At 37.6% G+C, this 288358-nt stretch overlaps 4 protein-coding genes, 2 non-coding genes and 2 pseudogenes across 13 annotated transcripts in view; 4 read left to right on the forward strand and 4 right to left on the reverse strand.

The window, feature by feature from the left end:
• The window catches only part of TRMT10C (tRNA methyltransferase 10C, mitochondrial RNase P subunit), a 5140-nt gene extending 2715 nt beyond the window's left edge, over window positions 1-2425 (reverse strand). The window contains exons 1-2 of the mRNA XM_045851473.1: window positions 2266-2425; window positions 629-702 (exon numbers count right to left, since the gene is read on the reverse strand). The gene's annotated coding sequence lies outside the window, so the exon portion shown is untranslated. The remainder of the gene's footprint in view (window positions 1-628; window positions 703-2265) is intronic.
• A 3400-nt stretch (window positions 2426-5825) lies between these two features.
• Window positions 5826-6899, reverse strand: LOC123827405 (putative protein FAM172B). Its single transcript, XM_045851898.1, has one exon. The coding sequence runs from the start codon at window positions 6897-6899 to the stop codon at window positions 5826-5828; it is 1074 nt and encodes a 357-aa protein (XP_045707854.1).
• Window positions 6900-9959: 3060 nt separating this feature from the next.
• Window positions 9960-10062, forward strand: LOC123827581. The gene has a single exon (XR_006787245.1). It is a non-coding gene; the product is annotated as a U6 spliceosomal RNA (small nuclear RNA).
• A 5295-nt stretch (window positions 10063-15357) lies between these two features.
• On the forward strand, window positions 15358-143062 carry SENP7 (SUMO specific peptidase 7). 4 transcript variants are annotated; one of them, XM_045851716.1, is made up of 24 exons: window positions 15358-15521; window positions 25699-25751; window positions 29766-29864; window positions 33303-33400; window positions 54325-54522; window positions 64455-64649; window positions 85758-85876; window positions 89257-89438; window positions 91536-91875; window positions 92659-92816; window positions 95994-96131; window positions 101022-101055; window positions 112940-113119; window positions 114366-114628; window positions 116259-116392; window positions 117810-117926; window positions 128746-128868; window positions 130730-130822; window positions 135332-135465; window positions 136506-136558; window positions 137856-137899; window positions 137991-138059; window positions 138958-139108; window positions 141058-143062. In XM_045851716.1, the coding sequence occupies exons 1-24, from the start codon at window positions 15482-15484 to the stop codon at window positions 141193-141195; spliced, it is 3153 nt and encodes a 1050-aa protein (XP_045707672.1). In that variant the 5' UTR covers window positions 15358-15481; the 3' UTR covers window positions 141196-143062. The 4 variants fall into 4 exon arrangements, with proteins under 4 accessions (XP_045707672.1, XP_045707673.1, XP_045707674.1 ...); XM_045851717.1 differs by lacking the exon at window positions 64455-64649; XM_045851718.1 differs by lacking the exon at window positions 54325-54522.
• Window positions 44852-44942, reverse strand: LOC123827608 (annotated as a pseudogene).
• LOC123827575 lies at window positions 65283-65389 on the forward strand. Its single transcript, XR_006787239.1, has one exon. It is a non-coding gene; the product is annotated as a U6 spliceosomal RNA (small nuclear RNA).
• Window positions 143063-147130: 4068 nt separating the features above from the next.
• IMPG2 (interphotoreceptor matrix proteoglycan 2) lies at window positions 147131-230563 on the forward strand. Of its 5 annotated transcripts, none has more exons than XM_045851942.1 (20): window positions 147131-147415; window positions 147884-148135; window positions 159686-159852; window positions 165122-165153; window positions 165258-165281; window positions 174504-174553; window positions 175465-175547; window positions 179821-179982; window positions 184093-184151; window positions 185597-185617; window positions 191184-191428; window positions 196333-196418; window positions 210146-210449; window positions 211437-212734; window positions 213795-214014; window positions 218245-218455; window positions 219772-219960; window positions 221346-221547; window positions 222244-222323; window positions 226496-230563. In XM_045851942.1, the coding sequence occupies exons 1-20, from the start codon at window positions 147331-147333 to the stop codon at window positions 226506-226508; spliced, it is 3783 nt and encodes a 1260-aa protein (XP_045707898.1). In that variant the 5' UTR covers window positions 147131-147330; the 3' UTR covers window positions 226509-230563. The 5 variants fall into 5 exon arrangements, with proteins under 5 accessions (XP_045707898.1, XP_045707899.1, XP_045707902.1 ...); XM_045851943.1 differs by having other exon boundaries at window positions 221349-221547; XM_045851946.1 differs by having other exon boundaries at window positions 212109-212734.
• On the reverse strand, window positions 153807-156907 carry LOC123826902 (annotated as a pseudogene).
• Window positions 230564-288358: the final 57795 nt, after the last annotated feature.

A 288358-nucleotide genomic window follows, 5' to 3' on the forward strand; every position in this document is an offset into this window, starting at 1 on the left:
AAATCTTTAAGAAAAAAATATTTTAAAAAAGGGAATTCAGCTTTTTACAAAATGCAACTAAAACAACTGAAATTTTTTTTCTTCCTTTGGCTTCTTTTAATGACTCTGCACCCTCCCAGATCTCCTGCCTCATTGACCTGTGCTCCCATGCTCAGATGCTCCATCCCTCCACCCCCTTTAATGGTGCCTCGGAGTTCTGTCCTTAGCCCTTTTTTCAATCTAAACATTTTTCCTATGAGGTCGAATTTACTTCAGTAGCTTCAATTACCATGAATCACAAGATACCTCAAATGCAACAAATTGAAATAATCTTTCTCCCTTTTCTTCCCAATCTGCTTCTTCCTCTGCCATTATTTTAGGGAGAGACACAGCTATCCATTCATTTGCTGAAGCCAGAAACTAGGAATCATTTGATTACTGTTCTCTCTCACACACATCATGTCTAATCCATTTGAGTTGTATTCACTTTACTTTCTATATACCGCTTAAATCCATTGAATTCTCTCCAACCCCATTTTTTTCTTTTTAAAAATTTCTTATTAATTTGCCTTGATGGTGTGGCTCTTTTGGTTGGATCATCATCCAGTGACCAAAGGACTGCAGTTTGATTCCAAGTCAGGGCACATACCTGGGTTGCAGGTTTGATCCCCTGGTCCAGGTGCGTATGGGAGGCAACCAAGCAATGTTTCTTTACCTCTCTCTCTGAAAGCAATGAAAAAATGTTTTGAGAAACACTCACGTATTGTTTCACTTATTTATGCACTTATTGTTTTTATTAAGTGCCCTCATTAGAGATCAATCTCACAACCTTGGCATATTGGGATGACACTTTAACCAACTGACCAGTGCAGCCAAGACCCAACCCCATTTTCTTAATTGTATCTCCTAGCCTCCAGATTTGCTCTGCTTCATCTTTAAGCCATTTGGAGCAAGTGCAAATCTGATCAATGAAGTAATACATGTATTTCTAAGCCTACAGCTGCCATATTAAAGTCAAAATTTATTTTAACAAGTACAAAGTTTTTCATAATATCATCCTTTGCTCACCTCTTCAGCTACATCTCTCTAGCAATTCACCTCAAACTTTAGTTCAATTATTCCTATTAGTTGCTATAGCACCCTGTATTTTTCTATCATAGTACATACTTGTAACACTACATTGTAATTGCTTCTTTACTTGTCACACTAGATGGTAAACTATCAGGACAAAGGCTGTGTTTACATTAACTTTGAACTCAATGCGTGACACTATATGGCTCTCAAAAATCACTCAAGTATTTTTTTTTTAGAAAATTTTTGTAGGGGTTTATTTGAGCCAAACTGACCACACATACATATGCAGGGAGCAAGATATTAAATGCTCAAGCCCTGGCTGGTGCAGCTCAGTGGACTGAGTGCCTGCCTGTGAACCAAAGGGTCACTGGTTCCATTCCCAGTCAGGGCACATTCCTGGGTTGCTGGCCAGGTCCTTAGGTGGGGGCGTGTGAAAGGCAACCACACATTGATGTTTCTCTCTCTCTCTCTCCCTCCCTTCCTCTCTCTCTAACAGTAAATAAATAAAATCTTAAAAAATAAAAAAAGATATTAAATGCTCAAGTATTTTTCAAATAAAAACATTTTAAAGAAAAAAAAAAACAACTTACTTTAGACTCCCCTGAATATTTAACTTGGAGTTGTCAGCCCCAATGCCAGAAACTGTGATTCAGAACAAATGTTTTTTGAGTTTTGTCTCTGTAACTGGTAAATATTTTAGTATACCATAGAAATGGAAACCCAAATACAAGAAAGTGATCAAGGATATCATTTTGGGAAACACTGCTCTTGTTCCGGGTATTGCACTATTCATAGTTTCTGAAATCATTGGGCTTCCATTTTTCATTAGAGAGTACTTTACTTATTTCTGTAATGAAATTCATATAGATAGATAAGGCCTTAAATGTTTAATAAAGTGCATTACCCATACACAAATGGAAAAAATTAGGACGTTCTTGGATCAATATGGCTGTTAATTTCTGTACAATGTCAACCCAACAAGGTACAACTGGGATCCTTTTTCCAAAGTCGACAGCACAGCTAAAGTTTCCAAAAATTCAAATTTTATAGTATATATATCGACCAATAGCAGTATGTTATGCATCAGTATGGGCTTCCTATTAACTGCGGGTCTTCTGAGTGCACATGCTACAACTAAATCTTATCTTAGAATGTCTCCCGCGCCTTTGCACTTCAACACACACACTGGGAGATGACAACAAACGCCCATACCAGGATTGCAGAGACAGTAGCTCCAGCCGGAGAAGACGTAGGACTCTGCGGTGAAGTGCGGCTCTCAGAGACCACCTCCACACCTGAACCACAGCATGAGTATCAGTTCTTGCAGAAACCTTAACCGAACCAAGAACCGTGACCCCCAGCCGGAAATCCCTACCTCTCCGGTCAGCGCGGTCTTATGACGTCACGACGCAGGGGCATACACTCCGGTCTGGAAAGCAGCGCTTTGGGATAGGAGGGTGGTTACTTGCCCACGCTCCTCTGCGAGGAACTCTCTTAAACTAGACGTGCCAAGTAGCTGGGGTTTTTTTGTTGTTCTGTTCTCCCATTTTTCTTTCTTTTTCTTTTTGTTGATCCTCTATTATTTAAAACTCTTTCAAGTTTTCTTCTCTTATTCTACTTCTGCACGGTCCCTTTATAAGCATGTACTTATGTAATCCTAAAATAAGGCGTTGTTTTCACAAATTTCACTCAGCTTTGAAATCCTAAATGCTAGGACTTTGCTAATCTTTTCGACTAGTTTATCGACAGTACCTGGTAGAATGCTTGAACTGTGATAGGCAACACTAAATATCTCTTCTTGCCCTTACCTCATTTGAAGATCTAATGTGAAAATGAAGTTAAGGCACATGCTGTGAATTAGTAGCCTTTGGGTCAAAATCGAGTCTGCATGTGTTTTGTTTAGCTAGCACATTCCCCCCCTGACCCAGCCCAACATTTTAAAGTGTTTTAATTTAGTTGTCATTATGAAAACATAAGGCACACCATCATTTACTGGGGAAAGGACAGCCTTTTCAACAAATGGTGGTAAACAAAGGTAGACCCTTACCCTAAAACCATATACAAAAATTAACTCAAAATGAATCAAAGACTTCAGCATAAGACTGAAAACTATAAAACTCTGAGAAGGATGACATTGGATTTGACAATGATTTCTTGGATATGATCTCAAAAGCACAGGCCACGAAAGAAAAAGAAAAGAAATAGATGTTTTGTGCTTCACCAAAATTAAAGCCTTGTGTACATCAAAGGACACTATTAAGAAAGTAAAAAGACAACTACATACTTGAACGACAATTAAAATGAAAAAAATTAAAAACATTTAAAAAGACAACTACAAATCACACATCTGATAAGGGATTACTATATAGAATATGCAAAGAACTACTACAACTCCATAACAAAAGAGAATTAAACAACCCGATTCGAAAGTGGGCAAAGAACTTTTAGAGATTTTATTTATTTATTTTTAGAGAGGGAAAGGGAGGGAGAAAGAGTAGAGAAACATCACTGTGTGGTTGCCTCTGAGTGGCCTCTAATGGGGACCTGGCCCACAACACAGGCATGTGCCCTGACTGGGAATCGAACTGGCAACCCTTTGTTCACAGGCTGGTGCTCAAGAACTTAAATAGACATTCCTCTAAAGAACATACTGAAATGGCCAATAAGCACCTGGAAAGATGTTTAACATCAGTAATCATTAACGGAAGTGCAAATCAAAACTACAATGAGATACATCCTTGTACTTACTAATGGCTGTTGTGGATGAAAAGAAGGTTCTGTAATAAAATTCACAAGTGCAATGATGGAAAGTAATCTCACAGGGTGACCTGATTATAAATTCCTCTTTGGGCCGTGGCTGATGTGGCTCTATAGGTTGATCACTGGCCAGCAAAATGAAAGGTATACACACACACACATACACATATATGTATGTATATGTGTATACATACATATTTATTTTCACCTGAGGGCATACTTATTTGTAGAGAGAGAGGGAGAGAAACATCTATGTGAGAGAGAAACATTGATCAGTTGCCTCTCGTACGTGCCCCAACTGGGGACTAAACCTACAACCTAGGCCTGTACCCTGACCAGGAATGGAACTCTCAACCTTTCAGTTCACAGGACAATGCTCCAACCAATTGAGCCACACCAGCCAGGTCAGGATATTCTTTATAAAATGTAAATGTGATAATAGTCTTCTGTCTAAAACCATCCAATGGCTTTCATTGTCATTAGCATAAAATTGAAAATCTTAATGATGGACAGTGCAGCCTTGCAGAAGCTGCCTCTGCTTTTTTCTCTAACTTAATTTTCCAGCTATAATAAAGAACCTCTCCTTAACTAAATCTGAGTCTGGCTCCTGTGAGCTGTCCTCTCAACTATGCTCTAGTGTTCGACTCTGTCCTTTGTTGGTTTAGTTCAGTTTTAGCAAGAATTCTGCTGAGCCAGTTCAGTGAAAATCTCCCATCCTTCATATTGGATTATCCTTTATATGTGGTAAAATACTTCATCCTCCACTCTTAGTATCTTATCACCCTGGCTTTTCTTCAGCAAGAATCTCTCTTACCCCCTGATGTTATCATTCAGTAATTTTCCTTTCAGCGACCCTTACCCTGCTCATTGGCTACAAATCCCCCCCACTCATCCTCCTGTTTTAGAGTTTATCTCAATCTCTATGCTCCACTGCAAAACCCCCATTGCAGTAATGCCTCTTGAATGTAGTCTTCCTTAGTGTTGGTAATAAATGTCAAAGCATAATGTTTTCTTGGCACAACTGCCTCACAATTTTTTTAGCTTTAGCTGAACTGGACTGCTTCCTCCTGCCTACTGTTCCTTTCCTATGATTATTTCCCCAGATAACTACTACTGTTCTTCAAACCAAGCATCAGTTTCTCCAGGAACTATTCATCTAATGCCAAGGCTTGTTAGGGTCATGTTAGATGTTCCATGGCATCCTTTATTTTTTAACACTCTTCACAGTTGCAATTTGTTGTTCATTGTAAACTCCATAAGGATAAAGGCAATGTTGGCCTTGTTTGTCTGTGTCCCCAAAACCTAGTATTGACTGGCACATAGTAGACATTCAAATATTAGCTGAAGGTATGAGTAGACACACATATGACCAAAAATTTTAAACAAAAGAACACAGACATACAAAGAATGGGCCCTGACCAGTGTGGCTCAGTTGGTTGGGCATTGTAGCACAAAGTGAAAGGTTGGTGGTTCGATTTCTGGTCAGGGCACGTGCCTAGTTTGTGGGTTTGGTCCCTGGTCGTGGTGCCTATGAGAGGCAATCTGTCACATGGATGTTTTTGTCCTTCTCTTTCTCCCTCCCCTTCCCTTTCTCTAAAATAAATAAATAAAAATAAAAACACACAGAAAAGGAATTTGCTTATGATATTTAATTTTTATGTTCACTTGTAATTTTAATATGGCATTAATCACATAGAATCAGAAATTGACTTAATATTTAATTTCTATTGGCTAAAGTTATGGCGTCATTCTATTAAACCATAAGAAAGGTCACTTTTCAAAAGAAACATCCTCTAAGTTGACTAATACTATAAAATTTAACGATGGTATGGGCTGACTTTCTGGTTCATCAATAGGCTACAAAATGGAACGTATTCACTTTAGAAAAATTAACAAATCAAATCTTAATCCAGAATACAATACTGTGTATGAGCTAGAAGTTTTTTCTTCTAGTATCTACCTTAGAAAAGTTTCAGTGGAATGAAAAAAAAAATCTTACATGACAAAAAAGTAACTTAAGCACTTTGCTTTATTTTTGTGGAGCTTCTAGTTACTTTTGGCAAAGGAGAGAAATTAATAGTCGTTTTGGCTTTCAGAGCTCTTTTAAAGTATTTAAAAATTGACTGAAGGCTAGAGGAAAGGGCCAAGTCATGTTTTTCCGTACCAGCAGAAACCATAGGAAACTCTTTTTTCAAAACAGTAGTCGCAGGTTTATCCAGAGGTTTAGGGCTTGTCACCCATTCACGGCAGTGGTGCTTTATCCATGCTAACAACTGTACATCACTTCCCAGCTGATGTCCTACATGATGTTGAGAGTCAATAAGTGCAACAGCATATACTTTGCTCATCACTTCCCACTTCCTATGAACAAGCAAGTCCATAAAAACCAAGCCTCCATAACCATGTACAATGAAGGCAACATCCTTGCCTTCAGTCTTTGAAATGAAGTAATCCCAAATGTAAGCCATGTGTTCTTCAGGAGTGTTGCTGCATCTTTTTGGAATATACTGGAGAGATAAAAAGCTCTCAGTTTGAACCATTTTTAGGGAAGAGGACTCAATATTTTGTGTTAAAAGACCTTTCCATTCTTTTTCCATCTTTAAGTCCACAAAATTGTCATTGGGGTTTAGCACAATTACATCATAATGTGCCTGCAATGCCATTTGAATGCATGGTATCTGGCTTCCATGTTGCAGCCCATGATGTATTATTGCCCGCTGACTCCACTGACCAGCTCGAAAGACCCCATGGTCTTGAAGAAGGACAAGAAGAACAGAATGATGATTTGTTAGTGCTGTCTCATTCATAAAAAAGAAGCTTCTTGGTTCCTTATCAGCTTCTGGTGGGATGTATACTTTTTGTAATTTGCACACTTTCTCCAAAAGCTCATAAATGTATTTTTCAAGCAAATGGCCAAGGACCTGGTAGCGCTTGCAATTCCTCTCAGGGACATTTTTATAATAATTATAGACAAAAGGCCTTTGTGTCTCTAGGTGTCTCAACTCAGCTTTTTCATTGAAGTCATATTTAAGTTCTTCTAGTAAGTCAGCTTGTTCAATAAATTTTTGGAAGCTCAGTTCCTTTGTCATTGGCAGCCACTGAAAGTGAAAAGAAATAATGTTAGTGGTAGAAAAAAATAAAATATTCAGCTTGCTAAATTCTTCTGGTGGGAAATCATGCTAAATTAAGTACTTCACAAAGACATTGACCTTTTAGCCTATTGTAAATAACTCAAAATAACAGTGAGTGATGCAAACTAGTGAGAGACTGAACATACTAAGGGACAATGGTCAGACCATATATAAAAATAGAATTTTGAAAAAAAAAAATAGAACTTTTACCCACAACCTGTAGCAACTTGTCCAGGAACCAACCCCTTATCTACAACAAACAGCTCAGAAAGCTAGCCTGCTGTAAGTCAGACTTGTAGGAAATCGGATTGCTACTCTAGTGACCAGGAAGTTAAACAGTAACTTTTGTTAAATTTGGCCCCAAATGACAAGGACTTGATTAATAACTGACAGCTTTCCTAATTTTTATACCCACTTTCAACTTAGGACCTACAGGAGAAAGCAAAGTATGCACCCCTAACCAATCACATAGGATGCCCCACTCCTATAGTTAGCCTGCCTACAGCTTCCCCATGCCAGCAGGTTCCCCTTTCCTTCCACTATAAAGCTTCCCTACTCTTCTGCCTGCCTTTGAGTGTCTGCCAGAATGCAAGTGAAGGTGACTGACTCCCTTATTTTGGTAGCTCAGAATAAATAAGTTTTGCTTTTTCTCATTTGGTTGGTCTTTATCTCCACAGTAAGCATTTAGTATATTTTACAAGGGATGGCAGTGTAGGTTAGAATCAATTTATCTAATAATAGATGATATGGTTATTCTGATTTCTGAAAAGAAAAAAAAGCAGCTAAGGAATTAATTTAGAGTTATTATGGACAAAGCCTAAAGGGAAAAGAAAAGTCTTTGAAAGGTTATGGCTTGCTCTAAAGCCAAACAACTATTAAATAAACGATTAGATACTGAGAGTGGTTAACTTTAAAATTTATTTTCTTAACAAATACATTAATACTCTCTCTCTCTAAATTCTTTACACTGACACTGGCAATCCACAACGTACTTCCAATCAGTAGCATAAGCTATTACCTTCCTGTAGTCTGGTTTCCACTTAGCAGGTACAACGATCTTTTTTAACATCTAAATTGGATCTCACATCATTGTTCAAAATTCTCAATTTCTCCTCTCACTTTAGGAATAAAAGCCTAAGTCCTTACCAGGGCCTACAAAATTCTACAGGGCCCTTAGCACTCCAATGTCATATACTTCCATTCTCTTGCTTACTTACTCAGGTAGCTACATGACCTAGCTTGTAGCTCTTTCTCAGGTATCATTTCCCACCATTCTCTTGATTACTTCACTTTAGCCACAACTGGCCCCCTGGCCTCCAACTTGTGGAGCAAGCTACTGTTTAATGGCATTCTCCCTTTCTATGCTGGCACATGAGAACACTCTTCCCCTAGATAACCATAGGGTGACCTTTTCTTAAAGTTTCTGCTCACCTGTTTACGGACCAGAGAAATTTTCTCTGAGCATTCTACCTGAAAAGGCAATTCCCTCTAAGCTTTCCTCCCTCCCTTTCTCCTTTCTTTACTTTTCTTCCTCTCTTTTTTCTTTCATTTTCTCTCTCTTTCTTCCCCTTTCCTTTTCTTTTAGTACTTATTACCAACTGATATATATTTGTGTATTGTCTGTTTCCCCCCATTAGAATGTAAGTTCCATGAGAGGAGGGTTAAGGACTTCATTTAGTTCACTACTGTTTCTCTAGTTCTTGGAATAGTGCCTGGTAATAGCAGGCAATTAAATACTGTTGTTAGAATTTTATGATTGTTGCTGAAGGCATAAGGAAGTAAACAGCAAAAGTCCTGTAGCTGTATATATAGGAGAAAGATGCATGCACAGCTTTAAAACAGAGACTTTTTCTATAGTTCTAAAGTTAATAAATGTCAATTTTGAGTTATTTTTAGAGTATCTTATGCATCTATATACACATTTGTTTTCTCTTTTGCAAATCAAGTTGGTCCATTAAAATAAAGGAGAGCATCATACTGTTTTATGTGCTTAGTTTTCCAAAGAATGGATTGGAGTAAGATAGCTTAGCTTCAAGAATAAGATTGTTAGAGGTGCAAGGGATGTTACAGATGATATTCTTAGCTACTATATTTATCTTATAGAGAAGTGAGGCTTTCACAGGTAAAGTGGCATACCCAAAGAAACTCAGAAGCCTGAGTCTAGGAGCAAGAGAGAAGATTAATTTTTACCAGTGATCTTAACAATGTATAGTATTTGACTGTTTCTTTCTTTCATTCACCAAAATTTAGTGAGGACATTTGTTAGATACTGAGTTTCCTACATTGAGTAATCCAGTCATTTTATGTTTAATGAAAAAAAAAGGAGAATAGTATATAATAATTAATGAGAATTTCAAATTAGGTCCCTCTGGTAATCTGGATTAGGTGGTGACACAGCTGTAATGCTTTGCTGTAGGTATGGTTATTATTTTTAATTGAGGTAAAATATATTAAAATTTACCATTTTAACCATTTTTAGGTATGCAGTTTAGTGGCATTAGGTACAATCATATTATTGTGCAACCATTATTGCTATTAATCCATAGAACATTTTCATCTGCAAAACTGTAACTTTATACCTATTGGTAATAAATCCTTATTTCCCCTTACCTCTGATTACATAGTAATACCCTATTACAGTAATTACTGTCTGTTGCTATATTTTAAAAAATAGTTCCTTTTGTGTATCCTATGCCACTAAGAAGTACAGAATGAAGGATGCCTCTACAATATTTTAAAATATCTAAAATACTTGAAAAAAACAATACACATGCATTAATTAATTTATGTAAAAAAACAAAACAAAAAAGCTATTGGAAAACATATTTCAAGAAAACAATGACTGTTTTAGTACAAAAGAAGCACTATTTTTATTTTCCCAACACAGAATGCAATTATGAGGTTTTTTAAAGAACATAATTATGCTTGTATACAATTTCATTTAGTAAATGTAGAAGATAGTAGAAGATGATAGAGCTTATAAAATTATATAGATAGTTGTTCAAAAAAGACCAGTCCCTGCTTTGGCAGCACATCTGCTAGAGCTGGAATAGCACAGAGAAGATCAGCATGGGCCCTGTGCAAGGATGACACACAAATCTGTGAAGTGTTCTATATTAAAAAAAAAAAACTAACTAAATAGTATCCCTTCCACCTGCCTACCTCTCACCCAGGAAAGACAAAAGCAGCTGAATTTAATCTTCCTGAAGTAAAAACCTATAGAAAATAGGATATTAAGGACAGAAAGAAAACATTCAGATGTCATCAAATCTTGGGGGTCCTAAATTTGAGTTTGCAGCAGAATCCCCTAGGAATATTTTTAAATTAACAGTTTAGTGAACTATTTTAAAGAGAAACACCACACGGCTGTCACTGAGTGAAAAAGGTAGGGGATCACATATCCATTTATGTTTGTGTGTGGATAGAAAATGTCTCCTTTCTGAAAAGATACACAATAAACCATTAACAGCTATTGCCGTTGGGTAGAGGAACTGGGACAGAAGGTTCCTGGAGTGAGAAGAGTCTCTTATTTCATTGTATATTTGTTAGGAGATTGAAGTTTTTTCATAAAAGAAAAAAAGTAAGAAAGAAAGAAAGAAGAAACACCCTTGTAACTACCCTAGGCTGGCTTTGCCAACCATCCCTAATGTGCCTTCAAGCGTCCTGTCCCTCCCTCCAAAAGTAACCACTGCTTTCTATTTCTTTATGATTTATACCTCCTGAGTGTGCAGCCCTAAGATCTATAATTTAGTAACTTAGTTTTTTTTAAATTTAATTTTCATGATATTTTTTCTATTACCATTTAGTCTCCTTATATCCCCCCCTCACAGCAATTAGTTTAGTTTTGTACTAAAAAAAAAAAAAAAATCCCAATATGTCTTCTTGGGAAATCTTTTAAACAAAGATTTTCAGGCCTCACTTCCAGGAGATTCTGATTCAAAAGGTCTGAAGTGGGATTTGGAGACAAGTAATTTAAAAAAAGATGCTCTCAGCCCTGGCTGGGTAGCTCATCTGGTTAGCACGTTGTCCCTGAGGTTCTATCTCTGGTCAGGGCACATACAAGAATCAACCGATGAATGCATAAATAAATTGAACAACAAATTGATGTTTCTCTCTCTACTTTGTTCTCTTTTTTTTAAAAAAAGATTTTATTTACTTACTTTTCGAGAGAGGAAAAGGGAGGGAGAAAGTGAGGGACAGAAACGTCAATGTGTAGTTGCTTCTCGAGTGCCCCCTACTGGGGACCTGGCCTGCAACCTGGGCATGTGCCCTGACTGGGAATCAAACCAGCGACCTTTCTGTTCACAGACCAGCACTCAATCCACTGAGCAACAGCAGCTAGGATGGTTGATTTTTAATAAAAAAAATTATTTCATATTATAATTTAGTAAAATTGAGAGTTTAGGTAGTCAGTAAATCCAATAAGTAGCTGTCAGAATTACTTGAGAGCATCTTTTTTAAAATTTATTTATTCATTTTAGAAAGAGAGAGGATTGATTCACTGGATTGAATGTTGGCCTGCGAACCAAAAGGTCACCAGTTTGATTCCCAGTCAGTGCACATGCCTGGGTTGTAGCCCAGGTTTTCATTTGGTGCTGGGCAAGAGGCAACTGATCAATGTATCTCTCACACACTGATGTTTCTCTCCCTCTGTTTCTCCCTCCCTTCCCCTCTCTTTAAAAGTAAATAAATAACATTTTTTAAAAAATCAACAAATGTAGAAATGCTAAAGAAACACATATTAAGATAGAACTCTTCAAAGAAGTTAGTGGTGTATGTACAAGGTATCTTGGGCTCAGTCCCAGGGCCAAATGACTGTTGAGGGATCTTAGGTTAAAGGTTTGTGCATATACTATTCCTTCTACAGCTTCCTGGATAAAAGATTACCCATCTGCTGTTCAAATACCCTGAGTTACTGCAGGTTTTCATAACTTCTGGGAAGAGGCTATTTCATTTTAGGGCAGTTGCAATTACTGATTGCCCTAAAAGGGATGTTATCTTTGAAATCAAGCAGCCTATCTGCATCTTTTAATTAATCACATTACTTCATTTATCTGTGGAAGAAAAACTTCCTTCATGTAAAAATTCTCAGTGTTTTAAAGATAAGAATGAACTACTGTGAAAATGAGGTGAATAGCATCATGATACAGTACTCCAAATATGTCTGCAGGAATCTGCTTTCCTGGCACCCACGTTAGGAACCCCAGACTGCTCACTGCAATTTTTAAAGCAGTTCAGGAAGTCAAGATGTTGCACATCCAAACTCACTTACATTCATATTATACTTAAAGTTAATTCACTTGTGATGAGAAGGGGGCTTTTGTAGATTTCATTAATCTCTCTTCAAAGAAATTGTTAATCAAGGGGTAAAATAAAGGGTTGATTAATTTCATACTGCCCCTGGGTCTTGAAACTGTTAAAATCATACCTACTACTTTAAAAACAAAAATACAATGAATACCCCAAATTTTAAATACTTAATAGATACTTCTGACACTCAATAAAGAACCCTACCCATTAAGATCAAACCAGTTCATCCTCTCCTCTTCTTATAAATGCTGGGCTGATGAATTTCTAATCTCGAATGATTTTAATTTTAAAGGCTTTATACAGTGTGAGCTAAATGTACATAAAAGAAATGACATTATCCCCAAATACGCTAAGAAAAATCATTCATTTTTTTGGGTCTTCATATTTTTTAAATAAGAAAGCTTTCAGCTGAACATCATAAAACATCTTAAAAGAAAATATTATTTAATTAGTCTTTCATAAAAGGCAAAATAGGTTGTTAAATGACTCCCTCAAAAGTAGAAGCTAAACTTTTTAGTCCTTTAGTTGTTTTCAATACAGCCAACTATGCAGTAGAGATTGTTAAAGCAAAAACAATAAATACTGGTTGAAAGATATGTGCTATTGTTTGCCTTTTCCTCTTATTCTTTGAAAATCTTGAGCTTAAAGGTCATTTATCTTTAAATGTTATTCAAAACAAGCTCCAATTCAAAGAAACAAATGGGTTCATTAAGTATTAGTAGAAATGCTATATTTGGTTCAGTTAGTTTAAATGATATATTTGCAAGCTGAAGTATTTGATTAACTGTTTATAATTTCATTTCTCATAAGTTTACTTCTCACTGCTAAACTTTAAAACCACTTTTATGGGAGATGCTAGTTTGGGTGGAAACAGATTAGGTTTACTTACGGTTTCCTTTTTTATGTTTCCATCTCTCAGCTCCATTTTCATCTTATGCAGTTAGTTTGTTTTCTATAAAATTGGCTAATAAATCAAGCCAGTTTAGTTCTTGAGGTAAATGATTCAATGAAAAATGTTCATTTATGAGTAAACTTAAAATTCGGATATTTTGCAGTAAAGTTTTTGTTTGTTAAACAGAAATAAACGAAGGCCTCTATATGAAATCCTTGTAGTGAATTTCAACCTCAGCAAGCTCTTAAGTGTTGCTGCTGTTCAGCCATTCCTGCCTTTGAAGGCACTGCTTCCCATCCCAACAGCCAGTAGCACCTGGAGGCCTACCTCTACCTCAACACAGACCTCACAGTAATTAGGATGCAGGACTCAAGCACGAGATTGGGCTGTAGTGGAGAGCTGGGAAAGTTTTTTTTGTTGACCTTGGTAAAATGGGGAGAAGGGAGTGGATATTATACTCAAGTATCTCCAGGGTTCCTTCTAGCTTGGAACAGTACAAGCCTAGTCATTTTTGCCTCTGACTAGAGTGTGCTGCTGAATTTTGTTCAGGGTACTTTAATCAGTGTGATTAAAACTTACTCATTTAAAAAAATTATTTAAGCTCTGGTTGGTGTGGCTCAGTGGACTGAGTGTTGACCTGTGAATTGGAACATTGCAGGTTTGATTCCTAGTTGGGCACATGACTGGGTTGTGGGGCCAGGTCCCCAGCTGGGGGTGTGTAAGAGGCAAGTGATTGGTGTTTCTCTCAAACATGTTTCTCTCCCTCTCTTTCTCCTTCCCTTCCTTCCTCTCTAAAAATCAATCAATCAATCAATCAATCCTAAAATATTATTTCAGTATATACATTATGGCCAATCAAATAGGGCAATTTTCTAAACCAATGGGCTCTTTGAAAGGACTTAAAAATAATCAGTCTAAAAATTGAGTTCAGCCCTGGTCGGGTAGTTGGTTAGAGCAACCTCTTGATACTCCAAGGTTGTGGGTTTGATCCCTGGTCAGGAACCATACAAGAATCGACCAATGAATGTATAGCTAAGTGGAACAACTAATTAATGTTTCATTCTCTCTCTAAAATCAATCAATAAATTTTTTTTAAAAAGTTGAGTTGATTGAGGACTAGACTATACCCTTAAGTACAGTAATGAAAGTTAGTTGAAGGAATTCCAGTTTACATTCATCCACTTTCTATCATCATCTCAGCATTTTAGTGTTTTAAAAATTGATGTCCAGCTTATGTTTTTTTTCTGGGCCTTAAAAATAAGGATCTTGAACTTAATTAATTAACTCATTCATTCACTTGCCTTTTAGAGATAAGTGAGGACAGTTAAACAAGGAAGGGCCTGAAATGGAAAAAAGCAACAGGAGAGCCAAGGCAAGTTGCTTTGGATCTCAAGAATGCAATGGGAAAGAAGTCTGCCGAGGTAGGTCTACTGTTAGCTCACTGGAAAGTCAGAGAAAAGGGGGCCTTGGAGACAGGTTCAGGGGGTAAGAACTGGACGAGCTGCCACTGCAAAAGGGGATTTGAGTGGGTGTGCTCTAAGGAAGGCACATCTGGGAGCTCGAAATGTTTAAAAAAATCTTTAAAAAATTGATTTCAGAGAGGGGAAGGGAGAAAGAAAAACATCCATTTGTTGTTCTGCTTATTTATGCATTCACTGGTTGATTCTTGTATGTGCCTTGATGGAGGCATGAAAAAGCAACCTTGGCCTATGGGGAACACACTGGAACTCACTGAACTTGAATTTTTAAATAAATCCCCTGACTTTTTTTTTCCTCAGCTGACCTAATTTATTTTCACTCAAACTGCTAAAGCAATTACTAGATCTTTTTTTTCTCAGTTTGGAAAGTGCCTTAAGGAGAAATATATAGGAGACATCTTAAGGAAAGCAAAACTGCAAAACGAGTAACGTTTTATTCCCATGTTCCTGGGGCCATCTCGCGGTATCCAGCGAACTGGTAAACTCCTAATTCCCCGTTTTTTAGTCAACCTTGTCTTCCCTGTCAGCAAACGCTTTGAAGATGTCCAGTTAAAACCTCGCATCCGGGCTTATTTTGTTATAGGAAGAGACAATGAAAAAAGGCGCCACTAAAAACAAAATAAAACAAATCAACACACTTCAAGTAGCAACCAGCAGAAAAAAACAAGTCCCAGGAAGTAATTTCCGCGTGGTGGTGGGAGGGGCGATTGATTTCCGGTCTGAGGGCACGCGACGATTCTTGCGCAAGCGCCACACACACTTTCCTGTTTTTTTTCCCCTCTCCCCTCCCCCTCCCTCCCCCAAACAGAGGGGTCTTGAGGTGACAGCGACAGCAATTGCGACTACAGCAGCAGTAGAAGATGGACAAGGGGAAGGCCGGGCGACGTCGATCTTCACCCGGTGAGAACGGGTCGGAGGAGAGCTGAGCAGAACGTCTCCTACCATAGGCAAATGGGAGGCGCTGGCGGCGACGGGTGCCGCGGCCGGGGCTCGGGCTGTAGCGGGAGCGGGGAGGGGCGTGGGGGGGAGTGGAGGGGTGCACACAATGGAAGACTCCGAGTTCGCCCGGGTCCCTTGAGTGGAATCCCCAGTCCGAGCTGCCACGGACGCCTCCCCAGTGCATCATCCAAACACCCTTATAATCTTTCCTTCTCTTGGGAGTACCCTGCAGGAGCCTTATCGCCCCCGGATCTTTCCCGTTGGCGTGTGGCTTGCCGCTGCCCTGCCACGCCTTCCTCGAAATTCCACCAATGTTCCAGTTTCATTTCCAGCTTCTTAGCGCCAGAGTCCACTTATTCTATTCCTTTGATGTCGACTTTGCTTCTTTCTTGCCCACTTACCTTCGGCTAGACAGTAGCGGCTGCAAAGGTGGAACGGTGGGACTTGCCAATTGAGGGGCTTGGTAATTCACTTTTCATTTCTCAAAGAAATACTGCAACCTGTCTCATTCTTCTGAACTGGCCCGCTTAATAATCTTTTCTCTTTTCGAGGCTCCTCATGCGTATTTCAAAAGTAATTAAAAAGACGAACCAATGATTTAAAGCCGTCCTTAGGTTGTGTTTTTATTCTCAGCATATTTGTGTTTTTGAAATTGCTTTCTGATTTAAAAGACTACCTTCAGTCTTGGGTACTACATCACAAAGTAACACCTGGTGAACCAATGATTTTGTATCATTTTTCTCATTTTTAAAATTTACTAATTGACGAGAGAGAGAGAGAGAGAGAGAGAGAGAGAGAGAGAGAGAGAGAAAGAGAACACGAACCACGTCGATTTGTCGTTCTACTTATCATTCATTAGTTGATACTTGTTTGTTTGTGCCCTGACAGGGCTTGGGATTGCAACTTTGGCCTATTGGGTAGTTCTGATTAACTGAGCTACCTCATCAAGGCCCTCATTTCTTACTGCACAGTTTATTTTTGCAGAGGTGGCTTTAACAATGCCAAATTTATTTAGGAGTGCCCTTGTGGCAGTGCATCTCAAACTTAAATTGTTTTCTTTTTTAATTTATGGATTTTAGACAGAGAGGGAAACATGACGTTGTTCCACTTATCCATGCATCCGTTGGTTGCTTCTTGTGTGTGACCATGGATGAACCCTCAACCTTGGTGTATCCAGAGAATGCTCTAACCAACTGAGGTAGCCAGCTGGGTCCTCAAACTTTTTTGGAGGGGATCCTTATCTGCGACACGGATCCCTGGGGACATTGCCTAAAGCAGTTGAAAACCTGAAATCCCTTTCATAAGCAACCAGTGTTAGCGTTTGTTTGTGAATGTGTGTGTGTGTGTGTGTGTGTGTGTGTGTACTTTAGAGATGTTCTTTGCCTTTGAACATACAAATATAATTCCCCTCCCTCTTGGCAGTGCATTTCTCTACTCCCCTCTAGGCAAGTTACCTTTGCTTTTCTCTCTGCTAAGCTCAGAGGGCCCTTCTTTTGCTTCTGTAATTTGTTTCCTCAGCCGCTGGCTCATTTCTCTTACCTCTGTAACTTTCTAAATAAGCTGTCTCATATAGAGATGTGTATGTCCCCAATAGATCAGTCGTTGTTTTAAATACTTTCTTCCTCCCCAAAACCTTCAAATAAATGGACACATTAGGAAAATGCCCAGTTTATCTGATGTATTTGTGTGCTTCCTAACACAACCTTGGGGGGGGTGGTCATTGCCTCAGTTTAAAATTCACTCAGAAGCTTCTCAAGCCTTTCCTGAGAGTATATTGAATGTATACTTTGAAATTATTTATATGCATGATTATCTTCTTTCCAAGTTCACTCAGATATCAAAAGCAGTAAATTAAATGGGGAAAAATTAAAAAATATATTGGTACCTGAAATGGTTTACTAACAATTGAATGAATTAATAACTAAATTCATATCTCATTCAAGGGAGAATGACTATTAAAATGTTTAACAATAATAACAAAAGTATAACATATATTAGAGTTACATAGATCACAATCTCAGATGGGTTTTTGAGCTAAAACTGGAAAGTTCAAGTAAACTTTAGGTTTTCAACTGGTTGCTTCAGGCAACATTCTTCAAGATCTGTGTTCATGTTCATTTGAGTTAAGTGTACATGTCTTTTTGAGTACTTAAGTACTATGCAGTGTGCTAAGACTTTTACAGACTTTAATTCTTTCAGAAGTCTTATAAGGTAGTTATTATTTCCATTTCACAGATGAGGAGACTGGGACTTAAGACTTTGTTAGCAAAAGTTAGTAATCCAGAAGCAGAGCCAGGATTCAAAATCTGGGCTTTCTGATTACAAATTTATAATTTTAACCTCTTTTATTGTCACAGGACATTAATGAGGCTACTTGGAAAAAAGAAGTTTCCATGGACAATTATGTGTGATGACCATAGTTACAAGAACATTTTATTTATTGTAGGATTTTTCAGAGCCTTTGCTATGCTACTGTATGTTGTGCCTCTTCAAGAGAGTAACTGAGCATGCAGTGTTTCTCAGACTTGCTTGATTTTGAAACTTCCCTCCTCCCCCAGTTTCTTTGAGTAGAGAAAGACTTTCAAGTGGTATTGGGTTACAATAGAAAGACAATTAGAAATAAGTATAAGAACTGTTACTGTAAGTAATCTTGAAAGTCTTTCTTAAAACAAATTTGAGTTTGTAATAGTAGCTGCAATTACTACAATTACGTGACTTTCTTCAGCAGTGCTAAGTAGTCTAGGAGGAAGAATTTGGAAAAAAATATGAATTTAGTTTTAATTAGGGTTAAAGGGCATGACAGGGTATTGGGGCAAAAACTGGGTTCAGTGTGAGTGAGGAAAGGGAAGGATCAGAGGGCAGTATGTAGTAGAATGAGAGGTTCACATTTGAGAACTTGAAAAGTGCAACACTGGTCCTTAAATCCATTCATCATTGTATGTTTCTGAAATGAGGATGTTGAGAGGAAGTTTGTTAGAGTAGACTAAATTAAGGTGAGTTCTCTGTATTGAGTGAGTTGATTAACAGAAGTCTTAGAAATTCACACTGATGGTAGATGATAATGCTAGAGAGGAAAACCATGAATCAAGTAACAGAATATTCTAGTAATGTTAGAGAGCTGGTCTTGGCTCAGTCATGACAATATGGGTGAGATAATATATCCAATTTATGGGAGTTTTAAAAAAGAAATTACTGTAATAGAATATTCTAGATAGAATATTCATCGGAAGTGATGGTTGAGGGGGAGGGGATTAGGAAGTCTCCAACTTCCAAAATTAGGAAGAATCTTCTTGAGAGTGTCTAAATAATGTAGTCAATAAAAAGCTAGGATTCAGTTACACGAAGGTGGAAGAAATGTTCAAGGAAAAGATTCAGAACTTAAGGAGATTGTATTACTCTAGAAAGGAATTTAGTGGGCTAGAGGAGAGAGAAGAGTGTAGATGAAATGGTAGTTGAATTTTATGAGATACAAGGCTGTAGGGATTGGCACCTTGGGTGGTGAATGTGATTCCCAGGCCTGATGATGGCAGGCAGAGGATTGGAAAACAGATTAGAGGGATATGTAACACAGGAAATGTGCTATGGGTAGGATTGAGTAACTCCCGAAGATCTAGACTGGAACTTTGTTATGGTTCTGTCTTAAACCTGCCTCCCAGGTGGATTACTGTAATGGGAGTGTTCATTAATTTAGGAGGCTGGCAAATGTGAGCTGCTTCATCCTAACTGCCTATCAAAATTTACTCATTATCTAAAACTTACCTCAAATTGAACCTCAGTTCAATTATGCCTTTCTAAGAACTCTCTCTTAACTCAAACTTGAAGAAAAATTACATCTTCAGTGGTTACCAATGACACAGGAACTGAGATCCCAAAAACTTATTAAACAATCTAACTTACTAGAAGAACTTAAATATGACTTTAGTGAAAAGCTGAACTTCAATGGGTTCTTTCTTGCACCTCTTACATGATGTTTATCAGATTCCATCATATAGTCTATCTTACTGAATTGTTTAGTTTGTGCTGTTTTACTATTGACTCCATGACAGGGACTGTCTTATCTTTAATCCCCATAGTATCCAGATCAGTGATGAATCAACATGGTGACCTTGGGCAAGTTGTTTGGATTCTTTAAACCTAAATTCTCCATCTGTAAAATAGAGATAATACCTTTACTAATCTCATGAGGTTTTTTAAAAAAAGGTTTTATTTGTTTTTGAGATAGAGGAAGGGAGGGAAAAAGAGAGGGAAAGAAACATTGATTTCTAAGAAAAACATTGATTGGTTGCCTCTCACATGCCCCAACTGGAGACCTGGCCCACAACCTAGGCATGTGCTTTGACTAGGAATTTATCTAACCTGCAACCTTAAGGTTTGCGTCCTGTGCTCAATCCACTGAGTCCTCATGAGGCTTTTGTAAGGATTAAATAAAATCATTTGTGTAAAGTACTTAGTTAGCACAGTGCCTGGCAATGGTAATTGCTATTATCCTAAATAAATGTTTATTGACTAATTAAGTGAATGAGTGATTCCAAAAGTTGCTTGGGAAAAAGTCATGCTTTTTAATTGTTTGACTCATATATTTAGAAGGAGAATAATTAGATTTTTCTCTATGATAACACTAATATATACTAAAGTCTCTTTTGTTTTCCTTTTTTAAATTTATTGTTGTTTGAATACAGTTGTTTCCATTTTCCCACCACCACTTTCCCCCACCCTACCCACCCCTGCCTCCCACCCTTCATTCTTCCCCCCTTTGGCTTTGTCCCTGGGTCCTTTGTACATGTTCCTTGATGACCCTTTCCCTTCTTTAAAGTCTCTTAAAGTGGTATATTTTAATATAAAATAGAACAATAATGGTTACCATTTATTTTGTACTTAATGACAGACATGCTAAACACTTTAATATAGACTATCTAACTTTAGTCTTTTATAAAAAGATTTCATTTACTTATTTTTAGAGAGAAAAGGAGGAAGAGAGGGAAATAACAATGTGTGGTTGCCTCTCACGTGCTTCCATTTGGGGACCTGGCCTCCAGTCAAGGCATGTGCCCTGACTGGGAATCGAACTGGTGATCCTTTGGTTTGCAGGTTGGCACTGAATCCACTGAGCCATAATAGCCAGTGCCTAACTTTGTCTTAAGAATTGGAAAGCTGGGTACCCTGAGTCTTAGAAAAGTGGCAACTAGAAAGCAAGATATAAATTTAAGTTGTCTGGCTTTAAAATCTACTCTTGAGCACTATGCTATATCAGATAATCACAAGTAGAGGCAAACTTCTTATGTTTATTAAAATGCTCTCAAACCAACCTAGTATAAGGTAGAGCAATTCAGTTATAAAAACTCCTAAAATTTTGGGAAGTCACAATAGTATTAAAGAAATAAGGTAACATGCCACGAAAGAGTATAGAAGCACTTTTAACTCAATGAATCACTTTGGAAATAGTAATCTATAAGTCGTAATTTTTTACCTTAGGGTTCATTATTGATTTGGGAGTGGTGGGGGGGGGAGAGAGGGAGAGGAAGAGAGAGAGAGAAGGACACTGATGTGAGAGAGAAATATTGATTGGCTGCCTCCCATACCTGCCCAGAACAGGGATTGAACCAAAACATTGGTAAGTGTCCTGACCAGAGATTGAACCCACAGCATTTTGGTGTTTAGGATGATGTTCGACCAACAGAGCCACCCTGCTGGGGCTGTGAGTTATAATTTAAGTAATTGATATTCCCTTCTTAAAAATCCATATTTAAGACTTCTGGCGAAGATGGAAGTGTAGGTAGAGACACTTTGACTCCTTGCACAGCCAAAAGAAGGACAACAAATTTAAAAACAAAAAACAACTGGAACTGCCAGGAAATCGAACTGTGTGGAAGTCTGACAACCAAGGAGTTAAAGAAGAAACATTCATCCAGACTGGCAGGTTCGGATAGAGTTGGGCAGCTGGAGTGGAGAGGATGCACAGCAAGGTGGTGGCTGGAGGCCTGGGCAGGTGAGGTAGAGGTGGCTGATTGACTGGCCAGTCCAACATTTGTGTGCAGATAAACCAGGAGGAACAATTGGGGAGTGAGAAAGACCATGCAACCCGGGGGTCCAGTTCAGAAAACAAATCCTCAAAAACTCTGACTATAAAAACCTGTAGGGTGTGGGGGATTGCGGTGGCGGGAGAAACTCCCAACCTCACAGGAGAGTTTGTTGCAGAGACCCACATGGTCCTAGAATGTACACAAACTCACCTATGTGGGAATCGGCACCAGAAGGGCACAGTTTTCTTGTGGGTAGTGGGAGAAGTGACTGAAAGCCTGTCAAGAGAGGAGCAAGTGGCTTTGTACCCACTCTGGCGTCCTCCCCTACATATAGCACCACAATGCAGCGATGTGGGTTACCCCACACTGGTGAATACCTAGGGTTCCGCCCCTTATAGGTGTGCTGAGACAAAGAAATGTGGCCCAAATGAAAGAACAGATCAAAGCTCCAAAAATAGAACTAAGCGATGAAGAGACAGTCAGCCTATCAGATATGGAGCTCGAAACACTGGTAATCAGGATGCTCACTGAAATGGTTGAGTATGGTTGCAAAATGGAGGAAAAAGTGAAGGCTATGAAAAGTGAAATAAAAATATATAGGGGACCAACAGTGAAGGGAAGGAAATGGGGACTCAAATCAACAATTTGGAGCAGAAGGAAGAAATAAACATTGAACCAGAAAAGAATGAAGAAACAAGAATTCCAAAAAATGAGAAGAGGCTTAGGAACTTCTGGCACAAGTTTAAATATTCCAACATCCAGTCATAGGGGTGCCAGAAGGAGAAGAGGAAGACCAAGAAAGTGAAAACTTATTTGAACAAGTAATGAAGGAGAGTTTCCCCAATCTGGCAAAGGAAATAGACTTCCAGGAAGTCCAGGAAGCTTAGCAAGTCCCAAAGAAGTTGGACCCAAGGAGGAACACACCAAGTCATATCATACTTACATTACCTAAGATCAGAGATAAGGGGAGAATCTTAAAAGCAGCAAGAGAAAAGGAGACAGTTACCTACAAAGCAGTGTCCATAAGGCTATCAGCTGATTTCTCAAAAGAAAGCTTACAGGCAAGAAGAGGCTGGAAAGAAGTATTTGAAGTCATGAAAGGCAAGGACCTCCATCCAAGATTGCTCTATCCAGCAAAGCTATCATTTAAAATGGGAGGACAGATTAAGTGCTTCCTATATAAGGTCAAGTTAAAGGAGTTCATCATCACCAAGGCCTTATATGAAATGTTAAAGGAACTTATTTAAGAAAAAGAAGATAAAAAAATACAAACAGTAAAATGACAACAAACTCAACTATAAACAACTGAACCTAAAAAAACAAAACAAAACAAACTAAGCAAACAAGTAGAACAGGAACAGAACCAGAGAAATGGAGATCACATGGAAGCTTATCAGTGGGGAGGATGAGAGTGTAGAATGGGGGAAAAGATGAAAAAGCATAAATGGTAGGTACAGAATAGATGGGGAGGTCAAGAACAGTATAGGAAATGCAGAAGCAAGGAACTTACATGTACAACCCATGGATGTGAACTAAGGGGGGGGAATGCTGGTGGGAGGGTGGTGCAGGGTGGAGGGGAATAAAGGTGAGGAAAAATGGGACAACTGTAATAGTATAATCAATAAAATATACTTAAAAAATAAAAATCCATGTTTAAATTGACTGGAGAAAGACTACTTTTGGGGTAATTTCTATAGTTTATTACTAGAGAGGTTTCTTTGAACATGTAGAGTACCTGATCCGTGAGGTGGAGGTACAACATTCTCTAGAAAAAATTAGATAAAATAAAAATGACTAAAAAGTGAAATTTAAATAAGGTAAAGGGTAAAAACTATTTAAAATTATCAAAAACTTATATAGAGGTTAAAATTTTACACCAGGGTTTGCTCAAGAAATGACTATAGCCCTGGCTGGTGTGGCTTAGTAGATTCAGTGCAGGCCTGTGAACCAAAAGATCACTAGTTTCATTCCGGGTTGGGGCACATGGCTGGGTTGTGAGTCAGCTCTGCAGTTGGGGGTGTGTGAGAGGCAACCAATGGATGCTAGTCTCTTACATCGATACTTTACATTTACATATCTGTGTAGTCATCGCTTAGATCAAGATATAGGACGTTTCTAGTGTCTCAGAAGGCTGCCTTGTATCCCTTCCAGTCAATATGCTTTCCCTTTCCAGGTGCTCCTATTTAGGACTTTTGCCCATTTTGAAGATTGGGTTGTCTCTTTTTGATTTATAGTTCTTTATTCATTTTGGTTATATGAATTATACTTAGGACTTTGCCCACTTCGAAGATTGGATTGTCTTGGCTTTGCTTTTTTTTTTTTTTTTAAGATTTTATTTATTTTTAGAGGGAAAGGAAAGGGAGGGGAGAGTGAGATAAACACTGATGTGTGAGAGATACATCAACCAGTTGGCCTCTTGAATGCCAATCAGGAACCTGGCCCACAACCCAGGCATGGTCCCTGACTGGGAATAGAACCAGCGGCCTTTTGTTTTGCAGGCTGGTGTTCGAATCCACTGAGTCACACCAGCCAGAGCTGCAGCAGTTATTTATACATTTTAATTATGGGTCAGGTGTATAAATTATGGAGTAGTATTAACTGTAGTCATAATGCTGTACATATTTAGATATATAAGAAGTAATCTTTTTTGGTCTGTGGTTTGCTTTCTGTCTTTTTTTTAGATTTAAAAAAATTTATTTACTTTTAGAGAGGGAAGGGAGGGAGATAGAAAGAGAGAAACATCAATGTGTGGTTGCTGGGGGTCATGGCCTGCAACCCAGGCAGGTACCCTGACTGGGAATGGAACCTGCAACACTTTGGTTCGCAGCCCACGCTCAGTCTACTGAGCTACGCCAGCCAGGGCTTTGCTTTCTGTCTTAATGATGAGGTTTGGTGAACAGAAGTTCATGATATTTTTAAAAGGTTTTTAAAAAAAGATTTTATTTATTTTTAGAGAGATGGGAAGGAAGAAAGGAAGGAAGGAAGAGAGGGAGAGAAATGTTGATGTGCAAGAGATACATCGACCCGTTGCCCCTCACGCTCTCAACTGGGGATGCTCTCAACTGGGGACGTAGCCTGCAACTCAGGCATGTGCCCTGACTGGGAATTGAACCAGCGACCTTTCTGTTCACAGGCCAGCGCTCAATCCACTGAGCCACACCAACCAGGGCAGAAGTTCTTAATTTTAATGAAGTCTTAATTTTATTGAAGTTGAGTTTATTAATCTTTTTCTTTATGATTAATACTACTTGTGTCTCTGTTGAGAAATCTTTGCCTGCCCCAGGTCATGAAGATACTCTATTCCTTTTTATTCTAGAAGCTTTATTTATTTATTTGGTCAAGAAGCTTTATTTACATTGTTTTGTCTTTGACATTTGAATCTATAATCCATGTAAAATTAATTTTTGTGTATAGTGTGATGTAGAGGTCAGGTGTATTTATTTATTTTGGTTATCAAATTGCTTCAGCATTACTTATTGAAAATACCATCCTTTTACTACTCAATTGTAGTGGTGTGTTTTTTGCAAATAGATAATCATTTATTTGTATGAATATGTACTATTTCTTTTTATTATGAAATACAATATTCTGTAATATAGTCCAGTAAATTATAAGTTCCAGGAAAGCTTGTACTGTGTTTAATTTGCTCTTTGCTCTGTACTCACTGCTTAACACAGTGCCAGGCAGATGATAGACATTCAATAAATATTTGCTGATTGAATGACAGAATCATAAAAAAAATCTACAGAAGTCTGAAAAATATTGATGAGGAGAGATTAAGCTGTTCTCAGGTACATAGGTGATTAAAGATGTAGTAGAATTAAAAGCTTTTATAAAATATTTCCCACTTCTAGTTAGTTTTAATTAGTGCTTAGAGCCAAGTTTACCTCTCTTTTTTAATTGTCATCAAACATTGTTTAATGCAGACATTTTATACTGCTACTCTTTTGATTATTTTTTGACCTTTATGTTTTTAGTTTGTCAGCTTTTATAAAATGTATCAATGTAAATTCTAAATCTAATAAGTTAATCAAAAGCAAAGGATGACTTTGAAAGAATTTATTTTATTCTTTATCTCATTTGGATATTAAATGATAACTTTTATCATGTCTTTGTAGAAATTGTCACAGAAGGAAAAAGGAAAAAGTCTTCACCTTCTGAGTTACATAAGGTATGCGTTAGTTTTCCTTTTAACCTTTTGATTATCTTTCGAGTTACTGATATTGAAAGTATTTTGCTATTTATCTTTTATTTATGTTTTTGTCCTCACCTGAGAACATTTTTTTCATTGTTTTTAGAGGGGGGAAGGGAGAAAGAGAGAGAACAATGTCACATCAATGTGACAGAGAAGCATCTCTTGGTTGCTTTGTTGTACACTCCCCTGCTGAGGATGAAACCCTTAATCTGGGTATGTGCCCTGACTGGGAATCAGACCCATGACTCTTCAGTCTGCTACAGGGTGATGTTCCAACCAGCTGAGCCACATTGGCCAGGGTGCTATTTGTCTTTTCAATAAAATTTTAAAGAAAATACTATAAAACTATAAGTAGTGTTTTTTGGAGAAGGGTGTATCCGAATTAACCAAGGGTTAGCCAGGAAACCCTCTCTGGAAACAGCCTTGTTTAAGTCATTGTAAGATGTACCAGTATACTTTCCAGGCCTCATTTTAGATTTTATATAAAATGTAAGATAGTATTTCTTTGATGACTGAATGTATTAGAGCACCCACATTCATTTATTATAATACTGTAACATATGAGTTTTTACTCAAGTCATGTGCTGAAATTACTATTTGGAATATGACACTTTAAAACTCTTTTTAAAAATGATTTATTTATTTATTTATTCTCTATAAGCCAAGAGTAGCAAGACAAGCAAAATGAAGTTCCTACCTACATAGGAAGTGTTTCAAAACATTAACCATTTTTAGAAAGACAATTTTTTTCCTGTAGAATTTGTGACTTAAATGCAGTAGTACCCTGATCTACTATAATAATTTATTAGACACTTTTCTCTGAAGCATTTCAAGTTATGCACAGAAGACTTTAATTTGGCACAGAGATCTTTGATTTGGTATATTTTGGTATATTTTGTGGAAAAAGGATGGCTATGAGAGGGAATCAAGAGTACCTTATAACACTACGAAGAATATGGCTGTAGATACTCTATTTCTACCCTGGCTTACTTCAGATTTTTGGGATGTGGTTTCTTTATGTAAAATTCTGGATTTAGCTTGAGTGGGGTACATGAGAGAGGTTAAAAAAAGACCTTACATTGCTACTATACCCAGTTTTAAATAACTGTGTAATGACTCCTACTTCTTTTCTGTTTAATATGTCTAGTGGAGTGAAATGTTCTGCTGCAGGTTATTGCTTTGTGCAATTTAATCTGAAGTTCCACCATTAGAAATCCATAATGTTGAGTAAATATATTTTTCTTTTTTATTATAGATGTCATACAGTATTTTAACGTTTTTCCAGTAATTTTAGAATTATAGAAACATTACAGAAATAGTGCCGTTCTTGTCTACCCTTCACTCAACTTTCCCCAGTGTTAATATCTTACATAACCTTAGTATAATGATCAAAATTAAGAAATTAACATTAGTACAGTACTTTAAATTAAACTACAGACATTATTTAGATTTCATCAGTTTTTCTAATAATGTCATTTTTTCTGTTCAGGGATCCCACATTTTTCCAGTCAGGGATCCCACATTGTATTTAGTTGTCATGTCTTGATTTCCTGCCATCTATGACAGTTCTTTAGTCTTTTTTCTTTCATGACATAGTTAAAGAATACTGGTCAGTATTTTGTCACATATCCCTTAGTTTTGGTTTGTTTCAAATTTCTTATGATTAGACTAAGATTATGACTTATTGAGAAAAATACAACGGAAGAATATGCCCTTCCCAATGTATTATCAAGGGATACATGATGATCATTGTCTTATCATTGGTCGGTACTGATCATCTGCTTAAGATGGTGTGTCTGCCTGGTTATTTCATTGTAAAGTTACTCCTTCCCTTTGTAATAAATAGATACTTTTGGAGAGATACTTTGAATCTATGCAAGTATGCTTTCTCTTAAACTTTAAACCATTGTTTTAGTGTCTTGCAATGGAGCTTGCCTGCAACAGTTATATATATGATATTCTATTGGTGATTTTCTGTTTCCCTCATTCCCTCTGTATTTATTAATTGAACTTCTTTTGTAAGGGAGAGCTGTCCATCTTCCCCCTTATTTACTTATTCAACTATTTACTTGTATCAGTATGGATTCATAGGTGTTTTATTCTATGGGTTATAATGTACTACTATTTTTATTGGTTTTGTTGGTCAGAGTTTTCTAGCTTAGGCATTGGAGAGTTTTGCAGTTGGCTTCTGTGTTTTTATAAAATACTCCTATCTTTTTTTTGAGCACTTCCTTACTTTATGGTACTACAAGGTACTTTCCAAGGAGCCCTGGTTCTTTCAGATTTTATTTATTTATTTTTTTAGAGAGAGGTGAAAGGGAGAGAGGGAGAGGAGCATAGATAAAGTGCCTCTTGCACACCCCCAACTGGGGACCTGTCCCACAACCCAGGTATGTGCTCTGACTGGGAATTGAACTGGTGACTTTTCAGTCCACAGGCTGGCACTCAATCCACTGAGCCACACCAGCCAGGGAGCCCTGGTTCTTTTTATTGAAAAATGATATTTAGAAATCTGGGTCTGCGTGCTATGTATGCTCATTTCTACTGTAGTGTCATAGTATATAGGCTCTCTCAATACACAGGACTAGGAAAATATATGTATACTTACCCATATATATGTAAATCTCTATATTAATTTCTCTATTTACTTACCTGTACACCTGCAAAAAGCCATGAATTCAATAGTGATGCTTCCAATTCTAATTCAACCCTGGCTTATTCTAGCCTCCCCCCTTTCCTTATTTTTAACTTTTCCCTCCTGTCTCTAATTATCTACAATATATTTACTTAGTTGTTCAACAATAATATACATATAAAGTTGTACTACTGCATTTTTTAAAAATTTATTTATTTTTAGAGAGGGAAGGGAGGGAGAAAGAGAGAGAGAAACATCAATGTGCAGTTGCTGGGGGTCATGGCCTGCAACTCAGACATGTACCCTGACTGGGAATTGAACCTGCAACACTTTGGTTTGCAGCCCGCGCTCAATCCACTGAGCTACGCCAGCCAGGGCGTACTACTACATTTTTAAAAATGTAGAAATTCCTAGGAAATTAGCACATTAAAATTTATGTGCTCTCCGGTCAGATAGGGAAATAAATTACTGAAAGAATTAGAGCTTTGATGGATATAAGGACAAGACACTGATAATATTTTGAGTTTAAAGTATTTAAAAAATATTTCTAAAATCTAGTTTGTTACAGAGAAATTAGAAAATTCAGTTGAGCAAAAAGAAGACTACCTAGACAATTCAAAGTTAATATTTTGGTGTATATTCTTCTCATTTGCCTGTCTATATATTTATTTATAATAAACAAATGCTTTATATATTAAAAAATAGGAATCCACAAAATACTGTTTTATAATTTGCTTTTTATTTATGTTGTAAACATAATTTTTAAAAAAGATTTTATTTTTAGAGAGAGTAGAGGGGAGAGAGAAAGAGAGGGAGAGAAATATTGATGTGTGAGAGAAACATCTTTGGGTTACCTCTCCTATGTACCCCACTGGGGATCAGGCCTGCAACCCAGGCATGCGCCCTGACCGGGATTTGAACTGGCAACATTTCACCTTGTGGAATGATGCCCAATCAACAGCCACACTGGTCAGGGCTGCACATCATTTTCTAAAATAAAATTTAAAGTATTGCTTTAAGTAATGGGTACCATTGTTGTATTTTAACTATTGTAGCCATACTTAGATCTGTGTATTAGAGAACTCTAGGGATAGTGTTTGAAAGATTAGAAGGGGAAGGGACTGTAGGTAATAGGATATTTATGAATCTATTGTGATACTTCGTTTATCAACCTTTACATGGAATGAGAGGTTTTTAAAAATAAAATTATATTTAACTGTCTATAAATTAAGCACTAATTTAAAACTCTTTAAAACTAATAGCAAAATATTAATCAGGGTAATATAATGGTTCTGTTAGCCAATTCAGTTATTTGTATTTTAGTTAAACTGATTATATTCTCATTCTGGTTTCAGATAACAAAGATGTTAAATGCAAAACCAGAGGATGTTTGTGTTAAATCACCACTGTCCAAACTCAGAAGCTCAGAACGGTGGGATTTCCCTTCACAGGGGGTATATACAAACTTACTTATTTTAAGTATATAGTATTATTTGGTATGTTTAAAATATTGTAGTAAAACTAATTTTTTTCTATGTCCTTTTCTGTGTGTGTGTGTGTGTTATTTGTAGGTTTCAAATTAGTTTTTCAAGTGTGTTAGTGTTTCAGGTGTATGTTGAACTGATGCTTTGAGCTTAAGTTCTTTAGTTTAAATCTAAGTATATCTATGCATTGCTTTTCTCTCTCATTATCGTAAAATAAATTATATTTTAAGTTTATGAAAATATTAAGCTTGTTAGAATCATTTGCTCTTTTGCTCTTGGTTTGTAAATCTGAGAGGGTTTGTCTTAAAGGGTAACAATTATTTTAGCAAAGATATTTTGATTATAAATCAGGACTTTAATTTTTATCACTGTTAAGTATTATTATAGAGATTTCATGAATGAGGTTTAAGATAGCATCTTTTTGCTATTATTTTTTTTCTCTTGCTCGGCACAGCTCATTGTTAATTTTTTAAAAGGAGAATTTTTCTCAGATTTTCCAGTTTATCCATGGGATGTTATAACAGTCTGCTAGGGCTAACATAACAAAATAGCACTGACAGGTGGCTTAAGCAGCAGAAATTAATTTTCTTAAAATTCTGGAGGCTTGAAGTCTGAGATCAAGGTGCCAACAGGGTTGGTTTCTCTAAGGCCTCTCCTTGGCTTACAGATGGCCATCTTCTTGCCGTGTCCTCACGTGTGCTCCCACATCCCTGGTGTTTCTGCTCCCATAAGGACGCCAGTCCTGTTGGATTAGGGCTGTGTCCTTAGGACCTTGTTTAACCTTAATTATTCTGGACAGGCTCTGTCTCCACATATAGTTATATTGGCAGTTAAGGCTTCAATATATGAATTTGGTGGGGCGAGAGGACATAATTCAGTTCATAACAGTAGATTTTAAGGTAATAAGTTTTAAGTCACCTTGAATATATGTTTTTATGTTACAGACAAGAAAAACTAATCATTTATTATAACTTGTTCTCAGAGGAAAGATTTGTCATTAACATTAGTTGCTTTGACATTATTTAAACATTTAATTATAAAATAATTATTTTTTTTTTTTAAAGATTTTATTTATTTATTTTCAGAGAGGGAAGGGAGGGAGAGAGAGAGAGAGAGAGAGAGAGAGAGAGAGAGAGAGAAACATCAATGTGCGGTTGCTGGGGGTTATGGCCTGCAACCCAGGCATGTACCCTGGCTGGGAATCGAACCTGGGACACTTTGGTTCCCAGCCCGCGCTCCATCCACTGAGCTACGCCAGCCAGGGCTAAATAATTCTTTTGTATACAAGATACTAAAAGGGGAAATAATAAATAGGACTAGATGACATCTGTTGATACGAAAAGAAACAAAATACTTATATAAGGTTAGAAAATTTGGGCTGTATAGAAAGGTACAAGGTGAAGGAAATAAAGACTTTTTCTCTGTCCCTCTTTCCTAAAGGGCATACCACTGTTAACAGTGTTTTCTGTCATTCCTTTTAAGAGAAAAAACCTTATGTCAACATAGGAGTTTACTTTGTTTTTTGATTGTTGCAGAAAAGGATTGTGAAATATATATTGTGTGCTTTGCTGTTTTTAGTTAATGACAGGGTGGGGCAAAAGTAGATTTACAGTTGTTCATATGTAAAAAGTCATGTGGGTTATGATTTTTACAAAAACTTTATTAACTCTGTGTTTCACATTCTCACAACTGTAAACCTACTTTTGCCCTACCTTGTATATCCTAATATTTTTTCATTTTAACATTTAGATTTATCTCTTTCACTTATTTTTAAGTGGCTTTGTAGTATTCCAGAGATATACTGTACTATAACTTATTTACTTAGTGCAGTGATGTTAGTTTGTTTTCTTTCAAAGTTTTTCTGATAGAAACAATGTTGCAATGAACATAATTTTTCATATATAGGGTACCATTTTTGAGTGGGATTACTAGGTCTAAGGAATTTTTATATTGTTTTAATAAATATTGTAGAATTGTCTCACAGAAAATTTGTACTAATTTATATTGCCACCAACAAGAGCTCCCATTTTCTCCAAACTTATTAGCACTGGATGTTATCACACAGTAAGATGGTTACCAACTTAATAGAAAGAAAAAATATTATTTTAAGAAATTTTTTGTCTTTTTGCATTTATGTATTTATGTTTTAATATATTGAATTTATTTTGGAGTAAAACATGTATAGTTGGCTTTTCCTTGTCTGTGGGTTCCGCATCTGTGGAGTCAACCAACCTCGAATTGAAAATACTCAGAAAAAAAAGTTGCATTGTTGCTGATGTGTACTATGTAGTTGTCTCATTGCTTAGGCAATTAACAGGGTTTTAGGAGCTCTGTGCTAGAAACTGAGGGCAGAAAATGAAATATATTGTTCTACTATTTCATAGTTGGCAAGGTTTATCTGCATTATAGTGTGTCAGAATTTCCTTCTTTTTGAAGGCCTGATATATTTCATTTTATGTATATACCATTATTTTATTTATCCATTCATCCAATGGGACACTTGAGTTGTTTTCACCTTTTAGCTGTTGTGAACAATGTTTCTTTTTTTTTTTTTAAGATTTTATTTATTTATTTTTAGAGAGGGAAGGGAGGGAGATAGAGAGAGAGAGAAACATCAATGTGCGGTTGCTGGGGGTTATGGCCTGCAACCCAGGAATGTGCCCTGGCTGGGAATCGAACCTGCGACACTTTGGTTTGCAGCCCATGCTCCATCCACTGAGCTATGCCAGCCAGACCGAACAATGTTTCTATGAATATGGCTGTACAAATCTCTTAAAGGAAAAAAGTGTTTTAAATGTACTATGTATATAATCATCATACATCCTTATTAGATTGCTGCTGTTAAATTTATTTCCAAATAGGGAGACTAATGCATAGAATTAAGATAAATAATTTGTCTAGATTCACACTATATTTAAGTATGTCAATTTTAACTTATGTTTCTAGTCAGATTAAATCTAAACTCTTGTCAGTGAGATGTTTACTCTTTCCTAAAATTTTCCATGTAGCAATTCATGGGAAACCAATTGTAATCTCTTCCAAATGTTATAGACTCAATTAATTCAGAATCATAGGCACTATTTAACTTTTCATGTAATAAATTTTATTACTTTCTCTAGGCATATTAACAAATTTTCAGTTATTTAAGCTTTAGAATCTCAAAATGTTGATTTCCTAACTAAAGTTACCTTGAAACTTAAAAAGTCGTTCCTGTTATTTTTTGGTGGACTTATATTTCTACACTAGCAAAAGAGCCAAGTGTTTTGTAGATTGCACTTGTTCCCCCTTCTGTGTGAATTACTATGAATTTGACTGTTTATTTTAAATTTCTAAGTATAACAAAAATTGAAGTGTTTTTTTTATTATCATATTGGTATATTTATTATTAAAATTCCATTTTTTTCCTAGTGGGAAAGAACCCTAAGGAACAAGGTCCTTTCTCTAGATTATAAAAGTAAAAAAGGTGGCCGTGGGCGTCCTGTCACTTCTAAGACATCCTCAGAAAGGTAAGTAAGATACATGTGTATGTGACTAGGATGGGCTTAATAGTGTGAGCATGGGCGACAGGTTTGCTGTCTTTAGGTTTCAATGAACACAACTTTTAAAATATAAGGATTAAATTCAATGGCCTCTAAGGTTCCTTAAAGCTCTATCTTTCTGTGTAAATCATCTTACCTCCTCGTGTTTGTGCATTGGGAACATCTTTTTTTTTACTTTTTCTATGCTGTTTATATCTATGCTGGTTTCTTTTTTTTAATAAATTGTTTTATTGTTGTTCAAGTACAGTTGTTTGCATTTACCCCCCACCACTCCCCCCCACCCCAGCCATCCCCATCTCCCTCCCCTGATTCCACCTTCTCTTGGTTTTGTCCATGAGTCCTTTATAGTTGTTCCTGAAAACCCTTCCCCCCTACCCCCCTTCCATTATCCTCTCCCACGTCCCCTCTGGTTATTGTCAGATTGTTTATAATTTCAGTGTCTCTGGTTATATCTTGCTTGCTTGTTTGTTTTGTTGATTAGGTTCCACTTAAAGGTGAGATCATATGGTATGTCTTTTACCACCTGGCTTATTTCACTTAGCATAATGCTCTTTAGTTCCATCCATGGTGCTTGAAGGGTAACCTCCTTTTTTCTTTCTGCTGCGTAGTATTCCATTGTGTAGATGTAGCATAGTTTTTTGATCCATTCATTTACTTTACTAAGATGGGCACTTAGGTTACTTCCAGCACTTGGCTATTATAAATTGTGTTGCTATGAACATTGGGGTGCATAGGTTCTTTTGGATTGGTGTTTCAGAGTTCTTAGGATATAATCCCAGCAGTGGAATTGCTGGGTGAAAAGGCAGTTGCATTTTTAGTTTTCTGAGGAAATTCCATAGTGTTTTCCACAGTGGCTGCACCAGTCTGCATTCCCACCAATAGTGCACTAGGGTTCCCTTGTCTCCACAATCTTGCCACCACTTGTTTGTTAACTTGTTTATTGTGGCCATTCATACTGGTTTGAAGTGGTATCTCATTGTGACTTTAATTTGCATCTCTCTGATGGCTAGTGATGCTGAGCATCCTTTCAGATATCTCTGGGCCCTCTGTATGTCCTCTTTGGAGAAGTGTCTGTTCAAGTCCTTTGCCCATTTTTTAATTGGGTTATTTGTCTTTCTGGAGTGAAGTCATGTTAGTTCTTTATATATTTTGGAGATCAAACCCTTGTCCAAGGTATCATTGGCAAATCTTGATAAACTTTAGCTGATGGGAGAAAAGTTATATACAGAGTAGTTATAATGCTTGATCTATCATTTGTGGTCTGCAGTGAAAAAGATGCTCCATTTAACAACTGTAGTCCTATAGTCATAGTATTAATGAAATATGGATATACTGGAGTTAAATATATGGGAGATTCAGATTGTGATTATTAACAGAAGGAACTTAGAACATTCCAGGGTTGGACCAATCAGTAAATGATTAGAAAGTTGTTATTTTACAAAAGGGTATTGAATTTATTTTTAAAATAGTAGATGAATAAAAAATGATAATAGCAGGGTAAAATTTACAATTACTCAAAGGATCATATAAATTAGAAGAGTAACTGGAGTTCTTGAATTTATTTTAGGATACTCTGTAAGCTACTTAGTTTTATTCTCCCTTTCTGTAGGACATGTACAAACATATTGGTGATTCCATAGAAGTTTATATACCTCCTGATCCTCTACCATACAAGGAATAAATTGTCATGAGGAATATGCAGTGATTATGCTTAAAGCCCCAGAATAACCATGAACTCAATTTATATAGACTTGGTTTCTCCAAAGAAAGCCATGTCAAAAGCCATTTTTGATTTGAGAGATGGAATACTACAAGTAGAGGTATCATTTTTAATGAAAATAATCAACATTTTCTGAGGGTTTACATATACAGGGTGGTTTTTTATGGGAGACATATCCTAAAATCCTTGCACACCTCAAAATTTGTATCATTGAAGTTTCATTTTCCCAAAAGGATGCTCTTCAAGTGGTGGGAACAGGTTCTTTGAGAACATTGATGTATTGTTCCTTAATACATTAATGTATTGTTCCAAAATATTTTTGCCTTTTAATCTTCTGGTATTATCTCTGATATTTTTCAGTTTGTTCTTTCCTAAATTACCAGCCCAGTATAAAGTGGCAATTGTTTGGCTTTTCTTATAGAATTTACCACATCTAACTTATGTTTCCAAGTTACTGATTTTCAGGCATATTATCTGATTTGTACTATGATGTCCATTTAATGACATTGTTAGAGGATTAAAAAATATTTTAAAATTTAATAGGGGTATTAAACTATTGTAAAAGCGTAACAGTGACCAAAATTAGCATGTTTTTAAAACACAGAAAAACAGTGTTTACATTATCCTATGGTGCTTTTTATTGGTCAAAGTGATTCAACCACTAGGCAATAGTGTAAGCAGTTTTATAGCTTACTTAGCTAGCCAATTTTGGAATAATACAATGGGACTTTTGACAAGTTTTTTAAATTTGGAGGGCTTGTATTAGTTCAGAAATTGTAGCCATGTTACATTAGTTCAACTTCACAAAGTTAAAATGCTCATAAGATGCTTCTGCGTTATATTTGTGGGGAAATGTGCTTGCATATTTAAAAGTGGAGTTTTTTGCACTCTTTGTTCTGGAAGCATGCCTACACCTGTCTTCCCACTCAAGTAGGAGTACATCTCCTGAGTCCCCATGAGACTTGCAGAAAGCAGAGCAATGGGCAGCAGCATCTCTTCCCAGACTAACCCCTGAACCTGTCTCTTAGGCCCCCTTTTCTCTGACTTGCCAGTGAGCTTATAGCAGCTCTGCCTAAGCTCTCTCCTGTTGCTTGTTCTGGTCTAAGGCTTTCCTTGTTACACTGTCCTCAGTTTTGATAAATGTACTCTTAAAAAAGTGGATTAAAAAAAATGATCTCTGCCCTGGCTGGTGTAGTTCAGTGGATTGAGCTTGGGCTGCAAACCAAAGCATTGCAGGTTGGATTCCCAGTCAGACTGGCACATGCCTGGGTTGCAGGCCACGGCTCCCAGCAACCGCACATTGATATTTCTCTCTCTCTCCCCACCTCCCCCCTCTCCCCGCCTCCCCCGTCTCCCCCTTCTCCCCCCCCCTTCCCTCTCTAAAAAGAAATAAATAAATAAAATCTTAAAAAAAAATCTATGATGTATGATAGAGAGGACCTGACCAAATCCTAGTGGCATAAACTTAGGAGGGGGTACCTCTCTCTCTGGACTTTAGTTTTTCTCTACCTTTACTGAAGGTTCTTGAGAGCTTTCGATTCTTAACTTCTTCAGACAAGAACCAATTGACTTGCTTATTCTCCAGGAGTTTTTTCCCTCTTTTGATCTCATTTTCACTACCAATGAGCTTTACAGTGTTTGTAGTCATGGACTTAGTTCTCTGGTAATATAACGTTCTTATCAAGTCACTGTTCTTTCTATCCCACTAATTCATGTTGGCATATTAATAATGGCACATGAATAATATTCTCAGGCTGGATCTGAATATCCTCTATTTATAATTATGGCAGTTAACATATATTGAATGCTTATTACATGCTAGGAATTAGGTTAAGCTTGAATTATTTCATTTAACTTTCACAAGTCTTTGAGATGTAAGTAGTATTGTCCTTATTTCACAGGTGAGGAAATTTAGGTGTTCTAATTCATTACGACATGGAGGAATATTGCTAGTATATTTCTGGAAAATGTATTTTAATATTACTATACTTAATATTTTTGTTTTAGTCATATAATATTGAATTCTGCTAGGCTGTCTGAAACATTTTATAAATTGCTACTGTACAGGGAAGTAAAAACAAAAATATATCTGGAGAGGGGAAAAATCCCTTTATATTTGTATGACTTTAGAACCTTGAATCCTGTCTTCTGTGTTTGATCTTACTTTTGAAGATTTATAATACGTTTCAGGGTCTTTTAAAAATTAACAGGTTTATTACAATTTAATTTACGTACTTTAAATTTTACTCATTTAAAGTGTATAATAATTTTAGTACATTTATAGAGTTATGCAACCACAATTTAATTTTAGAACATTTTCAAAACTGCCCCCACCCTCTCCAAAAAAAACCCCAAAGCCTGTATCCATTCTCATCTATAGCCCAAGGCAACCACTAATCTATTTTCTGTTTCTATAGATTTTCGTTTTTTGGATATTTTTAATGCATGAAATCACACTATGTGCTCTTGCATATATTAGTACTTTGTTTCTTTTTATTGTTGCATAACATTCTGTTGTATGGATATTTGTCGTTTATCCATTCACCAGTTAATAGACGTTTGAGTTATTTCTACTTTCTGGGTATAGTGAATAATGTTGACATGAATATTCCTGTACAGGTTTTTGTGTAGACATATGTTTTTATTTCTCTTAGGATTGGAATTCTAGGTTGGAATTAAACTGTTGAATTGTTTTCCAAAATCACTCTATCATTTTACATTCCCATTGTTAGTATATGACTTTTCTAGCTTTTCCACATCCTCGCCAGTACTTATTTTCCCTCCTTCCCTCCTTTGTTCTTTCTGTAGATGTCATGGTGCGTGTGAAACGGTATCTTGTTGTGGTTTTGATATGCATTTCCTAATAACATTGTGTCTTTTCACATATGTGCTTGATGGTCATTTCTTTACCTTCTTTGGAGAAATGTCTGTTTAGATCCTTTGCCCATTTCATTTCATTTACTTATTTATTTTTACCTCTGCCCATTTTGAAATTGGGATGTTTTTATTTTTGTTGTTGATTTGTAAATGTTCTTTATATATTCTGGGTACAAGCCCTTATCAGATACATATTTTGCAAATATTTTCTCCTGTCCAGATTTTCACTTTAAAAAAACATTTTTTTTAATTGGTTCTGGCTTGTGTGGCTCAGTAGATTGCCAGCCTTCGAACCAAAGGGTTGCTGGTTTGATTCCAGTCAGGGGCACATGCCTGGGTTGCAGGCCAAGTCCTCAGTAGGGGACACACAAGAGGCAACCACACAATGATGTATCTCTCCCTCTCTTTTTACTTTCCTGCCCCTCTCTCTAAAAATAAATGGAAAAACCTTTTTATTACATTTTTTCTTTACCATTTAGTCCCCTTATACCCTCTATACCCTTGCAGTCACTATACTGTTGTCCATGATCATTAGTCTTTTCTCGTTTTTGCTCAGCCCCTACACCCCCTAACCTCCTCTCACTCTTTAGTTGTCATCCTGCTCTCTGTGGGTCTGTCTTTTTTTTTTTTTTGCTTGTTCTGTTTGTTCATTAGATTCCACATATGAGTGAAATTATATGGTATTTGTCTTTCTCTGACTGGCTTATTTTGCTTAGGGTAATGTTCTCAAGGTCCATCCATACTATCACAAAGGGTAAAATTTTCTTGTTTATAGCTGAATAGTATTCCATTGTGTAAATGTCCCATAGTTGTTTTATCTACTCATCTACTGATAGACACTTGGGCTGCTTCCATATCTTGGTGATTGTAAATAACACTCCAAATGAACATAAGGGTGCTATGTTCTTTCGGAATTAGTGTTTTGGGTTCCTTCAGATATATTCCCAGAAGTGGAATCGCTGGGTCAAAAGACAGATCCATTTTTGATTTTTTGTGGTATCTTCATATTGATTTCCACAGTGGCTACACCAATCTTTATTCCCACCAACAGTGCAGAAGGGTTCCCCTTTCTCCAAATCCTCGCCAGCACTTGTTTGTTGGTTTATTGATGATAGCCATTCTGACAGATGAGAGATAATATCTCATTGTGGTTTATTTATTTAAATTAATTAATTTTTAAAAAAGATATTTTATTGATTATGCTATTACAGTTGTCCCATTTTCCTCCCTTCACTCTGCTCCACTCTGCATACCCCCTCCCACCCACATTCCCCCACTTTAGTTCATGTCCATGGGTCGTATATATAAGTTCTTTAGTGTCTACATTTCCCATACTGTTCTTATCCTCCCCCTGTCTATTTTCTACCTACCATCTATGCTATTCATTCTCTGTACCTTTTCCCCCTCTCCCCCTCCCCTGTTGATAGTCCTCCATATGATCTCCGTTTCTGTGGTTCTGTTCCTGTTCTAGTTGTTTGCTTAGTTTTGTTTTTGTTTTTGTTTTAGGTGTGGTTGTTAATAACTGAGTTTGCTGTCATTTTACTGTACATATTTTTATCTTCTTTTTCTTAGGTAAATCCCTTTAACATTTCATATAATAAGGACTTGGTGATGATGAACTCCTTTAACTTGACCTTATCTGAGAAGCACTTTATCTGCCCTTCCATTCTAAATGAAAGCTTTGCTGGATAGAGCAATCTTGGATGAAAGTCCTTGCCTTTCATGACTTCAAATACTTCTTCCAGCCTCTTCTTGCCTGTAAGCTTTCTTTTGAGAAATCAGCTGATAGCCTTATGGGCATTGCTTTGTAGGTAACTGTCTCCTTTTCTCTTGCTGCTTTTAAGATTCTCCCCTTATCTCTGATCTTAGGTAATGTAAGTATGATGTGACTTGGTGTGTTCCTCCTTGGGTCCAACTTCTTTGGGACTTGCTGAGCTTCCTGGACTTCCTGGAAGTCTATTTCCTTTGCCAGATTGGGGAAGTTCTCCTTCATTATTTGTTCAAATCACTTTTCCACTTGTTGCTCTTCCTCTTCCCCTTCTGGTACCCCTATAATTTGGATGTTGGAACGTTTAAAGATGTCCTGGAGGTTCCTAAACCTCTCCTCATTTTTTCGAATACTTGTTTCTTCATTCTTTTCTGGATGGATGTTTCTTTTTTCCTTCTGGTCCACACTGTTGATTTGAGTCCCAGTTTCCTTCCAATCACTATTGGTTCCCTGTGCATTTTCCTTAGCATAGCCTACATTTTTTCATCTAATTTGTGACCAAATTCAACCAATTCTGTGAGCATCCTGATTACCAGTGTTTTGAACTGTGCATCTGATAGGTTGGCTACCTCTTCATTGCTTAGTTGTATTTTTTCTGGGGCTTTGATCTGTTCTTTCGTTTGGGCCATTTTTTTTTGTCCTGATGCACCTGTTATGAGCCTGTTATGTATGATGGGTGGAGCTGTAGGTGTTCACCAGGGTGGGGCAACCCAGTTACTGGGTTGTGACGCTATACATGGGGAAGGAGTCCAAGAGGGAACAGTGGCGCCTCCTCTGCTCTTTGCTGGATTTCAGTCACTTCCCCCGCTTTCCACAAGCAAATTGGGCCCTTCTGGTGCTGATTCCCACGTGGGAGGTTTGTGTACGTTCTAGGACCCTGTGGGTCTCTCCAACAAACTCTCCTGTGAGGCTGGGAGTCTCTCCCGCTGCTTCCTCAACCCCCACAGGTGTTTTCAATCAGTGGTTTGAGGTTGTATTTCCCCACACTGGGACCCTGGGTTATATGGCCTGTCCTGCTCCCCCTTTGTTTCTCCTGGTTTATCTGCGCGCGAATGTGGGATCACCAGGTCCTCTAGCTGCCACCTTGCGGGCCAGCTGCAGCCTTGCTTGTCCTTGTCCACCAGCCATGTCTTTGCCGAGAGTCCTCTCTACCTGGCTGCCCATCTTCACCCCTCCTACCAGCCTGGATGAATGTGTCTTTAACTCCTTGGTTGTCGGACTTCCATACAGTTCGATTTTCTGTCAGTTCTGGTTGTTTTTTGTTTTTAAACTGTTGTCCTTCTTTTGGTTGTGTGAGGAGGCACAGTGTGTCTACCTATGCCTCCATCTTGGCTGGAAGTCTCTTCCTCCTTGTGGTTTTAATTTGCATTTTTCTGATGATTAATGATGTTGAAAATCTTTTCATATGTTGATTGGCTATTTGTATGTCCTTTTAGAAGACTTGTTTATTCAGGTCCTTTGTCCATTAAGTTGGATTGTTTGTTTTTTTGGTGTGAGTTTTGTAACTTTTTAAAAAATTTTGGATATTAATCTCTTATGAGATGTATTGGCTCGCTTTCTTCCTTTTTTTGTTGTTGAAATATCTTTGGGTCATAAAGTTGGAAGCAGTCTCTTGCATTTTTGTGACCTAGTCAGCTTGTCACGTTGTTTTGTACAATGCCTTTCATATTGCATAGAAGTCTCCTTTGGTGGACTGGAGGGGCAGATAGTGCTGGTGGTTGATTTATCTTGACGGTTACAACACTGGTATTGAAGGCAATCTTTGGATGTGCCGCTTGCATTGACCTTGAATTCATGGAAGAGACATCTCTTTTGAAGCTTGTCAATTTTTGTCTCAGGTAAAGTAATCTTTGTATTTAGGAGTTTGAATTGGTTAGACTAATTGCCCATCTTCATCCCAAACCCTCCATTATTGAAGTAAAATTATTTGTTTTAACTTCAAATGAATCAAATGTAGGCATGGGAGCATTAGAGGTCATGTTCTTTTCATCGCTTGACTTGTCCAAGGCCCCTTTTTCTTTTTGCTCTTGCTACTTGGAGAGTTACTTCCTCGGTAGCCACCTCTTCCATCATTGGTTCTGCAACATCTAATGCAGGCATACTGTCTTCAGGCTCTGACTTGTTCTCCAATGCCCCTCCAGGGCATCCATAGTACTTTGGCTTAGGAGATGGTTCAGCAGATGGTGGTTGTGGCTGCTTTTGGCATGGAGATTGCTTCTTCATGTTGAGGTTTTACTGTTTGGCTATTTGGTTGTGTTGATAGTTCCATCTTTTCACTTTCTTATTTATTTATAAACTGTATTTTATTGATGCTGTAATGCTATTACAGTTGTCCTCATTTTTCTTCCATTGCCCTCCTCCACCCAGCGCCCCCTATTCCCTCAGGTAATCCCCACACCATTGTTCATGTCCATGGGCCATGTGTATAAGTTCCTTGGCTGCTCCATTTCCTATACTGTACTTTATATCCCCATGGCTATTTTGTAACTACCTATTTGTCCTTAATCCCCTCACCTCTTCACTTATTCTCCCCCTCTGCCATCCCATTTGGCAACCATCTGGTAATTAACTTATTTTCTCTTGTTGCTTTTAAGAGTCTCTCTTTATCTTTAACTTTTGAGGTTTTAATTATGATTTCTCTTGCTGTGGGCCTATTTGCATTCATCTTGTTTGGGACTCTCTGTGCTTCCTGGACTTGATGTCTATTTCCTTCACCAAGTTAGAGAAGTTTTTTTTTTTCATTATTTTTTCAAATAGGTTTCCAATTTCTTACTCTTTCTCTTCTCCTTCTGGCATCCCTTTGATGTACATGTTGGCATACTCGAGGTTGTTCCAGAGGCTCCTTACACTATCTTTGTGGGTTTTGGGGGGGAATCTTTTTTTCTTTTTGTTCTTTTGATTGGTTGTTCTTTGTTTCCTTATTTCCATATCATTGATTTGATTCTCAGCTTCATCCACTCTATTGTTGATTGCCTGTAACTTACTCTCTGTTTCCATTAGAGTACTTTTCATTCCTGTCTGGATCTTTTTTATGCTGTTGATTTACTCACCAAAATCCTTCAGCATCCTTATAATCAGTGTTTTCAATTCTGCAACTGATAGATTGCCCAACTCCATTTCGTTAAGTCCTTTTTCTGGAGTTTTGTTCTGTTCTTTCATTTGGGCCATGTTTCTTTTTCTCCTCATTTGGCATCCTCTCTGGTTCTTTGTATTAGGTGGGGATGCTATGACTCCCTGTCTTGGTAGTGCGACCTAATGTAGTAGGTGTCCTGTAGGGTCCAGCGGCACAACCTTCCCTATCACGCAAACGGGTACTTGAGGTGTGCACCCTTTGTGTGGGCTGAATACACTCTTCTCTTGTAGTTGAGCCTTGGTTGCTATTGGCTGATCAGTGGGAGGGATTTACCCAAGCTAGTTAGCTGCAAGGACACTGACCACCAACCTCTGCTATCTGTGAAAAATCAGCTGTGCTGGGACAGGGTAGTGGTACTCAGGGGAGTGGTGCCCAGCTGTCCACTGGGTGTGCTGGTCCTGGGGTTTCCCAGGTGGTACAGGCCATGGCCAGTCTCCACCAGTGTTTTTCCTGGGGTCACCCTGCCTGAGCTGTAAAGCAGTCTGAGATAGCTGCTACTTGTGCTGGGCTTGGAGATTCCCAGGTGAAGCCAAGCTGTGAATCTAAGCTGGCTGCTGCTGGTGCAGGGCCTGGGGCTCACTGAAGATAGTTGTTTCTTGTTTGATAAGATTTAGGAAGTTGTGAGGCATGGGCCAAGACTTTCATATGGAAAAGCAGCTTGGGTGGGCTCCTGGTTGGATGGGATGGGCTCTCTGGGGATCTTGAGGGCGGGTCAAACTGTATGAGCCAGGGTGATGGAGTCTCAGCTATGGCACCAGTTTACCACATCTGTGAGGGGAAGATTTAGCAAAAGGATAATGGCCTCTGCTCACCTTGATGCCAGACACTTCAGTTTCTCCTTGTATGTCACTGGTGTCCTTCAAGCTGCTACCCCAGTGCTGGAGCTCAGAGGGAGCAAGTCTGAGTAGGTGAGACCTTGTGTGGGTTCTTTAAGACGAACTGTTCAGTACTCCTGCAGTTTATTCCACCGACTCAATCCTTCCTGGTTTTGCAGCCAGAAGTTGTGGGGACATCTCTTCATAGTACTAGAATCCCTAGGCTGTGGGGCCTGGTGTGGGTTGGGACTCCTTGCTCCTGAGCTATCCCTCCCAAATTTTTATCTATGTGGGTGTCGGACCAGCCTGTTCTTTGTCTGTGTCCCTCCTACCAGTCTTGATGGATATGGTTTCTTTAATTCCGTAGTTGTCAGACTTCTATTCAACTTGATTTTGTTGCTGTCAGACTTCCATTCAATTTGATTTCTGGCAGTTCTGAGTGATGGTTGGTGTATATGTTAGTTGTAATTTTGATGTGGTTGTGCAAAAAGGCAAGCGATGTTTGCCTGCACCACCATCTTGATGGGAAGTGCTACTTGGGAAGTTTTAAGGCATTTTTTTCTTCAGATATTTTTTTGGCCTCTTCCTCTGTTTCTTTTCTTCTTGGCACAGTGTGTATGTTGTTCAATTTGGTGGTGTCTCACTTATTCCTTTGTTTATGTTAATTTTCTTTTGTCTGTTTCTTTCTGTTCTTCAGACCTGAATTTCCAGTGATGTATCTTTAAGTTTGCTGATTTTTTTTTTTTATGCTTGGTAAATTTTTGGTCGCTACTAGCTCTGGGTTCTTACAGTCTCTTTCTGAGGTATAGATATTGCTTATCCAGGGTAATTGACATAACCTCTAATCCTTAATTGCTTTTTTGTAAAATTGGGAAGACAGTCATTAACACATTCTTCCAAATTCACTGATTCTTCTGTTTGCTGAAATTTGCTTTTGTATTCCTGTGAATTTTATTTTAATTACTCTTTCAGATCTATAATTCCTTCTTGTTTCTTTTTAGATGTTCTGCTTCTTTGTTGATATTTCAGTTTTGTTTGCGTATCATTCTTGACTTTCTCCAAATCTTCCTTTAGTTCTTTGAGCATCTTTAATACCATTGTTATTTAAAATATGAATGCTTGTAACTTGCTTGTCATCCCTGCTTATCTTCTCTGTATTGTTGCAATTTTAGCTTAGGTGCTGCTGAAACAAGCACTAACACAGGTGTTTTGAGGATTCTCTAGTACATCTGCTATCCGGTCTTTTTTAGGGACAGTTTCTGTTGGTTTTATTTTCTTTGAATGGGCCATACTTTCCTATTTCAAGTTTTACTTGGTTTTCTTGTTTTGATTGTTAGAGGCTGTTTCTTTGTCAAAGTTCAGGATGATCTTGTCAGGTCTTTTTTGAGCAGTTTCCTGTGCATATGTGTTAACTTTTGGATTTCCCCCTTTTATGCATTTAATTTTGAATGTTACAGTCTTTAATGTCTGGCCCCTGAGATGGGAAAAAGAGTAAAATGAATTGGGAAAAAGAATCACTGTATCTAGAAGTTACTACTGCCAGACAGGGTGGGTCTTGCAACAGTGGGAAGGAAGGGTAACCCCAGTGCCTGTCCCTTGTTCAGAAAGCTTGTAAAAGGTTCTGGCTGGTGCGACTTAGTTGGTTGGAGCTCTGTCCCATAACGGAAAGTTTGTGGGTTAGATCCCTGGTCTGGGCATATATGATCCTTGTTTTAGGCATATACAGTCCCTCACCTGGGTGCGTACCAGAGGCAACCAATCAATGTTTTTCTCATGTCAATGTTTTTCTTTCTAAAAAGCAATGAAAAAATGTCCTTGGGTGTGGGTTAAGAAAAAAAAAGCTAGAAAAAGCTCTGGCCGTTGTGGATCAGTTGGTTAGAGCATCATCCCATAAACCCGAAGGTCGCGGCTTTGATTCTGGGTTGGAGGACATACCTATGTTGTGGGTTCATCCCTGGTTGGTGTGTGTAGGAGAGTCTCTTACATTGATGTTTCTCTCACTCTCTTCCTTCCTTCCCCTCTCTAAAATCAAGAAGTATGTTCTCAGGTGAGGGTTAAAAATAAAGCCAGAAAAAATGTTGTTAATTAAAGGTAATTACAATTATTTTTATTCACAACACTTCTGACACCAAAGTGCGTGCATATTTTCCAACACCATTTCTTCAACTCTGTGGGTACAACTTGGTGTCCTACACAGGTTAGTTGAATTCTGACAACATCTACCTGCTGTTAGCATCAGGTTCCAGTTGAGGGCTCAGTCCCACAAAACTGTACTCACTTCACATACCAGTTGCATGTCCCAAGTTTGCCAGTAGTACTTCTGACTGATTTGTTATAAATTGGGGGTTCCCATGACCCCCTCTTCAGGTTTGATAATGTGTTAGAATGGCTCAGAAAACTCAGGAAAACACATTACTTATATTTACAGGTTTATTATAAAGAATAAAATTCAGAAACAGCCAAATGGAAGAGATATAAAGGACAAAGTATGGGCTTGGGGTGTGGAGCTTTCATGACCTCTTTGGGTGTTTCATCCTCTCAGCATCTTGATGTATTTACAAGAGACAAAGACCAACTATATAATTCTTATCATAATGCAGCACTAAATTGTAAAACTTTTTTCTTCTGTTATCTCTGTCTCAACTTGTATGGTGTGTATTTTTATTTATATTTATATGTCCTAAGTTAAAAAATTTAAATTAGGATGTTTTACTGTTCACCTTTATATTGTGAACTGCCACATTTATATTTAGATACAAGAGCATTGAACCTTAATATGCACTTACTAAATTATAGCTTGTATACATATATTTCAGTCTTACTACGGCAGTGGAAATGTTGCACAAAACTAACTCTGTTGCTTCTATTTTACTTTTTTATACATCCACATTTCACCAGTACACTTTACCTTTGGCATACTGATGTGTAAGGAATGACTGAAAGTAAAAGGAACCCAGAGTTGCCCTCATTCCCTTTCCTGCAGTGTCTTCATTTTCAATGTAAGTGGTTTGCTAATACAAGAAATTATCTCAAGTAAGAAAGGATATAATCCTGGCCAGTGTGGCTCCGTTGATTGGCGCGTTGTCACATAATCAAAACATTGCAGGTTCAGTTCCCATTCAGGGCACATACCTATGTTGTGGGTTCAGTCCCTGGTCTGAGAGCATACATTCCCCAGTTCAGGTGCATATGGGAGGCACCAATCAATGTTTCTCTCTCTCCCTTCCTCTCTCTCTAAAAGCATTGAAAAAAAAAATGTCCTCAGGTGAGGATTAAAGAAAATACAGGAAACAATAGAGTACCTTGGTTATTCTTGTTTTGTAGGATGGCATTACTTTTGTGTGTGTGTTGAAACTATTGAATGGTTCAAATGAAATATGTAGCCTTTCAGGACTTTAGTGCTTCTGCTTGTCTTATTTTCACTTTGAATCTCACAGAACTGTCACATATGGTGAGTCCACCAGAATTCTCTCCTCATGGACATCTCAAATTCTATATGGAGCAGTCAATATATGGTAGATACACATATTGTGAATATCTTCTTGCTCATGTGCATGCTCTATTATCCTGTCAATTTATTTAGGAAACATAAGTTCAAAGATAAAATTATTAAGACTTTCAAGATAGCAACAGCAGAACATTAAAACAAGTTTGGGGCCTTAAGTTCAGGGCCCTAGATGTTGTTCAGATTGTATGTCCATGAAGCTGGTGCTGGATGCCAGTGAAATATAATGGAAATGAGTCCAAATAGCAATTTAAGAGGTAAAAGATTATCATCAATAGGTGATAAACTTGAAGGACAGTATAGCTGAAATTAAATATGTGTTATGGACTGAATGTTTGTGTTGTCCTCCCCTCCCCCAAATTCCTATGTTGAGATCCTAATCCTCAGTGTGATGGTGTTAGGAGATGGGGCCTTCAGAGGATAATTAGGTCATGAGAGTGGAGCCTTTGTGAATGGGATTCATGCCTTTGAAAAAGAGATTCTAGAGAGCTCTCTTAGCCATTTTGCCCTGTGAGAACACAGTGAGAGGATGGTTGTCTGTAGGCCAGAAAGTAGGCTGTCACCACATTCTGAATTTGCTGGTGCTTTGATCTTGGACTCCCTACCCTCCAGGATTGTGAGGAATACATGTTTGTTGTTAAGCCACCCAGTCTGTAATATTTGTTATAGGTTGAGTGTACTAAGATATTATGAAAGGGGACTAGGGGAGAGGTATGCAATTAGTTTTGTTAACTGTATGGATTATGGATTTGAAGTATCAGCCGACTAGTGGTATATGTAGTACCTTAAAGTCCAAAGCAGTGTACTCCTATGTGTTTGGTGTCAGTGTTTTAAATTTCAAAGAATCAGCTGCAATACTTTTCACATTCAAAAGATGCTTGCTAACACATTTGGTCAATGGCCAGGTGACAAATTCATGTACAGTGGAACCTTGGTTCTTGAACTTAATTTGTTCTAGAAGGCTGCTTGAGAAGTGATTTGTTTGAAAACCGAATCTCCTTTGTTTGTTGCCTCAGAGATATGTGAGTGATCATACAGGTATCAGCATGAGAGGGTCGTCAGATTCAGAACTAAAGTATTGTTCAACAAGTGAGACTTTTTTTTTGTGAACAACTTGGTTGAGAACCAAATTGTTTGAGATAGGAGATGTTTGAGAACCAAGGTTTGACTGTACTGGGAAGGTGGTGTCAAAGGCAGACTGTAGTAGTGATTATTTTTAGAGCTCTGAAGTTATTCTAATGGATTTTTCAGTCCAAATTTTGAAAAGTGACCCCAGCCCATATGGCTCAGTTGGTTGGGAGTCATTCCCCAAACTGAGAGGTAATCGGTTCTATTCCTAGTCACAGCACATGCCTGGATTGTGGGTTTTGTCCCCAGTAGGGGTGTGTGCAAGAGGCAACCGATCCGTGTTTCTCTTTACATTGAGGTTCCTCTCTCTGTCTTTCTCCCTCCCTTCCCCCTCTCTGGAATCAATAAAAGAAAAAAATCTCTACAAATTTTAATAAAGTGTACTTGTATGAATTAAGTGAATAAAAATGTTAGTCATTTGATTATTTGTGATTTGGCTTTGATGAGGAAAAGTAATAAGGTAGGCTCATTTTCTTAAGGTAATATATTTTTGCATTTTCTAATGGCTCTTAATTGCCTTTATTGTTGTATAATTTACATATAATTTATATGTATTTTGTATATATATTTTGTTGAATTTTAACAAATTTGCAGTCCCATAGTACCACCACCGCAATCTCTGGAACATCCAATACATCAGGTACTTTCCACATGCCCTTTCCTTCTTACCCTCCAACCTACCCACCTCCAACCCTAGGCAATTGCTAATCTGCTCTCTGTTACCAAAGAATAGGTTTATCTTCCTAAAGTTGCAAATATATAAGAACATAGCGTGCATATTCTTAAATATTTGGCTTCTTCCACTCATTGGTCTGTTTTTAAGGTTGCTATGTCCTTTTTCATGCTGTTGAGCATCCTTATAATCATTACTTCATATCTGATAAATTGCTTGCCTCCGTTTCATTTAGCTCTTCTGGAGAATTCTCTTGTTCTTTCATTTGGGGCCTATATTTTTGTCTTCCTATTTGGGTTGCCTCTTTGTGTTTGTTTCTGTGTATTAGGTAGATCTGCAAAGACTGGTGCAGTCACGTTTCCTATGACTGTCCCTGGGCAACCTCTTTGGAGCTATTAGCTATCCACAGCTTCTGGTTCTCTCTACTGGGTGTGGGTGCGTGTGAAAAGCACCAAGTTGTACACCAAGGCTGGCTTTTGCACTCATCCGGGGGCAGGTCAGCAAAAGTCTCAAGGCATCCAGAAATGTGCCTCCACTTGCAGGCTGTCAGTTAGGTTTAGTTACTAGAAGAGCCTCTGGCTATACTGTTCAGCTGGGCTGTGCTCCACACAGTGGGACAAGAGGGATTTCTAGAAAGATGACTTCTGTGATATGGGGGATGACTGAGCACAGGAATCTTTGAAGCTGACCCTGCAGCACTCTCCCCAGAGTCACCAGCCCCAGACTCTCCTCACATGGCTGTAGTACATACACTCTTCCCTGTCTCTGCCAAAGCCCAGGCTAAGTGGCTGCAAATGGAGTTTTGTGCATTGGCCTTTTAAGAGGGTGACTGCATCTTCTGCTGTCCTTCCTGCCAGACAGAAACCTTGCTGATTTTTACAGCTGGATGTTATGTGGGCATCTTTCCTGGTTCTGGTGCTCTAGGTTGGGGAGCCTGGCTTGGGGTTTAGGCTTCACACTTTTCTTGGGGAACCCCCCCCAGAACTTCAGTTGCTGCTGGTGGGAGGCCAGCCAGCCCTCTTGTGCCCTTCGACCTCCCCCCAGTTTCAGTGTGGTTTCTTCTGTAAGTCCTTGGTCATAAGGCTTCTCTCCAGCTAGTCTTCATTTGGTTATCAGGATGATTTTTGAAATAATTTAGTTGTGATTCCACTTTGGTCCTGGGAGGAGGTGAGTGTAGCTTCTACCTACTTTGCCACCATCTTGGATTTTGGGCTTAGTTAGTAATCATTTTATTTGGTCTTCTCAATTGCAGAAGAACAATTACCGTTGTGTCTCATAGAATAATTGCGAGGGTTAAATGACATAAATCATTGTAAAATGCTTAGCATAGTGCCTGATACATAGTGTATATTCAGTAAATATTGGCCATTCTTATATCATTTCTTAGGAAACTTACTTTTTAATTAGTCTGTCTCCTGTATTTTCAACCTCTCCTACTCTGTTCACCTTTTCTCATAAGTTCTTTAACTTACACAGATATTTTCTATCTTAAGCTAACTAATCAACCAATAACTAAGAAATCTTGCACGCACCTCATATCTGTCTTCAGGTTTTGTCCTGTATCCTCTATTCACAGTCATATGTCAACTGTATATTTTTGTATCTCTCTCCCAGTTCTCGTCTCATTGTGCTCTGGTTTCTGCTCCCACCATTCCACTCATCCATCCCAATAAAGTCACCATTATGTGTCCAAATTCATTCTTACTATCCTTTGATTTCAGTGCTCCCAGTTAATTCTTCATAAAAGGTTAAAGCAATCTTTTAATATTTTATTTATTTTTAGAGAGAGGGGAAAGGAGAGAGAAAGAGAGGGAGAGAAATATCAATCAGCTGTGTCTTGCATGCCACCAACTGGGGACCTGGCCTACAACCCAGGCCTGTACCCTGACTGGGAATCAAACCAGCAATCTTTTGGTCCACAGCAGTGCTCAATCCACTGAGCAACACCAGCTAGGGCAAAGTGATCTTTTAAAAATGCGTCCCTGAGCTCATCATTCTCTTGTTAAAACTAAAAGATTTCTATTGATGAAGTCTCAAATCCCTAGTATAGCCCGCAAGGTCCCACCTAAATGGCCCGTCCTTCTCTTGTACACATTCTTTTTCATTTTAAGCACTTGAACCAGGTAATTCATTTAATTTCCTTTAACAGGCATTACTCATATCAGACCCATTTTCATTTTGTCCCCCCTTTAGGGTAACTCTGCATTTTCCACCTGTTTCCTTTGGATAGTGCCTGCCCTTTGAGGTTTCTGCTTAAATGTCGTGCACTTTTCCTTCACATCACAATTGTAATTAAGTAATTAATTGGGTAATTCTTCTCTGGAATATAAATACTATTAAAGGAGAACTATAACCATCTTGTTCATTGCTGAATCTCCAGATTCTAGAGTTATTCTGCTAGCAGGTATTCAGTAAGTATTTGTTGAAGAAAGAATGAATTCTTTTTTTAATATATTTTATTGATTATGCTATTACAGTTGTTCCATTTTCCCCCCTTCACTCCTCTCCACCCTGTACAGCCTCTCCCACCCATATCCCCACCTTTAGTTCATGTCCATGTGTCATACTTATAATTTCTTTAGCTTCTACATTTCCCATACTATTCTTACCCTCCCCCTATTTTCAACCTACATTCTATGCTACTTATTCTCTGTACCTTTTCCCCCTCTCTCCTCCCACTCCCCTGTTGCTAACCCTCCATGTGATCTCCATTTCTGTGGTTCTGTTCCTGTTCTAGTTGTTTGCTTAGTTTCTTTTGGTTTTGCTTTAGGTGTGGTTGTTAATAATTGTGAGTTTGCTGTCCTTTTACTATACATGTTTTTTCTTTATCTTCTTTTCTTAGATAAGTCCCTTTAACATTTCATAAAATAAGGGCTTGGTGATGATGAACTCCTTGCGCCTGACCTTATCTGAGAAGCACTTTCTCTGCCCTTCCATTCTAAATGAGAGCTTTGCTGGATAGAGCAATCTGGGATGTAGGTCCTTGTCTTTCATGACTTGGAATATTTTTTTCCCAGCCCCTTCTTGCCTGTAAGGTCTCTTTTGAGAAATCAGCTGACAGTCTGATGGGAACTCCTTTGTAGGTTACTGTCCCCTTATCTCTTGCTGCTTCTAGGATTCTCTCCTTCATTTTTTACCTTGGCTAATGTAATTATGATGTGCCTTGGTGTGTTTCTTCTTGGGTCCAATTTCTTTGGGGCTCTCTGAGCTTCCTGGATTTCCTGGAAGTCTATTTCCTTAGCCAGACTGGGGAAGTTCTCCTTTATTATTTGTTCAAATACGTGCTCAATCTGTTGCTGTTCCTCTTCCCCTTCTGGTACCCCTATAATTCGGATGTTGGAACGTTTAAAGACGTCCTGGAGGTTCCTAAGCTTCTCCTCATTTTTTTGAATTCTTATTTCTTCATTCTTTCCTGTTTGGTTTTTTTTTTTTTTCCTTCTGGTCCACTTTATTGTTCTGAGTCCCAGTTTCCTTCCCTTCACTATTGGTTCTCCGTGCATCTTCCTTCATCTCTTTATGGTAACCTGCATTTTTTCATCTAATTTGTGCCCCAAATCAACCAATTCTGTGAGCTTCCTGATCACCAGTGTTTTGAACTGTGCATCTGATAGATTGGCAATCTCTTGGTCGCTCAAAAGGATGAGTCCTGGGGGACTGATCTGTTCTGTTGGAGACATCTCTCTCTCTCTCCTTTTTTTTTTTTTTCGGTCTGGTCGCTCTTGTTAAGGTGAGGGGCGGAGCCTTAGGTGTTCCCCTGGGCTGGGCACCCCAGTCTCTAGTTTGTGACGTTGTATGTGGGGGCAGGAGAGAACAATGGCGGTAGCTCCGTTCTCCTGGGATCTCAGTCCCTTCTCTGGGATCCTGGGTTGCGCGCTCTGTCCTGGTCCACAATGCCGCCTCACTGGGTCCGCCAGCCGCTGCTTTTGTACTCAGGGCCCACTGCTGCGTCCCCGAAGGCTTACACGCTCCCAGTTACCTTATGCGCCCAGTTCTCCCTGTTCTCTGTGCCTCGACCCGCGCAGGCTGCTTGTCTCCGCCTTTCCTACTGGTCTGGATGAACGGGTCTACTTCAACTTCTTGGATGTCTGACTTCCATTCAGATAAATTCTCTCAGTTCTGGGTGTTATTCTGGCTCTAAATTGTTGTTGTTTTAATCTTGATTGTGCGTGGAGGTACTATATGTCCACCTATGCCTCCATCTTGCCGGAAGTCCAGAATGAATTCTTATTAATTGAAAGAAATACTACTCATGTTTTCATTCCTTAATAATAATCCTAAAACCTATAGGTTAATTTTTAAAATCTCAAAATGTTTGGAGTTTCAGTGCTTTCTGTGGAGGTTCCCCTGAAGACTGGTAACCCCTTTTTTCAGAGGACCTGGAGATACAGTCCCAAGTGCTGGGGCAAACATGTGACTTCTTTGAGATCATTTTATCTTTAAAATACATGAGCATTTTGCTTTTTGTTTCTTCATATTTGTATGTTTGTTCAACAAATAACGAAAACCTAAAACTGGTATCAGGGAGTAGAATAGACACTCTTACGATTAAATATTTCTAATTCTTTCAGCCATTCCTTATTTGGCATTGTTTCAAGACTACTTGGTAGCGTTTTTTCACTACTGCAAAAACTATATTCCATGATTCCATGATTATCAGCCCAAAGATATATTGAATGAATAATGGGAAAAATGTCATGAGGCAAAAAACTGGAAGTACTTGAATTTATCAGTTCTGATTTTTAAATTGGGACAGGTACAATAAAAGTAAATGTTTTAAATTGATCTACTTTTAGAAATAAGGTAAAATTATATCTGTAGTTCAAGACTATATAGGCTTAAGGCTGTAGATGATGTACAGTTGCACCCTTAGTTTTAGTAATGTTCTCCAAGTCAGTAAATGCACTAACATGTTTAGTGCAGAGCGGTTGCTTCTGTGTGAGCCGTGCAGACGTGCACTGTTCCACTAGCAGTGAGAGTAGGCCCTAATGGGTTTCCAGGAACCCAGCAGCTGTATGTGTGTGTGACTACAATTGTAGTATAACAGACCGAATTCTGAGAGAAATCCCAATTTAAGTGAAATAGGCTTTGCTTTAATGTATATTGGAGACTGGTTAGGCAAATTTTTTACTTATGATATGTACTATTTTATTTAATTGTTTAAAGAACTGAAATTTAGAATTTCTGGAGATTTTCATTTGTTGTAGTTTGTGATGAATTCATGCATTACACATTGTTTAGTACTGTTTGTATTAATTATTTATGTGTGTAACAGGCAACTCAAAGTTATGTTGACGAATGTCCTATGGACGGATTTAGGACGAAAATTCAGAAAGACCCTACCTAGAAACGATGCTAATTTATGTGATGCCAACAAGGTGCAATCAGACTCATTGCCTTCGACATCTGTTGACAGCCTAGAAACATGTCAAAAATTAGAGCCTCTTCACCAAAGCCTTAATTTATCTGAAAGGTATGTTGTTCAGTATTGATTGTGTTCAACTTACCACATTTGAAATAAGTCCAATAGCCTTTAAAATAAAATAGTTGGAAATGGTCTTGAAGAAAATCTGTACATGCAGGTGTGCCCCATTTGAAAACAAACCTTAAAGCTGACAATCTTAATTTACAAATTTAATGGTACTTCTATACTTGATTAAATAGATTGACATAATTATCTTTTAAAAATATCCATACACTAATTTACTTTATAACTTGATTCACATATACATATTTTAAGATTCATTTATGATATAAAATGAAGATAAATATATATATAGGTAATGACCTAGATTAAATAACATTTTAAAGGTATACTAACATATCTTTTCTATTTTCTGAATCTTTAACATACGTTTTAGGTGTTACTTACTCTAGGTCCTTAACACTTTCAACCCATTTGAGCTTTCTTGTATTTTACATAGATTTTTTTAAAAAGGTAATATGGAAATATTATCAGATTTTTAATGTAAACATACAATTTAATTGTGAAAACCAGCAAGACCAGATTTACGTTTTTTAAAAGAACTGCATATAGAGTTTGGAGCTGAAATAAGGAATTAGCTCTGGAAATTTGTGATCTGTAACATAATACTTTTAATGTATTTCCATGTACAGTTTAAACTCTCACGGGAATAGTTTTTGGAAGAGGTACTTCGTTTTTATTTAGAATAACCTGTTGTCAGCTTTGGTTACATGGTCTTTAACTGAATGGCACTATGTCTGTAAGTGTTTCAAGCCAAGATCCAGATAAGTACCACTAATTTTCCACAGAGTTATTTAAAAAATAAAAGTAGAACTCTGTGAAAACACCTGAACATAATATTATATATTAATGTAAAAAGGATACTTCTTTAAAAAAAGGTGAAAACATAAAAAGCCAGATAATGAGTATTCCTTTTTATATCACACCTGATGTAAATTTAATTTCCTAAAGCACTCTAAATCTTCAACAGTTTAGTTTTAGTAATTTATGAAGCAGATCGTCTCATTCTGGATTCTAGCATTTTTCCTTTTTAGTGTGAGTGACCTAGTCCCTTACTGTACTGATAGATTAAGGGAGGGGAGGGTGGGGTGACAGTTAAAGGATTAGCTCTTCTAATCCCTAAGACTCTTTTGAAAAGAAGCTTCAACTTTCTTCCAAATGACAGTTTCATCAGTCCCCTTATTTCATGTCTGTCCTTTTTCAGCTAAACGGTATAATGTTTCATCCTTTTAAAAGAATAGTTTGCTTTGGCTGGTGTAGCTCAGTGGATTGAACGCGGGCTGCAAACCAAAGCGTCACTGGTTCTATTCCCAGTCCAGGCACATGCTTGGGTTGCAGACCAGATTCCTTAGGGGGGTGCCTAAGAGGCAACCAACCACACATTGGTGTTTCTCTCTCTTTCTCCTTCCCTTCCCCTTTATCTAAAAAGAAATACATAAAATCTTTAAAAAAAAAAAAGAAGAAGAGTTTGTCTCACCAGGAATTGTTAGTAGCTAAATTATGTGTTTGTGAAATTTATAAAATTTCCCAGTTCACTTTCTGAGGTGAACTACCAGCTAGCTAGTACAGAACTTTATTCTTAGCTCCAGGTTTTATAAATTTAACGCTTTCAAAGAAAATGCATCATCTTTGTTTTCATATTTGTTCCTATATCTGTATCCTCTCCCTCTTTGAATATATGACTCCTTTATACACTCAGTTCTCCAAGTTAGAATTTTGTCATTGTTCTGACTCCTCTTTCTTTTGTACCCTTCACATCAAGTCATTTATTGTGTCTAGTTATTTTTACCTCCTAAGTCTGGAAATGATCTACTCATGTTTATTGCCACCACCTCAGTTCAAGCTCAAATAACTCTGTGCCTTTATTACCACAGTGTTAACCAGATTGGGCTTCCTGTACATAATCTTTGTTATTTTACTGTGTTGTTGCTATGTTGTGTTCATTCTAAAAGCAGGTATTACTTTGTCACTGTCTGGTTGAACATCTCTCTATAGCTCAACATAACCTTTGGGGAAAAGTTTAAACTCCTTAGCTTGGCTTACAAGGTCCTTAATGATCTCACCTTTGTGTGTTTCTAGCCTTGTATCTGTCTACTCCTCTTCATTTGTACTGTGTTTTAGACTTAGGGAAATATTGGTAGCTCACTGAAGGTATAATGAATACCATTTTATCTTCTGAGCTCGTGATATTTGTTCTCTTATCCTGGAAGCAATTCTCATTTTTGCTTTTACTGACTTCTGGTCACCTTTAAAGTTGAACTCATAGGCCATCTTCTTGGGAAGCCTTCCTTGATTCCATGTCTACTTTTTATCACTTTCTTTGTTTTGCTAAGCAGCCTGTTCATATATCAGAGAACTCATTATATTACTCATTATATATAATATATATATTATATTAATCACTCATTGTGATTTTTGGTTTCTCTGCCTCCCTGACAGTAAGCTTCATATAGGCAATGACTGTATTTTTTTATTTTTTTCTCTGTTACCATCCCTAGAACAATCCTGGACACATAGTAAATGCTCAGTAAATGTTTGCTTAGTACAAGGAAGAGATTGCTTCTCAGCAGAATTGTATCTCCAGTCACTTTGAGTGGAATGTAGTTTCCTCTGTTAAAACCAATGATTTGCTCTGTAATTTGGTGGGGGAAAAAAAAGGAAAGGGATTATAAGCTTTAAGGAAGTAAATTGGAGAACTATTTAGGGTATGGCTTTAGATAGATGTTTTCTGTCTGGTACTTGCTATCTGGAATGGGAGAGTTACGCTTTTTTAATCTTTGCTTAACTTTGACATGATGCTTTTTGTCTTAATTTTATTTTTACTTAGCTAGGACTTTATTATTTCAGAGGGATGAATGGGAAAAATTTATTTTTGGTTTTAAATTTTATCTTAAAGTTTAACTATCGAGTAATCCAAAAATTACTCATTCAATCCCAGAAATGGCATTTTGCTAGAATTTTTGTTGCATTCTGGGATCTAAAGGTAGTGATCTAAATATGTTGCCTCTCACATGAGGGCAGTTTAGCCTTTTGATTTCCGGATAAGATTGAGAAGAAAAATAGAAAACATATGATCCAAATCAGTTTTCCTAAATAATGAAGAAAAGGAGCAAGAGTTTAAGAAGTATCAGACTAGCAGTATGTTAAATGAACAAATTTCCTTCATTTTTAAAAAGATTTTTATATATTTATTTATTCATTTATTTACTTTTTCACATTTCCTTATTGTCGTTCAACTACAGTTGTATATATTTTTAAAGAGTAGGAGAAAGAGAGGGAGAGAAACATCAGTTGGTTGCCTCTTGCATGCCCCCAACTGGGGACCTGGCCTGCAACCCAGGCATGTGCCCTGACTGGAAATCGAACAGGTGACCTTGTGGTTTGCAGGCCGTCACTCAATCCACTGAGCCATACCAGCCAGGGCACAAATTTCTTTTTAAATAAGTAAACTATACTTTATTATTTTTATGTTTTTATCCTCACCTGAGGGTATTTTTTCATTGCTTTTAGAGAGAGGGAAAGAAAGAGAGAAAAACACAGATAAGAGAGAGAAGCATTGACTGGTTGTCTCCCACATGTGCCCCAGACTGGGGATCACTGGTGCCCGTACTGGGGCTTGGACCTGTAACCCAGGCATGTGCCTTGTCTGGGAATTGACCCAGCAACCTTTTGGTTATGGAATGATAACCAACTGAGCCACACTGACCAGGGCAAGTAAACCATATTTTAGTATAATTTTTATTCTTCATATATGGTTTAACTTCTTTTTTCTTGGGAGAAAATTTTTAGAGTTTTATTAAAAACCTTGGTCAGTAGGCAAGAGAGACCCTGGTGGGATACAAATAGAAGGCTTTTGAGAATATAAACTATCTTTCTCATGGTTAAATCAATTAGCACCAGAGGTTTTTAGAGAAATATGGAGACAGTGTACCCATATTTTTAAGAAAAGTTAGCTTCTGGTTCTTGAAGTTTCCCTAAGTGGTGTAATTATATTTATTTATTTTTCTTAAGTTTACATATGTTTGAAGTTTAAAAAAAGTACATATTCCAGATATTGTGTTGGTAAGATTCTTTGGACACTACAGTATGTCTAGTATGTTAAGATTTCTTTAAGCCAATAATATTTTAGTTGAGTGATAATTTATTCACCTAAAATTTAGCTAATTAAAAAAAACAAATTTAGAAAATTCGTGAATCTCATTAAGAAAAGTATTTAAAAATTCATTTTTTTCTCTCCATAGTTTAAAAGACTAATTTAGAAACTTTTGAGTTGTATCATCTGAGATTAGAATGGATGTATGAGAACCTTATTGAAACATTACATAACAGTTTTAGAAAAGCATTCATGTAAATCATCACAAAGTGAAAATTAAATTAGTGTTGTAATTTAAAAAAAAATTTATTGATTGATTTTGAGACAGAGAAGGAGAGAAACATCAGTTTGTTGTTTCACTTATTTATGTATTTGTTGTTTGATTCTTGTATGTACCTTTTTTAAAAATTTTATTTTAATTGAAGTTGCAGTGCAATTTTCTTTTACTCTCATCCCAACCCACCCACCCAGCCCTCCCCTCCTCCCTCCCATTTCTACCCATCCCTAGTTTTTATCCATGTGTCCTTTATACTTGTTCTTGTAAACCCTTCCCCTTTCCCCCTGAAATTCCCCTGAAATTCCCTCTCCTCTTCCCTCTGAACACTGTCAGTTTGTTCTCTAGTTCAGTGTCTTTGGTTATATTTTGCTTGTTTCTTTGTTTTGTTGTTTAGGGTCCTGTTAAAGGTGAGATCATGTGGTATTTGTCTTTCACGACCCTGCTTATTTTGTTTAGCATAATGCTTTCCAGCTCCATCCAAGCTGTTGCAAAGTGTAGGAGCTCCTTCTTTCTTTCTGCTGCATAGAATTCCATTGTGTAAATGTACTATAGTTCTTTGATCCATTCATTTACTGATGGGCACCTAGGTTGCTTCCAACACTTGGCTATTGTAAATTTTGCTGCTATGAACATTGGGGTGCATAGGTTCTTTTGGATTGGTGTTTCAGGGCTCTTAGGATATAATCCTAGCAGTGGAATTGCTAGGTCAAAAGGCAGATCCATTTTCAGTTTTCTGAGAAAATGCCATAGTGTTTTTCATAGTGGTTGTACCAGTCTGCAATCCCACCAACAGTGCACTAGGGTCCCCTTTTCTCCATAACCTCTCCATTACTTGTTGATTCTTGTATGTACCTTTACTGGAGATTGAACCAGCAACCTTGGCATATAGGCAAGATTCTCTAACAAACTAAGCTACCTGACCAGGGCTATTGTAATTTTTTTTTCTTTTATATACTAGCTTTATTATCACATGAAATTTTGTTACCTTTCATCAAGGGTTCCATCTCTTTAGAAATTTGCTGTTGTCCTGAAGTTTATATTAATAGCTCTTACCAGTTTTTCAAAGTTCTTCCTTATTCATTCAGTTATTTGACTCTTACATTTGCCTTGCTATTTAGAGAAGGAATTGACAATTTGTCATTGAGAAAATTAAGAATCAGAGAATAACCATACAGAGACACAATAAATGGCATTACTTTTCAGGCCAATATACTTTCTGCTTTATCTCACTGTATTATAAAATTTGTTTCTGCTTTAGTTTAGCATATGATATTTTTAAGTGTGATTTCACAATATTATTAAAGTTAAACAAATCCTGTTTTATTTTAGTGATTCTATTTACGTACTTGGGAAAAAATTGGATAGACTGTGTGAAATGACAATTTTCAAGTCTTTTATATTGAGATAGCATGAGAAATGAAGTATACACCTTTGTATATATCTTTTAAAAATTCAGAACCTCTTGAAATGCTAGCTATTTCTGGAATTTCTGTTGCAGTGCTAATTTTTATAATTGTATACCAAATAACAGCTTTGGTATTATGAACTTAGTCATCATTTTATAGATTTATATTCTATAAGACTGTCACACAAAGGTCTTTGTTTCTTCAAGGTACTTAAATTGGATAAGTTGCCAGTAGTTGGTGAAAGATGACTGGTCTGTGGCTCTGTGTATTGAACAGTTGGGTGTGCTGTAGGCATTGCCAACTATTTAATTAGCTATTAGCTATTAGTTATTAGCTGATAGCATATTTTTATCAAGATTGCAGAACAAGATAAATTATGACAATTATGCACTATTTGTAAAAGTGTAATTTATTACTTTGAGCAAGGTATCCATAATAGGGAAATTAAGATGAGTTTCCATTTATTGTGTACTTATGATGTGCCAGGACTGGTACTAACTACTACTTCTATTATTTCATTTAATCTTAACTTTGTCAAGTAGGTATTGTTCTCCTCTTTTTAGAGATGAGATCAATGCTAGAAGGCATAAATTAAGGTAAGTAATTTACATAAAGTATGTACAGTCATTAGGTGCTAAATCAGAACCTGACCCTATGTTTGTTTGACTCTAGAACCCTTGCCCTTAATTCCTGTGCCATACTGTTTTTTTCACTCAAATGAACTTTAATTTCTTTTCAATAAGTAGAGTAGGAATTGGACTTTATATGTATTTTATATGATGTCTGTTTCATTAACCTTTAAATATTCTACTTTAAATTTTTCCTTGTGTAATTGGTTCACCTCATAATTGAGTGCTTTCTAATTGAAAGATATACTGTGATAGAGCCATGCTAAGATAGTTTTTTGAACTTTCTGATAGCCTCAAAGGTGTATAATCTTTTCAAATGGTTTTGGGGTGAATTTTGAAATTTTTCATTATTAGGAAAGACTTTTAGCTACTTGTTTAGATTAAAAGGTCTCATTTATACTCCAAAGTTCTTTTCTCCCATCTCTTCTTTGCTTTTTTTTCCTTTGAAATCTAGCAGCAAAGCAACTCATACAAAAATAGGACGATCATTTATTAGAAGAGAATCCTAATCTTTAAAAACTTTCCCTTTCCTTGCTGATATTTGTACTTTTTTGTTGTTGTTGATTCTCTTTAATGTTTTGTATAGGACTAGTCTTCTGTGGGCAATGTCTTCCCTATTGGGAGAGACAGCATTTTTTAGAAATTCATTATTTTAAAACAAATTTAAGCATAAATATAGTCAGACATTTAAAAGAGATACTAAATGATAGCTGACATTTCTTTGATGTGTTTCCATATATGCCCCAAATTTTCTCTTTACTTAAATATTATAATTTCTGCATTTTCTTATAAGACAGATTTTAGAATTTGGTAACAATAGGGGTCTGTAAATATATAATTCCTAAAATGAATGACCAATTTAGTATATCAGATTCTCTCATTTCTTAAAGTACAATTTTATTTATACTATAATATTTACCTAGAAAAGGCTAGTTCTGACTTGAATAAAATTGTTCTTTGCTAATATTTCTGAATTTTTCCTGAAGTATTGAGGAACACAGTTGAGTTTTCTTTAACAACTTATTCATAGCAGTTTCTAGTGAGAGGTCAGATAAAAGAAATCTTGATACTCCTTACTGGGCCTATATTGACACTATTTACATTTCAAGTCCAGGAGTTTAGGAAGGGTTCTGTCAGGCATCAGCTATACAAAACAGACAATAATAAATAGGATCCTTAGAGATACAAGTAATGCAGAGTTGGAAAAATATCTCTGCCCTCCCCTCCTCACAATTAGTGGTTGCATTGGTTTGGCCAAAAAGTATGTTTAGTTTTTCTGAAAAATAAAAGACATTTTTCATTTTCACAAATAACTTTATTGATTTGGATATTTTGAGTATGTCAGTTGTCTTCTGCATGGCATAATGTTGATTGTTCTCAATTAATGTCTTCATTTGATCACTATCAATTTCAGCTGGTCTACCTGTCCATGGAGCATCATCCAGTAAGAAATCTCCAGCACAAAACTTTGCAAACCACTTTTGACACATTTGATATATCACAGCACCTTCTCCATACACTGCACAAATTTTTTGTGTGTGTTTCAGTTGTGTTTTTTACCTTTCTTGAAATAATAAAGCATAATATGCTGAAAATGTTGTGTATCATCTTCTGTCTTCGGTATTAAAATGGCTACACAAAAATTTACTAATTCTGATATGATAGCTGTTACAATACAATCTAACAAAATTGTTTCAAATAAAGCTAAAGACAACTAAGCACTACTAGAACCATTGTACGCGGCGGCAGTGGGGGGGATCCGAACGAACTTTTTGGCCAACCCAATATTAGAAGACAGACTTCCTTTCCTTTTTTCTTCACTTAAACACTGAGTTCAGGGAGTTGTATGGGGTTGGGCAAAAGTAGGCTTACAGTTGTTTATGTGGAAAAAGTCATGCAGGTTATGATTATTACAGTAGCTTTATTAACTCTGTTTCACATACTCACAACTGTAAACCTAGTTTGGTCCCATCCTGTGTTCACTATGTCTTTGTTTTTAGATCATATGTACTACTTAATTATTGCAATACATATTTTTTTGTGGTGGTTGTGCTGGAAATGAGTATTTTTTAAAGGTTTCTTGAAGTGTCTATAGAAAAGCTTAGTTACCTGGATCCTTTGGCATGTTACTGTTGAGGATACAATGTAATGGAAGAAAATTAAAAAACCAAAACATAATAAACCCTGATTATTCTACTAGGAGGAGTTACTTATACATGGACAAGCATTTAGCTTTTCTGAGCTTTGACTTCTTCACGTTTAAAATGAAGAGAAAACTAAATTATTTTAAAGTTCTGCTAAGACCTGAAATTTTCTGCTGCCTGGAGCATCATGAAAAGAACATAGTGCCTCTATGTAGTGGAAATAGAGTACCTCTCTAAGTACTGCAGCAAATAAAGTGTAAGGAAGCTCACGTTTTTCACTTACACAAAAGTACTTTGACCTTTCTGAGTATTAAATCTATTGCCTCTCACAAAGAATCAGTAAAGTGCTGCTAATGACATATTGATAACCGTGATAAAACTTAAAAAAATGCAGTAATAGAAACTAAAAATTATAATAATTTGTCTTGGGCCAGTCAATTCAGGGCCAAATAGTAGTCTTGAGGGCAGCATTGTAATGTGGCAAAGTCTGTCAATTGTTCGTAATAGAACTGGCTAACCAAAAAAAGACTCCACTGTCTTCTTTTATTTAAGAAGACACCAGGCTTATACACAGGGTCTGGCACAAATAATGCCCCTTGCTTTTATTGCAAAATCCTAAGCATGTAATTCTGTAACATAACAGCATGCCCAAGTACACCATATGACATTTTAGGTGAGTTAAATGTTCAAATTAAAACTATAAATTATTACACTCATATTATCTTACCAAGCACACTTAAGCAGACCTTACTTCTGCCTGACCCTGTAGTACATTTGATATGAACCCTTCCAATTTAAAAAGTTTGGAGCTTTAAAAATACATTTTAATTTTCTAAGCATTTAATTTATTGCCTCTTCCTGATGGTATTATATAAGCCATATATATTACCATCAGTATATGTGCTGTTTTACTTATGGAATCTGTCATTACCATAGTTGCAATATGAATGATACCTTGTTGGATTTAGTATTTGTTATTTCCCAATTGCAGGTATATAATTATTAAAGACCTTTATGATGGATGAAAAGAATAATGATTTCTTGAATAGATTTGTAGTAATCTGTGTTTTTAATAATGACTGGGAAAGAGAAAGCAAAATTTTAAACATCCAGTAGCAGCCATTATGACAATTAAAAGCCATTGTAGTGGTAGGCAAATCTATGCTAATCAGTAAGACACAGGTACTGCTAGAAACAAAAAAAATAGTATTCATCCAAAATTTTTAGTATTTACAGGTGGATTTCTAGGATGACATTGTTCTTATAGCTCACTTGTGCTAAGATGAAAATGTTTGAAAATTCACCTTCCTAGAATATAATTTTTTATTGCAGACTTCAGTACAGTACAGTGTTTGTTATTTTGTGTGACAGGATACCCAGAGTTATATTGACGAATGTCCTGGGAACGGAGTTAGGAAGAAAATACATAAAGACCTCTCCTGTAACTGAGGCCAGTTTGGGTGATACAGACAACTTGCAATCAGAGCAGCTTTCTTCATCATCTGATGGCAGCCTAGAATCTTGTCAAAATCTAAATCCTCACGAGAGCTTCTTTTTATCTGAAAGGTATGTTTAGTTATAACTTTACTCAACATAAATATTATACTTATACTCATGAGCCCTCCTCTATTCTCCCCCCACAGATACGTTATTGATAAATGTGAGGCGAATGTGCTCTGATGGCTAGCATGACTTTTCTCTCCTGGTGGTGAGAGTGGGTATTGGAACCAACAGTCCATGCATGACTACTAATCAGTTTCAAAAATCACTGGTCTTTTCACTTGTGATTTGGGAAAATGAATGCAGACTCTTCATGAAAATATAGTTACCTATTTCAGTATCTCAGTTAATTTGTCTGGTATAATTGAAATTCATTCCCCAAACATCTGTCTATTCCTCCCCCTTCTCTGTCCTATTCATCCATCTGGCAGGCAGGCTGTCTGTTCATCAGTCCATCCCTCCATCCTCCCATCTTGTCTTATTTACTGTTTTTATATCCAGATTTTGGAACAGTATTAGGAACTTAGTTACTTAGTAAATACTTTTGAATAAATGGCTGAATGTATTTCTCACAAAAATGGTCTGAGATAGCTAATTTCCAATAATAAACATGGCTACTCTGCCAATAAGAGATGGAAATTTGAAGTTGCTTTTGTTTTAAGTTCTAAAAGAGTAAGGATTATAAATAAGAAATTGCAGGTGCTCACTTTGGCAGCACATATGCTAACATTTGAATGATAGAAAGAAGATGAGCCTGGCCACTGCACAAGGATGTCTTGCAAATTCGTGAAATGTTCCATATTTTAAAAAAAAGTGTGGGAAAAAAGCTAGGGGATGTCAGGTAGTAAATAATAACAGATCTTTAAATTTCATTTTATCATGAACTTTTTCTATTTAAGTTTTTGCTTTCAGTTAGTGCAATAAATAGTTTTGATGTGAATGAAAAATTATTGATCCAGTCTTTTTTTTTTTCCCCTGAACCATCCAAAGGAACTTCTGGTTTGTATTTTTCTTGTAAGTCTAATTACATTAAAGAGTATGTATAGATGCCCCTTTAAAATTCTATACCAAGTTTCTTAAATTTCTAACACATTTTATTTTTATAAACTCTTTATTTCTCATGAACTTAAAAAAAATTATGAATTTTGTTCCTTTTGGTATATGTATTGTGTTTTCACCTAGGTTCTACTTAGTGAATTATCAATGACAATTTTAACTTTTGCTGAAAAAAACAAGCATTTCAGTGGCAATATCACATTACTAATAAATTTAATGTATGATGAGAGATTATTAGAAGTGCATTTATCATTTTGTACTATATGTGTTTATTTCTGTCTTCTCTTCTGGACCATGAGCTCCTTAAGAAGAGATACTGTATCTTATTTGCATTTATACCCAGCGGTTAGCTCAATATATTGTGAATTTTGTATGCTTGGGTTAATGTTTATGTTATTTAGCCTTGAGCTTTGGTTCCCTGAGTTGTAAAACAAGTAATGTTGAATGACTTTTGTACTTCAGAAGATTGTTTATTATCTTTTAAATTTCATATGTGAGAATTCTTTGTGTACATAAAATATATAAATAAAATTGTTATTACTGAAGGCTTATGTAAGACTTTTGTCATTTGAGTTCCGTGGTAACAGTACATCATAAGTAATTACTTAGGTAAGTACTGTTACCACGGAACTCAAATGACATCAACACACTTTCACGCAGTTAGGAAAAATAGCACTAATTGTGAGGATTCTACGAAACAATCATATTAAATTAGTACTCTCAGGCTTTATACCAGTCAGTCTAGGGCTAAGGTTTAATAATAATAGGTCTAAAATTTCTATTTGTTCATAAAATCGATTCAATAAGAGCTATAGTTCTCAGGTTTTTTCTATTAGTTACAGTCAACAAAAATTTGCTACTACCAAGCTAATGTTGATAGGAATCTCCAAAGTGGGGTGGAGAGAGGAGAAACTTTATTTAAGCAAACAATTTGCAAACTGGGAAAAGGCAGCCCCATATTGGAAACTAAACTGGCTCCACTGAGACCAAGGGGAGAGCTGCCTTTTATAATGGTTGCACCCTGGTTCCCTATTCTTTATTGCAGTCTGTATGCAAATGAGGAAATAAAATAGCAAAGTTATGATTGGTCCAAGTAGCATGGTCATAATTAGTTGAATTGGTCATTATGGAGCAATGCTTATTGGTCAGTATAGATTATAGATGCAAATAAGGATATGGCTGCAGAGTTCTGATTGGACAGGGCCGGTCTCAGTTCACTGTAAGATAATAGGAGGAACTCCTTTATAAAGGTTGATTCAGATGGCAGGAGAACAGTGTAGGAAGCTGAAGGTTTAGTCAGTAGCCTTTTCCTGAAATGCAGCGTGCCTGAGAGGCTTCTGATGGCAATGGCTGTTAATGAATTTGTGCCTGGTTAACCGTGAGGTTTCTTGGCAGATATATTTTTTCCTTCTTGAGGTTCACATTATGAAATTTCCAGGTGGTATTTGATGTGGTCTCTGAAAATTCATTCTATAAGGGGTATTTTTCTTTGATTCTTGAATTTGGAATATATAGACTTTGGAGATAGACGCCTGGATTCAGTTCTTAGCAATATTCCTAACAAGCTGACTTATCTTAGGCAAGGTACTTATTCTGTCTTTAAAACAGAGATAATGATGCACACTTATAGAATTATTGTGCAGATTTGAGGAAGATAAGCTATGTAAAGTCCCTAATATAATGCCTGTAAGTTAGTATATGGTTAGTAAGTGGGTGTCATTATTTTTCTCTCTCTTATCACTATTGATATTCAACATGCCATTACAGGCTGTTGTAATTGATGCTACTGAAATCATCTATGCCGGGGATTCTAGGGTCTAATCCTGAGATTATTGCTACCTTTGTTGCTATTGTCAGTGCTGCCAAGGTGATTATCATAGCCATACTAGTACTACCTTTTGCTTTAAGGAGGAGTTCTGCACTCCTTAAACCAAGCTTTAGTTCTCTTCTCCCTTTAAATGAGTTCATTTTCTGGAGAATTCAGAGCACTCTGTGGAAATAAATTGCAAGTGTGACCATACCATCACTTAAATTGATGTGCCCATTAGAACTGAAATACAGTATGAACACAAGGTGGGCTTGAGAATGGAGCTTTTGTAACCAATCTCATTTCACTCTGCCTGCCTCAAAATCAGGAAGAATAAATTAAAATTATTTAGACCTTCTCAAATGGAAACATGATGTTCTGACATTATTGTTGCTTTGTTACTGTAGAGGTTATGATTAATACAGCAACTCTTTTTACAAATATATAATGTCAAGGATTCACTAAATATTGGTGGGCTAAAGAAGGGGGACTATGACTTTGAAAATCAAGGAAGTTTCTTCTGAAAACCTAGAACTTGTGCCTCTGATGATACATGTGGAAAAATGTATGAAGGCTAAAAATCCTACTTATCCTTAGCCTGTCTTTAGTGTTTGGGACTGTTGTTACTGACTCTGACAACCTGAATGGAGTTATGTTCAAGAAAACATTGTATTAAGTTTATTGGGGTGGCATTGGTTAAAAAGACTATATATATATCAAGTTTCAAGCGTATGATATTATATCATCTGTATACATTGACTGTGTACCTACCGGGGCAGGAGACTCTGGTAGAGGTCATGTCATGTGTGATGTGCAGTCAGATGGAGGCAAAAAAAAATCTCATTTTATGCCAAAAGTGAAGGAATAATAGAAAATACTAAGGATGAGTAGGAAATTTAAAATGGTCTTTCTGAAGTAGCATATTTGTATTTTTCTAGATGAAAATTTATTATTTTAACATATACATATATTATTAAGCATTATATTACTCTTATAACAACTTTTAAGTAGTATTTATTGTCTTTACTATGATAATTGCAATGTGTAAATACCATGCCCTTATTAACTTGTTTTGCAAAGGCTTGAATTGCAGCTCAGGCAATTTGTTTTTCTTTTTCTATGCCTCAGTTTATCGCATATGTAAAATAAGGTAATACCTAGGTATAGTGGAGGAGTAAATGAGGAAATCCAGCTTTTCTTTTTTAATTTGATAACTTTCCACATCAATAAATAGAGTTCTATTTTTATCTTTTTTTACATCTATACTTCCTTATGAGTGGACACTTAGGGTATTTTTCATTTTTTGTCTATATAACACAGCTATAGTAAGTGGATTATAGATATGACTATTTATTTATAGAACTTGTACTGTCATTCTCTTGTATTTTAATGAGAATTAGGTGTTAATTAAAAAATTTTGATAGTTTCTTGGCAAAAATAAATACAGTTTTCCTTTCAATATTTTTTATTTTTAGTGAAGGTGAATTTTGTATTTTTTTATGTGAATTTTGTCTTTAGTCTTCATATGTATTGGGGTATCCCATCTATTTCTTACTGATTTGTAAGAACTCTTATTAAAGGTATTAACTCTTCATTTTATGTGTTGCAATTTTTTTTCATGTTTCCTATATGTAATTTTACTTTGCAATATCTTCTGTAGTATATAAGTTTAAAATTTTATTTTGTAAAATCTATCAGTGCTTGACACCTGTGTTTTGGTTTATCCTTGGAAAGACCTCCTCAACCCCAAGTGTAGAAATAGGTCAGTCAACTACAGCTTGAATTTTTGATACTAATATAAGGTATTAGATCCAGAACAACAGTCTGGAGATTACTAATTGAAGTTCTAATTCTATTTTGCCTTTCTGTAGTCTGATATAAATGTCTCTGGATACTTGGTTTGTTTCTACCTTTTGGCTATTGTGGATAACATTATGAACATTTGTATACAAGTATTTGTGTCTCTCCTTACAATTCTTTTGGGTGTATACCCAAAAGTGGAATTGCTGGATTATATGGTAATTTTATTATTACTTTTTGAGGAACTACTATACTGTTTTCTATAGCAGCTGCACCATTTCACATTGCCACTAACAGTGCTCAAGAGTCCCATTTTTTGACATCCTTGTCAACACTTGTTTTTTTCCGGTTTTGCATAAGAGCATCTTAATAGATATAAAGTGATATATCATTATGTTTCTGATATGGATTTCCCTAGTGATTAGTGATGTTGAACATCTTTTCATGTACTTATTGGCCATTCATATATCTTTGGAGAAATGTCTATTCATGTCCTTTGCCCATTGATAAATCAGTTTTTTTTTTAATTTTAGGAGTTTTCTCTATATTGGGAATATTAATATCTTTTCATAAATATGGTTTACAAATCTTTTCTCCCATTTGCGTGTTGCGTGTTTACTCTATTGATAGTGACCTTTGCTATACAAAAGTTTTAGTTTTGATGAAATCCATTTGTTTATTTTTCTGTGGTTGCCTATGCCTTTGAAGTCATATCCGTCATATCCAAGAAATTGTTGCCAAATTTGATGCCATGAAGATTTTCCTTTGTCCTAAGGGTTTTATAGTTTTAGCTCTTTGATCCATTTTGAGTTAACTTTTGTACATAGTATTAGTGAGTATCCCACTTCATTCTTTTGCATGGGATATCCAATTTTCCCAGTAGCATTTGTTGAAAGAGCTGTTTTTTTCCCAATTGAATCATCTTGGCACCCATGTAGAAAATCATTTGACCATATATGTGAGGATTTTGGTGCTTTCTGTCTATTCCATTGGTCTATATGTCTGCCTTTATTTTTTAGGTTCCACATATACATGAAATCATATGATATTCCTCTTTCTCTGTCTGACTTATCTGGGTCCATTCATGTTGTTGGATGTTGCAAGATTTCTTTCTTTATTATGGCTGAGTACTATTTCTGTGTGTGTGTGTGTGTGTGTGTGTGTATGTATGTATGTATGTGTGTGTGTGTGTGTATAAGCTTCCTCTTTATCCATTTATCTATCAGTGGACAGGTTGCTTCCGTATCTTGGCTATTGTAAATAATGCTGCTGTTAACAAAAGGGTGATTATATTTTTTAAATTGGTGTTTTGGTTTTCTTGGGATAAATACCTAGAAGTGGAATTTGCTGGGTCCTTCTTTGTCTCTTGTATTAGCCTTTGTTTTAAAGTCTATTTTGTATGAGATAAGTACTACTACCCCAGCCTTCTTTCTAGTTCCATTTGCATGAAGTATCCCCACCCCCACTTTCTTTTCAGTCATATGTGTGTTTTGATCTGAAGTGGGTATCTTTTAGACAGCATATGTTGGGGTGTTGTCATTCTTGATTTAGCTACCCTATGTCTTTTGATTAAAGCATTTACTCCATTTCATTTAAAGTATGATATATGTAGTTACTTTGATTTTATTCATGATTTTCTTCTTCTTAAAGAAATCCATTTACAATTCTTGTAATACTGGCTTGGTGATAGTAAACTCCTTTAGCTTTTTCTTGTGTGGAAAGTTCTTTATCTGCCCTTTGATTCTAAATAATAACCTCACTGAGTAGAATAATTTTGAATGTAGGTCCTTACTTTTCACTTTGAGTATTTTGTGCCAGTATCTTCTGGCCTGCCAAGTTTCTGTTGAGAAATCTTATGGGAGCTCCATTGTAGGTTACTGGCTGGTTTTCTCTTGCTGCTTTTTCAGGACTCTCTCTTTGTCTCTAACCTTTGGCATTTTAGTTATGATATGTCTTGGTGTGGGCCTCTTTGGGTTCCTCTTATTTGGGACTCTTAGAACTTCCTGGACTTGTACGACTGTTTCCTTTGCCAGGATGGAGTTTTCCATCATTATTTCTTCAAATAGATTTTCAGCTCCTTGATCTCTTCTCCTTTTGGTACCCCTGTGATATGAATGTTGTTATGCTTGTTGTTGTCCCAGAGGGCCCTTAAACTATCCTCATTCTTTTGAGTTCTTTTTTTTTTTTTCCTGTTCTGACTGGGTGTTTTCTGCTTCTCTAACCTGTTAACCTCTGATTATCTAATCTGTAATCAGTAACTGAATACTTATCTAATCTGTTATCAATTATTGTATTCTTATTTAATCTGTTATCAGTTATTGTATTCTTCATTTTTCACTGCTTTTTTATGTTTTCTGTCTTTATTATTGTTTCCTATTTGTTTTTTAAAGTTCTCATCTACACTTTCCCTAAGTTCATTGAGCATCCTTATAAGAGTCCAGTGTTTTGAACTCTTCATGTGGTAGATTGCTTTTCTCAATTTCATTTAGTTCTTTTTCTGGAGTTTTATTCTGTCTTTTATTTGGAGCATGTTTCTTTGTCTCCTCATTTTCGCTGCCTCTGTGTGTTTGTTTCTATGTGGTAGGTAGTTTGCTGTGTTTCCTGGTCATGGTAGAGCAGCCTAATATAGTAGGGGTCCTTTTGGAATTCAATGGCACAGTCTCTGTTCACTTCAGCTGGGTGCTTCTGTCAGGTCTCTTTTGTGGGTTGTGTGTGCCCTCATGTTGTAGTTGAGATTGATTGCTGTTAGCATGTCACTGGGAGGGATTGACCCTCAGGCTGATTGGTTGTGAGGAATGGCTGTGATGACAGCAGACAAGGTGTTGTGCAGGGGCTGACTCCATGGAGCAGAATTTACGTTAGCAGGTTCTGGTGCTTGCTGAGTCTGCCCTTTGGGATTGTCATATGTGGTGATGGATGGGTGGTGTTCTGGTGTGGTCTGAAGCTGGCTACTGTTTATGTTGGGTCTGGGGCCTCTTGGGAGGAACTGTGGTGCAGAACAGAGTTAGCGGCTACCTGTTTCTGGCCCAGGGTCACCTGATAGGACCTACAAAGTGATCTTTGGTTGGTAGCTCCTTTTGCTGGACTTAGAGGTGTCTGGGAGAAGCTAACCTGCGAACCTACGCTGGCTGACATTAGAATCAGGCTTGGACCTTTTGGACTCAAGAGGTACAGTGCATGCCAAGTTCAGATGCTGCTTGTTTGGGGTTTGCAAACCTTTGAAAGATTTTAGGAAAGTTTGCATTGTCAAGCAGAGATGGGCTGTTTGTACGGAAAAGCCACTGGAAGCAGCTTGGGCAGTTCCACAGGTTGCTCGTGGTAGAGTCTTAGGGAATTACCATGGTGTAGTGAGCTTTGTTACCCAGTTTGATGGAGACTCAGACTTAGCATTAGCATGTACGTACAGGCTAGGTGAGGGAATGGCACCTGGCAGCACTCCTTTCCAAGGTGGAGCTGTTCCTCCAGCCCTTGCCCTGAAGCTGTACAATTTACTTCTTTTGCATATGTCTCTAATGCTTTTTGAGCTCCTGCCCTAGTCCTGGAGCTCAGAGTAGGTGAGTCTTTCAACAAGTAAGTCCATGTATGGACCCTTTAAGAGGAAGGTCTGGGACTTTAGAAGCCCTTTGTCTCACTCAGCTGCAATCCTGACTGCTTTCACAGGCAGATGTTACTGGGACTCCTCTTCCTACCACTGGAACCCTCGGCTGAGGAGGTTGGTGTGGTGATGGGATTCCTTGCTCCCCAGGGGAGACTTTGCGCCAAGGTACCCTTCATGTGGGTGTGGGCCCAGCCTGTTTTGCATCTCCTCCTCTTCTACCAGTCTCCCTGTGGCTGCCTCTTTATATCTTCATTTGTAAGAGTTCTGTTCAACTAGTCTTCAGGTGGTTCTGTAATGTAGTTATAATTTTGCTTTGGTCATGGGAGTAAGCCAGCACAGCATTTTTCTACTTCACCGTTTTGGCCAGAAGTCTCTAGGTTACTCTTTCTGTGAAAAACATCATGCCCTGAATCTATAGATTGCTTTGGTTGGTATTGACATCTTAACAGTGTTTAGTTTCAATACAAGAATGTGGAATGTGTTTCCGTGTATTCATGTCTTCTCTAATTTCTTTCAGGCATGTTTTGGAGCTTTTATTTTACAAGTCTTGCGCCTCCTTGGTTACGTTAATTGCTAAGTTTTTAATTCTTATTGAAGCTATTGTAACTGGAATTAAGAAGCTATTCTTAATTTCTTTTTTCATTTTATAACTTAACAGGTTCTTTGTGTGCAATCTTAGCATTTTCTACATATCATATCATCTGTGAATACAGATTATTTTATTTCTACCCTTTCAATTTTAATGCTTTTTTATTTCTTTTTTCTTGTGTAATTGCTCTGCTTAGAACTTTCAGTATTATGTTAACTAGAAGTGGTGAAAGTGGTCATCTTTGTCTTATTCCTGATCTTAGTGGAAAAGCTTTTAATCTTTCACTATTTGTTATATTCACTGTTTTTTTTTATATGTGACTTTTATTATATGGAGGTGGTCCCCTTCTATTACTAGTTTGTTGAATTTTTTTTGTCATCAGGAAAGGGTGTTGAATTTTGTCAAGTGCTTTTTCTGTATTAACTGAGATGACCATGTCATTTTCCTACTTTATTATTGTTAATGTGGTGGATTAACATTGATAGATTTCTATATGTTGAACCATCCTTGCATTCCAACAATAACTCCATCTGGTTATGTGGTATAGCCATAATCAGATGTTGAATTTTGTTTGGAGTATTTCATTGAGGATTTTTGTATCAGTGTTCTCAAGGAATATTGGTCTGTATCTTTTTTGTGTCTTTTTCTGGTATCAGAGTAATGTTGGCCTCATAGAATGAAATAGGAAGTATGTTATCCTCTACAGTTTTTTGGAAGAGTTTGGTATAATTCACCAGTTATTAGTTATTAGATCCAAGGCTTTTCTCTGTTGGTATGTTTTTGGTTACTGACTCAATGTCCTTACTAGTTATGTATCTAGTCACATTTTCTTATTTCTTTGTTACTTAGCATTGGTAGATTTTTGTGTTAATAAGAATTTTCCCATTTCATTAAGATTATCCCATTTTTTGGGATACAGTTATTCATTGTACTCTCTTATAATCCTTTTTATTTCTGTAAGATTCATAGAAATACCCTCATTTTTACTTATGATTATGTTAATTTGAATTTTTTTCTTAGTTCATCTAGCTAAAGGTCTTTCACTTTTGTTGCTCTTTTGGAAGAACTCACTTTTGGTTTTGTTGATAATTTTTTTCTGTTCTTTTTTTTTTATCACTGCTCTAACCTTTACTATAATTTCCTTTCCTCTACTACCTTTGAATTTAGTTTCTTCTTCTTTTTCTAGTTTCTTAAGTTATAAGTTAGGTTGCTGATTTGAGCTGTTTCTTACTTTTTAATGTAAATATTTACAGTTCTGTCTCCCATACCACTGCTTTTGCTCTGTCCCATAGTTTGGATATGTTTTTACTTTCATTTAACTTTTTTACTTGTGATTTATTTTAGACTCATTTGGTGTTTAAGAGTGTGTTGTTTAATTCCCACAAATGGGAATTTTTTCAGTTTTCCTTGCATTATTGATTTCTAATATCATCCTGTCTGGTCAGAGATGATGTTTTGTATATTACTCATTTTTCTAAATATATCGAGACTTAATTTGTTGTCTATAGCATTGTCTATACAGGAGAATGTCTCTGTGCTGGAGAATACTTGAAAGAGAAGAATATGTATTCTGTTGTTCTTGGGTAGAGTGTTATGTTTATCTCTATTAGATCTAGTTGCTATATTGCGTTGGTTATGTCTTGTCTTTTTTAGTTTTTTATTTTCATTTTTTAATATATTTTATTGATCGTGCTATTACAGTTGTCCCATTTCCTCCCCTTCATTCCCCTCCACCCTGCACACCCCTTCCCCTGCGAATTTCCCCCCTTTAGTTCATGTCCATGTGTCATAAATTCTTTGGCTTCTGTATTTCCCATACTATTCTTGCCCTCTTCCTGTCTATTTTCTACTTACCATCTATGCTACTTATTCTCTGTACCTTTCCCTCCTCTCTCCTCCTCCCACTCCCCTGTTGCTAACCCTCCATGTGATCTCTATTTCTATGGTTCTGTTCCTGTTCTAGTTGTTTGCTTAGTTTGTTTTTGTTTTAGGTGTGGTTGTTAATAATTGTGAGTTTGCTGTCTTTTTACTGTACATATTTTTATCTTCTTTTTCTTAGATAAGTCCTTTTTACATTTCATATAATAAGGGCTTGGTGATGATGAACTCCTTTAAGTTGACCTTATCTGAGAAGCACTTTATCTGCCCTTCCATTCTAAATGAAAGCTTTGCTGGATAGAGCAATCCTGGATGTAGGTTCTTGCCTTTCAAGACTTGGAATACTTCTTTCCAGCCCTGTCTTGCCTGTAAGGTCTCAGCTGACAGTCTGATGGGAACTCTTTTGTAGGTGACTCCCCTTATCTCTAGCTGCTTCTAGAATTCTCTCCTTAATTTTAATCTTGGGTAATGTAATTATGATGTGTCTTGGTGTGTTCTTCCTTGGGTCCAACTTCTTTGGGACTCTCTGAACTTCCTGGACTTCCTGGAAGTCTATTTCCTTTGCCAGATTGGTGAAGTTCTCCTTCATTATTTATTCAAATAAGTTTTCCACTTGTTGCTCTTTCTCTTCTTCTTCTGGTACCCCTATAATTTGGATGTTGGAACGTTTAAAGATGTCCTGGAGGTTCCTAAGCCTCTCCTCATTTTTTTGAATTCTTATTTCTTCTTTCTTTTCTGATAGTATGTTTTTTTCTTCCTTCTGCTCCACTCCATTGATGTGAGACCCAGCTTTCATTCCATCATTATTGGTTCCGTTGCATTTTTCTTCATTTCACTTAGTGTAGCCTTCATTTTTTCATCTATTTTGTGAATCAACCAATTCTGTGAGCATTCTGATCACCAATGCTTTGAACTGTGCATCTGATAGGTTGGCTATCTCTTGATCACTTAAAAGTATTGTCTCTGGGGCTTTCATTTGTTCTTCTTTTTGAGCCATCTTTTTTGGGGGGGGGGCATCTGGTTGGGCCCTTTATGTATGAGGGGCTGAGTCTTAGGTGTTCACCAGGGTGGGGCACCTTAGTTGCTGGGTTGTGATGCTGTATGTGGGGGCGGGGTCAGAGAGGGAACAGTGGCGCTTACTCTGCTGTCTGCTGGATTTCAGTCACTTCCCCCGCTTTCCACAAGCAGATTGGGCCTTTCTGGTGCTGATACCTGTGGCGGGGGTTTGTGTACTTTCTAAGACCCTGTGGGTCTCTCCAACAAACTCGCCTGTGAGGCTGGGAGTCTCTACCGGCACGTCAACTTCCACAGGTGTTTTCAGTCAGTGCTTTTAGGCTTTATTTCCTGTCACTGGGGCCCTGGGTTGTGCGGTCTGTCTCCTGCCGGTTTTCACCTGGTTCATCTGCCCGCAAATGTGTGACTGTGGACAGACAGCTTCCTTGCTTGCGTCACTGGGTCTGCTTGTTGCTGCCCCGTACCCATGCCCAGGGTCTGCTAGCCACCGCCTGCATCCTGGGTGCCCAGGTCTGCCAGCCACTGCTTTTTCCTGCCAAGACCCCGTTCCGCCGGCCGCCGACTCCGCCCCTCTTACCTGTCTTGATGGATGGTTGTCGGGACTTCTGAAGGGTTCAATTTTCTGTCTGTTCTGGTTGTTTTTTTGTTTCTCAATTTTTGTTGTCCTTAATTTTGATTGTGTGAGGACGCATAGTATGTCCACCTACACTTCCATCTTGGCTGGAAGTCCCTGGTTATGTCTTTTAATTCTTTGCTTCAGTTGAATTGTTCTGTTTGTTGGTGAGAGTAGAGAACTGAAGTTTCCAATTATTATTATAGAACTATTTCTCGCTTCTATTAATAGCTATCAATTTTTGCATCATATATTTTGATTATCTAGCTGTGTAAGTGTTGATGCAGTTGACCCTAGAACAACACATTTCAACTCCACAGGTCCACTTATATATTGCTTTCTTTTTTTCAGTAAGTGTATAGCTGGTCCTCTCTACCTCTAGGTTTCATGTATATAGTACTTTAAATCTGTGTTTGGTGATTCGCAGATTCAGAGGGCTGACTGTGTGCATTATTCTATGCTATCTTATATAAGGGGCTTGAGGATTTATGGATTTTGGCTTTCATAGTGAGTCCTGGACCAATCCCTCGTGAACACTGAGGGAAAACTGTGTTTTTGGGGAGTTGAGCTATATGCAGATTTTTGACTGCATGGGCAGTTGGCATTTTAAATCCAGTGTTGTTCAAGGATGCACAGTCATTTTTAAATCATTTTGTTTTAATAATATATGATATCCTTTGTCTCTTGTAAACTTTTTGATTTAAAGTCTGTTTTGTCTGACATTAGTATAGCCATGCCTGCTCTCTTTTGACCAGTGTTTGCATAAAATACATTTTTCTATCCTTTCACTTTCAACCTATTCGTGCCTTTGGATCTAAAGTGAGTTTCTGTAGACAGCCTGAAGTTGGATCATATTTTTAAAAATCTATTCTGCCAATCTTTGCCTTTTATTTGGAGAATATAATTACATTTAAAGCAGTTTATAAGAAGTGACTTTTTTTTATCATTTTGATATTTGTTTTCTTTTTTGCCCCTTATTTTCTGTATGCCTTATAGCAGGGTTTTTTTTTTGTTGTTTTTTTTTTGCCCCTTATTTCCTGATTACTGTCTTTTTCTGTATTTCTTTGTTTTTCTTTGTGGAAAAAAAAACTTTTGTGAAGTGAAACTTTTTGATTCCCTCTAATTTCCTTTGTCTATATTCTATAGGTGAATTCTTTGTGGTTATCATGGGGTTTACATTTAACACTCTAAAGTCAAATACTCTGATTTGAATTTATAACAGTCCAGTGTTAACAACATTCAAAACTGTGCATCTGTACAGCTCTGTTCTCACCTCCTTATAAATATTGATGTCACAAAATTATTTTTATGCATTGTGTGTTCAAAAACATAGTCTAATAATTTTTTAAAAGCATCAGACTTTTAAATCATGTAGAAAACATAAAGACAAATTACAAACTAAGTTATAATAATACTAGCTTTTATAATTGTCCATGTATTTACCAATACTTATTTCTTCATATGGCTTCAGGTTACTGTCTAATGTCCTATCATTTCAACTTGAAGCACCCTCTTTAGTGATTCCTGTAGGGCTGGTCTAGTTGTAATGTACTCCCTCAGTTGTTGTTTATTTTGAAATGTCTTAAGTTTGTCCTCATTCTTAAAGGACAGCTTTGCCAGATACAGGGTTTTTGTTTAGTTTTTCTCTTCAGTACTTTGAATAACCAATCCAATGCCTTCTAGTTACCATGCTTTTTGATGACAAATCTGCTTAAAATCTTATTGAGGATTCTTTTTATGTGACAAGTAGATTTTTCTTGGTGCTTTGAAGAGTTTCTCTTTGCCTTTGTCTTTCAAGTGGTCTGATTATAATATGTTTCTCAGTGTATGCATCATTGAGTATATCCTATCACTAGTTCCTTGGAGGTCTTGGATGTTTGTATTCATGACTTTCATCAAATTTGGAATTTTTTTGGTCTTATTTATTCAAATAATCTGCCCATTTCTTCCTTCTTCTGAATTCCAATAATGTGTTTATTAGTCTACTTTTTGGTGTACTACAGATTCCTTAGGCTCTGCTTACTTTTCTTAATTTTTTTTCTTTGTGTTCTTCAGGTTTGATAATTTCCATGCTCACATCTTGAAGTTTATTGATTGTTTGTGTTTGTTTGTTTGTTTGCTTGCTCAGATTTGATTTTGAATTCTTCTAATGAAATTTTAATTTCAGTAAGTGTGTTTTTTAGCTTCATAATTTCTTTTTGGTTCATTTATATATTTTGTCTCTGAATATTTTCATTTTGTCATAAATAATTTTTTTTTACTTTTTTCAAGACTTAGTTCAGGTCTTTGAGGACCTTTAAGATAGTCATTTTATGTCTTTTTCTATTGAGTCTGTCTAGATTTTTCTCAGGGAGAGTTTCTGTTGATTTATATTTTCCTTTGAATTGTCCATTCTTCCTTTTTCTTTATGTGCCTTGTGACTTTTTTTTTTGAATACTTGACATTTGAATCTTATATGGCAAATCTGGAAATCAGATTCTCCCCCTTCCCTAGAATTTTCTGATTTTTGTTCGTTTCTTTTTATTGTTGTAACATGTCTCTGTTCCAGATATGAACCTGATGTGTAAACATAAGGTCTCAGGTCATTTCTAAGTCTGTGTCTTTCCTTGGTCATTATTTTCTAAGTTTTCTTATATATGTGATTGTTTTTTAGTGTCCTAGTCCTTAAGTGTTTGGTTTCCAAAAGGAGAAAAGAAGAAAAATGAAGAGGGGGATAGCTGCTAACCCTTCAAACCTTCTGGAAGTCATTTAGTTGGATGTAGAGAGTGTTACAACAAGGGTAATGGTTGTTGCAACAATGGCTGCCTGTCTGTTTTCTGCTCATCCACGATAAAAATGGCCATCAGTAATAAGAATACAGATACCCAGTATTTGGAGGAACTTGTCGAGACTGCTCACCTTGGCCTTTGCAATCCCATGCAAACTGTTTTAGGAACTTGGGCATAGCTGCTTGCTGTGGTTCTGGGGGTGGGGGATTGTTGGTTTGTTGCTACCAATTTAAGAACTGAAATTGACCAAAATTAACTGCAAAATTTGCTGAACCTTTTTGTTGCAAGCATTTAATAGACTTTAGAATTCCAAATAGTTGTATCAGACGGATTTTGCCTGACGCAGTTGTTGTCTAGGTAGAAATGATAGGTGCTTCCTAATTCCTAATCTGTCTAAGGTCATTTGGTATGTGTTTTGTAGTTTACTATACAGGAATTTTGATTTACTTTTTAAAAATATTTTTTATTGATTATGCTATTACAGTTGTCCCATTTTTTTCTCTCTGCTTTATTTCCCTCCGCCCAGTACACGGCCTGCCATCAGCATTTTCCCACCTTAGTTCATGTCCATGGGTCGTACATATAAGTTCTTTGGCTTCTGTATTTCCCATACTATTCTTAACTTTTCCCTGTCTATTTTCTATTTACCATTTATGCTTCTTCTTTGCTGTAGCCTTCCCCTCATCCTTCCCCTTCCCCACTGATAACTCACCATGTGATCTTCATTTCTGTGATTCTGTTCTTGTTCTAATTGTTTGCTTAGTTTGTTTTTCTTTTTGTTTCTTCTTTTTAAGTTCAGTTATTGATAGTTGTGAGTTTTTCATTTTACTGTTCATATTTGTGATCATCTTCTTTCTCTTAGATAAGTCCCTTTAACATTTCATATAATAAGGGCTTGGTGATGATGAACTCCATTAACTTGACCTTTTCAGGGAAGCACTTTATCTGCCCTTCCATTCTAAGTGATAGCTTTGCTGGATAGAGTAATCTTGGATCTAGGTTCTTGCCTTTCATGACTCTGAATACTTCTTTTCAGTCCCTTCTTGCCTGCAAAGTTTCTTTTGAGAAATCAGCTGATAGTGTAATGGGCACTTCTTTGTAGGTAACTGTGTCCTTTCCTCTTGTTGCTTTTAAGATTCTCTCCTTCTCTTTCATCTTGGGTATTGTAATTATGATGTGCCTTGGTGTGTTCCTCCTTGGGTCCAACTTCTTTAAGAGTTTCTGAGCTTCCTGGACTACCTGGAAGTCCATTTCCTTTGCCAGAATGGGGAAGTTCTCCTTCATTACTTTTTCAAATATGTTTTCAATTGCTTGCTGTTCTTTTTCTCTTTCTGGTACCCCTATGATTCAGATGTAATGTTTGAAGTTGTCCCAGAGGTTCCTAAGCCTCTCCTCATTTTTTGAATTCTTGTTTCTTTATTCTGTTCTGATTGAATGTTTATTTCTTCCTTATGCTCCAAATTGTTGATTTGAGTTTTGGTTTCCTTCCCTTTACAGTTGGTTCCATGTATATTTTTCTTTATTTCACTTTACATAGTCTCCACTTCTTCCACTATTTTGTGACCATACTCAACCATTTCTGTGAGCATCCTGATTACCAGTGTTTTGAACTCTGCATCTGATAGGTTGGCTCTCTCTTCATTGCTTAGTTCTATTTTTGGAATTTTGATCTGTTTTTTCATTTGGGCCATATTTCTTTGTCTCAGTGCACCTGTTATGTTGTAAGGAGTAGAGCCTTTGTTATTCACCAGTGAGTGGGGCAACGCACTTTGCTATGTTGGGGCACTGTTTGTTGAGGAGGGGTCTGAGAAGGAACAATGTCGCTTGCTGGGCTCTTGGCTGGCTTTGAGTCACTTCCCCCCACTACCCACAATCACATTGGACCCTTCTGGTGCTGATTCCTTGGTGGGTGGGTTTGTGTACGTTCTGGGACCCTGTGGGTCTTCTGCAACAAACTCGCTTGTGAGGCTGAGAGTTTTTCCTGCCACAACCCCCACAGGTTTTTTGCATCCAGAGGTTTTGAGACTTTCTTTTCCTGTGCTCGAACCCTGGGTTACATGGTCTGTCTGGCTCCCCACTTGTTCCTCCTGGTTTATCTGCATGCAAATGTGGGACCACCTGGTCCTCCAGCTGCCACCTTTCGGTGCATTCTTATCACCCTAGCTACCTATCTCCACTCTTCCTACAGGTCTGGATCATTGTTTCTTCTTTAACTCCTTGGTTGTCGGACTTCCACATAGCTCAATTTTCTGAGAGTTCTAGTGATTTTTTGTTTTTAATTTGTTGGTATCCTTCTTTTGGTTGTGTGAGGAGACAAAGTGTATTTATCTACACCTCCATCTTGGAAGTCTGATTTACTTTGGTATCTGATTTTTTTGTGCCTTAAAAATGGTATTGTAAAAATTTGTATGTTGTTAAGCAACTTGAAATATAGTAATTACTATATTTATATTTTATTATAAAGGAATGCTTTATAGGTTCATAATTTTATATAGTTTTTTATTTCAAAATTTTTATCCACTTTAATACCATAATGAGTTTTTTATTAAAAATTATGGGAAAAAGTATTGTGTCTAAAGATTTAATAATTCTGTGGCTCTTTGAAATGGTACCATAATGATTTCTCAATGGTTTTTATCAACTTATTTTTAAAAATTAGTGAATTTTATTATTAGAATACTGACAGATAAAATTATGTTAACATTAGGTATACAACATAATTTAATATATTTATTAATTGGGAAGTGATTAACACAATAAGTTCAGTTACCATCCATCACCATACACATTACAGTTTTTTTTTTCTTGTAATGAGAACTGTTAAGATCTTTTGGTAACTTTCAAATATATAAGACACTTACAATGGAAACTTGTGCCTTTTTTACCATCTTCATCTATTGTGCTGCCCCCCCGCTCCTTCCAACCAGTACTCTGTTATCTACATCTAGTTTTCTTGTTTGTTTTTTTTGAAAGAGTCTACATATATATGATGTCATAGTGTTTTTCTTTCTCTGCCTGACTTTCTAGGTCCATCCATGTTATCACAATTGACAGGATTTCTTCCTTTTTTGGGCTGGATAATATTATGTTGTATGTGTGTATCACACTTTATTTATCCATTCATCTATTGGTGGATGCTTAGGTTTCTTCTGTGTTTTGTAAATAATGCCAACGTTTACCAGGGGAGAGTGTGCAGATATATTTTTGAGATAGTGATTTCATTTTTTAAGAATAAAAACCCAGTAATTGAATTGCTGGATGACATGGTGATTTTATTTTTAATATTTTGAATAACATCCGTGCTATTTTCTGTAGTGAATGCACCAATGTACATTTCTACCAACAGTGCACAAGGGTTCCCTTTTCTCCACATCCTTTCCAACCCTTGTTATTTTTTGTTATTTTTGATAGTAGCCATTGTACCAGATGTATTGTCATTCCTCATTGTGGTTTTGATTTGCATTTCCATGATGAGTAGTGATATTGACCATCTTTATGTCATCTTTGGAAAAATAATTATACAGTTCCTTTGCCCACTTTTTAATTGGATTTTTTTTGCTACTGAATTGTATGAGTTCTTTACAAATTCTGGGTTTTAATATTTTTCTGAATATATAATTTGCAGGTATTTATCCCATTCCTAATGTTGCCTTTTCATTTTGTTGATAATTTCCTTTGCTGAAGACAAACTTTTTAGTTTGATATATTGTTTACATTGCTTTTGTTACCTTTGCTTTGATGTTATTTCCACAAATTATTAAGATCAATATCAAGGAGTTTACCCCCTTGTTTTCTTCTAGGAGTTTTACAGTTTTGGGTCTCATTCTCAACTCTTTAATCCATTTCAAGTTGATTTTTATGTATAATTTAAGATATTAGTCCAGTTTTATTCTTTTGCATGTGACTGTCCAGCTTTCCAAACATTTATTTCCCTGTTGTATATTCTTTGCTGCTCTACCATAAGTTAATTGACTTACACATGTGGATTTTTTTATCCTCACCGAAGGACATGCTTTGATTTTAGAGAGAGGGGGCAGAGAGAGAGGAGAGGAACATCGATTGGTTGTTTCATATGGTCCCCAACTGGGACCTGGCCTGTAGCCCAGACATGTACCCTGACTGGGAATCGAACCCGTGACCTTTTGGTTTACCAGACAACACTTCAACCAACTGAGCCACATTGGCCAGGGCTGGGTTTATTTTTAACTCTGTATTCTGTTCCATTGATCTATGTATCTATTTTTTGACCAGCATTATACTATTGTGATTTTGCAATGTAATTTTAAATCAGTAAGTTTGATTCTTTGGCTCTGGTCTTTTTCAAAATGCCTTGGCCATTTGGGTCTTTTGTGGTTCCATAGAAATATTAGGATTGTTCTATCTGTGAAAAAGGGCATTGTAATGTTGAAAGGGATTAAATATTGACCTATGGGTTGCTTTGGACATTTTAACAATATTAAGTCTTTTAATCCAGGAGTATTGAATGCCATTACATTTATTTGTGCGGTCTTTGATTTCTTTTATCAATCAGTGTCTTACGGTTTTCCATGTACAGTTCTATTTCCATCTTGGTTTGATTTATTCCTAGCTATTTTATTCTTTTTGATGTAGTTATAAGTGGAATTGTTTTCTTAATTTCTTTGTTTGATACTTTGTTATTAGTGTATAGAAATGGAACTGTTTTTCTAAAATTTTCTTTTTATTTAAGAGAGAGAGAGGAAGGGGGAACAGGGAATGGGGAGAGAGAGAGAGAGACAGACAGACAGACAGACAGATAGACAGACACATCTATTGCCCCCTGTATGCACACTGGCTGGGCATCAAACCTCCAGCCTAGGAATATGCCCTGCCTGGAAATCAAACCGCAACCTTTTGGTGTACGGGATAACATTCCAACCAACTGAGCTACCTAGCTAGGGTTCAAGGTATTTCTTGATTTCTCTTTTGGCTTGTTCAGGATCATATTGTTTAATCTTCATATACTTGAATTTTCCAGCTTTCCTCCTGTTACTGATTTTGTGATTCATAATATTGTGGTTGAAAAAGACACTTGGTTTGATTTCTGCCTTCTTAAATTTGCTAAGATTGTTTTGTGGTCTGTCATATGGTTTATCCTGGTGAATATTTCATGTGCACTTGAGAAGAATGTGTATTTTGCTGCTGCTGGGAGGCATGTTCTAAAAATGCATGTCAGGTCCATTTATCTAATGTATGGTTCTATTCCAGTTTTTTTTTGTGGGGAGGCGGGGGCGGGTCTGGATGATTTATCCATTACCAAATTGAGCTATTGAGGCCTGCCATTGTGCTTATCAACTTGTTTTCTAACAACTTTATATTTTATGTATTTTCCTGTTACCTTATATTTGAAATTATTTTCTCTGTAGGTAACATTTGTTATTTTATAGTTTTTAAAAACAAATTTATTTAATTTTAGAGAAAGAAGAAGGGAAGGGGAAGGAGAGGGAGAGAAACATTGGTTGGTTGCTTCTTGTATGCCTCTAACCTGGGACCTGGCCCACAAACCAGGCATGTGCCCTGACTGGAAATCAAATCACTGACTTTTTGGTTCATAGGCTGGCACTCAATCCACTGATCCACACCAGCCAGGCCTTTATTTTGTATTAATATGTGAATCATGCTTGAAACATATTAACAATTACCTTTGACTTACAATTTTAAAAATATATTTAGATGTGGTTATCATGTACTATATTTGTGGAATTTTTACTCTTTAGACCTATTTGGTGTGTTTAATACTTGTATTATTCATGTGCTCTTTTTGCATATGCAGAAATCTGGGGTGTTGAGTATCTTGTTTTTTCTTTTTTTCCCTCAAAGAAACGTGGAGAATTTAAAGGTAGAACAGGGATGAGATCTCAGTTCTCAAATCTTGGTCCATTGTTTTTGTTTTTGTTTTCCTGTTCAGATCTTACACTCTTCTATGTGGGACTACATTTTAACTTACTGATTTTTGTCTTGAATATATGTGAACTGACTTCAGAGTTTACTTGGGTTTGTAAGAATTGAGTATAATATTATTTTGTTTTGCAGGGGTTCTCAACCAAGTAAGACGGTAGATAAGAATTATTCAAAGCGGGCTGCACATACCAAAGAAAAGAGAAGAGGTGATGAAGGCATTTCTCCTGTAGTGTCTGATACTCACTCTAAAGGTTTGTTAACTTTAGAAAATTGTTGTCATTTGAATTTTTGTGTATTGCATTTGTAGTAATTTTTAATCTTTAAATAACTATTTAATTTTGCATTTAAAGGATATGTGAAAATAAAGAGGGATTATTTTAGCAACTCAAAGAAGATTGCTAAATTTACTATTTGAATCCTGTAGTATATATCTCTTGATCTATTTATTAAATTCAAAAGTAAATTTGAATATTTTTCATGTTGTTGGGACTGGGCATACACCTGTAAAGCTGTAATGGTAGTTTTGATATTTCAATTAAGTGCTGTTTCCATGGATATGTTTGGGAATTGATGTTACTGTTAACTCAATTATTAATATTAGCTTCCTATTGTTTATCCTCCTATAAATACTTACTTTATTCATTAGAATTTCTCTCAACTCCAGGAGGATGTGAATACAAGCCACTATTAGCATTTTTAAAGGTAAATACTTCCCAGACTACCGAAAGTTCTTTGTAGGCCTCCTGGCATGTAGGGTTAATGAATTAACTTCTTTTCCCTTTTTTGTCTCTCTTTTAAAATTTTAAAATAATCTACAAGAATTTTCACAAGAACAATTTATTGCATTAGTCAGAGGTGAAACTAACATCTTTAGAGGTCTCTTGGATTATTGATTGCTCAGTCTGGTGAGGTTATCTTGTTTTCTAAACGATTTTTAAATTATTGTTAGAAAAAGATGGTCATGTCATTATACAAAATTTCTTTGTACTTTTTTTTTGAAATATAGCCATTTACACATTTTTAGTAGCTTTTTCATAGAAGAGGAAAAGTTAAAAGGAAACTAGGCTAATAACTTTGATGTATACGAGAAACCAGCTACAGCTCTTATGAAGGCAATCTTTAGAGAAAACTTTGTGACTCTGTAGTCAAAATATTTGAACTAGTCACTAAGTACTATCTGCATATAATAAAAGACATTTCTTTTCTTATAAATTGTGTTTTTGCTAGCAATACTTACCTTTAGTTATCAAATATAAGTATTTGTACAAGTGGGCTCATTTTAGATGCTATCAAGATACTGTTAAGCCCTCACATTCTGCTGCTTTTCTAGGTAGAGTAGGAATAATTGAATAAAAAACTTTCTGATTTGTGCCCTTCAGTACTTCAAAGTCACAGTGGAATTTTAAATTTACAGAAAGGAAAAAATGCATGATAAAAGAAATGATTTATACTTTAAAAGTATATTTTATTCATTTATTTTTAGAAAGAGGGGGAGGGAAGGAGAAAAGAGAGAGAGAGAAGCATCAATGTGCAGCTGCCTCTCGTGCACCCCTACTGGGGGTCTGGCCCGCAACCCAGGCATGTGCCCTGACTGGGAATCGAACTGGCGACCCTTTTGTTTGCAGACTGGCACTCAATTCCCTGAGCCAAACCAGCCAGGGCAGAAATGCTTTATACTCTCTTAGTGTTCCTGAAGGTTCTCTACATAGGTTAGGTGACTTTAGGAAAATTAGGTATTGAGCCCTGGCCAGTGTAGCTTGGTTGGTTGGAGCATCGTTGTGTACACAGAAAGATTGCAGGTTTGATTTCTGCTCAGAGCACATACCCAGGCTGTGAATTTGATCCCCTGTGGGGGTATGTAGGATAAGACACCCAGTCGATGTTTCTCTCTCACATGGATGTTAGTCTCTCTCTCTCTCTCTCTAAGAAAATTAGGTATTGAAACTTTGTTAAAATTCATGATATTTTTATCCTATTGATAACTGTGTCTAATGCCAGTTTAACAGGAGGCCATACATTAATGAGAATTCTGAATTAGCATTGTCTTGTGGAAATTGCTTTTATGAAAAGAATGCATTAGCAATATTAAATATTTTTGCTTACAGGAATTTTTTATCTCTTTGTTGTTATATGCTAGTATATTTGCAAGTTAAATTATATTTATTATGCAGGTAGAATCCTGTTTATACAATGTCTAACTCTATCTAATAAATTGACTTATGTTTTCCATGAGATAGTCTTGGCCAATGTGCAAATAATAAACTGTTTAAAGGAAAATTCCTGTATAATAAATTTTTTCAAGCCACTTTCCTTTCATCAGTCTTTTTTGGTATAGTATTTATGTTTAGAAATTTTAACCTGATAAGTTTTTATGTGTGGGAATTATATTTCATTACTTTTACAGTTTATAAATCACAAATAAAATTTAATGTACTTTTCAAAATAACTGTGTTGATGATTTAGGGGAAGTTTGTTTTCCTGGGGGAGGCAGTAAAGAGTATTTTCTTCGGAAGTTGTAAAACTTTTGACTGTCTTGGAGTTTTGCTGTCAGTCCCAGTGCTTGCCTCTTAAGCAACAACAAAGATATGAATGTTAGTCATTAGGTGTCTATGAAGCTAGAGTATTGAATATTTTGTAATACTGAAGGGAATTTGAGTGAATGGAGATGTCAGGCTAGTCAGTGTTACATGATTATTAATTATGAACTGAAGGAAGCTGTTTGTGACTCGCTGTGCATAAACCCTGAGTTTGTATTTGAAGGATATAGATTCAAAAAGCAAAATAATTCAGGATAACCTTCAGTTAGGTAAAACCTATTGGAAGGTATTTTTTTTGTGCAGTGCATGTATTTGATAACTGAAATGCTAATCATTTTTAGTAATACTTGCCATGACTTTCAAAAGAATGCTTTCTTGACTTAAAAAAAGGGAACACTTCTTTCTTTGTAGGGTAGTAGATTTTTGGGAGACTTCAAATGACAGGGTCTTGATTTTTAAAAAGAAAAAACTAACCCATAAAGCAAATTGATAGCTTGGTGAATGATTACATATCACCGATGCTGAGGCCAGGTATTTTGGGTCTTTTTTTAAAAGAACAGTGATCAGTATTCTTTTAAATTATTGTCCCTTTTCACTTCAAAATGTGTGTGTGTATAGTATATATGTGTGTGTATATATTATATACATATATATGGATATATATCCACATATAAAACTTACATTTTAAAAAGACAAGTAATGTCTAACAAAGCAATGAATTATCAAAATGTTTTAAGAAATGAATTTTCCAAATTTTATTAAGACCTGCACCCTCCCGCTCCCCCCACCCTTTGTTTTGATATTACAGTTGAATGCAGTTATAGCAAAAGGTAAAAATATGGTTTGGTTGCTTTGGTTTGGTTACTAATGAATACTCCCTTTTTACATAGTTTTTTCATTTTACATTTATTGTACAGTGAACATTCATTTTGTGTATGCAGTTTAAAATACGGTATCCATGTCAGTATGAGAATTTAACTTCTTTATAAAATTAGGTTTGGATGTAGTATAGCAATTTTGATGTTTCTCAAAGCTCTTATAAAAGGGGTTCTGTCTTGACTTTCTGGTTATATTTATGTCTCTTGTTTTTTAAGACCTTAATAGTGGAAGTAGAGGTTGTGATCAACTTGAAGAGGGGAGCAGAAACAAGGATGGTGCATATCCTGATTCAAAAATGGAGCCCACTCTGATTTCCAGGAAGAGAAAGAAAAGGCTTAGAAGTAATTTACCTGATTCTTATAATTCTACTTCTTTATATAAGTCAGCAGAACAGACAGTAAGTAGAGGTATTTAGATGTCACATGAAATAATTTGTGCTATGATAAAAATGAATTGACCGTGGCTAAATGATGTTTTCCTAGCTTTATGCTTTTATCATCAAATTTCTTTCTTTTCTTTGTCTATTTTTTGATTTAAAAAATAATTTTAGCCCTGGCTGGCATAGCTCAGTGGATTGAGCGCGGGCTGCAAACCAAAGTGTTGCAGGTTCGATTCCCAGCCAGGGTACATGCCTGGGTTGCAGGCCATGACCCCCAGCAACCGCACATTGATGTTTCTCTCTCTCTATCTCCTTCCCTTCCCTCTCTAAAAATAAATAAATAAAATCTTTAAAAAACAGTAATAAATAATCTTAATGGAACTATTTTTTGTAATAAGTACAGTTACTGGCACAAATTTTAAATATTAATGAATGACTAAAAACAGGCTTGCTCCTCCTCTGATACCACTCTTTTTTATTGTTGTTGTTAAAGATTTTATTTATTTATTTATTCATTTATTTATCTATTAGAGAGGGGATGGGAGGGAGAAAGAGAGAGAGAGTAACATCAATGTGTGGTTGCTTCTTATGTGGCCTCCACTGGGGACCTGGCCTACAACCCAGGAATGTGCCTTGACTGGGAATCTAACCTGTAATGCTTTGGTTTGCAGCCAATGCTCAATCCACTGAGCTATGCCAGACAGGGCTTGATACCACTCTTTACTTAATACTTTTATTACCCTTCAGACTTGTTTCCTTTTTTTTCCCCTCATTCTAACCAAATACTATTCATATTGTCTAGTTAATTGCGTTTTTACTTGCTCTGTAAAATTATCATTTATTTTATCAGTAGTAATTTACTCACCAACTTCTTTAAGCTTCTGTTATCGGAAGTTTAGAGAATTTTTTGTAAGTAAAGAATTATCATACTTAGCGTACACATTACCTACAAGGGGGAGGACCCAAAAAATCCCAGAGTTTATTTACAAAAAAATTGTGTATTTATTCTTATGTGTTTAAACTTCAGTCACTTCCAAAGTACTCTCCATTTGATGCAATACACATATCAGACATTTTTTCCACTGTTCAAAACAGTTTTTGAACTTATCCATTTTGATGCTTTTTAGTGCTGCTCTCGCTTTTTTGTTTTCCCTCTTCTACATCAGCAAAATGTTTTTCTTTGAGGACTTCTTTCATCCAGGGAAACAAAACAAAGTTGCTGGGGTTAGATCCAGTGAATATGGAGGGTGGACACAGGGATCATGCAGTTTTTGTTCAAAAACTGCTGAATACTCAGCACATTGTGGGCAGGTGCGCTTGTAAATCACCCATCATGAGATGGGCAAATGCATTGAAAGAGTCTTCAAAAAAAATTCACTGAGGCTGAATGCAGCCTCTCACAACAATGCCAGCTGGAACACTGATACAGGTGGAGTCCTAGAACGCTCACCTAGTTGGGGATGTCTCTACTGCAAGGGCCCTGCCCTTCAGAAGGTAATTTTGTTTTTTTTTTTGCCCCCCCCCCCTTGTATTTTCAAAGATTTAGAATTGGATAACAAATATATAAATATATAAAGACAGCCTTTTGATTTCCCTGATTCACAGGGCATTTCAGGAGTTTCAGTGCCCTTGAGTTATATAAACATGATTTAGATTTATGCAGTAACAGATTTGAAAGCAGTGATTGATACTCTTAAATTCTTATAACATTATCCTCTTTAAGTTTTTAATTTTTTACTCTTGTTACTAGCCACGTGATTTCACGTGGCCTCATTACTTTTGTAAAATACAACTGTAAAAATAATTCTTATTCTAAAGTTGACTTAGATCATGGGAGACCATCTGAAGCACTTGTAAATATGGGAGACTCACCATCCCATCTTTTTGAAAAAGGTTTAGGCATCAGATTGGACAGATCAAACTATATTTTTATACTTGGGAAACACTGGCAAGAGTAATGTAGTATAATTGGGTAGATTCCTATTCCTGTAGTTACAGAAGTGCCATAGTATTTTTACTTTCATATTCTTTTGGAATTTAAACTTTGGTGAAATTCTTTATGCTAGCCAAATTTTAATAATGCTAATGTTTTTGTATGCATTTATTTTTGTGCAGAAAGAACAAGAAAATGACTCATCGGTATCTTCTGAATTTGAAAAGTCAAGTGAAAACCATTATCAAGACCCAAAACTGCATGAAGAAATTACACCTGAACCTATAGAAAGTGATTTTACTAAACTCTCCTCACTTAGTAGTCAGGAGTTGGCTTCAAGTGCTGCCGCTCAAAGCACCTCTGACTGTTCAATAACTGAAGCTTCTGAGAGCTCTGTTTCCACTGATGCTTTGGGGATACCTACCCAGGTTGAGAAGGATGAGAATAAGTTGAATACAATAGAAAAGCCTGTTTTAAGTGAACACAGTGAAGGGAACCAGTCGTTGATCTTAGCTGAACCAAGTAAGTAACAGGAGGTTTTTAATTTTTTCTGCTCTACTTATTTTATTTCTCATCTTGCATAAAACATGGCTAGGCAATAAGCCATTTATGACATTAGTGTGGAATTTACTGACTTTTTGGGAGAAAGACTTGGGATTTTGGGACGTCATGAAGTTAACAATATTGATTGAGGTAAAAACAATGGCGTGCTTGTAAGCAAAAGTAATTGTTTTTAGATTAGTGTATAATTTACCTCATCAGATTTTAAAAGATTCCATCAGGACCATTATTCTTATCATTTGGTTGATGAAGCTGAAATACACAGAGTTTAAGTGCTATTTAATTATTGTCATTAATTTTGGTTTAATTTCTAAATATATTGATATTACCACATAGCACATGAAAGGTTCTGAAGGATGAAGAGTCTTCCACATCTTCCCCTAGCCATTCATTTGTCCCTCCTAGAAGAAACTAGTGTAACAAGATTCAAAGTACAATTTAGAGTGATGGCACAATACATAATTAGGACTAGAATTTAGTCCGAAGTTCTTCTCATGTCTTTATACCTTTCTAAATGTCTTCATCCTTGGACCTGCAGGTAACTGCTAAATAATAGCACTGATTTGGAAACAATGTACATAACTAGTATAAATAAGATAATGAATGATAGGCCAGTTTTTAAGTTGAAGAAAAATAGATGATTAAGTTTAATAGGATTATTAAAGGTATATTGCATGAATTAGAAAGTTCTCTTTTTGATATATAATTATTGAGACACATTTGAAAAACATTTTTCCTTTTTAGTTGTTGTTTCTAGTGATGAAGAAGGACCCATTGAACATAAAAGTTCAGAAATTCTTAAATTACAATGTAAGCAAGACCATGGAGTCACTAATGAAAATGAGAATATTTCTGAATCAGCATTGTCAGAGCTGCCATCGATTACATGTGAATCAGTACAGGTAATTTATTTCTGCCTTCTCACAGATGATGAAATATTCACTATTGACTAATGACTAGTTTTTGATTTATCAAGGAGAGAATCTTGTTAAAATTTAAAAAATTTTAGTTTGAATTTTAAAACAATTTTCATGTTAGTTTCAGAGAAATAAGTAATTGTCTTTATTTTGAAGGGAAGGGATTATACCATTTTTTTCTGGCCATTTATATTTTTTCAATGTGAATATTCTATTCCTTGAATATTTTTCTTTTTTAATGGTTCTCATTAGACATTTAAGTGCTTTATCAAAACTTTTCTAGAACTACACCTTCCAGTATTTATCTGGCCTTGCAATACTGTAACTAAATACAGTACTCCTCAAAAAAAGGAATTACTCCTTTTCCTCACGTGCTATTAAAACAGTACAATGTCGAGGAAAGAGGATGGCTGAGGGAGATGTCCAGACCTGTGTTCACATCCTGGCTCTGCCATTTCAGCACAGTCACCTAATTTCCCTAAGCTTGGTTTTCCTCATGTTATAAATGAGGATAATGCCACTTGCCTCACAAAATTATTTTGCTTGCTAAATAAAATAACATATGAAGGATTTAGAACAGTGTCACAAATCTATCAATTTGTTAAGTTCTTTGTATCTTTTTTCTTACAGAAAAATAATAAATGGTAGTTTCTGATTGTTTAATGTCAGCCACTGTGTTTTTGACATAGCACTTTGAAGAGGCTAGCTCTAAGTAAGGATCAAGTCATTTATTGTCAATGTTTATTCATATTATGAGCCTCTGATTATCTTATTTTGAACAAGTGATTATCAGTGGCTACCAGCACAGAATTATGGTAAATTTCTCTTGGTTTGTTTTTGAATAATGTCAGGGGCTGTTATTCTATGGAGTGTGATGAAGAATTTGGTCAGCTTTATGAAAACAGGTTCTGATTAGTTTCACGAGTATTTCTATTGCATTAGAAACTCCATATAGAGATCACCTTAGCAACTGGGTAAAGCAGTGTCATTGTACTTGTTAGTTGTTAGTTGTACTTGGAGGTAAAGCAGTGTCATTGTTGATAGTGAGTTCAGACTTCTAGATCAGTGATTTCAACCTTTTTCATCTTATGGCACATATGAACTAATCACTAAAATTCTGTGGCACGCCAAAAAATAAATTTTTTGCCGATCTGACAGAAAACAGGTATAATTTTGATTCGTTCACACTGGACAACTATTGTTGTGTTGGCTATTGTCATTTTTTAATTTGACAGTGTAAGGGAAAAGAGGTTAGTGTGCCTATAAAGTCAGGCAGGTAGTGTATATTTTAAAAATATACAGCACACAGGTTGGAAATCACTGTTCTAGATGACTTATGGTTCCTTTGACAGCGTGTAAGTTTACAGTGCAGTAGGAAATGATTGTATTATAAGGAAATAACAGGCCTGGCAATATAGCTCAGTTGTTTCGAGCATTGTCCTGATAAGTCAACATTGCGGGTTTGTTCTCCTGTCAGGGCACGTACAAGAAACAACCAATGAATGCATAAATAAGTGGAACAGCAAATTGATTTTTCTTTCTCTTTCTTCAAAATCAATCAATAAAAAAATTTTAAAGAAAAAAATATCTCTTGTAGAACTGACAGAATATGATCACAACCAAACAGCAAATAATGTGGAGATCTACCAAGATCTGTAAGGCAGCCCTGACTGGCATGGCTCAGTGGGTTGGGTATGGTCCTGCAAAGCAAAAGGTCACTATTTTGATTCCTGGTCAGGACACATGCCTGGGTTGCTGGCCTGGTCCCCGGTTGGGGAAATGTGAGAGGCAACCAGTTGGTGTTCTCTTGCACATCGATGTTTCTCTCTCTCTCTTCTCCTTCCCTTTCCCTCTCTATAAAAATAAATAAAATCTTAAGCAGAATACCATAACATTTCTACATTTTCCCTTGTTTCCAGTTTAAATGAAATTATGAGAAACATGTGTTGGTCACTTTCAGGAGGCATTTAGTCTTTACAAAATGTGAGTCCCAATAAGAAATTTCTGTGCTATCCTGTAATTTTATAGTACACAAACACACACAGTTCTGTGACTGATTAGAGCCACCTGTAGTTGATTTGATTCCCCTTTTTACTTAGGATATAAGAACAGTTGAATGAGCAATGAAAGATGAGAATGACAAAGAAATTCCATTAAGCAGGTAACTTACATTATGAACTGGGTTAAAAATAATGAGTACTGGCGGTCCAGATGAGGACTAACCACATTTTCTAGAGGCATGTAGAGAGTTAGTACACATGCTTAATTTCTCTAATGAAAATTTATTTGATTACTTGTGATGTTAGGGTTAAAGGGGGACAATGTGCAAAGGCTAGGCATATGTGGAGTTGGAAAAGTCATTTCAAAGCAGTGTAAAATTCAGGAGAGATTGTGGGCAGCAGCTGCTGCTGATTCTGCCTGGTCATCTGTTGTAATTTAAAAACAGGTGTGTAATTGTGTGGAAGTGGTATGATTTTTGAGGTTTTAAGCAACTTGTTTGGCTATCCTTCAGACATAACATATAGTAACATACATACATTTCGTGTAACAGATGATTTTTAGGCACTTATATCCCTTCATTGTTCACTAAACTCTCAATAGCTGAGAGCATCATCCTGTAATATGGAAGCAATTTTATATGGTTGAAGTAACCCTTGACTTAGAGATAGAGACATGAATTTATTTTAGCTTTGCTTTTTACTAACTGCATTACTTTGGACAAGTCACTTAACTAATCCAGCATCTATTAATTTAAGAAATGGAAAAAAGAATATTACTTCATGGAGTGGTTGTGGTGATTAAAAGAGAGAATATATTTCAAAACTCATTTTAAATTAAAACACTATATCTTAATTTATTTCTGGTGAGTTAATGAATAAAGGGAATATTGAGTTTGAAATCATGGCATTGATACAGAGGGAGATAATTTCTAGAGCTTAGACTTATTAAATTAATTTAGGATTCGACTATTCAGAGTAATTTTCTCAAGGTAGATCATGTACTATTTAAGAAAAAATAATCTAGACAGTTATTTATTCACAGTATAAATTCCTTCAGCTTCATTAATAGTAATTTAAAGTTTTATTTTGGAAAATCATTGTTGGCATATATATATATAAAATATTGAGGGTTATAAGCATCTTATAATTTATTCCATGTTAGGCTTCATCTGAATTATGTCCTGTCATGGAAAACATTTCCTGTATTATACCTAGTAATGAGATGGATCTACAACTGGATTTTATATTTACTTCTGTTTATATTGGTAAAATAAAAGGAGCTTCTAAAGGTTGTGTCACAGTAAGTATATTTATTTAATTTTATTTTTTTAGTTTTGGATCTTGGACAAGGCATTTCTGATCGTCTTCTCTTTTTTTAGTGCAAATGAAAATAGAACTGAGAATAATTTTATATGGGACACTTTAAATACGTTATTATACATACTTTGAAACATGTTTTTAATTAGAGGGGCATTTCTAAAATCGGGTGTGTCCTAAAATTATATTTCTGATCTGACTATTCTAATGGAGACCATGTGTAAGAAGTATGTACTGATACTCTTTGGGCTCTAAAGCTAATTTAGTAGTGAAGTATATTTTTATTCAATGCGTAGTTGGGAGCACAAATAAAAAAATCTCATTTTGCTGGTTTAAATTGTTGTAAACCGAGTTCTCCAAATCACTAAACTTGTTATTTAATTTATTCCATGTTAGGCTTCATCTGAATTATGAAGCCTAACATGGCTTCATGTTAGAACAATTTCTATTCTGTTTTTCTACTTTTTTTTTTCCTTTAGTATTCTTCCTCATATAATGTCAATGAAAGGCAGACTGGATATTACTTTGTTTTCTTTATTTTCTCAGCATTCCTGTCTGTTAAAATCCTAGAGGCATATGCATCTTCCAGGAATCCTTTTTTGATTTCTCCTTCCTACTCAGAATTAACTTCTCTCTTTACTGTATACTTACAGCACTTTGTTTTGCACATGTGTTATAATATTTACTTTACATGTTGATACTTGTTTATATTCTTGCCTGAACCTCTCCATTAGCCTTAAGCATCTTGTGGTAAAGAGCTATGCTTTAATTCTCTTTTATCCTTCCTAAATGGCTGAAGTTTAAGTAGGCCCTATAAACTTCAGTTAAATTGAATTGACTACATCAGATTATTACTCAGATATTTTCCTAGAAGTTTATTAATGTTTCACTATGTTATTAGTAGAGCAGGGAATATAAAAATGGTAAGACATGGTCTCTGCTTTCAGGGAACTTATAATGGAAGTGACAGACACACAAATAGATATTTAGATTATGGTAAAATGAACAAGGAAATATGTACAAAAAGGGTGCATATGAGAATGAGTACCTATATCTGTCTGGAGGAACTGGGGAAGGCTTACAGAGAGGACAGTGCATGATTTAAGACATAAAATAGATGTTTACTTGGTGACACTGGGGGAAGACTTAATCTCAATAGAGTAAACATTATGTGCAAGTCCAGCAAACTCTGGGAACTATAACGAGGACTGTGATATAGTTAAAATTGCTTTGATTGAAAGCACAGGAGCGGTTTAGTTTAAAGTTAATATTCCCTGATCACTGGTTTTCACATAATGATGATTTTGGCATGCTTGGGGTGATTTTACAATTCTTGTGCTTTAAGGAATTTTGTTCACCATTCATCCTCTCCTCAGCATTTTGCCTTTTGCTTTTAGATTTAGGTTTAACCAGTTTTTTCTGGAATACTTTGTAGTGGCAAAATTGGGTAACCTGAATATATGATAATAATTGATTAGCTGGGGAGGAAAACCCAACATAAATATTTGACAATTGTGCTATTACAGAGTCAGGTGGGCTTGTTATGGGCAAAAAACAAAACCAAGCAAAAAACTACAAATGAATTAAGGAATAATAAGAACACCTATAATCTTGCTTATCTGGAGACAACTGCCACTAATTCTAAAGTGTATATCATTCTATATTCTTCATATTATAAATATAGATATCTGTTTAAAATAAAAGGGTATGGCATACATACTGTTTTGTAACTCACCATAGTTATATTAAACTAATTTAATTCGTGTACTTGCTTTAGGATACTTGGTTTGTCCTTTATTCCTGACTGTTGCACATTTCAGTTCTCTAACTATTTTGCTGTTACAAATAGTAGGGGACTGCAGATATTCAGTAAATGACATAAAGCAGGTCTTAACAAAATATGTCTGGGTCACTTAGTTGGTTGGAATATCATCCTGCATACTAGAAGGTTGTGGGTTTGATCCCAGGTCAGGGCACATGCCTAGATTGAGGGTTCAGTCCCCTGTCAGGGCACATATGGGTGGCAACTGATCAATGTTTCTCTCTCATATTGATGTTTTTTTTTCCCCTCTCTGTTTCTCTTCATCTCCCTCTAAAAGATCAATAAACATATCCTTGGGTGAGGATTTAAAAAAATATGTCTGTTTGTTGGACCACTTCTTATAATTAAAGTAAAAAACTTAAATGTCTAATTATAAGAAAGTGATTTAGTAAATCTAAATAAATATATACAGGTAAAATATATGCATGTAAGCAAAGACTGAGAGGAATTCTGCAAAAATTAAGCTATGTTATGATGGAGAGAGCATGAACAATTTTAAAAATTATAAAAATGTAATTCAATTAAAATAAAAAGTCTTTGAGTTTTTCCAAAGACTTTTATGTTTTTTTTTAAGGCAAAGTTCATGATACTCTGTAACTTAGAAATTAAAGAATATACTTTTGGTGGGGTGGTACATGTATTAGAGAATTGAGCTCAGTCATTTTCCAAATGCCTAGTGAGTGTCTGCTATGTACTGTTGCCGACACTGGAGATACAGTTCTCACTGTCATGATAGTTATAATGTGGCTAAACTAGAAAAATGCTGATCGTGGTAAACTGTTACATAAATTAGAGCTATTTTTTTTTATAGTTGGACATTTAAGTTACTATTACCTTTTTTTTCAGTGTAGAGCAGCAATTTTCAGTCTTTTTTATCTTAAAGAACACATAAACTAATTACTGAACGTCTGCGGCACACCAAAAATTATATTTTTTTGCCCATCTGACACCAAAAATTAGGTATAATTTTGGTTGATTTACAGAGAAAATAGTAGTTACCTACCCTTTTTGCTCCAAAGTGACTTTTTAAAAATCAGGTTCCCATATTTGTATATAAGGATTTCTGGTACCAAGAATTAACCAATCAGATGCAACCTTATTATGCAACATGATCAATAAATTGTAACTCTGTTATATAACCTATATATTTATGGTTCAAAACAGGACATTCACACCAGATGGCTATTGTTGTTCAGGCTGTAATCATTTTTTAAATTTGACAATCTAAGGGAAAAGAGGTCACTGCCTCTGACTAAATTGTCAGGCATTACATGTTTAAAAATTCTGATGCCATGCTGGTTGAAAATCGGTGGTGTAGAGAATGCTCCAATAGATATGAACATTTTATATCTTTTGGAGCGTTTCATATCCATTGGTTAGATCTCATCTTTATTGATAGCAGGAAAATATTTATTAAGTACCTTTTAATGTTCAGAGAACTGTACTGGCTATTGTAATTGCTCTTATATTCATCCTTTATTTTTAAGTTTAAATAGATATGAAATGATTTCATAGAACTGGTTTACCTTACTGCCACAGGAAACATGTTTCTCATTTTCTTAACTGGGAATTAAATGTTTGCCAGAAATAGCGCTTTGCCTTTCAGAGAGGTTACATATTGGCTTAATCATCATACAACGATGTGAATGAGTCTCAGATCCTTGCTAAGCTGAAAGGTTTGATAAGGCAAGAATGCTTACAGTGAAAGACTGAGAGAATAACATAGAAAGTAGAGGCTGCAGATACAGAGCTGCACTACTTCTAGTTCATAGTTTTGTAGTAATGACTATAAAAATTTAAAAACAAATGCTGATATGCATTTCATATAACTGTTTATTTTCATTTGCTAAGATGTATTTTTTTAGATCAAAGACCCAGTAAAACATGTCAGAAAGAATTTGGCAATGGAAAATATACCCCAAATATATATAAGGTTGTGTGAAAATGACAGAACAAAAATCCTGAGAGTTTATTATAAAAGCAACACTTAAGGAGATCAGATATGTATACAGGAGATACTGAGAGAAAATTATCATCCTGACAGAAGGACCAGAAACAGCAAGAACCTTGTGGAATCCTCAGACAGGAATTTATAACATGGAGCAAAGAAAGATGAATGCTGGGAATGTCAACAAAGCCAAGAATCAAACCTTGTTTTGTGGTTGGTTTATTTATTTAAGTCAGTGACATTTCTTGGTATTTTCTTTTGGACTTTGTCATATTCTTTAAAAATTCAGAAACATTTTGAAAAATATATTATGCAAAGTCTTACTTGGTTTTTTGAATGAACATATTGAGAATTAAATTATTTGTGCAGAATTCTTTTTTAAATTGAATTTATTGGGGTGACATTGGTTGATAAAATTATATAGGTTTCAGGGTTACAGTTCTATAACATGCCATCTGTACACTGTGTTGTGTCCACACCCCAAGTCTCCTTCCATTACCATTCATCCCTCCTTTACTGTCTCTTACTTTCCTCATCCTCCCTTCCCCCTGGTAATCACCATACTGTGGTCTAGGAGGGAGGGTTTTTTCCTTAGTCCAACTTTTTTACCCAGCCCTCCTACCCCCACCCCCTGACAGCTGTTAGTCTGTTCTCTGTATCCATGCTCTTGTGTCTGTTTTGTTCATCAGTTTTTGTTCATTATATTCCACATATAAGTAGAATCATATGGTATTTGTCTTTCTCTGACTGACTTATTTCACTTAGCATAATACTCTCCAGGTCCATCTATGCTGTTGCAAAGGTTAAGATTTCATTTTTCACAGCTGGGTAGTATTCCATTCCGTAAATGTATCACAGCTTTCTCATCTGCTCATTTACTGATGGACACTTGGGCTGTTTCTGATTGTAAGTAACACTTGCACAGGGTTCTTAAATGTCAATAAAACTAAGTGAAACATTCTTGGCTTATTGGTTAAAAAAAGTGTGAGCATTTTTAGCATAGACTTTTAATATATACTTGTTGGTATGAAAAAGAAAAAAAAATTTTTGAATGGAACATTTTGAGTGGTACCTCATTTTTTGCTTTTGTATTTTTCCTTTAGTTCACGCCAAAGTGTGTTAAGATCCCATTTCAAGGTAAGCTATCATTGTCTTATGGCCTTTTTTCACTGTAATTTGGAGCATAAAATAATTGGTCAGCTAAAATCTTGAAATCTTTCTGCAAAAAGTTTTCCATAATTTTTTCTAACATAGAATTTAAGTAAACCCAGGTTAATAATGTTTTTCAACATAACACTTTTTTTAGCAGCTTCAAAAGTAATTAAAATGTTTAAAAATGCTGAACATAGTACACTATTATTTAATGATTTTAAGTCAAGTAATATAAAGGGACTCATAATTTTTGGGTTTAACAGAAATAATATTTTGATAGCAAGGAGAGTTTTGGTGTATAACAATAGAAGCAATAGGAACTGTAAGGAAGGAAGCATAAAGAAATTTTTTATTTTTATTTTTAAAGATTTTTAAAGTATATTTTATTGATTATGCTATTACAGTTTTTCTTCCCGTTACCCCCTTCTCCCTGCACTGCCCCCACTCTCCAGCATTCCTACCCTTAGTTCATGTCCATGGGTCATACATATAAGTTCTTTGGCTTCTCCATTTCCCGTACTCTTCTTAACCTTCCCGTGTCTATTTTGTACCTACCACTTACGCTTCTTATTCCCTGTACCTTTCCCCCCCATTCTTCCCCCACCCCTCCCCACTGATAACCCTCCATGTGATCTTCATTTCTCTGATTCTGTTCCTGTTCTCTGGTTCTGTTGTGTGCTTAGGTTTTTGTTTTTGGTTTTTAGGTTCAGTTTTTTGTTTTTTTTTTGGTTCAGTTGTTGATAGTTGTGAGTTTGTTGTCATTTTACTATTCATAGTTTTGATCTTCTATTTCTAAGTCCCTTTAACATTTCATATAATAAGGGATTGGTGATGATGAACTCCTTTAACTTGACCTTATCTGGGAAGCACTTTCTCTGCCCTTCATTCTAAATGATAGCTTTGTTGGATATAGTAATTTTGGATCCTAGGTCCTTGCCTTTCATGAACTTTGAACCCAGTCCTCCAGCTACCACCTTGCCTGCCCCAGTCTGTCGCCTTGCCTTGTGGGGGCTCTCTCCATCCCAGCACTCCAGCTACCTGTCTCCTCACCTCCTACTGGTCTGGATGAATGTTTCTTTAGCTCCTTGGTTGTTGGACTTCCATGCAAATGGTAGTTGTGGGTTGTTCTTTCTTTGTTTTTAAATTGGTTGTTGTCCTTTTGGTTGTGGGAAGAAGCAAAACTTTTCTCCTGTGCCTCCACCTTGACCAGAAGCTCTATTTTTAAAAGATTTTATTTATTTATTTTTAGAGAGGGGAAGGGAAGGAGAAAAAGAGGGAGAGAAACATCAGTGTGTGGTTGCCCCTTGCACGTCCCCCGCTGGGGACCCGGTCTGCAACCTAGGCATGTTCCCATACTGGGACCAAACTGGTGACCCTTTGGTTTGCAGGATGGCACTCAATCCACTGAATTGCACTCACCAGGGCAGGAAAATTTTAATGTATATACACATGTAAAATGGTTTTGCATAGGGGGATTAGGAGAGTTTTTTTAAAATACCATTTTTTTTATCTGAATAACGCAAAGTAGATTGGGAAATACTTGCAACTTGTAGAAACCCAGGGCATTTTTTCATTCTCTGTTTGTTTGAAAACCTTTCAGAATGAATAATGATGCTAAGAAAAATAATAAGAAATATAGAGGATGACTTGTGAGAGAGAGAGGAATGAAGAGGAAAATATATACACAAATAGCATTTCACAAATGAACTATGTAACAGGAAGCTTTAGTTCCAAGACTGAAGGTTTGATCAAAATATCTTTCATTGGCCCTGGCTGGTGTTGCTCAGTGGATTGAGGGCTGGCCTGCAAACTAAAGTGTTGCTGGTTCGATTCCCAGTCAGGGCTCATGCCTGGGTTGCAGGCCAGGTCCCAGTTAGGGGGCATGTAAGAGGTAACCACACATAAATATTTCTCTCTCTCTCTTTCTTGCTCCCTTCCCCTCTCTCTAAAAATAAATAAATAAAATATTTTTAAAAGGAAATAAATAAAATCTTTAAAAAAAACATATCATTCATTGGACTCCCTCAATACCCATGCACAGAAATCACAAATATATGATTGTAATAATGATTAGATAATATAATGTTATGATAATGATTCTAATAATTAGTAAGCTACTGTAAGTAATAACATTACATCAGGCACAGAATAAATAAATACATTGGTAGTCCTAATTAGGAAATTTTTATATTATTATGGAATAATGTAACATTAGCAATTTAGCAGAAACAAAGACCTGTGTTTCAAAAGGAAGTAATAATTTCAAAAAATACAGGGCTATAGTTAAAGACCTGTGTAACAGAGTTACACATCAAATTCTTTTTTTTTTTAACTTAGGTATAACTGACATACAACATTATATTAATTTCAGGTGTGCAATGTAATAATTTGATGTTTGTATATACAGTTGACCCTTGAACAATGTGGATTTGAACTGCGTTGGTCCACATACACATGGATTTTTCAGTAAATACACAGTTGGCCCTACATATCCCCAGGTTTTGCATCTGTGGATTCAACCAGCTGTGGATTGAAAACAGTATTTTCCATCTGTGGTTGGCATTCCTCAGATGCAGAGGGCCTACTTTATGCATTGTTTGGTGCCATTTTACATAAGGGACCTGAGCATGTACCAACTTTGGCGTGTGTAGGGGAGGGGGTCCCGGACTCTGGCACCCTTAAGCCTTGTGTTGTTCGAAGGTCAACCCTATTGCATACTGATCATCACAGTCTAATAAACATACATCCCCTCACTAAGTAATAAAGAATTATTTTCATTATGATTAGGACTTCAAAGAAATCCTATCTTAGCAACATTAAAAAATATATATATTTTATTTATTGATTTTAGAGAGTGGAGAAGGTAGGGAGAAAAAGAGGGAGAGAAACATCAATGGGTGAGAGAATGATCGATTGGTTGCTTCTCACACACATTCTAACTGGGGCCCAGGCCCACAACCCAGGCATGTGCCCTGACCAGGAATCAAATCAGTGACCCTTCACCTTGTGGAACAGTGCTAATGAACTGAACCATGTCAGTCAGGGCTCTCTTAGCAACTTTCAAATATGCTTAATACAGTATTTTTAACTATAGTCACCATGTTGTATAGTAAATCCTCATGATTTATTTACTTTATAACTGAAGTTTATACCTTTTGACCTCTTTACCTGTTTTGCCTACCCCATCCTCTGCCTCTTGGAACCATCAATCTGATCTCAATTTATAAGCTTGGTGTTGTTTTCGAATTTGCATAATAAGTGCTGTTATATGGTATTTGTCTTTCTTTGATATATTTTACTTAGCATAATATACTGAAGGTCCATCCATGTTGTCACATATGGCGATATTTCATTCTCTTTTATGGCTAAATAGTATTCCATTTCACACATATATATACACACACATAATGTCTTCTTTATCCATTCATCTTTTGGTGAATACTTAGTGTTGGGAACTGCTCTGCCTGGTTTCAGGAACTGTAACCCCCCTGTCCCCCATGGCTAAGGCTGAGTGAGTGACCTTGGGACCATAAGCCACTAAGGAGACAAAGCTTATCTCCCTAGCAGGAGCACCGCCTCTACTTTTACTTCACCCTGCCTGGCCCCCAGTGCTTGATCAGTTAGCCAATGACGGGTAAGATTCCTCAAGGGAGGGATGATCTAAGACAGGTGGCATGATCACGGGGGCCCCCAGGGAAGGACTTGGGGGGGCTATAGAAAAAAGGGTGATGGACCCTTGCCTCTCGGCTTTGACATAGCCTGAGTCCTCACTCTGTCTGCAAGAAGTCTCCTAATCTTTTGGCTGCCTTACTTCCCCTGCCTGACTTAAGCCTGAAACAATGCTGGAGGTAGGTGCCTCCCTGTGCTGGAAAGGGTGGGTTTCCTAGGGCAATCAGGCCTAAGAAAGAATGCATAAGATCCTGTGAAACCTACTTTGCTAATAACCCCCAATTTAAATGATAAGGGTCCAAGCCTGAAATGAGTTTGTTTCCCCAAAGTTTTATGGCCCTTTAACTATCTGACCCTGACTCAGATAAGCCCTCAGAGTTCTTTGAATGTTATCTTTTGTTTAATCTTTATTACCTGACAGTGATTATGGGCTTAATCTGAGAATGTGGGTCTTTGGAACCGCTGGTTGCTTGCTGATTATAATAATGCTCTGTGTAGTTGGATGCATTTGCAAATTATTTTCCCAGGGTTGTGTAAGAGACCAGCAAGTAGCAAGCTTTGTGGGATCTATAGCAGTCCTAACTAAAAACAAGGGGGGAAATATAGGAGACCGTTCTGTGTGGCATGGGTCCAAACAGGACCCACGCCCACAGATAGGTTCTCCATGGGGAATCAGGCCTGCATTGTACCTAGGCTGCTTTGAGACTTGCTTTTTGCTAAAACTCCCTCACCCTGAATTGAGGCAGCAGATCTTTACTGCATATCTTTAAATTCCTAAAATCCATGCTAAACCTTCCAAGGATGAGTGTAACCAGTTCAACCACTTTTCCCTTTGCATTTGCAAATATCCTTCTTCTGTGATATGATTAGCAGCATCCTCTTCTTTGTTTTCTGTAAAAGATAACCACCTAAAGCGAATCCATGCATAGTAAATGAGGACCATCATGTAATGTGACCAGAAAACAGTAAAGGCTTGTCAAGGCAAGGGCCGAGCTTTTTCTCCTCTTGAGAGAGAAGCCATGTCTTCCCTTTTCTTCCATAGGACCTGGTAGTCTGTGTGAATTTCTCTCACCTCATTCACAATGTCTTGGACCCCCAGCCAGGGTCTGCATCACTTAGGTCATTTCCATACCTTGGCTATTATAAATAATGCAGCAGTGCACATGGTGATGCACATAATTTTTGAATTAGTGTTTTCGTTTTCTTTCGATAAATGCCCAGAGTGGAATTGCTAGATCACATGGTAGTTCTATTTTTAGTTTTTTCTAAAGATTTCTTTCTTTATTTTTAGAGGGAGGGTAATGGAGGGAGAAAGAGAAACGTCAATGTGTGGTTGCCTCTTGTGCACCCCCTACCAGGGGCCTGGCCCACAACTCAGGCATGTGTCCTGACTGGGAATCAAACCAATGACCCTTTGGTTTGGAGGCCTGCACTCAATCCACTGAGCTACACCAGCCAGGGCTAGAAACAGAACTTTTAAAAGCTGGGTATCTGTTCTGTTAGTAAAATTTCTGTCAGTGGGTAGGAATAGTGATAGGCAACTCCCACTTTCAATGGCTGCCATAGCCCTATAACAGAATAAACCAAATATTGGGGGAAATTTTGGTAATGAGGTAAATATTTCTTATGATGGTGTTAAATTCTTTTTTAAAGGAAAAATTTAAAAGCAGTGTTCCCAAAGAAAATTTATCTTTCATAGTAAAAGCTTGGAACATTTGATTTAATTATACTTGTCTAGACTTCACAGAAATACTATGAACTATTTGGGGCTGTGAGCTGCATGAGGAAGATATGCTGAGAAGTTTTGCTGAAGATTCTCACTCTTTTAATTTAATCTGTCTTTGCTGCCAGTTTCACTGGCAGTTTTCAGAATGGGTGAATTTTGGTGTTTATGGATTGGAAGAGTTAATATTAAAATGTCTATCCTATCCAAAGCAATTTACAGATTTAGTGTAATCCCTATCAAAATTCAGTGGTCTTTTTCACAGAAATAGAAAAAACATCCCCAGATTTGCATGGTACAATGAAAGATCCCAAATAGCCAAAGCAATCCTGAGATAAACACAGCTGGGGGCATCATACTTGCTGATTTCAAACTATATTTCAGAGCTGTGGTAATAAAAAAAAGTATGATATTAGCATAAAAACAGACACATAGATAAATGGAACCAGAATTGAGAGACCAGCAATAAACCCACACATATTTGATCAATTAATTTGCAACAAAAGAACCTAGAATAAATAATGGGGAAAGGATAGTCACTTCAATAAATGGTGTTGGGAAAGCTGGACAGCCACATCCAAAAGAATGAAACTGAACCCTACCCTCTACTATACACAAAAAACTAATTCAAAATGGATTAAAGACTAAACATAAGGCCTGAAACCCACCCCTGGAAGAAACCCCTGGGAGAAAACATAGGCAGTGAGCTCCCTAACATCCATTTTGGCTATGCTTTTTTGGATTTGACACGAAACCAAAGGATACGAAAGTAAAAATAAACAAGTTGAGCCACATCAAACTAAAAGCTTCTACACACCAAAGGAAAAAATGAAATGAAAAGGCAGCCTACGGAATGGGAGAAAATGCTTTCAAATCATGTATCTGATTTGGGGGTAATATTCAGAATATAAAAAGAACTCATGCAACTCAATAGCAAAACAAAACCAAAGTAAAAAAAAATTCACTAAAAAATGGGCAGAGGAACTAAATAGACATTTTCCAAAGAAAAGATACAAATGACACATGAAAAGATGCTCAACATCTCTAATCAACAGGGTAATGCAAACCCAAACCATAATGAGGTATCTATCACCTCATGCAAGTGGTATGCACAGTTGGTAGGGATATAAACTAGTGCAGCTATTATGGAAAATAATATGGAGGTTCCTCAAAAAAAATGGAAATGTTATATGATCCACTAATCTTACTTCTGGTTATACTTCCGAAGGAAATGAAAACAGGATCTTGAAGAAATATCTGCACCCCATGTTTATTGCAGCATTATTCACAGTAGCCAAAATATGGAAACAATATAAGTTTCTGTCAATAGATGAATGAAGATGCGGTACACACACACTGGCATATTATTGAGCCATGAGAAAGAAGGACAACACGGATGGACCATGAAGGCATTACACTAAGAGAAGCCAAACGGAGAAAGACAAAAATACTGCACGATATCTCTCACTTATATGTGAAATCTAATAAAGCTGAACTCACAGAAAGAGAGACTACAGTGGTGGTTAGCAGGGCAGGAGCTAGGGGGCGGGGATTGGGAATGTTGGTTGGAGTAAATGCTCAGTTATAAGATGAATAACTTCTGAGGATCTGATGTGCAGATTTGTTACTATAGTTAATAACAAATACTTGAAAGTAGCTAAGAGTAGGTCTTACATGTTCCTGCCACCAAAATGAAATGGTAATATGTGCTGTGTTGGAGGTGTTAGGTAACATTATGGTGATAGTTGTGTCACTGGAATGGGGACTTGGCCTTGAGTAGGTCTGCCTAGGGCTGATCAGTAGTGTGTGGGTTCTTGACTTCATGCAGGAAGGATTTCTCAACACAAATCCAGGTGATTTTTAGAGGGCGTTTATTAAATCTGGAGCTAGTGAAGCAAGAAAGGGCCTAGGATAGAAGAAGCAACAGCAGAGGGAGTAGGTGGGGAAATGAGTTTAGGCTGGGCTGCTCTGACTCACTAAGAAGTCAGAGAGAAAGGGACATTGGGGACAGTGTAAGGGGGTTATCTCAGGATGAGCTGCCCCTGCCCATTGCTCCCAGTTGCAAGCTTCATGAGGTCCCTTAGAGTTGGGATACATGCCTGCAGGGGAAGAAGGAGGGGGAGAGGAGAGGGTTTGCTTCTGGGACGAAGAGCATGCTGGGACCTTCATTTTGAGGGGTTTTAAAGGTTGGGGGTTCAGGGGAGGTCTCAGGGAGGATCACAATATAATATTCATCAGCTTTATGCAGATGTGCAAATGAGATTTATTCTCAACTTCATCTGTCTTGGGTTTGCAAATGGAACTAACTGGATTTCTGCTAATCTCCCTGAGTAGGGTGATTTAAGTTGTTTTTTTCTCTGGTTGGGAAGAAGTGCAAGCCATTTACTCTTAAGTGTCCTTGGTTTAGGGAAGATAGGATTCAGTAGATAGCTGCAAACTGCTTCTGTCTCAGTTTCCTTATCCCACTTGCCCTGATTCACTAGCTTGTCCCAATTGCAATGCAGAAAATAAGTGTCTCAAATCAACATGTTTTATACCTAAACTCACACAATGTTTTATGTCAGTTACATCTTAATCAGCTGGAAAAAAGTGGAAGGCAGTATTAAAAAAAATACAGTAAAATAAAGAAGGATAGCTAGGGAGGGAGAGAGTAAGAGTGAGAGAATGGACTTTAAAAGGTATGAGCCAATAGAAAAGACTATAAAATAGATGTAAAAAGAACAAAAGAGCTAGAGATGAAAAGAATAGTGTTTGTTTTTCCTTGGAAGAGCCAGTAAAAAAGGAGGGAAGGGAGAGAGAGAAGGAGGAATGGAAGAAGAAAAGAGGAAGGGTGAGATAAAGTGATGAAGGAAAGAAGGAGGAAGGAGTGAATGAAGGAAAGATGAAGAAGAAAGAAAAGGCAGACAGGCCTGCAGGGCACAGACAAGCTAGGTATAGAGAAAGAAAAGGATGGAGCAAAAAGGGAGTGAGGAAATGTATAGAAAAAGGCTATAAAGAAAGAAGGAAGGAGAAAGAAGGAAGAAGACAAAGGGAGGAAGTGGGAAGAAAGAAGTTTAAAGTAGTGAGTCTGTAAGGAAGAGTAAAATCTAAAAGAAGTGAAAAAAAGAATGTGAGTATGAGGATTTGAAAAAGAGGAACTACTAAGAAAATTATGATTTTGAACAGTGGGGAAAGAAATCTAAAAAGAAATCAGTTGTAAGGTTACAGTAAAATATAAGATGGATGACAGGTAGATAGGAAGGTTGGATAGGTATATAAAATATATAGAGAGCCATAGATAGGTGAGTGATTGATAGTCTGTTGAAAGGAACCAGTAAATAGAGAGTAAAAGAAAGAGGGGAGATCTCCGGCAAGATGGAGGCATAGGTGAATGCACCGTACCTCCACGCACAACCAAGATTAGAACAACAACAATTTAGAGGCAGAATAACACCCAGAACTGATAGAGAATTTATCTGAATGGAAGTTGGAGAGCCAAAAAGTTGAAGTAGACCTGTTCATCCAGGTCAGTAGGAGGGGCGGAGACAAGCAGCCTGCGCGGGTTGCGGCATGGAGAACAGGGAGAACTGGGAGCACAAGGCTACTGGGAGGGAGCGCATAAGGCATCTGGGGCATGCAGGATCGCAGCGGTTGGATCCTGAGTATGCAAGCAGCAGCTGGTGGACCCAGTGAGGTGGTGATTGTGGACCACGACAGAGTGCGCCACCCAGGATCCCAGAGAAGGGACTGAGGTCCCAGGAGAACGGAGCTACCACCATTGTTCCCTCCCACCCCCACCCCCACATACAACGTCACAATCTAGTGACTGGGGTGCCCAGCCCTGGTGAACACCTAAGGCTCCGCCCCTCACCGTAACAGGAGCGACCAGACCAAAAAAAAAAAAGAGAGAGAGGGAGACATGTCTCAAACAGCAGAACAGATCAATCTTCCAGGACTCATCCTTTTGAGCAACCAAGAGATAGCCAGTCTATCTGATGCACAGTTCAAAACACTGGTGATCAGGAAGCTCACAAAATTGGTTGATTTTGGGCACAAATTAGATGAAAAAATTCAGGTTACCATAAAAGAGATGAAGGAAGATGCACGGAGAACCAATAGGGATGGGAAGGAAACTGGGACTCAAAACAATAAAGTGGACCAGAAGGAAGAAAAAAACAACCAAACAGGAAAGAATGGAGAAATAAGAATTCAAAAAATCGAGGAGAAGCTTAGGAACCTCCAGGACATCTTTAAACGTTCCAACATCCGAATTATAGGGGTACCAGAAGGGGAAGAGGAACAGCAACAGATTGAACATGCATTTGAACAAATAATAAAGGAGAACTTCCCCATTCTGGCAAAGGAAATAGAATTCCAAGAAATCCAGGAAGCTCAGAGTGCCCCAAAGGAGTTGAACCCAAGGAGGAACACACCAAGGCACATCATAATTATACTACCCAAGATTAAAATGAAGGAGAGAATTCTAGAAGCAGCAAAAGATAAGGGGACAGTCACCTACAAAGGAGTTCCCATCAGATTGTCAGCTGATTTCTCAGAAGAGACCATTCAGGCAAGAAGGGGATGGAGAGAAGTATTCCAAGTCATGAAAGACAAGGACCTATATTCCAGATTACTCTATCCAGGAAAGCTTTCATTTAGAATGGAAGGGTAGAGAAAGTGCTTCTCAGATAAGGTCAAGTGCAAGGAGTTCATCATCAGCAAGCCCTTATTTTAAGAAATGTTAAAGGGACTTATCTTTAAGTCCCTAATGTTAAAGAAAAAACATGTATAGTAAAAGGACAGCAAACTCACAATTATTAACAACCACATCTAAAGCAAAACCAAAAGAAACTAAGCAAACAACTAGAGCAGGAACAGAACCACAGAAATGGAGATCACATGGAGGGTTAGCAAGAGGGGAGTGGGAGGAGGAGAGAGGGGGGAAAAGGTACAGAGAATAAGTAGCATAGATTGTAGGTAGAAAATAGACAGGGGGAGGGTAAGAATAGTATGGGAAATGTAGAAGCTAAAGAACTTACAAGTATGACACATAGAAATGACTAAAGGGGGGTGTATGGGTGGGAGAGGGTGTACAGGGTGGAGGGGAGTGAAGGGGGAAAATGGGACAACTGTAATAGCACAATCAATAAAATATTTTTAAAAATTTTAAAAAAAAAGAGGGGAGATAGGATAGGATAGGACAGGCTAGGAAGAGAGGAAAGGCAGGCACACTAGTAGGTACAGCGGATAAATAGGAATACAGAAAGGGTGCAAGAAAAAGACATGGAGAAATAGAATGAGGGAAGGAAAGGAGGAGGAAATATGAAAGAAAGATGTTTAAAATGGATTAATTTGTAAGAAAAAGTAAAAAACTAGAATGGCTGGAATGGGAACATTAGGGTAAGTTGTAAGTATTTGAATGCTTATTGTGAAATGCTTTTAAACTTTAATGTACCTGTGAATCACCTGGGCTTTTCTGTTAAACTGAAGATTCTGATTCAGTAGATATAGGGTGGGGCCTGATTTGCTGTGTTCTAACAGTCTCCCAGGTGATGCCAGTGTCAGAGGCTGAGGAATACATTTTGAATGGCAAAGTGCCAGCAGATGAGGGGAGGAATACTATAAGATTTGTCTCCAGTCAGTACCCATCTTGGGTTTATACTTAGCTGATATTTCTATCCTTAGTTTAGTAGCTTGTTTTCTTAAAGTTGTACCAGATGACCTTCAGGACTTATTTATACAAGTTTTATATATTTCTTCAAATTTAAAAAAAAGTCCTCAGAGGAGGGTTTTTTTGTTTTTGGCTCACTAAGAGAGGGGAAGAGTAATAAAGCAGACTGATTATCTAGAAGTTCTGAGAAGTAAAACCTGTAAGAATTTTAAAAGAAATATCATCTTAGACCACTCAGAAGCTCATACTATTCTTGAGAATCTTTTAATAGTGGCTAATCTGTGTAGTAGAAAGCAGATACTTTGGGAGAAGAAAGATAGTCATAAAATGGCTTATGGTAGCATTTGGAGGCTTGGTTGATCATAATGCTTGTATTATGCTTTTTTGCATTGGTAAGATAGTCTTCCTCTTCTTCCTCTTCTTTCTCTTCTCCCCCCTCCCCTCCTCCCCCTCCTCCCCCTTCTTATGGTATTGGAACTCTTAGTAAGAACTCTCTCTGGACAAGATTTTATGCTATGGAAATTTGTATTCATATGTTTTCATTACTGGATATAACTGAGATCATATAGTATAAGAGACTAAATTCCCTACATTTAATTACTTAATAAATATTTAGCCCTTTCTAATTGTAGTGTGATCTTTTTTTACTCTAACCATATTGTTTGGGGTATTTAGCTATGTTTAGTGAAGTGTACTGGAAATGATATTTTTGAAAAAATTGGCACACAATTCTTTTTGAAATACAGTATACTAGAGTTAGATAGTGCTTAAGTGTTGTATTCCTAAATAGGTTAATTTATTAACTTGTTATATTTTATTTGTTTTAGTGTCCCTGAATGAGGTTTTATTGGTAGTGGATACCACACATTTAAAGAGGTTTGGTGTATGGAAAAGTAAGGACGATGATCACAGTAAAAGGAGTCATGCTGTTCTTTTCCTCTGGGTCTCTTCACCTTATCTTCAGGAGATTCAGACCCAATTAGAAAACTCTGTGTTAAGCCAGCAATGTGAGTACAAAACGATTTCTAAATTTCAAGTTAACCTGAGAAGTCCTGTAAATAAAATTTTCTTTTAAAATAATTTAATAAAATGTAATTTCATTGAATTGAAATTAAGTTCATTGAATTAAATTTTTTATCCCTTAATATAATGTAACAAATTATTTTATTTATCCACATAATTTTTCCTGATACCTTTACTGAACCAAATGACCTTATTTTCTAAAATAAAAGGAATACCTTATCTTTTAGTCAGTAACCATCCTTGACTCCCTTTCTTACGAATTTCTTGCCCTTATTTTGTAATGAACTGTGAATGAGCAAATCAGTGGTGAAGTTAAATAAAATACAGAATTTTTTACCTTCAATGTTTTCTTTAGTTTCTAAAAGAGAAAATCAGTTTACTTCTACGTGTATCCTTTCTCTAAGAATGGGTTGAGTGCTTTTCTGTATGCTCCCACAATACTTACATAAATATGTGTATATCTATTTAAAATTAGTTATTTTGCTCTACTAATTACTTCCAAATTAATTGGGGAAATTCTTGATTAAATAGCAGAGAAGTTGGAGATATATAATGAGCCATTTGTAATCATTATGGGGAAAGAGAATGTCATTTGAGACCATTATGGAAATGATTGATTAAAGAAAATGATATTGAAGGAAGTGTTTGATTGGGATATATATATTTTTAAAGGTTTTATTTATTCATTTATAGACAGGGGAAGGGAGGAAGAAAGAGAGAGAGAAACATCAATAGGTTGCCTCTTGCTCGCCCCCAACCAGGGTTCTGGTTTGCAACCCTGGCATGTGTCCTGACTGGGAATAGAATGAGTGGCCTTTTGGTTTGCAGGCTGGCATTCAACCCACCAAGCCACACCAGCTGAAGGTGGAATATTTTTTTAATTAATAGATTTGATATATGGAGGAGGGTAGAGAAAAATAATTAATTGCTTAGTTATCATTCATTCATTTATTCATTCATTCAGTAACAAATATTTAGTACTACCTATTAAATGCCAGGTCTCAAAATACAGAGGTCAGTACCATTGTGGAGCTTCCATTCTAATGTGGTAGGAGTCGAAAAATTGTGAATTTTGGTTCTAGGTTACTAATGGCCTATTTTGTGATTAATTTGACTGGGTTACTCCTTTGTTAGTAGTTATATACCAACCTTACTGTTATTAATAATCAAGTTATTTAAGTTATATTATCCTTTAAAATATTATTATTGATAAAATTTTTTTTTTAATAGCAAAGTCCAGTGAATTCATTTTCCTTGAACTACAAAATCCTATTTCACAAAGAGAAGAATTGAAATTGAAAGATATTATGACAGAAATAAGTACAACCACTGGAGAATTAGAACTTTCTTATCCATTGTCTTGGGTTCAGGCACGTCCTTTATTTCAGAACCTCTCTTCAGAGGAAAGTTCTTTTATTCATTATTATTGTGCTTCAAGTTGCTCTTTCCCTGCTGCTACTGCTGAAGAAATGAAGATGAAATCATTATCTCAGGTAAGCATATGTCTAATAAAATTCATAATGGGGAGGTAAAAGGTTTGGTAAACATTCTTTCATTGAAATTAGGCTGATTTCAAAATGCTGTTTTGCCAAAAGGGCATGATTGCCAACCTAAAAGAATTCCCACTGCCAAAGCTAGAACAGTTTGATCAGCAAAATCAATAATGGTAGTGTGTGATTATTACCGAAGATTAAAATGAATAGTGCAAAATCTATATTGTTATGAAGAACTGAATTAATTAATGAATATATAAATAATAAATGATGGATAAGGGACAGTTCCTTATTAGAAGAGTTCTAATTAATAAATATAAAAAGAATGAGAGAAATACAAAACCAACTTTGGAAAAACCATAGTTAGGTTGTTGCAGGAAAGGTCAAAAAGATGCTGAACTTCATGGGTGAAAACTGAAGGAGAAACAGGATATGTGCATAATCTGAAAATCTCTTCCCCAATACATTGATCAATTACAAAAAGTAATAGCAATGGAGAGTCCTGGCAGACGGTGTCTTAACCCAGGTGATCCAAGTAATAAGACACTTCAACATAATATACCTGTCACATCATGCACTGAGAAGGGTACATCACCACTGTGGTATTCTTCCCAATATTGTATAACCTCAGTCTAACCATGAGAAAAATCAGAAAAGCCCAGTTACAAAATAACTGATACTCAGTAGAAATACCAATGCTATGAAACACAAGGAAAGACTGAAAGCATTGTAGTAGGATCCTGATACAGAAAAAAGGTATTAGTGGAAAAACTAGTGAAATAAGAATAAAGTCTGTAGTTTAGTTTATAATATTATACTAAGGTTAATTTCTTAGTTTTGCAATTGTATTATGGTTATGTAAGATGTTAATATTAATGGAATTTAGGAGAGGCTTGTTTGTTTTTTTGCTCCTTGTCTATAAGTCTAAAATTATTTTGAAACAATAGTAAGTTTAAATATGTTGTGTTTTTTTAAAGTAAGAGTTTGGTAATATACATATGGTTTGTGTATCTTTGCCAAATACCTCTAGAAAGAAAAGTGTGTGTTAACTTTGCTGTTTGTTAAGTTTGCTGTGGTCCGTGCATGTGCATGGACATGCTCACACACACAAGTTTGGTCTGGGGTGGATCTGTTATTTAAAGGCTTATAGGAAGCCATGTTAGGAAGACAAGGCATGAGACCACCTCTGTACTTTTTATATATATGTTGTAAAAATTTTGCGTGGTTACCACATTGTATATGCAGATTTATATTCTAGTTTTCCATTTATTTATAGAATCTTAATTTATATTATTATAAACTCAGTCTCTTTCAAATTTTTTCCATGTTTTTATCACCTCTTTGGTTCATTTTAAACTGCAGTTTTCAGATTCTCTTTTAATTGTAAGGCCCAGATCTGTAAATAACACAAGTGAAACTTTGACCATTGTATGTACAATGTATTTTGATCAAAAATATTGTTTTGATGTTTACATTTTTGCAGATATTATAAAAGTATAGATATAACTAATTGATTTGGATTTCTTTTAGTCATATATTCTCTTATAAGTCTAGGTTTTTTATTGTCCTTTTCAGAGTTAATATGTATTTATGTATTTATAAGGAGACTTTTTTTGCCATTTCCTATCAGCCCTCAAATATAGATACAGCCAAACCTAATTACACCTTCCTGCAAAAGCAAAGTAGCGGTTGCTATTCACTTTCTATTACATCTAACCCAGATGAAGAATGGCGAGAAGTCAGGCACACTGGACCTGTTCAGAAGTATGTACTGTGTCATGTCCTGTTTGTAATAGGTGGGCACACTAGTAAATTTCATTCATGTTGCTGATTTCAAGTAGTTTACCTTTTTAAATGTTTTGAGTTTTTTCACAGTAACAGCTAACAGCAGAAATGTTTTTTAAAAAAATGTAAGAGAAAGTTAAAAAAATGTTACTAAGGAAATAGTTGATGCCATTTTATTTAGTTTTGTGTTAATAAGATAGAAATGGCAGCCAAACTGTCAAATTTTGTAAGATTAAAGCATTCACTAAAAATATTTGAATAGCAATGTATGATTTTTAAGATTATATATTTCATATCTGAATATAATAGGAAAAATGAAATTGTTTACTAGAGTATGTCTCAATTTAAGGTACTTTGAAGTTTATCAGAACTTACCTTTCAGAAATGACTTCTTTGTTTATATTTCATCTTTATCTTCTCAATGGTGAGAAGGCAGAATTGGAGGTGTGTGCATTTGAGGGTGATTTTATTCTTCTGTGTAATTGTTTTACTTTGTTTTTTGTCAGGGGGGGGGACCACATGAAAACATGGTGTAGGAAAGCAGCCATTAAAACAGAAGCCATAATATTAGCATTTAAAATTTTCACATATTCTTTTTTGATTTAGGTGCTATGGTTATCAAGATTAAATCAATTACAGTTGACTTTTGTCTTCTTGAATCTTTTGTGATTCAAAAAGTACATATTACACCTTTATTATTGACTACATTTGTTCAATGAGTATCACTTATAGCCAGGAATTCACAACTGGTCTTCTGAACTTCAAGAGGGTGCCAGAACAAAGATGCCTAATTAGTTGTCATCTGTTTTCCACTTATTTTTTATTGTGTTCTAATTGTTAATTTCCCTTTGTTCTCTTTAGTTTTACATTGTAAGCACTTTATTATGAGCAAGTTGCCTCCTAAACCTCCTATGTTATTTCTTTCTTACCCAGCTGCTGGTTAGACTAGCCACCAGTAGAGAATAGTTTCTGACTGCTAGCTTCTCGGAATGGAAAGGAACTATGAATCTGAATAGGGATTCATTCACTCAGAGTTGGAAAGTAGAGCATAGGAAAATTTTCTATGGTTTATTACATGAGTTTGTTGAAAGTTAAAAATTAGGCAGGAGAAAGACATCCTCAATGGTATTGTAACTATAACCCATTGATTTAACAGATGTTGAGACTAGCCCACATGACAAGGATTGGAAGTGAAAAGTTGATCAATAAGAGTATTATAAGTAGCTTGTGAAAATAAAGGAAGGAAAATACAATTGCTTGTATCCTGTCAAATTTTTTTACTCTACATATTTTAGTTATTGAATACTACTTCCCTATTACTATACCATATAACAAATCTTTTGTATACTAGAATTTTCAATACTAATATACTTTAACTTTGTTTTTACCTTTTAAGGTTGATTGTATATCCTCCACCACCTACTAAGGGGGGATTAGGAGTAACTAATGAAGACCTGGAGTGCTTAGAAGAAGGGGAATTTCTTAATGATGTAATTATTGATTTCTACCTTAAGTAAGTACAGTGCTAAATAATCTTATTTGTTTTACAGGTTTTGATAGAAAGTAAATGTTTTTATATCTGAAGTATTTAATTCTAGATAAAAGTAACCTGCCAAGATATCAGATTTGAAAATTTTTTGCCTACTAAGGTTTTCTAGAGTTGACTAATTAAGTTCGATTCTGTTACTTCCGATAGGTACTGTATACTTTAGAAGAGCTACTGTTTTTTGTTTGTTTTAGTTTTTGATTTATTCTTTTACTCTGGTGAAAGAAGTACTTACATAATTACAGATCAGTTTGAGTGCTAACTGAAAAGAAGCAATTCTGTGTAGTTATCTATTTCACCTTTTTTTAAAAAACAGGGATATAGAATCTTTAGAAAAATTGTTTAAAACATAACTTGGTAATAGTTCTGTAACTGGCTTTTTTCACAAATAATATATCTTAGACATCATAAAATACTAGTACATAAAATCTTGGCTTCCCTTTCTTTTATTGCTGCATAGTGTTCCATGGTTTAAAGTCCATTTAACCAGTCATTGTTAATGAACATTTAGGTGTTTCCAATTTTATTGCTATTGCAAGCAGTGATTCAATGAAGATCTCATACATATATCTCTGCTCATGTGTATGTTTCTGATGAATAGTTTCTTAGAAGTTGAATTCCTTGTTAAGAACATGTATGTTTTCAATTTTTAGAGACTGCCAAATGGTATTTTAAAAGGCTTTATCAATTGCATTCTCATTAATACTGGGTATTATTTTTTTAATGTCTCACAATCTCATGAGCGAAAAACTGGTATCACATTGTTATGCTTTGCATTTCCTTGATTCCTTTTGCATCTGAACATATGTTTATTGGTGATATTTTTATTGTATTTTTTTCATTACCATTTATCCCCCTTAAATCCCTTCCCTCCGACAATCACCACACTGTTGCCCATGTCTGTGAGTCTTTTTTTCCTTTCTGATTGATCTTTCCACCCCCAATCCCTAGGGCTGTCTGCCTGCTCTTTATCTATGAATCAGTTTCTGTTTTGCTTGTAAGTTCTGTTTGTTCATTAGATGCCACATATGAGTGAAATCATACAGTATTTGTCTTTCTCTGACTGGCTTATTTCATTTAGCATAATGTTCTCCAGGTCCAGCCATGCTGTCAAAAAGGGTAAGATTTTCTCCCTTTTTGGCATAGTAATATTCCATTGTGTAACTGTTCCATAGTTGTTTTATCCACTCATCTACTGAGGGACACTTGGGCAGCTTCAAAAGCTTGGCAATTAAAAATAATGCTGCAATGAACATAGGGGGGCTTATGTTCTTTAGAGTTAGTATTTGGGGTTCTTTTGGGTATATTCCCAGAATTGGAATTGCTGGGTCATAGGGCAGCTCCATTTTTAATTTTTTGAGGTATCTCTATACTGCTTTCCACAGTGGCTACATCAGTCTGCATTCTCACCAACAGTGCAAAAGTGTTCCCCTTTCTCCACATCCTCGCCAGTACTTGTTGTTTGTTGATTTATTGATGATGTCCATTCTGACCAGTGTGAGGTGATATCTCACTGTGGTTTTAATTTGCATTTCTCTGAGGATTAGCGATGATGAGCATCTTTTCATATCTACTTGCCATTTGTATGTCCTCTTAGGAAAAATGCCTATTTCGGTCCTTTGCCCAATTTTTAATTAGATTGGTTGTTTTTTTTTGGTGTTGAGTTTGTTCTTTCTAAATTTTGGATATTAACTCCTTATCAGATGTATCGGTAAATATGTTCTCCCATTCAGTGGGTTGTCTTTTTATTTTGTTGATGGTTTCCTTTGTTGTGCAAAATTTTCTTAGTTTGTTGTAGTCCCATTTGCTTACCTTTTGTTTCTTTTGCCTGGGGAGATATATCATAAAAAATACTGCTATGAGTAATGTCTGAAATGTTACTGCCCATGTGTTTTTCTAGGATTTTTATGGTTTCATGTCTAACATTTGTCTTTATTCCCTTTTAAATTATTCTTTTATTTCTTTTTATTGTCTGGTTGCTAAGACCAGGACTTACAGTACTGTGTTGACTAAGAGAAGTAAAAGTGAACATCCCGGTCTTGATGATCACATTCCTGATCTTAAGGGAAATGCTTGTAGTTTTTGCCTTTGAGTATGATGTTGGCTGTGGGTTTGTCATATGTGGTCTTTATTATGTTTAGGTATGTTCTCTCTATTCCCACTTTGCTGAGAGTTGTTATCATAAATGAGTGATGGATTTTATCAAATGTTTTTTCTGCATCTGTTGATACGATCATGTGGTGTTTATTCTTCATTTTGTTTCTGTGGTCAGTCACATTTATTGATTTGCAGACGCTGCACCAACCTTGCATTCCTGGAATAAATCCCATTTGATCATGGTATATGATCTTGTTGTATTGCTATATTTGGTTTGCTAATATTTCATTGAGGATTTTAGCATCTATGTTCATCAGGGATGTTGGCCTATAATTTTCATTTTTTGTAGTGTCCTTAACTAGTTATACAATTAGGATAATTCTGGCCTTGTACAATGAGCTTGGGAATCTTTCCTCCTGTTGAATTTTTTGGAATGGTTTGAGAAGAGGAAGTGTTAATTTTTCTTGGAATGTTTGTTAAACTTTATCTGTGAAGCCATCTGGTCCAGGGCTTTTGGTTGCTGGGAGTGTTTTCATTACTGCTTTAATTTCAGTAAGTGCGATCTACCTATTCAGATTCTGATTCTTCCTGATTTAGTTTTGAAAGACTGTATGTTACCAGGAATTATCCATTTCATCCAGGTTGTCTTTGTTAGCATAAAGTTTTTTATAATATTTTCATGCGATCCTTGGTATTTCTTTTGTGTCAGTTGTTGTTTCTCCTCTTCCACTTCTGATTTTATTTATTTGGTTCCTCTCTTTTTTTCTTGATGAGTCTGGTTAAAGGTTTGTCAGTCTTCTTTATCTTTTCAAAGACTAGCTCTTGGATTTATTGATATTTTGTATCATTTTTAAAAAATTTTGCTTATTTTGCCCTGGCTGGCGTAGCTCAGTGGATTGAGCGTGGGCTGTGAACCAAAGCATCGCAGGTTTGATTCCCAGCCACGGCACATGCCTGGGTTGCAGGCCATGGCTGGCAGCAACCGCACATTGATGTTTCTCTCTCTTTCTCCCTCCCTTCCCTCTCTAAAAATAAATAAATAAAATCTTTTTAAAAATTGCTTATTTCTGCTCTGATCTTTATTACTGCATTTTGCGGTGTATAATGCATTCCCATGTAAAATGCACACCCACGTTTTTTGCCCAAACTTTCAGGAGGAAATCTTTCATTTTAATTTTTTTCAATTTTTAATTTATATATACATCTGAGTATTGTATTCCATAGTATTATAATGCATAGGAATATTGTTATTGCTTTCCAGCATTACACTGTTATTGTGTAAGCAAAAATAAAGTAAAAACACTCATATAGATACAGAATTAGTGCTATCTGTGTATAGTGTGCATCCTTATTTTTCTCTCAAAAATTTGGGCTAAAGGTGTGTATTATACATGGCAAAAGGCGGTATTACTTCTTTCCTGCTACTCACTTTGGGCTTTCTTTGTTCATTTTTTATTAAAGATTTATGCATTCATTTTCTAATTCCTTTAAAAGTGTAAAGTTATATTGATTATTTGAGTTTTTTCCCGTTTCTTGAGATTGACTTTTAATGCTATGAATTTACCTCTCAGGATTGCTATATCTGTGTCCCATAGATATTGGATTGTTGTGTTATCATTTTCATTTGTTTCCAGGTTCTTTTTTGTTTCTTCCTTGATCTCATTGTTGACTCATTCATTGGTTACTAACATGTATTTAGCTTCCATGTCTTTATGTATTTTTCAGTGTTCTTGTGATTGATTTCTAGCTTCATTGCATTATGGTCAGAGAAAAGAACTTGATTTGAGTTCAGTCTATCTTCTCAAATTTATTGAGATTTGTTTTCTGTCCTAACATGTGGTCTATCCTATAAAACATTCCATAAGCACTTGAAAAGAATTAATATTCTGCTGATTTGAGGTGAAATGCTCAGAAGATAACAATTATATCCATTTGATCTAGTGCGTAATTTAAGGTTGCTGTCTCCTTGATTTTCTGTCTGGAACATGTATCCATTGAAGTCAGTGGGGTGTTAAAATCCCCTATAGTGACTGTATTTCTGTCAATCTCTCCCTTTTTTGTCCATCAAGACTTTACATATTTAAATGCTCCTGTGTTGGATGCATAAATGTTTACTAGGGTTATATCCTCTTGATGGATTATTCATTTATCATTATGTAGTGTTCTTCTTTGTCTCTTATTATATCCTTGATTAAGTCCATTTTGTCATATATAAGTATTGCTACCCCAGTTTTTTTTCCCTTTCTATTTGCATGAAATATCTTTTTCCATCTTACTTTTCATTTGTGTGTATCTTTTGTTTTTTTGTTCTGAGGTGGGCATCTTGTAGACAGTATGTGTATGGTTTTTTTTTTTTTTATCCATTCAGCTACCCTGTGTCTTTTGATTGGAGCATTTAAGCCATTTACATTTAAAGTGATTATTGATAGATATGTATTTTTTCCTATTTTATTTTTTAACTATTTACTTTGGGCTTTTTTTTATTTCTTCTTAAAGTAATCCCTTTTAATATTTGTTGCAATGCTGGTTTGGTGTTAACAAACTCCTTTAGCTTTTTGTTGTCTTGGATCTCCTTATTACTCCTTCAATTTTAAACAATAGTCTTGTTGGGTAAAGCAGCCTTTGTTGTGGGTCCTTGCTTTTCAGCACCTCGAATATTTCATGCCACTCCCTTCTGGCCTGAAATGTTTCTGTTGTAAAATCACATGAAAGTCTAATGGGAGTTCCCTTGTAGGTAACTGCTTTTCTCTTGCATCTTTTAAGATTCTCTTCTTGTCTTGAAGCCTTCCCATTTTAATTATGATGTGTCTTGGTATGGGCCTGTTTGGGTCCATCTTGTTTGGGCTCTCTGTGCTTCCTGGACTTGTGTGTCTTCTTTCTTCACCAGATTAGGGAAGTTTTCAGTCATTATTTCTTCAAACATTCTTGATCCCTTGCTCACTCTCTTCTTCTTCTGGTATTCCCATGATGAGGATGTTGGTGTGCTTCATGTTGTCCAAAATGTTTCTCATGCTCTTCTCATTTTTTAATTTTTTTTCTTTTTGCTGCTTTACTTGGGTGTTTTTTATGACTTTGTCTTCCAGAATCTTAATTGATCCTCTCTGTCATCTGCTGTTTATTCCGCCCATTGTATTATTTATTTCAGATAGTTCATTTTTTAATTCTGGCTGGCTCTTTTTATGGTTTCTATGTCTTTTTCCATGCTGTTGAGTATCCTTATAATCATTACCCTAAACTCTGTATCTGATCATTGTTTGTCTCCATTTTATTTAGTTCTTCTGCCGGGACATTTTCTTGTTCTTTTATTTTGGGCTTGCTTTGTTTTCCCATCTCAGCTACCTCTTTGTGTTTTTTCTATGTATTAGGTAGATCTGCAAAGACCCTGGTGCAAGCCTGTGACAGATGCTGCCTGTACTTGGCCTTAGGCAACCTGTTGGAGCTATCAACAATCCAAATCTTGTGGCTCCCTGTGCTGGGCCTGGGTGTGGTGTGTGCAGAATGACCCAAGTTGTGCTCCAAGGCTGTCTTTTACCAGCGCCAGCCTTGGGGGAAGTTCAGCTCAAGTCTCAGAGCTCCCAGAGACCCGTCTTGGTCTGCAAACTTTCTGTTAGGCTTTGTCAGTGAAATAGCCTCCAGCTGTACTCCTCAGCAGCCTGACTTAAGTTACATAGGGTGGGAAGAGAGGGATTTGTGCAGGTGGGGGCTATTTCTTCCCTTCAGGCTGATGCCATATAGAGAGAGGGGAGTGCTCTGACTGAGAAAGATGGTTTCTACAGTATGGGGAATGACTCAGCACAGGGATCTTGGAGGCTGACCCTTCAGCTCTTTGCCCAGAGCCACCAACCCCAGAATCTCCTCACACATCTCTAGTCCACTCTGCCCTCCCTGTGCCAGGGTAAGTGGTTGCAAACAAAATTTTGTGCATTGGCACTTTAGGAGGCTCTTTGTGTCTCTAGCAGTCTTTCCTTGGTGGACAGGAATCCTGCTGCTTTTCACAGCTGGATATTATCTGGGTTCCTTTCCTGGTTCTCATGTTTAGGCTGGGGAGCCCAGCTTGGGGTTTAGACCTCACACTTTTCAATGGGAATCCCCTAGCCACAGAAATATCCCCCCAGGAGCTTAGCTCACTTCTTTGAACTCTCTCTAATTACTTCACTGACCCCTCTCAAACTAAATTTATTATCATTTTACTTAAAGCCATATTGTTTGATAATTCAATACTTATCCTAGTCATTCAGGTCCCAAATATCATACTGTCATTTATTTTCTATCCTAGATATACAATACAGATTTAATCTCTAGAAGTTTGATTTGGGTCTTTTTATATCTGCCAAGTCTCTATTTAGTTATGATAACCGTTCAGAATATAGTTATAATAACTGCTTCAGTATGTTTTTCTACTTATTCTAATACTTGTTTTAAGTTCTGGGTCAGTTGGGTCTCTTGTTTGTTTTTTGCTTCTTTGTGTAATTGGTGATTTTTTATTTTGGGTGCTGGGTGTTTTTGTATTATTTATAAATATTCTTGAATTTTTTTCTGGAACACAGCTTATTTGTAAGCACTTTGATGCTTTTAAGAGTAATGATTTTTATGATTGGTTAGTTAAGACCAACAAATTAATATCTACTTCTGAGGAAAGACCTTTCTGAGTATTCTACTTAATGCCTCATGAATCATGAGGTTTTCTAGCCTGGCTGATAGGAAAAGGTATTATTTCCATAGCCTGTGGAAATGCTGTGTGTCTTCTATCTATTTTTTTAGGTAGTTCTTTTCTTGGGTATTTTTCTTAAACCCCACACAGTGATCAGTATTTTTCTGATTTCTTGAAGAGGGCTTTCTGAAGATGTTTGGAGTTCTCTCTATATGTATACAGGTCTTTTCTTTCCAGTATTCAGATCTGCACACTCTACCTGCCTTGGTCTTCCCTGACTCACATCATCTTTTCAACTCAGGGACTCTGCCAGGCTTCAGTGAGTCACTCCTTTTTGTGCTGCAGACTGGAAACTATCTAGCCAGTAAGCTGGGGCATTTGTGGAGCTTACCTTGTTTGTTTCACATTTCTCAAGGATCACTATTCTTTGCTGCCTGATGTCCAGGGTTTTGAAAACTATTGTTTTATATATTTTATTTGATGTCTTGCTATTTCAAGCAGGAGGATAAATCTGTTCCTTATTATTCAATCAAGACTGGGAGCAAAATCTCCATTATCATGAACTCTTCACCCTCCTTTCCCCCTCTGCATATTCACTTGTCAGTTGTAGTAGATTCTGTCTCTCAAATTTATTTAATCTCTTTTTTTATCATCGTGATCTTTCTAGTTTTCCTTATTGAAATTGTTATTCTGTCTTTAAGTGGTCCCTCCGTATCTTTTGTCTCTATTTTGCTGTCCATCGAATATATTTTTAAAACCATGATTTTTCTTAAACTGCACTAAGAAAGCATTTTTAGAAACTTTTAGTAATATCTTATAACCTATCAAAATGAGTTCAAACACAGTTTGACATTTGAGAGTCTTGATAGTAGGATACTAATCTGTCTTTTTAGCTGTCTGCTAATATAACCCTACATATTATATAGTACAGCAAAATTGAATTTTAAACAGTTTGCTAAACAAAGCCCATTCCTATTTATGCTGCTATATTAACGTCCTGTTATTCTTGCTTCCTGAAATTCGCATCTCTTTATCTTATTGAAATTTTGTTCCTCTTTCAAGGTTCCTCTCAAATTGTACCTTTGTGAAATTTTTCCTGATCTTCTAAACAGATATTATTAACTACCATAATACTTTATTTGTGTCTCTTTTATGGTACTTAATAATATTTTGCCTTATTAAAGTTATTTGTTGGTTTTATGATCAATCTCCCTTTAAAGGTTTAGCTTCTTGCATTTTACTAATTTCTGTATTCCTATAATAGTATCACACTTATATTTTGTGAGATGAATTGATCATTTTTGGTATGAATTTTAATATGTTTTATTGGAGTTAATTTATAATTTTATTTTTAATTCAGTAGTAACTGTATCTTTCTATACTTACTTTTCACAGAACCTCCCACATCTCTGTTCCTTGTTTTCAGAGGGAATTCTAACTTTATTTTTAAACTACGTTATATTTATTTTTTAAATTGATGAATAACTTGAAAATAATAAAGTGTACAGCTAATGAATGTTCATATATGCATGCACCATGTAATCATTAATCAGGTTAAGCATTCTTTGTGTCTCCTTCCATGTTCTCCCTATAATCACATTATGAAAAATCTTCAAGTTGTCTTTGTTTTTTATGCTTTTAGAAAAAGCAATTACAAGGTTATTTTCAAACCTGAGTAAACATTAAGAATAGCAGAGTTCTCTAAGCAGGAAGGGTTTAATTTTAAAATGATTGAATTGTAATCTTAGGTTGAAGAATTTTTAGTATAGAAGTGGACTAAGAATTTGGAGATTAAGCATGTCTCAGAGTTATTAAAATTTTTCTAGATTTATTTAGGATTGTCAATTTCAGTTTCATATTTGATTGTGTGATTATTTGGTTAATATTTCCTTCTATCCTCATTCTTCTGGACTGTAAGTTCTGTGGGGGAAGTACTTTTTTCCTCCTCTTCTTTTGTGTCTTTGGTATAAAAATGATGATTGACCCATGTTAGGAATTTGATAAATATTTGTTAAGTAAATAAATGAATCAGTGAGCAGCTTCTGCTTTAAACAGTCTTGATGTAGATGAGGTAACTAAAGAACAAAAATAACCAAAATCAGAGCAAATTGCATTGGATATAAAATTGCATTGGACATAAGATAACTGGGGGAAGTTCTGGCCAAGATGGAGCCACAGGTAGAAATGCTTCACTTCCTCACACAACCAAAAGAAGGATACCAACCACTTTAAAAACAATAAAAAACCAGAACTGCCAGAAAATCAAACTGCATGGAACTCCCACAGCCAAGGATTTAAAGAAACATCATCCAGACTGGTAGGAGGGGCGGAGAGGACCCATGGCAAGGCAGCAGAACTCGTGGGTGAGGCGGGGGCTGGCTGACTGGGAAACTAAAGACTCATAATCTCTAGCTGTAAAATCCTGTGGGGGTTGTGAAGGTGGGAGAAACTCCTAGTCTCACAGGAAGTTTGTTGGAGAGACCCACAGGGTCCTAGAATGTACACAAACCCACCCACTTAGAAATCAGCACCTGAAAGGACAATATCTGCTTGTGGGAAGCTAGGGAAGTGATGGAGAGTGGGGCTAGAGTGGAGCAAGTAAGCGGCATTGTTCCCTCTCTGACCTTTCCCCCATAGGGCCACAGTGCAGCAAAAGGGTTGCCGCCCTACCCTGGCGAATTTAAGGCTCTGCCCCTTACAACATAATAGGTGCTCTGAGACAAACAAATATGGCCCAAATGAAAGGACATATCAAAACTCCAGAAACAGATCTGAGCAATGAGGAGATAGCCAACCTATCAGATGCAGAGCTCAGAACACTGGTAATTAGGATGCTCACAGAAATGATTGAATTTGTTCACAAAATGAAGGAAGAAAGGAAGGCTCTATAAAGTGAAATAAAATACACAGGAAACCAACAGTGAAGGGAAGGAAACCAAAACTCAAATCAGTGCTTTGGAACAAAGGAAGAAATAAACATCCAACCAGAATAGAATGAAGAACCAAGAATTCAAAAAAATGAGAAGAGGCTTAGGAACCTTTGGGACAACTTTAAACACTCCAACATCCGAATCATAGGGGTGCCAGAAAGAGAAGAGGAAGAGCAAGAAATTGAAAACTTATTTGAACAAGTAATGAAGGAAAACCTCCCCAATCTGGGGAAGGAAATAGACATGCAAGTCCAGGAGACTCAGAGAATCCCAAAGAAATTGGATCCAAGAAGAAACACACCAAGACACATCATGATTAAATTGCCCAAGAGTAAGGAGAAGGAGAGAATCCTAAAGTCAGCAAGAGGAAAGGAGACAGTTACCTACAAAGGAGTACCCATAAGACTATTAGCTGATTTCTCCAAAGAAGCCTTACAGGCAAGAAGGAGCTGGCAAGAAACATTCCAAGTCATGAAAGGCAAGGACCTACATCCAAGATCACTCTATCCAGCAAAGCTATCATTTAGAATGGAAGGGCAGATAAAAGTGCTTCCCAGATAAGATCAACTTGAAGGAGTTCATCATCACCAAGCCCTTATTATATGAAATGTTAAAGGGACATATCTAAGAAATAGAAGATCAAAAACTATGAACAGTAAAATGACAACAAACTCACAGCTATCAACAATTGAAACTAGAAAACAAAGATAAAAAAACAAAAACAAACTAATAAGCAAACAGGTAGAACAGGAACAGAACCAGAGAAATGGAGATCACATGGAGGGTTATCAGTGGGAAGGGGGAGGATGGGGAAAGGTACAGGAAATAAGCATAATTGGTAGGCATAAAATAGACAGGGGAGACGATTAAGAATAGTATAGGAAATAGAGAAGCCAAAGAACTTATATGTGCAACCCATGGGCATGAACTAAAGGGTGGGGGATGCTGGAGGGTAGAGGAGTACAGGGCGGAGGGGAACAAAGGGGAGAAAAAATTGGGACAACTGTAATAGCGTAATCAATCAATAAAATATACTTAAAAATGTAGTTGGGGGAAACCCAGTAAAATTTGAAAATAACTTAATTTTATGGTGTTGCTATTTTACCAGGTATCTTCTTTTGGAGAAGGCATCAAGTGAACTTGTTGAACGAAGTCACATTTTTAGTAGCTTTTTTTATAAATGCTTGACGAGAAAGGAAAGTAACTTAACAGAAGATAATCCAGATCTTTCGTAAGTCCATGTTCCAATGTACTTAAGTTTTGAGAGGCAGATATACCATTTTCATGTTCCTAATGAAGTAATTTCACATAGTATTTCCTAGAGTGAGCAGTATTACCACTCGTGTAGGTCCTGGGTCTTTTTGCTCTGTGAGACATTTCTCACCCTCCCATGGTACTGTTCCTTGTCATAGGGAGGCTAGCTCTTGCAAGCTGCATTTCCAATTACATGTCCTTTGGGGGACACTGGAAGTTGGAAGGTAAGGAAGGAAGAGGTGAGGTTATTTCTTGCTTACCTTCTGCCTTGGGCAATAATTCTGGTAGTTTCTCATCCTAAAGTATACGCTCTGTGAGGTCAGGAACTTCATCTATCTTATTTTCTACTCCATCCTTAGTGCCTTTTGCTCAGTGCTTGGAACATACTAGGAACTCAAAGTAAAAGATAAATAATAATGTGTATTATTGAATGGGGAGAGAACAGTTAGATGTTAATTGCAGATGTTCTACACAGTTAGGGGCTGAAAATAAGATTAAATCCTGGCTCCTGTGTTCTCTTCTGTCCCCCTTGCCCCATCCTTTGTGTAATATGTTCCCAGTCAAATAAAGTTAGCATCATCAGGAAATCTACCAAACACCAACATAACAAAATAGAAAAGTAGGTATCTATCCTTTTGATCTGCAAATGGAAAGGTCACAGACTGTATACTAGTGGAAAGCAGTTGTGTATAATCTTATAATAGTTGGATCATTCTGAAATAAGACAATTCGGTAAACATGACTCCTGATTATTTTATGAAGTTAGTTTTCCACATGGTGTGAATTCCTATCACATCTTTTAGCCCATTCTGGACCCCATCTTACTCATCATGTCTAGTGCTCTGAGTTTGGTTAGTTTGTCAAATGTACAGGGTTTGAGCAAAGATGTCTGTCTCCTGTATCACTTGGTATATAAATCTGTAAGAACTTAATGCTTTGTTTAATTCCCTGCATAAAAAGAGATTCTTCAAGAGACTGATCCCTGATCTAGAAGTCACATACCACCTCTTTTATGCCACTGTTAAATGCCAGCCCCTTCCTAAAATTCTTTTTTCACATCCGAACTTGGTTTGCTATTTCCTTCCTTAACATCCCTGATGATATAAAGAAAGGAAATTATTTGTTTTGTTTGTGTGCCCCAGTCCTTTTATAGGTGGCTTTCCTAGGTGCTGTAACATAATTCCTTATGACACTTAGATTACTTATTTGTTGTGGGTTTTTTTCACCCTCATTTTAAAATAAATTCCTTTAGGGTGGTGTGGGTGATTTTCATTACTTTTCCTAGGAACCCAAAAGATATTGTTGAAGAAATGAAATGGAAGATGGATGAACAGTGGCTATGCTTAACTCATTGTCCTATATAGCTTCTTTATATATAAAATGAAGAGAGATGAATTTCATCTTTAAAAATCTAAGAACATTGTCTCCTTCCTCCTCTTACATTATGTTTTAAAACACCTCCTTATTCACAGATATAACATGTAGACAATTCTATTAAGGCTAATAACAATAGTTTGTATCACTCCCAGATGGAACTAAAAAGAATAAATAGGCATAGATGTTTATATTCAGTTGTTGTGCCACTTTTGTAATCTATAAAACATTTAATAAATTGTTACCTTTCTTCTATTAAATTACTTGTAAATAGTGATCAGATTTAAGAATACCCGGGAGTTAATAAAAGGAAATAATTTTCTAGTGTGTTATATATTATATATCTTGAAAAGAATCATTAAATAAATCAAACCTAGCAATTTTCAGTTATAAAAATGACTCTTGAAATCTTTAAGTTTTTAATTTTTTTATAAATCAACTGTTTCTATCTTTCATATTCCCAGAATGGCACAAAAAAGACATAAAAGGGTGAGAACATGGACTCGCAACATAAACATCTTCAATAAAGATTACATCTTTGTGCCTGTGAATGAGTCGTGAGTATTTTAGATTATTATAAAACAAATTGGGGAGGGTACATATTTAAATTAATAATTAGTAAGAAGTTTGGGTACATAAATTGCAGGTATTATTTTAAATCTTTTTCTAAAGAAGTAGCTAAAACAGTGAGTTACTATTTTTGGATTTTGCTTTGACAGTGTTATACTGTAAGTATAGTGAAAAAAAATGACAAGTCAATCTGATACTGTAATGACTGAGACTTTGAATTTTGGGGGACTCAAGAAAAGATTTTATAAATAAGAGATGAAAAGATTTTTAGGGTGAATCTTCAAAGATTTGAGAATAAACTTTTTAAGTGCTAATAGAAAAAAAGGTGATGCTATGAGTCTGTTAATGCAGATTCTTTTTCTTTTTAAGGTGTATTTTACTGATTATGCTATTACAGTTGTCCTAATTTTTCTCCTCTTCGTTCCCCTCCGCCGCCCTGCACACCCCTCCCACCAGCATTCTGTCCCCCCCCGCCCCAGTCCTTTAGTTCATGTTCAGGGGTTGTACATGTAAGTTCTTTGACTTTTTCATTTTCTGTACTATTCATAACCTCCCCCTGTCTATTTTGTACCTACTGTTTATGCTTCTTACTCCCTGTACCCACCCCCCCTCATTTTTCCCTTCCCCCTTCGCACTGATAACCCTCCACGTGATGTCCATTTCTCTGGTTCTGTTTCTGTTCTAGTTGTTTTCTTTTCTTTTCTTTTTTTTTTTTTTTAGGTTCAGTTGTTGGTAGTTGTGAGTTTGTTGTCATTTTACTGTTCACATTTTATATCTTCTATTTCTTAGAAAAGTCCTTTTTGGATGAAGTCATCAAAAGGCTTTATTCCAAGTGCAACTCTATGTATTACAGAACTTAGAGTGAGCCCTCTGGGAGCACAGAATTTTATCAAATAATTCGGGAATTCTTTTACTTGCAAGTAAAAACATTCTGACTTAAATAACTTGCCACTTGAAATTCATTTCTCCTTTTTTAAAAGTATTTTTTATTGATTATGCAATTACAGTTCTCCCAATATTTTTCTCCCTTTATCCCCTCTCCACCCTACCCCACCAAACCTCCAGCATCCCCCCCTTAGTTCATGTCCATGTGTTGTACATATAAATTCTTTGAGTCCTCTGTTTCCTATACCATTTTTTATCTCTTCCCCATTTATTTTATGCCTAATTATGCTGCTGCTTCCCTGTACCTTTTCCCCCTATTCCTTCCTTGCCAGTCCCCACTGAAATCCCTCCATGTGATGTCCATTTCTTCATTCTGTTCCCGTTCTAGTTGTTTGCTTAGTTTTTGTTTTTGTTGTTTTTCTTTTCTTTTAGGTTCATTTGTTGATAGTTGTGAGTTTGTTGTCATTTTACTGTTCATAGTTTTGATCTTTTTCTTAGATAAGTCCCTTTAACATTTCATATAATAATGGCTTGGTGATGATGAACGTTTTTAACTTGACCTTATGTAGGAAGCACTTTATTTGCCCTTCCATTCTAAATGATAGCTTTGCTGGTTAGAGTCATCTTGGATGTAGGTCCTTGTCTTTCATGACTTTGAATACTTCTTGCCAGTCCTTGCTTGCCTGCAAGGTTTCTTTTGAGAAATCAGCTGATAGCCTAATGGGCACTCCTTTGTAGGTAACTCTCTCCTTTCCTCATGTTTCTTTTAGGATTTCTCTTTATTTTTAATCTTGGATAACTTAATGATGATGTGTTTTGGCGTGCTCCTTTTTGGGTCCAAGTTCTTTGGGACTCTCTGATTTTCCTGGATTTCTTGGAAGTCTATTTCCTTCCCCAGATTGGGGAAGTTTTCCATCATTATTTGTTCAAATAAGTTTTCAATTTCTTGCTGCTGTTTTTCTCCTTCTGGTACCCCTACGATTCAGATATTGGAGCATTTCAGGCTGTCCCAGGGGTTTGTAAGACTCTCTTCACTTTTTTGGATTCTTGTTTCTTCATTCTGTTCCCATTGGATGTTATGTTTTTTCCTTTTGTTCCAAATCATTGATTTGAGCCCTGGTTTCCTTCTTGTCACTGTTGGTTCCCTGAATATTTTGCTTTATTTCATTTTGGGTATCTTTCATTTGTTTTTTCATTTTTCAACCAAGCTCAATTAGATCTGTGAACATTTTGATAACCAGGGCTTTAAATTCTCCATCAGATAGGTTGGCTCTATACTCATCATTTAGTTCTCTTTCTGAGGTTATACTCTGTTCTTTCATTTGGGCCATATTTCTTTGTCTTGGTACACCTGATAAGTTGCAAGGGGGCGGGGCCTTAGATACTCACCTGCGTGGGGCAACCCTCTTTGCTGCACTGCCTGTGGGGGAGGTGCTAGAGAGGAAACAATGCAACTTGCCTGCTTGTCTCTAGCATACTTTCCATGGACTCTTGTGTGAGATGGGGAGTTTCTTCCAATGTAGCAACCGTGTATCAACTGAGTCTCAGTTTACCCTTAAGTCAGCCCCTCCCTTGCAGCCCATTGCCACACCCCAGCTAGCCCCACCCCAAGGTCCATGAACTCACTGTGGTTTTTCTCTGTTGTCTGGCCCATGTGGTCCGTCACCTTACTAGTCTGGTTGTTCTGACTGAATTTTTCTTTAATTTCTTGGTTGTCAGAGTTCCATGCAGTTTGATTTTCTGGTTCTTCTGGTGGTTTATTGATTTTAGATGGGTTGTTATCCTCCTTTTGGTTGTGTGAGGAAGCGAAGGGTTTCTACATATGCCTCCATCTTGGCTGGAACTTAGAAAAGTTCCTTTAACGAATTTCGTATAATAAGGGCTTGGTAGTGATAAACTCTTTAACTTGACCTTGTCTGTGAAGCACTTTATCTGCCCTTCTATTCTCAATGATAGCTTTGCTGGATAGAGTGATATTGGATGTAGGTCCTTGCCTTTCATGACTTGGAACACTTCTTTCCAGCCCCTTCTTGCCTGCAAGGTTTCTTCTGGGAAATCAGCTGACAGTCTTATGGGAAGTCTTTTATAGGTAGCTGTCTCCTTTTCTCTTGCTGCTTTTAAGATTCTCTCCTTCTCTTTAATCTTGGGTAACATAATTATGATGTGCCTTTGTGTGTGCTTCCTTGGGTCCAACTTCTTTGGGACTCTCTGAGTTTCCTGGACTTCCTGGAAGTCTGTTTCCTTCACCAGATTGGGGAAGTTCTTCATTATTTGTTCAAATAAGTTTTCAATTTCCTGCTCTTCCTCTTCTCCTTCTGTTACCCCTGTGATTCGGATGTTGGAACATTTGAAGTTATCCCAGAGGTTCCTCAGCCTCTCCTCGTTTTTTTGAATTCTTGGTTCTTCATTCTGTTCTGGTTGGATTTTTATTTCTTCCTTTTGTTCCAAATTGCTGATTTGAGTTTTGATTTCTTTCCCTTCACAGTTGGTTCCCTGTATATTTTTCTTTATTTCACTTTCCATAGCCTTCACTTCTTCCTCTATTTTGTAACCGTACTCAACCATTTCTGTGAGCATCCTGATTACCAGTGTTCTGAACTCTGCATCTGACAGGTTGGCTATCTTCTCATTGCTTAGTTCTGTTTCTGGAATCTTTATCTGTTTTTTCATTGGGCCATATTTCTTTGTCTCAGTGCACTTGTGATGTTACAAGGGGCTGAGCTTTAGGTATTTGCCAGGGTGGGACAACCTCCTTTGCTGAATTGGAGTGCTGTCTGTAGGGGTGGGGTCTGAGAGGGAACAATGGTGCTTGCTTGGCTCATGGCCAGCTTTCAGTCACTTCCTCTGCTACCCACAAGCAAATTGGGCCCTTCTGGTGCTAATTCCCGGGTGGGTGGGTTTATGTACATTCTAGGACCCTGTGGGTCTCTCCAGCAAACCCTCATGTAAGGCAGGGAGTTTCTTCTGCTGCCTCATTCCCCACAGGTTTTTTTAGTCAGAGGTTTTGAGGCTTTCTTTTCCTGCCCTGGAAGCATGGGTTGCAAGTTCTGCCTCACTTCTCAGTTGTTCCTCCCAATTTATCTGCACACAAATTTGGGACTGCCCGCTGTGCCAGCCACTGCCTTGCTGTGCTGGTCCTCAAGCCACTGCCTTGCTTCATGTCCTCTCCATCATAGCTGTCCCTTTCCACTCCTCCTAATAGTCTGAATTATGTTTCTTCTTTAACTCCTTGGTTGTCAGACTTTCACATAGTTTGATTTTCTGGCAGTACTGGTTATTTTCTGTTTTTAGTTTGTTGTTGTCCTTCTTTTGGTTGTGTGAGGAGGCAAAGTTTATCTACATCTCCGTTTTGATAGGAAATCTCTAAAGCAATTTCTTAACAGGAACCCCAACAATATTAAAGTAAATAAGTTTGAATTATTCAGCTTTTTTCCAAAGTAGTGTTACTTCTTACTTAGTTTTAGAATGTGTTCTGTATATTATATAACATGTTATAGTTGACTTCAAAATTGATACATAGTTTGTCATCCACACTTTATCTGTAGCTCTAGAAGTATTCTTTTGCATGGTTTAGATATTGTGTTATTAAGCGTGCATTACTTTTTCAACAGGTCTCACTGGTATCTTGCAGTCATTTGTTTTCCATGGTTAGAAGAAGCTGTGTATGAAGATTTTCCACAGACCATACCCCAGGAAGCCCAGGCTCAGCAAGCCGAACATGATAACAAAACAATAGGTGATAAAGGTGATGTGAATGGTGTTTTTAATGATGATGAAAACAGTGAAATGGTTATTGGAAACATTATGATGTTAAAAGATGGCATAGTTATTTATTATCATTAAACTTATTAGAAGAATAAGTCTGAAATTTTTATGATAAATGTCCAAACTCATGTTTAGATAAAGTGTAATTCTTGAGTTATACTGTTATATCAAGTTTCTTCATAGCAGTTTTTATAGAATAATGTTGCTGACATAACTAAGAATACATGGCCATAGCCTGAAATCTGCAGGCATAGCTTAAAATCCTCCATTTTTTCTTAATGAAAGTAACAAAATTCTTGGTGACACTAATCACCAAGTACACTAGTACACTAGTACATTGCACTAGTCATGTACATTACTTGTACACTACAAGTACAGTAGTACATTAGTACACTAGTAACTAATTTGGCTAGTTAATATTGGGTTTCTTATAATTCTTCCATGGTTTTTCTTATGTTACTAATTATTAACATGTTTTCTTATTAACTAATGTTAATTAAGCAAGCAAATAACCTACTTTCTTAGAAGAAGAAAAATCAAAATTATGTGTTTTACCACTGTAGCCTAAGCAGCAAGCAGAATTCATGATGGCCATTATCATCAATACTGACCAAAACCTGGGGAGAGGGGCATCAGATAAAGCAACTGATTATATCCAATTTTCTCTAAACATCCTCTGCTTCCAAAGTGTAACTATGCAACACTCTGTGATCATAGGGTAAATGAACTGTTACTGGGCAAATTAACATTCTCCACATGAAAACAGCAGACATTTTGATTAGAGATCCATCTTTGAAGATTGTCTTTTTATAGGAAACTTACCCAGCTAACGGTATTTTAGGTTTTGGCTTTGGGGTTTACATATTGTCTGATAATAGGTGACCATTATCAGTTTTATCTGTTGATTTTTGTTTGTGACATTAACCATGAAAAAAATACTATGTGCATATAAATTAGACTTTAAGCCTATCTAATACTTTAGACATAAAGACTCATAACTGCTTTGTGATTTCTATCTAGATGATGATCCACATACTGCTTCAGCACTGTCCTTGGGTACAGCAGATTCCCAAGTGAGTATGTTCTTTACAGATGTGAAGGAAGGAAAACAAAGGCGTCTGTAAAACACAGCAGTGCTAGGTGGGCTGGATGGGCTGTGGTGGCCCATAATTAAGTTTTGCTGCTTTATAATTCTTCAGTGGATTTTTGTGGGGGTAGAAAAGAGAACATGAGAAATTATCATTCTTTTTGCATCTGGTTGGTTTATTTTTAACTCCCTAGGTTTGTTTATTTAATTTTATCTGGTTTCACCTTCATTAGACATCCTACTTTTCTAATTTCTGTGGATCAGATTTACTTTTATTTATTTATGTCAGCAGTTCTTTGAACTTAGTGTAATTAATAAGCTAAGTGAGCATATTTTTATTCTTTTTTAATATTCTACTTTCTATTTTGAATTGTTGATAAAAATTATTCAAAATAGACTGGAGGTCAATCCACATGACTCATGAGACTAAGATAGTTACCATTAACTTTTCTATATAAGGGCCTCTGGACTAGTATACATGGTCAAGGTAAGATGCTTTAATTGATTAAGATAGCCATCTAATGATTTTTTTTTTGTATGGGTGGATAGCAGCAGCCTCCCTAGCCTGGGCCAGTATCTTTACTGTCATTCTATATAGGGTAGGCAGAAGAAAGTAGTGTCCTTTCCTGTTGTCACAGGGCAGGATCAGGGAGTTCCTTCTGGCTCCGCAGCCAGGTTTCCCATTGGGTTCCTTGGAATACTTGATTATTTAAGATTTGATTTATGATTGAAAAAGATTCTAAGGTCAGTTAAGTTGGGTAAGCCTGTATGCTATTCCTTCTTAGAGTTTCACTGTTAAATTGGAATAGAAAAGATACTGAGAAGTTCTACGTTAAAGAAATGTTTAAGTTTGACCTATTGTTTCTCAAATTTATCAACAAAACACCCATCCCTTCCTTTTCCCTTAATATACATCAATACTCTGCTTTTTGTGTTCAGAGGAAAGAAATGTCTCTACTGACATTTACTGAGGCAGAATGTATGGAAGCATAGATTCAATTAATTGTTTATCTTTGCTTAAGATGATAACTGAATAGAAGTAATTAAAGTTCCAGGTTGTTTTTTAGGACATATTAAAGGTCCATAACTTATTGGGGCCAGATGTACAACTGTATAAACTACTGTTTCACCAGTATAGGAAAATAAATAGATGATGAAAAAACTCTTATTTGAAATTTTAATTTCAAAGTTGTTTAAAACTTTCTAATTTAGAGAGTTAACTGAATGTTAATTTACTCAAACTAGCTTTAATTGCAAAGTCATAAAAATTCATGTTATTTCAGAGTACTGAGATGAATATGCCAATACCAAAGAAAATATGTAAAAGGTAGGTAAATGGTATAACCATATTTTCAGATATTTAGGTTCACTTCATATACACATGTTTATATCTTGATTTCTTCTTTTGCTCTTTACAGGCCATGCATTCTCATACTAGACTCCTTGAAAGCTGCTTCTATACAAAACACAGTTCAGAATTTACGAGAGTAAGTAATGACAGTTTACCTCTTCACTCTATTATCTAAAAATCTAAATTTTAAAGCTACCTTAAGAATTACAAGACTAGCCTTGGCTGGTGTGCTCAGTGATTGAGTGCTGACCCGTGAGCCCAAAGGGTCTCTCCAGTTAGATTCCCAGTTCGGCATGTGCCTGGGTTGTGGGCCAGGCCCCTAGTAGGGGGCACGTGAGAGGCAACCACACATTGATGTTTCTCTCTCTCTCTTTCTCCCTCCCTTCCCCTCTCTAAAAAATAAATAAACAAAGTCTGGAAAAAAAAAGAGTTACAAGACTATATCAGAATTATATTTTATTATGTATTTAGATGAAGCCTATGAATCTGATCAATAATATATACCCCCTATAATGTGTTAATGTTACGTGTAAATATTTCTTAGGGATTCTATCAAAAGTAAATTTAGAATTTGTATTCATAACTGACCAAAAATGTAATTTTACAGAGGGGCAGTGCAAATGTTAGTGGTTATCAAAAGTAACACGTTAGAAAAAAAGAACCCTTACATTGTTATCGTGTGTGTTTGTGTGTTTGTGTAATTTTGTAATTTACTCTAAGGATCTGAAAAAAACTAGCAGCTAAAGTTAAAAAATAATTTGTTAGTTTACTTTGTGGTATAAATGACTTTATGTTTTCAAGTTGTGAAAGTTGAGTTATTGTAAAAGGCCGGGCTTTTTAGTTGGAAACTCAGATGATTTTTTTTAAAGTGGGACTTTTCAAGCCTCGTATAATTTCTACTGTTAAAGTTCAGTCTTTGGAAATTTGGCTTGAACCAACACATCTAGAAACAAATATTTCTCACCTTTATGAAAGTGTTGATTAGTATTTGAAGACATTTCTATTCACGTCACTCTACTTTTTGATGATTTAAGGTATTTAGAGGTAGAGTGGGAAGTTAAACGAAAAACTCGTCGTGAATTCAACAAAACAAACATGGTGGACCTGTGCCCTAAAGTTCCTAAACAAGATAATAGCAGCGATTGTGGAGTCTATTTACTGCAGTATGTGGAAAGCTTCTTTAAGGTATGTAAAGATATAAATAAGTTTCTTATTCACGGTTACCAGTATACAGTTACAAATTACTAGGCAAGCAAAGAAGCAGGACGTGTCATAGGTAATCAAGAAAGAAAAAAAAAGAGAAGAAATGGGACCACAGATAATTCAGATATTGGAATTTGCAGATAAGAACTTAGAAATGATTTGATTTATATGTGAGAGAAAATAGTCAAAGATGAACAAAATGAAGAGATGGTATCTAAAAAAGTCAAATGAGCATTCTGGAGTTGAAAACGTATAATGATATATCTGAAATTAAGAATTTATTGAATGGGTTTAATAGCAGATTGGATTACAGCAGAAAATACAATTAGGGAACTTTAAAAAGAAAGATAGTAGAAAGTATCCAGTTTTCTCAGAGAGAAAAGAGAATGTAAAGAAAAGAACACCAGCATAAGAGACAAGTGTGATGTAGTCAAAAAGTCTAATTTACATATAATTGGAGTTCCAGAACAATTACATGGGAATGGGGAGGGGGGGCATGTAGCGAGTGAAGCAGACAGAAATTTGAAGAAGTTTTCAGAACTAGACTCATGTATTTAAGTAGTTCAGAAAACTATAAACTAGATAAATACAATGAACTATAGTAATATTAAACAAGAAATTTTAAATAGCAAGGAATCACTCTTTGCATTTTGTACTGTGAGCTTATTACCTCAAGCATTACCAGTGTTATTTATAAAGATAGGTATAGGAGCAGGGTTTTTACACTTGCTTGGAACATATTTAAAGGTACTTTCAAAGAGTGAGGATTATAAGGTGCAATTACACCTTTTGGTGTAATTGGAGAGGAATGATGATGTGGTACACACTATGGAAATTACTGAGTATGTTATGTTGGCCACAATTCTGGCCTTCTAAATCTCTTTCCAGAGAGATTTGGTTTTGTTTTTAGAAAATGCTAAGTGCCTTGTTATGTAACATGTTTTGTTACATAATTCTATTTTACATAGCCTCAATTAGTAGAATATATTTCTAATGTAGGTTTTAGCACCATTTAAGATTTCTGAGGGAAAATTCAAAGAACTAAACCTTGTGTTTTACAAATTGAACTAATGTAACTGAGCTTTGGCAGAAAAAAGATAAAGGTTTGGGATAGACCACTCCAAACCTGTAGAACTTGTAACTAAACCCTAACAAAAACAATGTTAATTCTAATACTTGCATAATTAACTATCGCTGACATTTGCTCCAAGAGTCATTGTTCTGTTCATCGTTATACTGTGGGACTGTTAATTTCTTCAAGATATAAGTCCTTCTTACAGTTTCTAATAGTTTCATCAGATTTATAAACATGATCTACAGGTAGCAGTTATTTATTCTTCAGCAATTATTTATTTTTTTAAACATGGGGGAAAGTCTTCATAGTTGTAACTTGCAATTTCCTGGTTAAGCTTAACATAATGCAAAATACAGAGCTTCTTGAAGCCATTAAATTGGCTATTTCTTGCACTAAAAGAAGGCACTTCTGTAGGTTGTTATGTGCTTTTTTCTTAAAATCTGAGGTCATTCATTGCTAAGGCTTTCTCTTTAATAGTTTCAAAATATTAACATGTTGGAAAAATTTGTGTTCAAATCAACTTGACATTTGTATTGTGCTGAATCATTATTTACTAATTCTGTTTTCCACTATTCAGTTAAATACCATTGTAGCAGAGAAAACAGGATTTAATTTTGATGTAAAAGTTAGCAATTTAATGAAAATGTAAAATTGATTGTGGTAATGGTTGCACAACTCTGTGACTGTGCTGAGAACCATTCAATTGAGTATTTTAGGTGAATTTTATGGTGTGTGAAGGATATCTCAGTAAAGCTATTATTAAATAAAGTTGGCAATAGCTCATTTCTTTTGTGAAATTCAAACAAATTTGAATGATATCACTAAAGCGATTGCATTCTTTCTTTTCTCTTTTTAGGATCCTATTGTTAACTTTGAACTTCCAATTCATTTGGAGAAATGGTTTCCTCGTCAAGTAATAAAGACCAAACGGGAGGATATTCGCGAGCTCATTTTGAAACTTCATTTACAGCAACAGAAGGGCAGCAGTAGTTAGTTAATCTGTGCAGACAGGGCACAGATGTCCAACACGATTACTGGAAAGCTGCTTACCGGCATTTGTGTCAGCCAGCTCACAGAGAGGAAAACAACTTATAGTAGTTTTATAAGTCATTGAACATTATTTAAAATATATAAGGTATATTATTAGAATGGTTGGGATCTCATAGGTGGAGTAGAAATGGGGGTGATATATATAAATTTATTAGATAGAAATTAAAATTTCATAAATATTTGATATTTTTCTGATTTATTATGCTTGGATTATGCAATAGCTATGTGATGTGGGAATGCTTTTGTAGATAATAAAACCATGTGATCTGTACTTCCACATGACGGGAGTTGAGGGGACTTAGGTCCTTCCTGATGCCAGCCCCGGTGCTTGTCACAATGTTGGCAAGTCACATTATGTTGTAATTCTATTTTTTGCAGCTCAAGCATGCAGTATGAATACTGTGTATTTTTTTTAAAGACTTTAGTATCAAGGCTTCAGAAAATGCCATTTATGGCATCCCTTCTGTATAGTGTAAAAGAAGATATAATGTTAGGAAGATGGTAAAAGTTCAGTCTTTCAATGTGCAGCTTATTTTTCCAGTTGCTAAATGGAACCATTACTCTACTGTAATTGTTTTGTTTTTCCATTCTTTTGATGTCGTATGTGGGGATTTGAGAATTTCATTCATTCAGGGTGACATTTGAAACAAAAAAATTTAGCTATACAAATTAGATTTTAAAAAATATATGTGTAGCTCAGCTTAGTTTATTTGAAGTATAATTGTATACTGACTCCCACATTATCCCAGATTATATGAACACAGTTTATGTAAGTATAGATGATAAAATTGGTGTCCTTATAATTTTAATTAAAAAAATCCTCAAAGTCTTATTTATTGTTAGAACTAAATATATAACTTTATAGCTCTGTTACCCAGGGTTCATCTGCAAATCCAGATCACTCTCATTGCTTTTCTGTTTTTAAACTGTAGTTTTCAGAGGCCCGTAATCCCCATGGAGCTTAATTTTTTTTTTTTTTAAATGTTAAGGTAACAGTTCTGAATCCATTGTGATGATCGTGGTATTATATAAAAACTTCACAACCTTCTAATGTTATCAGGAATATTTTGAGGGGACTATTACAATGTATTTTCTCAGATAAGAAAAATTTTTTAAGAATATTTTAATCTTCTGTTTTAAGCATCTCTTGGATTTACACTGTAACTGTGTATTATAAAGCAGTGAAGCAAAGACAATTTAAGATAAAGCTAAAGTAGGAGCCTTTTATTTTAGAATCATGTGAATTGATATTGTCAGTTAAACCTCAGTGTTCTTAAGCTTTTGTTAATCTCGTCACCATCTTTATATTGTTAAAGATATTTGTCTTTTGGAGCTTTCCTACAAAGATGCTTATAATTACGTGTTTCATTTCCAATTTGTGTGTGTGTGGGAGGGGACTTTTTTGGTGACTATTATTTCATACACCTAATTTGGGGAAAGCAAGTATATAATACATCTTCTTGTGATTTCTTAACTTTTTTGTTTGTATGTTTTTCAAAGATGCCACTGTCCTTTATCATGTTTTGAAGATTGTTTAAAATTCATTTTCCTAAATTCATGTGGAAATACTTTGAGAATATTGACCTTTTATATTAAACACATTTCCAATTCATTAAGTAGAAGTGTAATTTTTTAAAGAAATGTGAGCCAGTGTTAGAAATAAGTTCTGAATTGTACCATAGCCAGTGCATATCCTGTAACTGATGCTTATATTAATTTTTCCTTCTGTTTTAAAAAGCATATAATTAATTTGATTGTCAGTTTAGGGATATTTGACAATTTTCTACAATAAAATGAATGACAGATCTTAATTTCTGAATCATTTATAGTTTAATGGGAGGAGTGTATGTATGAGCAGTCTTAATGTTTTCTGGTTAAAACGATCACGGAGTTGCACTGGGAGCACACGAGGAAATTCACCGTGGGAGGGGTGTGCACCTGTGCGGCAGTGACGGGTGGAGAGGTTGTAAGAGGCTTGGTGGACAGGGAACACCCTTCTAAAGAAGATGATACTGTTTTTAATTCACAGCTTTTGGGATTAAAAATAAGAGCTTTTTAAAAAATGTCATATCCAATTTAGGAAATGTTTATTAAAATGAATTGATTAAATCAGCTTTTCTTTTTTGTTAGGGGAAAATAGGTCTAGACTTGTCATACAGAGCCCTTTTTAATCTGGTTTTAATCTATATTCTATCCTCATCTTTCCACTATCACCTACTTTTTAGTCATATAAAATTATTAATGTATACTTTAATTACTTTTGGCTTAACACCAAGCTTAAGCCTTTTATTCATAGGAAATTATCTTGACTTTTCTTTCTTTCAATATTGTTTCTTTGGAAGTGTACTAAGCTAAAATAAATGTGAAATGTGAGCTGTATTCAACATTTTTTTAAATGATGAAAAAGACCTTTAATTGTTAACTGTGTCAGGACTGGGGAAATGTGAGTGGACATGCGTACTTGGAAGGCCTACCTGACCAGACTGTGTAGCACCCAGCTGGAAAACTTAGGCCTCTACTTCCCTCTGTGGAGTCTGTTGTAACTGTGGAGTCTCTTGTGCTGGTGAAAGTTTGGAAACTTTGCCACTGGTCAGTTAAAAGACGTGGTTCTTGAGGGCGAGGCTTCCTAATGCTGATGTGGGCTGCATAAGGTCATCTCTTCTCTTACAGCTAAGTCTATCCCTTTTGGGGGTCAGAGATATCAGGATCAGGACTCCTACCTATAAAGTCTCCAGTTGAAGATGTGCTTTATTCGATACACTGTTTTGTAGGTGTATTTTCATCCAAATTAAAGGAGCTAGGTTATGGACTACTGTCCTGTGAGCGTGGATGTCACTTTGAACCCAAGATTATAGGCGGCTGTTTAGAATAGGTATTGCAGCATTGTGCTGCCACACCTCAGGCCTTGCACATACTATTCCCTCGTCCTAAAACACCCTTTCACTACTTCTTAGCAACTTTATTTTTTTTTTAAATCTGGCTCAAATGTCATCATCCTCACACTTGCTCAAACAGAATAATTCATTACCTCTCCTATTTCCTCATAATGATTTTTTAATATTCTCATCAATTTTACTTCATTATTTGTTGACATATTTTTTTCCCTTTAAACTACAAGCTCTGAAAAGACAAACACTTTGTATATCGTATATATTTTAGTATGTTAGTGGCATAGAGTAAACAACATTTTGCTGAGTCAATAAGTGATTCTCAACTCAATTGGAATTAGGGAATGGATAAAAAGAACCTGGTACTTATTATTTCTAAGCAGAGTTTTATGTTCAGCTTTTTTTTTAATCAGCTTATAAATTTTGGGACATTTCTTAAAGCATGAGGGACCAACAGATGAGATTTTGAAATATTTCTTAAAAAGAATCTCAATAAAAACTCAAGGAAGATTTTTTCTGAGTAATGAAACATTAGATAATCTTTTAAATTACCACATTCTTGGTGAGACTTCAAAGATCTTTCATAATCTACCTCAACAATTTCAGCCTTCAGTCCCAACTTGTTTGCCCTATGCTACCCTTCCTGCTCTAGCAAGTGTCTTTTTATTTTCTCTACAGACAGTATATTTTCCTACCTTACTGATCATGACCAGGAGTTTTTTTTTTTTAAACCTTCAGAGTCTTTTATTTTATTTATTTTTAGTTTATAGAGAGGGGAAGGGAAGGAGAAGGGAGAGAAACATCAATGTGTGGCTGTGTCTCACAACCCAGGCATGTGCCCTGACTGGGAATTGAACCAGCAACCTTTTGGTTCACAGGCCCATGCTCAATCCACTGAGCTACACCAGCCAGGGCAGGAGTTTCTTTACTAACTCTCATTCCTTCCCATTAACCCTCCCACCTTTGCCCACACCAGGCCATTCAAGGCCTAGCTGAAATGTTATCTTCTCCAATAACTCCCTTTCAGTTTTCCAGTTGGAATTAACCTTGCTTCTGGGTTCCCATGGCACAACCTGATGGTAGTCATCACCTACTTATTGCCTCGTATCATAGATGGAGTTACTCTGAGAATGCTGTAGTTAAGAGTTATGTTACATGTGAAGTTAAAATGAATTTATAAAATGCCAAACCTATTTAGAAACAAATGAACCCAGCTGAAGTTTTCATACTATTATTTTTTTAAGAACAGTTTTCTGAAATCTTACAAACTATATTTTATGGAATATAATAACCATTTATAGAGTTCTTGCATAAGAACTTATGATATAATTAGGGGAAATTTATTCTGTTTGAAACCCCTTTAAATGTTATGAACACTTGTAATAAAAGACAAATAGTAGTATACATTAGTAAAAAGAACTTCCACATTTTGCCCTGGCTGGTGTGGCTCAGTGGACTGAGCACTGGACTGTGAACCAAAGGGTCTCTGGTTCAATTCCCAGTCAGGGCACATGCCTGGGTTGTGGGCCAGGTCCACAGTAGGGGGTGCTTGAATGGCAACCACAAAGTGATGTTTCTCTCTCACTTTCTTCTCTAAAAATAAGTAGATAAAATCTTTAAAAAACAAAAGAACTTCTACATTTTCTAATTTTCCTAACAACCTGTGATAGAGACAGAGATTATTATGCCTAATTTCTTTGGTGAGTAAACCAGTTCAAAGAGTTTAGGTTTAACAAAATCAAGTATGAAGTAGTAAAAACAGAATTTGAGCCTAGTGTTGCCTAGGGTTTTTCTCATTCTAAGTATAGAAATATTTCCAGAATACTCTTGAGTCTCTCAAGATTTCCTGGCTTGTTGGATTAGGCCCTTACAAAGAATTTCTAACTAATATTTGTTACCTTAAAGTTCTTCCTTGGTCTCAATTGTCAACATGAAGCTTTTCTTTGTATTTTAAAATTTCACTTAGCTAGTAAAATTTTCAACTTTTTCCTCCCATTCAACAAAGTTTGGCAGATAAAGTTCCTACCAATATATTGCAAATGCTTCTACACACACATATTTAATGGTCATTTAGATTTGTTAGTGTATATACGAGCTGAAAATGTGGATTGTATGAGTTTGTGTTAAAAATGCTTGGTGAGCTTTTCATAAAACATAGAACAGTATGATTTAGCTAGCATAATTAGTTTAGGATTCTCCAGAGAAATGTGCTTTAGATCTTTACAAAACATTTTTTTAAATGAAAACTTCTCCAGAGGTACATGACATAAAATAAATTCATTGGTATTTGATAGTAAATTCTAGCTTCCATAAGTATTTTAAATTAAATTGTTTTCTATTAGACTTATTTGATAAAAACAATGGTCCTAACACAAAGAACTTAATGTGGTCCTATTGGGTAAAGGATGACAAACTGGGCCTAATGTATAATAACAAATTAAGAAACAAAGTTATTATCACATAGCTGTCATTTATATTGTGTGTAGAGAAGGCACCAGGCACTATTCTGAGCATTTTCTGTATATTACCTAATTCAGCCCTCCCCATAGCTCTATCATGAGGTACTACTACTATCCCATGTTACAGATAAGGAAGGAGACAGTGAGTGGTTGTAGTGCAAGATCTTCAAATTTTTCTATTAAGGAGGGAAATTTAAGGGCAGTAGCTTTATTATAAAGAGAAACAGCTCCAAGAACTCTGATTTTGTTCTCTGTGTGTCTGTGCTTCTCAGATAGGAATAGTCAGTCTGGTGGTTTGATGCTTATAAATTACAGGTTCTGGAAGAATCCAGAGAATATGTGAATCTGTGAGGTTCAACTAATAGGTTTGTAAAAATTCGTGAAATACATATGAAACATTTTTAAATGAACTGCTTGTTAAGGGCAAAGAGTGTTAGTAAAGAGCTTAGCTGGCTAGATTAAAGAAATTGTCTCTCCCCATCTGTCCTAATTAGCTTATCTCTCCTCCTTTCATAGCTTGCTGATTATTTCAGAAAAGAAGTGAGAGCTACTTTGAAAGGACACCATTTGTATTTAAGTTAATTTATAATGGTTTTGGAATGTTTGTCAGTTCTCAAACATAAACTTTTAAGTGTTAGACCTTTCCTGTAACAATTTGTTATTGGAAGTTTCAAGGCCTTGGGTGCTCAGTTAAGGATTTTGGCCTTTCCTCATTCCTTTGGTTTTGGCCAAATGATTATGTTTCCTCATTTTGGGAAGATTTCTTTGGGTATTTTGATATTTGTCCTGATAGAAGAAAACCTTCCATCATTAACAGGTATTTAAAAATTGACATTGTTTTTATCTTTTTTATATCTGTATTATATTCTCTCTAAAAATAATAGTTGATGAGAGTGCTATAAGAAATTGAATCAAATACTGCTGTATTAGTCTTTAATATCACTTCATTTAAACTGTTTTAAAATCTCTCCAATAACTTTGGTTTTCCTCTTCATTAGTATTTACTGATTCAAATCTTGCTTCCTTTTATTTCTTGTGTTGAAGTTACATGTATACCTTGAAATTGAATGTACATTTGACTTCAATAGCTAACAATCTTGAAATGAGTAAGTAGGAATTAAATGGAGAAAAGATTGAATGCTTCACTCCTCTCCTTAGGCACGTGCATCTGTAATCTGAGATTGACTTCAAAAAGTCCTGATGTGGCACAAATGTCATTTTTTTTTGTTACCTTTGTACTGTATCTTCATTTATCAGAGGCCTTGTTTATGCTTTTACTCTGTAGCACAAAGCTACCTATCTTTAGAAGAAATCCAGGAACCCAAGAGTGCAGTTTCTTTCCTGCTGGCTGACTCAGAATCTGCAGACCCTTCTCTGTCTAGTGACAAGAAACGACCTCTGGACCACAGAGAGGCTGAGAGACAGTGGTTGCTCAGAAGACGGCGATCTACTCTATTTCCTAGTGGAGTAAAAATCTGCCCAGATGAAAGTGTCACAGAGGCTGTGGCAAACCATGTGAAGTATTTTCAAGTCCGAGGTAAGCAAACATCCAGACCCTTGGCTCTAATGAAATTCAAACATGGTTTTTATCATATTGGTTGTATCTCCTTATAATTCAAAATTTGTGATAATTTAGACAGGGACTGAGCCAAATATCTTTCTCTTAGCTATGGAAAAGGGACTTGCTAAGAATATAGTAGTTATACACCTCCAGAGGAAAGGTGACATTGCTTTAAGAGAGGAAATTATTTAAATCTTTTTTAAGTATTTCAAAAACACCAGTTTATGTTGTGGAATACAACATAAGTTTTAATAATACAACAATATAAGTTTTACTTTCTCATTACAGTAATTTGCCCAAATATATGCACAGAATATATGTACCAAGCTGTACTTACCTGTTTGGCTAATTGGTTATTTTATATACATAAAAGTATAATTTCAACGTTTTATGGTGTAGACATTCTGTAGACATGCTGGTCATTCTCCAGTGGAACACACAAAACTTTGATGTCTAAAATGGTGACATTTCTCAAAATGGACCCTAACACAACAGAACTAGGACTTTATTTTATTTTTATTCAGACAGTGTTATCCTTGACTTCATACCTTTCTATTATGTGAATTCATTCTCTATTTCCTATATTTACTAACCCAGTGGCTTAATTGATCATAATATATCCCTTAGATATATGGAGGACTCCCAAACTTTGTTTTTTGCTCCTCAAGAGCCAATAAAAAGCCATAATATGGTTGTGATGCGAGGAGACAAGTGGAGATAGGTGATGGATGGTAGTGAAATCAGGCTTGTTCATTCATGTGTGTATATTCAGCAAATGCTTAGCGCTTGCTAGTGTTCAGGTGCAGGGTTGTACTGCTCAGTCTGAGCTTCTGCTTTGTTTAATTTTCCTCCATTGTGTCCCTCCCTCACTACACTGAGTGTAAATAAAAAAGTTAAATAACAGATATTACACATATTTATATATTTGATTTTTGTTTGTTAAAGTGGCACAATGTATTAGCACCTTTTTTGAGTATATTTATATCTCTTGATTGTATGTGGTGGCTATCAAACATTATTAAGCAATAAGCTTCCCTTTTCCTTTTCTGATGGAAATTCATTGACCTGGCCTTTTGTATATAGGGCATATGCCAGAAAGGGCCAACTCCAGAGAGTAAGAAGAGAATGAAGGAACTGAAGATGAATGAGAATGATGGCTTCTAATTTATCAGAATATGATCTTACTACCAGGATTTTTAAAAATATTACTTAAAAATTGATCAGAGTATCTAGATAGCTCTTGTTAAATAGTAAAGAGGAAATAACCAATCATTTAAGGATTGTGATTATTATGCTTTTTTTTTTAATCTTCACCTGAGGATATTTATTGATTTTAGAGAGAGGAAGGGAGAGGGAGGAAGGGAGGGAAAGAGAGAGACACACATCGATGTGAGAGACGAACATCCATTGGCTGACTTCTGTACATGCTCTGACTTGGGATGAACTGGCAAGCCAGGCATGTGCCCTGACTGGGAATCGAACTGGCAACCTTTCAGTTTGCAGGCTGGCACTCAATCCACTGAGCCGCACCAGCCAGAACACTACTCAGTGTAATTATTTTGAAACTCATCCATTATTTTTTGTGTATCAGTAATTTGTTACCTTTTATTGTTGGGTGGGTGGTATTCCCATTTATGAATATATTACATCTTGGGGTTTTGGGTTTGTTTTCAGTTGGTGATTACAAAGAAAGCTGTTGTGGACATTTATGTATCAGTTTCTGTATGAACATATGCTTTCATTTCCTTTGGGTAATAAGAGTGGAATGGGTGGGTCACATGATACAAATGTTGTTCAACTTTTTAACAAGTTGCCACACCATGTTCCGAGATGGCTGTACTACCAGCAGTGTGTTAGGGTTCCGGTTTCTCCACATCCTCGCAACACTCAGTGGAGTCCGTCTTTGTTAACTGTAACCATTCTAGTGGCTGTGAAGTGATGTTTTGTTGGTTTAATTGCATTTTCTTAGTAATTAATGACATTGAGCACCTTTTCATATGCTCATTTTCCATTAGTATATTTTTTTGGTGAAAAGTATACTCATATATTTTTGCCCATTAAAAAAATAACAGTTGTTTATCTTACTGAGTTGTACAAGTTCTTAATGTATTCTAAATATAAATTCTTTCTCAGGTATGTGTTTTGTATGCATTTTCTCCCAACGTGTGGCTCGTCTCTTTATTTTCTTAATGATGTCTTTTGAGGAACAGAAGTTTTAAATTTTGATAAAATTCAGTTTGTCATGTTTTTGACTATGCTTTTGGTGTTGGATCTAAATTTGCCTGATGCAAAGCTACAAAGATTTTCTCCTACTTCCTGTAGAAGTTTTATAGTTTTTAGATATTACATCTAGGTCTATAATCTATGTTGAGTTAATTTTTGCACATGACATACATGGATCAAAGTTAAATTTTTTGCATATGTATGATCCATGATTCCATCCCCATTTATTTAAAAGATTATCCTTTCTTGTCTTTGTATTTATGTTAAAATCAGTCTTCTGTATGTGGTGGGTCTATTTTTTACTCTTTCTTCTCTTTGATCTATTTGCCAATTTTTATGCCAATACCATGCTGTTCTGGTTACTATAAGTGTTATAACAAGTCTTTGAGTCACAGAGTGTAAGTTCTTCTACTTTCTTTTTCTAATTTGGTTACGCAAGGTCCTTTGTCTTTCATATAAATATTAGAATCAGCTTGCCAATGTCCACAAACAAGGCCGCTGGGATTGTGATTAGGATTATGTTGAGTCTATCGACCAATTTGGGAACAATTGTCATTTGAACAATATTGAGTTTTCTGATCAATGAACATGGTATGTCCCTCCATTTATTTAGATTTTCTTCAGTTTGTCTCAACACTGTTTTGTAATTTCAGTCTGTACATCTTACACACCTTTTGAAATCAGATTTATCTATTTCACTTTTTTCATGCTATTGTTAATAGTATTTAAAAAAATTCTAGTTGTTCCTTGTTGGCACATACAACTGATTTTTATATATTGACCTTTTATCCTGCAAGTTTGCTAAATTCACATATTAGTTCTAGTAGTTTTTTGTAATTCCTTAGGGTTTTCACATACTAGATGATTATTTCATCTTCAAATAAACATAATTTTACTTCTTATCCCCCAGTTTGTATGTGTTTTATTTTTTTTCTTGCCTTATTACACCAAATTGACGGTTTCACAGGCTGTGGGCTCCACAATTATGAAAGGAAAGTATATTTCCCAAAGAAAGACTTTGCTCTATACTGGATTTCTGTGTACTGGGTAAGATGCACAGCCTGAGCCTGAACAGGGTTACATGCAGATTAAACACTGGTGTTTCCTTCTTCAGGATATGAGTATTGTCACCCCCTTTTCTCTTCTCCCACCCTTTCCAGGGCAGGTTTTCCTTGCTAAAAGAGAGGCATTTGTAGGTTAGTTATTTTCTGAAAAATAGAAAGTAAAGCCTACATAGAAATTGTTTGATAAGGACAGGACTTCTGAACAGGTCCACTTCTAGGCCAGGTAGTGAAGTATGCGGCATTTGGTGAAGGTTTGCCTTCCTCAATATCTTCTCCTGGAATCGTGCTGATTTTGCTCTTCTCTCTACTGCCTGCAGTGTCCTATCTGGGTTTCCTCTCTCTGAGCTGCATGAATGCTGCAGACTCACCCACACCCACCTCCCTACTCTCCTCTATTGAAATATGTGGTCCAAATTCTATTGTTCAAAATTAGTTCATTGGACTTCCTTGTCAGATAGCTCCCAGTTGAAAAGACATTGGATAAATTAAGGATGTATTCTCTTTCCAGAGGGAATTTTTACAGTTTTGTTGATATGTAATTCACATACCATACAATTCACCCATTTAAAGTATAGAATTCAGTATTTTTCTGGTATATTCATAGAAACCTGTAATCATCACCACACTCAGTTTAAGAGCATTTCATCATTTTAAAAAGAAACCCCACACTCGTTAGCTAACACTATCTTACCCTGTTTTCTTCCCTACTGCCCTCCTCAGGCCTAAGCAACCATGGGACAATCTCTTTTCCATCTCTTCAGAATTGCCTATTCTGGATAAGTCATATAAGTGAGATAATATAACATGTGGTCTCTTTGGCTTCTTTCACTTAGCGTACTGATTTTTAAGGTTCATCTGTGGTGCAGCATGCATCAGTAGTTTGTTTTTTCTATGGCTAATAGTTTATTGCATGGATATGCCACATTTAGTGCATCCGTTTGTCATTTGATGGGCATTTGGGTTGTTTTAATTTCACTTGGGTATGTACTTGGGAGGAGACTGTCTGGGTGATATGAGGAACTGCCAGATTGTTTTCCAAAGTAGGGGAACCATTTCACATTCCTACCCACAGTGTATGAGGCTTCTGATTTCTCCATGTTTTTGCCAGCACTATGATTTATAGTGTGAAGTGTCTCTTGGTTTTGATTTGCATTTCTATAATGACTAATAGTGTTGTGGGTCTTTTTATATGCTTTTTGATCATTTGAATATTTTCTTTTGAAGAATAACTTAAGATCCTTTCCCCATTTTTAAATTGGGTTGTCCTTTCACTTTTTTTTTTTAATTTAAAGAAACAATTTATTGAAGAGCTAAAAAAATTCCTAAAAGATTGAGTTTTCCAGGAAATTGTAGCTATACAATGCATTGCATCTGTCATGTTAAAACATGCATTAGACACAAATACAAAAACCATAAAACAAGCTACCACTCTTCAACAATCTGAGCAATAGTAAAATGCCTAAGGACCAACATGGATGATTTGCAAAGGATGGGTTATTTACTTTAAGTGCCAATTTTTTAAAAAAGGAGCAGAAATAGATGAGTGTGTTTACTTACATTCACTGAATTGGACTTTTGGCACTAGGAATCGGAGCATTCTGTCATACAGCATTAACACATGTTATGTTATAAAAAAATGCATCCGTATTCAAAAGCAGCTTTGTTACTAGGCAACAGAACGCTCTACATTATGTCTAGAACACTCTACAGTGTGTCTCTTCATTGTCCATCAGTACACTGATAGCAACATTGAAATGAAAGAAGAAAAAGAAAAGGAGCTAAAACCCCTTTTATTTTCTCTATTTAAAATCAAACAGAAAATAAACATCAATTCTTTTATACACTGACATTTTCTTTTTCTTTTTTTAATTTTATTTTAATCATTGTTCAAGTACAGTTTTCTCCCTTTTACTCCCAATCCAGCCCCCCTCCCAACCCTCCCCAGTTCCCTCCAATTACCACCCTCCCCCTAGTTTTTGACCATGTGTCCTTTAAGTTTGCTCCCGTGAACCCTTCCCAATGTCCCCTAAAATTCCCTCTTCCCTCCCCTGTGGTCACTGTCAGCCTCTCCTCTATTTCAGTGTCTTTGGTTATATTTTGCTTGTTTCTTTGTTTTGTTGTTTAGGTTCATGTTGAAGGTGAGATCATATGGTATTTTCACTGCCTGGCTTGTTTCGCTTAGCATAATGTTTTCCAGCTCCATCCAAGCTGTTGTGAAGGGTAGCAGCTCCTTCTTTCTTTCTGCTGCATAGAATTCCATTGTTATACACTAACATTTTCAAAGTACATCATTTGTACAAGAGAAGGACTAAGAACAGAAACGTGTTACAGAGATCCAAACATAAGTGTAAGTAAGTGCCTCACACAGTTATCCAGTAGTACTCAGAGGGAGCCACTTCATAATCATTGGCATGAAACAAAGTTGCAGAATTCTGTGTCAGGTATTTTAGGAAATCAGGAAGATAATGTAGTAATGAAACAAGGCCCTTTTCATCAAAGACGTACAGGCGCACATCGCTCCCATCCTTACAAATAGTCTCAGTAGATGTGGCAGTCCATGCCCCTGGGTGTGTCAGGGTGGTCTGCGAGGATTTCAGCATACTGCGGTCTCTCAAATTTGTAGAGTAGCTGAGTGCCCAACAGTACATTAGAGTATTCCTATATCCCTGCTTCCTTTGTCCCGACTTCATTAACAGCATACTCCTTATTACGTGTTTCCTAGAGGTTTCTTGTAATTTGCAGAATCCTCCAGGATGGATCCACATTCTTCTTTGCAGGAAGATAGAAGAGCTGTTTCTGCTGGTTAAGTCCCAGTCATCAACAAGCTGTTTTAGTTCTTCAGGTGTCTTTAACTTCAACTCTGTTCAAGAATGCTTCCTAGTTTTGAACTGTAGGATCCACTCGGGCTCTTTTCCTGTGAGGAAGTTGTGATGTCTGTCTCACTGGTACTGCCACCATCTTCATTTCCAGGTGTTTCCTGTTTGTTCTTTTTTGTTTTCACTTCAACATTTTTCTGTTGCAGACCAGATGTCTTGTTTCCCAGGGAAGCCCCTCTCATCTTCCCTTCTGCACACTGCTCCTGATAGGCTTTTTTGAAGTTCTCACTGTTTCTGCGATCAGTATCCACGAATTTGAATTATCTGCTCTCTGGAACCCATTCATCCCAATTGTATTCCAAGTACTGTCATGTGTAAAGTATTTCATTTGTTTGACCCTTGTGGCAAACAACACACTTTGCTTCATAAAGAAGAGGCCTATGAAAGGACAGTGCTTGCTCACCCTCCTGGAATTTAGGGTTTTGAGTCTTGTTTCAGCACCATTTATAGGGATTCACGGGCCACCTCCTCCTTCTCCCAGCACCCTGCCTGGCTCCTACCACTCTCCACCCCTCCCAGCTCAGCCTCCCCACAGTGGGCAGCACCAGCTCTGCAGACCGGGCGCTGCTTGCCAGCTCCCAAGCACCTCACAGCGCCAAGGCTGCCTTCACTTTCTTGACGGTGTCCTTCATGGACAAATTTTTTTTAAAATTTTGATGACTTTCAATTTATTTATTCTTCTTTTTTCAAAATTGTTTTGGCTATTCTGGGTCTTTTGCAACTCCTTTGAGTTTTAGAATTAATTTTTCAATTTCTATAAAGAAGTTAGCCAATGTTTGATAGATTAGTTTGTAGATATTGCCATTTTAATAATGTTAAGTCTTCCAATCCATGAACATAGGAAGGTTTTCCATTTATTTTAGATTTTCAAGGAATTTTTTTTGTTTTTAGCATATTAATTTTTTACTTCGTTTGTTAAATTTATTCCCAAGTATTTTATTTTGTTTTGTTTTGTTTTATGCTTTTATAAATTTAATTGTTTTCTTATGCTCATTTTTGGTTTGTTAATTGCTGATGCATAGACATGTGTCTGGTTTTTGTAGACTGACCTTATGTCCTGAAGTCTTGATGAACTCATTTATTAGCTCTCTTAGTTTTTTTTTTTTTTTAAGATTTTATTTATTTATTTTTGGAGAGGAAAGGGAGAGAGAAAGAGAGAGAGAGAGAAACATCAATGTGCAGTTGCTGGGGGTCATGGCCTGCAACCCAGGCATGTACCCTGACTGGGAATTGAACCTGCGACACTTTGGTTTGCAGCCCATGCTCAATCCACTGAGCTATGCCAGTCAGGGCCAGCTCTCTTAGTTTTTAAGTAGATTTCTTAGGATGTCCTTTATTCAAGCTCATGCCATCTGCAAATATAGATAGTGTTATTTTTTCCTTTCTGCATTTGATATTCTTTATTTCCTTTTCTTACCTAATTGCCCTGGCTTGAACCACTGACTTTTATTTTTCTTACTGAAGTTTAGTAGATTTTCCTGAAAAAATGTTTATTCACTTGTTGTATGCCTGTAGGACCATTTCTAGACATTTTGAATGGCTAGTTTTTAAATAATTTCTACCAGTTTTGCTGGGAAGTAGGTCCACGTAGCTCTTCACTCTCTCGTGTTGGAAATAGAACTCTGGGGTTTGCATTTTAACAGACAAGGTATAAAATGGTTAAGCTTGAGTTAAAAGAATGAATTTCTAGTGGAGATATTTTAAGCCCAGCACTTATTGCTGAGGGCTTTTTGTAGGAGGTCGGCGACATCCCCTGAAGCATGATTTGTTGGAGACAGCTTATGCTGTTCTGTGAATCTGTGAAAGAGAGCGAGAGAAGGCCTGCTGTCAAACTTGGTATGATTCCTATCACTTCTGGATGCTCCAGCTGCGTTTATTCATCATATAATAATGTTTTTCTAAGAGTTTGTGAAAAATTGTAAACATACAGAGTAATTGGAAGAATAATATAGTAAATACCATGTTCTTACCACCTGGCTCTATACTTAATTTTATTATATTTGCTTTATCACATATTTATCTATCCAATCATCTTATTTCTTGGATGTATTTTAAGTTAAAGACAACAATACATTTTTCCTTAGACATGATAGCATGAGTATCATTAACTAGAGCTTAATATTTGTTTGCCTTTTTAAAGGTGCAATGTATAAATCTTAAGCATACCATACAGTTTTGACTAATGTACACACAGGTATAACCCAAAACTCTCTTAAATTTTAGGACAGCATCACACCAGAAAACTCCCCTGTTCTCTTTCCCAGACAAGCATCCCTTCATTCCCCATCCACAAGGCAAAGAGTCTTCTAATTTTTTTTAAACCACAGCTTAGTTTCAACTGTCTAGGTCTTTATTTAGACAGAATAGTATTTACTCTCGTGTAAGGCTTCTTTCATTCACTGTTGGAGATTCACCCATGTGGTCACATTAATTAGTAATCTGTTCCTTTGGATTCCATCGTGTGACCTTTTGTTTGTTCTCTTGTTGACGGATACCTGGGTTGTTTCTGTTTTTAAGTTATTATTAATAAAATTGCTCTGGTATTCAACATAGTCTTTCTGTGGATATATTCTTACCTCTTGCATCCTGAAGGAATACCTGCAGGGGGGATATTTTTGGGTCATAGTTTTGGTTATATTTACTTATATAAGAAATTACCTATATTTTTTCCAAAATACTTGTACTATTTTACATTCTTGCCAAAAATGAAGTTTCTGGTTGCTTCACATCATTGCCAAAATTTGGTGTTGTTGTTGTAAGAAATTTTAGTCATTCTGGTTCATGTGTCAATGCTTTAATTTACATTTGAAGACAAATTACTTCTCCCCACAGTCACTGGCTGTTTGTGTCTCTTCCTTTGTGATGTGTCAGTTCCAGTCTTTTGCCTATTTTTAAAAATAGAATTTTTTTCTCTTTTAAATTAGTGGGTTGTAGGAATTCTTTTTTATTTTTAAGTAAGATTTTATTTATTTATTTTTAGAGGATGAGGTGGGTGGAGAAAGAGGAAGAGAAACATCACATCACTGTGTGGTTCCTCCTACTGGGGACCTGGCCCACAACCCAGGCATGTGCCTTGACTGGGAATTGAACCAGAAATCCTTTGGGTCGCAGGCTGGCACTCAAGTCCACTGAGTCATACCAGCCAGGGCAGGAATTCTTTAAATATCATAAATCCAGTTCTGTGTCAGATATATGTATTTTGAATATTTTATGCCAGAGGTATGGCTTGCTTATTCATTTTTATTAATAGTGTCTCTGATGAGCAGAAGTTTTTAGTTTTGATGAATTCTAATTTCAGTTTTTTCTTTTGTAGTTGTTGCTTTCTGTGTCCTGTCTACAGAATCTTTACCTATACTTAAATCATGTAGATACTCTTCTGTGTTTTCTTTTTGGACCTTCATAGTCTTAGCTTTCCTATTTTAAATTATTTTTTCTGTATATTGTGAAGAAGTGATTGAGATTTATTTTTTCTTTCTTTATAGATATATAGTTATTTGGTCTCATAATATTTTTTTGTACTTTCTCAGAATCACCTCATTTTATAACCAGATATTATAGACATTCACTTTTCCGTGTTTTTACCAATTCTGACTTTCACTTTTGCATTGTCTTCTGGTCTTTACTGAATTTTCATTTAGAAGTTTAAAGAAGAAGAAGGGAGCAGCTATGACTCTACAAATGATCAGTGCTGCCTCAGTCAGGCCCTGCCAGACTGTTCTGTATGTTGTAGGGTCAAAAGTTCTAAAGAGTACTAATAAGTATATAGTTTTCACTGAAAGAGAATTTAAGTTTGCAGCCCAAGCTTCAGTTCAACCGTGAAAAACCAGCTGATAGAGATACCTACAATACTCAAATATTTCACTCTCTGTTAAAGCTTCAAAGTTGATTTTTTGTCTCAGATGGTCTTTTTGCATTGCACAACTGTCAGAAGACCAGAATGCAATATTATAATAACATCTGACATTCGTGTAGCACTGTGCAGTTTATCAATTACTTTCACAGATAAGGTGAGTAGGGTAGGAATTATTTATAGCATAAAAAAGATAGATGAATATATCCAGGTATTGACTGCCTGAGTAATTTCCCTATGGTTATCGAGCTCGTACTTGGCAAACCTAGGGCTAGAATTTAGATCTTCTGAGCCTGGGAGTTTAGGGGCTTCACCTCAATATGCTGCCGGATAAGTATTCTGTCTTCTTGAGATGAAAAATAATTTCTTTGATCTCTGTCCATTTATACCCTTCTTTCTCTCTTATTACTCCCCTCTTCCCTCCTATCCCAGTCTGTCTATTGCCCAGTGTCCTGCATCTGGCCACTGAAATGGTTACAGGACAGCAGGACACTGAGTGATATACAGAATGTGCAGATGGCCTGCTGAGCATCCTTTTGGATTTCCTGCTATGGAACAACTTAGCAGATAGATTCAATTAGTTTTTATTTTACTACTGTAGGGCATTTCTCCTGAAGAGCATTTTTCTGTTCTTTTTAGTTCTCATGTTTTTTTTTTTTAAATTAATAGATTTTATTTTTAGGGAAGTTTTAGGTTTACAGAAACATCGAGCAGAAAGTCCAGAGAGTTACCTGTGTGGCCACCGCCCCCACCACTTTCCCTTCTTATTCACACCTTGTGCCAGTGTCACATGTGTTGCAATGGATGGGCCAGTACTGACACGTGCCCTTCTCCAAAGTTCACAGTTTACATTAGGGTTTACTCTTCATGTGGGTTTTGACAGATGATTAATGGCATATATTCACAATTACACTATTTTGTGTAATAGTTTTATTGCTCTAAAAATCTGCTGTGCTCTATCTAGTCATCTCTCCCTACCCCAGCCCCTGGCAACTGCTGGTCTACTTACAATTTCCAGAGTTCTGCCTTTTCTAGAATATCATATAGTTGGCATCTACATTCAGATGGGCTTCTTTCACTCTTGCATGTCTTCTCATGGCTTGAAATCTCATTTCTTTTTATTGCTGAATAGTATTTCATCATATGGTTGTACCACAGTTTCTTTATCCATGCACCTACTGAAGTATGCTTAACATCAGCTCCACTTTTGTAAAACATAAACATGGATTTTCTTTTAAAAAGATGGGAAAAAACCTCCCTGCCTACTAAGAGGTGAATCAATCCCCTTTGTAAGGGAAAGGAATGGGGAATAAAAATTCTCTTCAGAACTGGAAAGTTTAAGTGGACATGCAGCTACAGAAGGGCTTTGACTAAGATTCATTCCCATGTCCCTCCAGAAAGGACAGTGTAGGTAAGAGTGTCTTAGGAAGCTGCATAAATAGGTCCATGCTCACTGTGAGGCCCCCAAAGTGTGTTAACATTTTATTAAAAGATCCCTCTGTCTCTTTTTCAGTGTGTCAAGAAGCTGTCTGGGAAGCCTTCAGGACTTTTTGGGATCGACTTCCTGGGCATGAGGAGTATCGTTACTGGATGGATTTGTGTGAGGGTGGAATCACAACTATATTTGAAATGGGCACAAATTTTAGTCAGTCTGTGGAACATACAAGCCTAATTATGAAGGTAAGTGTGGTAACAAGGGAAGGAATTGCTGGACTATTGTCAGAGTGTGTATATATAGCTAGGGCCTAAAGGAAAAAAGAACAAGCAGTAAATCCCTGCGTCACTCTGGCCATTATAATAAACACTGTGAATTCAGTAAGAGCCTCAGCCTTTTCTTTTTTAGTTTTTCTCCCAGCTTTTTATTTGATTTTTTTAAATTTAAAAATAAACAAAAAGAGTGGTAAAATGAAAACCTATACACTCTGTCAAATTCATCAATTAACACTTATTACATTTGCTTTATTGTTCTTTTTGTCCAGCAATTACACTCCAGCTGTTAAAAGGAAAAAGGCAAACTTGAACTCCAGTACATTGTAAATGAGATGGAGAAATGGTATGGGCACTTAGGAAACAGTTTGACAGTGTCCTACGCAGTAAAAATATACATGCCTTATGACCCAGCAATTCTAATCTTAGGTATTTACCCAAGAACAAATGTGAAAATACGCCCACACCAAGACTGATATGCAAATAGCATTTTTTAATTTTTTAACATATATTTTATTGATTATGCTATTACAGTTGTCCCATTTTTTCCCCCTTTATTTCCCTCCACCCTGCAACCCCTGTCCCACGAGCATTCCCCACCCTTAGTTCATGTCCATGGTTTGTACATATAAGTTCTTTGACATCTCCATTTCCCATACTATTCTTTTTTTTTAAAGATTTTATTTATTTATTTTTAGAGAGGGAAGGGAGGGAGAAAGAGAGAGAGAGAAACATCAATGTGCGGTTGCTGGTGACCTGGCCTGCAACCCAGGCATGTGCCCTGACTGGGAATCGAACCTGTGACACTTTGGTTCCCAGCCCGCGCTCAATCCACTGAGCTACACCAGCCAGGGCTCCCATACTATTCTTAACCTCCCCCTGTCTATTTTCTACCTACTATTTATGCTTCAAATTCCCTGTACCTTTTCCCCCATTCTCCACCCTCCCTCTCCTGCTGATAACTCTCCGTGTGATCTCCATTTCTGTGATTCTGTCCTAGTTGTTTGCTTAGTTTATTTTTGTTTTTGTTTCAGATTCAGTTGTTGATAGTTGTGTTTGTTGTCATTTTACTGTTCATATTTTAGGTCCTTTTCTTTTTCTTAGATAAATCCCTTAAACATTTCATATAATAATGGTTTGGTGATGATGAACTCCTTTAACTTGACCTTATTTGGGAAGCACTTTATCTGCCCTTCCATTCTAAATAAAAGCTTTGCTGGATAGAGCGATCTTGGATGTAGGTTCTTGCCTTTCATGACTTGGAATACTTCTTTCTAGTCCCTTTTTGCCTGCAAGGTTTCTTTTGAGAAATCGGTTGATAGTCTTATGGGAACTCTTTTGTAGATAACTGTCTCTGTTTCTCTTGCTGCTTTTAAGATTCTTTCCTTAACTTTAATCTTGGGCAATGTAATTATGATGTGCCTTGGTTTGTGCTTCTTTGGGTCCAAATTCTTTGGGTCTCTCTGAGCTTCCTGGACTACCTGGAAGTTTATTTCCTTTGCCAGATTAGGGAATTTCTCCTTCATTATGATTTCAAATAAGTTTTCAATTTCTTGCTCTTCCTCTTCTCCTTCTACCCCTATGATTTGGATGTTGGAATGTTTAAAGTTGTCCTGGAGGTTCCTAAGCCTCTCCTCATTTTTTTTGAATTCTGGTGTCTTCATTCTGTTCTGGTCGAATGTTTCTTTCTGCCTTCTGCTTCAAATTGTTGATTTGAGGAAAGGGTCTGAGGGAAGGTCCTTCCTTTCACTGTTCCCTGTATATTTTTCTTTATTTTACTTTGTATAGCCTCCATTTCTTCCTTCATTTTGTGACCATATTTCACCATTTCTGTGATCATCCTGATTACCAGTGTTTTGAACTCTGCATCTAATAAGTTGGCTATCTCTTCATTGCTTAGTTTTATTTTTGGAGCTTTGATCTGGTCTTTTATTTGGGACGTATTTTTTTGTCTCAGTGTGCCTGAATGTACGTAGTAATGGGTGGAGCCTTATGTATTTGCCAGGGCAGGGCAAACGTCTTCTCTGCGTTGTAGTGCTGTATGTGGGGGAGGGGTCTGAGAAGGAACAATGGCGCTTGCTCCACTCTCTGCTGGCTTTCAGTCACTTCCCTTGCTACCCACAAGCAAATTGGGCCCTTTTGGTGCTGATTCCTGGGTGGGTGGGTTTGTGTGCATTCTAGTACCCTGTGGGTCTCTCCAACAAACTATGCTGGGAGTTTCTCCCACTGCCACAAATCCCACAAGATTTTACTGCCAGAGGTTTTAAGGCTTTATTTTCTCATGCTGGAACCCTGGGTTGGTTGCATGGTCTGTGTTCCTCCTGGTTTATCTCTAGTCAAATGTTGGAATGCTCAGTCCTCCAGCTGCTGCCTTGCTGCGAGTCTGAGTCCTTTCCACCCCAGCTGCCTATCTCTGCCCTTCCTACCAGTCTGGATGACTGTTTCTTCTTTAACTCTTTGGTTGTCGGACTTTCATACAGTTTGATTTTCTGGCTGTCTGGTTATTTTTTGTTTTTAAATTTGTTGTTGTCCATTTGGTTGTGTGAGGAGGCAAAGTGTATCTACCTACGCCTCCATCTTGGCTGGAAGTCCAGAGCCTCAGCCTTCTTTATAAATAGAAATATTTGGATATAGTACTCAGCAAAGATTTAGGCTAAAAAGTGTAAATCTCTGAGAGTTATTAAATATCTTATCCTATATCACAAAACCAGGTAGGCTGAAGCTAAAACCCAGACCCAGTTCCCTTTTCCAAAATCCATGTTTTTTTTTTCCTTAAACCAGTGGTCCCCTTCTCCATCATTACCAGTTTTGCATCTTGCAGTGGCTAAAATGGAATGGCTGTTCAATGAGTGAAAGAAATGTACACACATACACATTTATATCAGCACTATCCATTTCACTGTGTTCCTGATACAGAATCAACTGATGGAGCAGCAGATATATATGATGTACAGTTATCATCCCATAATAACAGCCTCTTGTGATGTTACATTGAGTCTACCGATGGTCTTCATTGGTGTCAGTTCAATGCAGAAATTCCTGATTTGGGGTGCAGTAAAGAAGGAAACTTTATTCAGTGTAAAATAGCTCAATTGTGATACAAAACTGTAAACAGTGTAAAAACAGTGTGGCTGTGTTTTGGAACCAGCTGGCCTTGGAGCCAGGTGGCACTGGGGCCAGGCCCTTCTCCAGCTAAACAACTCCATTCAGCTCCTCACTGGTCTGTTCTGCTCTACTCTGAGCCCCAGTGTGGTCTAATCCGCTTGAATGAGATATCTTCAGTGTTTCAGCTCAGCAGAGGATACACAGTCTAGAGTGGAAAAGGGAGGTTTGCTCCCAGAGCCATTGGGGAGCTGACGTATATAGACAGAAGTCTCTGCCCCTGGTCCCTGATTGGTTTGTCCTCATGCAAATGAGGCCTCCAATACCTTTTGCAGTTAGATTGGCCTAAAAGGCACTGTCCCAATTGGTTAGAATGGAGCTGCTCTGATTGGTTGGTGAAGAAGCTGATGGGGCTATAGCTGTGCAGTTCTGATTGGATGGGGAATGCCTCAGTCCTATTGGTTGAAATAGGATTCCAGGAACTCCTTTATAAGGGCTGGTTCAGATGGCGAGAACATAGTGCAGGCAGACAGTTCAGGGTCAGCTTCTGCCTGAAGTGCAGTTTCTTACAAGTAGAAATTTTAGTAAGTTTAGTTATAAAGGCATAGGATTGAATTATAAAGGCATAATTACCTTCAATAATTATTTAGTAGAACATTCAGACAAAGGTATAGTGTGTTATCTGGATTACATCTTAAATAATGACTACAAATTAGGTAAAGGAGAAGGAGTTTGAAGGGATGGACACTCTGGGCAGAGGGGACAACATGAGCCAAGTGTTTGTAGGGAATGACTTGGGTCAATATGTCAAAAGTGAAAGGAGATCAGACTGGAAAGATGGATAACTTAACAAGTTTGTAGTTAACACTCTAGAAAATAGGAAACTGTCAAAGGGTTTTAAGTAGGTGAGTCACAGGGGCTGGTAGTTTTCAATTAAAAAAAAGTCATTATGGTTTCTATACACCATAGGAGGGAATAGAGGGGACAAGACTGGAGCAGAGACCAGGTTGGATGCTGCTTCAGCGCTCCAGATCCGAGGTGATGCGGGTGCTCACTAGACCATGAACTAGACAAAGAGGGCATGCGAGACATCAGTGGGAAACAAGATTACTCATATGCAGTCTTGTTTGGTTGAAGTCATGGATTGGTGAGAGTGGGATAGGATGAGAGTGGCCCAAGGATGCTCCTGGTTTCTAGTTTGGATGACTAAAACCGAGAACTCAGGTGGGGAAGCAGCTTTGTGGGTGGTAGGTGGAGGGAGAATGAGTCCACTTTCAAAAGTGTTGATTTGAGCTGTCTATGAAATATGAATTGTTTGGTATTTAGATATAAAGATATGGACAGTGGTTATAAATATAGCGATAGGGATCACCAGCCTTGAGGTGGTAATTATAACCATGAGAGTGGCTGAGATTGTTCTAGGAGAATCTGTAGAGTAAGAAGAGCAGTGAGTCATTTAGAATAATAGTCTCTCCATTTTACATATGAGGAAGTTGAGGCCTAACACTAGAGAGATTTGAGGATTTGCCTCTGTGGGACTTGAAACTAGGTCTTCTGACTCCTAGTTATTAGTGTTATTTTTATCATATTGGTCTCAACAGAAAACCACTAATTTAGAGGGAATTTGGGCACAATTTGCTTTGGAATGTGACAGAGGCATAATCCAATAATTAATACAATTTGTCTTTTTGTATGAATTTTGGAGAAGCAGATTTGCCATTTTATCTATGTGTTTATATTATTCTAGGATAAGAGTTACTATAAATATGTCACATCACAAAGTACTTTGATTCCAGGTTCATGGGAGGTTAATGTGACACTACCAATCTCTAATTTTTGTAGACTATTTTGGAATGATTAGCAGGTAACATCTATTAATCTCTGCCCATTAAAAGAGAACATGGGGACTTTTGGGCACATAAACAGAGATTACATGTAGGGACGTTCTCACAGTCATAGAACAAACTTGGCATCATTAGTGCTTTGCTTTACTTATTTGTCTAGCTATAGAGAATAATAACATAGATTCTATAGTGTTAGGGCATTAGTGTTCTCTGTGCAACAAGTTTTATATTTACAGTTTATTAACTGTCATTAACTCAGTCTTTTTTTTTTTTTAAATTATCTTTGTTTTCCTTAGAAACTGGCATACACAAAGGAAACTGTAAGTGGGTAAGTGTTTTTTTCCCATAAGTTCACGTTTGGCAACAGAGATGTATCATACCTACCCCAAGACTCACCCGCAATGTAACGGTCCCTTTCTATTTTCTTGCCAGTTCCTGCAATGACCAGGCCTGTGGGTAAGTTCAAATGCTTTTCCTCATCCAAGGCCACTCCCTTCCCAGACCACCCCACAGCCACTGTGCTTGTTTACTGTCTCACCTCACCAGGAGGAAGACTTGTTCCTGTCTCTTGGGTGAAGAATTAGGTGTCAGGAAATGGAATGTGGGATGATCTACTGTTGTGGAGGCTTACAGGCTAATGATAAAATGGCTCTGAAATGGTACCACTTAGTGGAGGATAGTTCATTAAATCATGGGTAGTGGTGTGGATCACTTTATTGTGGAATGATAATTATGATTTTGAAGTCTAGGAATAGCACAGCCTTGATGAATCAGTCCTCCAGTGTTAGGAATTTTGGCTTCATTGACCTTTAGGTTTAGAGGTAAGGTCATTTCTGGCTCCTGAGCAGTACCAGGACAAACAGGGCATGGAAAGTGAGAGACTTTGAGCCTACAGGGGCTAAGATTTCAGGTTCTATCCATAGTCAGAATATCTAGATTATGCCAGCATATGGGGGATTGTTTAGAAAAGCACAGCTAGGGCATGAAATCCAGGTGGGGTCCAGGAGTTTGCCTCAGATTACAGGGAAGAACATTGAAAAACCAAGCAGGTGAGTCAGTGTCCAGAGATGCAGCCTGGGCAGCTGAGTCCAGGCAAAGGTAGAGCTGGAGTGTACGTGTGGGTGATAGCGTGGTGTATGCACGTTTCAAATCGAACAGGAGGAAATAGGAAGGTAATAGGCCTTTTGGTGGTCTAACTTATTCATATGGCTAATGTTGTCACTGAGTCTAGGCTGGGGCCAGAGACTGAGCACCTACTTAGGTGTGGGCACCTACTTAGGTGTGGTTTCTCGAGTGTGGAGTTGTCACCACTGTGAGGCAGAACTCAGAGCTCCCTTGTGGTTGCCATTGCAACACGCAGGCAGGGAACTAAGTAATCTAGTGAGTGCTGCCAGGGCCAGTGATCTTCGTGTTTGTACCCAATGAAAATGATCCCCATCTCGCAGAACTCATGTGGTTAAGAAGTCCATAAATACTGAATAAATATGGCTCTTAACCTGGAAGAAGCCTTGAAGTTTGCTTGGGGAAGTGGACATTGGAAAGATTGTAGCTTGTGGGCAATGACAGAGTGGCGGAGGGAGGGTTATCTGATGTAGGATGGGAAGTTGTGACAGTGTCGGAGGGTGGGTGCAGCTCCCGACGCGTGGGGGTGCACTGAGGTAGCTGGGAGGCGTTTGAGGTGCGGTGTGCATGTGCGCATGTGCGTTGCGTGTGTGTGTGTGTGTGTGTGTGTGTGTGTGTTGCTCACTTTAACTAGGCACTGTTTTCTGTATTCACCAGTGTTTCTTGCAGCAAAATTGCGTATACACAAAGGAGAGATTTGCATTATGCTCAATTATTTCCTAGTATATTAATCACATTGGAATGAATTTACAAATAAGCATCATTGCAGAATGGACGGTACCATATATTTTTATTGATAAAACACTGTATGAGGTATAAGAGGGGGCTCAAAGTATTGTTCACTATCCTTAGAAAATAAGGCATGTATAAAATTAACAGTACATCTGAATTAAAATGTAACTGAATTTTTTCATACAAAAGAATACTCTTCAACAATAAAAAAGGAATGAACGATGGATGCATGTACTTTGTGTGACTGGTAACAACACAGTGAACCTCAAAAGCATTGTGCTAAATAAAAGACATCAGACACCAGATACAAAAGACTGTATGTCATGATTTAAAAAAGATGTGTGTGTGTATAGATAGATAATTAAAATCTGAGAATTTAAAAGTTTTTGTCCTTTCCATGAGACTAGAGCAGACCAGGTTGGGCCAGGGTGGGAGTTGTGGATCCGGGGCGACCCTGAAGTTAGGTGACATGGGAGAGCTAAGAATTCACCAAGCCCATCTGTCTTTGACTTGAGTACTATAGTGATCCCTTAAAAACCCTTAATTTGCCTATCATTTTTTAATATTCAGATATATTTTTATGATTGTTGGAGACCATTTTCATATTCTTTTTGTTAAGAGACTCTTGTATTAGTTTTCTGTTGCTGCTGTAAAACTTGGCCACAAACTTTGGTAATTTAAAAGAACAATTTATCTTACAGCTCCAGTTTAAAAGTCTGGCCTTAAAGTATTATCACACCCGTGTCCCTTCTGGAGGCTCCTAGGGAAGACTGTTTCCTTGCCCTTTCCAGCTTCTAGAGGCTGACCATATTGGTTGGCTTCGGACCCCCTTCCATTTCAAAGCCAGCAATGGCTGGTCGAGTCTTTTTTCACAGTCCATCACTCTGACACTCTCCTGTCTCCCTCCACTGCATTTAGGGCTTCTTATGGTTCTATTGGGCCCACCTGATGCAGACACTGGCCCACAGTTTCTGTGGCGTTATGGATGAGACAAGAGAAATTCACACAGACTACTGAGTCCTGTGGAGGAAAAGGGACAGCGTGGCCACTCTCTCAAGGGGAGAGTGCCCCAACCCTTGCCTTGACAGGTGTTTATTGGCTTCAATTTGCACAGGAATAAAGTTCATCAGTCATTGTCAGACAGAAATTATTAAACAATAGATAACACTCAAAGAACTCTGAGGGCTTATTCTGAGTCAGGGTCAGATAGTTAAAGGGCCATAAAATTTTGGGGAAACAAACTCACTTCCTGCTTGGTCCCTTATTATTTAAATTGAGGGTATTAGCAAAGCAGGTTTCACAGGATTTTACACATTCTTTCTTAGGCCTGATCGTCCCAGGGAACCCACCCTTTCCAGCACAGGACTGCACTCACCTCCAGCATTGTTTCAGGCTTAAGGCACTGTTTCAGGTTAAGTCAGGCAGGGGAAGTAAGGCAGCCAAGAGATTGGGAGACTTCCTGCAGACAGAATGAGGACTCAGGCTATGGCAAAGCCGAGGGGCGAGGGTCCATCACCCCTTTTTCTGTAGCCCCCCATGTCCTTCCCTTGGGCTTCCCATGATCGTGCCTGTTCTAGGTCGTTTTTCCTTTAAGGAATCTTACCTGTCATTGGCTAACTGATCAAGCACTAGGGGCCAGGCAGAGTAAAGTGAAAGGAATAGAGGTGGTGCCCCTGCCAGGGAGATAAGCTTTGTCTCCTTAGTGGCTTCTGGTCCAAAGGTCACTCACTCAGCCTTAGCCATGGGGTGGTTATAGCTCCTGAAACCAGGCAGGGTGGTTCCCAACACCTGCCTGTAGAAACCAGTATATTTTTTTCCTACCTTAAGGCCAAATGATTAGCAGTGTTAATTTCAACCACAATTCCCCTGTGAGGAACATTATTCACTGGCTCTGGGGATGAGGATGTGGATGTGTTTGGGATGCCACTGTTCTGCCTACCACAATTCTTTCTGTAATTTAAATTGCTTATTCTATGGGAATTCTTACCCATCTGCTGGCATATGACTTGTACCAAATACTCAGCTATGTGCTGTTTTAAGCTCACCCTACTGTCATCTGCTAACTCTTAAACAACAGCAACAACAACAACAACAACAACAAAAACCCCAAACTATTTCCTTCCTTACTCAGGACCTTATATCCAGTCTTACCTTTTAGAAATCTCTGCCTGTCATTATTTCTCTCTTTCTCCTGGGTCTTCAGCTTGTCCTTTTAGTAACTCATCCCCATTAACATTTAAACATGCTCAAGTCTCTGCCGTGTGACCTGTTTACAAATGGCCTTCCCTCCAACACTTGTCTCCATTACAGCCTGACATCTTGAAAGCATCTCCACGTAGCTCCAGTTGCTGCTTAACCCCTGCTATCTGGTCTTACTGTCATATCCTCAATAACCAGTATAACGCTTGCACTAGGATATGTGCCCATTAAATATTTGTTATATGAATTAACTGAATTTCTGCCTAGTCACCCAAGTCTGAGGTGGCCTCTGGCAATAGTCTCAGTGCAAGGATTCTTCTTTGGGTTTTGTTTTTTTTTGGTACTTCAGTGAACTTACATTTGTAGTTGAGGGTGCCTGTCATATAGCACAAAGGCAAATATACATTTTTTTAAAATTCTGTGTGGGATGACACATGCCACTGCTTTGGTACACCCCATTTTCTCCTAGATTTGTTTAGCATTCCATACTTTTCATAATGCTTCTGCACATAATATTTTGTCTAGTTTCCACTAATACCTTTGTAAAATAGAGCAGGGAGGTGATTCTGTTTTGGAGATGAGGTTCTTCGGGCCCAGAGCAACCGAGATATTTTTCCTCATACATGAAGTTAATGACACATCTGGGACCAGCACCCGGGGTTCCTGGCTCTGTGCCTTGAGTTCTTTTGTTGCAGATTACAATGCAGATTACAATGACCAGAGTTAAGAACAAAACACAGCAAAGCATAGAAACTTGTCAAGGGTGGTAGTGATCTAGACAGGAGATTATGCTTGACTTGTTTCACTATTTTTTTAATGTACTTATTGATTTTAGAGAGAGAGAGGAGCGGGTGGAGAGAGAGTGTGTGCCACCGATTTCTCATTCACTTATTTATGTGTTCATTGGTTGATTCTTTTTTTCATCTTTCTAAAAAAGATTTTATTTATTTTAGAGAGAGGGGAGCGGAGGGAGAGAGGGAGAGAAACATCAATGTGTGGTTGCCTCTCATGCACCCCCTACTGGGGACCTGGCCTGCAACCTGGGCATGTACCCTGACTGGGAATTGAACCACCAACCCTTTGGTTTGCAGGCCCATGCTCAATCCACTGAGCTACAGCAGCCAGGACCATTGGTTGGTTCTTGTATGTGCCCTGACTGGGAATTGAACCCACAACCTTGGCCTATCGGAATGGTGCTCTAACCAATTGAGCTGCTTGGCCAGGGCTCACTGTATTTTTAAATTTCTGTTCCATGTGGCTATGATATGTTCTGACACAATCCCACCTGAATTCCATTGACATGATTAGGCTGTAGCAGTGAGAAATAAATTACGTGCTAGAAGAGCTGAGGAAATGAGACCATAGGGGTTTGTTTGCTGCAGAAATTAAACTAAAGGTCTTAGCTGAACAACTTCAAATTTGTGGTTTGGCCCAGAAATGAAGTAGCATCTCTGTCTCCAAACTCAACACAATTCTGTGTCCTAGTTCATTTTGAGTGACATCTTAGAGGAGCCCTGCAGGAGGCCTACCTAATGAGAATATGTGAAAGGATTCTTGTTGTTAAATGTTGTTTACTGTATTCTGAAAAGAAAGTGGGAGGGTGAGGGACTAAGTGTTGGAGTGTTAGAAAAGTGATCTGAATTACTGAGAGTTGCCCACTTACCATCATTAAAAAATGTTATTTTGAATTCAGTAAGTGAAATCTAATTTTACTGAGGTAAGCAAACTTCTCCATTGCGATTGCTTACTTAGAGAATTAGCATAAATTTGATTTTGATGTGGGGACAGTTTGACCAACTCCAGGTGAGGTCTGGTTTCTCTGGTCCTTCCAACTTTCTGTTGCAGTTACTGTGCTGTGCTCTGGACATTTTGTCTTCCTGTGACCCCTTTGCTCTTCATACCGGGCTGCTCTCCATAGCTCTCCCACTCTGACTGGGTTTCCCTTCCTTTTTCTGGGACCTTGCACACTTTGACTTTCAGGTTGTTTTGTTTATGTAGGCCACTCTCGTTGAGATAAGGCAAAACCACTGTGGTGCCCTTCTACAGACTGTGGGTCACAAAAGGGCCATGTTGTGAGGAATTAAAGTGGGTAACAATGAGGTTTCTGAAATCAGTGGGCCCACTTAACATTGCAGCTCTGCTGTTGGTCAGCTGTGTGACCACGGGCAAATCCTTAACTACTTCTCATTAGTTTCCGCATTAGTTTCCTCATCTGTGTAAATGGGGGTAACAGTATTTTCCTCCAAAGACTGAGTTATCTAAGATAAAGTACTTAGCATGGGGCTAGGTAATAGGACTTAGTAAATTTAGTTGCAATCATTCTTCTGTTATTATTATTGAAAAGGGAACTGGATACAGTTAGTAGTTTTAGGTATGACCTTGGGTTATAGTGCATTATTGTGTGACCCTGGGAAAATGACCCATTTGGGCCTCATTTTTTCATTTCACAAATGAGGATGTGAGAAGGAATTCTGCCCTGTGGACAATCGATAGGTCCTATTCAGGCCTGAATGTCTGTTTCAAATTCACCCAAATCCCATTTTGTTAGATCCACTTCCTGTAACCCAGGAAGCCTCCTGATGCTTCTCATCACCTAGGCCTTCCTTTGCTCATCACACAGCATGATGAATTGTCCTGATGATGTGTTTTTTTAGGTTCTCCTAGATGACAGCTCCTTAGTAACAGTTTCCTACAAATACTCTATGAATAACCTGTAGTGATAGGTTTGATGTAATGGTTTAACACAGGGTCCAGCACAAACAATGCCCCTTTTTTATTACAAAATATTTTATTATAAAGTCATAAGCATGTAATTCTATAACATAACAATATCACACTCAAGCACACCACGTGACATTTTAGGTGAAATGTTCAAATTGCTGTCCATCTCATGCAAGACATTCACGTACCCTTCCAGTCACACTCAAGCAAGCCTTACTTCTGCCGGACCCTGTGTGTTATTTTTTAGACAGTGTAACCGAATGCCGATGTGGCTGCCTGCTGCTCTGAAAGCCAGTACCAGAGAGGCAGGTGCTGATGTAGAGACAAGAGGTTTTACTCAGGTGCCGGCAACCTGGAAGATGGGGACTCTCATCTCAAAGCCCATCTCCACATCTCACTGCAGGTGGGGGTTTTGTAAGGAGGGAGAGGGACGAGGAGACAAAGACACCAGGGGAAGAGGCTGTGGACGTGCAGTCAGTATCCTTGCTGGTCCCGATATGAATATTTAATGTCAGCATTGTGAAGCTGGTCAGTGCCAGGCAAGTCCCTGGAGTTGGGCGATCTGCATCACCCAAAGTCGTGGTCATGGCTGTTTCTTGTACGAGCAGGAGCTGAAACTGCTGGCACCTGCAGTGTGCTTACAAAGAAACTACTGATATTCGGGTTCTTTTTATCAGTTTGTTAGTATATCTTACTCTAATTCCATTTTATGGTAGGTCAGAGTAGTATAAAGTTTTTATTCCCTGTTTCAATTGCATTTTTAAAAACCAGAAGAATCATTATGGTAAGATTTAAAACAAACAAACCAAACCTGTATTTTTCAAAATTTCTGCCAAAGTGGAGGTTTAGGGATCATAGCCGTAGTTAACTTGCCCCGCTCCAGCTCCAGGCATGTAATGTCTCTGAACTATATGTTATCTAATATTCATTTAAACTTCATATGCTATCCATAATATGGCCACATTTCTAAAAGTATTATTTTAAATTACATGTCAGTTGTTTCTTAGCTCCCCAGCTGCCTATACTCCAAGTAAAATTGCAGTTTCACGATGTTGCCATGACCCTGGCTGGTGTGGTTCAGCTGTTTGGGGTGTTGTTGCCTGAGCCAAAATACTCTGCATTTGATTCCTGGTCAAGGTCGTGCCTAGGACGTGCCTAGGTCGTGGGTTCGGTCCCTGGTCAGGGCATGTGCAAGAAGCAACCGATCAATCTTTCTCTCCCACATCGATATTTCTGTCTGTCTCTTTCTCCCTCTCTTCTCCTCTCTAAAATCAGTAAGCACCCTGGCTGGTGTGGCTCAGTGGATTGAGTGTGGGCCTGTGAACCAAAGGGTTGCTGGTTCCATTCCCAGTCAGGGCACATGCCTGGGTTGTGGGCCAGGTCCCCAGTTGGTTGTGTACGAATGTCAACTTATTGATGTATCTCTCGCACATAGATGTTTCTCTCCTTCTCTTTCTCCCTCCCTTCCCCTCTCTCTAAAAATAAATAAATAAAATATTAAAAAATATCAATAAGCATGCCCTCAGGTGACATGAGGATTAAAAAAAGATGTGTACCATGTTTGTCTGGAAACTTTGAGACAACCCCCTGCCCCACCCCTCAGTGAGCTAATTTAGAGTGGGGCAGTCTAAAGCAGTTGTTCTGAAGATGGGACTTGCTGGCACACGGGCAAGTCTGTGGGGGAGACTTTTCCAACTGTGACTGGATCACCTTAGGAGGCTGACTTGTGCCAAGTTGGAAGGAGTTTCAGTGGCTCTGGGCTGAAAACCGGTGTCATCACCGTCTCTTTTGCACCATCACCTTTGCAAAAGGGAAACGGAGCAGCCTGTTCCCCTCAGGGCATGTAAGGAGCTTTAAAGTTCTAAAACTTCCCCAAATTATACTATAATTCAATTTTTATATTTTTGAGTATGTGGAAATCTGGAGTGGCAGAAACCTACTTTCTTTCCTTTAAATAAAGTGGGGACTTTCTCAGATTATGTCTTGACCTTTGCGTGCAGCTCTGTGGTTGAAGGGCCGCCGGGAGGCCTGAGGTCTGCCAGCAGTGGGGCCTCTGCAAGTCGTCTCTCTGAGCTTCACTTGCTTTGTATAAAGACATTTTGTGATTTCTATGATCTTATAAGTGAGATAAGATTTGTGCTTGTATGTTCCTCTTAGAAGCCAGTGCTTTCCAGTCTGTACTACTTGTATTTATAATCATTTATTCTGCTTCCTATAGGACTGTGACTTTCATAGGCCATGGATGTTTTGTTCACAACTGTATGACACATGTCTTCTACCCTGCCATTGTCAATAGTATTTATTTATTCACTCATTCAAAAATATCTATTTAATGTCTGCTGAATAGCAGGTACTATTTAGTCTGGAGGAACAGCACGAACAGGGCAGGCAAAGTCCCTGGTCGCGCGGAGTTTAGACTCGTAAGGCAGCCCCATCCAACAGCGCTTTCCGTGATGGCGGGGTGTTCTTCACTGTGCTGTTCCATGTGGCAGCCGCTGGTCCCATGTGACTGCTAGGTGCTTGATATGTGACTAGTGTGAATGAAGAACTGTCATTTAAAGTTTATTTAATTTTAGTTAATTTAAATCGCTAACTATGTATAGTGACTACCATATTAGACAATGTCATTCTAGAGGATTAAGGGGTTGGAGATAGAGATAAAGAAATAGATAATAAATGAACAAAATAATTTCACCTACTGATAAGAACTGAGAATAAAACTGGGAGAAAAGGCATAATAAGTATGGGAATACTTTGTATAGTGTGATTCTAGTTGAGTACGAGTCAATAAATATAAAATAAATAAATGATGAATATCTATTGAATTCCTTTTTGAAAAAAAAAAAAAAAACAAACCCTCACATTTCTATCATTTTATTAACTCCAGCCATTTTTTTTTCCCAGCCTTGAGTTGTCGTCTCTCGTTCCTGTTGGTGAGACTTCCACATTGGGAGGTGTGCTTTTGTGCCTTTACATACTTTTCTTTTAAAATTATTTATGGTTTAACACAATCTTGCTCGCAATTGTTTTTCAGCTCTCATTTAAAAGGTATTGTGTTTCTCTGTCCATGTATGTTGTTTATAAGCCTCAAGAAAAAGTAATTTAAAAACAAATTTATGGTATTACATTGTGGGCACTTAAAAATCTTTAATTAATGAATATGGTACAAATCAGAAAACTGCTGAAAACAAATGCACGACCTAGAGAACTATTGTGAGGCAAACACTCTGTCCCCACTGCTCACGTCAGCAGGTGGAACCTTTAGGTTCACCACTTGTGATTTGTCTTGTGCAGTTTCCCAGAGCAAGGGTTGTCCCGCTTGCATTCTGTGGTGTACTTTAGCATGTTCCTTTAACTTCTCTATTTCCTGTAAATTGGTAGTTGCCTTCTTTATTATCAATTTTTTAAAAGCCTCTCTGTATTGGAAATTTCAAATGTATGCAAAAATGAGAATAGCATACTGAGGCCCAGCGTCAGCAATGATTGATTTGTGGTTAGTCTCCAGCCTTCTCCCATTTCCCCTCACTGGCTGTGCGACTTCATTCAGTATTTATCCCTGCTACTAGAGAGATAAATGGCGCTTTAAGGATAGGAACTGTGTCTGTGTCCCTAGCGTCTTGCATGAAGTTTGACATAGACTGGGTGTTCAGTAAATGCTTGTTGGATGAATGAATGAATCATAATTATTTCTTACTCTGAGAACACTTTATGCAAATGTGTCATAGGGTTAGAATGCATAGAATTTCCAGAATGAAAAAGCAGCTGCCTTATGGAATGGTTTTGTAGGCAATTCCTTATTTTATGATATAAATTCTGACTTAGTCAGGGACTGGATTTATACACATGTCTTTCCTTTTCTACTTAGGCGCTGTCCTCAGTGTCCCATATCCAGGGGTGAGCTCTTATGAAGGTACCTCAGAGAGCGGCTTGGAGAGGCTGGAGGAGAGTGTGAGTGACGCTCTGTTTTATTTAGTTTCCAACAAGGAGAATAGGGTTAGGACAGATCATTATTCCATTGCAAGAGTACACAAGACTTCCTGTGGTTCTCTTATGGAAATATTTTGGATTCTAAAACCAGTACATTAGAAAGAATCCTAGATATTCATTGGAGAGTCACGCTTTTGGCGAGACAGGGCTTCAAATTGTAAATGAAATGACTTGGGGTCTCAGGAGCTGTCATTATGGTAATCCCACTCACTGTCTCTTGTGGGCTGTGTGACATAATTTATTATGGGGATTTTTAAAAAAGATTTTGTTAGGACTTCCGGCAAGATGGAGGCATAGGTGGACGCACCGTACCTCCACGTACAACCAAGATTAGAACAACAACAATTTAGACGCAGAATAACACCCAGAACTGACAGAGAATTTTTCTGAATGGAAGTCAGACAGCCAAGAAGTTGAAGTAGACCCGTTCATCCAGACCGGTAGGAGGGGCGGAGACAAGCAGCAGCCTGCCTGGGTCGCGGAGCGTGGAGAATGGGGAGAACTGGGTGCAGAGGGCAACCAGGAGGGCATGAGCCATCCGTAGGCCATCCGGGGCACGTAGGATCACAGCGGGTGGCGCGCAAGATCGCAGCAGGTGGACCCTGAGTACTCAAGCGGCAACTGGCGGACCTAGTGAGGCTGTGATTGTGAACCAGGGCAGAGCCTGCAGCCCAGGATCTCAGGGAGGGGACTAGGATCCCAGGAGAGCAGAGCTACCGCCATTGTTCCCTCCCGCCCCACCCCTGCCCCCACATACAACATCACAACCTAGCGACTGGGGTGCCCAGCCCCGGTGAACACCTAAGGCTCCGCCCCTCACCGTGACAGGAGCGACACATCTCAAACAGATCAATGCCCCAGGGCTTATCCTTTTGAGCGACCAAGAGATTGCCAATCTATCAGATGCACAGTTCAAAACACTGGTGATCAGGAAACTCACAGAATTGGTTGATTTTGGGTGCAAATTAGATGAAACAATGCAGGTTACCATAAAAGAGATGAAGGAAGATACATGGAGAACCAATAGGGATGGGAAGGAAACTGGGACTCAGAACAATAGAGTGGACCAGAAGGAAGAAAAAAAAACCAAGCAGGAAAGAATGAAGAAATAAGAATTCAAAAAAATGAGGAGAAGCTTAGGAACCTCCAGGGCATCTTTAAATGTTCCAACATCCGAATTATAGGGGTACCAGAAGGGGAAGAGGAAAAGCAACAGATTGAGCACGTATTTGAACAAACAATAAAGGAGAACTTCCCCAGTCTGGCTAAAGAAATAGACTTCCAGGAAATCCAGGAAGCTCAGAGAGCCCCAAAGAAATTGGACCCAAGAAGAAACATGCCAAGGCACATCATAACTACATTAGCCAAGGTAAAAATGAAGGAGAGAATCCTAGAAGCAGCAAGAAATAAGGGGACAGTAACCTACAAAGGAATTCCCATCAGACTGTCAGCTGATTTCTCAAGAGACCTTACAGGCAAGAAGGGGCTGGAAAGAAGTATTCCAAGTCATGAAAGACAAGGACCTATATCCCAGATTACTCTATCCAGCAAAGCTCTCATTTAGAATGGAAGGGCAGAGAAAGTGCTTCTCAGATAAGGTCAAGTTAAAGGAGTTCATCATCACCAAGCCCTTATTTTATGAAATGTTAAAGGGACTTATCTAAGAAAAGAAGATAAAGAAAAAACATGTATAGTAAAAGGACAGCAAACTCACAATTATTAACAATCACACCTAAAGCAAAACCAAAAGAAACTAAGCAAACAACTAGAACAGGAACAGAACCACAGAAATGGAGATCACATGGAGGGTTAGCAACAGGGGAGTGGAAGGAGGAGAGAGGGGAAAAAGGTACAGAGAATAAGTAGCATAGATTGTAGGTTGAAAATAGATAGGGGGAGGGTAAGAATAGTATGGGAAATCTAGAAGCTAAAGAACTCATAAGTATGACACATGGACATGACTAAAGGGGGGTTTATGGGTGGGAGAGGGTGTACAGGGTGGAGGGGAGTGAAGGGGGGAAATGGGGCAACTGTAATAGCATAATCAATAAAATATATTTAAAAAAAGGAAAAATGATTTTGTTTATTTAATTTTAGACAGAGGGGAAGGGAGGGAGAAAGAGAGAGAGAGAAACATCAGTGTGTGGTTGTCTTTTGCACACCCCCTACTGGGGACATGGACTGCAACTGAGGCTTTTGCCCTGACTGGGAATCAAACTGGCCACCCTTTGGTTTGCTGGCTGGCACTCAGGCCACTGAGCCACAGCAGCCAGATCTACTATGGGGATTTTTGCCTACATTCTTATATCCCTTATCTCCCCGCTACAATCGAGTAGAATAACTTCCTCTTCTTCAGTGGGAAAAGATATAGCTTTTATGTAGTTTAAAAATCAAGAAGCACCATGCTTTTCAAATACGTCATTATTAATAGTAACCTGGCCACTATACAACATGGACTCTCTGTCACATTCAGATTTTTAAAAAATACACATGCCCATGAAGATAGAAACATTTTGTAAGGAGTTTTGTATAATATGTATTTTTAAAATTTTGAGGTTCATAAATCCTTGATTACTTAATATACAGCAAACTCTGAACATATTCCCTAAAAAGGTGCAATTCAGTTACCTGGCACTTTCTCTTTCCAAACTTGAACCTTTCATCTTTTGTGAAATCAGAATAAGTCAACCACTTTGCCCCACCACCCTCCCTATCACTGAAAAAGGCCATTAGTAGCTGGGATTTCTGTGTTGATGCCAACTCAGTATTTTTACCTTTAGTACCACTGTCTCCAAAACAAAGTTCATGGTGCTAAAAATATCACCAGTTGATAAATATTTGTGAATGAATGAGTGAATAAAAAATGATACTATACTTCTGAACTTGAGGAGGAATAATTATGATTAGGTCTGGAAACATTTATAGAATGAGATCAAATTCACTGTAGTAGAAATGAAGGAATTGTGTGTAATCAATTGGAACATTAATGTCCAAAACAGAAAGGATCATTTGAAGCCAATTTATAGAACAAAACACTATTGAGATTCCTAATAAGAATTAGGTTGCCTAGTTAAAAATTAAGAATTAGTTCAAAATAAAGCCCAAGATACAATTTTACATTTTGGTTTTTCCTAGTACATTTTTTTCACCTACCATTTTAGAAATCATATACTTTATTTCTGTTTTGTTTGTAGTTATACTATGGTATAATGTGTATTTAATTTAGCAAAATTTAAGTGTTTTAAAATCTTTGTCCTGAGCAATATGGGAACATGAGAACATTGTAATTCAAATGATCCCCTTACTGATTTATATTCTATTCCTGATTCCTGGGAATAGATGAACTCAGGTGTATCTTGCATGCAGCAGTTATTACTGTATGTTCTAGTAGTGATGTTCTATTTCCCTCATTCCTTCCACATTTATTAATTGGAATTCTTTAATGAGGAACTATTGTCACTTCTTATATATTTGTTTATTAGATCATATTAGTACGGGTACATGGATGTTTATTCTTTGGATTATAATTCAGTATTCATTTTGTTGCTCTCTTTATGCCAGCTTTGGCCACTAGAAGACGTGGATTCTAATAATATCACAGTACAAAAATGTGCTGGTATGGTTTCAGATTCCACGTAGCAGCAAACCATTAAGAAACTACCACCTGTTCCTATTGAGCTTGGTGTAGTACCTAAAAAGAAATCCAGTTACCTGAAAAGGCTGTTAATATATTCCTCTCTTCTGCAATACATTTCTGGATGGCTAGATTTTCTTCACATACTTAAACTACAATGACATATTGGAACCAATTAATGCAGAAGCAGGTTTGAGAACCCAGCTGTCATCCATTAACCAATACATCAAAGAATTTGTAAAAACATAAACAGTGTTGAGAATCATGCCTCTAGGCTATTTTTATATAATAATTTTAGCATGGCCGACTCAATTTTAACTCACAGATGGTCAAATTTGGTGGTTATTTTTGAAAATTTTTCTCTTTCCCTGAACTGATCATTGTGTGTTCAAAAGAATGTACAAATGTACCATAATTTTAATATTAACCTACATCTTGAAGTCTACCCAGTTAGTACCAAAGTCCAACACTGTATGAAAGATTATCATCAGAAGTTGTCTTTGGCATAGATAGCATCAGGCATATAATAGGCAACCAGTATGTATTTGTTGACTGAATAAGTAAACATTAACATTTATTTTTCTTTCCCTAAAAATTCAGATTAGCAATGAAATTGAGACTGCGATAGAAGAGTCTACAAAACCAGCAGCGGAGCAGGTTGCAGAATTCAGTATCCACCTTTTAGGGGAGCAGTACAAGGAAGAGCTACAGGATGCCTCTAGTTTCCACCACCAGAGCCTGGTAGAAGAGTTTATTTCAGAGGTGGGCGATTTTGGCTTGTTTTTATTCTTTTTTTTTTTTTTTAAGCAAGACAGTTTTCTTGGGTTGTAAATTTCCCATATTCATAACATTGCTTAAAGGTGGGTTTAGGACTCAAGCTCTTCATCTGCTTGATTCCAGGGTGGTAACTTAGGCATTTCTTCAGAAAGCTCTGTGAAAAGTTCACAGCAAGACAGATGAGTCATTTCATTGAAACAAAATCTTCATACATTCACCATCTAACACATAATGCTATTTCCAACTTTCGCTGCAAAGCCAAGGAAGAATGTGTTCCATGGCATGGTTTTAACCTAACAGTACTTGGAGAAATGAGCATCTTTGAGAAACTACATACAATGTAGTGTTTTCTTCAGGAAACATTAAATTAGACTAGCCCACAACTTTCCTTTCTGGAAGAATTCTATATAGGGCTTGAACTCAAGGTTCCTTCAGTCAAAAATGACCATGCTGTCTCCCTTCTCGTGTCCCTTGCTGTAAGGCACTGAGTGCCCATCTCCCTCCCTGCCCAATTACAGGACACTCCACTCCTTCCTGTTTATTTCTTCCATTTCCTCTTGAGGGGGTTCTTCTTGGCCACATTTTTCAATTCCATTACCTTGGACTAATTTCCTTCCCTAGACACTGTGTCTAGATGAGAAATAAAAATATGCACCTCCAGCCATGCAGCATCATTGTAGCCATCAGACACTGGCATGTAGGCCAGACGATTAATTTTCCTAGCTGTGTGGCCAAGTTGTGAGGTGTACGGAATGTGGAAGAAATGTCAGCCAGGCCAGAGGCCACCTGGCATCAGTCAGGGTCTTAGATCAGCTGTCTGGCTTTCTCTGCCCTTGGATTAAAGAACCGTTAATAAGCCTCAGTGTTTGAGTAAACAAATGTACTGCATATTTGGAGGTCATCCAATAAACACTCTGAAAAACATCTCCATTGGGGACTTTAGGAGGTAGGTAGCTGTTGGCTTGAGGTGGTTTGAAGCTAATGAAGAGTCTGGGCCTACCTTGAAACAGTTGGTTCCCTGGCCTGTCTCTGCATCCCCTGTCCCTTCACCTGGAACCAGATGTCTGCCAGTAGCCACGTGTGGCCCAGCAGTGTCGGGGGTGAGTCTCTGTAAGATCCTCTTTCCGTGTTTACTACCAACAGAAGGGGGTTCTCAAGCTCTCTCCCTTGAGGGCACAGTCACAGGGATTGTTCCTTCAATATCATTGCTTAGATAATGTTGGAAGACACACAGAGAAAAACAAAACCTGCCTGGGGCGTTGAGGCTCAGGAGCTCCTCCTACCCCACCTCTCCTTCCTTCTTCTTCCTCCTTCTTCTCCTCCTCATCCTCCTTCTTTCTCCTTCTTTTCCTGAGGTGAAGAGTAAGAATAAGATAAGCTTGGGACAACGCCAAGTATGACATCAGAGAGGGAAAGTTCAGGCTTGAAGCCAGCCACAGTCTGAGCACAGACAGGGTCCTGGCATACTGCTCCGTGTTCTGTAGGCTGCTGGGTGTCCTGCTTGCTGATGTCAGCTTGCTGATGTGGGCACGTGTTTCCGTTTCACACATGAGGCCTAGGAGATTAAGTAACTAGTTCATGGTCATTTCAGCTTCTAGGAGTAGAAGGGGAAATCAGATCTCCACCTTCTTTTCAGAGTGTTCCTTTCCTTACATCGTACAGAGCCCCCTTCACCCTAACTCAGGTGAGAAGTTGTGGTGGGCCTCACTGTTTTCTCAGTCCTGGTTCTAGTTCTCAACTGCATTTATTGTGTGTCAGGGAAAAGAGGAAGAGGCATATGATTCAATGAGAAAAATACTGAGTTCAGTGTTAGAGACATTTCGATTAAATAAATTCTGATTCAGTCACTTACCTAATGCATTACCAGGGGGCAAGTTAGTTGACATCTATAAAATCCGGAAAATATGTATCTCTTGGGATTGTTGCAAGGATTGGAAGTAACACTGCAAAGCACTAAGTACACAGCAGTCACTCAATACCTGGTACCTATTATTAATCTTGATGTTAGTAAAGTGGAATGACTTCTTACAACCGAACACCTGTGTAGAAACTAACTGGATATGATGGATTAGAATATCTGTATGTGTTTAGACTCAAGAGATGGCAAAACTTAAAGTAAGATGAGTTTAGTAATAATAGTAATGTGCAATTATACAACATTTTGCAGTTAATGGAGTACTTTCAGCTACATTCATTTTAATCTTACGAAAGCTGACGTGGTTGGTGAGCGGGGCAGCATTCATTTTATAAAAGAGACGTGCACAGCCCCTTTCCCAGCAATAGCACCTGGGACTTTATCCCTCAGTCTTCAGATTCCTTGCCCTGAGGGTCCCATCCCCACCCCCACCCTCTAAGAATTATAGCAAGACTCTGTTTCTTCTCAGAGAATAAACAAGGCAAATTATTATAGTCAGAAAGTTGCATGTGTTTGGATTCTTTATTCTTAAGGCATGAAGATATTCAGTGTACCAAAATTTATTTGTTTGATTATTTATTTCAATTACAGTGACATTCAACATTATATTAGTTTCAGCTCTACAGCATAGTGGTTAGACACTTACATAATTTACAAAGTGATCACCCCAGTAAACGTAGTATCCACTTGGCACCATACGTAGTTCTTACGATATTGTTGACTATATTCCCCATGCTGAACTTCACATCCCCGTGACTGTTCTGTAACAACAATTTTGTGCTTGTTAATCCCTTCACCTTTTTCTTATCCACCAAACCCACCTCCCGCTTGGCAACCATCAAAACGTTCTTTGTATCTATGACTTTATGTTTTGTTTTAAACCCAGACGTTTCAGAAATCACACTCTCTTGATTATATGAGGGCTTAGTTTTAAAAGCAGTTGCCTAAAGCTCCACTAATAGTTTCCAAAGTACACTAACAACTTGCTTCCCTTCTTCTGCTGTTGGCCTCAGAGGACTTATCTGGATCAAATCTTCTGGAGAGTGGTGGACTAAATGTTAAATTCTGTTAAACATTTGGTATTTGTGCATAACATGATTATTTTTAGATATTTAGTCCAGACTAGAATTCCTTTTTTCCTGCTCCAGTCACTAAGCAGATACTGATTTACTTGGTGGGATGTTAAAGACTCAGTAATAAAACTGGTTCCTGCAGATGGGGTGCTCATAAATGGATCTTCTGACCAGAGAAGTTACCCAGTCACTGATTCATAATCTCCTTTGTGACAACCAGTGAACAGGGCCTCTCCTGGGGGCTTAATCCAGTCCTACAGATTTTTTAAAAAATTAAAAGAAATATGTTTATTGATTTCAAAGAGAGAGGAAGGAAAGAGAGCAAGAAAGAGAGAAAGAGAGAGAGAGAGAGAATGTGAGAGAGAAACATCAATTGGTTGCCTCCCATGCATGCCCCGACTGAGTAGTGAACCCATAACCTGTTGCTGTACAGGACGGTGCTCCAACCAACTGAGCTACTCTGGCAAGGGTCAGATTTCGTCCTCATGTTGACTGTGTCCACAGTTCCCTTGTATTGTAGGAACAAGAGACAGACATCACAGACAACTTTTAAGAAACAAGCACCCGAGTGTTTGTTACTGTGTGTGTTGAAGCCAGATTTCTAATCCAAACTATGACATTTAAAAATACTGTTATAGCTTCTTTTGAAACTAATGCTTTTTTTTCACATTGCATCATGTAAGGGAAACACTAGTGCATTGCCAATAAGAAGTATGCTTTTTATAATTCGAACAAAAACTAATATTACAGCGTATTAGAAACTTAAAAGACAAAAAACTGTATCAGTGTTGTAAACACTATTTTCTAACATTTAGACATTGTAATCTAACATTTTCTAACATTGTAATTATTAGACATTATTATAATTCTAGCATTGTACTCCATTCTATTCTAACATTGTAATTATTAGACATATTATCTAACATATTCGAACACTGTAATTATTAGAATTTTCTTAATAACTTTTGGATTCATGTGTATCTGTATGTATTCAAGATTCTAAGAGTTGTAAACAGTGCACTTTATATTCTATTTCTCAAAGCATTATTTTCTACATCCTTTTCCACATTTCTACATAGTTATAAATTTTATTTTTATTTTTAACAGGTTGAACAAGCATTTACTGGGTTACCAGGCTACAAGGACATCCGTGTACTTGACTTCAGGTAAACAGACTTCCTCTAAAAGTGCATGTTTAGTAGCATTGTTTATATCAAGTGCAGTATCCCTTTAGTGTACATTATATATACACCGATAATTCAAAATCACTTGATGCTGTTTTTTAATGCTACTTCTGGTAAATTTACATTCCTAATGCTAGTATTTCAGGTGAGAAAAGTAAGTTACCAAAGGCAAAATAATAATTCAAGATCTGTATACTAAATCTGAATAATAATAATGTACACTATAGGATCCAGCACAAATAATGCCCTGTTTTTATTACAAAATCTTTTATTACAAAATTGTAAACATGTAATCTGTAACATAATAGTATGTTGCTGAAGCACACCATATGACATTTTAGATGAAGTGGTCTAATTAAAACTATAAATTATCACACCCATATTATTACCCTATTGACTGCACTCAGGCAGGCTTTATACAGGCCAGACCCTGTATATCTAATAGTACAATAATGCATACTGGATTTACAGTGGGGCCAGGGTAAGAACTTAGGAATTCATGTCTTCACCTTGCTGCTGGCATGTTACACTGCTGTTATTTGGCACTGAGGGGTGCCTGTAGTCAGATTAGGTGTAGCTTGAAGTCCTACTGAAGCTTCTCAATATTCTGTTGAGGGGACTTGGAGGTCCTGATGTAAGGCAACTCTGCATTCACCTTCTTTTCTAACATAATAGTTCTGAGTCAATCAGAGACCTCTTTTGAAGGTATTTCTTCCCTGCTTAAGACATGCTGTATAATACCTGAGAACACTGAGTGAATATTTTGCATTAGGCCCTTCACATTCCTGAGCTGACTTAATCTCCAGTATCCTCAGAATAAATGTTATTATTAATACTCATTTCAAAGAGAAGCCAACAGGTTTAAAGGGATGAAGTTTGAGCTGAGACAGAGAGCCTGTAAATTAGCTTATACATTTGAAACAAAGTGTCTGACTTTATAGCTCTTTGCTTTATTAATAAATAAATATTAATGGTTATGCAATATCCTATAGGTTAGTCAGTCCTGGCCCCTTCCAGCCCCTTAGAACTTTATTGTATATTACCTGATTTTTCATTTATTTCAATACTACGTAACACATTGTATCTCTCTAAAAGTGTTCCCAATTGTGTTAATGCCAGCTACTGGAGTCCCCTGCTGACGTACTGAAAAGGTTTGTTTATAAAGATAAACTTATATGAATTCTTCTAAAAGTATTTTAACAAAGTCTAAAGATAGTAAAGACTATTTATTTTAAAATAGAATATGTTCTCCACCTTTGCTCACTTCCTGAAACCCACAGGAATTTGACAGCTTCTGATACTATGCACACATTTTCATTTAAAGAAACATTTCAGAGGAGATTTATTAAGAAGTTGTATTTTGATCAATTGTGTGGCAAATATAACTGTTTTGAGTTCTGCTTAACACTTTCAATTTTTATTTTCAGGTTCCCCAAGGAAAATGGCAGGTAGAGTACTTTTTAGTACTTTCTATGCTATCCAATGAATGAGCAGTTAGTTTAGAAAAGGTGGTGGACCTAGGTTCAAGGGAGCCTGTCTCAATCCTTTACCACTTCCAACATCAGTAACCATCTTTGTACAGATGGGGGGTTGACAGAATTTTTTTGTTCGGGGTCGGATAGTAGATATTTTAAACTTTTCAGGCTGTATGGTCTCTGTTGCAGCTATTCAGCTCTGCCACTCTGGGATGAAAGTGGATACAGGCAATGCATTGAAAACAAATGAATGTGGCTGTGTTTGAATAGATCTTATTATGGACACTGAAATATAAATTTCATATAATTTCACATGTCACAGAGTGAGGGGGCTTCACCCGCAGAGCCCCACCATCCACCGCAGATGAGAATAAGTCTACCAAGACATGATCTGCTTGGGGAGAAAAGGTGGCTGATCTCCCAGAGGAGAAGGGCCAAGAGCCTTTTACTCAACGGGCTTGTATTGGGTTTGTTTTGCACAGGAATACAGGTAAAGCTCATTAATCATCATCAGGCAGTAAGGATCAAACAATAGATAACATACAAAGAACTCTGAGGGCCTATTTTGAGTCAGGGTCAGATAGCTAAAGAGCCATAAAACTTTGAGGAACAAACTCATTTCTTGCTCGGACCCTTATTATTTAATTGAGAACATTCTAAACAAAGCAGGTTTCACAGGATTTTACATATTCTTTTTTAGGCCTGATCACCCTGGGAACCCGCCCTTTCCAGCACAGGGCTGCACCTACCTCCAGCATTGTTTCAGGCATAAGTCAGGCAGGGGAAGTAAGGCAGCCAAGAGATTGGGAGACTTCCTGCAGACAGAATGAGGACTTAAGCTATGTCAAAGCCAAGGGGTGAGGGTCCATCACCCCCTTTTGCTATAGCCCCCCAAGTCCTTCCCTGGGGCCTCCCTGTGATCATGCCTGTCTTAGATTGTTCCCCCCTTGGGGAATCTTACCTGTCATTGGCTAACTGATAAAGCATTGGGGTCCAGGCAGGGTGAAGTAAAAGGAGCAGAAGCTGCACCCCTGCCAGGGAGATAAGCTGTGTCTCCTTAGTGGCTTCTGGTCCAAAGGTCACTCACTCAGCCTTAGCCATGGGGTGGTTACAGCTTCTGAAACCAGGCAGGGCAGTTTGCAACATCACAGAATGTTTTTCTTTAGATTTTTTTCAACCATTCAAAAGCATAAAATCCATCACTTGGTGGCAGCAGGCTGGATTTAGCTCGTGGGCAGAGGTGCACAGACCTCTGTTACAGACTGGTAACCGACAAGTTCTCTTAAGTGTGGGGTGGGTCAGGGAAGCAAATGTTGGTTTACAGCTGTGAGTATGCAAAACAGAATTCGCTCTTGTGTTATTATTTACTAATTATTGTATTATTTCCATAAAAATGACTGTAAACCTACTTTTGCCCTACCTGTATTGAGTCACACTCAAAATAGGAATAAAAACTTGCATTAATCTGAACACTTTCAAACATGCTATGCATTCAATAATATAATCAAAAGTCACTTGCAGTGGTAAATGAAGGGAAGAAAGCTGATCTTTATAAGAGTTCGTTTGCAAAAATAGCTGGTCTCCAGAATTTTTTACAGGAAGCACAGTCAATAGAAAATCATAGTCAACACCCCTGGTGAAGGTTGCTTGTCATTTTTTTGCTTTTGGATTCCAAATTTATTGAAACTCTGCTTTCTTTTGGAAGATCAATAGATATAATATAGAATTTATGAAGTGTATCCATAGGCTAACTATGAGCATGTTTACCTTATATTTGGAAAAGGCTTTCTGACTTCCTCATTTTCATTTATATCATTTTAGCAAGTATTTACTGAGTGCCTACTATTTAGGCAGATCCTGTGTCTACAGAAATTAGTAACTGTTGGCATCCACTGTCTAGGAACCCAGTCCAATGAAAAATACTTTCAGAGATATGTTTAAATATTGGATTTTTTTTGTTTTTTTCATTTTACTTTTTTATGTCCCTGTGGGATAGTGAAAATGAGAATTAATATTCATTCTATTTTGGTGGTGGGGAAATTCTGCTTCAGAGAGGCAAATTAATTTGCTCTAAGTTATGTGACTGGGAGGTATGAGATGTCTTGACCGAGGTGATCAGAATTTAGGTTTCTGTGCTCTGAGCACGTGTGAAGTGCTCCGTGTGTATATACTGTAGGCATGTGTGTTGCTGGTCTCGACTCAGCCAACAACCCTGATTGTTTAACTGCCGCCCCTTTGTCAACATGTACAACAACCCTGACTCTGCCCTCACCCGTGGTCGAAAGAAGAGTATCTGGTTGCTGAGTGCTAAGTCCTCTCTGGGGACACAGACAACAATTCAATATGAAGCCATTAGATTTTCTAGGTACAATTTCCAAAATTGTTCAGTATTGGCAGGTACTGGGCAATTGATGAAATTTATTCATAACTTCTTGGTATACTTTTGCTCTGAGCTGTGAATAAATGAATGTGTGGCACAAAAATAGTCTATTTACATGATGCATAATCTCTTTCTAGACATTTATAAATATTACACATTATAAACATAGTGTAACAAAATACTATAGACATAAACATTTATATGCACATGAAATCTTCCATTTGCTTTGTACCTCCTTCAAGATGCACATGTTATTTTAAGTTAGCAGGGCTCATTGAAGTGAACCAACAACATGTACACTGGTATACACACTGGTATACACACTTCATAAATTCAGCTCCAGGCTTTGTAAGTGTGTTTCTTCTTCCTAATAGAAGTTTCATAGAAGAAGGGATATCTGAGTTTCTCTGAAATACCTTTATTTTGATTAATCTTAATGAGATGAGGTTGCATTATTTTTTTCTATTTAAAATTTGCACATGTCAAACAGCCAACAAGGGCATTTGAGGTGAGAGACTGAGATAGGGAAAATTTCACCTCCACGTGATTGAAATCTGGAAATAGCTGTCAGACAGAGAAACTTTCCTCTTTAAAGCAGTTGTTTCAGTCTAGTTTGGAAGAGGAAAGATGACTGATGGTGCATGCTGGTCCGTTACCTTGGACTTAGCGCAGAGAGCCGGCCCAGCTCTCCCCAGTCAGATCATGTTTGTCTACCAACGTGCTTTCGACTTCTTAGGCACTCCCTGGGCCTCCTGGCTCTCTTCTCTTCTGTTGCCATCTCCGTACCCCATCTGCCATGCCAGAGCTCAGTCTGTTCTGAGTCACAGTAAAGTGCTTGGCTCTGAGAATAGATGGTTTCCTGATACCTCAAATATTTCTTTGAGTTCTCTTTCCAGGATAAAAACATGGTGCCCTGGCTGGTGTAGCTCAGTGGATTGAATGCTGCCCTGCAAACCCAAGGGTCGCTGGTTTGATTCCTGGTTGGGGCACATGTCTGGGTTGCGGGCCAGGTCCCTAGTTGGGGGTGTGAGAGAGGCAACCAATCCATGTATCTCTGGCACACTGATGTTTCTCTCCTTCTGCCCCTCTGTAAAAATAAATAAATAAAATCTTTTAAAAACACTATCCAAAAAAGGTAATAAATTGCAGCATTTTTCTGAGGATTTTTATCTTCATTAATTAATTTATTCTCACTGGACAAGGTAGATCATAATAGAAGTGTCATTTTATAATGTTCAAGGGAAACGTTTGGAAGACAAATTTTATTTTGCCAATACAAAGGAAGGCCAGTAATCTAACCCAGACTGCCTGATTTGCATAGATTTGTCGATCCATGAATATTTCTCTTGATCTTCTCCATATATTTACAAGTCATACAAGGCACATCATAGGTTCCCAGTGAAGGCTTGCCTCTCCTCTGATTTTCTCATGGCCCAGAAGCCCACTCAGGTGCTAACTGGTACAGCCTTTTCTTCTCCAGTGTTTCCTTGTGGCTGTTTCCTGTTGTGGAGCCATGGTAACATGCTAATATGTTGTACAAAGACCCCAGGAGAAGTCCACCTTTCTGCAGATACGGGCACGGTCCATTCCACAGAGCTTGGGAAGAACATGCACATGTGCACAGGGTTGTGTTCTGGCTGTGAAGCCATGCCTCTAAATGATTGCTCAGAAGACACAATTGTATGAAGAAATGTATACTTTTTAGGGTAAAAAATTACTCTTTCATATTTAGAGACTGAAAATCCTTTGGATTAAGTAAGGAATATCACATACTGTCATTTAGGTGGTATAAACTCAGTTTTCTTATCTGCATGTATTAGTGAATAAAATAAACCATTTGTATTTTCAGTATTTTCAAATATGTTTATTGAACTGCTGTGAGCCAGGCATTGTGCTAGATGCTGCGGACACATCTGGTATAGCGAGTTTTGACCAGTAGGTGTCCCTCTTACTGTTTTATTCCACGTTGGAACCATCATTTGGTTATTTTAGCATATTTTACTGAATTTATTCCTCTACAAAAAATATCAGGAATTATGCACAAATCAAGATATGCTGACATGAAAAATTAAGTGGTTGAGGGACATTATAGATGACAAGCAGATGTCTTACCATTCAGAGCAGCAGGTGTCAAAATGCTCAGTTACCATTTTAAAGTGCCCAAACCACCCCATTGGAAGTGGAAGCTTATCATATCTGGGAGGAAAACCTTACTGAAATTACTCAGGGTGAGGCAGGAAATTCAAAGAGGCCTGGCTGCTTGAATGGCAGGTGAAGGATGTCACCTTCATGGTGTCCCGTGTCGTCCAGGGTGCGATCTGCAGCAAGCAGGCCCAGGGCAGGTCCAGCACTGGGAGAGGTCTCTTAAGGTCAGTTTTGTGGCTTGCCAAACCACAAAATACACTGCATTCTCTAGGTTGCCAATTGATCTATCTAAGGCGAGAAATATGTCTGCCAATTGACCAATTATTGCATTAGCTGGCTCATGCATTCTTTTCCCATAGGAAAATCTGTATGTAGTTTTAATCAAAAGTTCCCTTTGCAAACATGAAATCAGAAAAAGGAAGTTGGTGATTTTAGTGGCCAGTATCATCAAGCCATGCTAGCCTGACATAGCTATCCACAGTTTAGGGATAGCTATGTCAGGGCTGTCTTATGAGGAAGCCACAATACACTGGTGAGAAGGATTTCATATTTTTCCTAGACCTCATGAGACCATTGTCATTATGTTGCTACTTTTTCTTTAGGTATGTGAATACCTTCATTAGGCTGCAGTTTTCTTTTTATATTCAGATAAGTATAGATTTCTGTTCATTTAATAGGTACTGAGTATCCCTCAGTCCCAGGCACCAAGCTAAACATTGGGGATAGAAACTGAAGAAGAAACTGAAAGACAGTCACTGTAAATGAAATCTTTTTTTACAAAACAACCAAGCCTATAATCAAGGAATATATAAGAATATATAAATAAGTTCAGAGGAAGGAGTATTTAATTTATTTTTATGCTTAGGTTTGAGAACCATTTTGCTCCTAGAGGATGGTGGTGAAACCTTGCTTTTTGAAACTCTCCCTCTAGGTCTAATGATTGTTCTCCTTGGGTTCATAGCTCCTTTGTGCTTCCTTAGCAGGGCCTAAGCTGTTCCCTCTTTCTATCTGTAGTGGCACCGATGTTCACTATGAAGTTACCTTCAATGGTGAAGCCATCAGCAATGCCACCTGGGACCTGATCAGTCTTCACTCCAACAAGGTGGAAAACCACGGTCTTGTGGAATTGGATGATAAACCCACTGCTGCTTATACGATTAGTAACTTCAGAGATTATATTGCTGAGACTCTGCATCAAAACTTTTTGCTGAGGAACTCCTCTTTGAATCTAGATCCTGACTCCCTGCAGCTTATCAATGGTGAGTTTGATATCGATCATGAAGTCCTTATATAGTTTTAGTTCCTTTTCATACATGATCTGGTAGAAACTAGTTTCCCTGAGTATATGCAGTTCTGAGCATTCTCTAGACTGCATGAGATAGGAGCCATCCTGATATGAATGGAATGCTAGCCATGTAGCTATTTGGGATAGATTAATCAAGGGCTCTCTGGAATACTTGCAGAAAGAAGGCCACTCTTTTGCAGAGAACAGCATGATAACTAGAAATAGTTTAGAGATATGGAAGCAGAGTATTAGAAAAATTAGAGGAGTACCTGGGAGTATGACTGGAAACAGGCTGTAGTGCTGCCCTAGCAACCAAGACAATAACTCTCCAGAGGCAATTCAGCTGAGAAAGGCTTAAAAGCCAGACAGAGAGCAGGAGAAGGAGCAGCTCAGGAAAGCTGATGGAAGACCATGGTCAAAGACAAACTGATACTGGGTGCTGGGCAGAATCCCAGAGAATCTAATACTAAGCTAGAATGCAGATAGCTGTAGAGACCCAGTTATGATCCACGATCAACATGTGAATCTGGGATCAGCAAGGAGAGGCTGACTGCTCTTAATTTGGAGGCTAAAGAGTGACCTAGTCAGCCCGGGACTAAAGTTTGCTGAGTCTGGTCACCAGTGTGCAAGAGTGGAACTCATTAGAAACATGGGGTCCTGTTAATTAATTGCTACTTCATGTTTACTTCTCCACGATATCTTCCCATCCTCCCTCCCTCCCTCCTTCCTTTCTTTTACTCCCCTTCCCTTCCCTCCCTCCCCTCCTTCCTTTCCTCCTTTCTTCCTTTCTTTTTCTCTCACCCCAGAATATTTTCATTGATTTTTGAGAGAGAGGAAAGGAAGGAGAGAGACAGACATCGATGTGAGAGAGAAGCATTGATCATTTGCCTGCCGTATGCACCCCTGACTGGGAATTGAACCCATAAGCTAGGTATATGCCCTGACCTGGAATTGAACCTGCAACCTTTTGTTGTATGGGACAGTGCTTCAACCAACTGAGCCACCCAGCCAGGGCTACTTCTCCACAGTTTCTTCACTCAGGATTTTAACTTTTAAAATGTCCAGAGTATATTTTACTGAAATGACCACATAGGAGAAGTACCAGCTGTCAAGGAGGAAAATCCACAAGTGAGAGGCAATACTAACAATGACACATTTTTACAGCCTCTCCAACTGCTACACATCTTGAAGGGAAAAGAAGTCTCTTTATTTTTAGGCAGCTACTATCTAGGTTGTGTGTGTGTGTGTGTGTGTGTGTGTGTGTGTGTGTGTAAACAAAAGTAGACACAAGAGAGAAAGAAAAGAGAAAAAAAATTTTAAGTATATTTTATTGATTATGCTATTACAGTTTTTCAAATTTTCCCCCTTAATGCCCCCTCTGCCCCACACCCCCCAGCTCTCCAGCATTCCTCCCCCTTAGGTCATGTTCATGGGTTGTACATGTAAGTTTTTTGACTTATCTGTTTCCTACACCATTCTTAACCTCTCCCCATCTATTTTATGCCTACCAATTATGCTTCTTGTTCCCTGTACCTTTCCCCCCATTCTTCCCCTCCCCCTCCCCACCGATAACCCTCCATGTGATGTCCATTTCTTTGATACTGTTCCTGTTCTAGTTGCTTGCTTAGTTTTTGTTGTTGTTGTTGTTGTTGTTTTAGGTTCAGTTGTTGATAGTTGTGAGTTTGTTGTCATTTTTCTGTTCATATTTTTCATCTTCTTTTTCTTAGATATGTCCTTTTAATATTTGATATAAGGACTTGGTGATGATGAACTCCTTTAACTTGGCCTTATCTGGGAAGCACTTCATCTGCCCTTCCATTCTAAAGGATTGCTTTGCTGGATAGAGTCATCTTAGATGTAGGTCCTTGCCTTTCATGACTTGGAATACTTCTTTCCAGCCCCTTCTTGCCTGTGAGGTTTCTTTTGAGAAATCAGCTGATAGTCTTATGGGAACTCCTTTGTAGGTAACTGTCTCCTTTCCTCTTGCTGCTTTTAAGATTCTCTCTTTATTTTTAATCTTGGGTAACATAATGATGATGTGTCTTTGTGTGTTCTTCTTTGGGTCCAATTTTTTGGGGACTCTCTGAGCTTCCTGGACTTCCTGGAAGTCTATTTCCTTTCCCAGGTTGGGAAAGTTCTACTTCTTTATTTGTCCAAAGAAGTTTTCAATTTCTTGCTCTTCCTCTTCTCCTTCTGGCATCCATACAACCCAGATTTTGGAACATTTAAAGTTGTCCTGGAGGTTCCTAAGCCTCTCCTCATTTTTTTGAATTCTTGTTTCTTCATTTTGTTCTGGTTGGATGTTTATTTCTTCCTTTTGTTCCAAATTGTCGATTTGAGTCCTGGTTTCCTTCCTGTCACTGTTGGTCCCCTGAATATTTTGCTTTATTTCACTTTGAGTATCCTTCATTTGTTCTTTCATTTTTCGACCAAGCTCAATCAGTTCTATGAGCATCTTGATTACCAATGTTTTGAATTCCACCTCAGATAGGTTGGCTATCTCCTCATTGCTTAGCTCTTTCTCTAGAATTTTGTTCTGTTCTTTCATTTGGGTCATACTTCTTTGTCTCAGCACATCAGTCTAGTTGGCTCTTTCTTTGATTCCTTGGTTGTCAGAGTTCCATGCAGTTTGATTTTCTGGCACTTCTGGCTGTTTGTTGTTCTTACATTTGTTGTGATCCTCCTTTTGGTTGTGTGAGGAAGCGAAGGGTTTCTACCTACATCCCCATCTTGGCCAGAACTCAAAAGAGAAAAAATTTAACAAAATATTACTATGATAAGTTCTTACTTCCTAAATAAGATATTTTTGGAGGGCTAAGCTAAAACTTTGAATTACTTTTCAGTTATTTTGACTGCTGAACATCTGGTGTCTCTTTAATGTAACAGTGTGCTGATACAGAGCCATAGATTAGCCTGAATTTTATATTAGTTACATAGGATTTTAAAGTGGAGAATCTCTCTCTTCAGTGGAGGTAGTGATATTAAGCCATCACTTCTAAAACACTAGGGAGTCTTTGTATTTTAGAGCAGTGTGAGTACCCTGGGCTCACTTCTTCTTTTTAGAATACCTAAGTAAGATAAAATAGTGAAAAGAGAAGAGGCTTGTTGTAATCTGAAATTGCTGATGTCCTTTTGGCAAAGATAATATGGACGAGCTGGGGTCTACTTATGGAGATAGCATATAGGTAGAAGGTTCCAGGAATCTGGGTACTGGGATTAGAGGAAAGATATAGCTGAGAGGTCACGATCTGAGGGATATGGGAACCTAAACTGAATAGAAGATGCAAACACCAAGGTCAGGCTGGTAGAAGAATAGTATGAAGATTAAGTTGTGTTATAAGCAATGTGAGGTTGTTTAGGAAACTAAATCCACAAAGAACACAGCGGGGTCTTCCTTTTGTGTGGAGCCTGGGGGTGGAGCTTCCTCCTAGAAGGAGTCCTCAGAAAGAGGTCGATAGCCTCTCAGAATTTCCAGGCAGGTCCAACAAAAACTTCAGGATTTCAGTACAAACTAATTCAGGTGTTTGGACCTTTCATTAGATGTACATTTCAATTACTCAGAATTTTCCACCTAAAATCTATTTCTATTGCCATGCCAACTTCAGAGTTCTGAATAGCTGCAACTTTCTAGGCACATCCCCTCAAAAGATATGTTCATCTTGATCTCTTACTGCTTGCTTTCCATAGAAGACAAGATAATTGTATTCAAAACTGAAAAAGAGTTTCGGAAAATACTTAAAACCAAGTAGGGTTTTTGGCTTCTGACAGATTCCTCTATGTCAGTCCAGTAAGAACAGGTGAATAATGAGATTCTGCCTCTGTTTTTGGTTTACACACCAGCTCACCCTCCTGGCAACCCCTTCCTTTTGTTTCTTTTGATGCCTTCTCCCCTTTAGGCAAAATTGATTTTTCCTTTGTCTGAGTTTCCATACATTTTAAATATGCCCCTTATATCATTTTATAATTCATATTTATCTCTCTGACATGTGAAATGCTTCCACAGGAGAAACTTGGCTTTATTAATGTCTATAGCCTCAATTGCATCTACGTCTGTAGTAACTAGGAAGGATTCAGTGAATTTTTGTTGAATTAAATTGTACAATCTACTCTAACTTTAGTGCTCTTTAATGTTGGTACAGTGACAAAATCTCTGGTGTCACAGCCCATTTTTCAAGATACTTTTTGCCAGAAAGAAAATCATTTTGCATAACTTTATTCATTGTTAGTGTTGACCAAATGCGTTGGAACATCCATTCATTTTCTTATTAAAATGAAAAAAAAATTTCAAAAACCACTGAAATGGAGATCACATGGAGGGTTAGCAACAGGGAGTGGGAGTGGGAGGGGGAGAGAGAGGGAAAGGTACGGAGCATAAGTAGCATAGATGGTAGGTAGAAAATAGACAGGGGGAGGGTAAGAATAGTATGGGAAATGTAGAAGCTAAAGAACTTTTGACACATGGACATGAATTAAAGGGGGGGGAATGTGGGTAGGAGAGGGTGTGCAGGGTGGGGGGGAATGAAGGGGAGGTAATGGGACAACTGTAATCGCATAATCAATAAAATATATTAAAAAAACAAAAAACAACCGTTTCACAGGGATCTTGAAAAGACTAAAAATTGCTTGAGAAAGGAGAGGAAATAATATAGGGGTGCACTAAATGTAATAATGGGAAGAATTGTTATGTTAGAGTCTTATGGTGCTAATATAAGTAAAATATCTGAATAAAGTAGCAAGCATTTTCTAATCAAGTCTACCTCATCTATTCTGCCCAAATCTAAACTGTAAAAAGGAAGAAGTTGGTGTTTGGTTGTCCTTGAACCTCAAGTACAATAGTGTCTCAATTAAAAATGTTCTTGAAAACTGTTTTTTCTTCAGTGAGAGGCGTTTTTCTTCCCCAAACTGAAGACCTAGGTTGGAACACCCAAAGCTCAAGCCTTCCAGCAACCCCGCCACCTATTCTGGTAAGTGTGTTTCTGCACTGTGTGCCTAGGATGAGGCCCTCGAGCTTCTCTTCTCTGTGCCCTCCCCTGCTTACTTTGGCATCACTAATTTCCCGAGCTGTTTGTACTTCAAATATTCTCTTACATCATCCCTGGAACGTTATTCTTAGTTGTGAGCTCATGGATCCCAAGTATTGGGTTAGAAAATCTAAGCTTTCTGCAGTAGTTAAATAAAAACCACACATTTGGTATTGCCAAACTCCACACATCATAGAAAACTTATTTATGGTTCATACTTGTTTGGTGACAATTAAGCTATAAGTGCCCATTGAGTTGTTCTTTAAAAACTATACAGAAATAGTTTTTATAGCCAAGACAATAAATTGCTGTACATAGGTACAGAGCATAAATTTTTGTTCTAAGGATTGTATTGAAGAAAAAGTGTAGACTCCACAGTGTATAGAGTGGTGTGTATATGGAAAGGACAGAAGAAAGAATAAAAATATTGACTAGCCGACAAATGTCAGGGACTTTAAATTAGGCCTCCTTTTAACTTGGGCCAAAAACATCAGGATTTGTACAGAAATAGCATGGAATAAACTTTCCTTTTTGTTCTCACCACCCAACTCCCCTGGGCACACTCTACTCCCTGCAAGCCTCCACTTGCCACCTTAGCTGTGAGGAGCTGTTCAGCAGAAAAGTGGCTTCCTCAGGTGCAGTGAAAACAACAGTGACAACAACCACAGCCACAACCCACTAGAGACTCACCTGTCCAAAGTGAGCACATGACGTTCCATCACCACGGAGACACAGGAGAGGGGACCCCTTCCACATTCCTCACTCCTTCTACCTTCTTGAGGCTTCTTTTCTGTCTCATTATGACAGAAAAGAAATTAGTGATAATTGCTTTGAAATACTTGCTTCTTGGCTTTAATCCAGCAATGAAAATTTAGAAAGTCTGTCCAAATTTAAACATTAATATATGCAGCCATTTCATCTACTCAGTTATAGAGCAACTCAGTTTTGAAAAGTGAAATTACTGGGAACAGCTTTTTAACCAAGTTTCATATTAGATAAAAAGGGCTGGAGGGGGATTGGCATCAGAGATTTCACTCATTCAGTATTTATTTATTCATTTACTAATTTATTGTTTCAAATATATTTATTTTGTGCTTTTCATATGCCAAGTGCTGGGAAAACTAAGATGAATAAGATGTGGCCTTGCCTGCAGGAAGTTTCCAGTCCTGTAGAAGTAGACAGACCCCTACACAAATAAGGCAATGCTAGCGCAGAAGTCCGTCCAGGGTGCAGTGGCATGGAGTGCGATTCACTGTGACCATGCTCCCACTAGTCTCTGTTTCTGCTAATCATACCCAGCTTGGGGCTCCTCTAAACACAGAAGATCTGTGGTGATGTTGTAGGAATTATTAAGACAGGCATTTCTGTATAAGCCAGGGTTGCAAACCAAAGACCAGGCAACTGGACCCAGATACAGGCATGTGCTTTGGGGCCAAATTTTTACAAAGTCAGTATTTAAAAACTAGGAGACTTTTTTTTGCATAGAAATGCAGATTTCCAACTTCCTTAAAGACCAGAGAGGGGAGGGAATTTCAGGGGGAAAAGGGTGAAGGGTTTGCAGGAACAAGTATAAAGGACACAGGGACAATAATGGGGGAGGGAGGGCGAGTGGAAACAGGGGAGGGAGGTGGGGAGGGCTGGAGTGTTGGGCTGGGATGGGGGGAAAGGCAGAAAACTGTACTTGAACAACAATAAAAAAATCTAAAAAAAAAAAAAAAGACCAGAAAGATCTGGTATTGTTAAGTTCACATTTCCCTGTTGTGGAAAGTGGTGAGCACTTGGTTGGAAGGGGCAGCCCCTTCCATGATGATGGCACTGGCTACTCGGGTCCATCTGCATTACCTGGTCTGTGGTTCCATTTGCATTGAAGCCAGCTCCTTAGTTTTTTGGATATTGGCATCTGTTGGGCACTAATTAACGATTTGAGGAGACAGTGTTAATGGATGATAGTAAAACATGAAAGAAAGAATGATTAATTAGAAGTGTTTTGTTATTGCCTCTTGTGGTTTTCTTTTTGGCAAACCGTTAACGAGATTTTTTAATTTTAATTTTTTTTTACCAGATTTGATTTTTAGAAATTATTTTAGAAGTAGGAATGTAGGGATATTGAATTTGATACATTTTGGCATTCTGACTTGGAAAATCACTTTTTGCACAGTATGCTTTCTATAGCAGTAGCAGGCTTTTCAAGTGGCATTAGCAGAAGTGAAACTGGCCAGTATAGTATTAAACTTGTTAATATACTGAACTAAAAGAAAAATTCATGAGTTGAATTAGTTACTATGGGGACATTTATCCATATAAAAATAAATGAAGTGCTACTCCTGGCATGTATATATTCACCTTCCAAAAGTATGAGAGAGCCTCATTACTGTGCCTTTTGCGGGGTGGGGGTGGGGTGTAGTTACTTGGAATAGATGGCCTTCCTTCTTTATTTAAAGAGTGGGGTTGTTTGCTTCCACATTTTATGTTTCTTACTTGTGACTTGACTTTTATTAAAGATATTGTTTATTGTTTTATTTTTAACTTTTATGAATGAAAAGGCATTTAGTTTATAGAAATGTACTCTATTTTTTCGGATCATAAGATGCACCCAAGTTTTAGAGGAGAAAAATAGGAAAAAAATGTTTGAAGCAAAAAATGTGGTAAAATATTTAATAACATAAATAACATAATATTTCACCAATGTAAATGTAAACAGAACTCAACAGCAACATTAACAACCATTATTCCTCCCAAATTTTGGGGGGCTGTGTTTCTTATAGTCTGAAAAATGCGCTATATACTGCCTGAGGATTTCTTTTTCATTGGGAGTTCAGCCACTTTCCTGCTGTATGTCAAGTCATGGACTCTGTCTGATAAAACTGCATTTCTTAAGTGCAGTTAAAGGGCTTACTCTATCTCACTTGGAATTTTGAAAAAATATAGATTTAGAATTTGCAAGGATCTAGGTATATCAAATGTAACAGGAAGCACAAGTGGTTTTAACACATCTCTAGAAGTAGTTTTTAGATAGTTAGGAGGAAAAAAGTGAATTCCCTGGTACGGTATGATTGTCATCATCATAACCACTTTTTTAGAAATAGAACTTGGTCTTGAGCAAATGGCCTTCTTACTTTTCCCTGAATACATATTCATTTTAGATATTAGAAGAGGAACTGGGGAAGGGGAAAACTTTTTCTTTTATGCCAATAGCCTCCATATTCAACAGAGCAGACATTTAAATATTAAGAAATGGCCTCTCTCCTCTCCCACCCTGCACTCTGTGTTCACCTGGGTCTTGCAGATTGGTGCACATGTGCAGTTCTTCCTTGAGTGAGAGCGAATGGCCATGTCTGTTAGTTGTAGTTTCTTCTTTGGGAATCTCTTTGCCATTAGCTATACACACTTGTATATATCTCAGTGAGTAGTGTGGTGTAGTGGGCAAAGTGCAAGGATTGAGAATGCTGGAAATTCACAATCTAGTTCTAATTTTTTCTCAATTTTTTGTGACCACAGGCATTTCGCTTTCATAAACCTCAGTTCCTTGTCTTTAACAGGCAAGGATGGACGACGTGATTCTTGAGAGTCCTCCCTGCTCTGAGATTTGGAGCTTTGTGTCAGGCATGTGCACGTGCTCAGTCCCCCTTTCCAACATTAGATTTTTATATACTGGAGGACAGCCTTGTCAGGCGCCTGAGCCGCTGGCAAGACAAAAACTGGTGTTGCTACTTAATTTTTTTCTTCCATATTCTGGACTTTAATTTGTTGTCTTTTTATTTATCAGAAATTAAATTCTTTCTCCTTCTGGTCCATTTTCCCCCTTCCCCAGTCATATAGAAATATAATCAACATGTAACATTGTATAAATTTAAGGTGTACAATGTAATGTTTTGATATGTATTCTGAAATCTTACCAGAGTAGAAAGTTAACCCCTCCATCACTTCACATAATTACCAATTTTGTGTGTGTGTGTGTGTGTGTGTGTGTGTGTTGAGAACATTTAAGGTTTACTCTCTAGGAATTATTGTCAAGTATAGTCACAATGTTGTACATTGGATGCCCAGACCTTAATCATCTTCTAATTATAAGTTTGTACCTTTGACAAGTTTGTTGAGAACTTTTTTTTTGTCATGAAAGGGTGTTTCATTTTGTCAAATGCTTATTCTGCATATACTGACATGATCATGTGATTTTTATCATTAATTCTATGAAGGTGGTGTATTGCACTCTTTATTTTTATTATAATATATAGTATGACTGGTAAACACATTATTACTGTTTTATGTACATTGGCTTATAGTTTTGTTTTCTTATAGCGTCTTTGGGTTTGGTATCAGGGTAATGCTGGCTTTGTAAAATGAGTTTATGAGTATCCTGTTCTGTTCAATTTTTGGGGAGAGTTTAAGAAGGATTGACATTAATTTTTCCTTAAATATTTGGTAGAATTCACTGGTGAAACCTCTGATCCTGGCTTTTCTTTGCTGTGAGTTGTTTTTTTTAAATTATTGATATAGGACTTCCAGCCAAGATAAAGGCATAGGTAGATATGCTTTGCTTCCTCACATAACCAAAAGAAGGACAACAACCAATTAAAAAACAAAAAAATAACCAGAACTGCTAGAAAATCAAACTGTATGGAATTCTGGCAACCAAAGTGTTAAAGAAGAAACATTCATCCAGACTGGTAGGAGGGCCTGAGATGGGCAGTCAGGGTGGAAAGGATGCACAGCAGGGTGGCAGAACAGATGAGGTGATGACTGGTGGACCAGGTGGTCCCACATTTGCGTGAGGATAAACCTGGAGGAACAACTGGGGAGCGAGACAGGCTGCACAACTCAGGGTTCTAGTGGCGGAAATAAAGCCTCAATATCTCTGACTGAAAAAACCTGTGAGGGTTGCAGTGCTGGGAGAAACTCCCAGCCTCACAGCATAGTTTGTTGGAGGAGACCCACAGAGTCTTAGAATGTATACAAACCCACCCACCCGGGAATCAGCACCAGAAGGGCCCAATTTGCTTGTGGGTAGCAGAGGAAGTGACTGAAAGCTGTCCAAGAGCCAAGCAAGCAGCACTGTTACCTCTCAGACCCCACCCCCACAGACAGCACTCCAATTCAGCAAGGAGGTTGTCCCACACTGGCAAATACCTAAAGCTTATAACATAACAAGGGTCCTGAGACAAAGAAATATGGCCCAAATGAAAGAACAGATAAAAACTCCAGAAACAGAACTAAGCAATGAAGAGATAGCCAACCTATCAGATGCAGAGTTCAAAACACAGGTAATCAGGATGCTCACAGAAATGCTTGAGTATGGTCACAAAACAGAGGAAAAAATGAAGGCCATGCAAAGTGAAATAAAGAAAAATATACAGGGAACCAACTGTGAAGGGAAGGAAACCAAAACTCAAATCAATGATTTGGAACACAAGGAAGAAATAAACATCTAACAGAATGAAATAAGAATTCAAAAAAATGAGGAGAAGCTTAGGAACGTCTGGGACAACTTTAAACATTCCAACATCTGAATCATAGGGGTGCCAGAAAGAGAAGAGGAAGAGCAAAAAATTGGAAACTTATTTGAAAACATAATGAAGGAGAACTTTCCCAATCTGCAAAGGAAATAGACTTCCAGGAAGTCCAGGAAGCTCAGAGTTCCAAAGAATTTGGACTCAAAGAAGAACACACCAAGGCACATCATAATTACATTACCCAAGATGAAAGATAAGGAGAGAAATTTAAAAGCAGCAAGAAGAAAGGAGACAGTTACCTACAAAGGAGTTCCCATAAGACTGTCAACTGATTTCTCAAAAGAAAGCTTACAGGCAAGAAGGGGCTGAAAAGAAGTGTTCCAAGTTATGAAGGCAAGGACCTACATCCAAGATGACTCTCTCCAGCAAAACTGTCATTTAGAATGGAAGGGCAGATGAAGTGCTTCCCAGATAAGGTCAAGTTAAAGGAGTTCATCATCACCAAGCCCTTATTATATCAAATATTAAAAGGACTTATCTAAGAAAAAGAAAATGAAAAATATGAACAGTAAAATGACAACAAACTCACAACTATCAACAACTGAACCTAAAACCAAAACAAACTAAGCAAACAACTAAAACAGGACCAGAATCACAGAAATGGAGATCACATGGAGGGTTATCAGTGGGGAGGGGGAGGGGCAGAATGGGGTAAAAGGTAGAGGGAATAAATAGCATAAATGATAGGTACAAAATAGACAGGGGGAGGTTAATAATAGTATGGGAAATGGAGAACGAAAGAACTTATATGTACAACCCATGGAGATGAACTAAGAGGGGGGAATACTGCAGGGAGCGGGTACAGGGTGGAGGGGGATACAGGGGAGATAAAAAATATGGGGCAAATGTAATAGCATGATCAATAAAATACACTTAAAAAGAAATTATTGACTTAATCATACTCTTCTATTTCTTTATAACCAGTCTTACTAGGCTGTAGGTGTCTAGAAATTTATTTCTTATATGTTCACCAATTTGCTGGTGTATGGTTGTTCAGAGTAGTCTGTTATGATACTTTGCATTCCTGTTGTATCAGCAGTAATATCTCCTCTTTCCTTTTATTTGAGACTTCTCTCTTTATTGAGTCTAGTAAAGGTTTTTCAATTTTTTTGTCTTTCAAAAAAAACGGGCTCTTAGTAGCTTCTATTGCTTTTCTGCTCTGATATTTGATATTTTTTTCTTTCTGCTAACTTTGGGCGTAGTTTGTTCTTCTTTTTCTAGTTCTTTGAGACATAAAGTTAGTTGTTTATTTGAGATCATCCTTTTTAAAAAGTTATTTTATTGTTTACACTACTACAGTTGTCCCAATTTTTCCCCTTTTGCTCCCCTCCACCCAGCCCACTCTCCAATCCCATCGACAATCCCCACACAGTTGTCCATGTCCATGGGTCCTTCATGTATGTTCTGTGACAATCCCTTCACCTTCTTTAACTTAGTCCCCACCTTCCCCCTCCCCTCTTACAGTTGTCAGCCTGTTCCACCATTCTATGCCTTTGGTTCTATTTTGCTCTTTAGTTTTTATTGTAGGTATTTATTAATATTTCTCCCCTACATCCACTTTTGATGCATCCCATAAGTTTCAAAATATTGTGTTTCCATTTTTTTGTTGTTTCAAGGCTCCTTAAAAAATTTCCCTTTGATTTCTTTTTTGGCCCATTGTTTGTTCAAGGGTATGGTTTTTAATTTCCACATATTTGTGAATTTTCCTGTTTTCCTCCTGTTACTAATTTCTAGTTTCATACCATTGTGGTTGTGAAAGATACCTGGTATGATTTCAATTTTCTTAAATTTTCTAAGACTTGTTTTGTGACTTAACATATGTTCTCTCCTGGAGAATATTCCATATGCACTTAAGAGTGCACATGTATATTCTCGTGGAATGTTCTATATATGAGGGGAACCCCCTAAAACCCAGAATTAGTTATAAAAAATTGTGTATTCTTACATGTTTAAACTTCAGTCACCTTCAAAGTACTCTCCATTAAATGGAATACACCTCTTGAGACTTTTCTCCACTGCTCAAAACTGTTTTTGAATTCATTGATCCTGATGCCTTTTAGTGCTTCTGCCATTTTTGTTTTACCTCTTACACATCTGCAAAACGTTTCCCTTTGAGGGCTTTTTTTCATGCAGGTGAACAAAGTTGCTTGGGGTGAGATCAGGTGAATAGGGAGGGTGAAGCATGAAGGTCATGCTATTTTTAGTCAAAAACTGCTGAACACTCATTCAGTGTGGCATGGGCAGGTATGCTCATAAACCACTCATCATGAGATCAGCAAACTCATTGAAAGGATCTTCAAAAAAAAATTCACTGAAGCTGGACACAGCCTCTCACAACAATGCCAACTGGTGCACTGATACCGGTGGGTTTTTAGAACACTCACCTAGCAGGGCAAGACTATACTACAAGGGGCCCACCCTCCAGAAGATAATTCTGTTTTTTGGGGGGTGCCTCCCTGTATGTGTGTTAGGTTTATTTGGCTTAAATATAGTTCAAGTCCCAAATTTCCTTATGGACTTTCTCTCTGGATGATTTATCCATTGTTGAAAGTGAGGCATTAAAGTCCTTGATATCATTGTATTGTCTGTTTCTCCTTTCAGGCCTGCTGGTACTTACTTAATATATTTAGGTGCTGTAGTGTTGGATGTATATGCTGTATTTTTCAGACTATAGGACACACTTTCCCCCCGCCAAATTTGGGAGAAAAAGGGGGTGTGTCTTATAATCCAAATGTAGCTTACATGGCTCTCTGTGGGGTGGGGAGTGGTGGCCTATGTTATTTATGTTATTAAATATTTTATCACATTTTTTGCTTCAAATTTTTCCCCTATTTTCCTCCTGTAAAACCTAGGTATGTCTTATGGTCCAGTGTGTCTTATAGTCCTAAAAATATGGTATATTTATGATTGTTATATCTTCTTAATGAATTGATCCTCTTATCATTATATAATAATCTCTTTGTCTTTTGTTACAGTTTTTGAATTAAAGTTTATTTTGGCTGATATAAGTATAGGCACCCCCCTGTCTCCTGACCTGCAGGGTTTCTGCTGAGGGATCCACCGATAGCCCACTGGGGGCTCCCTTGTAAGCGATAAGCTACTTTTTTCTTGCTGCTTTTAAGAGTCTTTGTTTTTTGATTTTGACAGTTTTATTATAATGTGTCTTAGAGAAGATACTTTGAAATTGAATTTGCTTTGAGTCCTATGAGCTTTGTGAGCTTAGATACTCAAATCTCTGTAGTGTGGTGAAGTTCTCAGCCATTATCTTTAAACAAGCTCTCGGCCCCCTTCTTTCTCTCTTCTCCTCTGGGATGCCAGCGATTCACAGATGGCTTCTCTTGATCCTGTCCATAGTTTAGGACTTTTTTCACTTTGTTTTCTTTCTTCTCTTCTGATTGGATAACTCCAAAGTCCTGTCTTATACTTCACAGATTTTCTTCTTCTGCTCAATGCAGTTGTTGATGCTCTCTGTTGAATCTTCGCTCTATTCATTGTATTCTTCAGCTTCAGATTTTGTTAATTTCATTTTTATGATTTCTGTCTCTGTTAAATTTCTTATTTTGTTTATGTATTGCTTTCTGATTTCATTGAATTGTCTTACTGTTTTTTCTTGTAGCTCACTGAACTTCTTTAGAATAGCAATTTTGAATTCTTTGCCAGGTAAACTGCAGATATCTGTGTCTTTGGGGATTGTTACTGGGAGATTACTGTGTTTCATTGGTGAAGTCATGTTTCTTTGATTTTTTTGTTTCTGGAAGTCTTGTGTGGCTGACTTCACATCTGAAGTAGCAGTTGCCTCTCTCAGTCTTTACTGAGTGACTTCAGGAGAGAAATACCTTCCATTATCCCTGCTAGGGAGTCTGTATCTTTCTCAGACCTCCTATGGATACACCCCCTCCACACTTGTTTTCTCTTGATCCTACAAAACACCATGCTGAGTGCTGATAACCTCCCTTTTGTTTTCCCAAGAGTGGTGCCAAAGCTCAAGTTTATGGTTTCTCCCTGACCTACAGATTTGGGCCAGCTTTTGGTGCCTGCTCACTGGCTGTCTGCCAAAGCCTGCTCCTCTGCTGTGGAGGATGTGCACAAGGAGCTTGCCATGGGGTGGAGAAGGGGTGTGTGTAGGGGGTGCACAGTGAGTACTGGAGGTGCCCATGAGCCAGCTGGGGATGATCTGTGGGTGAGGCACCTTGGAGACTCATGGTCAGGCCTCCTCATGGAGTCCACGATGTGGGTAGTAGGACCTGCATCCCTTTGATATATGCAGAATCCCAGCCACTTACCACCCCCTGGTTGTGCAGCTCATGACACTACTCCAGATGGACTGAGAGAGCAATAAGCCTCTTTAGCAAGGTCCTGCTCACTCACATGCTTTCTGTGGTAGAAATCATGTGTCAGGAAGGGCTCTCTGCCAACAGAACTTTAGTCTGGGAGAAAGCTGCCTGCCCCTCCCCTCCCTCACCAGCTCTCAGCCTAATGCCAGACAATTTATTCCCTTCCTGCATGTCCCTGGTACCTTTTGAGCTATTATTCCAGCACTGGAGTTCAGAGGGAGTGAGTCCGAATAAGTTGCTACTCGGGGCCTTTAGAACTGCCTGGGACTCCAGAAGCCCTTTGTCTCACTCAGCCACTATCCCTGCTGGTTTTTACAGCCAGAGATTATGGGGACTTCTCTTCCTGGCTCTGGAACCCTGGGCTGGGGGGCCTGCTGTGGGGCTGGGACCCATCACCGTCAGGGGGGACCTGTGCAGCTGGGATATCCTCCTGATATCTCCCTCTTGAATTTTATTTGCCTCACATTGATATGGGACCGGCCTACTCTGTGTCCCCACCTCTCCTGCCAGTCTTGATGTGGCTTCTTTAAATCCCTAGTTGTAGGACTTATATTCAGCTAGACATCAGGTGCTTCTGAATGATGGTTGTTCTGTAGTTCAGTTGTAATTTTGATGTGATGCTATTTTGACACATTTACCTGTTCCACCAACCTGTCTGGAGGTCTCTCAGGTTCACTTTTTTTTCTTAAATTAAATTTTAATTGTTGTTCAAGTACAATTTTCTGTCTTTTACTCCCATCCAAGCCCACCCATCCCAGCCCTCCCCACCTCCCTCCCATTTCCACCTGCCCCTAGTTTTTGTCCATGTGTCCTTTATACTTGTTCCTGTAAACTGTTCACTTCTGACAGAGAAATCCCAAGACATACTTTTTTATCCTGAAATTTTTTCCTGTTTTACAGATCATTTGCAGTTACTTCTAGTCATTAAAGGATTACCTTCAGCTTCTTCTTTCTTTTACATATATCTTACTTTTTTCTCATATATTTCACTTCAACAGATTCAGGTCATATACTCCAGCCTAATGCTTAGATGTATCTTACTTCTACTCCTTTTTTTTTTTTTTCTTGACCAAAGCCACATTGCCAAAAAATATTTGCTAATATTACATTATCTACTTTTCATCACTTCCCTCTTTCCTTTCTAGATTCTTTATTTCTAATTAAGCTTAACTAGAATAATACCATTTTGGGTTCATGTTTTGTTGTTTTAATTGATTCTCATTTCTCCTTTTTGATTGTTTATATTTCATTGTGAACTATGTACAGTGGACCTTTTAACAACACAGGTTTGTACTGTGTGGGTCCACTTATATGTAGATTTTTCCCAATAATTACAAACAGTACCATAATTGTATTTCTCTTCTTTATGGTTTTCTCAACAATTTTTTTCTCTAGCTAACCTTATTGTAATAATATAATATATAATACATGTAACATACAAAATACGTGTTAACCAATTATTTATGTTATCAGTAAGGCTTCTGGTCAACAGTAGGCTATTAGTAGTTAAGTTTTGGGGAAGTTGAAAGTTATATGCGAATGTTTTACTATGTGGCAAGATGGAGTCAGTGCCCTTAATGCCTGCATTGTTCAAGGGTCAACTTCCGTCACCTTTTGACAGAAATGGTTCAAAATTTTATGGGCTTGTAAAATGCACTGGACTGTAAAACATGGCTCAGCCAGGGTCTCAATAGTTACAGAGACAGCTACATGGTAGTGCATACAGTGTTAAGGGAATAAGGAAGGGAGCAGAGGTGTGCAGGGACTAATCACAGTGAGAAATTGTTACCAATCACTGGATTGTAGGGCAAGGGGAGGAAATGCTCTCACCAGAGCCCGGCTAGAGCTGCAAGCTGCACCTGTGAGAGCTGGAGCTGCAACTGTGGAGGGGTGCGGCTACTGCAAGAGACACAGCATGGAGGCTTGGAGGAAGCAGGGAGGGAATACTCCTGCCTTTCAGTATTCCCGACCTTGGATCTTCTGCTTGTGCTTCTAAAGGGGCAAGCTCAAACAGAAGGCAGGTGGGGAGGGCTCAGAAGTGGTGAAGTTAATGGGGGTTAGCTTTCTAGCACAGAGAGCAAGATGAGGAAGACCTGAGGTAGTGGCAAAGAATAGCCAGTTTGGTGGCCCACTTAAAATAGGACCTGATTAAAACAGCATGGTGTCTTTCCACAGAAGAAAACCAGTGTATTTGACAGAGTGCTTTCAGTTTAAAAATTGTAGATGGAACTGAGGGCATCTCTACATATACCCAAAGATCTACTGTTGTTCTCTCTTCAGTGCATTTGTCATTGAAAAAAAGGGATAAATTAGGACGCGCCCAGGGATTTCTTGCCTCTTGCTCTCGCTCCCTTGTAATTGGGAGTGTGCTGTCTGAAGCTTCCTCACACAGACCCTTGATGGAAAGACAAGGGGAGATATGTGGGCAAAACATAAAAGACTAATTTGATCATGACATTGGGTTGAATCTCTCCATAGGCCAGTAGGTTCTGTTTTATATAATGGCCACAGACTAAACTGCAATTAGCCACTTTAAAACTGTGCTTTTATTTAAAAAGCATGTGAGGCTCGAGAGTGTAAACCACTGGTAGGAATCTCCTGGAGGAAGAGGAAGGAGTTGTAGTTAGAGTTTCTCATTCTTAGCTTTCATGGGCTTCATTTTGCTCATAGCTAGTCCATGAATTCTAGTGTTCAGGCAGGTTTATACATGTGGGAGATTTCTTGGAGGTTTCAGTTAATGAGAAATATTAAGTGAGGACCATTAAAGAAATGTTCAGGAGATCTAGGGTGGAATAATATGACTAGAGCATGATCAGGCTATATCCTCTACTTGGGAGTTTTTAAAAGTATCATGTCTAAGTCCCATCCTCAGACCAATTAAATTAGAATCTGTGGAATGTGCAGCCGGGACCTTGGTGTTTTAAAAAGTGTTTCCATGTGATCTTAATACTATTGAGGGTAGAGATGATGATTCTTTTTTCTTTTTCTGTTTTCACCCAGGAAATATTTTATGAATTCTATGCATATTACCCTTGCTTTTTGCATGATGACAATATACAAACTCCCACCAAATGTCATGCATTTTGCCTTTCAGCATCAGTAGGGAACATTTTTACATAGACTAATCTTCATAGGATTAAATAATTAGCATGCTAAAAAGATTATGTTTCTACTTTTCTACTCCTGAAGCTAAGTTTGAATATAAGATTAGTAATACATTAGTAAAAAGTCACTAGGAAGAGAAAATTGTATTTTGTAAGTGTGATGCCATTTCACAGATGTTGATATTTGCTTAAGATAACCAGGCCTCATTTGATGTGGTGGAACTGTCTATCAAAACAAGGATCTTAATTACTGAGTACCTTTCAGCGTAATGAATAAAAGTGCTAATTGTTCTTTTCTGCTGTGGACAATGTGCTTAGGTCTTTGACAAGACATTATGGATATTAGTAACTTCTATGTGTTTAAAGTATTTAAGCAAAGATAGAGGAAAAGGAATTATCTAAAGCAAGAAAAACTATTCTCTTCCACAAATTCATTTTGTTTGGAATCTTTTGAGTATGTTATCTTATCTATTCCCACTTTCCAGCTGAGATTCAAGGGGTACTTGGTTTTTCCAACTAGATTTTTCAGCTAGTGAGTGGTGAGTTGGGATTTGATTGCAGATCTGTTTGATTTTGGAGCCCATGTCTCCCTTCCCTCCGACATTACATTGCCTCCTTGTCCCTAGAAAACCTGAGAACTTAAATAGGTAGGTGGCATTTAAAATCGTTTCTATGTGTTTCTGTTTATCTATGATATGATTTAGCCTTTTTTTCCCCCCTAGGATAATACCCTTCAAGCTGAATGGCCCTCAGCAGAGGAATCCACTACCAGCAGTATTTCACCACTTGATTTCAGCCCTGGTCCTTCCTCTGCCACTGGCAGGGAACTCTGGTCAGAAAGACCTTTGGGTGATTTAGCGTCTACACCCAAATTAGCCTTTCCCTCGAAGGTGGGCCTCAGTTCTTCCCCAGAGGTTTTAGAGGTTAGCAGCTTGACTCTTCATTCTGTCACCCCAGCAGTGCTTCAGACTGATTGGCCTGTGGCTTCTGAGGAAAGGACTTCTGCATCTCCCTTTTTAGAAGATGGTAAGAACTTACACCCACTTTTTGTAGTTCTTTACTGTACACTGTCAGATGCCAAGGGCTTTGAGGAGTTGAAGAGATGGTTGGTAGAAAGGCGTGGTTGTGTGCATTAGGAGGAAATGTCTCCGGAAAGTTGTGTGAGAGAGGGACCAGATTTAATTGGTGGGAATGGAGAAAAATAATGGGAAATGAAGTTGGTGGACCACGGTGGGGATAAATTAATAGGTATTTTGAAGGTTCTATTAAAATGTATATAATTATTACTATTAAATAACTACTTTACTGACTTGAATATTGGAGTGGTAAAGAGCATCAAACAAGATTATCCCACTAGCTTTTAATAGGATTAATTGTAGGGGCCAGGTATAGAGATTTTTAACTTGCATTAGGCTTCGGAAAGAGAGAGCCTGAACTAAGGAAGGTATAGCACAGATTAAAAAATGAAAATCAAGTAGGTGATTTAGAAGTTGTGAAGGAAAGGAAAAATCACTGTAACCCAAGCATGGAGTATACATGTGAAAGAGGAAGATGAACAAAGATATAAATAATGAGTCCCGGATTTCGAACATTAGGTGCATCTGAAGGATGATGGACAATAAACTTAACAAGGAAATGGAAATTCAAAGACAAACAATATTTCCTAGGAAATTTTATCCCTAAGTTTTCACTAGATTCTGTGTCTATAGCCAATATGGCTACCAGCAGTTCTTTAGTTTCATAGAGTAAGAAAAAAAATCAACTGTTTAAAAGTGAATTATTTTAATAGCTGATATCTTGTTATTCTCAAGGAAATGGGGTATATTCATGAGTGATTGTACCAGACCACAAAAACATAATCATGTTGTCCTGTTGTTTCCTGGAAATAGCAGTGTAAAAGTCAGGAACTCCTCTTCCCAATTAATGGGAAAAAATGGGGAAGCTGGTTTAATTAGGACTGGGAATAAAATTTAGTAACACTGTTGGCTAATTAATGGAAAATTTTATTTTTAGGATTAATCAAAGTTGAAGGGTCAGAAGATATTCTTTCTGTTGGTCCATTGTTTTCAAGTCCATCCACTCATCCTGTGCCAAAAGAAACAATACCATCTATGGAAGACTCTGGGGTGTCTTCGACATCCTCACCATATCTGGCCTCCTCTGTCACAATAGATCTTCCTACTCAGGAAGTAAATATACATTTTGGCTTGGACTCTTTGGTCTCCAAAGTCAAAGGCCAATTAGAAGTGAGCACTTTGATGCCAGACACATCCATGGAAAAAGAGTTCATATTTGAGAGTGGCTTTGGTTCAGGATCTGGGCAAAAGATGGATCTGATTACTTGGCCATGGAGTGACACTTCATTAGAGAAGAGCACTGAACCACTGTCCAAGTCATGGCTGGAAGATGAGGATTCACTTTTGCCAAATGAGGCTGTAGATGAGAAACTAGTTACAGATGACAAAATAGATTCCACAGACAGAAGTAGTGAGCACTCAAAATATGGGCATTTGGACAGACCCACACATCTGGCAGAGGAGGAGCCCCTTGACAGGCCTATTGTGCCCATTTCTGCAGAGGCCACAACTCAGTCTGAATCTCTGCTTCTCTCCAAGCACACATCAGAGGTACCTGACATTGATTATTACTCAGGTACTAACGCGCCTCCTTTACTGACATCTACAGCTATCTCTCCTTCTACCGGCAAACCAGATCAAATGGAAGCCTTTCTAAAGGAGGATATGGAACAATCTACAGAGTCATCCCATCGTGAATGGTTTGACAGCAAGATTTCAGCAGTGAAGCCAGATGGGCAATCTTTGTGGACCACATTGCCAGAGTCAGATGTAGTTTGGGCAAAAACTTCTTCCCAAGGGAAATTGTCCGGAGACACATCATCAGCAAGTGCACCAGAGAGTAGAGACAAGCTCTGGTTGAAAGCTTCCATGACACAGTCCACCACATTGCCTCCAACCACAAGCCCCACCCTGCTGGAGGATGAAGTAATTATGGGCGTACAAGATATTTCATTAGAACTGGACCGGATAGGCACAGAGTACTATCAGCCTGAGCTAATCCCAGAGGAAAATGGCAAGGTTGGTAGTTATGTGGAAATGTCTACAAATGTTCACTCTACAGAGATGGCTGTTGTTGCTCGGCCCACAAAAAGAAATGACTCAAATCATACACAGACCACAGGAGCTTTGCTGGTGTTCTTTAGCCTTCGAGTGACTAACATGATGTTTTCAGAAGATCTGTTTAATAAAAACTCTTCGGAGTATAAAGCCCTGGAGCAAAGATTCTTGGAATTGGTAAGCACAAGAAGTGACATATGGGTATTAGTTAGTAATCATGTAGGAGCCACCTATTTCCCCCTCAACAATAAGACATGAGTCAAGGAAAATGGGGTCTGCTGTAGATACTCACTTTTTAAAAATTGACTACAAATAGTGTCAGGGCCTAGGGTTGGTAGGAAAACAATAAGACAGGTGTATACAAGAAACAGAAAACACAAGTGTGGCATGAGAGACATGTGACAGCTTAGGTACTGAAGATTGTATTCATGAATTCTAGAACTGAAACACGTTGAAGATTTTTCTCACAGTTTATTGTGAGACCAGTATTTTCTGGGTACCTATGATGCCTTCACTGTTGTGACCCTGTAGTGAAACAGAGAAAATAAACTCTGTTGTCTAGAACTGTCTGTGAGCTCCATGGGGTTCCTAAATATCACTATTACAATCTCACAACTCGCAAATAATTCACAACTAACCTTTTTTTCTTTAAAATTTTTTTCAATTACAGTTTATATTCAATATTATTTTGTATTAGTTTCAAGTGTGCAAACAGTGGTTGGACAATCATATACTTTACAAAGCGTTCCCCCTGATATTTCCAGTACCCAACTGGTACCATACAGAGTTATTACAATATTATTGATTATAGTTCCTGTGCTGTACTTTACATCCCCATAACTATTACCATTGCAACAGTATGAATGGACTTAGAGGGTATTATGCTAAGTGAAATAAGTCAGCCAGAGAAAGACAAATACAATATGATCTCCCTTACATGTGGAATCTAAACAACAATACAAATGAATAAGAAACAGAAACAGACTCATAGATACAGAGAACATACTGATAGTTGTCAGAGGGGAGAGGGTTGGGGAACTAGGTGAAAACGTGAAGGGATTAGGAAGTACAAATTGGTAGTTACAACTGATACCTTTGTTGATGCATAGTTTAAATAATTTAAATAGCATGCAGTTTGGAAACAGGGAGGGGTACATCTTTGTGTTTTTGTTTTTTGTATGTGTTGAACAAAATGCAAAACCTTTTTAATAAACTGATCATTTTTTGTGTATTGTAGCTGGTTCCCTATCTCCAGTCAAATCTCACAGGGTTCCAGAATTTAGAAATCTTGAACTTCAGAAATGGCAGTATTGTGGTGAACAGCAGAATGAAGTTCACCAAGTCTGTCCCTCCTAATGTTAACAATGCTGTATATATGATTCTGGAAGACTTTTGCACCACTGCCTACCAAACCATGAACTTGGCTATTGATAAATATTCCCTTGATGTGGAATCAGGTAATGATATTGATTACCCTACTTGTTTCTTAGTGGAATCCATTAATTATTCTTATGTATTTTCTTTTCCCTGAGTCAAGTTGAATTCAACACTTGTAGGTAAAAGAGTCCTGTGTCAGGCAAATTTTCCACATCTTGATAATTAGTAAAATATCTCTCTCAAGGACATCAATATCATTCTCTTTTCAAAAGGGTTGTCCACAGGCCCTGGCCAGTGTAGTTCAGTTGGTTGGAGCATCGTACTGTAACCGAAAAGTCGTGGGTTTGATTCCCAGTGAAGTCACACACCTAGGTTGCAGGTCTGGCCCTGTTCGTCTGAGAACTTACGACCCCTGGTCATGGTACACAGGGGAGGCACTCAATCAATGCTTCTCTCTCACATTGATGTTTCTGTTTCTCTTCTCTCTCTAAAAACAATGGAAAAAATGTCTCAGGTGAGGGGGAAGAAAATCCCCCAAATGGTTGTCCATACATGATATCTTATTTACCTCCCACTCCCTTTTCTACCTGCTCTACTGGCTCTCTCTTTTACCTGTCCACTAGGTCTACTCTTGCTATACATCTCTATGTAGCCAAGCCCAGTAGGTTTGGACTCTTTCCTTCTGTATTATTTTCCTAAGTTGTTTTATCCATTTCCATTATTGTCAGTCTAATGTAGTTGTTAATAACTCTCCACATTTTTATATGCAGATCAGACTTATCTTCTGAGCTCCATAATCAATATTTAACTACTATGTACTTGTTGATCTCAACTTGGATGTATTCTATGCATATCAAATTTAAGATATGTAACAGTGAGCTCTTGTCTTCCATATCTGGCCACCTTCCAGCTATATTTATTCCTCTCACTTTCCTTATCTTGATAAATGGAAGCTGTGTCCATTCAGCTACTTAAGCCAGAAACATGGGAAATCATTCTGATACCTCAGTTTCCATCACTCCCAACTTTCAGTCATTCACTAAACTCATACTATTCTGAATTCTAAATATATGTCAAATCTATATGCCTCTCTCTCTCCACTGCCACAACTCCAGGCCAAGCCATCGTCACCTCTCATTTGAACCAGGTTCCCCACTACCTCTCTTGTTCCCTTGCCCCATCCATTCTGCAGCCAGCAGCCAGGGTGCTCTTTCTAAAACATCAGTCAGATTACTTCACTTTCATGCCTGAAATGCTCCAGTGACTGCCTGGGTTAACAGTCACTAGGCCTGGTCCCTATCTTCTTCCCCAATATCATTCAATGAAACTAACTTCTTTGCTCACCAAGTCAAACTAGTTCATTTTTAGTTCTTCAGATTCAAAAAACTTTTCTTGCCTTAGAGCCTTTGCACATATTAGCTCCTTTGCCCGGAACCCTTTCCCCTTTTGGCTGACTTCTGCTCACAGGTTTATCCCTCAGTTCAAATGTCTCTTCCTCAAGACTTCCACCAACTCACCCATAATCCATATTGGGTCTTTCCTATTAGGCTTTTTTTGGGGGTTGGGGGTAACACCATATTCTTTTCCTGCTATGGAATTTACTACTAGTGATAATACTAATTTATGCACATAGTTGCTTAATGGCTAGTATCCCCATTTAGCCATGCACAAGGACAGAGACTTTATCTCTTTTATTAACGACATATAGAAGGTACTGAAAAATATTGTGAATAAATGAAATGAACCATTTTTTTATTTGGAAAACTTTGATGGAGAGAACACCGTTGAATCCTCAGTCTTTGCTCTTTTTTTATCTTCTCCACACCCGAAGACTGGTGGTTTTGGGTAGGAGTAATGGGGAATGTCTGGGTTTATATTTCTCCAGCATCTTTTACTCTCAAACTTGTTTGAAATTCAACTCTATTCTTTAACTGAGAAAGAAGCAAACATTCTTTTCTTTGAAATCCTTGAAGGACCATTATTCATTGAAAGTGAGGAAATGATTTGGCTAATCCCCCAATATCTAAATCTATTTCCATTTGAGTTCTCTAAGGCTGGTTCACATTCTTTGCCATGTGGGGTAGTGGAAGTAGCAATTAATTATAATTTGGAAGGGCTGATTTCTTGTCTTTGATCTTCCATTTATCATTTGTGTGACCCTAGATAAGCTATTTTATCTCTGAGCCTTAGTACATGTATATAAAATGGGGGTAATGTTTTGGGTGAGTTATATAAATGTCTAATCACTATGTTGTACACCTGAAACAAATATAATACTGTACAATAACTCTAATTGAAAAATTAAAAATGTTTAAAAAATGAGGATAATAATACCTGACTTATGTATTTCATGAGGCTATTCAAAGGATTAAACAAATAACATATATTTGCATTTGACTAGCCATACAAATGCAAGCTGTTATAATTTATGAAATTTTTGCAAAAGTCAATCCACTTTTTAAAAAAAGGGAAGTACAATAAATAAGTGCATTTATGTAACTCATGTGTCAGCTGCAGGCTGAGTCTTCCAGGTTTATAAGGTCACCTTTTTTTAAATATTTGAATGAACTGGCATTAGCCCCTCCCATGTGCAGTATAAAATCTGCATCCATGTCCCTCCCATCTTCAGTATCTCTAGGAATGAACAGGGAACTTGAATATCTCTTAATCACCTCCAGCTCAAAGTTTCCTCTGCTGAGTTTCCAGTCTCACATTTGTCTTGATGCTTGTGGTTGTTCTTTATGAAAACCCAATACAGATCATGGTCCCATTAAAAAAAAAAGATTTTATTTAATTTTAGAGGGGAAAGGATAGAAAGAGAGAGGGAGAGAAATATTGATGTGAGAGAGCAGCATCAATCGATTGTCTTTCAACTGTGCCTTGACTGGGGATCAAACCTGCAATCCACACATGTGTCCTGGCCAGGAATTGAACTGGTGATCCTTTGCCTTGCAGGATGATGCTCAACCAACTGAGCCACACAGGTCAGGTCCACAGACCTATATTTGACTTTCCCAAAGCACCTCTAAAACAAGGTAGCTGATTCTGTAAGATATATGCTAATGATATGAGGGTGACAGAGGAGGCTATCTCATCCACAACAGATGGACTAAAATATTGTTAGGCACAAATATCAGCATTCTTTTCAAAGTCATTTCTTATTGGCCAGCTTTTTGGACCAAGCCAGCTATCATGTTACTCTGGCTGTGCTGGCTGTCTCTCCACCCTCTTTATGTTTTCTCCACTCTCATTTTTTCTGGACCCATCAGTTCCTCTCCTTGCCTGCCCGTGGAAAACTAGACATAATTCATTCTACCGTTTAATCCCTGTCTCTTATCCCAAAGTTAGCTCCAGGCCTACACTTGTTTTCCCATAAAGTCATTAAGGTACTCTTAAACAAAGGGACATCTGTTCTGGGCACCCACCTTTAACTTACATAAAGGACTGGAAAAAGACTTTAAAGCTGTAGTCTCTTATTTATATGATTAAAATATTAGTCTTAGCATTTCTCCTTGGTCTGGAGCAGAAGGGAGCAACATCCATCTCTTTCTTCTTATAGATCCTGTTTTCCTTCCCCTAGGCACTCCCCTATACCTGTTGGAGGATCACAATGTTTTAGAATTCTTAAAGAGAATTTTCCTACTACCTGTATATTTTTAGTTAAAGGCCTTCAGATTAAAGTATCATTTTACCTCATGATTGGCTGGAGGCAGCATCGACTTGTCTCTTGCCTCTCTAGTTTTCACAAACTCTTGAACTTCCATCAATGAAGGGAGTCAGGCAACATCATCCCTCCCACTCTGTATCCACTGCTGTCCCTCCCTGGTAGGCCAGGATTGTATTACTGTCTGAGTACACAGTTGCACTGTGTGTGTTTGAATAAGACTGTGAGGACTCGGGAAATGCACAGTGGAATTCTGCTGTAGAAACTGCCCGTCTACATGCTTGTATGCTCTCCTTGTTATAGCAGCATCGTCCTAGTGCTCCCCTGGATTAGTTTCCCAGGGCTGCTGTAACTAAGGACCACAAACTGGGTGGTTTACAAAAACAGAAATTTTTTCTCTCATACTTTTGACAGCTAGAAATCTAAAATCAAGGTGTTGTCAGGGCCACTCTCCCTGTGAAGGGTCTAGAAAAGATTCCCAGATGAGTCAGAAATTCTTTGTGGTAATGGTATATTTTAATAGTTCAAGAAAGGGGTCACCCCACGGTATTCTCGAGCAGAGAGCCTTAGTGGAGGACCTTCATGTACCCCAACTCCTGTGTGTTGCCTTTCCTTGAATAATTTTCTGGTTTGTTTGGTGTTTTAGGTGATCAAGCCAACCCTTGCAAATTTCAGGCATGCAATGAATTTTCTGAGTGCTTGGTCAATCCCTGGAGTGGAGAAGCAGAGTGCAAGTGCTACCCTGGGTACCTGAGTGTTGGGGAACGGCCCTGTCAGAGTCTCTGTGACCTGCAGCCTGACTTCTGCTTCAATGATGGAAAGTGTGACATTATGCCCGGACATGGGGCCATTTGTAGGTATGGTGTAATGGGGTTTTGGCTTCACAAGGTTGTGGGTACTTCCTCTGAAGAAAATGGGTCTACACCTATGATTTTAGGATAATCACAGCCATATGTATTATAGAAATTATATCTAGGCAACAGATTGGTGCCATCTAGTTCTCATGTGAAGACTGAGTTGGTTAAAAGGCCTGACTTACACCAAATTCAAATGGTTATTTTATTTCATGCTCTTTGGGAGCGGCAAGAGAAACATTGCCTAGTGTCCTAGGGTTGTGGTTCTTGGAGGTGATGGTGAGGCAACGGGTGCCTAAATTAGGTTTCAGCATAAGATCAACACTCTATAGTGTACCTGAACGTGAAACAGAGAAGTTTCATTCTATTTGGATTATGTTTTTAATAGCTTGGGCTGCTCTTGGTCCTACAGAGTATTCAGAGATAAAGAAAAGCAAATATGTAAAGTCTTTGAAGTTATGACAAGTATATTTTATTTCATATATATACACACACACGAGATCCATTGTTTTAAGGTAGAACTCCCCCCATCCCGCCCTGGCACCCAGTGCAGCAGACAGATGAGCAGATACAGGGAGCCTGACCATCTTTTCCTGCCCATCCCTCTTAAACAAAGCAGAGCAAATCAACCTCCCAGCCATCCACACCACAGTCACATGGTGTAAAAGGAGAGAATGCTGAGAATAAACAAGAGGGCAATTTGTGAGTGTGAAAAAGGTAAAATGTTGGCATAATGCCAAAGACAGGGGACATAGAAATGATTCACACTCTCCTATGTGGAAAAGTATAATGTTTAGCTAGGAAACTAAGGGGAAAAGTAATCTCTTGATATGCAGAGAAATCAGTATTATTTTGAAAAACAGTGATTTCCTTGCTGCCCTGTGATTTGATGACATTTTTGCACAAGTCTAGGCCCTGAGCCTTGGAGGCTGTCTGCAGTGTGGGGAAAGGCCATGAGGAGTCTGGGGACCTGGGCGCCAGCCCCAGCTCTGTTGCTGACTAATGGTGTGACTCACACCAGCCGCTTTCCTCTGGGCCTGCTTTATGTTATCCATAACTAAGGAAGTTGATTAGAATACTTCCTTTAAGTCTAGTCTTTCATTCCACCATTTACTTGCAGTCATTGACCTCCTGGCTCACTGCCAGGCATGATGCACAGACTTAAAACCCGTGACCATTTACCTGATACCTACCTCTTTACTAAAGCTTCAGGTGGTCAGCATTTCTTTACCTTTCCCAGTCCTGCTAAAGCTTCTGTTGTGGATTACTGCTCTCTGCAGAGTGATTCCATGTTTAGACTTGGTCACCTCTCCTTGCAGATGCCGGGTGGGTGAGAACTGGTGGTACCGAGGCGAGCGCTGTGAGGAGTTTGTGTCCGAGCCCTTGGTGATTGGCATCACCATCGCCTCTGTGGTTGGACTTCTCCTCGTCTCTTCTGCTGTCATCTTCTTTCTCATCAGGACTCTTCAAACTCAGAATGCTAGGAGAGAAGGACAGAGGCCCTTTAGGTAAATAAAGAAAACTGTTCTGGTGGAGTAAAATGTTCCTTCTATTCATTCATTTAGTGCAATACTTACCATGTGCCAAATATTAGGTAGGGGTCTGGGGTAGAGGGGAGAAAGCTGTAGAGCTGAATGAAATGTGGTCCCTGCCCCCAAAGGGTGTCAACTGGGAAACACACACAAGCAGCATTATGAATAAGATGCTAAGGGGCCTAGGTGATGGATGAATTAGTTTTGCCTGGGGGAGAGAGTCTTAGAAGATTTGAAGATTGTTATGATATTTAGCGTGACAGAAGAGTAGATATTAACTGTGGGTTGGGTGGGACACTTTCTAGCTGGTGGAATGAGCATGAGCACAGTTAGGAAGGCACGGATGAACCTCAAGGTGCACTGAGGGAAGCGCATCACTCAATATGGCCAAAATGCCGGTTTCATGGTTAGGGAGGGGTGCAAGGGTGATGGAGATAAGGTGAGACCCTTGTGTGAGGACCAGATCTATTAGTGGGTTACTCTTTACTTATTCAGTTTTAAATCTAGATAAGAATCTGACAAGAAATGAAATCTGGTTTTCTTTTAGTTAAGCGTAGCTATATCAGTGGAGAAAGTATAACCTGTTCCACTTGCTAGACTAGCGATCCAAGGACATGTGGGGTTGTTATGTGAATACGATCTCTGGTCATACTTTGCTTTTGTGCTTCTGTAGTCAGTAAGAGCTGCTGGTTTAGGTCTAGGTTACCTTCCCTCACCCTCGGCTTGCCAAGGAGTCACCTCTCCCAGGTTCCTAGAACACCAAGGACAGACTTCCATCATTGCTCTTACCCTCTTTATTGACTCTGACTTTGCATTAGACTCTAATCTCATTCTGGAGAGGGATTCCCATAAATTTTTCATATCAGTAGTATCTAGAACAGTCTTAGGCACATAATCAATGCTCAGTAAATATTTGTAGATATGAGTTGAATTGAATTGAGTCCCAGCACCCCCATATTTATATTCCTATCAGATTATCTGTGTGTTACACATTGATTTTTGATTGGTCTACTCTGGTAATGATGGTGCCATATGCATTTAATGAAACACTCTCTATTAGCAGGCATGGTTCCCCATCAGCATTTATTGAGTGCCAGGCACTGTGGGGCAAATAAAAGTGTAAGAGACATGGAACAATTTCATAGGGTCCTTGCCAGGTAGCTGAGGAGATAACAATGATAACACCTGATAAATAATTTTTGAGATTATCTGGTTGTTTTTCACAGTCCCTTTCCACATTTGTATCAGTCACCTCTTTTTCTTCCCCAACAGAAATCTTGCTACAGGTAAATAGTCTTCCAAGTCATTGAGCATCTGAACAAGAACCTGAATCAATCATACTTTTCTTTTTGTGGCTCCAGCAGGCGGCTTGACAGCCTCCCGTCCGTTGAAGATGCTGTAAAATACAACCCTGCCTATGAAAGCCATGTGATGGGAACTGAGCAGTACAAGGGACCCTATCCTCCGTGTCCCTTCTACAGCTCTCCAGGAGGAGAGATCTTTGGCGGCCTGAATAGGGAAGAAATCAGACAAATGTATGAGAACAGTGGGCTTTCCAGGGAGGTAGGAAACTGCTTTTCTGTTGTCACTCTGCTGCTGCTGGTGTGTGTGTGTGTGTGTGCATGAGCTTCAGGAAAAGATGACAAGTATTTCCTGATTAGTTCTTACCCCATGATATCTCCTAGGTGATGTTGGATGCAGAGGGTATATACATCTGAGCTGCACCTCATTCTCTACCCAGTGGTTTCTATTTCCATTATTAGCAAATGCTCTTTCCCTCCTTACCCCCCTTCCTTAGAAGTATGTCTGAGTTATTCTGTTTGTGTAGTATCCAAACCTTCCATTCCTCTGTAAAGGCTGTTCTTTCCTGTACCTCCTTTTGATAGCCCAGAAAGCCACAATTCCTTATAAATATTAGAACCCTTTTTATTTATTTATAGTCTTGTGGTGAATAGTGTTTATTTATTTATATATTTTAATTGAATTTATTGGGGTGATACTAGTTCACGAAACCACACGGGTTTTAAGAGTATGACTCAATAAAACATACCATCCGCTGCACACTGTATTGTGGGCCCATTGGCCCAAGCAAAGTCTCTTTCTGTCCCTGTTCCTCCCCTTTGCCCACCTCTACCTATCCCCCACACCCTTTCCCTCTGGCTATCACCACACTGTTGTCTGTATCTACGTGTTATGTATATATGTTTTTATAGTGCCATGCATGGCCTCTTTTTCTTTTCTGTTTTTTTTTTTTTAAAGGAAATTCAAGAAAGAATGAGAATTTTGGAACTGTATGCCAATGATCCCGAGTTTGCAGCTTTTGTGAGAGAACACCAAATGTAAGCATTAGGAACAGTGTCCCCATTCAGGCTCTTAACAGTTTCCTTGGAACCGTACCTCCAGCGGGAGCACCTGATTCCTGTTCATGTGACCTGGGCTCTGGTGGTAGCCCGTGCTTGCTGAGTTCTTCATAGTCAACACACTTTCACACAGATTACCTCACTTATTTCTCATAAGGGCTCTATCAGTTGAATGTTCTCATTTAAGTTTTATAAGTGAGCAAAAAAAGCCTTGGAGAGCTGACAGGACTTACTCAAGATCACAGTGGTAGCAAATGGCAGAGAAAATTTAGAATGAAGACACTACATGGTCTGGTCTAGAGCTTCCTGGGCTCTGTCATGTTTTCCCTCTTATTACCATAGGTGTCACCCTTGATTTAATGCTCTGAAATACTTTTGATAGTTTCCATGAAAAGCACGTGAGTAGCCATCAATCCTAACATTTAATTATCTCTATAGATACTTTTCACTATGCTTTGAATTACACAAATTTCATTAAAGTGTATACATTGTTTCTATAAAGTTCATTTTATATTTCATTCTGTATTTCAATTGCTTTTCTCAGCCTGCATTTTGGGCAGGTGTCTCTGGTTTTATTCCTTTTGTTCCCCAGGATCCGTAACCAGACTTAAGTTACAAAATAAACTATCTTATAAAGAGACCATTATGGGCAGTAATTGAGTGTCATGGGTGCAATTAGTATATTTGCTCTTAATGCTGCCCTCACAAGGGTGCTTCCTTATGGGCAGGTTCAACTCAAGCCAGATATTTTCATCTGGCTTGAAAAGAGAAAAACCAGGGCAATTCACTGAAGCTTGTGGAAGAAATTGATAAAGGGTCAGGATAACACCCATGGCCCTGTAGTGTCTGCCCCTTTGCTCCAAATTCCTTTTTCTCTGGTATACAGTCTCTCCCATGATTCCTCTCTGATAGGAAGGGACAAACTGACACTTAAGGGAACTGAGGAAGTATTTTTATAATTCCATGTACATGGTAGAGACCCCTTTAAAAATCTCTGAACATCTGACTTGGCTCTTGGGAGGTACTGCCAACCTTGCTTACTGCTGGTCAAACAGTAGTACCAGGAGTCTGCCTTTGAAACCAGGGTACCTACTTGTCTGAAGCTAGCAGATGACTGGGGACTCCATTCCAGGGGTATCTAATAAAAGAACATAATTGACAGTTTTGTCCTCCCTAAGACTTTTTATAAGCCCCTTGGAGACCCCTGCCTGAATCTGTTGCCTGGATGAAAAATGCATCTCATCTAGGCCAAGACATCCAAAGACAGGGTTCAGGAGAATGTAATTAGTGGAAGACAGATTGACTACATTGCTTCAGTTTCTGCTGGCAAACTGCCTGTCAATAACATATACAATACAAAATCCATGGTAACAGAAGATTCCAAAAAAAAAGATTGGTGAAGCAAAAGGAAGTTCACACATGCACTATAAACTTAAGAGGGATGTTCGTTAAGGAAGATGGCATTGAAAAAGTGTTAGGCACACCCTTTTTAAAGGGACTTATCTAAGAAAAAGAAGAAGGTCCAAACTATGAATGGTAAAATGACAACAAACTCACAACTATCAACTGAATCTAAAAAACAAAAACAAACAACTACAACAGGAACAGAATCACAGAAATGGAGATCACATGGAGGGTTATCAATGGGGAGGTAGAGGGGGGAAAATGGAGGAAAAAGGTACAGGGAATAAGAAGCATAATTGGTAGGTACAAAATAGACAGGAGGGGGTTAAGAATAGAATAGGAAATGGAGAAGCCAAAGAGCTTATATGTACAACCCATGGACATAAACTAAGCAGGGGAGGAATGGTGGAGGGAAGGGGGGTACAAAGCAGAGGGGCATAAAGGGGAGAAAAAAATGGGACAACTGTAATAGCATGATCAATAAAATATATTTTAAAAAATGTTAGGCATATAACCCACACAATATTTTCAGTTTCACTTAATCTCAGCATTTTATCTAACAGTAGCCCAAGAAAATGTTAATAGACTTGATTTAGGATTTAGTAAAAACATTATATGGTCTTTGTAGAGAAGGATTTTTAAAATATATTTTATTGATTATGCTCTGAGCAGTCCTCCCATTTTCCCCCTTCACTCCCCTCTACCCTGCACACCCCCTTCCACCCATATTCCCCCCCTTTAGTTCATGTCCATGTGTCATAAGTTCTTTAGCTTCTACATTTCCCATACTATTCTTACCCTCTCCCTGTCTATTTTCTACCTACCATCTATGCTACTTATTCTCTGTACCTTTTCCCCCTCTCTCCTCCTCCCACTCCCCTGTTGCTAACCCTCCATGTGATCTCCATTTCTGTGGTTCTGTTCCTGTTCTAGTTGTTTGCTTAGTTTCTTTTGGTTTTGCTTTAGGTGTGGTTGTTAATAACTGTGAGTTTGCTGTCATTTTACTGTACATATTTTTTATCTTCTTTTTCTTAGATAAGTCCTTTTAACATTTCATATAATAAGGGTTTGGTGATGATGACCTCCTTTAACTTGACCTTATCTAAGAAGCCCTTGATCTGCCCTTCCATTCTAAACGAAAGCTTTGCTGGATAGAGCAGTCTTGGATGTGGGTCCTTGCCTTTCATGACTTGGAATACTTCTTTCCAGCCCCTTCTTGCCTGTAAGGTCTCTTTTGAGAAATCAGCTGACAGTCTGATGGGAACTCCTTTGTAGGTAACTCTCTCCTTTTGTTTCTACTTTTAAGATTCTCTCCTTCTCTTTAATCTTGGCTAAGGTAATTATGATGTGCCTTGGTGTGTTCCTCCGTGGGTCCAACTTCTTTGGGACTCTCTGAGAGTCCTGGACTTCCTGGAATTTTATTTCCTTTGCCAGAATGGGGAAGTTCTCCTTCATTATTTGTTCAAGTAAGTTTTCAATTTGTTGTTCTTTCTCTTCTTCTTCTGGCACCCCTGTAATTTGAATGTTGGAATGTTTCAAGATGTCCTGGAGGTTCCTAAGCCTCTCCTTATTTTTTTGAATTCTTATTTCTTCATTCTTTTCTGATTGGATGTTTCTTTCTTCCTTCTGGTCCACACTGTTGATTTGAGTCCTGATTTCCTTCCGATAACTATTGGTTCCCTGTATACTTCCCTTTATTTCACTTAGCGTAGCCTTCATTTTTTCCTCTAATTTTTGACCAAATTCAACCAATTCTGTGAGCATCCTGACTACCAGTGTTTTGAACTGTGCATCTGATAGGTTGGCTAAGGTTTATCTCTTGACATTTAGTTGTATTTTTTCTGGAGCTTCGATCTGTTCTTTTGAGCCTTTTTTTTTTGTCTTGACACACCTGTTACATAGTAAGGGGCTGAACCTTAGGTGTTCACCAGGGTGGGGTAACCCACATCGCTGGGTTGTGACACTGTCTGTGGGGGAGGGGTCCGAGAGGGAACAATGCTGCTTGCTCTGCTCTCTGCCAGTTTTTAGTCACTTCCAAGGCTTCCCCCAAGCAAACTGGGCCCTTCTGGTGCTGATTCCCATGTGGGTGGGCTTGTGTACATTCTAGGATGCTGTGGGTCTCTCCAGCGAACTCTCCTATGAGGCTGGGTGCCTCTCCCGGCACCTCAACCCCCACAGGTGTGTTCAGTCAGTGTGTTTTGAGGGTTTATTTCCCCATGCTGGGACCCTGGGTTGTGCAGTCTGTCTCACTGCCCAGTTTTGCCTGGTTTATCTGTGTGTGAATGTGGGATTACCTGGTTCTGCCAGCTGCCTTGTGTGCCACGCCCCTCCACAATCCACTACCTCACTGGGTCTGCCAGCCACCACTTTGACATGACCCCTTTCTGCCCTGTTACCCGATTCTGCCCCTCCTACCAGTCTGGATGAATGTGTCTACTTTAACTCCTTGGTTGTCAGAGTTCCATACAGTTCAATTTTCTGTTGGTACTGGTAGTTTTTTGTTTCTAAATTGTTGTTGTCCTTATTTTGGTTGTGGGAGGAGGCGCAGTGTGTCTACCTATGCCTCTATCTTGGCCAGGGATTTTTTTTAAACTTAGCAAAGTGCGGGATAACTTTGTGCAGAGAAAGCAAATAGAGAGTACTGGTGATTTTAGGAATACAACTTGGCAATGTATTACAGCAGAAGTGCCTTTCAATGTACATTCTTGCTTCTTCAATTAATTGTGTTTTTCTTTTTCCCATAACAGGGATGAGCTTTAATCATGACTCGTATTTTGGAACAGATTAGAAGCCTAGAGAAGATAGAGATCACTTGTTACTGTATCATATAATGAACCTGGATTTTGAACTCCATTGGAAGATGAGTATTTTACTATAAAACATGAAGTTTAGGGCACACATTTTTTTTTCCAGTTCAAAATTTCAGAATGTAGTAAGAGATGTGACAATTTTTATACCTACAAAAAATTTTGTACCTACACTGTATGTAAAGAAATTCAAAACTATGTGGGTTCTGGAAAGCATTCTGGAAGAAAGCAGCCGGGCCTGAGGGCGCCTTGGGGAGGCATTGCTGTCTGCTGCCGCATGTCCCAGGCCGTCTGCTGACAACTGCACCTCTGGAGTCCCAGGAGGAAGAGAAGGCGAGATTATTACAGGAGAGGGCAGGTTTGCCAGGTAAACATTCTGTAGCATGCTTGGTATCGTCAGATGGAGTGAGAAGCCTTTGATGCAGTTTTAATATAGTTTATAGTCAGATTTGTCTAATTAAAATGTTAAGTTTTGGGGGAGGATTAAACTGCTGAAGAAAAAGTAAACTTTTTGCTGCTCTATAGAATTAGTCTTGTACTTTATGCTTCTACCAGACTTTTGAATTTCCTGAGCATGTTAATTAAGATCACATTACTGTTGTGTTAACTATCTCAGAATCTTTTTTTCTTTTTTTTGCTATCAAGAACAATACATATATATGAAGTCTGAAGGCTTTCCTTCAACTAAAGATGAATTTAATTGTGGACAGGGAGGGAATGAAGGTTAGGTCAAGGCCACAGAGCTGAGAGTGTATGGTATGCCGATTGACAGGTGGGCTGAGTTAGAACTTACAGGTTCCTTGACCCTGCTTATGGTATCTAAAGATGTCCCAGCTGAATCCTGGATCTTCTCTAGTTTCTGATATTTTCATTTGGGAAATAGCACTTAACTACCTCACGTAGTACAGGTTAGCTGATTTGGATTACTTCTCTTTTGTTTAATAACTTGTCTAAATTAATTCCTGCTTAATATCTTTTATTTTATAGGTAGGAAAAGGTCCCCATCTTATATAAATTTTAACTGAATTAGTAACTACCCACTTTATCTCCAGTATGTTTTTGAGTGGGTAGCTTTGGAAGGGCAAAGGAGAGGGCCAAATAATCATCATTATTAATATTAAATTGTATGTGCAAATAAGTTATTATTGATACAGATATTTTATGTTACAATGTCTTTAATATTAGTATTAAAGCAATCTGGAACATTTGATTTTTTTCTGACTAGGGATAGACTGACCATTAAGATAAAATATTGGTTAACTTATTTTTTTTCTTAACTTGATGACTGCCAATTTCACTCATTATGAAGACACCAGAAACTAAATGTCTGGGCTCAGTACATGCCACAGTAAAGCTAGTGAAGCCTTGAAGATATCCAGGTACTTTGCAAAGTTTGTGTGGTAACTAGTGTGTGTGTGTGTGTGTGTGTGTGTGTGTGGTGTGAAGGCAGTTCCCTTATGTCAGTATTTCTTGTATTCCCTCTCACATACCGCATTCTCTAGGACTTCAGCAGAGGTACAAGCCACTGCTGGGACATTTTTTGCTGGGCCCATTTGAAAGGTAGTTGATAAAATTTAATGGCACTCGTCACTACTAAGTGCTTAATTTTATTTGTAAAACTTCTAAAGAGTTCTGTTTAGCTTTGAAATTTTTCCTAAACTTGTTTGTGTTTGATTTAAAAAATTGTTTTATCGCAAATTAACCATAGAATGCCACCTTTTGAATGTCCACCTGCTGGCAGAGTTCCAGATGGATGCGAAGGGCAACTAGAGCAGGTCGGCCCGTGAGACACTCAGGAGGAACAGACTCTGAGCTGTGGGAGGATCGTTGTTTCCCAGGGGCCAGGCAGTGAAGTGGGGATTTGAGAATCTGATGGGTCTCTGTCTCTCATTTTCTTTTGTGTGACCTTTTCATGCGAGAGCAAATTTCTTAGCTCTACGTGAGTATCTGCTCCACACCTATTATGTGGAAAATTAAGGAAGTCCTGCACTCTCAGGGTTGCCCCACCTTGTTACAGCTGAACCACGTGGGGTAGGTCAGAGAGTGCAGTTTCCATGCTGAAGATCCACTGATGTTCACACTGCCCAGAAAGGACTTTTAAAAAACTTAAGTACAGTTGGTATACCCTATTATACTAGTTACATTAGTTTCAGGTGGACAATATGGTGATTTGTCACTTTTATACCTTACGTTATGGTCATCCCACTAACTCCAGAATCACCTGTCACCATGCAACTTCATCACAGTGTTGTCTATTGTCCTTCCCTTCGGCAGACACTGTGCTCACTGAAGCAGAGAAAGAGATACCATATGCTCTCACTTCTAGTGGAATCTAAAAAACAAACAAAATTTAACAACCCAGATTCATAGAAACAGAGAGAGCTTTTAAAAAGAGCATTCCCCAAGGTAATTTAATGGCATGCAGTCATTTTGAAGTATTAGGCTCAACTCTCCTTTTAGGGTATGTGATTGAGGAATGAAATATTCTGGTTATTAGAACATTCTCACTAACCTAGCAATATAATATTCAATAAAACTATCACTTTATTTGAAAACAATAAAATGCAGTTAGCACTAAAAGTACATGGTAAATAACTAAAAAAACTTGTTTTTTGATTCGTAAGGTGCTTTGGAGTCTTACAGATATAGATAGCCTTTATTGTTGAGTGTCTACACACAATTCTTATTTTCATGGGTTCTGGATAAAGGGGAATTTATTTGAGAAATAAGATTCCATTTCCATCATGGCAATGTTTTAAGAGTATTTGTTCACATTTATGTGTCCTAAGGTCCCATTTACTTTACACAATGAAACAAGTGCAGGCTTTGCCTGATTTTCTTCCCACCTCTTCTTTTTTCTTCTGTAGTGTCTGGTCACCATGGGTAGGTTACTGCCCGCCTCCCTCCCCTGTTTTACCACGTAGTGCATTGTGATGTAGCGAAACAGCCCTGACTTAATAGTACTTTAGGAAAAAAGATAAAAAATGTACAAATAGTTTTTGTTGGCTCTAAAACTATGTTGAGTCGACGAAGATATCTGATCTGATTATTCATTTGCATTCTAGCTTTATCAGTTTCCCTTCCATTTCGTGATTTTTAGGCAGGTTGTATTTTGTGTCATTTCCATGTTTTCTGTCATGGATACCAGCCTGTAAATTGACTTTTCATTTTGAAATGGGAAGTGAATTCGACATATTTATACCATGAAGAAATAGCCAATTTAGGAGAATAACCCATCTTTATTAAACTGAGATGTTTTAGCCAAGAAAGTTATGGGTCAAATTTTTTCTCCCTAAAATGCTTCTAACAATTCCCAGTAGGAATGGGTAGGGCCAGCTTTCTTCATTTATAGTCCAGCTGCAAGAGTCATGGACCCAGCTCATTCTACTCCCAAATGTATAATAAATGCAGAAAAAAAGATGTGAAGGTCACAAACCTCAAATCAATCAGTTGCATTGTATTCTACAGTAGATCCTGGCTGGTGGTGGGAAGGTGGGAGGGTACCAAAAAGTGATTGATGGTGTAGAGAATCTGCCTGGAAATTTTTTTGGCACATGGATTTTATAAAACCTTATAATACTCCTATGAGTTGATAAGACACAGCTTAAATGGCACCCCTCATTTGCACAATTTACAACTACAGACTAGATTAAATGATTTCTTCTCCTGGCTTTTCTCCCCTCGCTTATACTTAATTATTCCTTTAGAGATTAAGGGCATACATAGGAAAAAGGTAACCATGATATCAAAGAATACAGGTATAATTATTTATGTATCAGGACTATGTGATGTTTCTGGGGTGATCGTGTTCAATATGGGGTATAGATAATGAAAGTTTTTTTTTCATCTTGTTTAAAATGACATTTTACCTAAACTGGGTCAGACAAATTCATGCTACTGTACTTTTTTTTTTTGAAATGCTCTAGTCTTAATTCTAGCTAATTAGCATGAAAAAGTCTTTGTGTATATAAAAGGGGCTTTCCTTCTCATGTATGTATGCCATTTTCATTATTAATAAACTTCTCTTTCAAGAACCTTGCCTACATTTTTTTTCAATTGTAGATAATAGCAACAGTTGAGTTGTAATTACCATTCAAAGATACAATGTAAGCATGGTGCAAAAATGAAGATCAGTCTTTGATTATTTTTAAAATTTATTTTATTTATTTGATTTTTAAGAATTTTTAAAAATTAAATTACAATTGACATACAATATCATATTAGTTTCAGATGTACAACACAGTGATTAGACATTTACATAACTTACAAAGTGATCACCCCATAAGTCCAGTACCCATCTGACACTATGCACGTTTGTTAAAATATTACTGTGTTTCATATGCTGTACTTAAATTAACATTCCCATGATTGTTTTTATAACTGATGATTATTTTTAATCACTTCACCTTTCCCCCCATGCCCCAACACCCTTCCCATCTGGCTTTGATTAGCATTTGGGAAGTGAAGATGTAGGGGAACCAGAGACAAATCTAGAGCTCAGATGTTGCCTTTGTTGCTATTTAATGATGCTGAGTCATTATTTAGCCTCTCTTGAACTTTACTCTTGTAACTGTTAGAAGCTTTTATTTTTTTCTTATTTGCTTAAGGAAGGGATGGAAAGAAAACTGATGGAATTGATTAAAGAAAGATTAGGGGGTAGTTAGCACCAGCTGTGCTGTAATGAGAGCAGGAACTGTGAGCTGACTAGAGGACAGAGGAGACCAATATGCTGACAGCAACCTAAAGCCATCTTGCATGGGAAGGGCAGGAGGCAACTCAGCTACCACTTACCTGAGCATCAACACGAGAAATCTCAATTTTCAGTTTTTTCCCTTCCTGCACTTGTGTGATGTCTTTTGGCAACAGAGCATGAGACAATCCTATATCAGTAAAAAGGAGGGGTGGTCCTGATTCGACTCCAATGACTGTATTATAAAAATGCAAAGTGAGAGAAATGTGTCTAATAAACATCTGTTGATTAACTAGTGGCCAAGTTTTAAGAGAAAGTGAGTAGTAACACTGTTTTTAATAAACTGAGTCAGGACAAGCCTAGGCACTTTAGCTGAGGCTTCCCCATGCTGGTCCACCTCTAGGTGCTTCTGAACGTATGTCCCATTGGAGCCACTCCTTGACGGGCTGTGTCCTGAGAACTAACCCTTAAATTATCTTCTCACCAATACACACACATATTTTGTGTCCCATGTTTTAAAGAACAAATGAATCTATCCTAATATAATAATAGTTGTTGAGAAACTATGCTTTTGTAACACCAACATGGTGTGTGGGCTTTCTAGATATAATTTCTTTTTGCAAATGAATAACTCTCATGGTTAATATTGCACATATCATTGCAAGTTTGGGGAAGAATGTGCATATTTTTGGCAGGTGGGACTTTGAAGGAGCCTCAGAAAACCCACAAAAACTCTTTTTATGCCTAGTTCTGTACCACGTACATGTTTTCATTCCATTACTCACCAAGGGTGTGTTGTACTTTTTTACCTATGCCACTGACTTTCCACTAAACTGAGTACTTTGATGTTGGGGTCACGTCTTGCTTATCTTATTCATGAAACCAAAGAATGCTTGACACAGAGTTTGTCTACAATTATTACTAATTCAATTGGCTTGAGATAATGGGTAATATGTAGATATCTGTTTTATGACTAGCAAGCAATTATTTTGTATTCCAGGAACAAATCAGGTGGACCTATGAGTGCTTTACAAGCTATTTCGAAAGAAGTGTTTACAGAGATTTAAAAATGGTCCTAAGTTTCGAGAGATCAGATACATACATTCCTATGTATCCTATTCTCACTGAGTAACTTATGAATTATAAAGTAGTAAGCATTTTACAAAAACCTGTCAGAAAGTATGGACTGCTGCCACCAGATGTAGTAGTAGCCTGAGTTTCTTAAGCACTGACTCAAGGAGAAGGTTGGGATGAAGATGAATAGTGGAAAATGGGACTAGGGTGGTAGAAACAAGCTTCAGGTGCTGTGGGGGAGGGTCAAAACCTGGGGACTCACAACTGGTGGGTTTGTGGGAACAAAAATTTGACTTTACTTTCTATTAATAGAGTTGGGAGTATGATGCAGTAGCTGGCATTGTTTAATCTTAAAAAACAGTTTTAAAATTATTTTATTATTTGTTAGTTTTTTATTGTATAGGGCAGTATAAAATAAAGGCACCAAGTTCTTCCCTTTCTTAAAAAAAAAAAACTTCTATAAAGAAGGGTGAGTAATTGGTTAAACCTGTCTCTGTCAGCTTTATTTAAGTTCCTGTATTTATCTTTTCTGAAAGTTTTTGGTTATGATTGTCCTGCACATAGCAGAAACCAATTTTGGTATTTCCTCTCAGTTTCACAAAGGTTTACCATGCGGAGAAAATTGCTTGTCTTCTCATTTTTGTAACTTAGTGCTAGCAGCGTGGCTGGTGTCCCTGTGCTCCAAAGGAAAGACGCTGAAGAGAGAAGGCTGCATGCCAGGTTCCTCCAGCACATAATTTCCCTGACGTGGTATACGTATAGGCACACCTCAGAGGTATTGCCAGTTCAGTTTCAGGCCACTGTAATAAAGCAAGTCTCACAATAAAGCAGGTCTTGCCATAAAGTTATAATCTTTTTGTTGGTGGAGGGCCTTGCCTTCAATTTGTGAAAAAAACACAGCATCTGTGACTTGCAATGAAGTGAAGTGCAGCAAAATGACGCATGCCTGTGCTTGGAAGCATCTATTCAGCTCCATGCTCCTAGGGGAGGGTGTTAGTTTTGCTAGGTGTCAGATAATTTGGAAATACTCAGCGAGGACGATGTTGCTGTGCTGCTATGGAGATCATCAAAGGTTTGTGATAGCAAAACAAATGTTAAGTACTTTGCTATAATGAATGTTGGAAACTCATTTCTTTTTTTAAAATATATTTTATGATTATGCTATTACAGTTGTCCCATTTCCTCACCTTGTTCCCCTCTGCATTGCACACCCCCCCCCACCCACATTCCCCCACTTTAGTTCATGTCCATGTGTTGTACATTTAAGTTCCTTGGCTTCTCCATTTCCTATACTATTCTTTACCTCTACCTGTCTATTTTCTACCTACCATTTATGTTACTTGTTTCCTGTACCTTTTTCCCCCTTTGTCCTCCTCCCCTGCCTATAACCCTCCATGTGATCTCCATTTCTGTGATTCTGGTCCTGTTTTAGTTGTTTGCTTAGTTTGTTTTTGTTTTGTTTTTTTAGGTTCGGTTGTCAATAGTTGTAAGTTTGTTGTCATTTTACTGTTCATATTTTTTTATCTTCTTTTTCTTAGATAAGTCTTTTTAACATTTCATATAATAAGGGCTTGGTGATGATGAACTCCTTTAACTTGACCTTATCTGAGAAGCACTTGATCTGCCCTTCCATTCTGAAAGATAGCTTTGCTGGATAGAGTAATCCTGGATGTAGGTCCTTGCCTTTCATGCCTTAAAATACTTCTTTCCAGCCCCTTCTTGGCTACAAGAAATCAGGTGGTAGTCTTATGGGAACTCCTTTGTAGGTAACTCTCTCCCTTTCTCTTTCTGCTTTCAAGATTTTCTTCTCATTTTTATTCTTTGGGAATGTAATTATGATGTGTCTTGGTGTGTTTCTTCTGGGGTCCAACTTCTTTGGGACTCTCTGAGCTTCCTGGACTTCCTGGAAGCCTATTTCCTTTGCCAGATTGGGGAAGTTCTCCTTCATTATTTGCTCAAATAAGTTTTCAATTTCTTGCTCTTTCTCTTCTCCTTCTGGCACCCCTATGATTCAGATGTTGAAATGTTTAAAGTTGTCCTGGAGGTTCCTAAGCCTCTCCTCATTTTCTTGAATTCTTGTTTCTTCATTCTGTTCTGTTGAATGTTTATTTCTTCCTTATGGTCCAAACTGTTGATTAGAGTCCCGATTTCCTTCCGATCACTGTTGGTTCCCTGTACATTTTCCTTTATTTTACTTTTCATAGCCTTCACTTTTTCCTCTATTTTGTGACCATACTCCACAATTTCTGTCATCATTCTGATTACCAGTGTTTTGAATTGTGCGTCTGATAGGTTGGCTGTCTTCTCATCACTTGGTTGTATTTTTTCTGGAGCTTTGACCTGTTCTTTCATTTGGGACATTTTTTGTGCACCAAGACATTGTTCCATGTCTTGGTGCACCTATTACATATTAAGGGGTGGAGACTTAGGTATTCATCAGGGTGGGGCAACCCCATCACTGTGTTGTGATGCTGTATGTCGGGGAGGGGGTTCAGAGGGCACAATGCTCCTTACTCCACTCTCTGCTGGTTTTCAGTCACTTCCATCACAACCCACAAGGAAATTGGGCCCTTCTGGTGCTGATTCCCAGGTCGGTGGTTTTGTGTACATTCTAGGACTCGGTGGGTCTTGCCAATGAGCTCTCCTGTGAGGCTGGGAGTTTCTCCCCATGACACAACCCTCACAAGTTTTTACAACTAGAGGTTTTGAGGCTTTATTTCCCCTCACTAGAACCCTGTGTTGCGTGGTCTGTCTCACTCCCCAGTTGTTCCTCCCAGTCTGTCTGCACACAAATGTGGGACCATCTTGCCTGCCCTGGTCCTCCTGCTGCTGCCTTGCTGTGAGTCCTCTTTGCCTGGTTGCCTGTCTCCACCTCTCCGACTGGTCTGGATGAACATTTCTTCTTTAACTCTGGTTGTTGGACTTCCATACAGTTTGATTTTCTGTCAGTTCTGTTTGTTTTTGTTTTTAAATTTGTTGTTGTCCTTGTTCCATTGTGAGAGGAGGCAAAGTGTACCTATCTACGCCTCCATCTTGGCCAGAAGTCTCAGAAACCCATTTCTGATTCAGATTTTAAATTGCTTTTGCTTGGAAGGTATGGAAAAATAAAATAGATCAGAAAATTTCTCATTAGAGGAAAGTTAGAGGAAAACTAAATTGTAATTATTTGACAACATATTGGTTTAATTTCTAATTTCTTTTTAGTGATTGTTGGTTAAGATGCCCCTCTCCCTGCTTTTTAAAAATTTTACCACGAACACCACTTTTCTACTTTTAATAACTTATACAGAAAGCTGTATGAAATAATTGTTTTTCTTCAAAGACTTTGTGCTTTTTTGATATCTCAATACCTTATTTACTATAAATGAGAGAAGGTTAATGATCTAAATGAAAGAAAATGTTTCTTTACCTTTTCTGTTTAAATGCTCTTTGAATTTGGAAAGCTACAATGAGCATCTAGGTCTCTTTCTACCATTTAGTGACAATTTCACATCAAAGAAATAATCAATAATTCATGTTGCAGTTTCTACATGGAAAATAGATTAAATTGCCAATTTCCAAGGCAGATAATACTTCAAAGTATCTAGATAAGGAGACCATTAGGTTGGAATTGCCCCTTGAAATTCTGCCTGTTTCTTTTAAAAATGTAAATACGAAGGTAACATTTTGAGAGGAATTTATTTTCTTTATGAAGTGCTGTGCCTGACAGTAGTGGAATGATCTCTCTTTCTCATAAAAGAAAGTTCTAAAACACATGTTGAGAATTGGAAATACCTTCTGTTCAACACCATGAGCCAGGGGAAATTTTCCATTGCTTCACTTTTTCTTATTTTACTTTCAGATTTGCCAGTGATGTTTCAAAATCAGAATTTAACTTGGACTTTTAAAGCTGCAAGCTTAAATAGACTTTTCCATTAATGACCAGGTTTAGACACGATTCTATTTTGAGGACAGTCTTATGTTAATTTGGACTTAAAAATATAAAACTGATAGTTTGGAAAGGTCTATAAAATTAGGCAATTCTCAGTTTTATTAAACCAAGACAGAGCAAGTAAGAATCTGATGTTAGTGAACATGTTCTAAAAACACTGGCTCTGACAGTATTTCTTCAGTGCCCAGGTGGGGGTCACACTGATGGATGGCATTGGCCATTTCTCCTTGTCCCTGCCCTATGCCACACTGCTGCTCTTCCTACACGTTTACATCAGGACCTCGCAGCCACCCCACTTGGATGGCTCAGCAGTGCGTGAGGTGTGGCCTCATCCTTGCTCTCTGTTTCAGAACTCTCTGGGGAAGAAGGATGAGAATTACATGGCAGTCTAACCTGCAGAGATAAGCGTGTTAACTTGCAATGCAGTTGCTCCAAGGTTTCTGTCTTTAAAAATTTTGTCCTCAGTACTATTCAATGTAGAGCACAGGACTGGGTTAAATTACACTTACTAAGTCCTTGTTTAACATAGTCGATAGGTTCTGTGACTAAGCAAAACAACATACATAACAAAACCAATTTTACCAAAGGCTGGTATTAACAAGTGTTAACTTCGTGCAGTATCTCATCAATGTTATAATGAAATGATGTTATTCAAGGACCTGCTGTATTACTTAAAATGTTCACTGTTGAGGCTATCTTTTATCACTGAATAATATGAACCAAAACATAATGTGTTTAACCTCTCTACTTTTATGTGGTTTAAAGGAGGAGATATTCCCTGTCAGAGGTCATAAGACTGTGCCTCAGAAACAGAAACAGGAAGTAAAATATCTTGAGAACTTTCCTACTTCAAATTTCCTTTTAGCACCTAGGAATCTGGAAAGTGTAGTAATTCTGGCCAACAGAGGTGGTCGTGGAACTTGATTTTCTAGTATTTATCTACTCGCCCAAACCTAGACCATGCTGTTCAGAACTCATAAGCCACACTGGCCAGGAAACCTAACTCCTGTTTTAGCTACCAGTGGGAAGGGAGGTGTTTTTGTGGTGCTGTGTACACTCAAGTAATGTCTCTACCTGACCCCTCCCCTTAATGCGTCTCCTTGTTCCTCTGCATGAGCTGTTGATGGCTTCTAGCACTGGCATCCTCTTCTCCCCTGGCCACAGTGACTGGTGTGTACTCATGGTTACTATGTGAGCTCAGCGTCTGGGCTTCAAAGTCATCACCTTCACAGAGAGTGTGTGCCCGAGGCTGTGCAGTCAAAATGTGGGAGAGCATGTTGGGCTAAGTGCTGCAAAAAGAGGCTGTAAGTTTGACCTGTTGTTCAAGGGGCTAGTGGAGAAGTGGCAGATGAATAATATATCTTTCCTCCAAGCCCCAAACTAGACATGCTTAAAATGAATTTCACTAAATAATTTTTTCAGCTGCTCTACATATGAATATTATCATCAAGTTTACATTCTCAGAGGAGTAAGTTTTTGTAAAAAATTGTTGTTCTCTTTCATGTGTATATCTTAACGTCTGCTACTCGTGTGACTGTCCAATGGGATTCAGGAATTACTGATAAATGTGTCAACAGGCAACCCTCATTTACCTGTGGTGAAATTTTATAGCTTCCCGACAAGGAGACAGGGTTCCTCACACTCTTATTTAATCTGGGCTTGGAGAAAGTAAAATAACTTCCATATCTGGCTGGTCAAAACATAAAAGTAACTATGGGTAAATCTGCATCATGAAAATTCACCTGATTATTTCAAGATTACCCAGTGTTTCATCTCTTTCATTCCTGGATATGGTGATGACATAAGAGAACATGCTTTTCTAAGTCTCCAAATACTTTTTCTCTGAAAGAATTCTAGAATAGTGCAGAGTGGAAAATAAAGACTGGAAGAATTTATTATTAACATGGGCTAAACAGGAGCAAAAAGAGAAGGGAAAGCAGGCTATGACAAAGGCATACTTTAAAAACTTCTGGCCAGTATTTGAAGAAAGCTTCCCCAGTGGATTTGTGGTCATGTTTTATTGCTAGATTATGATAACCAGAGGTTGAGGGCTTGGGCAAAGAGAACCTGGAAAGGATCAGGGACACGATCTCCAGTTCACCCATGCTGACCAGAATCTGAGACACAGGTGGTAGAGGTGGAGAGGGTTTAGAAAAACTAGTAACTAAGCCATAGATAGTGGTTTCAAAATCAGTGTGGGCTGTGGTCAGCATCATGGCAGGGAAGTGGAAGGCAGGTGTTTCTGAAGTTAAGTCAGTGAGAGCTATAAACTACTGTAGAATGCAGGAGCCCAACACAGGAGCTCTGAGGATTAAGTCAGGGTCCAGGATACAAGAGTCATGGAAGGTGAAGGGGGAAAGACATCTGTGAACAACAGGACACTCTAGCAGGGATGCCTTCCTCGAGAGGAAATTTATGTCCTTGCTTCCAGGTTTAAATGACCCCTCAGAGACAAGACTCTCTCCCTGATGCCGGCTGTGCTCTGCAGCAGAAGCAGGCAATTGGAAGAGCCTGGCTGAGGCTGGGGGTGAGGGCAAGGAATGGTAGCCTGAAAATGACCCAGGGGTGCCTGATTTCCTGGGGACGTAGCCCTGTGGGCTGGCCGTTGAGTTACTCAGCTAGTTCCTCCATTCTAAAATTTTTATTAAGCTATAGAGACTTAGTCTAAGAGTTCTTTTTGTAAATGAGTCTAAATAAAATCACACCAAATGCAGCCTTTGAATGCAATGGAAAATATTTCATATGCACTTAATTCTGCCTTATAGCAATAGTCTCTGGGCATAGTATTGAAAAGTGAACACAAGTCAATAGCTAATCGATAGCATAAAAAATGTCATTGCCTTTCATTGCTCTTTTTAAAAAGATTAATCAGTTTTATGTTTACAGGCATTATTTCTGTTGCAATTATCCATTTTACAAACTTATTCCTAGTTTTACTCTTCAGTGCTTATTCTTGGCCTCAAAAAGTAATGCAATTGCTTATTTTCAATTCTCATTTGAGAATGAGACACTTCTACTCCCTACCAATTCTGAATGCATTATTTTTAAAGTGACCATTTATTGTGTCTGTGGGCTAAGTGCTTCATACACAGGAATCTTTCACACTGTCTTTGTAACTACCTTCAGCAACAGTTCCAACCTGTTATAACCTCAAATTAGTAAGTTTTACAGCAGTTCAAAATGGTGGGGTCTCACAAACAGACATTTACACCCAAAATTTAACATGACCAATTGGAAAAAAGAGATTGTTGGCTTTTCCGAGTTGCCCCTCTTTAGGGACATTGCCCAGTTAATGATGCAACTTTAATATGGACCCAGTGAAAGGGCTGAACAAATGCATTTTTTCTTCTTTGGGATAGTTTTTAAAATGTCATGAAGTAATAAATTCTTATTTGGAAACTTTGAAAATACAAGAAAGCATAAAGAAAAATCATCCATTGTCTCCCTCTAGATACAGAGATCGTGATTTTGATACTTTTCCTGTTAGTCTTTTTTTCCCACACACGGAAAATTTTAAAGAATTTTTAAAAGTAATTAGAGCTATACACTCCTCCCTGCCTTTTGACTTAGCGTTATATGAAGAACATTCACACATGGACAACAGTGGGGTGATTGTGGGAGTGGGGGAAGGGTATAAAGGGGATAAATGGTAATAAAAAATACAATAATTTTTTTTTAAATATACAAGAAATACTTTAATCGCATAACTTTCAAAAATCTTCCATCACATAGATCAGTGGTAGCAAGCTGGTGGTATGTAAGCCAAGTCTGGCTGGTAGGCATATTTTGTTTGCGTTTTGCAATATTACTGAATATTTGCATTAGTTGTCAATATATTTTAAAATCAGGAGATTTCACATCACCTAGCCCACTTTTCTTATCTGGGCAACCTGTCTGGCTACCTGCAGCATGTGCTTTGAGAGTTCTGGGATGGCTTTACCAAAATCTGTATTAGCTATCCACATATTGTGATCATTTAAAATTATTTCTGATACTCTTTTTTGAATTTATTTTTATTTAAGTATAGTTAGTATATAATCTTATATTGGTTATATTAGTTTCAGGTGTACAATATAATGATTAAACACTTTTATACCTTACAATGTGATCACCCCACTAATTCTACTAATCATCTGTCACTGTGTAAACTTATCACAATATCGTGGACTATATTCCCCTTCCTCTTTTTACCCATTTCCCACTCCCTCCCTTCTGGTAACCATCCCTTTGATCTCTGTTTGTGAGTCTGTTTTTGTTTTGTTTGTTTGTTTTGTTTTTAGATTCCACATATAAGTGAAATCATACAGTATTTGTCTTCTCTGTATTACTTACTTTACTTAGCATAATACCCTTAAGATTCATTTGTGTTGTCTCAAATGGCAAGATTTCATTTCTTTTTTATCGCTGCATAATATTCCATTGTGTGTGTGTGTATCGTCTTTATCCATTCATCTATTAATAGACACCTAGGCTGCTTCCATATCTTGTCTATTCAAATAATGCTACAATGAACATAGGGGTGCATATATCTTTTTGAATTGGTTTTCTCATTTTTTATATATACCCAGAAATGGAATTGCTGTGTTATCTGGTATACTATATTCAGTTCTTTGAGAATTTTTTCTCTTTTCCATAGGGGCTGCTGCACCAGTCTGCAATCCCACTAGCAGTGCACAAGGGTTCCCTTTTCTCTACATCCTTGCCAGCGCATTAGTTGTTAGACTTGTTGATGATAGTCATCCTGACTGGTGTGATGTGGTATCTTATTGTGTGTTTTTAAAGTGTTTTTAAATTTTACTTTATTTTTCCATCACCATTTACTACGCTTATGCCCTCTTCCACCTCCACCTCCCATTCCCCTGCAATCACCACACTGTTGTTCGTATTCTTGAGTTCTTTCTTTTTTTATTCTTTGCTCAATCCCTCCACCTCTTGCCTCCCACCCCAAGCAGTCAGTCTGCTCTCTATTTATGAGTCTGTCTCTATTTTGGTTGTTAGTTCAGTTTGTTCATTAGATTCTACATATGTATCTCGTTGTGGTTTTGATTTTCATTTCCCTGATGATTAGTGATGTTGAGCATCTTTTTATAAGTCTGCTGGCCATCTGTATGTCCTCTTTGGAGAAATGTCTTTTCATGTCCTCTGCCCTTTTTGTTTTTTTTCTAACCAATTTATGTTTTTTTTTGTTGTTTTTATTGAGTTGTATAAGTTTCTTACATATTATATCATCAACCACTTATTGGATATATTAATTGCAAATAATATTCAGCAGATTGCCTTTTGGTTTTGTTGAAGGTTTCCTTTGTTGTGCAGAAGGTTTTTAGTTTGATGTAGTCCCATTTGTTTATTTTTTTCTTTTGTTTCCCTTGCTTGAGGGGGTGTGTCCAAAAAAGGTATTAATCAGACTGATGCCAGATAGTTTACTTCCTATGTTTTCTTCTAGGACTATTATGTTTTCAGGCCTTATATTTAAGTCTTGAACCCATTTTGAGGTTTTTTTTTTAAACAATACAGTATAAGAAAGTGGTCCAGTTTCACTTTTTTGCATCTATCAGTTCAGTTTTCCCAACATCACTTGTTGAAGAGACTGTCATTACTCCAGTGTATGTTTTTACCTTCATTGTAATAGATTAATTGACCATGTAAGTGAGGGCTTATTTCTGGGCTCTGTATGGTGTTCTGTTGATTTATGTGTCTGTTTTTATGCCAGTACCATACTGTTTCAATCATTATAACTTTGTAGTATAGTTTGAGATCAGGGAGCATTATATATCCAACTTTGTTCTTCTTTCTTGGGATTGCTTTGGCTATTCAGAATCTTTTGTGGTTCCATAAAATAATCCTTTTTAGGATTATTCTAATTCTGAGAATAATGACATTGGTATTTTGATATGATTTGCAACAAATTTGTAAATTGCTTTAGGTGGTGTTATTATTTTAACAATATTAACCCTTCCTATCCATGAGCATGATATGTTCTTTAGTTGATTTCTATCCTCTTCAATTTCTTTCTTCAATGTTTTATAGTTTTCAGAGTAGAGGTCTTTTCACCTCCTTGGTCAAGTTTATTCCAAGGTATTTTATTCTTTTTGGTGAGATTGTGAATTGGATTGCTTTCTTCATTTTCCCTTCTGACTGTTTGTTATTACTGTATATGAACATGACAGTTTCATGTATATTAATTTTGTATCCTACTTAACTAAATTCTTTTATTATTTTTTTTCCTGGATTCTTTAGTTTTCTGCATGTAATATCATGTCATCTGCAAATAGCGACAGTTTTACTTCTTTCTTTCCTATTGCATACTTTTTATTTCTTTTTCTTGTTCGTTACTGTGACCCGTGAACATGAACTAAGGTAGGGCAATGCTGGTAGGAGGGAGGGTACAAGACAGAGGGGATGGAAGGGGAGAAAAAAATGGGACAACTGTAATAGCATAATCAATAAAATATATTAAAAAAGGAAAATAGAAAAACAATAGAAACGGTTAATGAAACTAAGAGCTGGTTCTTTAAAAGGATAAATAACCTTGATAAGCCACTAGCAAGACTCACCAAGCAGAAAATAGAGAAAACACAAAAAGATATCAGAAAAGAAAGAAAAAAGATTACAACTGAAACTGCAGAAATACAAAAGATCATTAAAGAATACTATGAACAATTATATGTCAACAAATTTGATGATCTAGAAGAAATGGATAGATTTTTAGAAACATACAAACTTCCAAGACTATTTCTGATATTTTTAATCATCACAGTGAATAATGTAAGGAATACCATTGTAATTTCTGTATTTCTTTTTGTTAAAGTAATGGTATTTTATTATTATTTTTTATTGTTGTTCAAGTACAGTTGTTTCCATCCCCCTTCACTCCCCCTCACCCCAGCCACTACCACCTCCCACCCCTGATCCTACCCCCCTTGGTTTTGTCTGTGTGTCTTTTATGGATGTTCCTGGAAACCCTTCCCCACTTTTCCCCCATTATCCCCTCCCACCTCCCCTCTGGTTATTGTCAGTTTGTTCTTAATTTCAATGTCTCTGGTTATATTTTGCTTGCTTGTTTGTTTTGTTGATTAGGTTCCATTTAAAGGTGAGATCATATGGTATTTGTCTTTCACCACCTGGCTTATTTCACTTAGCATAATATTCTCCAGCTCCATCCATGCTGTCACAAAGGATTGTAAGCAATTACTATGAAGAACTAATTTCTGAATCTTAAGAAAGACTTCCAGAAGTAGATTTATTTCATTAAGGTTTAGAAGTTTTTCTTATCGGACTTTTTTTTGGCAAACAAGCCACAGAACCTTCTTTCCATTTGTCCACCCTGCTCATAATGTAAGACGGGTTTTGGACCGACTGTGTGGGCCTTAACTAGACCAGGCCTCCTGTTGGCATGGCCTGGAAGGGTTCTCAGTGGCCAGCATGAGAGTATGTCCAGTCTGATTTTCCACTCACATCTTTGCTAATATCTTGGTTGAAGTTAATTTGGCCAGAGTGCTTTTTATTTTTATTTTTTTAAAAGTAAGGTGAGTTAGTACAAGTCAGTTTTGTGATATTTATTTACTTTTTACTTGACTATAGGATCACTGTTGATGAATAAATTTTTTACTTCAGTTATTTAAAAATATTAACCTTTTATTCTGAATTTATAAAATTTTGGGTATTTCATTGCATGCCTATGATATTTAGAAAAATATTTGTTTCATTCGATAAAAGTCTGTATTGGACTAAGATTTATAAATACTCTATACAAAATTAGAAGCCCTTAATAATTATATAAAATGTTATATAATGATGAATGGTATTCATTTAATATTGATGCTTTTTTAAAAGAAGAAACTGTTTACCTCTTCTCATTTCCTCTTTGTTACTTTAGATAACATCACAAGAGTCACCCCGATCATTAGAGATGATTCAATCTCAATCATTAGAGATTTTTCCAACTTATTGCTTCAAGAAGATATTTTTAAAAACAACTATTTAAATACCTGCTTGTTGTGGAAAAGTCAAAGCTATATGAAGCACAATCCTTGCAATTAAAGAGTTTGTAATCTAGTTAGAAAGACAACACAAACACGGAAAATAAAGTATTAAGTTGGGTGCAAAGGCTACTCATAGTACTCAGGAGAGTCAGAGAAAGAATTCATTGTGGGTCTGTGTGCTGAACCTGGAAGGTCAGTCCTGAACATGCCCCTATATTGAATTTAGGTTCTACTGGACATTATAGGTGAGCAGGGCAAGAGTAGCTATATAGGGATGGTAAGGAGACTGGTCTACCTGGGCAGAATGTTTGGGTCAGGAAGCAGCAGGGAATACATTTAGATGGGTGAGAGGGGCAGTGGCTATAGGAGCACCAGACACAGCACTGTAAATTTACTCTCATAGGTGACAGGAAATCTCTGGAGGTTAGAGACGTACTGATGGCAGCACCTGGGGGACTTAATTTTCTTACTTGGCATTTTGGTATATATCATTAGATTAGGAAAGGAATGGAGGAAAGGAGACCATTTAAATGGCTATTGTCATAGTTCAGGCAGGATGTGATGAGGGTAAGGATGTGGAAGATTTTAGAGAAATGAATGCATTGAAGAAGTTAATATGGGAAAAGGTGACAGGGTTTAAACAGTGGGTAGATATGGAGTAGAGAAAAAGAAAAAACTCACATAACTCAAAAATTTCAAATTCTAGGTACCAGGAGCACTATAGAGTTTTTAAATAGAAACATAAAGGATGCTTAATTGGTTATTAGTTTATTGTAGAAAGGATTATATATCCAGCTTTAGAAATTACTTCTGCTTCTTCATCAGCTCCCTCTTCTCATGAGGTTTTATTTTGTTGATATTAGAGTGCTGGATGGTAAATTTGAAGGTGAGAATTGAATTGTGGGTTAACATTTTAGACTCAAAAGATATAAGGTTTTCTTCTAAGATTAATGAACTATTTATGTTACAGCCTACTTAGGTAATTAGCATAATGTTACCAAGATAAAGATCCTGAGTTTGTTTCCTTTTGGACTAGTTAGCTCTGCTCTCCTCTTTGGCAGTACATACTGCTCCTAATCATGATCTCACCAATTTAAATTCATGTTGTTAACACCAGGGTAGATTGGGTGACTGAAAAAATGAATCAATGGAAATCAATAAATGCTTACAAAACACATACTGGTATATGCATGCCCACTCACTCACATGCATGCACCCACTCATGGATGCACACACACACACACATACATACGTACATACATATTCATTCTTTAGCTACAAGTGGGTTAGTGTATTGCTTAGAGCCTTGACTACATGATTTTTACGGACTTATTTACTCTTCACCAATAGATGTCAGAGAAGAAAAGAAAATGACTAAGAATGAATAAAGTAGTGTGTGTTAACATTTAAAGGATTGGGTTGGGTTGCAGAACATGGGATAGAGATAAACAGGTCTTCCTTTGCAGCAAGCATTGTTCTCAGTAATTTTACCTTAAATCACTATAACATATGATCACCTACTTAAGTGATCATATAACCTATAATCACTTAAGAGAAACAAAACTACTAATTTGTACCTCTTAAGGCAAAAAAATGAACAAGATTACTTATTTTATTTTTTTCTATTACCATTTTTCTGACCTGTACCCACCTCCTCCCCACCCTCCACCTGCAATCACCACACTGTTGACCATGTCCATGAGTTCCTTTTTCCTTTTTGCACAATCCTTCTACACCCTAACCCCCACCCCATAGCTGTCATCCTGCTCTCCATTTATGAGTCTCTCTCTATTTTGCTTATTAGTTAAGTTTGTTCATTAAATTCCACATGTGAGTGAAATTGTATGGTATTTGTCTTTCTCTGACTGGTTTATTTTGGTTAGCATAATGTTCGGTCCATCATGCTGTTGAAAAGGGTAAAATTTTCTTCTTTTTTACAACCAAATAGTATTCCCTTGTGTAAATGTCCCATAGTTGTTTTATCCACTGATCTATTGATAGACACTTAGGCTGCTTCCATATCTTGGTGATTATAAATAACACTCCAAATGAACATAGGAGTACTTATGTTCTTTCAAATTAGTGTTTTGCATTTCTTTGGCTATATTCCCAGAAGCGGAATTGCTAGGTCATAAGGCAGTTCATTTTTAATTTTTTGAGGTATCTCCATACTGCTTTCCATAGTGGCAGCACCAGTTTGCATTCCCACCAACAGTGCATGAGGGTTCCCATTTCTCCACATCCTTACCTGCACCTCTTTGTTGATTTATTGAGGATAGCCATTCTGAGAGGTGTGAGGAGATACCTCATTGTGGTTTTAATTTGCATTTCTCTGGTGATTAGTGACCTCGAGCATCTTTTCATATGTCTATTGGCCACCTGTATGTTCTTTTTGGAGAAGTGCCTATTCAGATCCTTTGCTCATTTTTTAACTGGATTGTTTGTTTTTTTGGTGTTAGGTTTTATACGTTCTTTGTAAATGATGAATATTAATCCCTTATCAGATGTATCATTGGCAAGTATTATACCAAAACACTGGCAAACATTGGCATGTTTTTCCATTCCATGGGTTGTCTTTTTATTTTGTTGATGGCTTTTTTTGCTGTGCAAAAACTTTTTAGTTTGATATAGTCCCATTTGTTTTTTCTTTTGTTTCCTATGCCTGAAGATATATCAGAGAAAATATTGCTATGAGCAATGTCCGAGATTTTACCACCTATGTTTTCTTCTACAAGTTTTATGGTTTTAGGTCTAATACTGAAGTTTTTCATTCATTTTGAATTTATTCTTGTGTGTGGTGTAAGAGGGTGATTTACTTTAAATTTTCTGCATGTATCTGTCCAATTTTCTCAACACCATTTATTGAAGAAACACTTTTTACAAAAGATTTTGTTTATTTATTTTTAGACAGAGGGATAGGGAGGAAGAAAGAGAAACACCAATGTATGGTTGCCTCTTGCGATCCTCCTACTAGGCACCTGGCCCACAACCCAGGCATGCACCCTGATTGGGAACTGAACCAGTGACCCTTTGGTTTGCAGGCTGGCACTCAATCCATTGAGCTACTTCAACCAGGGCTGAATAAACACTCTTTAGCCCATTGTGTGTGTTTGCTTCCTCTGTCGAAAATTATTGACTGTAAAGGTATGAGTTTATTTCTAGGCTCTCTATTCTGTTCCATTGGTTTTTGTGTCTGTTTTTATGCCAGTATCATGCTGTTTTGATTACTATGGCCTTAATCATAATTTGATATTAGGTAACATGATTCCTCCAATTTTGTTGTCTTTCTCAGGATCGTTGTTGTTATGTGGGGCCTTTTGTGGTTCCATATAAATTTTAAAAATTTGTTCTAGTTCTGTGAAATACATCATTGGAACCTTGATAGGAAATTGCATGACATCCATAGATTGCTTTGGGTAGCATGGACATTTTGATGATGTTGATTCTTCCTATCAATGAACATGGTATGTGCTTCCACTTATTTGTATCTTCTTCAGTTTCATTTTCAGTGTCTTTTAATTTTCTGAGTACAGGCCTTTTATATCCCTGGTTAGATTAATTCTTAGATATTCTATTTTTTTATTTTTTAAATTATATTTTTTAATGATGCTATTACAGTTGTCCTGATTATTCTTCCTTTATCCCCCTCCACCTTGCACCCTCATTCCCTCAGGCAATGCCCCACCCTTGTTCATGTCCATGTGTCATGTGTGTAAGTTCTTTGACTACTCCCTTTCCTGTACTGTACTTTACATCCTCATGGCTATTCTGTAACTACCTATTTTTACTTTTAAATCCCTTCACCTCTCACCCATTCTTCGGCACCTTCTACCTTTGTCTTTATCCTTAGTATTTAGCATTTCAATTATGATATGTCTTGGAGTGGGTCTCTTTGTGTCCCTCTTGTTTGGGACTCTCTGTGATTCCTTGACTTGCATGTCTGTTTTTTTCACCAAATTAGGGAAGTTTTCTTTCATTATTTTTTGAAATAGATTTTCAATTTCTTGCTCTATTTTCCTCCTGCCATCCCTATGAAGTGAATGTTGGATTGCTTAACATTGTCCCACAGGCTGCTTACACCATCCTCTTTTCTTGGATTCTTTTTTCTTCTTGCTGTTCCTATTGGTTGTTTCTTGCTTCTTATGTTCCAAATTACTGATTTGATTCTTGGCTTCATCTACTCTACTGTTGTTTTCCTGTAAATTATTCTTTATTTCAATTATTTCAATTTGTTTCTGACTGGATTTTTTTTTATGCTGTTAAGGTCTTCACTAAGTTCCTTCAACATCCTTATAACCAGTGTTTTAAGAACTCTGCATCTTATAGATTGCTTATCTCCATTTTGTCTAGCTCTTTTTCTGGAGCTTTGATCTGTTCTTTCAGAGGGACCATGTTTCTTTGTCTGCTCATTTTGGCAGCCTCCTTGTTTGTTTCTATGTATTAGGTAGAGCTGTTTTGACTCCATGCTTGATAGTGTGGCCCAATGTAGTAGGTGTCCTGTAGGGTCCAATGGCACAGCCTCCCCTATCACCCAAGCTGGGTATTTGAGGTGCATCCTTTGTGTGCGCTGAGTACACTCTCCTCTTGTAATGGAGACTTGGTTGCTGTTGGTAGGTCAATGGGAGGGATTTACCCAGGCCAGTCAGCTGCAAAGTTTGGCTGTGACTACTTACCACCAACCTCCACCCTCTGTGGAGGGTCAGCTGTGCAGGGGCAGGGTGGTGGTGCTTCGACGTGGTCTGTAGCTGCCCACTGGGTGTGCTGGCCCTTGGGTTTCCCAGGTGTCACAGGCCAAGGTCAGCCTCCACCTGTGTTTTGCCCAAAGCCACCCTGCCTGAGCTATAGAGCAACCTGAGATGGCTGTTACTTGTTCTGGTCTTAGAGATTCCCAGGTGAAGCCAAATGTTGAATCTAGGGTTCTGTTTCTGTGCCTGAGGCTCATTGAGAACAACTGCTGCTTGTTTGAGAGGATCTAAGAAATCATAAAGCATAAGCCAAGACCAGCCATTCATATGGAAAAACAGCTTGGGTGGGCTTGTAAGTTGGGTGAGGCTGAGTCTCTGGGGATCTCTGGTGGGTCAAACTGTTAGCCAGGTTGATGGAATCTTAGATATGGCATCAGTCTGCTGGATATCTGGTGGGAGGCCTCAGAAAAGGGACAACAGCTTCTGCTCACCTTGATGCCAGACACCTCATCCTCTCCCTGCACACCACTGGTGCCCCTCAAGCCACCATGCTGGCTCTGGAGTCCAGAGGGAGTGAATCTGAGTACGTTAGCTTGTGTGCATGTTCTTTAAGAGAAACTACTTGGGGTTCCAGAAGTTTCTTCCACTAACTCTATCTCTGCTGGCTTTTGCAGCCATAAGTTGTGGGGACTTGTCTTCCTGGCACTAGATCCCTGGGCTGAGGTCTTGGTATGGGGCTGGGAATCTCACTCCCAAGATATCCCTCTCTATTTTTTATTCATGACATATGGATGTGGGACCAGCTCGGTCTACATCTGCACCCCTCCTACCAGTCTGGATGGATGTGGTTCTTTAATTCCGTAGTTGTTAGATTTCAATCTAACTCAATTCTGTCAGTTCTGACTGATGGTTGTTTTATATTTTAGTTGTAATTTTGTTGTTGTGCAAAGTGGTGTGCCACATCTGCCTATGCTGCCATCTTGACTGGAAGTCTATTCTTTTTGAAGCAGTCATGAATGGGATTTAAAAAAAAATTTCCTTCTCTGGGAGTTTATTATTGTCATGTAAAAATACAACTTATTTCTTGATATTAATTTTGTATCTTGCTACATTGCTGAATTTATTTACCAGTTCTGTAGTTTCTTGGTGAAATCTTTAGGGTTCTTTATGTACAGTATCATGTCATCTGCAAATAAAGACAGTTTTATTTCTTCCTTTCTAATTTGGGTGCCTTTTATTTCTTCTTCTTGTCTGATTGTTATGGCTAGGATTTCCAGTACTATGTTGACTAAGAGAGGTGAAAGCAGACATCCCTGTCTTGTTCCCAGTCTTAAAGGAAACTGTAGTTTTTGCCCATTGAGTATGATGTTGGAAGTCAGTTTTTTATGTGTTTATCATAAGCCTTTATTATGTTGAGGTATGTACCCTCTATTCCCACTTTGCTGAAGGTTTATATCATAAATGGGTGCTGGATTTTAATCAAATGCTTTTTCTGCATCTTGATATGCTCATGTGGCTTTGTCCTTCATTTTACTTATGTGGAATATCACATTTATTTATTTGTGAATGTTGTACCAACCTTGCATTCCAAGAATAAATCCCACTTGATCATAGTGTATGATCTTTTTGATAAATTGCTGTATTTGGTTTGAAAATGTTTTGTTGGTAATTTTAACATCTATATTCATCAGGGATATTGGCCTATATCTTTCTCTTTTTTTGTAGTGTTTTCATCTGGTTTTGGAATTAGGATAATGCTGGCCTCATAAAATTAGCTTGGGAGTCTTTCCTCCTCTTGAACTTTTTGGAGAAACTATTTTTGAATGGTTTGAGAAGAGGTGTTAGTTTTTCTTAGAATATTTGTTAAAATTAATCTGTGAAACCATTTGGTCCAGGGCTTTTTTTTGTTGGGAGATTTTTTATTACTGCTTTAATTTTGATAAATGTAACTGTCTATGCCAATTCTGATTCTACCTGATTTAGTTTTGGAAGACTGTATGTTTCTAGGAGTTACCCATTTCATCTAGATCATCTAGTTTGGCATAAAGTTCACAATATTTTCATGCAACCCTTTGTTTTTCTTTGGTGTCATTTGTTATTTCTCCTCTTTCTGATTTTATTTATTTGGGTCCTCTCTCTTTTTTTCTTGATGAGTCTGGTTTAAGTTTTGTCAATCTTGTTTATCTTTTCAAAGATCAGCTCTTGGATTCATTGACTTTTGTATCATTTTTTTAAGACTCTGTTTCTTTTATTTTTTTGCTCTGATCATTATTTGCTCCCTTCTACTCACCTTGGGCTTTGTTTGTTGTTGTTTTTCAAGTTCCTTTAAATGTAAAGTTAGATTATTTACTCAAAGTTTTTCTTGTTTCTTGAGATAAGCCTGTAATGCTATACATTTTCTTTGTAGGACCACTTTTGCCATGTCCAACAAATTTTGGGTTGTTGTGTCACAAAGGTTTCTCAAGCTCTCCTCATTTTTAAAAATTATTTTTTCTTTTTGCTGCTCTGCTTGGGTGAGTTTTTCTATCTTGTCTTCTAAATACTAATTTGATCCTGTGCTTCATCTAACCTATTTTATTCCTTCCACTGTATTATTTATTTCAGATATTGCATTCTTTATTTCCGACTGGTCCTTTTTTATGGTTTCTATGTCTTTTATTTTTTTTTGATGCTGTTGAGTATCCTTATAACTATTACTCTAAAGACTATATCTGATAAATTGCTTACCTCCATTTCATTTTGTTCTTCTCTGGAGAATTCTCATTCTTTCATTTGGGGCCAGTTTTTTTGTCTTACCATTTTGGCTCCCTCTTTGTGTTTGTTTCTATGTATTAGGTAGATCTGCAAAGACTCTGTTGCAGGTCCATGACAGATGCTGCCTATGCCTGGCCCTGGGCAGCCTGCTTGGAGTTATCAGCAATCCACAGCTTGTGGCTTCCTCTGCCGGGCCTGAGTGTGTGCAAAAAAAAGCAGAGTTTTCACTATAGCTGGCTTTTACAAGCACCAAGCCAGAGGGTGGGTTAGCTAAGTCTTAGAGCTCCCAGATGTCCCCTTTTGCTGTGAGGCTCAATCACTGACATAGCCTGCCCTGTACTCTTCAGTAACCTGACATTAACTCCACTGGGTGGGGCAAGAGGGATTCCTGCAGGTGGGGCTATTGCTTTCCCACAGGCTGATGTTTGGTGGGGAGAGCTCTTCCAGAGAAAGATGGCTTCTGCAGTATGAGTGACTCAGCACAGGGATCCTGGTGGCTATTCTTTAGCTCTCTCTCCAGAGCCACCAACCTTAGACTCTCCTCATACATCTCTAGTCCACTCTACCCACACACTGCTGGAGCCCAGGACATGTGGCTGCAAATGATATTTTGTGTGTTGGTCTTTTAAGAGGCTCTATGCATCTCTAGCCATCTCTCCCTGACAGACAGAAACCCTGTTGCTTTTAATAGCTGGAGGTTATTGGTTTCCTTTCCTGGTTCTGGTGTTCCAGGCTGAGGAGCCCAACTTGGGGTTGAGATCACAAACTTCTAAGGGGGATCCCTTGGCTGCTAAAATATCCCTCCATAACTTCAGTTGCCACCCGTGAGAGCCCAGCCAGTCGTCTTGCATCTTTGCACTCCCTACCAATCTCTTTGTGGTGAAGTGTTTTCTTTTGTATGTCCTTGATTATAAAACTTCTTTCCAGCTAGTGTTCAATTGGTTGTTCAGAGATTTTTTTTTTTTAATTTAGTTGTAGTAACAATTTGGTCCTGGGAGGAGGTTAGTGTAGCTTCTACTTATTCCTCCCCCATCTTGGGTCTCCCCAAGATACTTACCTTAATAAGCATTTTGGAATCAATTTCTAAGGCTATTTCTAGGATATCAGATGAGTACAAAGGGGCATTAAGTATCTTTGTTACCTTCAACAATTGTAAAAGATAGAAAACAATGATTTTTTTCTTTACATTTGTGAATCAACAAACTCTTGGTTGGTCTAAGTGGAAAAGCATCAGTCACCCAGTAGAAATGGTCACCGAGTTTCCCTGGTAGGGAGTAATGACTTCCCAGCCCATAAACATGGCATTGCCACACAACGCTTTGACCTTATGTGCCATATTCCTAAATCCCTTTTTGTAGGGGTTTGGATTCCAAAGGAATGTCAAGAGAAAGGATGAGTTTAGGCACTTAGAGCCAAGAGGAACCAAATAGTGAACTGATACTTTAAAGAGCAATAAAGATACCAAATTAGTTAAGACAAGTTAGTCATAGAGTGCCAACTGGAGCAAAACACAAGGATGGTTTACGAAGCAACTCGCCAGTGACAAACTTTTATTAGTTTCCTGCTGAATGTTGCATAGGGATTTAGTTTCAATTTAAAGAATGGGGTGGACTACACAAGACTCACAAACATAATTATAATGATATGACTTAACCTTGATTTCATTCCATGGTTCCTGGTCTCCTTGGTTAAAAATAAGCAAATAATAGATGTAACAACAGCAACAACAACAACAATAACAAAAAGGGCAATGTATTTTGGTTTGTGTTAAACATTATAAGCCAAATCTGGGAGAAGATAGTTAAGACAGCTGTTGAGAAACTGCTCCAGTACAAGCCACTGGAACTACTTTCTGTTGCTGAACATAGAGAGGCATTTTGAATAGTTTGATTGACCAGTGTGTTCTCACAGCCCAGACCAGATGTCCTTAGTCTTCTGTACCATTCATTTACACTGGCTCTTTTCTTGATGATAGAATGGTACAACGATGACAGTTCAGATAAATTTCCTGACCACAAATCCCTTCAATTCAAATATGCGTGTGTGTGGTAATAAATATAGACTCTTATTAAAAATGAACGTATCTGTGACTAATCCATGTATAAAAATGGTAAGATGTGAGACAGAGTGGGAAAAGCACTCTTAGGAATGGAGATAGTGAGAACAACTTTCACTCACAGATGGAGTCATGGATCAGTAACAGACTAACTGAGTGACCTTGGTCAAATAACTTCTCTGGGTTTGAATTCCTCATGTGAAAAGCAAGGAGGTTAAAAGATAGGCAATTCAAATGGTTATAAGTGGTACTCATATGAGCATATGGGGTTGGTTGTACTTGTCTACCTACCTTTATGTATGTTTAAAAATGTACATAATAAATAAAAAAATTGGAATGCATATAAAAAACCCCAAATAGAAGTGTCATTCAGCCTTCTTCCCATCCACCTGAAATGAGGAATTGAATGAGATAGGATAACTTTTATTCTAAAGTTCTATTGTTCATTTTGCAATTCTACAATACAGAGCCAGGATTGTTTCAAGCTGTTTGAGGAGTATTATACAATAAAAAATTTCTTCCCCAGGAATGATTTTTCCAAATCAATATTAAATTCTTGATCATGCTTCATTTGTCAATTTGCATGGAAATGTATATGTATTTAATGGGTTGTTACTGAGTGGCCCAGCATGTTTTATGTGATTTATAGCCTTTTTATATAAAAATCAATGCCAGGTATCCTGATGTAGTTTGAAGGTGATACATTCATAAGAACACTTTCAGAATGGGCTGGAAACTACAGCATTTTGTATAATCATGCGATTTCTCATAAAAGGTATGCTGTATGGGTGGGTGATTCCTACTCAGTCTTTGTGAAAATTTAAGTTTTCCACCAGTTTTTCAACTGTATTCCTCTATCTCTATCCACACAGGGCATAAGATATGAGACAATCAGCCAACGATTTGGTCAGCTTGCAAAGATGAATTGGATAGGTTTTCTTATTTAGTATGGTAATGCTGGTGGCATCAGCAAGCAATTCCACTCTTTCAGGTTTACTATAGCCCCCTCAACTCATGGTTTCACTTTCAGTCGTTTCATTATCTGTGTGGCCAATGGCACTCTGAAAATATTAAGTGGGAAATTCTAGAAATAAATAATTTATTAGTTGAAATTGCGAGCTATTCTGAGTAGTGTGATGAAATCTCATGCTGTACTGCTCTGTCCTGCCTGGGACATGACTCATCCCTTTGTTCAGTGTATCTACACTCTCCACGCTCCCTGAAGATTAGTCTTGTAATAGCCATCTTTTTAAAATAAATTTTTATTGAATTTGTTGGGGTGACATTGATTAATAAAATTATACAGGTTTCAAGAATACAATTCTATAATACATTATCTGTGTAATGTATTGTGTATTCACCACCCCAAGTCAAGTCTCCTTCCATCACTGTTTATCCCCCCTTTTTTTACCTTGTTCTTCTTCACACTACCCCTTCTTCCCTCTGATAATCACCATACTATTGTCTGTGTCTATGAGGGTTTTTTTTTTTTTTGGCCTAATCCCTTCCTCTTTTTACCCAGGCCCCCACTCCTCTCCCTTCTGACAGCTCTCAGTCTTTTCTCTGCATCTATGAGTCTGTTTCTACTTTGTTTAGTGTTCATTTTTGCTCATTACATTCCCATCTAGCTTACCAGATCACAGTGCTTGTGTTCAAGTAATCTTTTTTTAATATTTTATTGATTATGCTATTACAGTTGTCCCACTTTCCCCCCTTCACTCCCCTCCACCCTGTACATCCTCTCTCACCCACATTCCCCCCCTTTAGTCATGTCCATGTGTCATACTTATAAGTTCTTTAGCTTCTACATTTCCCATACTATTCTTACCCTCCCCCTACCTATTTTCAACCTACATTCTATGCTACTTATTCTCTGTACCTTTTCCCCCTCTCTCCTCCTCCCACTCCCCTGTTGCTAACCCTCCATGTGATCTCCATTACTGTGGTTCTGTTCCTGTTCTAGTTGTTTGCTTAGTTTCTTTTGGTTTTGCTTTAGGTGTGGTTGTTAATAATGGTGAGTTTGCTGTCCTTTCACTATACATGTTTTTTATTCATCTTCTTTACTTAGATAAGTCCCTTTAACATTTCATAAAATAAGGGCTTGGTGATGATGAACTCCTTTAACTTGACCTTATCTGAGAAGCACTTTCTCTGCCCTTCCATTCTAAATGAGAGCTTTGCTGGATAGAGCAATCTGGGATGTAGGTCCTTGTCTTTCATGACTTGGAATATATCTTTCCAGCCCCTTCTTGCCTGTAAGGTCTCTTTTGAGAAATCAGCTGACAATCTGATGGGACCTCCTTTGTAGGTTACTGTCCCCTTATCTCTTGCTGCTTCTAGGATTCTCTCCTTCATTTTTACCTTGGCTAATGTAATTATGATGTGCCTTGGTGTGTTTCTTCTTGGGTCCAACTTCTTAGGGGCTCTCTGAGCTTCCTGGATTTCCTGGAAGACTATTTCCTTTGCCAGAATGGGGAAGTTCTCCTTTATTATTTGTTCAAATATGTGCTCAATCTGTTACTTTTCCTCTTCCTTTTCTGGTACCCCTATAATTCGGATGTTGGAACGTTAAAAGATGTCCTGGAAGTTCCTAAGCTTCTCCTCACTTATTTGAATTCTTATTTCTTCATGCCTTCCTGCTTGGTTGTTTCTTTCTTCCTTCTGGTCCACTCTATTGTTTTCAGGCCTAGTTTCCTTCCCTTCACTATTGGCTCTCCATGCATCTTCCTTCATCTCTTTTATGGTAACCTGCATTTTTTCATCTAATTTGCGCCCAAAATCAACCAATTCCGTGAGCTTTCTGATCACCAGTGTTTTGAACTGTGCATCTGATAGATTGGCTATTTCTTGGTCGCTCAAAAGGATGAGTCCTAGGGGACTGATCTGTTCTTCTGTTGGAGACATGTCTCTCCCTGTCTCTCCTTTTTTTTTTTTTTTTCTTCAGTCTGGTCACTCTTGTTACGGTGAGGGGTGGAGCCTTAGGTATTCTCCAGGGCTGGGCACCCCAGTCGCTAGATTGTGACGTTATATGTGGGGGCGGGAGCTGGGGCGGGAGGGAACAATGGCGGTAGTGCCATTCTCCTGGGATCTCAGTCCCTTCTGTGGGATCCTGGGTTGTGAGCTCTGCCCTGGTCCACAATCGCTGCCTCACTGGGTCCACCAGACACTGCTTGCATACTCAGGGTCCACCACTGCGATCCTGTGCACCCCGGATGGCTTATTCACTGAGTTCGTGCCAAGTTCTCCCTGACCTCTGCGCGCACCGCTGACCGGTGCCCGCCCGGCTCCTCCTCTCTGCCCCTCCTACTGGTCTGGATGAACGGGTCTACTTCAACTTCTTGGCTGTCCAACTTCCATTCAGATAAATTCTCTGTCAGTTTTGGGTGTTATTCTGGCTCTAAATTTTTGTTCTAATCTTGGTTGTGCATGGAGGTACGGTGCGTCCACCTATGCCTCTATCTTGCCGGAAGTCCCTAAGTAATCTTTATTTTTATAATGGCCCCAAAGCATAAAAGAAGTGATGCTGGCATTTTGTACATGCCAAAGAGAATCTGTAAAGTACTTTCTTTAAGTGAAAAGGTAAGTATAAAACATGTATAGTAAAATGACAGCAAACTCACAGTTATTAACAACCACACCTAAAACAAAAACTAAAAGAAACTAGGCAAACAACTAGAACAGGAACAGAACCACAGAAACGGAGATCACATGGAGGGTTAGCAACGGGAGTGGGAGGAGGAGAGGGGGGAAAGATACGCAGAATAAGTAGCATAGATGGTAGGTAGAAAGTAGATGGGGGGTGGGGGCAAGAATAGTATGGGAAATGTAGAAGCCAAAGAACTTATGATACATGGGCATGAACTAAAGGGGGGGAATGTGGGTGGGAGAGGGTGTGCAGGGTGGAGGGGAGTGAAGGGGAGAAATGGGACAACTGTAATAGCATAATCAATAAAATATATATATTTTTTTAAAAAAGAAAAGACCTGGCTGGTGTAGTTCAGTGGATTGAGTGTGGGCTGTGAACCAGGCATCGCAGGTTCACTTCCCAGTCAGGGCACATGCCAAGGTTGCAAGCCATGGCCCCCAGCAACTGCACATTGATGTTTCTCTTTCTCTCCCTTCTGTCTCTAAAAATAAATAAATAAAATCTTTTAAAAAAAGGGAACATTTCAGTGTATGCCCTTTAAAAAAAACTTGTTAGTCAAGTCTTTTAAAAAAAAAAGAAAAGGTAAGTATAGTAACAATAAGATATTTTGAGAGAGAGACCATGCTTGCATAGCTTTTATTACACTATATTATTATAATTTTTCCATTTTATTATTAGTTATTATTGTTCATTTATAAATTAAACCTTACCATAGATATATACATATAGAAAAAACATGGTATATATAGTGTGTGGTACTATTTGTGGTTTCAGCCTTCCACTGGGGGTCTTGGAGCACATCCCCTGTGGCTAAGGGGAGCACTAGTGGATATTTAAACAGGAAGTCATGGGCACTGAATAAAAAAAATTCCATGGTAACCTAGATAGTAACAGAAGTGCAAAGAAAGGCTTATTTTTAGGAAAAAAACACCAAAACTATCAACAGGTTGATAATAGAACAAGCTGTCAAGGTCTAATATTAGGATTGTTTTGGAAAGCCTTGCCTTGCATGATAACCACAAAGCTCCTTTGTCGATTTGAGTGCAATTCTCTTCTGGATGGGTATGTTATTATGAGCAGGGCTCTGTGACAGCCACTATTTTGTAGCTAAGCTTAGTTCCAACATTATTATGTGAAATGTCAGTGGTTAGAGACAGAAATTTGTATTCATGCTAATATGCTAGCCAGAATTTGAAGTTAAAAGACTCTTGACATTTTGGAAATTGCCCTTAGGCAGATACCTGCCAAGGAGAGCCTTTCACATTAAGTAATGATGACTTGGCAGTACCTGCCTTTTGTGAAAGGAAAATATAGTGCGAATAATGTAGCAGCAGGAAGCCTAAAAACTAGATTTTTTAAATCATTTTTTTATTGTTTGAATACAGTTGTCTCTATTCCTCTCCCCCACCACTTTCCCCCTCCCCACCCACTCCCACTTCCTACTCTCTATTCTCCCCTTTCCTCTTTCCCCCCTTTTGCTTTGTCCATGAGTCCTTTATACATGTTCCTTGACAACCCTTTACCTTTTCCCCACTATCGCTCTCCCCTCTCCCCACTGTTTATTGTCAGTTTGTTCTTTATTTCAATGTCTCTGGTTATATTTTGCTTGCTTGTTTGTTTTGTTGATTAGGTTCCACTTATAGGTGAGATCATATGGTATTTGTCTTTCACCACCTGGCTTATTTTGCTTAGCATAATGCTCTCCAGTTCCATCCATGTTGTTCGCAAAGGGTAGGAGCTCCTTCTTTCTTTCTGCTGTGTAGTATTCCATTGTGTAAATGTATCACAGTTTTTTGATCCATTTATTTACTGATGGGCACTTAGGTTGCTTCCAGCACTTGGCTATTGTAAATTGTGTTGCTATGAACATTGGGATGCATAGGTTCTTTTGAATTGGTGCTTCAGGATTCTTAGGGCATAATCCCAGCAGTGGAACTGCTGGATCAAAAGGCAGTTCCATTTTTCATTTTCTGAGGAAATTCCATACTGTTTTCCATAGTGGCTGCACCATTCTGCATTCCCACCAACAGTGCACTAGGGTTCCTTTTTCTCCACAGTCTTGCCAGCACTTGTTGTAAAAGTAGTTTTGTTTTGAGAGATGAATACAATTTGTGTAGTTATGGTTTTACATATGTCTTGCTTTCACCTGTTTTGAAATGTTGAATGATTGTATGACTGTTTCTAATTTTATTCTTTTTAAAATTGATTTGAGAGAGAGGAAGGGGGAAGAGAGAGAGAGAGACAGACAGACAGACATTGATTTGTTGTTCCATTTATGTGTTCACTGGTTGATTCTTGTATGTGCTCTGACCAGGGATCTAACCTGCAACCTTGGGGTATCCATCAATGCTCTAACCAACTGAGTTACCCAGCCAGGGCCTTAATTGATTCTTTTTAAACCTTTTGATTGTCCTATCATTTGGTCAGAGAACACGGTGTAGCAAAAAGGTCAAAGAATTCATATTTAGAAGATATATATTCAGGTCTTGACTTCTTTGTATGGTGTGATGCAGGGGAAGATAATTTACCCCTCTAATGTGCCTCAGTGTGCTCATCTGTTAATTGGGAATAATAATAAGATCAACTTCACAGGTATTAAATGAGATAATAGTTATGAAAAATATATTTCAAACTGCAAAAACTGTGTAATAATAATTATTATTGATGACATTATTAGCAGATCTGGAATCTTAGAAAGCAAGGTCTCTATGAAGCAATGGGGTATATTTAAGGGATATATTTAAGGGGTATAAAGAATTTCTAAGTACAGCATTCCTTCACTGGGAATGTGCCTCACAGAATGAGATGTATTTGTGTGTTCACTGTAGCATGCAGTACTTATTGATCAGACTTTGCAAAGACCCCAGGAACAACCCGGAGATGATACATTGGGAATGTGTATGATGGAAGGGCCTCATCCCAGAGCATAGCTTACCTCCCCTCAGTCTGGCTCACCATCACTATCTGTTGGTAGTGTAGCAAGTGCGGTCCTCTGAGTGCATACAGTTGATGTCCAGGCTCTGCTTCAATCTTTCCTTCTCTTTGTTTTTCATTTCTCTTTTTAGAGCCAATTAAATGAGTTGAAAAAAGGCTTGTTCCAGGTGGGCTGATACCCTTTCCTCCTTTTGTATGCTTGGAATTCCTTCTAGAATACCTTGGGGATTTGTTACCAGTTTCGGTAGCTGGACTACTTTACCAATATGCACACAGTGGCACTGATTACCAGGGTTGTAAAATTGTTCCTTCCCAAGGGGTTTTGGAAACACCTCTTGTAAGGGGTCTCTTCCACCTGGAGGAACTGTGTAATCTCACTCCAGCTGTAGCTCCATGAACAGCTGAGAGCTTTGTAATCTCTTACAGAGAGAGAAACTAGTGATCTGAACATGTTTGATATATACCATATTTTTTTGTACCATAAGATGCACCTAGGTTTTGGAGGAGGGAAATAGGAAAAAAATTTTGAAGCAAAAAATGTAAAATATTTAATAACATAAATAACATAATATTTCACTAATGTAAATATAAACAGAATTCAACAGCAGCATTAAAAACAATTATTCCTCCCAAATTTGGGGGGAAAAGTGTGTCTTATAGTCTAAAAAATATGGTAGGTTCTTATGAAAAAGGTATTGTGAAAGTTATATTTTTAAAAAAATAATATTTATTTTTTAAAAAGTTAACCAGTGCATATAATAGGAAACTGAAAAACACAAGAAGCAAAGAACAAAGTCACTCACAACCATGAGCAGTTTACAGTCTGACATGCTCTAAGTCCCCTGTGTGTCTGCACAACTAAGCTTCCATTTTTGTGTAATTGAGGTCGTAAAGTTATGAATCATGCTTTTTCACACATCATAAATATTTACCTTTTCAGTCTTGAAACTATGAAACTATGAGTACTCTCATAACCAAGAATACACTATGCCAATTCCATCTGGAAGAAAGAAAATGTAATCCGGCCTTTCTTGGTTAGAAAAATTTCATAAAAGACAAAAATAGCAACAGACCCCTAGATAAAGATATTGGCAAAGTTGCAATTTAAATACTGCACTCCCTTACTGTTCAATTAAAAAGGAGATACAGAGCAACATAGTACACAAAATACAATGCTTCTAAAAGAATTTGCTACGATCTATACTTTTAAAATGTTAGCAAGGAGGCAAATTTTGACTGAGGTACTTTACAGTGTATTCTTACAGTCCAACCAAAAGAGATGCACACACATTGATGGTTATCATCACAATGTAACTATGAGCACATCCACATAGGTCCCTCCCTCCATCTTTCCTCCTGCCCCTCCACTGCCAGCCCAATGAACAAGTCCTGACGTCCATTTCTGAGATGGTTGAACAATTCCACATCCAAGATGCCTCTTTTCTATCAATTGTAACAAAGATATTAACAAATTGGCTAATTCACTAGCTCTACTTTTTATCATATATTGTCACCTCAGGACATCTGTAAGATCAAGATGTAAAATAATGAAGCTTGTCCACAATAAACACAGATAGTTTACAAAAAAATGCTTATGTAGATCTATGGTGTAACCTAAAACTGGAAATTGTCTTTATTGAGTGTGGCTTTATCACTGCTGGGGTGACTTCCACTTTACTTGTGGACATTTATAAGGACTGTTACAAATTCAGCTTATGCTTGGCAGTCCAGCTACATTCAAGATCTCTCACTGTCAGGTGAGTGGCTATGAAAATTCTCAATGTTACTTTGATGACTGTAAAAAGTGTACCTCTCTCAGGTAGGTCTTTCCTTTCTGGTTTACACTTCCTTGCATTTGTAAGCAGAGTGCTGCCTAGCCTTGCTCAGTTTGAAGAAGGGTTGGTGTTTCTGAATTGATCTACAGCTACCCTGCAGTTCCTGTGTCCTGCTCGCCCTGATGGCTTTTGTGGGCACATTTATGTTACGCCCTTCGATTTTGCAGACCTTTACTTGGTTCATTACAAATGTCAAATTGATTTAGCCAAGTGGCTCTGACAAATGAACTCTGCATATAAGATATTTTTAAAACAGTGTTGTCTAAGGAAGTCTTTTCATTTTGCAAAATTGACTCTGAACCCATGCAACCCTAAATTCACTGTGCTGAGTCACAGGAACACAAAACTATTAAGCCTACTGATGATTCAGCACTTACATCATAGTAATAATAAGTAATAAACATCAACAGAGTCAGTAGGTCCTAAGGTGGGGACCATCTTGTCTCACATTCCTCGACCTATTCTTTCAATAATTGTTGAAACAAAGTATATAAAAGTTCTTATAATCGTCACTGGCAAAATGTAATAGACGGTATGTAGATAGTCCTGTTGGGGTAGATGATTCCCCAGGAAGGACATCAATGACAAATAGTTGGAACATATGACATAAAGAATTTACAAGTTTTATAGAGACTTAGAATACCATCTCACCAAAAGCTTTCTTTATGCCCCTCACCAAAAACCTCATATGCAATTTATAGAAAAGGAATGGGCTTTAAGAATATTAAAGAAATAACATTATTACTGAGGAAATTAGTCCTGATGGAAAACACATACTTTCTGTTTCTGTAGTTTGGGTAGGTTCTGTGTTCATGTTGCCGCCCATCCTGTTTGAAGCAGAAGGGAAATTGTTGTTCCGTAGTTTGTCAAGAGTCAGGTTTAGTCACACCCGGGGCTGGGGACTGCAGTGCTCCCTGAGCCTCACACTGAGAGTATGTGAAAGAACAAAGGAGGTTTTGCCAAGACTGGCTCTCCCTTCAGACTTTTCCTTCACCACATTCCAGAGCAGAGAGAGCGTGTGGTACCAAAACCAGCCCACTGTCAGGATGCTGAGGGTCGCATGGTGATATGTTGTGGGTTAGCAGCACTGGCAGTTCCTTTACTACTTTATTTATATCCCATTCTGAGTTTTTAGGTGGTCTGGGGAGTTTTGGATCTTTAGGAACAGGTTTTATTTAGAGTATAAAGTATTAGAACTTTTCTCTTATGACGAGTGATAGTTAAAACACTTCTGTAATTGCTTGAGTTACTCTGTGGCTATAATTTAAGCAAATTTGGAGGCTGTCTATTACCTCTGTTATGTCATCAGGATACTATTTAGTGCTCATCGAGTTTTTATTGAGTGGCCAAAGGAACACTAATATTTTGGTAAGCACATGGACAAACATATTAAATATTAATAAGCCTGGGGATCTGAAAGATGCCTTAGTTTTATCCAGAGAAGAGGTCAGGGACTAGAAGAATCGTAACTTGTAATCATGCAAACATACTTTTTGGGTAACTGAGCAGATGTTGTTAGTTTTGACATACCATGGCAGGACTGCAATATTACGCCTCTTGCCACTTCTAGAACCTTTGGTACAGAAAAGGGAAGATGTGCATAAGGATTTCCACAGGTGCAAGTTGCACTACATTATCAGCTGGAAAATGTGAGTCTAGGAAGGGAGTTTACACGTCGAGAAAAAGAAATTACCCAAACTATAAATTCACAATGTATTTAGTACTGTGCAATTAGAATACTTTATCCACCCAGAAAATTAGGGTCCAATGAATGATGTTTCTAGTGTAATCGCAAGAATTCTCAAAGTTCCTGGACTGAATATTAGCTGGGCCCTTTCCTGGAGGAATTGCCACAGTGGTGACAGCAGCCATGAGCCCCCATCAGGCTGACCCCTGAGTATCTTCATTCCATTAGTGTTTATTGAATGCCTGCCACAGGCCATGCCCTGGGCCAGATGCACTGGGAGTTTCTTACAGACTAGGTGGGAGGCAGAGGTGTCCATAACTAATGGTGACAAACTGGTACAACCTGCAATAAGGATATGAACCGAGTGCTTTGGGGGTGTGGGAGTAAGGAAGTTAACAAAGGGGAAAGATTTTTTGTGTTGAAACGATCCTTAGGGTTACTAGGACTGTAGTGCAGGAGACTTACCACAGTCTCCCTGGCAGACAGTTGTGGAGCCTGTGCTAAAACCCCCTCTAGAGGCAGCTCCTTGCATTTGAGGCATCTCTGTTTAGTTGATTCAAATTAATATTGTGCAAACACTTGCCAGGCATTGTGCTGAGTCATTGTATTTGTTTTCTTATTTAATTATTACCTTTGAATAAGTACTTTTAATATCCCTCTTTTCAGAGGAACAACCGAGGCTCACATAGCTTGAATAGTTTGTTCAAGTTTACATGTCCAACAGTGGCTAGAATCAAGGTTTAAACCCACAGTCTGGTTTCAAAACTGTGTTCTCAACCTGCTTGATGCTCTCATGGGTTTTTATTCTTCCATCCCCAGAGCAAAAGAACGAGCTTAATCTCTCTCTCATCACAGCTCGTCCAATATTTCAAGAGAGCATGCATGTGTCTAAATGCCCCTTCCTGCCTATGTTCAACTCTTCCCCAGTCACTCACTTTAAGTTCTTTCAAAGGTTCCCCCAAAGACACACGTTTTAGACCTTTCACCATCCTGGTCACCTGTGGGTGCTTGTCTATATGTTGGTGACTGTCCCAAGGCAGAGGCTGCAGAATTACCACAGTGTCCCAGAGCAGTCTACCTACTGTCAAGTCAAATGGGCATAGTATCTCCTTACCTGAAAAGTGGTCATTTTTAGTGTAAGCTGCATCACTTTTATGGCTCAGACTTAGTTTATTGTCAATAAAATTCATAGGTCTATTTTCCTTTCCCTTCTCATTTTAGCCTTAATTAAATTTATAACCATGCCTTCCTTGAAGCTGGGTTTTGTTTGGAATGTGCTTATTCAGATAATGATTCAGTCATACTGTAAAAAGGGATGCAGTCAGAAATACATCATCTTCACAGAGCTAGAAGCTGGTAGGTACACTCCAAAGGGGCATTCTTTCACCCCTCAACCCCATAAGGTTTCTCACATTCACGAAGGCCTCCAGTCAGCTGCTAACGAGAGGCTGAGTTATTAGGAAGACTGGGTGTGCCCCTGGGCATGTGGCTCAGGCTCTTCACTGTATTCCATTTGAGCTCTTCGTGGAGCTCTGTCAGAACAGGGAAGCTGGCCGATGAGGAAGGGTGTTCTTCTGATGGGAAGAACTTGGCTGAACCTCTAAAATATCTGTCCCAAATATCATTTTAAAAAGATTGCTTAAATGTTAATTAGAGTGTTACTTGGTGACACCAGTCATTTTAATATTCATTAGTGGCCTGTGTACATGTTCTAGTGGTAATTAAAATGTGAAAACATGAATATCTAGTCTTATAAAAGTTGCACGGTCTTTGGTAATTCTGAAATGCCACTGCAAGGTTTAGATACTTTACAAAAATCATTAGATTTTCAAGGTGAATGAGATTTTAAATATAAGCCCTAGTGCATTTAAAACTATTTCAAAATTAATTTTTTATTGTTGGTTGAAGCTGAATAGATTTAAGCATAAAAGTATATATTGTGAGAACAAAAAAAAAGCCATGGAATGATGAAATGGGAATGTAATTACACTGATTAAAATGTGAGGATTATAATTCATTTTCCTAGAATGTTTTGCTGGTAGAAATGATCACCATGGAAAGTGGCTATATTTCAAATCGAATGGTCTGCCCCACATTCACAAGTTACTAATCAAGCATAAAAAAAACATCTTTCTGACCATATTTTGATGTTTAGTTTTTATGTTTTGAAAAATGACCTCACTAAGCTGTTCAAAAAGATTTTCAGAGGGGAGAACTCAGTCTGAATTCTGAAAGACCAGCTTTTGCTCATGTCTGCCTCTGAATGTCTCTACTGGAGTAATTTTTATTTACATCAGTGATTCTCAAAGTGTGGTCCCCAGACCAGCCATCTTACTCTTCTTGTACAGGAATGTGCCAGAAACGAAAACCCTCTAACTCCACCCCAGATCTGCTGAATGGGGAACTAGAAGGACATGGTTGAGCACTGTAGGTTTTAACAAGCCCTCCATGTAATTCTGATGCTCGCTAAGTTTGAGAACCACTAAACTAGCTGGTTTCAAGCTCTGTAGAATTGTTCAATACAGTGTGGCCAAATTCTACCCTGACAAGAGGACAGAGGACTGTCCACACTGGATATGTGTACCTGGTGAGGAGAAACCTCCCTGCTGTTTTTTCCTCCCATTCATATAAAAGAATGAATTGTTTTCTCTTTTTTTAGGAAATTAAACCAGACTTCCTGGCATGCCTAGAATTTACACTGATAGAACAATGCTTAGCTCAGTAGTTCAGTCAAAGTCTTTGCTCCAAGAGAGGGAGAAATACCTCTAAGAAAAGATTCCTGAAGATGAAAATTTTCTTATTCACTGATGGGCCACATGAAATAGCTTAGTGAATTACGTCTGTGTTGCTGGAAGGAGCTTGGAGAAGTTCTTTTATTTCATCACCCTCAAAAGGACTACTCTGGTCAAATAGGTAAGATTTTTTACTAGTCTTAAAACCTCCAAAGACAACCACAATCAATCGTAATCATTCTGTTACTAAACTCAGAGTTTAATAGCTATGTCAGAAAACCCATTTTTATTTTTCCTGTGCTATTTACTGTGTTAGGATCATGTGGAAATTCAAATATTGCTTAAAACCACTCTTCATAGTTGCAGTTCTGACACATCAGTTGTTGAATTCTGTTGTTCCAAATGCTCATAGCTTAACAACAGCTTGGGAGTGGTTAACCCTCCAGGGCTTTTGAAGAGGGAGAAGTGACTCTCCCCAAATCAGTACAGACTCTTAGTACCCAGCTCAAATCTCTGTAATCTGAATGTTGGTGGAAACAATTTCCTTGGAGTTGGGTCATTAGCATGCATGTGTGTATATGTGTGTGTGTGTGTAAGGAGGCCATGCTTCCTCTTTAAAGCTAGTGAGAATCGATTGTAAAGCCTGTGTGCATTCACAACAGGGAGTAAAATGAGAGAATAAAGTGAATAAAGTGGAGTGATTTCATATTCTGTCTGCTGTCTCAAGACTATTCAACAAACCGTTTTAAAAGGCTTAAACTTTTAAAACACAGTTACAGTGTCAAATGATAATCAAATACAGTTTTAAGCACAGAATTATCACTGTATTACTTAGGGATTATTTTTGTCCTAAATAGCATAGACACTGCCAACTCAAGAATTATTACTCATGTGTATATACAAGATATACTCATATGGTAAAATAACACTATGTTTTATAATTATTGATTAAGGTTTATTGTTTTTGCTATCAGGGGGCTTCTGAGAACATTTTTCTTTCCTATTTTTAGCTGCAATTACACTTCAGATACTATCAAATGTAGAAGGATTTGTCTGCTGTCTGGGGTAGTGTCCAGTTAAGCTGACAATTCTCACACTGTTGGAAGATTCTTCCTTTTTCTGAGTCCAGGCAGTTCTTGCCCACTGTTTCCAGGACAGCAGGGGACCGTCATTATTGAGAGGCCCAAAATGAATCTATGGCTTGCTGTGAAAGCAGAGAGAAGAAAATACTATTTCTATTTTATAGCCAAGGGAACAGACATGAAAGAGTGGATTACAAAGATTTTAATTTCCATACTAACAGTAAAGCAGGGTATCCAAACCAGTGTCTCCTAATGACCTCACTTTTGTTCTGCTAAACTGACAGAAAGGCAAAGTGTGTTCTCTAGACCCTTCGTGTGTTCTTCTAGTAGAAATACAATGTGAACTCTGTATGAACTTTTAAATGTTCTGGCAATCACATTTAAAAGGAGAAAAAAATCACATTAAAAGGTGCCATTAATTTTTAATAATATATTTTAAGTCAACATACTTGAGGTTTATCATTATGATTAAGATCAAGATTATGATTTCACCATGTTATAAAAATAGACTATTTTATATCCTTTTAAAAATTGTCTTCAAACTCAGCACACCTCAATTCAAACTTGTCACATTTAAGTGTTAATAACCACATGTGGCTAGTAGCTATCGTACTGAATAGCACAGTCTAGAATCTTCTTTTTCTACCCTTACAGACTGCCCCAGCTCCCTTTCCCCACCAAAAATACAAATGTGTTTGTAGATGTTGAGTGCCCCGTCTCTGGGAGTGTTTGAGCGGAGACTGCTTGGTGGAAATATTATGAATAAAAACCATCAGATAGTTATTTGGACAAGAAAAGCCTTAAAAATCACTTGCCGCCCCAGAGCTCTGCAATGCTCTGAAGCTGAGAAGACATGGAATTATAAGTTTGGAAAGAACTTCCTTGCCACTTCCTGCCCTTATCTCCTGATTTGTAATTTACCTCTTCTCCATTTCTAATAGGGCTAAAGTGACCATCAATTGCATGCTATATAGTTTATAAACCACTCTCATAAACACTAATGGTTAGGTTAGTTCATTTATTTCTTCATTCATTCAGTAAAGGCATGTCGAGTCTCTGCATTACAGAGATGTCAAACTTATTTTCACCGGGGCCACATCAGCCTTGTGGTTGCCTTCCAAGGGCCAAATAGAATTCTAGGACTGTGTAAATGTAACTACTTCTTAACAGTTAAGCAGGAGCTTGGCACTGCCGCCGGGTAGAAACAAGGTGCCGGGCGGGATAAAACAAGGTGGAGGGCCAGGTTCAGTCTGAGGGCCTTGTGTTTGCCCTCTAACTTTCTGCTGCACAGAGATTTGATTATGATTTTCCTAGTAAATTTGAAAATATTCTTTCTGACTTGGTTCAAGTGTCCTGAACTATTTTGTGAATTTAGTTTCTAAATTCTACTGTACTCAACTTTTCTGGAATGCAGTTTAACAGGTTTGTATTACCACCAGAGAGCAGCAGAGATTTATAGGTGGCAAATGAGTACCAGCAAATACCAAAAAACGAGGACGCTCAGCTATTTGATTTGATGTCATTACAGTAATTAAATGGCTAAGAGAAGAAACAGGCAGATGATTGAGAGCCTGCCTTCCCACCCTTTCACTCTTTTTTTTTCTTGAAGTGTGTATATAAGTATATGATTTTAATAATTTATGACATTAGCTGAGCAGTGTTTTTTTTTACTTTTCTAGTGGCTTTGGAGATATGGGTCAACACAATTCTTATTTCACACTCACCCATAACAGAATGTGAATCTTACGGCAGTGAATACAAAGTTCGAGTTGAGTGTAGGGCTCTTCCTCTAGGCCAGGGGTTGTCAAACTACTGTCCACAGGCCAAATCCAGCCTGCTCCCTGTTTCTGTCAACGAAGTTTTACTGGGACACAGGCATACCATTTGCTTTTCTGTCTGTGGCTGCTTTCACACTGCAATGGCAGAGCCGAGCAGTTATGACCATATGAGAACATATGGCCTAAACCTAAATCATTTACTGTTTTGCTCTTTACTGAAAAAGTTTGCTAAACCTTGCTCCACACCATATTTGTATTTTAAATTTGAATTATGAAGCAGAAGGAATCCTGAGTTGGGGCTTCAACAGCAGTTGTTCTTTTCCTAGTTCTGGTACTTGGGCAAGTCTCTCACCATTTCTAGCCCTAGGTGCTCTCATCTGAACGTGAGGGCTTGGGGTCTGGAGGTTGAACCTGGTAGCGTCTAAGATCCTTTCCAGATCCAAAGTTCTATGACTTTTTGGTTGCTTGTGTTTTGGACATGTATATGGTACACAGAGAACAAATTATTATATAGGGGTATAATTTTACTTGGTGTATGTCCCTCAAGCTTCACTTCTAATCCCATAGGATTTGCCAGATGGTGGAACAGCCTGCACTATACACCAAGGAAGTGTGGTGTCTGACCTACAGATCCGTTGACATTGTCTTAATTTCACTAAAAGAACAGGAAAAGGGTAAAGTCAGGGCTTAGATTTTTTACTCTAGCTAAGCAGGACTATATTTTTCTTCCTCTGAAAGAAAATTTGTATATTTTGACAAAATTCTTAGCCTACATTCCCTGACTTGTCTCTTTGACAATGCTTTTTTAAAAAGTAGAGTTATTAAATGTTGTAGTAAATATTAACTCAACAACTTCTATAACTTCACTTTGTAATGTCTTGTTGGAAAGTCTCATAACCCAAAATCAACACTGATTTCCAAAGTGTAAACATGAAGAGAAGTATGTGAAGTAAAAGTTTAATACTAGAGCCCTGGTCAGGTGGTTCAGTTGGTTGGATCATTGTCCTGTACACCAAAAAAGGTGCAAGTTTGATTTCTGGCCAGGGCATGTAACCTAGGTTGTGGGTTCAATCCCCAGTTAGGGTGTGTATGGGAAGCAACTGATAGAAGTTTCTCACATCACTGTTTCTCTTCCTTTTTCCTTTCCTTTCTCTCTAAAATCAATAAACATATCCTCAGGCAAGGATAAAAAATTTAATACCATAGGTAATTTGATACTTCTATTTATTGACTTAAATATTTTTTATTTTAAAATTACAGTTGATGTAAAATTTTATATTAGTTTCAGGTGTACAACAAAGTGATTAGACATTTACCTAACTTACAAAGTGATCATGCCAATAAGTCTAGTATCCATCTGACATCATATACAGTTATGATAATATTATTGACTTTATTTTTTATGCCATAGTTTATATCCCTGGGATTATTTAGTTGTTATTTAGTAACACAAATTTGTACTCCTTAATCCCTTTCCCCTTAAACCCACCCCCCTTTCATTTGACAACCATCAAAATGTTCTCTGTATCTATGAATTTGTTTCCGTTTGGTTTGTTCATTTATTTTGTATTTTAGATTCCACATATAAGTGAAATTATATGGTAGTTGTCTTTCTCTGTCTGATTATTTATTTAGCATAATACCCTCTAGGTCTATCTATGTTGTGGCAGATGAAAAGATTTTATTTTTTATGGTTGAGTAATATTCTATTATATGTGTACCACTTCTTTATTCATTCATGTATTGATGGGCTTTTAATTGTTTCCATATATAGGTTATTGTAAATAATGCTACAATAAACATATGGGTGCATATGTCTTTTTGAATTAGTGTTTTTGGGTTTCTTTGGATAAATACTCAGAAGTGAGGTTGCTGGATCCCTGTCTCTTGTTATAGCCTCTGTTTTAAAGTTTATGTTGTCTGGTATAAATATTGCTACCCCAGCTTTTACATTTTGCTTTGTTTCTGTTTCATGAAATACTCTTCATCCCTTTGCTTATTTTCCATGTGTGTCTTTCCATCTGAACTGAGTTCTGTGTAGACGGCTGGGTCTTGTTTTGTTTCTATTGGTCATCATATGTGTTTAGATTGGAGTATTTAATCCACTTGCATTTAAAATAATTATTGATATATATGTATTTATTCCCATTTTATTAATATTTTTGATCTTTTTTTTCTTCTTGAATAAGGCTGTTTAACATTTCTTATAATACTTGTTTGGTGGTAATGAATTCCTTTAGCTTTTTCTTATCTGGGAAATGAAAGCTCTTTATCCATCCTTTGACTCTAAATGATAGAGTTGAGTAATGTTGGTTGTAGGTCCCTGTTTTTCATCACTTTGAATATTTCATGCTGTTCTTCTGGCCTGCAAAGTTTCTTTTGAGATATGGAATCTCCCTTGTAGGTAACTAACTGCTTTTCTCTTACTGCTTTTAAGATTCTCGCTCTGTCTTTAACCTTTGGCATTTTAATTATGATGTGTCTTGATGTGGACTTCTTTGGCTTCATCTTGTTTGGGACTCTTTGTACTTCCTGGACTTGATACCTATTTCTTTCAGTAGGTTAGGAAAGTTTCCCATTATTATTTTTTCAAATAGGTTTTCAATTTCTTGTTCACTCTCTTTTCCTGCTACACCTATGATATAAATGTTGGTATGCTTGATATTGTCCCAGAGGCCCCTTAAACTCATTTTTTTGGATTCTTTATTTTTTTGTTGTTGTTCTGGTTGGGTGTTTTCTGCTACTTTATCTTCCAAATCACTGATTCAGTCCTCTGTTGCATCTTATCCACTGTTGAATCCCTCATATATATACAAATATTATACACACACACACACACACACAGAGGCACACATACAAGTATCGTCAACCAGGGCATTTTTTCATTGCTTTTAGAGAAGGAGAGAGAGAAACATTAATGCGAGAAAGAAGCGTCAATTGGTTACCTTCCAAACATGCATGGACTGGGGATCATATGCACTCAGACCAGGGATTGAACATGCAACCTTGGATATGTCATGACCAGAAATCAAAGCCCCAACCTATTGGTTATGGGGTGATGCTCCAACCAACTGAGCCACACTGACCATGGCTCTAATATCTTCTTCTTTTCAGTTATTATATTCTTCATTTCTGACTGGTCATTTTTTATGTTTTCTCTTTTTTATGCTTCATAGCTCTTTATTGAAGTTCTCATTGAGATCAGTGAGCATCTGTATGACCAGTGTTTTGAACTCTGCATCTGGTAAATTGCTTGTCTTCATTTTGTTTAGTTCTTTTTCTGGAGTTTTGTTCTTTTCTTTCATTTGGGACATGTTTCTTTGTCTCCTCATTTTGGCTGCTGGCCTGTGTTTATTTCTATGTATTAGAAACAAGACACATCTTCCCATCTTGGTAGAGTGGCTTTACATAGTAGATGTCTTGTAGGGCCCAGTGGCACAGTCTCCCTGTTCACCTGAATCAGGTGCTCCAGGCATGTTCTTTGTGGAGATAGTGTATGTCCTCCCATTGTAATTAAGCCTTGATTGCTACTGGCATGTCACTAAGAGGGATTAACCCTCAGGGTAATTGGTTTTAAGGACTGGTTGTGACTACAGTGTCAGAATTATTGTGTACCTACTGACCTTATGGAGCAGGATTTACTTTAGGGGGCTCTGGTGTCTTCTGAGTCTGGCTTTTGGGTATGTCATTTGTGGAGGTGGTTGAGTGGTCTCTGGTGTGGTTTAAAACTAGATACTGAATATGTTGGTTTTGAAGCTTCTTGAGTGGGGCTTTGGTGCAGATCAAGGTCAGCCTCTGCTGGTGCTTGGTATGAGTTACAAAGTAATCTTCAGATGGTTGCCACTGTGCTGGGCTTTATGGTGCCTGGGTGAGGCTAAGCTATAAACTGAGGCTGGCTGCTTCTAGTGCTGAGTTTGGGGCTGCTTAGCAAGAGGTTTGAGACATGCCAAGGCCAGATGCTGACTGTTTGGGTTTTTAGAGATTTTAGGAAAGTCCAAAACATGAGTCAAGATAGAACATTTGTGTGGAAAAAACCCCACTGAAAGCAGCTTGGGTGGGCCCACAAACTGGGAGGGGCTTGTTCTCAGGGAATGGCCATGGTGGGGTGAACACTGTTATCCCAGTTGATGGAGACTCAGACTTGGTATCTGTATGCATGTGCAGGCTGAGTGTGGGGAGAGCTCAGCAAAGGAAAAATGGCCTCTGCTAGCACTTTTGTTTGGGAGAAAGCTACCCTTCCAGCCCCCACTCTGAAGTTAGACAATTTAGTTCTTCCTTATTCATCCTTGGCAGCTTTGGAGCTGCTGCCCCAGAGCTGTAGTTCAGAGAGAGTCAGTACATCAGCAAATAAGTCCATGCTTGGGACCTTTAAGAAGAACACCTAGAACTCCGAAAGCCCTCTGTCTCTCTTAGCCATAGTCTTTACTGGTTTTCACAGCCAACAGTTGTGGAGATTTCTCTACTGGGCACTGGAACCCTGGGCTGGGGAGCCCAGAATGGGATAGGGATCCCTTGCTCCTCTGGAGGGACCTCTGCAGTCGAGATATCCATCTAGGCATTTAACTACCACGTAGGACTGTGGGACTAGCCTGTTCTGTGTCTCTTCCCCTCCTACTAGTCTTGATGTGTCTTCTACATATTCTTAGTTATAGGACTTCCACTCATTAGGCCTCAGGCATTTCTCAATTACGGTAGTTTAGTTTAATTTTTAAGTGAGAGGAGGCAAACACAGCACTTACCTACATTGCCATCTTAATCAGAAGCCCAATTTGACTTTGCATTTTAGTTTTTTCTGTTTCTGATTGATTTACTGGTTTATTAATTTAATGGACATTCATTTAGTCATCTAATTACTGCTGGTAATGCAACAATGAAAAAGCAGATAATTAAGTCCAAGATACTCACTGAAAATTTTGGGAAACAAAGAAAATGTAAAACAGAACCTAATTTAGTCTAAATATTTGTACTTTTGCAATTTTTTTTCAAAATGTAAATAATGTAGCTAACACCCATCAATAATAAGCCTAACATTTGGATCTCTTGATTTATTTATATTTATTACCAAGATGATATTTCAGGCCTCTGGAAACCACTGATCAGGTTTTCATGCCCCACATTTCTGATACCTAGGAGCTTTCACAGTACAGTTTTGTATAAATGTTATTGCCTATATGGTCTTAAAACCTTTAAAGTCCGTATTGCAAAGACTTCTGTGTGAAAGAGGGAGGAAGCTCACTACAAGAGGTAGACATTATCATCTAACCATATCATCCTTCAAAACTGGAGACAGAACTGTTGACACCCTTAGCCACTCAAAGCCTTTTTGGAACAACAGGCATATTTCTTTCCTAGTTCTTTCCAGGGTCAGGGTTGTGTGTGGAATGTTTGGAGTCAGAAGAGCTGAGCCAAATCTCTGCTCTGCTACATTGTAATTAGTTGTTTTTTTACTGAGTCACTTCACAATCTGAGTGCCTGTGTTCTCATCTGTAAAAGAGAGGCAATCACCCGTCCTCCCTGTCTTATAAGGTTACCAGGAAGGCAAAAAGACAGTGTGAGGGTTTAAATACAAGTAGATCCTCAAACTCTAATATTCAAGGCAAATAAATGTAAGTCAGCTAGGGTTAAAATGAAGCCCAGCAGTGACCACAGCCCATAAAGATGAACAATTGGCCTTGGGCCCTCAGGACCAATTTAGTCAGTTGGGCTAACTGGCTTTGCCATTTGAAGTTTACTAATTCACTGATGTGGACAAATGAGTTCTTAACATTGGTCCAACAAATACATGTTTTGTATCAACTAAGTACATGCAACTGGGCTTGTGTAGTAAATACAAAGTGCTCTACCCAGAAGAGCTTGTTTATATATTTATGTCAAATTTTGTTTTTCAATTAAAGTTTACATTCAGTACTCTTTTATATTAATTTCAGATGGATGGCATAGTGGTTAGACAATTATGACCTGGCACCATGCATATTTATCACAATATTACTGACTATATTCCTTGTGCTGTACTTTACCTCCCTGTGACTATTTTTTAAGTACCAATTTGTACTTCTTCACTCCTTCACCTTTTTATTCAGCCCCTCAACTCTCTCCCAGTTGGCAATCATTTGTTTGTTCTTTGTATTTATGAGTTTGTTTCAATTCATTTATTTTGTTCTTTCGATTCCACATATAAGTGAAATCATATGGTATTTGTCTTTCTCTGTCTGAATTCACTTAGCATAATACCCTCTAGGTCCATCTATATGGTCATAAATGGTAAGATTTCATTTTTTTTAATGGCTGCGTAATATTCCATTATGTATATGTAGCCCATCTTTTTTATCCACTTGTGTATTACTGGGCATTTGGGTTGCTTCCATATTTGGCTATGGTAAATAATGTAAGAGCTTACTGTTTAGAAGATAGGGATATCAATCAGGTGTAGCAGGAAAAGAGAAACTACTTTAAATTTTCAACAGGGGAATTTATTTATTTATTTAACTTTGAAAAAAATCACAAACTTTCATGATTGTGTCGCTTTTGAACATTACGAGCTATTTATTTTATACAATGTCCTTTTGGGCTTTGACTGACGTTTCCTCACGATTAGATGCAGGTTCATGTGTTTGGTGGGAGTATACAGAAGTGATATCGTGGTCTTCTCGATGCATCCTATCAGGTGGCACACATTTCTCACTTATCCTATTATTGATCACGTTCACTTTGATCCAATTCTTAGAAGTCTGTTAGACTTCTCTACCATAGAACTAGTACTCTCCCCTTGTAGTTACTGTATTTTGCCATGTATAATGCACATTCACATTTTTGGCCCAGACTTTCAGGAAAAAGATTTTTCACTTTAATTATTTAATTCAGTTATTTATATTTAGAAGTAAAACTGATTATTGTACTCCAGGGTATTAGTTTGCATATCAATATCATTATTGCTTTTTACAGTTACACTTTTAATGTATAAGTATAAATAAAATAATTAAAAACATTTATATAGATACAGAATTAGTACTACCTATATATAATGCACATCCTTATTTTTCTCTCAAAAATTTGGACAAAAAAGTACACATTATACTTGGCAAAATACGGTACTAAAGTATTTGAGGAGAGAGGTTACTTTGAGGCTATATCTTAATATCTTGTTCCTCATCCAACTTTAATGAATTCATATCAGTACAAATTCTTGGTTTTGTAATTTGTTCAATGAATTATAATGTTGCTTTCACTATTCTGATGTTCAAATTGTCCCTATGTTGGCCAGAGGGAGCTCCTTCCAGCTGTCGTCTGTGTCCTTTTGACATGTTCCTACCATTCTTTGAGTACTTTGTTATATTTGGACCCCCAAAGATATTATTCTTTCCCTATCACAGCCCTGAAACCAACCATATCTCTAAGGATCTCGGACTCCTTTTAGTGGAGAATGACATGTAAGACCAAGCTCTGGCTCTGAGTAGGCTCATTACTATTAGGATATTGCTGCTTTCAGACCTTAACCGAGGGGATAAATTCAGGGAATTGATTAAACTGGTAATGGGGAAGCTGGATCCAAATAAGGGTCAGTGGGGCAACCGGAGGAACCACTAAGACCATTAGGCAGGAGGGACAGAAGTGGGGTGTAATGTGCTCAGGAGGTCAGGTCATCTGGAAGAAGCTGGAGAAATGCTGGACCTGTCCAGTGGAAACTTGAGTCATGGAGGAGCTGCAGCTGCTTTAAGAGAAGCCATGTAAGGAGGAGATGTTTCTCCCTTTCTCTTGTTTTCCAATCTGTCAATACCACCCATTGGCCTGACTTGGCCAGAATCTGTCTGTCATGGGGCCTAGGAAATAAAGCCTGCAGAATCAGTTCCCTGAGTGGGTACAGAGGAAGGGAAGGGATAAGAATGGGACCGAGGGCAAAAGGCCAGGGACTGCACAAAGATACTTATGTTCTTATAGCTTGGTAATTGCCATTTTAACAAAACAGAAAACAATTGTTTTTGTGACTTGAAATGGGCAACACCTTGTGTAATGTGGCCACTTAAATTTAACGCGTTCCAAAGAACCTTCTCTCTGCCTTGTAAAACCGGGCATTGATTGGGTCACATAATACTAGAGAGTAGAAGTGGATAACTGCACCTTAAAGAACACATGCTCCCTTTCCTCTTTTTTTAGTAATCTGTTTTGCATAGGGAGCACTTAGGGTCTAAGCTGAGTCATAAAGTCTAATTCATCTTTTTACTGGAGATATTTTGACATTGCATACTTTGGGTTGAATTATGTCCATTTATTTAAAAGACATTGAAGTTGACTCCCAGTACCTGAATATGTGACCCTTTTTTTTTTTTTAAATACGGTCTTTGCAGATGATCAAATTAGGTTGAGATCATTAAGGTGAGCCCTAATCTAATACAATTGATATCCTTATAGAAAGGAAAAATTTGAACACAGACACACACACATACAGGAAGATTCCACATCAACATCAAGTCGGAGCTTGGATTCATGCATATATAAGCCAAGAAATGCCAGCTTGCCAGCAAGCCACCCCAGGCTGGGGAGAGGCATGGAACAGTTTTCCTCACAGTCCTCAGAAGGATGCAACCCTGCTAACACCTTGGTCTTGGACTTTTAGCTTCCAGAATGAGGAAAGAATAAATTTGTATTAAGTCGCTCAGTTTCTAATACTTTGTTGTGACAGCCCTAGCAAATTAACACTCTGGATTAGACATGGACATCAGGTACTCAAGCATCTATTGATAAAGTGATACTTGGTCTCCTACAGGGGAATGTGCTGTAATAAAGGGACTGAAGAAGAGGAGGTATGGCCCAAAGACCTACTCCTTGTCCTTTTAACACTTCTGGGTAGGAACAGTTTGGTCAGTATTGAGTATATCAGTCCCCTTTCCTCCTCTGCCTTCCCTTGTGGGAGGCCTGCCTTTGGTCAATGGTGCTAGTATTGGGCAAAGCTGATAGCCAGCTCTTTTTGTGGTGGTGTTCAGGTCTGGCCTCTGCAGCTGGCCAAGGGATGGGAGCAGGGATTCCACATGTCTTTTCACTTCCCTCCTACATGAGCCTCCTACTTTGGGCCTCAGGTTTAAGTAAGTCTGGCTCTGGCTCACCACTTGGATAGACGAGAAGAGTCTGTAAAACAGTATCCTGCTGGTATCAATCAAAATACCACCCCTCTGCTCATGAGACAGTGTTTATACACTCTTGAATACAGAAAAAGAAAAGTTGTTATTCTGGCTTGTTAGTTGGTTTACTTGATTGTTTTTTCTATACAATGTCACCTGCTAAAGCCAAGGAAAAATCAGCTTTTAGGTTTATTCTGACCCCATTTCTCACACATAATACATTGAGGGTTAATTATATGCATTTCAGAAGGCTTCTCACCAAATACTGAAGATTAGCATCACATAGCTCAAGAGATGGCACACATTAGAAGTGCAGTGCAGATCATGTGGCAGAGACATTACAATCCTATCCCCACAGAATTGACCTCTATGGAATTTGGCCTCGGTATAGAGCACATTGCTGACATATGCTATGTGTTATTTCATGCTTATAATTATACGTAACTCCCTACACAGTGCTTTGTTGTTATTGATCTTACACGTTTTGGCCTATGGAAATTTGAAATGAAGTAGAACTTTTACCTCCAAGTACTTAGATGTGAAACATGTGTCACTGATATCAGAAAACATGACAGAACAAAAGTCTTGGACTAAGGAATAAGAAGTGGAGTGTAGAGCTTAAAAAACTATTAACTTTGATAATGACAGTTTCCTCTGTTTTCTCTAAAATGGTAGAGAAAACTGCTCGGCATAAGGTCGATTAGTGGTTCTTGATGTCAGGACTGCTTTTCAGTCTTAAAATTGAGGACTCTGAATGACTATGTATGAATTATAGTGATCAATATTTACCATACTCAAAATTAAAACTGAGTAATTGAAAAATATTTATTAATTCACTTAAAATAATGTTAATAAGCCCACTACATTCAACTTCATCAATTATTTTTAATGAAAAGTTACATTTTCCCAAACAAACAAACATCAAGGAGAAGAGTGTCATTGTTTTCCATTTGTGCAAATATCTTTGGTGCTTGGCTAAAGAGATGGTAACTGGATTCTGATATCTTATTGTGCACTTAATCTCTTCTAATATCTTTTTTTCATTGAGATATACAAAGAAAATCTGGCATAACACAGATACACAGTTGGAAAGATAGGTGTTTTTGGTTGGCCTCTTCAGGTAATTGTGAGTCATCTTCTTTAATAGTATACCAAAATTTGAAAGTGACAGTTCTTTAAAGGTTGGTTGCAATGTGGAAGTAAAAGTCATATTAACAACTTTTAACAATCTATTGCATTAAAATCTATTGATTCTTCATGCACACTGAAAATGTGGAGTAATCGTTTACCCATGCATAATTTGATACTAGCATGCAGTGGTCATTTGAAAAATACTGGTTCATTTAGCTCATTGGGCCTTTTAATGTGAATGTGTTTATTATTTAATGTAAAAAAATTCACACTACCAATCTGATTAGAAAAGCCGTTAAGTATTGGGAAGCTGTGATGTTTATTGTGGATGTATAAGTTTTACAAACTTTTAATTTTCACTTAAAAACTTGAATTTTATCTTTGGTAACAAATACTATGAGCTGTTTTCCAAGAAGTGACAGGCTTATTTTGTTATTTTAAGAAAATTTCTGCCAAATACCCAACTCTGAAAAATCATAGTTTGTCTATTATTCATTATTTCAAGTAAAAATGATGTTTGCAGGAAGCAGAATAATGGTCCCCATCCCCCAAGATATCTATGCCCTACTCCCTGGAACTGTGAATATATTACTTTATATAGCAAACGAGACATTGACTGTGTGATTTAGTTAATAATTTTTTAAAAGAATATTCTTTTATTATCTTAAAATTAGAATATATTTAATCAGAATATAATAAAGGTAATATTTATCTGTTTTAAAGCTATACTTCATTTTTCTGCCTTAAAATACTTAAAATACTTAAAACTTTTTCTAAACTAAAAAGACCTCATTTGTTATAATGTATGTTCTGTCTTTGAAAGGGATACCTCAAGCTACATTAGTGATGTTATTAAAGTCATTTTATAATCTATATTGTTTTCCAGTTTCAAATTTTGTAATTAAAAATTGTGAATGTGTAAAAATCCAGCCATCTACATATTATTGAAAGATAAGTTATTCATACTATACATTTTTCAAAGACTTAATTTATATTAATATTTTCTAAACATTATTCAAAATTATTATCCTGACTGTATTATTGCTTATTTGCAACCTTATTACTTGTTTTTTTTACCTAATAATCCATGATCTACATATAAAGAAAAAATATAGTAGATTTGTTTTTATTGCTGTTCAATTACAATTGTCCCAACTCCCCCCTCACCTCTTGCTTTCCCCTGCCCCGCCCACCCCCACTCCCACAGTCAATCCCCACATTTTTGTCCATGCCCATGGGTCCTTTATTCATGTTCCTTGACTAGAGCCTTTCCCTTTGTTCCCCTGTTATCCTCCTCCCCCTCCCCTCTGCTCACTGTCAGTTTGTTCCTTATTTCCAAGTCTCTGGTTCTATTTTGCTCATTTGCTTGTTTTGTTCATTAGGTTCCTCTTATAGGTGAGATCATATGGTATTTGTCTTTTGCCACCTGGCTCATTTCACTTAGCATAATGCTCTCCAGTTCCATCCATGTTGTTTGCAAAGGGTAGGAGCTCCTTCTTTCTTTCTGCTGTGTAGTATTCTTTCTGCTGTGTGTATAGTAGGGGTGTCAAACTCATTTTCACTGGGGACCACATCAGCCTTGTGGTTGCCTTCAAAGGCCCATGTAATTTTAGGACTGTATAAATGTAACTACTCCCTAACTAGGGGCAAGGAGCTCAGTGCTGTTGCTGGGTAGAAAAAAGGTGCCGGGCTGGATAAAACTAGATGGAGGGCCAGATTCCACCCACAGGCCTTGTGATTGATACCTGTGGTGTATATGTACCACAGTTTTTTCATCCACTCATTTACTGATGGGTACCTGGATTATTTTCACCACTTGGCTATTATAAATAATGCTGCTTTGAACATGGAGGTGCATAGGTTCTTTTGGATTGGTGTTTCAGGATTCTTAGGGTATAATTCCAGTAGTGGAATTGCTGGGTCAAAAGGCAGTTCCATTTTTAGTTTTCTGAGGAAATTCCATACTGTTTTCCACAGTGGCTGCACCAATCTGCATTCCCACCAACAGTGCACTAGGGTTCCTTTTTCTCCACAACCTTTCCAGCACTTGTTGTTTGTTGATTAGTTAGTGATGGCCATTCTGACCGGTGTAAAGTGGTATCTCCTTGTGCATCTCTCTGATGGCTACTGATGTTGAGCATTTTTTATTATGTCTATGGGTCCTCTGTATGTCCTCCTTGGTTTAGGACTTTTGCTCATTTTTAAATTGGATTGTTTGTCTTCCTGGTGTTGAGTTGTATGAGTTCTTTATATATTTTGGAGATCAAACCATTGTCCAAGGTATCATTGGCAAATATGTTTTCCCATACTGTTGTTTTTCTTTTCATTTTGCTGATGTTTTCTTTAGCCCTGTAGAAGTTTTTTAATTTGATATAGTTCAATTTATTTATTGTTTCCTTTATACCTCTTGCCCTAGAAAATGTACGGTAAAAGTATTGCTACATGAAATTTTTATGCCTATGTTTTCCTCTAGGACACTTATGGTGTCATCACTTATATTTAAGTCTTTTATCCATCTTGAGTTTATTTTGGTGTATGGTGTAACTTGGTGGTCTAGTTTCATATTTTTGCATGTAGCTGTCTGGATCTTCCAACACCATTTGTCTCAGAGGCTATTTTTACTCCATTGTATTCTCCTGTCCCCTTTGTCAAATATTAATTGACCATAGAAACATGGGTTATTTCTGGGCTCTCTATTCTGTTCCATGGATCTATGCGTCTGTTCTTATGCCAGTACCAGACTGTTTTGATTACAGTCACCTTGTAATACAGTTTGATATCAGGTATTGTGATTCCTCCTACTTTGTTCGTCTTTCTCAAAATTGCTGTGGCTATTTGGGGTTGTTTGTGGTTCCATATAAATTTTTGAAATGTTTGAAATGTTTTGAAATGTCAAATGAAAAGATATAATAGCATTAATAATTTTTACTACTTCATCAAGGATATCGTGAACCTTTGCTTCCTTTCTTACTGTGCACATGTGGTGGTAAAGAACACAATGACTACTAGTTAGTCTGGTGCCACTGCCTTGATTTGTCCTAAGGCACCAGCAGTTTTACTCTCTGTTGCTTTTGAACCCTTGGGACAAATATCAATGTAGTCAGAAGTCAAATAATGTCTTAGGATTCATTTGAAATTAGTTTTGACCTTGTGAACCCCCGAAAGTATTTGGGAGATGGCCAGGGTCTGCACTGTGAAGATTACTGGGCTAAATTCCCATATTATGAGATTCTTTTCTAGTAATACTGTTATGGAATCCTGCCTGTGTTGCTCTGGAGCAGGTATGGGGTTTGATTGCTCGCTGCCAAGAAGCATGACTCCCAATGCAAGAGTTTGGTGAAAAAGAAAAAGTGTTGTTTATTTAAAAGTTATACAGATTCAGAATAATGGCGGGTTTCTGCCATTAAGTCCTACTCCCTCTAAAACACCCAAAAAACACATAGTCCTGCCTCCCTTTGCCAAACCAGGCCAGTTTCAGAACACTCCAGTCAGAGTTACTGTCTTTCAGAAAAGCAGAAGTCTGTGGCTCAGCATTTGGGGTCACAGCTTAGCATTCTACGTATCTCTCCCAAATCTGTGCTTGGTTAGGTAGGTCCCTGCAATTCCCAGCTCCATTAGCTCTGCTGCCTTGTTCTCTAGGCAGGTTTCCCAGCCCTTAATCCAAAATGCATGGCATCTCCTTACTCCAAACTATGTGGCACCTCCTTACACACCAGACCTCATGGCCGACGCAGGGTGGAGGGGGACTTCTATGCCCTTTTAAACCTCTGGCTGCCACTCACAGCTACTACTCTACTTCCCCCCCTTCATGGTGGGCCAGCCCTTATTTTAAATGCTGTCCTGAAGCTTCCTATGTGACCTCACATTCTGCACTATACATTCTACACTATACAGACCTTTTATCTGGGTGGCAGTCTGCTTCCCTTCAGGAAGGACACGGCTATCCATTTGCCATTGTTGTGAAAATTATCTTAAGCCATATCATCCGCTCTCCCTTCCCCTAACCAAGGGCTGTGGGGAATATCTCCTATATTTTGGGGACTCCTTGCTTTGTACCCTGTTATAATACTGCTCCTCTCCCTCATGGAGGGGTGTGAAAAGCCAAAATACTCTTTACAGACTTCTGGAAAATCCCCATTCCCTCCCAACAGTCCTTTTATACAACCGGGAAGGGGTAGTACTGGAATAATAGCTGATGGTAGTAGTATTGGCCCCAGAGAGCGTGTTTGGGCCTCAAGGATGCTGAATATCTCTTTTCTGAAGTTCCAGATCACTCAATATTCAGTTCAAAAGGCTCTGAAGTTTGCAGTGGTGTTGAAGTTACAAATGAAAGTTCTATTTTAAAGGGAATTTCTGGTCCTGCTTTTAGCATGGGTTAAATGCCACCCCAAATCACCATGTTGCTTTAAAAATCAGTATATAAATCAGGAAGCAATTTGAAAAACGCTTTATTATAACCCATTGTTAACTCTATTCAGAAGGCCAGATGTGCTCCTGAGGAACTGCAAAGTGGTCCAAATAAACAGCACTTGAAAGCCTGCAAGTATCCTGAGCTCCTCTAAGAGCAATTGGACCTTTGTTTTAGTTCCTGTATTTGGCTTTCTGCCAAAAACATTGTCACTGACTGACAGGGAAGGACTAGGGAAAAAGTTGGATGTACTTGATGGTAGCAAAGTTTCAAGCAGGAAAAGCTGCTTCATCACACTTGGATCCTTCAGGAAAGCGGTAGGGTTACATGCCCAAAGTATGGGTTCCTGTTCTGTTCTTGAAATTTCTTGCTATGTGATTTTGGACAGGTTAAGTATTTTGAGGCTCATTTCAATCTCTTGTGAAATGAAGATAATAAAAGTACTTAATGTTGATTATGGGTATCAAATAATCTAATGGTGTATGTTTAGGTTTAGTTTGCAATATACCATTCAAATTTTAAATCCAATATAATCATTAACTTAGATGACTTTCAGGGTAAGTGTGAGGGCAGCATGACAGTGAGGAGCAGGGTAGAGGAGGGAGAGTCAGGCCCACTGGCCATGATGCCTTCCTTGCGCCTCATCTCCGTCCCACACTCTAAGCTGAGACTTGGCAGCTTCTGTTTGTGTGACCCTGGGGATGGTTTCAATATATTTTCATAGTGCATTCTGGAGATCACCTGCATCAGAATCATCCGGGATGATTGTTAAATATGTAGGGTATACCCTCCTTCGGTCAGATTCCTGGCCCTCCTTTCCAGATCCACTCACTGATGCTGGAGTCAAATAAATTTTTTCCCCTTATTTTCATTGATTTTCTTCGGATGATATTGGTTAACAAAATTATATAGGTTTCAGGTGCACAATTCCACAACCAATCATCTGTACACTGTTTACCATCCCAATTCAAGTCTCCATTCATCACCATTTATTCCCTCTTTGTTCTCCTTGTCTGACCTCCACCCTGCCTCCCCATGATAACCCCACTCTGTTGTTCATGTCCATCAGTTTTTTTTCTCTTTTTTTCATGTCCATCAGTTTGTGTCCATCAGTTTTTTTCTCAATCCCTCCATCTTCCCAAACCCCAGATGACAGCTGTCAGCCTACTCTCTGTAAGTCTATCTCTATTTTGCTTAATAGTTTATTTTGCTCATTAGCTTCCACATATGAGTGAAATAATGAGGTACTTGTCTTTCTCTGACTGGTTTATTTCACTTAGCATAATGTTCTCCAGGTCCACCTATGCTGTTGTAAAGGTTAAATTTTCTTCTTTATTTTACAACCAAGTAGTGTTTTATTGTGTAAATGTACCACAGCTTGTTTTAAATCTGCTCATCTACTGATGGACATGTGGGCTGCTTCCAAATCTTGGCTATCTTAGTAATGCTTCAAGGAACATAGGGGTGCATATATTCTTTCAAATTAGTAGTTTTTGTTTCTTTGGATAAATTCCCAAGAGTAGAACCACTGGGTCATAAGGCAATTTCATTTTTAATATTTTGAGGTATCTCCATACTGCTTTCCAAAGTGGCTGCACCAATCTGCATTCCTACCAAAAGTGCATGAGGGTTCCTTTTCTCCACACCTAACCAGCACTTATTTGTTGATTTATTGATAGTAGCCATTTTGTCAAATGTGAGGTGATATCTCATTGTCATTTTCATTTGCATTTCTCTGATTATTAGTGATCTTGAACAACTTTTCATATGTCTATTGGCCATCTGTATGTCTATTTGGAGAAGTGTCTATTCAGTCTCTCTGTCCATTTTTTAAATTGGATTGTTTGGGGGACTTTCTTTTGGAGTTGAGCTTTGTAAGTTCTTTATAAATTTTGGTTATTAACCCTTTATCAGAAGTATCATTGGCAAATATGTTTTTCCATTCTGTGGGTTGTATTTTCATTTTGTTGATGGTTTCTTTTGCTGTGCAAGAACTTTTTTAGTTTGATATAGCCCCATTTGTTTATTTTTCCTTTTGTTTCCTCAGGGTGATAAATCAGAAAAAAATATTACTACGAGAAATGCCTGATGGTGAGCAATGGGGAAAAGGTGGGGCAATTGTAACTGAAAAACAATAAAAAAAAGATGTCTGAGGTTTTACTGCCTATATTTTCTTCTAGAATTTTCATGGTTTCAAGTCTAATATTTAAGTTTTTAATCCATTTTGAGTTCATTGTTTGTATAGTATAAGAAAGTGGTTTCTTTTTTTTTTTTTGCATGTATGTATCCAATTTTTGAAACAGTTTATTGAATAGACCATCTTTACCTCATTGTATGTTTTTGCCTTTCTCAAATATTAATTGACTATAAAGATGTAGGTTTATCTCTGGGTTCTCAATTCTGTTCCATTAATCTATATGTCTGTTTTTATGTCAGTATTATGCTATGTAGATTAGTATGGCCTTGCAGTATAGTTTGATATCAGAAAGCATGATTCCTCCACCTTTGTTTTTCTTTCTCAAGATTGCTCTTGCTATTTTGGGTCTTCTGTGGTTCCACATAAATTTTTGGAATATTTATTCTAGTTACATGACATATGCCATTGGTATCTTGATAGGAATTGTGTTGGATCTGTAGATTGCTTTGGATAGAATGGGCATTTTAATGTTAATTCTTCCTATTTGAGAACATGGTATATGCTTCCACTTGTATTTTCTTCAGTTTCTTTCTTCAGTGTCTTATAATTTTCTGAGTACAGATCTTTTATATCCTTGGTTAAATTTATTTCCAGTTATTTTATTATTTTGAAATTATAATAAATGGGGTTGTTTTCTTAATTTATTTTTCTGATAGTTCATTATTGGTGTATAAATATGCAACTGATTTCTGGATATTTATTTTGTGTCCTGCTACTTTACTGAATTCATTTATCAGTTTTGGTAGTTTTTCTTGGTGGCATCTTCAGGGTTCTCTATATACAGTATCATGTTATCTGCTGATATGACAGTTTTATTTTTTCCTTTCCAATTTGAAAGCTATATATATATATATATATATATATATATATATATATATATATACACACACACATTTTGGTCTGATTGCTGTGGCTAGGACTTCCTGTATAGTATATTGAATAAGAGAGGTGAAAACAGACATCCCTGTCTTTTTCTTGATCTTAAGGGAAGTACTTTTAGTTTTTGCCTATTGAGTATGATGTTGGCTGTGGGTTTGTCATATGTGGCCTTTATTATTTTGAGATATTTACCCTGTACACCCACTTTGCTGAGAATTTTTATCATAAATAAGTGCTGGGTTTTATCAGACGTTTTTATGTATCTATTGATATGATCATGCAATTTTTATCCTTCATTTTGTTTATGTGGTGTATCGAATTTATTGATTTGTGGATATTATCCCAACCTTGCATCCTCAGAATAAAGGCCACTTGATCATGGCGTATGATCTTTTGAATAAATTGTTGGATCCAACATACTAATATTTTGTTAAGGATTTTAGCATCTATGTTTATGAGGGATCTGGGCCTATAATTTTCTTTCTTTGTAGTATTTTTTTCTAATTTTGGTATTAGGATAATGCTGGCCTTATAAAATGAGTTTGAAAATCTTCCTTCCTCTTGAATTTTTTGGAATAATTTGAGAAGGAGAATTGTTCATTCTTTTCAGAATGCTAGGTAAAATTCAGCTGTGAAGCCATCCAGTCCAGAGCTTTTGTTTGTTGGGAGTTTTTTGATTATTGCTTCAATTTCACTAGTTGTAATCCTTTATTCAGATTCTCTGATTCTTCCTGATTTAGTTTTGGAAGATTGTATATTTCTAGGAATTTATTTATTTCTTCCAGATCATCTGATTTGTTGGCATATAGTTGTTCATAATATATTTTTACAAACCTTTGTATTTCTTTGCTGCCAGCTGTTACTTTTACTCTTTCATTTGGGTCCTCTCTCTCTCTCTCACTCACTCTGGTTAAAGGTTTGTCAATCTTATTTACCTTTTTGAAGAGCCAGCTCTTTGTTTCATTGATCTTTTCCAGACTCTGTTTTATTTCTACTCTGATCTTTTTTACATCATTTTTTTACTCACCTTGGGCTCTGTTTGTTGTTTCTTTCAAGCTCCTTTAAGTATAAAGCTAGATTGTTTATTTGAGCTTTTTCTCGTTTCTTGAGAATGAACAAGGCCTGCAATGCTATGAATTTGCCTCTTAGGATTCCTTTCTGATGTCCCACAGATTTGGGGTTGTTGTGTTCTCATTTTCATTTGTTTCA

This window comes from Phyllostomus hastatus, unplaced genomic scaffold (assembly GCF_019186645.2).
Source record: "Phyllostomus hastatus isolate PE091 unplaced genomic scaffold, TTU_PhHast_1.1 phas_contig_86, whole genome shotgun sequence".
NCBI classification, from domain to species: Eukaryota; Metazoa; Chordata; class Mammalia; order Chiroptera; family Phyllostomidae; genus Phyllostomus; species Phyllostomus hastatus.

Coding starts and splice junctions, on each gene's coding strand:
- LOC123827405 (XM_045851898.1), bottom strand. CDS start 6,899: ATGACAAAGGAACTGAGCTTCCAAAAATTTATTGAACAAGCTGACTTA.
- SENP7 (XM_045851716.1), top strand. CDS start 15,482: ATGGACAAGGGGAAGGCCGGGCGACGTCGATCTTCACCCG. Junction 64,650..85,757: donor AGCTTCTTTTTATCTGAAAG/GTATGTTTAGTT, acceptor TTTGTTTTGCAG/GGGTTCTCAACCAAGTAAGA. Junction 138,060..138,957: donor ACAGTTCAGAATTTACGAGA/GTAAGTAATGAC, acceptor TGATGATTTAAG/GTATTTAGAGGTAGAGTGGG.
- IMPG2 (XM_045851942.1), top strand. CDS start 147,331: ATGATTATGTTTCCTCATTTTGGGAAGATTTCTTTGGGTATTTTGATA. Junction 148,136..159,685: donor GAAGTATTTTCAAGTCCGAG/GTAAGCAAACAT, acceptor TCTCTTTTTCAG/TGTGTCAAGAAGCTGTCTGG. Junction 165,282..174,503: donor TGCAATGACCAGGCCTGTGG/GTAAGTTCAAAT, acceptor TTTTTTTCCCAG/CCTTGAGTTGTCGTCTCTCG.